At 38.3% G+C, this 259961-nt stretch overlaps 10 protein-coding genes across 17 annotated transcripts in view; 6 read left to right on the top strand and 4 right to left on the bottom strand.

Annotated features, from left to right (window-relative positions):
- The first annotated feature begins 2319 nt into the window (after positions 1–2319).
- On the top strand, positions 2320–6175 carry prdx5 (peroxiredoxin 5). The gene is made up of 6 exons (XM_051680532.1): positions 2320–2486; positions 4088–4222; positions 4843–4974; positions 5081–5119; positions 5350–5414; positions 5758–6175. Exons 1-6 carry the CDS (start codon positions 2394–2396, stop codon positions 5861–5863), a joined length of 570 nt encoding a protein of 189 aa, XP_051536492.1. The 5' UTR covers positions 2320–2393; the 3' UTR covers positions 5864–6175.
- Positions 6176–6803: 628 nt separating this feature from the next.
- LOC127430635 (nuclear RNA export factor 1-like) lies at positions 6804–22729 on the bottom strand. Its single transcript, XM_051680531.1, has 21 exons — positions 22257–22729; positions 18067–18280; positions 17805–17985; positions 17620–17703; positions 17285–17389; positions 16239–16319; positions 15520–15589; positions 15335–15423; positions 14413–14520; positions 13989–14098; positions 10158–10194; positions 9958–10029; positions 9790–9845; positions 9586–9693; positions 9397–9455; positions 8891–9006; positions 8761–8803; positions 8577–8649; positions 8260–8442; positions 7064–7124; positions 6804–6949 (listed from the first exon to the last, which is right to left on the bottom strand). Exons 1-21 carry the CDS (start codon positions 22288–22290, stop codon positions 6911–6913), a joined length of 1923 nt encoding a protein of 640 aa, XP_051536491.1. The 5' UTR covers positions 22291–22729; the 3' UTR covers positions 6804–6910.
- A 570-nt stretch (positions 22730–23299) lies between these two features.
- bscl2 (BSCL2 lipid droplet biogenesis associated, seipin) lies at positions 23300–33674 on the bottom strand. Of its 3 annotated transcripts, none has more exons than XM_051681500.1 (11): positions 33430–33674; positions 31112–31281; positions 30811–30892; positions 29946–30089; positions 29212–29346; positions 28792–28889; positions 28555–28696; positions 28186–28267; positions 28010–28087; positions 25584–25649; positions 23300–25476 (listed from the first exon to the last, which is right to left on the bottom strand). In XM_051681500.1, exons 1-11 carry the CDS (start codon positions 33430–33432, stop codon positions 25277–25279), a joined length of 1200 nt encoding a protein of 399 aa, XP_051537460.1. In that variant the 5' UTR covers positions 33433–33674; the 3' UTR covers positions 23300–25276. The 3 variants fall into 3 exon arrangements, with proteins under 3 accessions (XP_051537460.1, XP_051537459.1, XP_051537458.1); XM_051681499.1 differs by having other exon boundaries at positions 31112–31722; XM_051681498.1 differs by having other exon boundaries at positions 31112–33674.
- A 1528-nt stretch (positions 33675–35202) lies between these two features.
- gng3 (guanine nucleotide binding protein (G protein), gamma 3) lies at positions 35203–38865 on the top strand. The gene is made up of 3 exons (XM_051681451.1): positions 35203–35369; positions 36357–36456; positions 37934–38865. Exons 2-3 carry the CDS (start codon positions 36358–36360, stop codon positions 38060–38062), a joined length of 228 nt encoding a protein of 75 aa, XP_051537411.1. The 5' UTR covers positions 35203–35369; position 36357; the 3' UTR covers positions 38063–38865.
- Positions 38866–39013: 148 nt separating this feature from the next.
- On the bottom strand, positions 39014–41514 carry banf1 (BAF nuclear assembly factor 1). 2 transcript variants are annotated; one of them, XM_051681449.1, is made up of 3 exons: positions 41365–41514; positions 40138–40322; positions 39014–40029 (listed from the first exon to the last, which is right to left on the bottom strand). In XM_051681449.1, the coding sequence occupies exons 2-3, from the start codon at positions 40261–40263 to the stop codon at positions 39883–39885; spliced, it is 273 nt and encodes a 90-aa protein (XP_051537409.1). In that variant the 5' UTR covers positions 40264–40322; positions 41365–41514; the 3' UTR covers positions 39014–39882. The 2 variants fall into 2 exon arrangements, with proteins under 2 accessions (XP_051537409.1, XP_051537410.1); XM_051681450.1 differs by lacking the exon at positions 41365–41514 and adding an exon at positions 41010–41321.
- A 7448-nt stretch (positions 41515–48962) lies between these two features.
- slc3a2b (solute carrier family 3 member 2b) lies at positions 48963–53662 on the top strand. The gene is made up of 9 exons (XM_051681497.1): positions 48963–49115; positions 50262–50505; positions 50621–50811; positions 51301–51474; positions 51720–51814; positions 51923–52062; positions 52305–52614; positions 52708–52770; positions 52890–53662. Exons 2-9 carry the CDS (start codon positions 50291–50293, stop codon positions 53235–53237), a joined length of 1536 nt encoding a protein of 511 aa, XP_051537457.1. The 5' UTR covers positions 48963–49115; positions 50262–50290; the 3' UTR covers positions 53238–53662.
- Positions 53663–54591: 929 nt separating this feature from the next.
- LOC127430897 (calmodulin-1) lies at positions 54592–58409 on the top strand. The gene is made up of 6 exons (XM_051681039.1): positions 54592–54935; positions 55796–55826; positions 55952–56095; positions 56182–56288; positions 56391–56526; positions 56782–58409. The coding sequence occupies exons 1-6, from the start codon at positions 54933–54935 to the stop codon at positions 56808–56810; spliced, it is 450 nt and encodes a 149-aa protein (XP_051536999.1). The 5' UTR covers positions 54592–54932; the 3' UTR covers positions 56811–58409.
- Positions 58410–59583: 1174 nt separating this feature from the next.
- Positions 59584–233770, top strand: LOC127430716 (pyruvate carboxylase, mitochondrial-like). 2 transcript variants are annotated; one of them, XM_051680704.1, is made up of 21 exons: positions 59591–59926; positions 78249–78390; positions 78682–78866; positions 81924–82089; positions 82500–82645; positions 83327–83444; positions 83855–84006; positions 101219–101337; positions 115355–115517; positions 168002–168184; positions 205425–205569; positions 206593–206682; positions 207453–207674; positions 209451–209607; positions 210530–210770; positions 211057–211306; positions 218139–218383; positions 226178–226357; positions 228557–228805; positions 228973–229113; positions 232674–233770. In XM_051680704.1, exons 2-21 carry the CDS (start codon positions 78249–78251, stop codon positions 232923–232925), a joined length of 3546 nt encoding a protein of 1181 aa, XP_051536664.1. In that variant the 5' UTR covers positions 59591–59926; the 3' UTR covers positions 232926–233770. The 2 variants fall into 2 exon arrangements, with proteins under 2 accessions (XP_051536665.1, XP_051536664.1); XM_051680705.1 differs by lacking the exons at positions 226178–226357; positions 228557–228805; positions 228973–229113; positions 232674–233770 and adding an exon at positions 221035–221194 and having other exon boundaries at positions 59584–59926.
- LOC127430717 (leucine-rich repeat and fibronectin type-III domain-containing protein 4-like) lies at positions 185638–199631 on the bottom strand. 3 transcript variants are annotated; one of them, XM_051680709.1, is made up of 4 exons: positions 199276–199631; positions 198097–198514; positions 192403–194041; positions 185638–188475 (listed from the first exon to the last, which is right to left on the bottom strand). In XM_051680709.1, exons 3-4 carry the CDS (start codon positions 194016–194018, stop codon positions 187425–187427), a joined length of 2667 nt encoding a protein of 888 aa, XP_051536669.1. In that variant the 5' UTR covers positions 194019–194041; positions 198097–198514; positions 199276–199631; the 3' UTR covers positions 185638–187424. The 3 variants fall into 3 exon arrangements, with proteins under 3 accessions (XP_051536669.1, XP_051536667.1, XP_051536668.1); XM_051680707.1 differs by having other exon boundaries at positions 198097–198665; XM_051680708.1 differs by lacking the exon at positions 198097–198514.
- A 20578-nt stretch (positions 233771–254348) lies between the features above and the next one.
- LOC127431071 (peptidyl-prolyl cis-trans isomerase FKBP2-like) overlaps positions 254349–259961 on the top strand; it is a 10065-nt gene continuing 4452 nt past the window's right edge. For both annotated transcript variants that reach the window (XM_051681306.1, XM_051681307.1), the window contains exons 1-4: positions 254349–254487; positions 257646–257741; positions 258314–258474; positions 259616–259728. In XM_051681306.1, the coding sequence (XP_051537266.1) occupies positions 258316–258474; positions 259616–259728 (272 nt within the window). In that variant the 5' untranslated portion in view covers positions 254349–254487; positions 257646–257741; positions 258314–258315. The remainder of the gene's footprint in view (positions 254488–257645; positions 257742–258313; positions 258475–259615; positions 259729–259961) is intronic.

Raw genomic sequence — 259961 nt, forward strand, 5'->3', positions numbered from 1 at the left:
TCACTTGCCATTATATCAAACACAGTTGAAAGCTATTTGGTTCGTTAAATGAATGTGTTTGTTTTTGAGTTGCCACAGTATGCAATAGACTGGCATGTCTTAAGGTCAGTATTAGGTCAAAAATGGCAAAAAAGAAACCGCTTTCTCTAGAAACTTGTCAGTCAATCATTGTTTTGAGGAATGAAGGCTATACAATGCTTGAAATTGCCAAAAAAAATGAAGATTTCATACAAAGGTGTACACTACAGTCTACAAAGACAAAGGAAAACTGGCTCTAACAAGGACAGAAAGAGATGTGGAAGGTCAGATGTACAACTAAACAAGAGGATTACATCAGAGTCTCTAGTTTGAGAAATAGACGCCTCACATGTCCTCAGCTGACAGCTTCATTGAGTTCTACCCACTCAACACCAGTTTCATGTACAAAAGTAATGAGAAGATTCAGGGGTGCAGGCCTTATGGGAAGAATTGCAAAGAAAAGCCACTTTTGAAACAGAAAAACAAAAATAAAAGGTTAGAGTGGGCAAAGAAACACAGACATTGGACAACAGATAATTGGAAAAGAGTGTTATGGATCTTAACCCCATTGAGCTTTTTTGGGATCAGTTAGACTGTAATGTGTGTAAGAAGTGCCCGACAAGACAGCCACATCGATGGTAAGTGTTACAGGACGTGTGGGGTGAAATGTCACCTGAGTATCTGGACAAACTGACAGCTAGAATGCCAAGGATCTGCAAAGCTGTCATTGCTGCACGTGGAGGATTTTCTGATGAGAACTCGTTGAAATAGTTTCAAATTCAAATTGTAATAGTCATTTTTCACGTTATTAATGTCCTGACCATACGTTGTGGTCAGTTGAATCCACTTTGGTGAATAAAAGTACCAATTTCTTTTCATAAGAGCAAAATCTGTACATTATTCCAAACTTTTGGCCGCCAGTGTATATGTCCGTAATTAGTTAGAAGGTCCCCTGTATAATGAATAACAGCATTAGCTGAAAGAGAATTTCTTTCATACTGTATGCAATCAAAATGGACATTATAACTGAACTATACCCAAATCAATTGAAATTAAAAGCAAATTGAACCATGATACCTTAATGTATCACGATATATCGTATCATGACGTGTATCGCAATTTGTATCGTATCGTGAGGTGGCTGGCGATACCCAGCCTTAGTATATTGTATTTGTTGTTATATTGTTTGGTTTCCTTGTTTGGTTTACATTCACTTTAATGTTTGAGCACTGGCCCAAAGCTCTATATAAAAAAAAAAACAAAAAAAAAAAAACATGTTGTTATTTATGTTATTATAAGTAGTAGTAACTCAGTCCATTGCATGACACAGGCTTGTCAACATGGCAGTGTCCAAGAGGGGGCGATCCGCTCAATGTAAAATTAAACCACTTTTATTGAGTTACTGATATGACTGGAGTCATAATATTATGTAGTGTACATCATTTTAGACATTCAGTGCTGTTCAAAATTTTTCGGCACTTGTGAAAAAAGTTGCATAGTGAGGATGTCTTCAAAAATAATGCCATATATAGTTTTCATTTAACAATTAATGTCATATAAAGTCCAGTAAACAAAAAAAAGCTAAATCAATATTTGGTGTGACCACATTTGCCATCAAAATAGCATCAATTCTCCTAGGTACACTTGCGCTCACTTGCGAAAGGATGTTCCAGGCGTCTTGTAGAACTTGCCACAGTTCTTCTCTCTATTTAGGCTGTCTCAGTTGCTTCTGTCTCTTCATGTAATCCCAGAATGACTCAATGATGTTGAGATTCGGGCTCTGTGGGGGGCAATACCATCATGTTGCAGGACTCCTTGTTTTTCTTCTTTTCGATTCTATATGCAATTGAATGTTGAAATATAAAATTGATATTTCCTACTGATACACTAAAAGCAGAATATATAAAATAACTGTTTTAACACCAGTGTTTTTGTGAAAAATATAATGCACCTAATTATATTTATGTGTTTGTTGGGGGGGGGTAGTATTAAGCATAAAAAGCATAAAAAAATGAGACATTTTGGTTGTGATATTAATCTACATGCATTCCGGATCAGTCATGAAAAAAATAAGATATTCAGCCAGGCAGTTAGTGAGGGTGAAGTCAGTGATTTCCAGATTTTCCATGAAATGGTTTCAACTTGAATAACACTTAGTTAGTGAATCAATTAATTACTCTGATAATAACAGTGATATTATCCTTATTAAGTTAATAAAGTTTAACAAAGAGTAGTCACCGGCGAGCAAGTCCTTGTATTAAAATCCCCTTTACTAAACGGGGTGGGGAAGATGGAGGCGTGACGCTGGATGACTGGATTCCCGCAGGCGGTGTTGAGTTGCCCTCTTGCACCAGTCTCAGCTGATATATAAACCAATGATTTCCTCTACGCTTCTTCAGAAAGGCGTCCCTGTCTCCCACTTCATTAGACTGCTGCACTCAACACGCATCACCAGCATGCCGATTCAGGTGAGAAAACAGACCGTTGACAACCGGAGAAAAGATTATTGTCAGCGCTTGCGCGTGACCTTTAAATTAAAAGCAGTACTTCTTGAATAGCGTGGCGGCCATTATTATTTTATTGCGCATATTTCAATTGCACGGGTTATTTTTTAATGGTGTTATTTATATTACGTGCCCAGAATGAGGAGGCGGACGTTTGTTGCGATTTTGTTTTCCTGATTTATATTCAAATATGTTGTGGCCGATTAGAGTCAAGCCGGAGTTCATTATTGAGGAAGGAAAATATTTCCTTGTAGGCCTGACACCCACACTGCATGTGAGCAAAGTGACAAAATCAGTACGCTTGAACTGTAATCAACGAAGCTGTCTATTCAGCTTTGAATATAATGAAAGCGTCGAGGGACTGGTCAGACCGAGCACGCGCCTTGAATGGAACGCAGATGTCTCAAGACGCGTCGGAGTTCTTTTTAAAGGAATATTCCGGGTTCAGTACAAGTTAAGATCAATCGACAGCATTTGTGGCAAAATGTTGATGACCAAAATAATAATAATAATTTCCTGCTTGTCCCTCCTTTTCTTTAAAAAAAAAAAGAAAAAATCGATGTTATAGTGAGGCACTTGCAATGGAAGTGAATGGGGCCAATTTTTGGAGGGTTTAAAGGCAGCAATGTGAAGCTTATAATTTTATAAAAGCACTTGCATTAATTGTTCGGTTAAAATTAATGTATTATTTGAGCTGTAAAGTTGTTTAAATTGTAATTTTTTACAGTTGTTTTAGAGGTTTAGGGTTTGTTGATGGCAACGAAGTAGTAAAACTGGCTGTAACTTTACACAGAAAAGGTTAGTAAGGGATTTTATCATACTAAAATCATGTTTACACGCATATCCTTTATGTCTTGTGGCTATACATTTGAAACAGTGAGTCTTTTAACGCTGAAAAATTGGCCCCCATTCACTTCCATTGTAAGTGCCTCACTGTAACCCAGATTTTTGCTTTTTTTTTTTAAAGAAAAGGAGCGAGGAGTCAAAATGTATTTTTGTGGTAATCAATATTATGTCACAAATGCTGTCAGTTGAGCTTAACTTGAGTTGAACCCGGAAAATTCCTTTAACATCTTGTAAAAACATGTCCCTCCTGCGCTAGACGATCAAAGAGAATCAAAGATGTTCGTCGGATGCAAAAATGTAAAAAATATAACTGCTGACGTGCTCGCAGTGAGTGTGAAATGTGCATTTCAATGTAATTACTTTTTTCTAGTCAAAGGTAATTTAAGATTACTTGTTTAATGTTTAATAATCAATATACAAATTTTGTGAAAGTGTCCAATGACTGTGAGAAGAAAATGCATGCTGTTATTGTATTGCACCTAAGATTTATCCAGCAAAATTATAAGAATTAAAGCCATAGCACAAATCAGGCATAACAGAATATTAAAGTTGTTAGTAAATGACAGCACATGATCTCTGAAATTGGAGCAGTTGCTGTCAACAGAGCTCTTGTGTCAGTGGTTGTGTTGATGTGCAATGAATTGTGCTCACCAATAAATAAATAATGTATTCAGAAATTAAGCTGTTTGATTAACTTGCGCTGTTCTTTTCCCTCTAAGGTTGGTCAAGCTCTTCCCGCTGTTGAGGTCCACGAGGAAGACCCAGGGAATAAAATCTCAATGTCTGACCTCTTTAAGGGCAAAAAAGGAGTGCTGTTTGGCGTGCCAGGGGCATTCACTCCTGGATGTTCAAAGGTACTAACAAGTGAGATCTGCTGGCATTAACAAAACCTGGTCTTAGCCCCTCCCTTAACAAGTTAGGGAGCCCTTAGGGCTGCACAATTAATCCAAAATAATAATAATCAAGAATATGATTACAGCTGCTGCAAATAACTAATCATGAAAAGTGTCAATTACATAATTACATTTCAGTCTATTCCTGTAGTGTCAAGATTTTCTATTTACAACATTTTTTGGTCTGTTATGTACATGAATGCAAAAGACAATAAGAAAATCGGTTTAAATGAGTCTATTAGCATATCAGAAACCACAACCTGATATTCTCATAGTGTGTTGCACTTTCTGAGTATAATTTATTTAAAATGTAAACAAAACATTGTATGCAATAAAACAATCGAGGAACAGTTCTCAGCTTGTTTTGGATGTGTAGCTTTCATAAAGAAAATGGCATGCAGTTGCCTCAAAAATAATTGTAATCAAAATAATCGCAATTACAATATCAAGTGAAATAATCGTCAATTTTGATTTTCGTCGTAATCGTGCAGCCCAACTTTAACTGCTTGGTTTTGTATGCTCATGTCTTTCTTTTCGAGCAAAAATTCTAGTGCCGACCAAACAATCTCATGTTTTCTCAGACTCATCTCCCAGGGTTCATCCAGATGGCTGCAGATTTGAGGGCCAAAGGTGTTCAGGAGATTGCCTGCATCTCTGTCAATGATGTATTTGTTATGTCTGCCTGGGGCAAGGCAAACGGAGCAGATGGCAAGGTGGGCAAATTCTCCCCCCTTTTTTATCATAAATGTTTACAACTAAATCTTGGCAGTTGACACAAATGTTTTGATTTATTTAGTCATTGTGTTCCATTTAATGTAGGTGCGGCTGCTGGCTGACCCCACTGGAGCTTTCACCAAGGTGAGACAACATTATAAACCTGACTTATGTTCTTACCTGTCAGTTAGGAAGTTTTTATCCAAAGCGACTTATACACTTATTACAAGAGCAATCTCCCCAGAGCATCCTGGGGTTAAGGGACTTGATCGAGGCCATAGTGTTGTGATGGTCAAGGCTCAGTCCTGGTGGAGTCATCATTTGGGATATGTGTCCAACAAGAATCTTGCACTTACTCTTTTCATCTTTTTAAGGCAGTGGATCTCTTTCTGAACAATGATCATTTGATGGAGGTGCTTGGGAATTTAAGGTCTCAAAGGTGAGATGATTGTCTTCCTGAATTCTGACAAACACCAAATTTAAAATGTTGACCGCTACAATTAAAGCAAAGCTCATTAGATGTTGAGGTCCCCTATGGATAATTAGCCAAGTGATAACTAGAGGAGAGAATGCTGAGAAGATGGTATATTTAGTCATAGTCTGCTACATATAATTCAGATTTGTCACTCACAGCACACTGCATGCATAGTTTACATTAATTTGTTCCTACACAGATACACTTATATTCTTACCCCTAATATTTTCATATGGAAGTAAAACTTTCACTTCCTGAATTGTCTGTACTAGAATGGTGCTGATGTCATTTGTATGTGTGTGTGTAGGTACGCCATGTTAATTGAAGACGGAGTGGTCAAGAAGCTCAGTGTGGAGCCTGATGGGACAGGTCTGACCTGCAGCTTGGCCTCAAACTTTCTGGGGGAAATTTAAAACAAGTTTACATTTTACAGTAGATCACTCTTATTTAATAGTGCTGACAGACCAATTGTCATTCCAAAAATAGTGTTATCGAAAAACTCAACAATGAACAACTCTAACTATTGCATGTGCTGTGGGGAATCCAAAGTGAGTAACTGACATGTTTACATGTAAGCAAAAGTTCAGTGCTTCTTATTTTGGGAGTGGGGTGTAATAATAATAAATGCACTTTTGGCTGTACATCGCACAAGTCCCTGGCTCTTTTACATGATGTAACTTCTTGTGGTTGCTCCAGCTGCAATAAAAGTTTTCCATACCATTGCATCCAATTGATTGTGATTTTTAAGAACCATTTGGTAACGCTTTACAATAAGGTTCAATTTGTTAACATTAGTTTATTCATTAGGTACCATGAACTAACATTTAAGAACATATTTCTTACAGCATTTATTAATCTGTGTTAATGTTAGTTAATAAAAATACAATTGTTAGTTTGGTTGCTCTTTATTTTACAGTATGTGTACTATCAGTATTACTTGCCATGTACTTACCCAAAAAAGTACTGAGTAATATTAGGTAACATTACCTAATATAAGGTAATGTACTTAATATGGTTGGGGTTAGGTTTAGGGTTAGTACATAGTAATTACTGTAGTTGTAATTATATAGTACGTAAATGTAGAACAGTACTGTCAAATAAAGGGCTACCATTAGTTCATGTTAGTTAATAGTGTATTAACTAATGTTAACAAATAGAACCTTATTGTAAAGTGTTACTGAACCATTGTCTAAGGATTCCCTGCCATATAAAGGTAAAAGGCTAATAGCATACTAGTGCTCCTATGATGCAGTAATGACGTGTTGAGCTTTTTTTTTTCTTATGGAGAAAGATATTACAACAAAGTTTTATATTTTCTTCTCAGCTGCAGACACAAGAAAACAGTCTTTCAAATTAGTACATAAGGTAACATTTATTTTAAAACAAATACAAGTAATGAAGTACTTTATTAGTCACATCTGTAGACATGACAACACAGCTGAAACTCCAACAATCACTCTTTATTTTACAAAAGCAACATCTGGGATCTTCCCATGGGCCTGAAAATGAAACGAGACACTTGTCAAATGAATAATTCTTTGTTTTCTCCTTAAACAGTCTGCATTACACAGATTTACTTTTTGAACCATGCTGAGAAAGGCATGCTGGAGTACCTTAAGGCCAGTAAAGATCTGTGCAGCTTGGTCAAAATCCCAATCGTTATCTTGCAGGCACCTGGAACAACAAGAAAGTCTTAAAAGTTCTGACCTTAACAGCACTACCTCTCATAATACTGAGTCATGCCATTACACAATTAAGGGAACTATTATGTGAATCAACACACGGAACAAATGTGGATTTATAAATCTTGCAGAAGCAATGGCAATAAAACGTCTTCTAGTGTAGTAGATTAAAGTTTAAGTGCTTTAAGGCCAATTTATACTTCTGCGTGTAACCCACACTGTAGCCTGCTCCTCTACAAAAGTGTAACTATGTGTCACGACAATGCAGACCACAACAGCTGTGATTGGTCTGCTTTGTAACCAAAGCCCGTTCCCCAGGATGACAGAAAAAAAGGTACAAGATAGCCTTGCATTTCCTCCAAGATTATTTTAAGATCTATGCATCATATGACATTGTATTTGGACTCGGGTGTTTTTATATGCAGAAAGTGAAAACCAGACAAAGACTGTGCTTCTTTTCTCTGGCTTTAACTCTATATGTATTTGGTATGTGAATGAACCCATATTTGTTTTATACTGGAGAACTTTCCAATCTGTACAGTGTTTTGACCACATGTTTGACAGTACAGTTTACAGTAAATAATAATTTTTCATCAGTTATGAAAACGGAACTGAAAGCAAATTAAAAAGCACCTGTTCGTCATGCCTACATGCATTGTAAAGTCCAGTTTCTATTCTATAAACAACACCAAATTTGTGGTCGGTTGTCAAGCAAGTAGTTATTCATTTGATGATTTAGTAACTAATGGCACATAGCGTCAAAAGCATGCTAAAATATTAATTTATTACTATTTAAGCGAATCAAGAGCAAGCATGCAGTATATGCCCGATTTATTCTCTCTGCATGGCAGACAAAATGTCAAATAATTTGTACCTAAATCTTATCGTTCACATACTTTGATAAACTTATTTTTAATGCTACAATAATTTAATAAATACTTTTGAATCCACAAATTACACCGATTTTGTTTGTGAAATCTATAATTATTTCAGAAATGAAGGCATTTTTTCTCAATACACTAGCATTCTGGCTCTGTACTTGCGGAATGACGCAGAACTATAAAAGCAAACCACAAGCCCAAGGCATAGGTCTGACGCAGAAGTATAAACCAGCCTTTAGTCCTTACTTTTGAGACCATTCAAGGTTCATGCCAGACTTTAGAGAGAAGGCAGCAAGCATTTCCTGTTGGGGGGCAGACAGAGTGGGTACAGGGCTGCTGGATGGTGTGGGGGCCGGGGCAACAAAAGTCCGCTGAATTTCCTCCATAGTGGCATTCCGAACAAACAGCTCATCATTCACAATGCACAAACTGATGGGTTGAAAATAGATTACAACAATGACTGATGATATGATCGATGAAGCATCTATAAAGCCAAAGATATCCCTCGTAGAAGTTTGACAACTTTATGGTATGAAACAAGATTTCTGTTTGCAAGATCTTACCCTGCATTTCCAGCAGGCACAGCAACGAACACCCGAGAGAAAGCTCTGAATGAGTCTCTGGATTTGCTATCCACTTAAACAGTAAAAAAAAAAAAAAAACATTTTTAGGATGAATCTCACAGTCTCACTGATCAGAATCTAATGAGAAAGATTCTGAATAATTCTGTATAAGAGAGGAACTCACCCTCTTTGAAAACTCCACTGACTGAAAATGCCAATAGTGTTGCCTGCAAACAAAGAGGAATTAGAACGACAACGCCAAATCGGCAATGTCAAAGACAAAGGCAGCGAGCTGAACTGAAAGTTTGACTCACTGTGTAGGTGTTGACATCCACGTTAAAGGAAGCAATGTCATGCTGGGTTTTGGGGAGCTCATTTAAGAAAGCTACCACATTTAATCGTGTATGTTTCAGCAAACGATACCGTGAAGCTGGAAGACAAAACAGCACAACCCGTTTTAATTCTAATTTAATCCTATCATGTTTCAAAAACACACAAAATTGCAACAGCAAAATAGCATATATAGAGACTACACCAATCAGCCACAACATTAAATCCACCTGCCTAATATTGTGTAGGTCCCCCTCGTGCCACCAAAACAGCGCCACACTGATATTCTTCCCACCAAAATTGTACAGAGCGGTTATCTGAGTTACTATAGACTTTGTCAGTTCAAAACAGTATGGCCTTTCTCTGTTGACCTCTCTCATCAACAGGGCCCTACACATTATTAGGCAGGTGGTTTTAATGTTGTGGCTGATCGGTGTATATGTAGATTAGTCAATCTCCACAAAAATTGTGACATCGGAAAATTACTTACTGGGGTCTTTCTGGCGCCTAATATTGCGACTGTCTTTCTGATATTCCCCTAAATTACTTCTGCAGACAAAAACAGGAAGCCACAAATAAAAAACCACTAACTAGTAGTCATTAATACAGATCAGATGTACAGATCATACTGCTAAACAGGAGTCAACAGCAGTAGAGATAAAGGGAGAAAGGACTGTACTTTGAAGGGTTTTGTACAATGTAGGGAATGCTGAGGGAGAAAGTAGCTCCATCGTGGTAGGCGTCCAGCAGGGGCTGTCTATCTCCTGAGTCATATACGTTGTAATACCTGGAAGATGGTAACAAGTTCAGATATATGAGAATTGTGATCTAAACATATCAGTCTCATTCCAGGTGCACATTATAAGGGCTTAAGAATACGTACTGTTGCAGAAAGCAAAGGATGATGCTCTTGATGTCCTCTGAGCAGAAATAACTAGGCTGCGGTCAATGTAAAACAAAGAGAGGATAAGCTCAGAGTATTATAGTATGAAGAACTTATGGGAATTTGATCAAACTATTTTAACACTATGTGGTTTGAAACTTCAAGCACCTTGCAAGGGGGCAGAACTGCAGGAGCAACCTCCAAGTCAAAACCAATGGGGGGTGGAAGATCGTGTCCATCCTATCGTTTAGACATTAAACAGACAAAATAATGTATTGGATGCATAATGAACACTTGCTATCGAGCAAATATGCAAATAACACCACACTCTTGATTCCACCAAAAGACAAACGCAGTGTATTTCCTACCAGTTTGAGCAGCTTGGGGAATCGTTCCCGAATGGCACTGTCCAACAATCACAAAGACAGAACACAAGAGAGACAATTAGTACAGACTGCACATTCGAGCTTAGGGACTTTACTCTCATGAGACAGTCCCACACAAACACTCATTTACACAGTCATAATATGTGAGCTGGGCCATTTTAAGTGCAAAACAAATAAGATTAAAAGTGGCTTTAATCAGAACAGCCTATGAGAAACATACTTACAGCTGATTATTCATCAGGCTTTAGACACCTGAGACATTAGCAATCTGACAGCGTACTGTAATTCAGTGACTGTTGTTTTCTAAAAGCTTTAAAAGGTTGTAATGAAATTTACACATTCTTCTCATTTTCAACAAATAGTGAAGGTTTGCCCAGTAATTAATCAAGTTTTTGCATTTGTGAGAATGAAAATCTGGGCAACTGAGCGCCAATGATAGCCAAAGTCCTGTTCCAAACTTCCTCCTGTCCCGCCCCCAGATACATGGTACTTACCCATCCTCAATACTCACCACCGGTACCCCTTTCAGGCGGAAACACAGACACACGCAGGCTGGCAAAGGTTGGGGCAAGCAAAGGGAGTGGGAGGTGGGGGTGTTGAGGTTTGGCGAACACTCACACAATCAGTCAATCAGTATTTTCATGCATTTTGGGGAGTGTACCAAGTGGAAGTGGAGTTTGATGGTTGAGGCGAGATAAATTTGACTTTCTGTGACCAGATCACTCAGCTTTTTCCAAATGGCAGTTTTGCGCCCTTGAAGGGCACTGCAGGAAGAGGGCGCCACTTTTCACGAAGAGTCCTTTTACAAGTCTATTAGCGAAGGGTACATTCATTCATTCTGTACTTTCATGGTCCTTTCAGAGTGCCCACATAAAGAGAGCTGTCATTCGAAGTAAGTAGCACATAGGGATGATCACTATAGGGATGATCACTTTCAATTGGGATTCGCCCCGATGCCCTGCCAAAGTTTTACGGGTTCATGTTTTTTAAAAACGTAGGACATTGGGCATAGATACATTCAGATCCACAGTTGTTGGTACATTGAGTTGGTAAATTAAAAATGCTTGTTCACGGTGCACCTTAATATCTAAAAACGTGCTGCAGTTCTGAAAATGACTATTGCAAGATGAATACAAGATACTACAGGTAACTAAGAAGATGCTATTGTGATTATAGGGTTTTCTCTGACCTGCTGTGGTGAGTGGATTGTGAATACACTAGGTCCTACATGGGACTAAAACATGAAGAATATTGGCATTTGGACACAGTTTGGAACACGTGATTAGATTCTATGGGTCAGTCATAGAGGAAAGAAGAGTCAAAGAACAAATATAGTTACAGACCAGACCAGAAGGATGTCAAAAAGTACAAAAGGTGAACCCTGAGCCTGTGTACAGAACACAGTATAATAAATCAGAATGCATCAAAGCTTAAAAAGGTGTATGGGATATACAGCCTACTTAATTTGGACCCTACTATTAAAATTAAGAATAGCAGGGCAATTATTCAAGAATATAATTAAAGCTTTAATTGAGCCCAGACACCTTTTCATGTTTGTAATTTGATACCAAGTCTATTTTATGTTTAGTTTATTTCTATATTGAAATGAAAATTTGGAACTTGTTTCCTGTGATCCTCCTCCAATATGATTGGATTTTTTAAAGAATTGATGATCTGATGTTTTTCCTCCAAAGTAGGCTAGGACGAGGATCATGAATGTAGTCACAGTGCACACTTTGACCAACTATCCTCCGTCTCAGAAAATAGAAACAGGGAGAGAGAATATAATTGTCTCTACTCTCCAAATATTCATTATATTGTGCACCAAGGAACCAAAGCTCAGTTTCTGAGCAGTGCCTGACACAAGGTTTTTCTTAAAAAAAACCTTCCCTTCTCCTTCTCCACCCATGGTATCTCCTCCTAGACAAGTCAATTCTTCTTCCCTTGGCTGTGTTCTTCATCTCCAACTTGCTTGCCGTGGCCAGTTTTGCGGCTGTGCCTGCCTTAGGTTGTCCCAAAGTTAAAAGGTGGGATCTTACCCGTCTTTGGCTAACCAGCCTCTCACTGGCCACTCAGCAGCAGTGCTCCAGGTATCAGATGCAGTGCAGGGTGGGTGGAGGGAGGGAGGAGGGTGCCAGCATTTTACAAAGGTGGAGTACTTACAAGTACATGTACTTTGAGTGCATTTCCAGGGGTATGTTTTTTTTCCTTCTCTGCCAACTTATCCATAGACATTCGGGGGAGGTCACATATGTTAAAGCTGCTCCCTAAATCTATTTCTAATGCATGAAGTAAAATATGAGCTGATTAAGGTTAAAAATATGCTAAAATATTCTCTCTTCTAAAAGATGCTGAAGAGCTGCATTCTGTACAAAGTGCTACAAGGCCAACAGTTGAGTGATTAAACCAAGATGTATCGACAAGAAAGGCTGGCAACAGTGAGAATGAGCAAAGCAAAAGTATGAAAAATACAAATAAGAACCTGAGGTGTTCACGATGGACATTAAGTCTTGCTGCAACACATTACTGGAACACAAAAACGCAATTCTATACCAATGTGACATGCACAATAGTTGAGCATTTGAAATAGAACGGCTACGTGTCACAGGTTCTTAAGGTTTGCGAGACTTAAGCCAGGGAAATTACTGTCTGGTTTTTCATATGTCGGTGTGTAGTTAAAGATGCACATTAGTGAGTTTTGATATAATTAGTGGTATATTGTAAAAAATAAACAAATGAACGCATTAATAAAACATTACCATTTTCTAGTATTATTTAATATACAGTTAGAACCAAGTATTGGATTGCATTTGTGCCGCATTAAAAAGTGTGTAAATGCACATTTGCAAGAACTGTATAAAAATTATTCCTGATTTTATTACATCTGTTCTGAGGTTGCTGACAGCAGTAAATGCAACAATAATTGCATTTCTTATTTCCAAATAATTCTTCCTCAAGAAACACTCAAAAAAAAAAATCATTAAGGAACCGGAATCAATAAATTCCTTACGATTTTTTCCAACCCCATCCCCATTTAACTTCAAATATGTGGGGTATTTTGGTGGGCGAAACAGAACAATAAGCCCAAAATAATGTAAAGGAGGGCTTGATTTCATCCATCATGAAATGTGCATGTCCTATACCAACACAGTGAATCACAAAAGGCTATCATATAATTGTCTGATATTTTTCCCCAGCTAAATACAGTTTGGCAACATCAGCAGAAAAGTAATTGAGGCAGAGAAAGTTATTACATTTAGATGAATATGATGGCTTTTTTTCTTTAGAATAATGTGCACTGACCAGATGCAATTAAGAAATAGGGTCAATTTTGATTTAATTTGTTCTTTAAAATGTGATAAAAAGAACACAGCTACAGAATTAAGGATAATTCATACTAGGACTCTCCTTACAAATGTCACGTTGACATGCCAGACTTTCTCCTGCCTGACATTTGTTATTCCAGATAAGCTGATGAATTTCAGTTTGCGTCTAGTGGATTTAGGCGCCAGTTATAGATACACAAACATCATACACTTCCCTGGTGGCCAGGGAAAACTTTAAAGGGATACTGAACATCCCATCATTTTGGCACTCTAATTTACCTTTGTCTTTAAAAATGCCATTATCACCCTCTCTCTGAAGTCTTGTATAAAAGCATTCTTTTCAGTGCCTCAAGGTGGGTCTATTGAGACTAATAGAAAAACTACAAGGGGTATGTTTGTGCACGTGTCCATCAATAAATGCATACACACACACACTCTGCTATTGTGTTTTGTGTTGCACAGAAAACAAACTGCGGCGAAGACTGACCTGACATAGTCCGCCTGGGTCTTGAAGTGGTCACACAGAGGATTCCTCTCCAATGAAAGATCCACCAGCTTCAGACCCTTCAGTTTATCAAGTTCTTTCTCAGTCTTGAGCTAAAAAAAACAGGACACATTGGAGCAAGTCTGAAATTCAGGAATGCAAACTCATGAGAGGTGAAAAAGCAGGGAAATTCATAGCAGGTGTTCCAGGCGGTATATTTTCATTTAATTTGTTTATGGATTTGAAGCTGTTTTAAGTGTTTAAGTACCCCTTTCAAGTAGAATTTAATTAGATTGTACCAAATAATTTGGGCAAATTAGCTTCAGAAAGGTAACTTTAGCCAAAAGGTGAATAGTTTGCATCCCTGGATATTGGAAAAGATTCTTATAAAAGGTAAACCTACAAGTTTCTGTGAGCAAAATCATACCTCATTGTGTGAAAGATTGAGAATCTTCAGGTTGGGAACTTTGTTGACAATATCAGCCAAGTCATCCAGCCTGAACAACCTGTTGTTGCTCAAGTTGAGACACAGCAGCTGTAAATGGAGAAAAAAACACATACGACTCCTTATTTTTATGACTGCCTCAATTTATCAATTTACATAATAATGTACTGAGCTTTGGGAGAATTAAAGGGACAGTTCACCTAAAAATGAAAATCTCTCATCATTTACTCACCCTCATGCCATCCCAGATGTGTGTTAGTTTCTTTCTTCTGCAGAACACAAATGAAGATTTATAGAAAAATTTCTCACCTCTGTAGTTCCTTACAATGCAAGTGAATGGTGACCAAATCTCAGAAAGTCCAAGAAGGTAATAAAGCCAGCATAAAAGTAATCCATACAACTCCAGTGTTTAAATCTATATCCTCAGAAGCGATATGATAGGTGTGGGTGAGAAACAGATCATTATTTAAGTCCATTTTCCTATCAATCTCCACTTTCACTTTCACATTCTGGTGTGGAAGTGACTTTCACTTTCACATTTAGCCACCTACTGGTTGGGGCTGGTCAAAGGAGGAGATTGATAGTGAAAAAGGACTTAAATATTGATCTGTTTCTCACCCACACCTGTCATATCACTTCTGAAGACATAGATTTAACCACTGGATTACTTTTATGCTGCCTTTAAATGTTTTTTTGACCTTCTGAGTTCTGGTCACCATTCGCTTGCATTGTATGGACCTAAAGAGCTGAAATAATCTTCTAAAAATCTTTATTTGTGTTCAGCAGAGGAAAGAAAGTCATACACATCTGGGATGGCATGAGGGTGAGTAAATGAGAGAATTGTCATTTTTGGTTGAACTATCCCCTTATTTGAGAATACATTCAGAATCTCTTCATTTCATACCTCAGGAATGTTCTCCTCAATAATTTTGATGACCCCCTGCATGGAGTTCTTCCTATTCAACGTGACCTCAATGTTTTGAGAAACCAAATCTGCCGCAAAAGGACACATTTTAGCAACAGCCCTTAACCAATCAAAGTGAAGAGGAAGTTTTTGTATGGAGAAAGAAGGCTGTATGAAAGTTTTACCTGGGTCAACTCTGATGTTGTTCAGATCAAGAGCCTGTTGAGATCCATCAAAGCGTTTTGCCATGCATTGCTAATAAAAAACATCAAAGTACAGAGGAGAGTCAGTGTAAATCAGTAATCTTCAAGTAAACATTGACACTCGAACGCTGACCGTCTAAAACTAGAGCAACTCCCTTAAGCACCAAAAGTTGGCTGCATATAAAATAAACTTAGCATCGCAGAAAAGATTCTCGTAGTAAAGAAAAGGAATTAAAATTAATTTAGTGATTGACCGATATATCAGCCAGGCTGATTAATTGGCCAACATTTGGCCATTTTACGATCATCAGCATCTGCCGATAACTGTATTCGCTTGGCCGATTAACAGAAGTGATTACTTTCCCTTGTGTCGGTTCCAAAATCTACCAATAGATGTGTCAATGGATAGTCAACACTTTCTGTTTTCAAGGTTCTTTCTTTTCAAGTTTATGCAAATTTGAGTAAATATTGCATTAAATAAGTGTTTGTTTTACTTATTTAAATTTTCGTGTGCATCTGATTTGCTGTTGTGAAATGTAATTACGTTTATCAGCCATACTGCTCTCTATACATCATATCGGTAACTGAAAAACCCATGTCGGTCCACCACTAATTCAATTCACCTGATAAATCTGCATTAGCATGTTCCAGTGACCTCTAGGCTCTTATTTCTCTAAGATAACCAAGTAATCATCACTCACCTTTAAATGCTCCAGATCTTCAGGCTTCAGATCAACATTAATCAAAGTGGGTGGCGGGCAGCTGTTCATAAGAACTGACACCTATCCATCCAAGACAATGAGACAAAATTAAACTCACAAACAACTCTAGCACAATCTTCACATAAAAATGTATATCAAATATGCTTATTTCAAATTTAAGTCTTTATTAGAGCTGTGTCGCTACAGTGAAATATCGATATATCGCCATATTTTTTCTCACGATATTGTATGGATACTTATGATCCATGTATCGTGATATATCGTGATATTTTCAGTGGTCAGAGACGCTTCTATGAGGCACGAAAGAGACAAATTGATCCTGCAGGATTCACGGTTTCTCTCTTCATGTTGGTCTTCTCTCACGCATTTGAATCTAGGGCTGGGCAAAAATGTAGATTTTCTAATTAAACTTAATTTGTACGATCCCAATGTCGATTCTTAAAATGCCAAGATCGCTCTTTGTTTCTATCTGCAATCCCCAACAATCAGATGTGCGTAAATACTTCCCATTTGCTACAAAAATGTCTGGTAATTTTTTAGATTTCACTCTCCAGCGTTTGAGTGGTGTTGTGGCATAGAAGTTCAGCACCGAGATCTTTTCACTCTTTCTGTGTATGTGAGCCCAAAGACTAGATCCAAGCAAACCATTTATTATTTAGTAATGTCTCTTTTAATATCCTTTCTGTTCTATACAGTCAGTTATTTATCAAAAACAACAAAACAAAAATTTAATTCTAATCAAACATAGCATGTATGCTGTAAAGAAGCCATTCAACCAAACAAACATACTGTCAAAGTCCCTGCCACAGGTCTTAAAGAGACAGTAGCATTTTAGCACTTGTTCTACATATTTAAGTAAAACTTGTAAATAGTACAAATTAGGCATGTAAACAACAAACATGTAACAATATACTGTATATATGCAATTTCAAAACACCATATTTATTGATGTAATACATGGACTACATTTTAAACATTTTTCTACCATTATGTTACTTCTGGTGTAGTCAAAGTGCATATTTTACCCTGTATCCATCTTTGTCTGTTATTTTCCGTGACACTTTAACCAAAGCATTAGCAGTTGTGGAGTCGTCAATGTAAAACTGGGCCCTGTTGCCATCTGTGTGATACTGTGACAGAAAAGACCAGAGGAGAAAGACACTTAGCACAGTCTCACAATATGCATTGCATTATGTGCTATGCAACAGAAATATGTATTATTTTCAATGTATTTTATAGAAACTTTTAGTGTTAACTCAAACTTACGCATGAACACAGGAGCCACAGTGAACAAGCTTCTCTCATGCACTTGTGCAAAAGAAATTACATTTTTGGGTGAATACTTGGGTGAGATACTTACATGAACTGCATGGAATGGCATGGAACAGAGGTTCTGAAGCGCTGGCAGAAGCCAATCTTTGTCATATTTTTTCCCAAAAGGAATCTGAGGTCAGAAGTACAACAAATTATGCCATTAAGGTCACAAGTCATAAACATGCTTTAAAACTGCTTAACTTATTTATAATTGATGTCTAATGTACTAACAGTTATTTTAAACCAGTTCTTGCGGATTCCATCACCACTACCGCCGCCACTGCCTCCTCCTCTAGATCCATGACCTCTGTGACCCCCACTATCTCCATTTCCTCCTCCTCCACCACCACCTCCTCGTCCGCCTTTGCGATTGCGCTCATCGCGCCGATTCTGTGGCCGCCCATATGGATTACTGAAAAAAAGTATTTAAAAACATCTAAATTCCTGACATATACCTTAACGATTACTTAAAATCATGCATCACAGTGCTTACAATCTGCGCTGGGAGCAACTGTCTTGTGACACTTCTGCCATGTTCACATCTCCATCATCATCGTGCAATCTTGACCTGGGACCAGGCCCTCCACCCCCACCGTGACCCCCTCGATGCCTCGGCCTGGACATCTGATCACTGTACATGGGTGCTCTGAAAGGGCCTCTGCCTTTCCGGTTGCGACGCTTTGGTCCTCCAACGCGGTCATCGTGCTCTGAAAGACAGCAGGAGGCAAGTGAGATGAATTAGTCAGAGGTGTGATAAGGTGTGTCTTAAAGGGGTCATGACATGCCTATTTGTATTATTTTAAAATGCTTCTTGAGGTTCACCTATAATATTAGTAAAGTTTTTTTCAACAAAATCAGTCAAATATTTGTAAAACATGATCATTTTCAACCCTCATTCTGACCCTCTGTCAGAAACACTCAGTTTTGGTGCTTCTCTCCTTTAAAACTGGACAGTAAATGCCCACTGTTATGATTGGCTCTCTAGGCTACAGGAGTGATTAAAGGTGAAGTAGGCATTGATGTGTTGTTGTGGGAGGCAGTCAGATGCAAATGTCTACCACAGTGTGACATTACAATGTGGAGGAATTACACTACCAGTCCTTTTGGCAGCTTAATTTCAGCAAATGTTCTTTTTGCAGTGAGGAGGAAATTTTGAGTTATGAAACTTACAGCATGATTTTATCATACAATGAACTCTTACATGTGAAAAGATAAAGGAAAATGTCATTCCTCATGTCATGAGTCATGACCCCTTTAAACAAACATAGGTCTGATACCACTTCTTGGACACTAATAGAAGGTTTGTTACTCGCAAAGTAATATTTATTTATTTTTATTGCCATGTCAGCATCACTGGCTATTTTCATGGCAAGATCAAGGTAATATTGACCTTATAAGGTAAGTTTTAAAAGGTAATATGCACAATATATAATACAGTAATATACACAATGAACATTAAATAAGATCTTTAATTTCAATATTTGATCAATTAAAAATGTTCCATGGTGAAACATTTTTGAAAACATCCACTAAAAAACTTTGAGTAAACACGTTGCCTAGTAACATTAAAAGTAAGACATTCCAGTAAAATGTGTTTTATAGACAGTGGTGTCTGACAAAAATCACATGTTGGTAGCAATTCCCCTTTCAATAAAAACATATGAGTAAGTCTAGAATGACGGCACCTTGTGAAACAGTCTGGTCATGTGTACGCTCAAAAGGAAAACTTGTGAAAGATCGGCAGTTCCACTGAATAATGTAATTATTCAATATCATGTAGGCAAAACCGGTACATGCCCTTTATTTCTACATTTAGGATATAAGCTAACGAGAAGTTGTTCTCTTTCACTTCAATATTTTAGAAATTTCAGTCTTTTGACATCTTTTTCCTTGATTAACTTTTGGTAATTGTGTTCTTATACTACTTTGTGTCTTTTTTCCTCTTGAAGATTGGTTGTGTTCAGCTGACAGACTCTGTTCTTCAGTGACTTGGCTCTGACTTGATGTAATTTGGCTTTGGGTGCTCGCAAAGTAATAAAGAATCAATGATTAGCTTTATGTGCAGCAGAGTTTCAAAACCTGCTCCTGATGGCCCTCCCAACAACACGGCGCATACAAATTATCTTATCAGTTGAATCAGGTATTGAAGGGCAAAGTTTCTAAATTTGCAATATGTTTAAATTACGTATACCTTGAATGCACTGCAAGTCATTTTGGATAAAAGCGTCTGCCAAATGCATAAATGTACATTAGATGGACAATATCTCAGCGCAGTTCAGCGTGACCTAAAACACACATTACTGCACCATGAGGCCCATTTGTCTTGCTACTAAATTGACTTATTTTCACAGTCTCTCACAAAAACCCTGAATAAAAAAAAGTGAAACACGTTAATTATAAGCTAAGTTTGTCTAAACTAACTGCTCATATACAGTTGAAGTCATAAGTTTACATACACTTAGGCATTAAAACTCTATTTTTAACCACTCCACAGATTTTATATTAGCAAACTATAGTTTTGGGAAGTCGTTTAGGACATCTACTTGGTGCATGACACGAGTAATTTTTCCAACAATTGTTCACTTTTAATTGACTATCTCTCAATTCCACTGGGTCAGAAGTTCACATACACTAAGTTAACTATGCCTTTAAGCAGCTTGGAAAATTCCAAAAAATTATGTCAAGCCTTTAGACAATTAGCTTCTGATAGGAGGTGTACTGAATTGGAGGTGTACCTGTGGATGTATTTTAAGGCCTACCTTCAAACTCAGGTGCCTCTTTGCTTGACATCATGGGAAAATAAAAACAAATCAGCCAAGACCTCAGAAAAAAGGATGAACCAAGGCTGGTTCATCCTTGGGAGCAATTTCCAAATGCCTGAATGTACCACGTTCATCTGTACTAACAACAGTACGCAAGTATAAACACCATGGGACCACGAAGCCATCATACCGCTCAGGAAGGAGATGCATTCTGTCACCTAGAAATGAACATAGTTTGGTGCTAAAAGTGCAAACAAATCCCAGAACAACAGCAAAGGACCTTGTGAAGATGCTGGAGGAATCAGGTAGACAAGTATCTATATCCACAATAAAACGAGTCCTATATCAACATAACCTGAAAGGCTGCTCAGCAAGGAAGAAGCCACTGCTCCAAAACTGCCATTAAAAAGCCAGACTTGGGGCCTGGGTAGCTCAGCGAGTTAAGACGCTGACTACCACCCATGAAGTCGCAAGTTCGAATCCAGGGTGTGCTGAGTGACTCCAGGTCTCCTAAGCAACCAAATTGGCCCGGTTGCTAGGGAGGGTAGAGTCAGATGGGTTAACCTCCTCGAGGTCACTATAATATGGCTTGCTCTTGGTGGGGCTCATGATGAGTTGTGTGTGGATGCCTCAAAGAATAGCGTGAAGCCTCCACACGCGCTATGTCTCCGCGGTAACGCGCTCAAGCCATGTGATAAGATGCGCGGATTGACGTCTCAGATGCGGAGGCAACTGAGATTCGTCCTCCGCCACCCGGATTGAGGCAAGTCACTATACCACCACGAGGACCTAGAGCACATTGGGAATTGGGCATTCCAAATTAGGGAGAAAAGAGAAGAAAATTAAAATAAAATTAAAAAAACAGACTACAGTTTGCAAGTGCACATGGGGACAAAGATCGTACTTTTTCGGAGAAATGTCCTCTGGTCTGATGAAACAAAAATTTAACTGTTTGGCCATAATGACCATCGTTATGTTTGGAGGAAAAAGGGTGAGGCTTGCAAGCTGAAGGACACCATCGCAACCATGAAGCATGGGGGTGGCAGCATCATGTTGTGGGGGTGCTTTGCTGCAGGAGAGACTAGTGCACTTCACAAAAATAGATGGCATCATGAGGAAGGAAAATTATGTGGATATATTGAAGCAACATCTCAAGACATCAGCCAAGAAGTTAAAGCTTGGTCACAAATGGGTCTTCCAAATGGACAATGACCCCAAGCGTACCTCCAAAGTTGTGGCAAAATGGCTTAAGGACAACAAAGTCAAGGAATTGGAGTGACCATCACAAGGCCCTGACCTCAATCCGATTGAAAATTTGCTGAAAGAACTGAAAAAGCGTGTGCCAGCAAGGAGGCCTACAAACCTGACTCAGTTACACCAGTTCTGTCTGGAGGAATGGGCCAAAATTCCAGCAACTTATTGTGAGAAGCTTGAGGAAGGCAACCCAAAATGTTTGACCCAATTAAACAATTTAAAGGCAATGCTACCAAATACTAACAAAGTGTATGTAAACTTCTGACCCACTGGGAATGTGATGAAAGAAATAAAAGCTGAAATAAATCATTCTCTCTACTATTATTCTGACAGTTTACATTCTTAAAATAGTGATCCTAACTGACCTAAGACAGGGAATGTTTTCTATTATTAAATGTCAGGAATTGTGAAAACTGATCTTAAATTATTTGGCTAAGATGTATGTAAACTTCTGACTTTAAAAACAACACGCACCAACAAAGCACGAGCTAGGATGCTAGCTGTTTAATTACGTAAACTACAGAGCATCATTAAGCAACAGCAAACCCAAGAGAGCAAGACAACTGCATTGTAGTTGCCACAAAATTGCGAATAAACAGAGTTAAACCATATTAATGTTAAAGAATTCAACCCGATGTTAGCGTGTTTGCTAACGGCTCAAACTCACCATTATAATAGTGCGAATCATCGTCAGTCGCCATGTTTTAAGAAGCCTATTTGGGCTACTCTGAACTTAAAATATCGGATTTTCAGTTGTCTTTTTTCTCTTTTGTAAATAAAACGAAATCGAGAGAAATTAAGATAAACGTTTCGAAACACTTCGAGAGTGGAACACAGATTCTTTGTTTCCAAGGTTTTCTGCAAAGTCTCTTTAGCAAGTTAGTCCACTCTCGGCCATCTTTGGAACGCTCTCGGGAGGTTGTTTCCAGTCATGCCAGTGCAGTTCCTCAAAAGACCGAAAACTCAAAAACGGTTGGTCAAGATTACGATCAAAGAGCATATTTTAAATCAGCAGTAAAATATGACAAAAGTGGAATTATAAATTGTGCTTCTTCACCTTATATTACGCTAAAAAACGAAATTTTCCCAGCTCGTATAGCTAATACGCATGCGCGTTCTCGAGTTCATTGACAGGAGATGTCTGTATATAAGGTGATTGGCTTTTTTAACTGTAAGGCGGGACTTCTTTTCTACATCCGTTGAACGCTAGAGTTCCTTGGTTGGGCGTTCATTTAGAAGTGGTCCGTCTCTATTAAATAAATAGTCTCTGATTTTACGTGCGCATGCGCATAGTTCTTCTTAGAATCTCTGGTGGAATGTTTGTATTACTAGCAACCATCGCCGCCTACCGTTGGCTAATGATAATGATAACATTGTGGCGTGCAAGACCTTTCCATCCAAAGGTTTTTCTGCGACAAAAAGTGTAGCGCATCAAAAGTTTACCAATATAGCTGATGGAAACGCAAATTATCGCTAAAATTTCAAAAGTGTCGACATAATATTTTTCAGTTTAACTCTAGTGCATAAACTCTATGTCGATACTTCAAATGTCGCGAAAAACTGGTTTGGAAACACTTTTTGTCGAGAAAATTGGCATTAACGCATTCCAGCAGTGCCAACACAAATATCTCATATCATGAATCTGTCATCGACAAGCGCACAGAGAACAAATGAATGGCCACTCTTTGCGATTACTTTAATCGTGGTAGACACCCGTTTATTTATTAAAGTTGCTTTTTCACACCATTCAAAATAATAGACAGCAGTCATGGAATTAGCCCACAATACAAAAAACACTATTTCTGTGAACTAAATACACAATACTAGAAGAAAAGCTTCAGTGTGTCTTTTTAGAACACTAACATGTAGCCCAATTCTATAAAATTATTGTTTAGCTTACTTTTGAAAGAAATGCCGGAAAAATTCCCTGTATTAAATTAATTACCAAACGAATAAAGTATTAAATTTAAAAATAATTACCAAACGAAAAAATAATATTTTTAGACCTATATACTTGCCTTTTATTTACACAAACTTAAATTAGCCTTACCCCGTTTTGCAGATGAAAAAAGTCGGCTGAATGACATTCTCAGAATATTCTATACTTTTTTTCAAGACTATAAATAATCAGAACTATTTGTCCAATGCTGAGTTCACTTTCAGAAAACTAGCTTTTGAACATTTTAAAACTTTTAAACATTTTAAATCTAACCCTCTTTACCTCGGATTGCATTTGCTGAGCTTCTTCAGAAAATGTAAATTGCATTATGATGCTAAAATTACATTTTAGATGACAATCAAGTTCAGTTGGTCGTTAAAAGTTGCTGGACAAATATGCGGGACATAATGCAGTAATAATGGCAATGTGTCAGAGCCGTAGCCAAGCGGGTAGCGTGCAATACATGTGGTGCTGATGCATCTCGGGTGACCTGAGTGAGGTCCTTTCCCGATCCCATTTCCACTCTTCTCCCCTATTATTTCCTGTCTCCTTTATGCTAACTCTATCATTAAAAGTCTACAAAAGGCCACAAAAAAAAAACTAGCTGCAGGTTGCCAGCTTGAACAGAGCCATGACGATTCGCTTTCGACATCTGTGAGGTGAATGGTTCACAATGTGAAGCATTTACATGTTTCCATTGATCATAGTATAAATCAAAGTATTTCCATCAGGGGGTCGGGGGCTGTACTTGCTTGTTTTGATTATTGGGGGGGGGTTATCTCCCTCCCATCCCCCCAGAATCTACCCCCTGTTGGAAACTAATGGAAAAGTATGGGTTTTCATGTCTGATTTATTAGATAAACATAAAATAAAAAAAAAGCCCTCAAAGACACAACGCAAAATATGAACTTTTTTCCTTACACAACAAAATATTGAGGTACTCAAAGTTATAAGCAGATTCTTAGAGAATTTATATCATTGGTGAGATATGAGAAAAATGCACATTCCACTATATAATTTGCATACATATTTAAATAAAAACACCCTGTCCTTCCATTTCCTTCTTAAACACTTTCCCAAAGAATATTTTTTTTTTCAAATATCAATGGTAAGTGACATTGTCCAACTTTGTGTTAACAGTTACATTTCTGAATTTTAGACTTTTTGCATTGAAGCTTTTGAGTGGCATATTTTATCACCAAGGAATGATGGCAAATATTAATAAAATGGCAATGCTGATATGTCTCACACATCCACTTTAAAGTTAACACTTTACACAGTTGCTTTACATGCAAAAATAGATATCATGACACAACCGAGGACCTCAGTAATGCACATTAAAGCATCACATTTTCTGCAGATCCTTTATGTTTGCCTTCATCTGAATAGATTGAGACTATATGATTGAGGCTGTTTGGCTAAGATGAAATGCATATATTCTGCTGTACTCAGGGCATGACAGATCCTTAAAAGGTGATTTTCAAGTTCATGATAAAGTATTCAAAAAGGGAGAACAAAAGCAGCAGAGCAGGAAATTCCCTTGTTGAGCTTCACATTAGCTTCAGGAGGTAAGCTGGTTTCCAAATGCATCCAAACAATTCTTATGATTAAACTCGTTACTTGCAAAATAATGATCCCAAATTTACTTTTTGCCAGTGCACATCAACCAGTGAATGTGCAAGCTACATGTATGAGTAACATAAGGCTGTACTGTAACAGAATGCATGTGTATGTGGTTGCTTCAGAGCTCAGAGCCTCATCCAGTGTCCCTGCCTTTGTCTAAGGCTGGTGTCTAAGGATTGCGGCTGGGCTGTCCCTACTTCTTTGGTCCCATTCCCCACTCCAGCTTCCCTCTGCTCATGATCTGGGTCCTCCTCACTCAAACTGGCCTCTGCAATATGAGGGGCCTCGAGGAAAATGGGAGTCTCATCTGTAGACGAGTCCTGAACTGATATGGGGGGGAGAAGGGAAAAGACATTGCAACATTAACCAATGGTCACTGATGATTGACCTCGTCCGGAACATATTTTATGTTTTAAGATTATATTTTTTTACCAGTGTCATTCTCCTGCAAGTAGTTCAGGTCATCTGTACCAATCACACTAGGTGTGTCCAGCTCACCTACATAAACACACAGGGGCAAATTCACTAAAAAGTCGCACCACATTTGTGCACAAAAACCTAAATAGTCCATTTTAACCAGCTGCAATTTATGCCTCCTTACTATGCAAATGAGGCTCTTATTATAGATTATACCAATTATAGATTGTGTCTTATTCACAAAAGTCAGAGCTATTTGCCTGGCACAATTCAGGCAGACACATACTCTACGCTAGTACACGAACGCAGACACAACATGCAACGTAAGTAGCTCTCAAATTTGTCCGACCGCAATTCTTAACACAATGCAAATACGCATTGCATTCTCAATGCTGCCGTAAAGGGCATTATTGCTAGATTAGTGTGAACTGTCCGCTTTAAAGTGAGTTTTCTCTTTCAAATCAACAACTGTTATGGCGGAGCAACAGTTTCAAGAGAATATTGCTGTGCAAGTTAGTTGAAGTCAATATATTTATAGTAAACTTACCTTAATAATAACTCATACTTTTTAATGGCAAAGACGTTTAAAGGTAACTCTGTTGCTCTCGTGTATTGAATATTGTTCCCGCCATGGTAACGCACAAATGCGCATTAAAGGAATATTTCACTCAAAAGTCATAGTTCTCTCTTCATTACTCACCCTCATCTCATCCCAGATGTGTGTCTTTATTTCTTCTGCTGAACACAAACAAAGTTTTTTAAAAGAATATCTCCGCTCTGTTGGTCCATACAATGCAAGTGAATGGTGACCAGAAACTCCAAAAAAGACATACTGTAAAGGCAGTGTAAAAATAATACAGTGGTTAAATCCATGTCTTCAGAAGAGATATGATAGGTGTGGGTGAACAGATCAATATTTAAGTCCTTTTTTACAATAAACTCTCCTCTCTGCCCAGTATGTGGCAATATGCATAAAAAATGTGAATCGTCAAAAAAAAAGAAGAAGAATGTGAACGTTTAAGTGGAGTTTTATAGTAAAAAGGACTTAAATATTGATCTGTTTCTCACCCACACCTGTCATATCACTTTAGAACACATGGAGTTAACCACTGGAGTCATATGGATTACTTTTATGTGCTTTTTAGACCTTCAAAGTTCTGGCCACCATTCACTTGCATTGTATGGACCAACAGAGCTGAGATATTTCTCAAAATCTTTGTTTGTGTTCTGCAGAAGTAAGAAAGTCATTCACGTCTGGGATGGCATGAGGGTGAGTAAATGATGAGAGAATTAAAATTTTTAGGTGAACTACCCCTTTAAGCATGTTCAACCGGACCATGCATTGGCAATGCAGTGGCCAAGCACTCGTATTTGTGTTCAAGTACTTATGTAGAGTATGAGAGCAACTCAATCAGCTCCCTAGCTCGCAATGTTGTCAATCAGTATATCATGAACACAAATTCGGGCACTGGTAAGGTTGTTGATCCACTGAGTATTGGGACACTTAAAACTCAATTACATGCAACACGATTACGAGGTTGCACGTTTAAACGCAGCTATTATTAATCAGCAACAACGCTGACGAGCATTTTAGTTGTAGATATTCAAACGTATAGTGTATTTATGACCAATAAATGTCATAAACAAAGAAATAACAATATAAAGGAGAGTAATTTTAAACTTGTATTAACAATTCTAATATTTAAAAGTTTCACTTTCATGGTAATTATGGATGAAAGACATTATAACAACAACTCTTTTAAAGAGAAAATAACACTTTGACTTCATAGTTGTACACCTGTGCTTGTCTTCTAACGACATGAAAAACTTCAGAAGACGTGACAATGTTTCCGGTAAGGGAACAAATGAGCAATGATGCTCCCTGGTTTTTACAGTGCATTCTGGGAATTTGTAGGGAGGGAATTTGTCAGTGCACTGGAACGATTTTGCTATTGAGACAGCCCTAGAAATGGCTGACTTCCTGATCAGTGCCCTGCTGATTAGGTGCTGATTGAGATGCATCCTACAGTATGTTTCAGCCTTTATTGTCGCACTATTACTGCCTGCGGAAAGCAGATGGTAAACATAACTTTGTTTAAAAGAGATGTTTATGTACATTTTCTAGATCATTAAATGATATTTCACCAAATGATAGATGTAAAAAGTTTTAACTAGGCCATTATTAATCAAATGATGGAGAAGAGTAATTCCTGCACATACTGTAAATACAGATGCATCATGAAGTTAAGCACACCTTCAGCATTTTAAAGAGTGGGATCAATATTGTACAGTCTCAACACAGTATGCATAGGCACAATTCATTTTTTGTGTTTTCCCCCTTACATTGTTGATCACTGCACTTATTGTGAATAAAATCAGTTTACATAAGTAGTCATGCAAATAATGTACAGCACTGTCTTTAAATCCACGTTCTCACTTACCTTTGTTTCGCAGAACTGTTTGTTTGGGTTGTTGTGAGGGGTCTGCTGGTCCACTGGTGTCTCTTCCATATGTCATGTCTAGGGAACATTCGGAGAAGTGTGCATTAGTGATTGATGTGTTTAGTTGCTGTGATCTTGTAAAGTATGTGTGAGGCTTAACTGAACTGTGTTCTTACTGGGAGAGCTGGAGGATGAGTGCATGCGTTTATGTGCTTCTTCCCTCCTCTGCTGAAGACGTGTTGAGTCTCCCATCATTACCTAAATACATAATTGAGAAATAAGCAGACATTTGGAATGTATACGATGGAAATGTCATCATTTATTGTTCCAAATCTTTATGACTTTCTTCCATGAAACACAAAAGATTTTAGGCAGTATGTTTAGTCTTAGTAACTATTCACCTTCATTGCATCTTTTTCTAAACAATGAAAGTGAAAGATGACTGAGATTTTGTTGTCCCGCAAGATAATCAAAACACCATGAGGCAGAGTAAATGACAGAAATGTCATTTTCTCCCTTTAAATACATTATACAGACTGTCTTACCCTCACTCTGACCTGCTCTGGGGGATACAGCCCTCCCCAGATGAACTGCAGGTAACTGAAGAGCACAATGACACTGAGGAAGGTGAAGTTACTGGCCACTCCAACGATTGCTGACATCACAGGGAAATTATACAGGAGATATCTGTTGCGATAGGATGGTCATGGGGAAAATTACAGGATGGATGCCTCAAAGGCCAACAGCCACATAAACAGATAAACCAAAACAATGGTAAATACCTAATGCCAGTGAAGTATGCATGTATCCTGAGCTGAGCAGAATAAATCTGGACCTTGCGGGATTGAATCTCGATCACAGCACCAATGGCAGGCTGGTACTGTGGGGGCAGATCAATATAATCCCTGCGTAATATGTCAACAACACTGTATACAATTTTTTTATATATACAGCTGGGATTTTCACTAGTGGTCTAAGACTTTTGGACCCCACTGTGTACGTAAAAGACACTACTCACTAACTTTAGAATTTTATCAAATCTATATATTTGTTCTTACTGAATCGTGAATCTGTCTACTCCTGTGTTCACATCACTTTGTGACTCAAATATTAAAATCTCAAGGCTCATAAGTACACACTTGTTATGACAATGACACAATTCTGTGTGGTCAGTCTTGTAAGATATTCCAAGGAGAACTTACAAGGTCTGATTTGAAGTCAGGAAAGAGCTCCACTTCGATGAGCTGTTTCTGCTCGGACACACCAGTCACCAGGAGGGGGGAGAACAGCAACGTGCTCATGGTCTGCAGCAGAGTAGAACGGTAGTGCAGCATCGTCTGATGGGAAAAAATACAGAACAACTAAATAAGTCCTAATGTGAGGTAAATGTCCATTCATTGAGCGTTGATTTAAGGATGGATGTGTGTCGGTAAATATCTAATTTGATTCTAACAAATAGAAATGCTCCTATAATGAACAGAAAAGAGATAACTCTCAGCCTACAAACAGAGACCAGACATGTTAGGCATGTTCAACTCCAAACCTTTAAAGGAATGTTCCGGGTTCAATACAAGTTAAGCTCAGTCAGCAGCATTTGTGGCATAATGTTGATTACCACAAAAATAAATTTCGACTTGTCCCGCCTTTTCTTTAAAAGAATAAAAAATGGAGGTTACAGTGAGGCACTTACAATGGAAGTGAATGGGGCCAATTTTTGGAGGGTTTAAAGGCAGAAATGTGAAGCTTCTAATTTTATAAAAGCACTTACATTAATTCTTCTGTTAAAACTCAGTAAAGTTGTTTAAATTGTCACACAGAAAGCGGCTGTTATGTTTAGCAAAAACTGACTCACTAAATCTGACAAATCATCCATCAGCCATTAATTTTCCACACAGAATAAACGACAGGGAGTTCTGAGGGATTCTTCTTCACTCACTGAGCGAACCACAGAGGAGATGACCGTCCCATCTCTGGTGTAGCAGGACATTTTCACCATGAACATCCCGAGCTGTTCATTAACTGGAGATTCAGGCATTTCCAGTTCTAAAGAGATCCTGTAGGCCTGATCAGACATCATCACCTGTCAAACACAAACAAATTAATTTAGCTTTAAAGATGATCATCATTTTTATGCTAAAGTCAACCAGCAAATGATAATTACATAAGTGTCAGAAAATGTTATTTATCATCCTCTTTGTGCAGCATTATTTGGGCTTGTACATGGCAAAGCTTGACAGTTTGTGCATAGCATGAGTGTAATCAAGCGTAAAATCATGATGGTGCCAAGAGACTACAAGATGTACAGTGAAAAAGGAGTTACATTTTGGTCTGTTCTCACCCAAAACAGATTGGATTGCTTCTGAAGACATGGATTAAACCACTGGACCTTCAAAGTTCTGGTCACCATTCACTTGCATTGTATGGACCAACAGAGCTGAAATATTCATCTAAAAATCTTAATTTGTGTTCTGCAGATCAATGAGATCTATTGAGAGAATTTGTATTTTTGGGTGAACTATCCCTATAATGCAAGATTTGCATTAGTTTGTGCATAGCATGAGTGCTACATGGTGTGTACTGGTAATTACAGTGGCCCCAAAAAGTATTTGGACTTGTGAACTATGAATCCATTTCTCCCAAGTTTGACAACCAGAAAGAATGAAAAGTTTTGTTTAAAAAGTGTGCAAACAGCTTTCTTTAAAATGAATGCTACTTGGTTTAATATTTTGTGATTTAATAACCATATCTCTAAAGAATTTTACCCTAAAATGATACCAGTTTTATTATGGGAATATGTGTACCTGGTCTTTGCCATTCTTCAAGAGTGAGACATTAGCCGTGGGGAAAGAACAAAGGACTGAATCGGAAGGTTCACAGTCTGTTCTGATAGAAGAGAAGAGAACAGAGCAGAGAAATCAACCACAAGGCAACAAGAAGCAGTTACAAGATTTTAATTATCAGTTTCAAATGCAATAGAGAGATTCTATTAATGCCTCCGATGGTATTTGCTCACTGGACAAAACTAATAAAGAGCTCAGTCGTGCGCAAGACCATTGTCAAAACAAGACAGGAATGTTCCCATCAGCACTGCTGTGTCTGTACCTGTAGTAGTAGTGTAGTGGTGTGGAGAAGCTGACGGTGGGCATGTAGGAATAATAGAAGCTTCCATAGAGGAACATGGAGATCCAGAGGAGAAGCACCAGGACACAGAAAAGGATAGCAGCCCTTAGCAGCGTCCTGCGAGCCCTCAGCAGGGTCACCGCTGCCACGTCCTGGAGCCAAAGCAGTAATGGTCCCATTTCAGCACACATAGATGCAAAACTTTTACCGTCACGTCCAGGCTGGGGTCCTCTGATCACAGCACTGTGTCTTCCTGTCAGCTGTTTTACTGCAGGCAAAGGGCCCTGCCAATCCTCACTCATACAACCACCTCAGACAACCCCAGACTACCATTCACTTACAAATCCAGCCTGCATCATTACATTAAAACTTGTTATCTAGTGAGAATTAATGGTTTGAATATAGAGGGGGTTAAAAGGTCAAGATGACCAAAATCAAAATAAAAGGCAAATAAATAATAATAATAATAAAAAGAAGTCAACTTTGGACCCTAGTTCTGTGACTGAGAATATAATTTGTCAAATTCTGGACTGACAAAATGAATTTGCATTTCTTCTTTTCTTCAGCTATTTTTGATAAAATTCTACAGCGTCCTAAAAAGCAACAAGAGAAACAGAATTATACATGAGATACTCATGAATGCTTTAATTACAAAGTAATTATAATGCATTTAAAAACAGTGGATTTATCAAGTATATGCACTAACCACTTCATTAGTGGGTATTTATTTTTTGCTTACTGAATAAAGGAAAATTAAAGGGATTGTTCACCCAAAAATGAAAATTCTCTCATCATTTTCTCACCCTCATGCCATCCCAGCATGACTTTCTTCTGCTTAACACAAACAAAGATTTTTAGAAGAATATTTAAGCTCTGTAAATTCGGGGTGGGGGTTCGGGGGGAGGGGTTTAATTTATATAACTGATTCCATATTATATGTTGTGTTTATTGGTTTTTGTGGATGGAATCAATAAAAATGTTAATAACAATAAGCTCTGTAAGTCCATGCAATGCAAATGTGCAGACCAAAATTTTGAAGCTCCAAAAAGCACATAAAGGTAGAATAAAAGTAATTATAACACTCTAGTGGTTTAATCCACTCTCACGCTAAACCGATTTGAAGCAATCTAATCGGATTAGCGTGAGAACAGACTAAAATATTACTCCTACTTCGCTATAAATTTTGACTTCAGCAGTCTCCTTGGTGATCGTGATTTTAAGTTCGATTACAATTCCTAGTGACATCTAGCGCTCTGCGCATGCCTCAAGCACTAGGTAGTGTAATCAAGCTTAAAATCATGATGGTGCCTAGAGACTGCAAGATGTACAGTGAAAAGGAGTTACATTTTGGTCTGTTCTCACCCAAAACAGATTGGATCGCTTCTGAAGACATGGATTAAACCACTGGAGTCATATGGATTACTTTTACGCTGTCTTTATGTGCTTTTTGGACCTTCAAAGTTCTGGTCACCATTCACTTGCATTGTATGGACCGACAGAGCTGAGATATTTATCTAAAAATCTTCATTTGTGTTCTTCAGATTAATGAGATCTCTTGAGAGTATTTGTATTTTTGAGTGAACTATACCTTTAATGCAAGATTTGCATTAGTTTGTGCATATCATGAATGCTACATGGTGTGTACTGGTAATTACAGTGGCCCCAAAAAGTAATTGGACTTGTGAACTATGGATACGTTTCTCCTAAGTTTTGACAACCAGAACGAATGAAAAGTTTTGTTTAATAAGTGTGCAAACAGCTTTCTTTAAAATGAATGCTACTTGGTTTAATATTTTGTGATCTAATAATCATATCTCCAAAGAATCTACCCTAAAATGATACCAGTTTTATAATGGGAATGTGTATACCTGATCTTTGCCATTCTTCAAGACAACAGGGAGACATTAGCTGCAATATCTAGCAATGAGATCTCTTAAGAGAACTTTTATTTTTGGGTAAACTATCCCTTTAATGCAATATTCATCACAGGCTCAGACTGCGGAACACTGACAACTGTGCAAAACAATACAAAGAGTATGAAAAACACAAAGGTGTTTACATTTAGGCTGCTGGCTATGTATTTCATGTAAACTATGAAATTCTCTTGAATCCCAAAATAAAACCCACGACTTCACCATACACATATGTTTGTATCCTAAACAACACTGTTAGGGGTTAACTCGTTTTAAGTGTCTTTGAACTGCAATACCTCCCTGTCCTCGCATGTATCTTGCTTTTACACTGCTGTTATTATCAGTTCAGCACCATATTATTTAGGAGGGAAGAAACTGCCAACTCACCATCTTTGTTTATAAAATACGCCATGGGCAAATAAATATTTATAATTCAGAAACAAACTGATGAACAGCCGCAGTGTTGTGCAGCGACTGTTCTTCTCTCTTCCTCTCATGGGTTGGCCTGACATAAAGTTCACGCGTTTCTGGACAGAGAAGCAGATCTCCAAATTATATTTTAAACAAAACTAAAGTGAATGTTTGTCGTTTAATATCTATAGATCACAATAACATGTGTTTGCGTTTCTCAGTCGCGCCCCTGCTGGTGTGACAAAAACACACATACGGCAAGTCAAGAGGTACAAATGTTTCGATTCATCTGCGTTGAATGCGTTTCACAATTAGGCTCCGTTTAAGCAGTCCTGTATTTCCAAGAAATGTTGTTATTAATAAGGAGCTACTCATAGTGAACGCGTTTTTGCGCTTTAAAAAAGCTAGACAACGAATAGAACAGAACTCAGGTGTCTCGAGACGCGTTTTAAAAGCTGAAGTTGTTTTTAACTTGAAAAGGCGTCTAAAAACCGCTGAAAAACCAGCGAGATGCGGCCAAACGCCCCATGTATAAAGAAAGACCCAATTTTACTGTGTGAACAAAATACTTAGTGTGGTAAAATGTTATTGAAATTAAATTGGCTAATTGTTTTTCGTCTTTCTTAAACTGCTTTTTTTGTAAAGATTTACGGAACACAATTCCATCAAATTGAGTAATTTTAAACAACATTTAAATAATATATGTGTATAGGGGCCTATATATTTGTATTTATATTTTCGGGTGATTTTTTTCTCTTTGATTTCCTACAGTTAAAAACGGTAGTGGCTGTCAACAGAATAAGATCATCAGGATTCATTTCATTATTTCCAATCAAGTCTTTAGAAAGAATGAATCAGTAATAATGTAGAAATTTTCCACTGACCTCCAAGCACCCCCTTGCAGCCCCCTGGGGGTCCCCGGACCCCAGCTTGAAAACCCCTAGTGTACGAATGTTTGCATAGGAAAACAATTAAAAAACACCACAGAAACGATTTTGGTGTGAACGGCCCCTAAGAATATTACAGAAGGTACCATTTTATATACGATAAATACTGTGGCTGGTGTTTGGATCCTTTTGTCATTTGCATAGAACAAATGCTTCACCTCAAATCTATATCAAAACATCTAATGTTTAAGGTTGATTGATGAGGACCATTAAGAATTTATCTCCCCTTAATTTTTCTTTACTCAACCAAACATCTCACACACCAGTGTTTTCCAAATTCTCAGGAGGATACTAGGGGACGGATTGCAACAGTGTGAATGTAACGTGAGAATGAATGCAGTTGGAGGGTGGGGTGATGTAAAGATGTGGAGGGAGGTATAAGATCTTTACCAAGGTGGGAGGAACCACTGAGTCAAAATGGTGCCACAGTACAAGACAAAGAGGCTGAGATTGCAGCAGTTCCCATGGTAACAGAGCAGTGAGAGGGAAGGCTCACTGATTTGACAGCTTCAGCATGAGAGCACATGCAATTATCAAAAAATATTTATATAGGTATAAGCTGTGTAATTTTTTTTCTTTTCTTTTCAGTATAAATCTATTTTGTGAGATTTTAGTTTTTAATAAATTGATTTTCATCCATAAATTTTCCTCCCCCTTCATTCACCCCATGCTGCTTCATAAATGGTATGAGCCACCCCACAAAATAAATCAATTCCAGTAGGGCCCCCTCCCTCTGCTTGGCACATTCCACTCACTGCAGAGGGGAGTTTTATGTATGTAACAAGAGACTGGTGTTCATTGTAGCAGAATTGCAGTGCACTGGACTGTACAGAACTGGGGAGCATCCACACTGTCTATGAGGGTGCGGTCCGGCAGCACTGAAAGCAACAACACAGACAGATAGAGAGAGAGAAGGAATAAGGAAAGAAGAGGAGGGAGAGATATCGCCACAAGAGGAATACAGCAAGGGTAAGAAAAAGGGAGAAATGGGGGGAAGTGGAGAGAGAGATTAATAATAATAATAATAATAATAAAAGAATGGTAGAAATAGAAGAATACAACACTGTGGTCTTTTTAAGCTTCTTACTCTCAATTGACTCCCATTTTCAACATATTGGTTTTATGTTCTCTTGTTTTCTTTGATTCATTTCGATGCATGGCTTATTTTAACCACATTTTGTTCAATGATTTAGTTGATCTTCCAAATTATTACTTATATCTGTTTGAGCAGCTGTGATTGTCATTTAAGTATCTGGCCTAGTTTTTTCTTGCCTTCTGGCAACACGTGATGCCCATATACAAATGCCTAAAATGTTTACATTTAATCACATTACATTCAAAACTGGTTATTATGTACGTTATTGCTAAAAAATAATATGGTGAATTTCATGTGGTGATCAGTTTGCCAGTGAGCACATCTTATGTGCAAAATAGGGCAGCATGCCACAATACACTTCTTGAATACTTTTCAAATAAAGACTACTTATAGACCACATTAGGTTGCTATATTGATATTTTAGATGATAATAAATAACTCTGTGCTGATTTGCACATGATGATGTTTAATCATGAAATGGAAATGAATGAAATCACAGTGAATCCATTGAGGTTTCAGAATGATGAAATGCATTGCTATCAGATCATTGCAATCCAAGGTGAGGTTTTGGTTTTCTAGGGCAGCAGCTTTTAGCAAAGCAGTAGTAAATGATACCAAAGACAGGAAGGGAAGCACAGGGCATGAAAGCTTCAGAATGCAAGAGGCTTTCATAAGAGACTGTGTCCTGTAGAATCTGTACATAATTTATTCCCTAAAAACAGTATATCAACATTTATAGCATCATTAAGGAAGATGGCATTAATCAGTTACCTTTATTGGCTGGATCTTGAATATGGTTTTTATTCTAGATAGTTCTCAAAGAAAAAGCTTACCCAATATAAAAATGGTGTGTTTGGCAGGATGAAAGGAGACACCCCTGTGAACAGCACCATGAGCGTCGGTCAGGCCAGAAAGCTAGTAGAACAGCTGAAGATTGAAGCCAGTTTTTGCAGAATCAAGGTGAGAGTTGCAGTGTGAAAACAACTGCAAAATGTGGCACAATAGAATCAGATCAATGATCATTGCCTGGCTATGAATTCATCTTATTATATCTGCCAGTAAGCCATTAGACTTAATTGTATCAGATGTGATCAAAGATATAGAATCAGATTAATGGGTATGACCTAATTCGGCATTCCCTCTGCTAAGATATGTCCTACAAGTACAATTTGAAGCATTCAACAGCTTACTTTGTTTTTTTTAAGTACTGACCTCATCCTTGCAAATGAATAAAGGTCCAGTCATAGAGCAGTGCATTGTAAGCATATTCATTTTCCAAATAAAACACATAAAGAGTGAAAATAAAGAGTCAAGGACAAAGCTCTCTCTGTATTATCATATAAGTAAACAATGCAACAATTTCTCAGATTATGAATTTAGACTTACTTTCATAAAATTTAAAGGGATTTTCCACATCAATCATTTACTCACCCTCATGTTGTTCCAAACTCGTATGACTTTTGTTCTTTCATAGAAAAAAAGAGATCTTGGTAGAATTCTAGCCTCAGTCACTAATCAATTTCATTGCATCTTTTTTCAATTAATGTGAATGGTGACTGAGGCTGTCAGTTCCTAATATTCTGCCTGACATTTACTTTTGTGTTACATGGAAGAAACAAAGTCACCATCATGAGGGTTAGTAAAGGATGACAGAATTATTTCTTTTCACCTAATCATTTTTGGGTGAAATTTCCCTTTCAAGTTTTAAAATGTACTCACCCTCATACCATCCCAGATGTAAATGACTTTCTTTCTTCTGCTGAACACAAACAAAGATTTTTAGAAGAATATTTCAGCTCTGTTGGTCCATTCAATGCAAGTGAATAGTGACTAGAACTTTGAAGCTCCAAAAAGCACATAAAGGAAGCATGAAAGTAATCCGTAAGACTCCAGTGGCTTAATCCATGTCTTCTGAAGCGATATTATAGGTGTGGGTGAGATACAGATCAATATTTTAGTCCTTTTTTTTTTTACTATAAATTCTCCCTGCCCAGTAGGTGGCGATATGCACGAAGAATGCAAATCGGCAAAAACAAAAGAATAATGTGGATGTGAAAGTAGAGATTTATAGTAAAAAATAAACTGTTTTCTCACCCACACCTATTTCATTGCTTCTAAAGACATGAATTAAACCACTGGAGACGTGAAATATTTTTCTAAAAATCTATGTTTGTGTTCTGCAGAAAAAAGAAAGTCACACATCTGGGATGGCATAAGAGTGAGTAAATTATGTAAGTGAACTATTCCTTTAAATTTCTATTTAATTATTCCAGATAAAGATCGATGACATCGACAAAGCTCAGTCTGTATTTCTATTTAACAAGACAGTGGAACAAATTCCCAAATAACAAATTCAGACTTGACTCAAAATTGAAGATCATTATCCTCAGCTAAATCTAAATCAATGTAAACACTGACAATCTGTCCTGCATCTTAGGTTTCTAAGGCAGCAGCAGACTTGATGGCCTACTGTGATGCCCATGCATGTGAGGACCCTCTCATCACCCCTGTGCCCACTTCAGAAAACCCGTTCAGGGAGAAAAAGTTCTTTTGTGCTCTTCTCTAAGCAGGACACAGGAAGAACAGGATTATTCTCATTTAGATAATAACGATCTGTGTATGCACATCACACAACACAACACTTGACCATACACAACATAAAAACATATGGTTCAATAGAATGCAAGGAAATGGATACTAAATTTCATTAACTGTCAGTGCAGAAGCTGAAAATTTACAAAATCATGTTTGCGAGGATGTTCATTGTTATTCTCCTGTTTATGGGAAGCCTTTCCTTTAAGGTCACACAGGTGAAAAATAAATATAAGATTGATTCAAACTGATCAGCTAGAATGACACATATGCAATCACAGTTTTTTAATCAATCAAAAGGAAGCAGGTGTGGGTCTGGATGTTTAAATGATTTGAAATTGTATTATATTCAAAAAGTCTTTATGATATGGAGTTCTTTCCACAGCATAATACAGTGATTCTGTATGTATATATATTATTATTACATTTTAATGTTTCATTTGAGGTTGCTATATATGCTGGTAGGCATGTCTGGTTAAATGGTAGAGCTATTAAAGTTTAGATCAATGTGAGAAAGTGAGACTTCTAATACATACACACAAACACCACCAGTATAAAATACTCCTGAAGGGGTTTGTTCAAGGAAAATTATGTCCTCTGAACAAATTTTTCTGAGCTGTGGTATCTAATCTCTAAGGGTTTGAAATTAGAGTTGTTTGCATGAAGAATGAATTATTGGAGAATAATGTCAAAACAGCATTTTGTGGTCCCAAGTGATGGGTTAAAATACCGCAGACAGAATCCAATGACGGTATGAATAAAAATGGTAAAACACAACACACTTGTGTAAGACTTTTGCATGGGGGTGGGTTGGTGTAGGCATTTTGCAAGTGTTTAACATACACCAAAGTTCAAATAAATGCATCTTCTGCAGCTTGTTCCATGATTTCACTTAGGGTGAGCTAGATTAATATTGCTTTTCATCCCAAACCCAAACACCACTCCCTGTTATTACACCTATATTTTATTTCAAAAGAATTAAAATCCAAAACACAAAGGTTCAAAAATTGCTCCATACATTTTAAAGACATACAAAAAATATGTCGTGTTTTTCACAGACTATCCATGAAGCAACTTAAAACATCTGAGAGCAGCAAATGTCATCATCTACAGTGTCAGTGAAAAGGCTACACTCTTAATCACAGGTCTACTCATTTTGAAGTACACATGCATTAAAAACAAATCCATAATTTCATTAAGGCATTTTAATTTAGTGAAAGACAATTTGGGGGTTGGGGACATAAAACCATATGATACCATTATGCATGTTATCCTTAAGGTAATAGATGTTAAAAAAAACAGTGACAAACTTAAAACTTTAAAAGCTTTTTAGCATTGATACAATTTGGCCGTTTTCAATGAAAACCTTTAAACATCATTAAAATAAACAGAAGGCAGGCTACCAGGAAAATGTTATCAGTGTGTTTGCACTACTGGTGCATACAAATATGTGCAGCCTTTGAACTGAATCGCACATGGCAAAGGGATTTTGTTTTGTTGATGCTCAAATACAGAACAATTAAAATTAATCTTGTGTCAAAAACTAAACCAATCCCCTCCACACTAAACATCCAGTGCGCAACATTGAATGATGCTTTGAACAACACACAAAAGGAGCGGTGATCTTATAAGTGTCCACATCTAAAGTGATATAACAATGTTCAATTCTGGGCTAAAATGTTAGTATTGGTACATCCAAACAATGTCCAAACAGTCAGTTTGATAAAGTGAGGTAAATGTATTCGACATACAAGGGGAGAAAAATTCTGAAGATACAACAGCAAAAAAAAAAAACTACAGGAAAGAGTCGCACCACTCGCGCAGGCAGCTATAACAGTCGCCTTGCTGTTTGGTATTTGCTCCACATGTATCCTTTAACCATTCCCGAAACAGCTCCTCATCTTTCTTCAGTACCAGGAACTGTCCTAGAACAACATATGCCTATGGGAAGAAAAATGAAAGTGAAAGAAAAGGTTTCAATCACACAACACCAACAACTCAAAACCAAGGTTGACTACAGAATACATAGACCATTTCTGTTCATCTTACCTTGTCAAAGCCCTTCTCTTCCAATCTCTTTCCTAGAACTTCACCAATTCCTGCTAGTGCCATCACAGACTTCTCCCCCATGGGCTCTGCCACGAAGTCCTTGTGTTTTTGTGATGTCGAGGACATTGTTGATCTGTGTTATTGAGGGTGCTGTGAATGTGATCCAAGTCGACTATTTTCAAAGGCTTAAAGAGGGAAACAAACAGAACAAGGAAGATCAGCAAACATGGTTCATTGGCACCTCAAAACTAATAGTCTACAAATTCATCAAAAGAAAGATAAAAAAAAAAAAAAAAGTTTGAGAATAGCACATTTTATTTTTCAATGGCAGATTTTTTTGCTTTTTATAAGTCACAGCTATTGTTGAAATGCTAAATAAAAAAATAGCTGCTGCACTGTTTATGCACAAAATAATTTGCCAGCCCAGTAAATAAGCTTATTTGCCAAAAAATAGTCCAGCCAGAAAAATGATGTGGTGCACTTTTGGGGGGCGGGGAGGACTTGATGTATTGACTGATGTATTGAGGGGGAGTGGAGGTAAATAAATGCGAAACGAAAAGTGAAAAATTTTGCAAGCGAAAAACACGTAAATAGTATGAATACATTTAAAAGCATCAAAGAATTGTGACGGAGAAGTAAATAGTGATTAATAAATTTTGCATGTGAAATTACTCAATCGACAAAATTGAAGTTTTATGAAATTTGATGTTTTTTGACGTCCCGCCTCATTTCAGCGTGTCGTACACGCTCATCGCCACACGACTGCAGACACATGCCACTACAATCTGCACAATTACTTTTTTTTTTCTCCCCAATTTGGAATGCCCATTTCCCAGTGCGCTCTAGGTCCTCATGGTGGTGTAGTGACTCGCCTCAGTCCGGGTAGCAGAGGAGGAATCTCAGTTGCCTCAGCGTCTGAGATCATCAATCCGTGCATCTTATCACGTGGCTTGTTGAGTGAGTTACTGTAGAGACATAGCGCGTGTGGAGGCTTCACCCTATTCTCTGTGGCATCCATGCACAACTCACCATGAGCGAGCCATATTATAGCGACCACAAGGAGGTTAACCCAACGTGACTCTACCCTCTCTAGCAACCGGGCCAATTGGTTGCTTAGGAAGCCTGACTCGATGCACAATTACTTTTAAATATAACATAAATTGTTCAGTATATATGATTGCCTGGATAGTAAGCAAACTTATGGTTACACTTTAGTTCACAACATACCTTCACTCTATCATTGAGAGGTTTCAATTCTTATCCAGAGGTCCCGCAATGCTCACAGACTCACTGTGCGCCCAAAATAAATCACAGAGCAGCGCGGCTTCCTGATCCCGCTTTAGAAAGAACAGCTCCACTTCCGCTCTACTGATGCCAATGTTACACTGACCCCTGGTGGCTCCAGTGGTTTCATTTCTATTGGGATAAAATAACATTTTTTTATTGCCAAAAAAATACAAATACAAATGTGCAGACATATATTGAGGAATGAACATGAGAAAAATAGGGAAGCATCAGGTACAAAAGTATAACATGTGATCTGCAATTACGAAGATAAATAAATATCACTGCAGTCTTAAAGGTATAGTTCACCCAAAATTGAAATTCTCTCATCATTTACTCACCCTCATGCCATCCCAGATGTGTGGATCTTTTATTTCTTCTGCAGATCATAACTGAAGATTTTTAGAAGAATATTTCATCTCTGTGGGTCCATACAATGAAAGTGAATGGGTGTCAAAATTAGGATGCTCAAAAAAGCACATAAAGGGAGCATACAAGTAATCCATACGACTATCTATCTTTTAAACCATGTTTTCAGAAGTGATCTGATAGGTGTGGGTGAGAAACAGATCAATATTTAAGTCCATTTTTGCTAGAAATTCTTCTCCCTGCCCAGTTGGGGACGATATGCATGAAGAACATGAATTACTAAAAACACAAAAAGAAGAATGTGAAAGTGATCTGTTTCTTAGGAAGACATTGATTTAACCACTGGAGTCGTTTGGATTACTTTTATGATGACCTATGTGATTTTTTGAGCTTCAGAATTTTGGGACCCATTCACTTGAAATGTATGGACCAAAAGAGCTGAGAAATTCTTATAAAAATCTCCATTTGAGATCAGCAGATGAAAGAAAGTCACATCTGTGATGGCATGAGGGTGAGTAAATGATTTTTGGATGAATTATCCCTTTAAGACCTTCAGGGTTCTTTAAAGTTAACATTGCAATTTGTCTTTGTATTTGTTTTAAACCTTTTTAAATGTATTTCTGCTGGGCAAATTGTATGCTATAATTTGCTATAACACTTGCCTTACTTTACAATTCTCAGGCAAAGTTATGATCTTATTAAGAGTCAGTTGCTTTTCACATTCCACTAAACAAAATAAAGCAATACTCACACAACTAGGGAAGCATTTGCACACCTATTGCTGTTTGAGATTACATTTGAGATCTCACTGAGTTAGGAAAAGGGACAAATTATAATATTATCTATTCATTATTATTATTAGTAGTAGTATACATATTAATATCATAATACAAATTATAAGATTGTGGCAACATATGTATAAATGACTACTCAAAATTAGTAATGTTGATGTTGGTGGATTTAATTATGAGCTTACACATGTTAACATGTATTCATAAATTAATACATAAAATAATAGGGCCTCTTAAGATTTATTAGAGTATCTTGCATAACTATCCAGTTTAAATGGCTGCTAACAGTCCGAACAAATACATCATGGACATGGTTCAGTTGCAAAAATGAAAAACTGGCCCAAATCTGGAAAAGGGCACACTTCTCACATGAACACTAGGGGAGCAGTGATATATCGACAAGACTCCAGCTATCATAGTGCTTTCAAAAGAATTTTGTGCTACACTGAAAATTGAAATATATGAAGTAATAATACAATTGTTTTATGGGAGTAAATAACATCATATGATCGTCCTAAATAATCATGATTCAAAATCATATGATAACCTTGTGGATTAGTGTTCTACATGTTACCTTTAATGTAGGGAAATAAATATTCTACTAGCAGTAGCGAATCCTGGCATAGGCGATATAGGCAGGCGTCAAGGGCGGCAACGCTCTCTGGGGTGGCAGGACAGGGTACCTGATCGATCGCCCCTGCACAGAGCTCGCAAGATCGCGATGGGAGAAAGGTGCCCCAAATCGTGCCACCCCGCCCCGAGCTCGCAAGAACGATGGGAGAGAGGTGCCCCAAATCATGCCACCCTACACAGAGCTCGCAAGATCGCGATGGGGGAAAGGTGCCCCGAGTTGTTTCTGACAGGCTACTCAGCCTAAAAGGCTCTACATTTTTTAGGATTATAGATGTTCATAATGCATTCTTACATTCTGAATAAACATAAGATAACCATAATCAACAGTATTGTTACACCGTGACACAGGATCGACTCAGTGGTCTTGAGAAAATAAGTATCAACCATGTGATTGCTTGGCAGATTTGACAGTCATTGATGATTTTGCATCAATTAAAAATAGAACCTTGAAGCACCAAAAAGCACATAAAGGCAGCATAAAGGTAATTCATAAGACTCCAGTGGTTAAATCTATGTCTTTAGAAGTGACATGATATGTGTGGGTGAGAAATAGATCGATAATCCCTTTTTACTCTAAATCTTCACTTAAACTTTCAGATCTGAAAGTGAAACTAAATAGGCATAACATGTGACTTTAAGATGTGAAAGTAGAGATATACACTAAAAAAATTACTTAAATATTCATCTGTTTCTCACCCACACCTATTATATCGCTGCTGAAGACATGGATTTAACCACTGGAGTCATATGGACTACTTTTATGCTACCTTTATGTGATTTTTGTAGCTTCAAAGTTCTAACCAACATTTACTTGCATTGTATGGACCTACAAATCTGAGATATTTTTCTAAATATGTTTTCATTTGTGTTCAGCAGAAGAAAGAAAGTCATACACATCTGGGATGTCATGAGGGTGATTAAATGATGATAGAATTTTCATTTTTGGGTGAAGTAACACTTTTATATATATTGTGTTACAGAATAGTTCTGAAAAAAGTTGTTAATATCATAGGGGTAGGAGTTGGGAAGTTAAGGGGGCGCCACGTCGGATCTCGCCTAGGACACCAAGTAAGCCAGAACTGCCACTGTCTACTAGATAACCAGGATGAACAGTTTAGGAATTCAAAATTTTCTTTATTTCTTTATTTATTTTTTACCAAATAGCCTAGAGGAAATCAAACTAAGGAATGAACATAACTTATTGTTCTGCTGAGGAACAGGATAGTGGAAGACTGAAGAATGCTTTCAGTTGTAAATGTGGTCATCGCTGAGACCAGCATGCACAGAAAATGATACAATTCATAACCATTACATGCAAACCAAAGGAAATTTCATGAGGTTTAAAACTCTGACTGAAAAGGTCAATGTAACCAACCTGCTACAGTATATGTTATGAGAAGATCAGGGTATAGAGGAGAAGAACCTGTTCCATTTTTCTAGTGTCTCACTTTAACAAGAATATGTAGGCAACCTGAATGTCATAGAGAATATCTGGGTTATGTTGTAACCTATGAAAGGGATGGTTTCTTGATGACCTTGGTGTAATCATTTAATATAAATATTCCTTAACTGGGGCATCAGCAATTCGTTTAATGTGGGGGAATGTCAACATATTCAGTATGAAAATGAAATGTATCTGTATTTCAGTCAAGCAGATATTTTTTAATATCTTATTATTAATCTCTATTGCTATTTTCTTTTTTAAATATAGTACAAGTGGATACAATCTGACTGGCATAAACCACTTGTTACCATTACATTTCTATGATTTTACTAGTAATTCATAGTACTGAATTATAATGTTTTTTATTTTCTATCATTTAATAGAGATTTAAGATTAGAGCTATTTCTGGAGCTATGAGAGTAAAATATATATCCATTATAAAATTTTCCTTGGCTTTGTAAAATTTCCATTACTTTTTAAGGCCTTGAAATCACAATGTGAAAATTCTTTTTTCCAAAACCAGATTTGGAATTAGAATCTCTGACTTTATTTTTTATTTTTTTATTCAGAATACCATGAAAGCAAGACTTTATTTACTACTTACTAGAACTGACAGAGACAGCTGCAAACTTTTTCAATGTGATTTTTAGAAAAGTACCTTTTGTATCTCAACAAACCCTTCTTTTTTTCCAGACCAAACACAGGCTCCATGACTAAACTTTGCATTCCTTGTTAGCTATCTAAATTCCTTGGGATAATAGAAAGGAAATATCTAGATAAATATATTGATGAAATGCTTCTCCTCTGCTCTCTCTCTTCGAAACTTCACAGTGAGCACTTAGTGAAAATAGGCTGAACACTTAACCGTATATGTAATCAGACAATTAGCAATTACTGTCCAAAGGCAACAAATCTGAAATGGGATATAGATGGTCATAGCATTTCTTGGCTTGTTTTTTTTTTCTCCTCAGTTTTTCTCTCAGTTTATGATGAATTTATTGTACAGATATGTCTTGTCTACTTCCTTTTTTTACACTTCTAATTGATATTGATATAGAATGATAAAGCATAGTTTTATCAGAATAGTAAACTAACACACTTTGGTAATTTCATCAGCTGTTATCCAATTGCTTTAAGAGATTTATCCTGATAGACAGTTTAACAGTTATCATGAAAATCAATCATGTGCCTAAAACATGCTTGCTGACACTTTCATCACATTAACAAGCTGGAAAAAGTTTCTCTATGTTCATTATGTGGTTATATGTAAAAAAGATAAAAAATAACGAGTAACAATTCTATAGGAACATTTACTGTAGGTCCGTGTTTTTTTAGTCTGTTTTGAGACGGACGCTAAAATGACAGACCTTATTCTTTCTTCAGTATTTTGTAAAGCCTATAAGCCTGAGTAAGTGGAGGTGCCCAGGGGAAATTACGTGTATTTACAAAGCCATCACAGTTTTGCTCTGCCATCCAGTTAGTAGGCCCACATTTTTCATTGTTCTCTCAAAAAGAATGTGTATGTGCCTCATTGTAGCTGGGGATGAGAGTGCATGGAACATTTGTTTCCATGATTTTTATTGTAAAAAATGGTTCTGTTTTCTACCTAAAGAGCAACAGTAGTTTTGGTAGTGTAAATGCTGGAACAATACAAAACGAATGTCCTCAACCAGTGTGAATCAAATATTCTTGTTTTCAAATGATGTCTTAGAATATCTGTTGGAATATACAGTACGTACTAAAATTATGTTCCAAAGAGTTTTCCATTTAGGAGGAGTTTGAGATGAATATTTCAGATGAATATTTCTTCTAACACTATTCTGCAGAACCATACGTTCAAACAGTGGCAGATTTAGGGCGGCAACTTTGGGGTCGTGTTGAAGCGGGTTTCGCCCAGGGCGCCATACAAGCTAGAACCGCTACTGCGGTCAAATAGGATAATCAAGCTTTTGCTCACTCTCCAGGCTCCAGTCCAGAGATTTGGGAAGTGAATACTAGCCTGCAAAGGAATGGGGTCATCAGCGTGCTGACTCATACTTACATAGTTTAAGGTGTCCTGCCAGACAAAGATGGTTAGCCTGTTAGTAGAGGTCCAACACACTCTCACGGCGAAATCAGTCACTTGAATATGCTTTTGTTGGTTTAAAGGATAGTTCACAGCAAAATTAAAATTCTGTCGTCATTTACTCATTCTCATGTTATTCCACACGCCTTTCTTTCTTCTGTGGAACGTTAAAGGAGATGTTAAGGAAGACAGTAAAATCTCAGTCACCATTCACTTTTATTGCATCTTTTATAGCAAAGTGAATGGTGACTGAGGTAATCTTAACATATTCTTTTGTTTTCAGCTGACGAAAGAAAGTCATACGGGTTTGAAACAACATGATGATGAGTAAACGATGATGAAATTTTTGGTTTTAGATGAACTCCCATTAAATGATTGTTAAATTCCACTCTGTTGGCTCAAAGGTTTGTGTAATGTTGATTGGCTTATAGACTTCTTTACAGATGATCAAAAGGAGATCACAAATTAGGCTTTGGTAAAGACTTATGCTCTTTTGTTCCAAGTTTTATTCTCCTGTCACATCTTCTCTGATTTCATTAGCACATGATAAGATGATTTATTCTCTCATGATAAACAGCTATAGTTCATCATAAAAAAGGAGCTAATCTTCTTGTCGCTGCCTGTAAGCTTGCAAGCACCGGTCAGAACCACGTGCATGTAGGGACACAATGTGCTCTAGTGTGTTTACAAGATATGTGAGACTGGAGGGAGGAGCTTTATTCTGAGTGTTATGATCTAGATTCTAGAAGTTAGGTTCACTTATGTGTCTGCGTTTGAAACAAAGTGCTAAAGACGTTTTTGGAGCACCAAACTACCTCACTGTTTATTTTAGAGATCTCAGACCTTCCAGACAATTACACATGGAACCAATATGTTTTTAAATATCTGATATGTTTGATCAAAGCCTAGTACAATGTGCAAAAAAATACAAAAAGAAAAAAGTGCTTGTGATGCGCTATTAGACAAGGCTGTAGCACATGTCCCCCTTTGGGTCTGCTGCTAGGTCATATTTCAGTTTCCCAGAGATGTTTTTTAGCAGTCGCTCATCTCAAGCACAAACCCACGTGCAAGCACAGTCCTCTTAACTGAGTATTTGTATTTTTCTTGTACATATCACTATATATATACAGTATACAGTACAGTAATATATATCACTTTTATTACATATATTATTTATACATTACTACTAGACCAAAGTGCAAGCAGATTGCAAGTTACACTAGTAGAGCGCAAGAGAAAAGGAAATAATAAGGACAATAGGCCACTATAATAAAAAGCAAATGTAAAGAATTTTCAACCTGAAGGGGCTTTTACACATTTAGGAATCTGTGCTCTTTTATTTTATTTGCTGTTTCATAAAATCCTGATTAAGTTACTCTTATACATTCCAGAGCCTTCCATTGTCCATTCTAAAGAGTCTCATGTTAATTAGGTAACTTCTGAGCCCAGAGTGTATAATTAGGTCAAAGGTCAAGGAAAAGTTTTTGTCACACTATCACTAGTACAATAGCCTGAACTGAATATTTTAAACACATTCTTCATTCAGTGGTCTCTTTTATAATATACTTTACATTTTAACACATATATTATAAATAAAGCATGTTTATACAATTGGGTAAGCTGTAAATTATGATGATATATTTTAATAACTGCACCAAGGTACTAATGAAACTGTACATTGAGATTGGTATTTACATTTGACCTGTTCTTATGTGTGTTATGCGGTTTATCAAGCTCGTACTTCTAGGAAAGGAACTCAATTCCCTCAACCCCCAAACTTGTTTGTTAAGGTCTGGCACAGTTATTAAAACAGCAAGTAGGAGGAAGAATAAGAGAGAAATTAGACCCTTTTAAGGTGGACTCTCACAAATGCCACAAAACTGGATTGTCTGGTTTCAGATATGAAAATGGGGGAATTCAGGCAAACGTGCAACTGCAGAATTAACAAGAAGATAAAAATGGTTGAAATTGAATTCTTCTGTTTGTTTTCTCTAGGTCACGGTTATAAAACAACCTACATATCATACAACATTTATGAAAATCAGGGGGGAGGAAATGTAGTTTAACTGCAAAAGATGTAATTAACTGATCCAGGATTGTTTTCTAAGATGCACTCTGATCATATATATATATATTATTTATTTATTTTTTTCCTAATCATATTTGTGGCAGTACAGTTTAACCGCAGGCATACATCCTTGTGGTTCTCCTTAACTGTGGGCGGAGCTAATCAAATACGCGACTCCGGGCTTCTCGAGCAGTATAAAGCTTTGGGCATTATTGTAAATTACAGACACGAGTTTTACCCAAGAACAAAGCAGTGGATTTTTTTTTTTTTTTAACTTCCTGAAATAATCTGAACGAAGATCCCCTTATTATTCCAATACATTTGGTAAGATTAGATTTATATCAGATACATTTTACAGTGTTTACATTTGTCATTGTCCTCGATATTTGCCAGTAACACAATGCATATTTATTTTTACTCACAAGTTACCTCCATTTTAAAAACATTAATTAATGTAGGATTGTTTCTCGTTTAAAATGGTCTAGTTCGTTAACCGGTGTTAAGTGAGGTTGAATGATTCATTGAACACGCAAGCGCTTGACAGAACTAGACCGATCCGGTTTGCTGGTTGTCGTGTTACCGTTTACATCCACTGAGGTGCTTTTGACAAGATTTGAATTGAATTGTATTTGAACAGACAGTTTGATATAATGAGTGTTATAATGTTTTATTTAGAACCACAATCTTGTAATAATTTTGTTGTTTGAATGGATGCGATGGGGTTAGTCCAGTGGATCTGGCATCAACCGGCATATGTTTGCAGTGTCTACGGGCACTGAAAGTTTAATCTATATTTAAACAATTTAACCTTTAAATCTTTTTAAAAGGTAAAAATTCCTTTGTATTTGTGTCAATTGAGCTATAAGTACAAGTCACAACGCCTTTTTTTAGTCGCCATGTCGGCGTTAACGATTTTTTTTATTATTATTATTATAATTATTAATTTGTATTATTTAAACAATAGGCAAGTTAAACATGTTGCAACATTAGTATTGATAGTAGAAACAAATGTACAAGAAAAAAGAACAAAAATAAAAACAATACAAACAGGAGTTTCAAGACACAAAAATAATTGTTAAATTATATAAATTAAAGATTTTTACAAATCTTTTTGCTTTGCTGTTTTTGCATAATTTAATCATGTTGTAATATCCTTGTAACTCTATCAAAAATACGTTAATATTGGCTTTATTTTCTTACCATTTCAACTTATGTATAAAGAATCGTCCATAAATAACATATACAATAAAAAGAAAGATTAGCATCTTTGTTATTGTGATGAAAATAAAGCCAAACATTGTTTTCAAGTATAATTCGTTTTTCTACATGTTAACGACTTGATGTAGTGACGCAACGTTCAGCGCTTGTTGCCTGGCCGCGTGCATGGCTAATGTTGTCGTATCTGTTTCTGCAAGTCAGTCTCGTGTTCCGTGACGACACAATGACGTACTTCTTCCTTTTGGTTTCCAGTTGGAAGGAGAACGCCAGAAACAAAGAAAATGAGCAACGATACTGAAGTGGACATGAAAGACGTGGAGCTCAACGAGGTGGACCAGGAGAAGCAACCCATGACAGTGGGAGAGTCTGGAAATAACGATGCCATCTCACCTGTGACTGAGAAGAACGGAATCGTGAAAGTGAAGATTCCAGATGAGGAGACCAAGTTCACTGGCCTATCCAAAGAAGAGCTCTTGCAAGTTGCAGGAACACCAGGGTATGAAAATGCGCCCACTATTATTAAACCGTTTGTTTTTTGGTAATACAGAGACAGAACTCTGCAATTTAGCACTCTAATAACTTTCCTGCTTGCTTTACCCCCTCTTGAATAGGTGGGTTAGAGTACGTTGGGCACTTCTGATTCTGTTCTGGCTCGGTTGGCTTGGCATGCTGGCTGGTGCCATTGCCATCATTGTTCAAGCTCCTCGCTGCAAGCCAATCCCTGAGATGAACTGGTGGAACTATGGACCTCTGTATCAGATTGGAGATGTTAACGCATTCACAGAGTCTCCAGGCCTTTTAGGTAAAGACATGGCCTGCATCAAAGCAACTAAAATAGATGTTGCGAGAAGGAGGGGTTATTAATAGATTTCAGGGATGAGTCAGTTCACGGATTATATTATATGTGCAAGACTGAAATAAGTGGCACATGTAGCTTTTTATGGGTCAGACTCTGAACACTTTCAAGCAAACTTTTCACATTGCTCAGTTCCTGTGTTGTTGAATAGACAATCTGGTTTCCTCCATCCGCTTTTATGTGAACATTGTCCTGTGCTTGCTGAGCTCAGGGATATTAAGGGAATTATGGGGAGGTGGTTACAACTCTTATTTTGTGTCTTTTAATGAAGGATGTGAGGTGTGCCCAAATAAAATTAATGTCCAGATAATATTGATACAGATAAACATGGATATGTTCTTTTTAAAACCCTGCATATTTATTTGTTTATTTATTTATTTTGCTTCTATTCATGGTAAATTGTGCATTTAACTTAATTTGACTGCGTTTACTCAGGTCTGGCAAATAAGATTGAGAAGATGGATGAGTTGAAAATGAAGGGTCTGGTCATAGGCCCTGTCCATGTGTCCACTGCTGACGAACCTAAAGATCTGAAGTTGGATGAGATTTCTACAAAGGCTGGTACTTTGGAGGAATTTAAAAAAGTCATTCAGGCTGCACACAAGAGGGGTGAGCTGTAGTTTGCACTAAATATGTATTCATTATCTACTGTGTCTTGAGTATTTTAAACTAAAAGGCCTTTCTAACATAATAGTTTTGTACCGATCTTCCATGTAAAACCTTATCAGTTTAATTATTTCAATCACATGTTAATCAAGGTGGCATCCATAATATTTTCCATTATGTATTGCAGGAGTTCAATGGAAAGCAGCTAATACTTATGATCCTGCTTGTTTTTTTATGTTTGCTCTAAGGTATATATGTGGTTTTGGACCTGACCCCCAACTATAAGGGATCAGAGCCTTGGTTCACAAAGGAAGCTATCAACACTGTGGTGGTGGAACTTAAGGTATGAGGTTGACTGATGGGGATTTCTTGGCCCCAAAAAATTGTCACTTTAAACCAATTTGTCTACTTTAATTTGCAGAATAATAACTGTGATCATTGTCTTTGGTAGCCTGCTCTGATGCACTGGCTAAAGGAAGGTGTGGATGGATTTCTCTTCTACGGTGTTGAAAAGGTTTCCGCTGAAGAGCCATCTCTTTGGAGTGATGTCGAAGTCATTATCCACAATCAGACTGAGGGAGAAACGAAAAAGTGAGCACTTGACCGTCTTCAATTTTCATGCTTGGATTTCCATGAATACTGAGTAAATGGATGCATAGGTTGATCTTCTTGTGAGGCAAAGGAGCCACCTTGTGGCATTTGGGAGCAACGTTCATAGACTGAAATAAGTTGTGTTGCCAACCAAGTAGCTCTCGAATTCTTAAATGTGACTCTTAATTAAATGTAACACTTGATTTAAATAATTTGTTATTATATAATTGTTTACCCTCTAGGGCCTTAATTGGCGTTACAGATCAGTCCTCTCCTGATGACATAGCTGCGGTGTTGAACAGCACTGGTGTGGACCTACTCCTCTCTGGTGCTCTAAGGTCCAAATCTGCTCTGGAAATTGCCCACACTGTTGATCGCATGTATTCCACTCACAATCAGTCCCAGCTGGCTTGGAACATAGGTGGACGCATCACTGGACACCTGGCCTCACTAGTGGGGCTTGCCCATGTCAAGTTGTACCAGCTGCTGCTGCTCACCCTGCCTGGCACACCAGTGTTTAATTATGGGGATGAGATTGGACTGCAAGATGGGGTAAGAAAACTTAAAGGTTTTTATCAAGGGTAGTCAGGCTGACCCAGTTGTTTTCAAAAGTGCAGATCGTAAAATCTTGTGTCTTCCATTTAGTCCACCAAAAACCCGACAATGGTGTGGGACTTCTTGTCGCAAGAGATAAATGAGACTTCAAAGGTAAGGAACATTCTGCGTACAGTGCTGAATCTCCAGAATCACACTTTGTAATGTTTGCTCCTGTTACAAAGCAGCTGTCCAAGACACATTTTCATTGTCTGTCATGTTGTGTGTTGCAGAGCGAGCTGGAGGAAATGGGCTCTTTCCGTGTGTTCTTCAAGGCCGTGAGCGAAAAAAGAATGAAAGAGCGCTCTCTGCAGCATGGAGAATACTTGCCTCTGTTCAACTCAACCTCTGCCTTGGCCTATGTGCGTAGGTGGGACCAAAATGAACGCTACCTGATTGCACTCAACTGGCACTCGAATGACACGGTCACTCTTCCGCTGCAGCACGCTGAGCTTCCTGAGAAAGTTACAGTAGTGTTCAGTACTACCAATAAGATGGCTGCTGGTGATATACTTAACCTGGCAGCGCTAGAGTTGGAGCCAGAACAGGGTGTAATGCTGAAGTTTCCTTACACAGCCTAAAGACAAGTTGTTAACTTGAAGTTGGTGTGTGAGTATATATTTATATGGATAAAAAATGTTTGATAGGGCACCCTGTTACAATATTGTTTTTTTTTTTTTACACATACACTGGCAGACAGTATTAGGTTGTGCTTTTATTTTATTTTTTTTAACATGCATCATATGTGCTACTTGACTACTAAATTGAGGTAAAGAAGGTAGTTTTATTTTGCTGTTACTTGGAATACATTCCATAGGAAAACATGTTTGGGGTTTTATTTTAGTTTTAAGGTGTGATGTTACTGCACAAAAAAAAAGAAAAAAAAATGATAACCGTTCAAATTCCATAGAGAAAACGGTAAATGGCTGTTTCTTTTGTGTCCTGAGAAAAAAAAATGCATGAAAATGAAAGCTGTGGACAATAAACTAAGTGGAGCAGATTATCATTGTTTGTCCTGTCACTGTATTCACTCAGGTGGGATTCTCTCTTGTATTTAAGTAAGTGTTGCCAACATAATGAGTTGTAATGGAGACATGGTTGAATTATTAAAATCTGCTGCCATAAAATGGAGCAGCTCGCATTGTCTCTAGTATAGTATAAAATCAGGAGTCTCTAATAATGGGTCTTTATTTAGAACAAATCATTATGCTTATGGAGAGCTCGGTCTCACCTAGCTATTTTAACACATTAAAGATATATGGACACCTACTGAGAGAATGTTGTGGAAATTGTCTCATGTATATAAGCTCTCACAAAAGCAAATCTAACATTGTCATTACATGCAAACCATCACAAGAAACAAAAGCCCTTCAGCTCTTTTAATGAATGATATCATTTGAACAGTTTAAACCCAAGGATACAGGGATGTTGATTCAACATACACATTTTGATACATATTACTGACTAATAAGTATTTCCTGGCTATGTCCTGTACCGTTTTACAACTTCAGAACTTTTCTAGGTCAATTTCTCATTCGGGACCATAAACCTGACCAAGAACTCAACTTTTAGGCTATGCACCACAGTGGCTTCTTAGTTTTTTTTTAAAAGATTAGAAACATTACTTTGTTCACTTGTGCATTTCAAAATCAAAGTCTTTAAAACCATTAAAACGGCATAATGGTCACAGACACATCTCACAAGATGAATCTGTGCTCTGACATGCCAGAGTTTATGGCATCTGCAGCACTGTCTGCACTTGTCAACTCGCTGCTTCTGTCTCTTTAAAAACTTCTCTCTTCGAGGACTCCCTGACGCATTGCAGGTGGCTGAAAACCAATCAAATAACACTTCCTAGGTCAGCTGACAAGTGCCATCAGATTTCTATACATGAACTCACCGGAGCATCCATTCAAACTGGAAAGCAACCGCTGTATGCTATTGGGTTTTAAAACTGATCATACTAAAATAATAATTTACAACTGACATATAGGAAATTGAGATATAGAGGTTTTATAAACGAAAACGGGTCCGTTTCACTCAGCGGTTTCGATTTAATTCGTTTAGGCTACTCGGCGTAAGGAGACCATAGAAACCTCTTTGTTGTCAAGGAGTGCGACGTCCCACTTTGGACCGAAGCACCGAGGCGCAGTAATCTTCAAGTTTGGGCGCACAGCAGCAGAAAGTGAAAGAAGTGCTTGACAATCGCACGAGTGCAAAGCAAACGTTTGGGTTTCACATTTATTTTCTCTACGTAAAGATTACACTCAAATACAATGGTAAGTAAGCATTTACAATCTTAAAAGGTGAAGTGTTACGTTGTAACAAAAAATGGCTTGAGCGTCACTTGGATTGGTCTGAATGGGCTAATGTTAGCTTAGCTTCTCGCGAGCTAACTGTCAGTTCATTGAAAGAGCGCGCGAGCTCCCGGGCTAACGTTCCTTAAACACCGGGTTACACTCCATTCCCCTCCTTCTTAATGCATAATAAACAGCTTTAACGTGTGATGTTTTGCAGATTCCTGATCTGCAGGGTGTTTTTACGGGGTAAAATGCGTTATACTAGCTCGCCCCTTACTGATTCCATGTTGCTAGCTCGCCTCATGTCGGCGTTAGCAGTCAGCGGCTTGATAACCATCGAGGATACACGTACATATCACCTTTATTTACATGAGAGAATACGGAGAGAACACAAACCCTCCAATGTGCAAAAATAGACCTTTTCTAAAATGTGATCGGTGTGGTCACAACCTGCGTGTAGTTCTTAGCGCACGCTGTAACACATTCATTTGGCTTTCAAATGAAAACACAATAGCGGTAAATTAATATATATATATATATACACAGACGATGTTGACAAATGTAAAATATACAACAGCGCAGTTTTTCTGTGACTGATTTGCTAATTCATAAAGAGCCCTGAGTTGGGCGTTGTAGCCGTGAATGACATCATCAAAGTTGCGAAACACAACTTATCAAGTGTTAAACATGCTCCATTCATTTTAATAAGCAATAAATGAGGTATAGATTTAGACTGTCATAAAACACTTGAAAATAAATCAGTGGTGTTTGCATATGCTTAGTGATTGCTAATGCTTTTATACTGTTTTCTTTTTGTGTTCCCTCCCTTCCACTCATAGGCTGATCAGCTAACAGAGGAACAGATTGCAGGTATGTAAGATGAGCTTTTACTTCTCGTTAAACCAGCATCTTGATTAATTCATGATTCCTTCCCATGTGTAATTTTTTTTAAATATTTTAATCCATTGTGTGTGTGTGTGTGTGTTTGTTTTAAGAATTCAAGGAGGCGTTCTCACTGTTTGATAAGGACGGTGATGGCACCATCACAACTAAAGAGTTGGGTACCGTTATGCGGTCTTTGGGCCAGAACCCTACAGAGGCAGAGCTGCAAGATATGATAAATGAAGTTGATGCTGATGGTGAGGAAGTCCTTCCACAAGCATAACACATTTAAGAATGCCACAGCTTTGTTACTGAATCTGTTATCTTTTTTATCCCCCCTCAGGCAATGGAACGATTGATTTCCCAGAATTCCTTACTATGATGGCCAGGAAAATGAAGGACACAGATAGCGAGGAGGAGATCAGAGAAGCTTTCAGAGTTTTTGACAAGGTTGAAATGGGGTTTTCTTTGTATGCAAACTGCATTTTTGCAGTAGTATTTTTACAGAAAAATGTAGACAGTTTTTCTTACCCAGTGACTAATGCTTTACAGGATGGAAACGGCTATATTAGTGCAGCAGAGCTGCGTCACGTCATGACAAATCTGGGGGAGAAGCTCACAGACGAGGAGGTGGATGAGATGATCCGAGAGGCAGATATTGATGGTGATGGTCAAGTCAACTATGAAGGTATTTTCACATGTTAATGCCATGTACAGTAAATCTAGTGGTCTTTATTTTTTATATACATTAAGCTGTGCATGCTGGCTGTTTGAACACCAAGCTTATGGTTTGGGAGGTTTTTATTAGTTGTTTTCAGGTTAAAAGTAAACATGAAGGCTTATTTTGGGGGCACATGCATTTTGTACCATACAGAATTTATACATTAAAGCAGTTTGTAAAGAAATGCATGGTTACCTCATTATTATTTTTTTTATTTTACAGAGTTTGTCCAGATGATGACGGCAAAGTAAAACTGGAAACCAAAAGGAGCACAACAGACCAAACAGTGGGCAGCACTCTCACTGTCAACCTTCAACAAGCATTCACAACCAATCTCTTACTCTGCATTTAAATTCACTCTCCTCCACTTTTCCTTAGTTTGCTTAACCCTCGACTCTGCTTGTTTTTTTTTTAAACATTATTGACTGCATCTCCCCTCATTTTATTGACCTACATTGTCTGGTTTTCTTTGAAAGAAAATATTTACATGCACAACAAATTTAAATCTTGCATATATATTGGTGATAACAACAGTGTAACACATGTATCAACATTTTAAAGATTGTGTGACATACTATATGGACAAGAGCAATGCATGCTTTGTTTTGCATGTTTCTGTGTTTTTTATTTTGTTCTTTTCCAGCTTGCCTAATTTTTTCTAACTTGCTAGTTCTCCTTTAACTGCATGTTTCTCATGCAACCTGCTCAGTGATCTTAGAACTGTATGGTGAATAACCATTAATGGATAATCAGGGGCTATATGTAACACAATGGCTCAAACTTCCATGTCATAGTGTGAATGTGTTGTAAGTGTAGATCTGTGTGTCTGAATGAGTGCTTGTAGTAGGATGTAAGTGGAGCTGGGCAGTTCAGTTTACGTTTTGGTAAATAGGGCTTGTTCTTTATGGACCGCATAACTAATATGTAAGAGAAAAAAGTCAATTATACAAAGCTGCGTAGAATAATCCAGATATGGTTAGTTGGGGACCAATTATTTCAGTTAATCGGTTTACTTGTTTTGCCCCTTTTGTATTAGTAGAATGATAGTGGTGGAAAGGCTTTGATCTGTCTTTCAGCTTACATTTTCCTCACAAGTTTCACAAGCCCAAAGCAAACACCACCTATTTGTTCTAGACTGGTATAGAGAGGTTTAATGTTTGGTTTGAGTTATGTCTGTGTGGAGTTTGTACTGAAGATGTAGAATAGTTTTCACCATAAAATATGGTCTTACATTTTGATGCTGCACTTGATGTCCTATCCCATAAGTAGACCATTTCTGTCTTGAGAAAAAAAATCTTAAATTTAAATTGTGTGCTGATTCTTCCTGCAGGATGTTTGATATATTTGTACACATCAAAGCACCTGCATTTTATTATCCTATAGACTAATTTCTCATAAAAACAATGGCACATTCTCCTGTTCCATGGTACTAGAGTTGTTACGACGCACAGTGTTGGCTCTCGGGATGATGCACAGTGCTTGTCATCCAGTTAGAATGTGTTTGCCATGAAACCTGCAAATATGCCGCTTTAACATTATTTAAAATAAATAAATAAATGCATAGACCAAGGTTAAACAAGCAGCACTTAATGGCAGAATCACATACATGGCATTGCTGGTAGTATTGCATCGTCTGCCTCAGTTCTTCATTTATTTTTTGTGACCTTTGTTTTTTTTTTCTTGTTTTTTTTTTTCTCTGAGATCTGAGTTTACTGTCTGGTTCTCTTTTTTTCCCCACTTCATTCTTTTGCCCACAAGGTTATATAGGAAAAAATGAAAGGTTATGCATTCCATTGCAGGACTCTGTTGGTTTTCTTGCTAAATAAACATCTTGGACCTTTGTTTCTAAATTAATGCTTTTTGTTCATAACGCTGTTGCCTGAACTGTAAACCTCCATGGATTTATTAGGCCTATATAAAAGATAGTTTAAGAGCAACAGCAAAGTGTATTATATTGTGCATTATATATTGAATAATATTGTGTTCATTGTTATTGTATTTCAAGGCAATATTAGTCCTCATTTTAAAAGACCTATTCTGTTAAATCAAAAGCCACTATGTTCATAGCATATCTGTTGACCAGCTTATTAAAGGAAATATTGTGGGTTCAATACAAGGTGAGCTAAATTGACAGCATTTGTGGCATAATGTTGATTACCACAAAAAATTATTTCAACTTAAAAAAAAAAAAAAAAAAAAGCAAAAATCTGGTTTACAGTGAAGCACTTACAATGGAAGTGAATGGGGGCCAATTTTTGAATGTTAAAATACTCACTTTTTCAAAAGTATAGCCACAAGACAAACAATATGAGTGTTAACAAGATTTTAGTGTGATAAAATCCATTACTAATGTTTTCGCTAAAGTGTTTTCCAATTTTACAACTGTTGCCATGACAATGTAACACTAAAACGACTGTAAAAACGATTATATAAACAACTTTACAGCTAAAAAAATACACAAGTTTTAACCGAAAAATTAATATAAATGCTTTTATGAAATCACAAGCTTCACATTTCTACCTTTAAACCTCCAAAAAAATTGGCCCCATTTACTTCCATTGAAAGTGCCTCAATGTATCCTCTTTTTTTTTCTTTTCTTTTTTTTTTTTTCAAAAAGGAGGAACAGGTCGAAATATTTTTTTTGTGAGATCAACATGCCGCAAATTCTACCGATTGAGTTTAATTTGTAAAAAACATTTTCATGTGAAATTAGAAATCATTGTAGTGGGGGTGATGGAAGCGTCCAAATACGAAAATCAGCAGTAATCCTGTTTGCTGTGTAGTTCTGCGTCGCCTACAAATTTGGCTTTAAGACTACACAGCGTAGGAACTGTATAGCTTTCCCAACAGTCACGCGAGTGTTTTTGATTGACATGAAGCAGAACCAATAGTCCACTTCCAATTTCAGCGACAACCAATCATATCTATGAGGCGTAGGGGTGGATGTCAGTCTCACAACATACACCAATAGTCTGACAGTATACAGATAGGTGGAGTATTGATTCAAGAAAAACATTTTTGTAACGGGGCCAATACTAAAAAAGAGTGCAAGTAATTTAGGACGCAGAGAGTTTTAAATTACTGCAGTTCTTCAGCACGTGCACTCTGGAAGCACGTTGGCTCACGGTTTAACGATTTCAACGTCCTGCAGAGATCTGGACCAAGTGATAAAACACTGTCTGGGGAGGTAAATAGGCAAATACGAGCCAGGTGCACCATATTACTTCACTACGTATCCACGCTCGCGACGTACTTTGACATTCACAGAAAGTTGCGCACTACACGTCAAACGTTTTTTTTTTTTTTTTTTTTTGGATGAACAGACTTGGAAACCAGACTGTAACTGTCGCGAGACCAGAATAAAAAGGTGAGTCCGTACTTTTGCTTTTTAACAATTGTTTCGATGAGTATATGTTTTTCAAGACGCCAAGACTGCGGTCGTAAGCTTAGCATCATATCTAATGAAGCAGTAAGTTGCTGTCCAGGTAAACACGAGCTGTATTGGAGCTGCATGAACTTAAGTGCATTTTACCAGTAAACGAACAATCGTGGCTCCTGAAGTAAATATTTATGTAACGTGTTAAAGAAAATATGTGTATTTGTAGTCGTGCAGAATGCCAGAGGGCATTGCACACTCATGCTTTCATTTGGCAAACCCACGTGCCAAATGAATGTATCAAACTGTACAATCTGATGAATTTGGCTCACTTGTTCGACCGATAAACTATTCGCTGCCACATCACTAACCACTAGTAAAACCTTCAATCGTAGTAGCACGTCCGATTTAAAGGCAATGCGGCAACTGTGAATTGAAGCTGGGCATTCATTGCGCAGCAAGTTCATGTTCACATATTCATGTTGGCAACTGTTTATTGCACTGTCCATCTTTCTGTCAGTCACCACAAGGGTCTCAAGACTGAGACAGCTGAGCTGTGCTGACCTGGAACGCCCCTATGGTGCTCAAAAATGCTCACTAGGTTTTAAGAGCAAAGTTTAGGACACTTACTAGTTAATCCAGATGTGCATCATTCTTGAAAACAGTTTAAAGGTAAAATAGTTTATAGTTTAATGTCGTATATTTAAACTATTTTAAAATCCCAAGGTTGTAATTTGCCAAGCTGCTTTTTTTTTTTTATTGCACTTTTCACTGACTTAAAGGGATAGCTCACCCCAAAAATAAAGATGTTATCATTTACTCACCCTCATGTCATTCCAAACCAGCATAACTTTCTTCCATGGTTTAGAAAATGAGATGTTAGACCGAATGTTAGCCTCCGTCACCATTCACTTTCATTGCATCTTTTTTTCCACACAATGAAAGTGAATGATGACTGAGGCAGTCAGTCCTTAACATTCTGCCTAATATCTCCTTTTGTGTTCCATAGATGAAAAATCCATATTGTCAGAATTTTCATTTTTGGGTGAACTATATCTCTTTAACCCTCAAAATAGTTTAAATGTTTGTGGTGTTTTTTTTGTCAGACTTGTCGGTCGTGATTCCTTCTCTGCAGTATGTGTATATATATTATATTTTATATATATATATATATATATATATATATATATATATATATATATATATATATATATTTATTTATTTTTTGACTTTTTAATTGTTCACTCAAGACACATGTAACGCTTAAGCCTGAGTATGTGTAAATTCTTAGGAGCTTGTGTTTTCTTTGCCATATTTTTTGAGCATTATTACTTTAATCACAAAATATTTTTGTTTGTGCCTTTATGTTAAGGACCAGGGTCAAAAATTCCCCGGGCATGGGGCAATAATGCCATCAAAAATGTATTTTTTGTTTTTTGGAAATGATTGAATTGAACTCAATTAGTCTATTTGACATAAATCAATGGCTAGCTGTGATTTATATGGCTAGAAAAAATACGATCACATAAAGATGAAAAAAAAATCGTCATTTTTAAAAATAAAAAAATCAATTTTTATTTCATATCAGAGTTGCTTGGGTTACCTAAACATATGCATGAAGTGAATTAAAGGATCATGTTGAGGGAAGACCCATGTTGTCTCATTTTCAAGATAAATATGCCATATTTTAATTGTATTTATCAATGAATGTGGTACAGTTGCTAGGCACAGTAATGTCTGATTTTTATATTGCTGTGGCTGCAATACAAATTGAAGTTGTAAAATCTTTGTGCTTAGTCATATATTAACAATAATGTAACACCGAACATGCCTAATAAAAAGCAGCAGGTGTCTGATAATATAACACTTATGAACATCCCCAGAAACCTGATGACTCTTGTATTATGGGATCTACAGTTGAAGTCAGAAGTTTACATACACTTATGTAGAAGTCATTAAAACTCATTTTTTTAACCACTCCACAGATTTAAAATTAGCAAACAATAGTTTTGGCAAGTCGTTTAGGACATCTACTTGGTGCATGACATGAGTAATTTTTTTTCAACAATTGTTTACAGACAGATTGTTTCACTTTTAATTGACTATATCACAATTCCAGTGGGCCAGAAGTTTACATTCACTAAGTTAACTGTGCCTTAAAGCAGCTTGGAAAATTCCAGAAAATGATGTCAAGCCTTTAGGCAATTAGTTTCTGATAGGCTAATTGGAGTCAATTGAAGGTGTACCTGTGGATGTATTTTAAGGCCTACCTTCAAACTCAGTGCCTCTTTGTTTGACTTCATGGGAAAATCAAAAGAAATCAGTCAAGGCCTCAGAAAAAAAATTGTGGACCTCCACAAGTCTGGTTCATCCTTGGGAGCAATTTCCAAATGCCTGAAGGTACCACATTCATCTGTACAAACAATAGTACGCAAGTATCATACCGCTCAGGAAGAAGTATTCTGTCTACTAGAGATGAACATAGTTTGGTGCAAAAAATGCAAATCAATCCCACAACAACAGCAAAGGACCTTGTGAAGATGCTGGAGGAAATGGGTAGACAAGTATTGAACTGTTTGGCCATAATGACCATTGTTATGTTTGGAGGAAAAAAGGGTGAGGCTTGCAAGCCAAAGAACACCATCCCAACCGTGAAGCATGGGGGTGGCAGCATCATGTTGTGGGGGTGCTTTGATGCAGGAGGGACTGGTGCACTTCACAAAATAGATGGCATCATGAGGAAGGAAAATTATTTGGATATATTGAAGCAACATCTCAAGACATCAGCCAGGAAGTTAAAGCTCGGTCGCAAATGGGTCTTCCAAATGGAAAATGACCACAAGCATACCTCAAGTTGTGGCAAAATGGCTTAAGGACAACCAAGTCAAGGTATTGGAGTGGCCATCACAAAGCCCTGACCTCAGTCTGATAGAAAATTTGTGGGCAGAACTGAAAAAGCGTGTGCGAGCAAGGAGGCCTACAAACCTGACTCAGTTACACCAGTTCTGTCTGGAGGAATGGGCCAAAATTCCAGCAACTTATTGTGAGAAGCTTGTGAAAGGCTACCTAAAAAATTTGCCCTAAGTTAAACAATTTAAAGGCAATGCTGCCAAATACTAAGTGTATGTAAACATCTGACCCACGGGGAATGTGATGAAAGAAAGAAAAGCTGAAATAAATAATTCTCTGTACTATTATTCTGACATTTCACATTAAAATAAAGTAGTGATCCTAACTGACCTAAGACGGGGTATGTTGTCTACGATTAAATGTCAGGAATTGTGAGAAAAAAAATGGTGAGTTTTAATGTATTTGGTTAAGGTGTATGTGAACTTTTGACTTCAACTCTTAGTCATCATCAGCTACATGGTGGCAACTAGTGAGGTGCTTAAAGTAGCAGAAATGGCAGGCTGCCTTTTTTTCAGCCTGTTTCATAATGACCTCTGTGCTCTGCTTGGTGCTTAAACGGATAGTTCACCCAAAAATTAAAATCCTCTCATTATTTACTCACCCTCATGATATCCCAGGTGTGTATGACTTTCTTTACCAGAACACATTTGAAGAAAAATAGAAAAATATTTTAGCTCTGTAGGTCCTTAAAATGCAAGTAAATGGAGATTTCTTTATTGAAGCTCCAAAAATCACAGTCAGCATAAACGTCATCCATACGACTCCAGCTGTTAAATGAATGTCTTCTAAAGTGACACGATCGCTTTTGGTGTGAAAAAGATAAATATTTAAGTACTTTTTATTTATTTATTTTTACTTTAAATCATGCTTCCGGTCGGCAGCGGTACGCGCATGTGACGTAATCGCATTGGCATTTGAAACACGTGAGAACTGAGGCACATGAGTAGCAGCCGGAAGAGCAGCGCTGTTTACAAGTGAGAAGTAGGAACGCTGTACTGTTGGTTTTGGTTTAGATCTGTATTTCTGTTTCTTTACTCATAATGGTGCATTTGTGTGCTTATCCTTGATGTCTCAACTGAGTGGAGAACGTGAGATTACGTCCGTATCATTGCAACATGAATACGTCACACGAGAGACCACTTGGGCTCCACCCTCTCTTGAACCCTAACGGAAGCTTTGGTTTATAGTTAAAGTACTTAAATATTTATCTTTTTCGCACAAAACGTGATCGCATCACTTTAGAAGGCATTAATTTAACCACTGGAGTCATATGGATGACATTTATGCTGACCGTCTGATTTTTGGAGCTTCAAAAGAGAAATCTCCATTCACTTGCATTTTAAGGACCTACTGAGCTGAGATATTTTTCTATTTTTCTTCAAATGTGTTCTGGTGAAGAAAGAAAGTCATACACACTTGGGATATCATGAGGGTGAGTAAATAATGAGAGGTTTTTCATTTTTGGGTGAACTATTCCTTTAAGCTAGATTTGTTTGTCAGGAATTTCTGTATTTCTAGACCTGTTGTCTTTTCATTTCTGTGATGAAAACATGGTTTGTGATGTACTTTATCATTGGAATGTCCCGAGAAGGAGGTTTTTATAGGGGGTTTGCATTAAGAGACAACAATCTGAATTTGTTCTCTAAATGCAAATAAATGGATGTGTCCTCCTCACAGCACAAGTCAAATAAAGAATGGGGCAGTTATTGAGTTTTCAGCATAGCCATTTTTTATAGACCAAGGCCACTGGCTGTATGATCATACTCCTGTATAGGTTTTTTTTTTTTTTTTGTAAATGGTTTACTAAACCACCAGTTTACTGTCAGAAACATATGAAAATCTTGCTGCTAAATCACATCCCAGCTGTTTTTCATGCCTGATTCCACATGCAGATTGTCATCTCTGGCCCTGTCTCTTTCACCAGATTCTCTCTACATAATCCTAAAACCTCACACAAATGTGCTCATTTTGTTACAATAAGTTCAGATAGTCTCCTTTGCTGAGCTCATGTTTCAGTCTCAGGTTCTCTCTCTGTCAGGGCACAGTCATGGTAATGTTTTTATTTTGGCAGGGGGTTGTTCCTTGTTCAGGAGAAGACAGTGTGTAAGGAACAGACAGGGCCTGTCGGACTGGGAAACTGAAAAATATCTGGAGTGAAATGGGACACTTTAAATATACCCTTTTGCAGCTCTACAGTGGTGGCCAAAAATATTGGCACCCTTGGTAAATATGAGCAAAGAAGACTGTGAAAAAAATCTGCATTGTTTATCCTTTTGATTTTTCATTCAAAAAATTCACAATCTAATCTTTAACTGAAGTAAAACAATTGAAAGTGGGGAAATATCTCATTATTAAATAAATATTTTTCTCAAACACGTTGGCCACAATTATTGGCACCCCTAGAAATTCTTATGAGTAAAATATATCTGAAGTATATTCCCATTCATATTTTAAATTTTTTAATGCACCTGGGTGACTAGGAATGTGAAATTGTTCAGCCATGACTTCCTGTTTCACAGGGGTTTCACATATGAGGTAACACACAGGCCAAATTCAAATGGGTTACATTCAAGAATAAAGTTCTGATGTGTGGCAAAAGGTTGTTGAGCTTCACAAAATGGGAATTGGCTATAAGAAAATAGCCAAAGCATTGAAAATGCCCATTTCCACCATCAGGGCAAAATTTTCAATTTCCAATCAACTGGAGGTCATAAGAATCGGCCTGGAAGAGGACACGTGTCTATATTGACTCCACGCACAGTGAGGAGGATGTTTCAAGTGGCCAAAGAATCTCCAAGGATCACAGCTGGAGAATTGCAGAAATTAGTTGGGGCTTGGGGTCAGAAAGTCTAAAAAAAAAAACAAAAAAAAAAAAAAACAATATATCAGACATCACCACAAGTTGTTTGGGAGGGTTTCAAGAAAAAAGCCTCTGCTCTCATCCAACAACAAACTCAAGTGTCAGTTTGTCAGACACTACTGGAACTTCAAATGCAGGGTTCTATGGTCAGATGAAACAAAAATGAGCTTTTTGGCAGCAAACACCAGAGATGGGTTTCGTGCACACAGAGATGAAGTACCCAGTGCCCACGGTTAAATGTGGTGCTGGATCTTTAATGTAGTGGTGCTGTTTTTCTGTCAGAGGTCCTGGACATCTTGTTCGGATACATGGCATCACAGACAAAAATCAAAACCTGATTGCCTCTGCCAGAAAGCTTGGGCCCTGTTTGGATCTTCCAGCAGGACAATGATCCAAAACAAACATGAAAATCAACACAAAAATGGTTCACTGACCACAAAATCAAGGTTCTGCCATGGCCATCCCAGTCCCCTGACCTGAACCCCATAGAAAATTTGTGGGGTGAACTGAAGAGGAGAGTCCACCAACATTGACCTCTGAATTTGAAGGATCTGAAAAGATTTTGTATGGAGGAATGATCTCAGATCCCTTGCTAGGTGTTCTCCAACCTCATTAGGCATTATAAGAGAAGACTCAGAGCTGTTATCTTGGCAAAGGGAGGTTGCAAGAAGTACTGAATAAAAGAGTGCCAATAATTATGGCCAATGCATTTTGGAGAAAAATATTTATTAAATAATGAGAGATTTCCCCTGTTTCAATTGTTTTCAATTAAAGGTTAGACTATTATTTTTTTATTTTTTTAATAAAAGATCAAAAGGATAAACAATGCAGATATTTTTTTTTTTTTTTTTGCTTATTTACCAAGGGTGCCAATATTTTTGGCCACCACTGTAGCTCTAGAGTTTTGTGTTTGAAAACTGAGGAAATCAACACAGTTTTTGTGTGAATTTACAGTTCCCTTGCATCTGAGGGGAAAAATGATTCACAAATAACTTGCCTTTGTATTGGCCCGACCTTTTTTGAGCACATATTTTTGCAATATCCTCCTATGCAACTAGCTTTGATTAAACACATGCTGTCTTTAGGAAAAAAGCAAACATGAATGTTATGTTTCATGTGATGTGAGTACAGAGTAGGAAACATTCTTTTTACAAAAAACAGTAAAAAAATAAAAGTGTACAAAAACGGTTATTTTCTGGCAGCAGGGCTGCCGGAAAATGTCTGTTGAAAAACAGAAAAGTACTGTCTGATTAAAAACATTGATAAACTGTAATTAGCTTTACCATAATTAACATCTATTACTGTAATTCTACAAGAAATCTCCCTATAATTCCATGAAATCGTTTACTTTTAACATATATTAATTGTTAGAATGGAGTCATTATCTTTAAAAGAATGATAAAGCTTAAGTATAATTACTATTGTTATTCCAAAAAAATACTGTAAATGTAAGACCATTTATATATAAAACACAAAAAACATTAATTTTACTTTGCAAAAGCCCAGGTTTAAATTAACTGTCAGAAGTGTTGCAAAAAAAAAAAAAAAATATATATATATATTCAAATACATTAATAAACTGTCAAAATCAATGCATTTCTTTCTCTAAATGTAGGTTAACTGTACTTTTTGCATTGTCATCATTTAAAAATATAAACTGCAAAAGACTACTTATCTTATTGAAGCAGGATAAGATTTGTCTGCATAATACTTTTTCACCATTTCAATGATTTTATTTTTGCAGCAGTTGCCAAAAAAAAAAAAAATAACTATATTACATAAAGTTTATTCTATAGAATTAACTTGCCTGTAGCAACATTTTGGAAAATAGTTCACAATACTAATTAAAAATACACCACCACTCATTGATTCTTTCTTTCTTTATTATTATTTGCAAAAACAACATACTAATTCTTTTGTTCGGCATATTACAAGAACTCATTTAGCAACAGCTTTAAATGCTGAAGCATATTTTTCACAACAATTTTGTTGCTTTTTTCACTGGTTCATCATTTTTTAATTCTGACAAACCAATCTCTAAAATATTTTGCTCTGGGAACAACAGCTTTTGTTTTCCACCCCTGAAAAAAATACTATGGCCTTTTTGCCTTAACATAATAGGAATTAAAACATGATATCAAGTCAAGTCGTCAGGTCATTTTTATTTATATAGCGCCTTTCATAACACACATCGTTTCAAAGCAGCTTTACAGAAGATCATGCATTAACAGAAAATGAAACTGTAATATCTATAATGTCTTAGTCATCATTGTGTAGTTTGATAAAATACAATTGTGAATTGTGTTTAAAATAAGTAATTAAATAATAATTGTATTTATAACCCCAGTGACCAAGCGGAAGGCGACTGTGGCAAGGAACACAAAACAATCATACACACATTCATACACCTATTTAAAATAATAATAAAAGCAGAATGAACCTGCAATGGAACATTTAAACATATTACACACAAAAAAATAAAAACATTATATACTTTTGCTGAACATGATTCAATCATGTGATTGAAACAAATTCTCTTAACAAAACAGAATCAGTTTAAACCCAATAAAATGGACATGTAAAACAAACTTAAATGAATGGTGTTTGTTTAACTTGAATCAGTTATGTTCTCCTACATTTAAGCCTTCTTGTCTTGTTTAGCCTACATGTTTATATCACGTTAGATGAAGTCGATTAGGATAAGTTACTAGAACTAGGTATAATGCCAGTTATAAATGTCAATTCTATTTTCTCATTCTTCATTGACTGTCAAACGAGACTACAGAGGCAGCACACGGTATGAAACTAATCCATTTATTGGAAAAAAGTTCTGAAGTCTATTGTATGTACCACATTCAAAGCTTAAGGGAATACAGGTTCAATACAAGTTGAGCTCAATCGAAAGCATTTGTATCAGTGTTAATTACCACAAAACTATTGACTCGTCCTTCCTTTTCTTTAAGTGAGGCACTTACAATGGAAGTAAATGGGGCCAATTTTTGGAGGGTTTAAAAACATTGTAAACCCGTATAAGTTCTACTAACAACTGATTGCCTTTACTTTTAAAAGTATCAACTTAAATCTCAAGTATGCATAACTTAGTTTTTCTCAGAAACTAAATTAAAAGAAATGATTTTGGTCCAGTCAACATATCATTTCTAATGTTTATTTTAATAAACCACAGCTAAAAATTTAAAGTTCTACAAAGTTAATATATTTATACAACTTAAAATGTTTTTGAAATCATCAATATGCTTTGTATTAACTTATTTTTTTTAAAGCCATGTTAACTTAAACTATATAATTTTAGGTGACTTGAAATGTGCTAGTAGTATTACTTACATTTTTTTGCAACTGCCTTGTTTTTTCTTTCTTTTTATGAAGTTTCCTTAAATGTGAAAATTTTTGCAACTTAAAGAAATAAGCAAACTGCATGTAGTAAACATTTAATATAAAAAGACAAGGTACAATTATTGACAACGTGAGGCACAAGACTGGAAAAAACAAATAAATTTGGCAGCGATAGTATAAATTGTCTACAGCTGCATTAGTGTTGCACATCCTTCAGTGTTAAAACCTTATAAAGCCACCTGTCTTAAACTCTTTTGGGTAATTCAGATCCAATGCATAAATCAGTCTAAACGTAAAAAAAAAATCTGAAAAGCCTGGGCAGGTGGGTGATGACTTTCAAGAACAATGACATTTCTGACCAGATTGTAGTGAATTGCAGATTCTGTGAGTTCACTGACCACTGTTAACAGGGCAACTGGTGAATATCCAACATTTGGCTCTTCTGAATCTTTAGCCCTGAAATGCAGGAATAGGAAAAAAGTGGCAAAATTAATGAACAATTTATTAAAATCTGTTTTAAAATGCACACCTAGATAAAATAATAGTTCACACAAATTGTCATTATTTACTCACTTGTTCCAGACCTGTATGACTTCTGCCATGGAAGACAAAAGCTTTGGTTGTTGTTGTTGTTGTTATTTTTTATAAATCTTTAAAAGGATAGTTCTCCCCAAAATGAAAATTCTCATCATTTGCTCACCCTCATGCCATCCCAGATATTTATGACTTTCTTTCTTCTGCAGAACACAAATGAAGATTTTTAGAAGAATATCTCAGCTCTGTAGGTTAATTCAATGCAAGTGAATGGGGACCAAAACCTAAGCTCCAAAAAGCACATAGTCAACATAAAAGGTAATCCTTATGACTCCAGTAGTTAAGTCTTTATATTTTGAAGTGATCCAGTTGGTTTTATTATAGGTGAGAATAAACCAAAATATAATGTATTTTTCACTATAAATCTCCTTTTGCGATCATGATTTCAAGCTAGATTACACTTCCTATAGCACCATCTAGCGCTGTACAAATGCATTAAGCACCAGGAAGTGTAATCAAGCTTGAAATCATGATTATATTTGGAGATTGCAATGGCAAGATGTAAAGTGAAAAAGGGGTTTTATTTTGATCTGTTCTCACCCAAAACCAACTGGATCACCTCAGAAGACACTGATTAAACCACTTGAGTTGAATGGATTGCTTTTATCAACTATCATTCACTTGAATTGAATGGACCAACAGAGCTGAAATATTTTTTTAAAAATCCTCATTTGTGTTCTGCAGCAGAAAGAAAGTCATACACATCTGGGATGGCATGAGGGTGAGTAAATAAGAGAATTTTCATTTTTGGGTGAACTAATCTATACGACTCTAGTGGTTAAATATATATCTTCTGAAGCGATAATTAAAAAAAGGACATAAATATTGATCTTTTTCTCACTCACACCCATCATATAGCTTCTGAAGACATGGATTAAACCACTGGAGATGTATGAATTACTTTTATGCTGCCTTTATGTGCTTTTTGGAGTTTTAAAATTTTGGTATCCTTTCACTTGCATTGTATGGACCGCAGAGCTGAGATATTCTTCAAAAAAATCTTGTGTACAGGAGAAAAAAAGTCACCCATCTTGGATGACATGAGGGTCAGTAAATGAGAGAGGTTTAATTTTTGAGTGAACTATCCCTTTAAGTTTGAGACAGGCTCAAATTATTCTGTGTAAAATCAAGGTCTGTTGAACCACAGAACAATATTAAACAACTAAGTCCATAATACCTTTAAGTAACAAATCGAGAGAATCTCAGCAAGTTCACCAGAAGTACAGTGCATCTGGAAAGTATTCACAGCGCTTCACTTTTTCCACATTTTGTTAGGTTACAGCCTTATTCCAAAATAGATTAAATTCATTATTTTCCTCAAAATTCTACAAACAACACCCCATAATGACAACATGAAGTTTGTTTGAAATCTTTGCAAATTTATTAAAAATAAAAAAACGAAAAAAATCACATGTACATAAGTATTCACAGCCTTTGCCATGACACTCAAAATTGAGCTCAGGTGCATCCTGTTTCCACTGATCATCCTTGATGTTTCTACAACTTGATTGGAGTCCACCTGTGGTAAATTCAGTTGATTGGACATGATTTGGAAAGGCACACACCAGGTCTGGAGCTCCCTTTTTTAGTGAGATCAATCAGTGGGGCTGGTGACGTCCGAATAATTGGGCACAAACCTTCTATAATAGCCAGCCAGCCCCAGGAACTGTCTCGCCTCCTTTTTGGTCTTGGGCCTCAGGCAGGTCGCAATTATCACAGTTTTATCAATTTGGGGACTCGCCTGCCTGTGGCCCAAGTGGAACCCCAGATACCGTACCTCCACCTGTCCAACTGCGCACTTCTTGGGGTTTGCCATGAGTCCCGCCCGTCGCAGTGACCTCAGAACAGCCCTCAGATGCTGCATGTGCTGCTGCCAATCATTACTGTATATAATGATGTCATCCAGATAGGCAGCGGCGTAAGCAGAGTGTGGTCTGAGGACTCGGTCCATGAGACGCTGAAATGTAGCCGGGGCCCCAAACGAACCGAACGGAAGCGTCACAAATTGGTGTAAGCCAAACGGTGTGGAGAAGGCCATTTTTCCATGGGATATTGCCATTAAGGGGATCTGCCAATAACCCTTTTTCAAATCCAGTGTCGAATAAAAGCGAGCTGTGCCCAACCGATCGAGCAACTCATCAATACAAGGCATTGGGTATGTGTCAAATTTAGACACTGCATTGACTTTCCTATAATCCACACAGAACTGTACAGCAATGTCGCTCTTAGGAACTAGAACAACCAGGCTGGACCAGTTGCTGTGGGATTCCTCTAGTACTCCCATATCAAGCATTGCATCTAATTTTTCCCGAACTATTTTCTTTTTGTGCTCGGGCAGTCGGTAGGGACAGCTACGTACCACTACCCCAGGTGCCTGTTCGATGAGGTTTGTACGACCCGGCAGAGTGTCCCACTCATGGTATGACCTCAAAGGACCCTTGCCACTTGTAATTTAGAGCTCGATGTGAGGAGTAAAATGAGCACTTTATCTCCCGAATTCCCATAGCCGAGTACCCCTGTTATACAGTTGGCTTTGACATTCCTGAGCTTGGAGCAAATTCTCTTGTGTTAGTTGACCCAAAGTGTGGAGTTTTGCTCTAAGATCAAGAACATATTGAATTTCTTACTGTTTGAAGGTCCCTCCCTAGTTTCCCGTATGATGTCTTGCACGCCGCATGGCCACCGCCCATCCAGCAGTTCGAATGGGGAAAACCCTGTGGAGGCTTGTGGGACCCCTAGCACTGCAAATAACAGTGGTTCGAGTCATTTATTCCAATTTCAAGCATCCTCGTGCACAAACTTGCGTATCATATTTTTCAGGTTTTTATTCAATCATTCCACCAACCCATCTGTTTGTGGATGGTAAACACTGGTGCAAATTGATTTAATACCCAATGATTCGTACAGTTCGCGACATAAATAGTGTTCATGACATAAATGTAGTGCCTTGATCAGTGAGGATTTCTTTCAGAATCCCCACTCGGGAGATTATTCTGAAGAGTGCCTCCGCAACACTACGTGCTGAGAAGTTGCGCCGAGGCACTGCTTCCGGATATCGCGTTGCATAGTCCACCAGAACAATACAAAGCGATATCCGTGTATTGTCCGCTCTAATGGCCCGACGAGGTCCATGCCAATTCTTTTGAAGGGGACCTCGATTAACAGAAGAGGGTGCAATGGCATCCTGCGTCACACGATACAACCGCTTTTATAATAGCAAAATATGGATATGAAAGTGCGACATTTGGTTGGATTCGTTGACCATCAATAACTTTAACTTGGTCAAGGGCATGCCTAAGGGGTTTGGTCTCTCAACTGCTCTAGAGGTAAATCCCTTTTGGAATGTCCTCTAAAGATGGGAGGGGCCGAAGCCTCCCCCTCCCTTACATCATCCTGACATGGAGATGAGGAGGACCGCCCCGGCTCTGCCTGCCCTGCCAAGGTATCGCACATTTCACATCTAACAACTTTCTCGCAGGACCCATCCACACACATTCCCTTTAATACTTTTTAAATTCTGGCCAATTAGTTCCCAAAATTAGTGGATGGGCGAGGCTGGAACTAACCGCCACCTCCACTCTATGCTTTTTTCCCCCGAAATTTAATAACAAGTGTCATTACAGGATAATTATAAATATCCCCATGCATACACCTCACCCTTTTGCTTGTGCCCAAAGCCTGGTCTTGAACCAAACATTGGTGTATAGTGGTCTTGTTACAGCCCATATCCACCAAGGCTTGATGTGTACTCCCTGACACTAACCGGTATTCTGTGTACTCCTTGACACTCACCAGTATTCTGTATGCTCTAGCTTGATCAGGGGCAGCCCATGGAGTGTCGGGGACCCAGACCACAGTTCCCAGCTCCATCACTGGGCATTGATCCCGGAAGTGCCCTGGATCCCGCAACTCCAGCAGGCCAGCCCAGGCATTACACCCGCACCTTTGTCGGTGGGTACATCCACCTGAGGGGGAGAGCCACGAGACACTGAGGCCACCGATGGCGAGAGAAACTCCCGTGAATGAGGAGCTGGCTTCGGTGGCAGGTTTCCACGCCTCCAGGGTACTTGGATGGGCTGCAGTGAAGGGACAGAGTGTGGGGGTGGCGAGAGAGAGAGAGAGAGAGAGAGGGGGGGGGCTCTTCCACCCTCTGATACACTGACATATGATCCTCCGCCAGTTGGACAGCCTCCTCCAGCGACGCCGGGCGGTGGCACTGGACCCACTCTGCCGTTCCTTCCAGTACGATGGATAAGCTGCTCCTCAACCAGCAGCCACTTCCGGCAGGTGTCCTGGAGCTGTTGAGTGAAGGCAAACGGGCGGCCACGCCCATCCACCTTCATTGACCAGAAGAGTTGTCGGTATTGCTCAGGGCTGCGACCGACCCGCTGTAGGATGGTCTTCCTCAGATCATCATACATCAGGAGATTTGCCGCTGTTAGTTGTTGCACCACGAGTTGAGCTTCCCCGGACAACAGTGGGATGAGTCTGCCTGCCCACTGAGCACGCGGCCAGCCCCAGATCTCGGCCATCCTCTCGAAGAGATCTAGGAAGGCCTCGGGATCATCATCTGCCCCCATCCTCAAGAGGGCAATCGGGGGTATGGGGGCTGCTGGTTCTGGGGTCGCGGCCGGGACTTTCTCCTGGTGTAGTAGGCTCCGGATCCTCTGCTTTGGCTTGGAGCACCTCCTGGAATCGGCAATCCTGGTCCTGGTGTAGCTCAAGCAGGGCCTGATGTTGTGCATGGTGCATACTGGCGAGGAACTTGATGACTTCAGCCAACTGCAAGGACTCCATGCCGGTGTATTTCCTCCAATTTACCCGGGTTTCGGCACCAGTGTAACGTTCAAGGAAGGAAGGGAGGGAAAGGAGGACACAGGAAACTAGGGCTTCAACTCAAAGGTGTAACTTTAATACACTACTCAAAGGGGCTTTTCAGCAGAGTACTCTTTAGCTTAAACTCAAGATAGTCTTTCAGACGGGTAGCTCTCTCTCCCTCGTCTCTGGTGTGGTCCCTTTTTATTGCTCTCCCCAGTGCTTACTGCAATCAGAAACAGGTGTTAGACATTATAGCGCTCAGGTGTGTGCACCCTTACCACTTTCTCTCTCTCTGGATGAACGCTTGACCATGCCCCCGCCACCACAATATGTAAAATAGTGGTTATGCAAAATGACAATATTTCTCTTTAGTCATATGTTTTCTTGCAATTTATACATTTTTAAATGTATTATTAACAGTATTTTATGTATTTGACAGTGATATATTGCCATAACAAAAGCAATTTTTTGTAAAATTAGAGAAAATATGCTGTCAATAAAGAATACTTTTATTGTTATGGTTAGTTTTGTTAAAACTGTCATTTAAAAGCTGTTAAAAAAACAGATATTTAATGTATTCCATTTATACAGATTTTTAAGTCAAGTCACATGACACATTTCGATAAATAGTTTATTCTTGTAATTTTAATAACATTTTCCTGTCATTTTGAAATACAGGGAAAAAATTTACAATTTTTATTGATTTTAATTTTTTTTTAATTATTTTTTTACAGTGAAGTGAATGAGATTTAATCATGATTATTCAAATTCTTATTTTTTTTTTAAATAAATAGTTCAATGTTATATCAATAAATGGGTTGCGATGTGATCAAATTGCTATTCATTATGTCTCTATTACTTGTTTTTCATTCATCATTATTTGACTTCTGTAGTTTGTGCTGAACTTCCTGCTTTATCATTCTTTCCCACTTACAGTCCTGGTACTTTTTCCTTAGTAACTTTCTAAATGAGAACTCTTAAGAGAAACGGCATACCCGAGGAGACTTTTCCCCTCTTGCATTCGCACTCACAAAAGTAACACCTGTAATGACGTTACTTTTTTTTTTTTTTTTTTTTTTTTACCTCTGCCGTTATTGCACGCACGATTCGGTAGCAACAACAAAATCAACAACACTGACGGAGGATGCCCGGATCGGAGCTACACTTTTGTTAGGATTGTCTTACACAAACTGTGGCTGCATCCGACAATGTGAGCAGCTGCCTAATCAGTTATGGTTTAAACAACAGTGTTTTTGGATGAATGGAACTCTTAAGGAAACTGGTCTCTGAACCGTTTAAAAAGCACATTATTACATCCTACCTCCTTATACAGCCTCCGAAGGCGGCAGTTTCCAGTTTTAGGATGCAGCTTGTGTCTTCAGGTTTCAGTTTACTGGGCGCATGTGGACTGCAGTGGGAAAGGGCCTATAGTCTAAACTAGAGCAGGGGTTTTCAAACTTTTTGATGCCAAGGACCCTCAAATACGATGATCCCTTTCGAGGGACCCCCCTTGTAAAAATGTGTAAATGTGATATAAAAAAAACTTGTTTGCAAAATTAAATGATTGATTGTAATAATAATGTCATTGTATTTAACACTAAAGCCAAAATAAGGTATTAAAATGTTATCTGGAAATGTTTTAAATGTTTAAACCCAGAGAGACACATTTTTATAATTAATCACAAATGTATCTGTAAAGCGCTTTTCACAATGACTATCGTTCCAAAGCAGCTTTACAGAGAATTACAACCCTTATTTCTTGTAAATAAGAAGTGTGTGTGTGTGTGTGTGTGTGTATATATATATATATATATATATAATATACATCTTTTGTTTTTTTTTCTCTTACCGTTGCCTGTCAATAAAACTATGGCTGTCAATAGTGTACAATAATTTTGAATAATCTCATGGTTTTAGAATGAAACGGTAATAATATTAAAATTTTCCACTTGTTTTTTTTTTTTGCAGAATTAGTGACCTAGTGGGGTCCAGTTTGAAAACCCCAGGAATAGAGAAAGGCACATCGGTACCTTGTAGTTAGTACTTAGTCACTTTGAATGTAAGTGTGTGCACACATGGAATGGTGGTTATTGTCCGGTAACTGTTTAAGCAGTGGACCTGGCATTATGTCTGTCAGCACAGGTGATGTGATAATATGACAACCGAATGGGGGTAGAATCAGTCCCTCCTTGTCTGCAGGCTAGTATTGGCCAACAGTATGTGGAAAGTAAAAACTTGGTGAGCTATTTTACTTTGTGATGCACCCCCTTTGTGGTGGAACCAGGGTTATTTCCCTATAGATTTTTTTTTTTTTTTTCAGCTTTATTTTCAATTGAGGTTTTTTTTTTCTTCCCACTGTTAGGCTACTTGGTTCAGTGTTTTCTAGTTTGAGTTTTGTTTCTGTATGTTTAGGTTGAATTTAAGTGTAAGTTTTTCAGGGGTGTCAGAGTTCAAGTGTAAACAGATGTTATTTTAATATGTTTAATGCAGTTAATTTTCTCAGGGCCATCTAGTTTTATTACAAGTGGTATTGTCATGTTTAATGAAGCAGTGTTGACAAGTTTTCATAAAGGTTTCAAATGAGTGTTTTCATTTAGTTTTCGTTAGTAATAATACCACAGAAAGAGTTTTCAAACTCCAGTTGATCTTCACAACATTAAAACAGCTGAAGACATAGGCTAACTCATGTGTGAGGACTTAGTTCATAACCATACAATTTTCCCTCACTCTTCTGGACTTCTCTTGAACTCGTTTACCATTGAGATTTTGTTTTGTGGCACTACTAATATTGTGTCTCTTATGATAAATATCTTGTGAATTTCCTCATTTGAAGTCACTTTAGAGAAATGTGTGGAGGTGCAACTCATTTTCTGATTTACACCTTTCCTTAGAATTGTAACTTTTTTTACATCATAAAATTGGCAACTTTTTTACCCTTGTCTCCTAAATGCTCATAGTATGTGAGTTGTAGCATTTTAATGTTCTGTGTCCATGTTTCTCCTTCCCAGCTCTCCCACTGAGTTTAATCAGTTCTGCTGTTTATCCAGGTGCCCCATATGTGCCTTTACAATCTGATCGCAATGTGATTATACAGTGTGTGTTCTGTTCTTTTTGGCCCTCTGAGCACTTAACCTTGTATTTGGACATGCTTAAATTACAACTTCTTTTTTTAAAGACTGGCTGTTTTGAACCAGTGTCATATCTTGCTTGTCCTAATGCATGTTGATAGTTTAATTGTTTGATGTCCCATTTCACAGCTTTCATCAAGTGTGTTTGTGGTACATAAGGATTGGTCTGCGTTTTCTTATGAATTCTCATCATTGACCTCATTGAGTGTTGACATACTATTGCCACAGGCAGTAGCTCAGCATTTTCATAAAAGAGGGCCAAGGAAGTGCGCCACTAGTGGCACCAAACTGAATTGCAAAAATAATAACCGTTTCCAAAAAGGTTTCCCAAATACTCCCCTGTCTTCCAGTCATCCATTGGTGGGATAAACAAAGTCCCATCCCTAACTCAGTCTGACCACTAAAACAAACAATGCAATGTTTTGAAAGCACCACAGAGCCACAATGTTGACATTTTTGGGGGAAATCAACCTACATCTTACTTTGCAGTTGTCTCTGCACATTAAAAAGAGATAGGAGAAAGTATTTAATCTGTAAAAAATTTACTGTTAACCTTTAATCACTTCTCTAGAAATGACAGTAACATAACACTATGACCTGAATGAACCTCTGCCTTTGTGTAATAACTGACTTGATTTTGCTGTTTTTCTAGATGCTGCTACAGTTGGGAGGAATGCGTTCTGCCATTGGTCTGTTGGCCCTCAGGAGGGTGTGGTGTGTGACCCGCTCTGCCCACACTGCACCACAGACATTGGATTACAAACCCATCAAAAAGGTCATGGTGGCCAACAGAGGTGAGCCATCCTACATCTCTCTTGTTGGTCTCGGACAATTACGTGGATGCAATTAGTTGTATCTACAGGGAAACACAGTAGCACTACTTGTCAGTTGCTGATATTTCTACTTTAAGGACCCCATAAAATGGCTTAACGAGCGCAGTTTTCTATCCTGTGTTGACATATGCTTGGGTGAGATATTTAGGTGGGATATATTATGTTAAATAGCCAAATGGTATTAGTTATGTCACAGCCAAGAACATGATTTGCTGTTTGACATCTACAGTAATGCATGAATGCTCTTTGTAGGAGAGATTGCCATCCGGGTGTTTCGGGCATGCACAGAGCTGGGGATTCGCACAGTGGCTGTCTACTCTGAGCAGGACACAGGCCAGATGCACAGACAAAAGGCAGATGAAGCTTACCTCATTGGAAAGGGGCTGTCACCTGTAGCAGCCTACCTTCATATACCAGACATCATCAAAGTGGCCAAGGTCAGAGGTCTATGTCCTAGCTCCTGAATGGGTTCTGTAAATCCTGATTTGAACTGAAGCATACTTTTGAGTAAAAGTTGTGAGGGTAGAACTTTGCTTCTCAAACAGAATTCTATGTTAAAAAAAATGATTAATATGCTGCTGTTAGATTTGAAACTAAGAAAATAAGGTCAGAGACTGGCCTCCAGTTATATGTTGCTTGACAACATTTGTAAACAAATGCCAAAAGATAATACCTTTGTCCTAAAGATATGCCCAAACTAGTCTCCTCTTTTCTGGGTGTCTGTAGAATCCTTGCAAAATGTATTTGCGATAAACTTGCATTTAATATTTGGGAAGATTGCGGCAAAGATAGCAACAAACTTGTAGTTAAAGGGATATTTCAAAAATAAAAATGTTCTTATTTACTCACCCTCATGCTGTCCTAGATGTGAATGATTTTCTTTCTTCAGCAGAACACAAATTAAGGTTTTTAGAAGAATATTTCAGCTCGATAGGTTCATACAATGCAAGTATGAACCTAAGATTTATAGCAACTCTAAATCTCCACTTTAACTTTCACATTCAGATGTGAAAGTGAAACTAAACAGACACCACATATGATGCGACTTTCAGATGTAAAAGTGAAAGTGGAGATTTAGAGTTAAAAAAAGGACTTAAATTTTGATCTGTTTCTCACCCACACTTAATTTATTGCTTCTGAAGGTATGGATTTAACTACTGGAGTCTTATGGATTACTTCTATGTTTCCTTAATGTGATTTTTGGAGCTACAAAGTTCTGATCACCATTCACTTGCATTGTATGGACCCACAGAGCTGAGATATTCTTCTAAAAACCTTAATTTGTGTTCTCCTGAAGAAAGAAAGTCATGCACATCTGGGATGGCATGAGGGCGAGTAAATGATGAGAGAATTTTCATTTTTGGGTGAACTATCACTCTAATTTGTGGTAAAATTGCAGTAAACATGGCAACAAATTTGTTAATTTTTGGTAAAATTGCGGAAAATGTAGTGTCAAACGTGTAGTTAATATGTGCCAATTTTGGCAAACATAGCGACAAACATGTAATTAATTTTTGGTAAATTTGCGGCAAACATAAAGTAGATTTTTGGTCAAATTGGACCAAACATAGTGACAAACTTGTAGTTAATAATATTTGGCAAAACTGTGGCAAACAAAGCGACAAACTTGTAATTAATTTGTGGTAAAATTGCAGCAAACATGGCAACAAATTTGTAGTTAATATGTGGTACAATTTTGGCAATTATAGCAACAAACTTGTAGTTAATATGTGGCAAAGTTGTGCCAATTACAGCATCAAACTTGTAGATAGTTTGTGGTAAAATTAAAGTAAACATAGCAACATACTTGTAGTGAATTTGGTTAAAAATTACGGCAAACATGGAAACAAAATTGCAGCAAATAAAACAGTTTGCAACAAGCTGTTGTAGAACCTTTGGCAAAAATTGTAAAATTGCCTCTACTGGGCAAATGGTACTATTGCAAACCTGTGGCAACAGCAAAGAATTTGCCAATAATTGCAAACCATACCATACTAAAGGTAAATATACCTTTATATCTGCCAAAACTGGCAAACAGTTCTATGCAGACCAGAGGCATAAACAGAGATTCTTTGACAACTACACCAGTGGCGGATGGTTCTGAATGTGGGGAAGCACAGACTATTGTTTTTGATGTTTGCAATGTTTCTCCCAAAAGCTGCCCAAACTACTACATGAACAGTGAAATTTCTTAATGAAATTAATTAACTGAACTCAGAACTGTGTTTGCAATAAAATATGCAAAAATAGGTGATTATGAAAGCTGAAACAAATATGTTCTCATATTGCAATTATCAGCATCTGGGTGGGTCACAAAATGTTGTGTGTAGATTCTCTTGTCTAATGAACATCTATCTTTTAATTGTCTCCAAATGGGGCTGTATGGGCCATGTGTCCACTGAATCTTACTGTATATGGACATATTCATGTAGAAAAAATAGTGGATTTCATTGCTTGAATGAATAGCATGATAATTTATAGATTATTTGTACATTTATTAAACTTGTCATTGCCATATTTCTTAAAATTTTAGCTGTGCTTTCAGTGTAGTCTTAAAGCAATTGCCACTGAACTGTACAGTACATGTCCGCCACAATCAGAAAGTAGTTCTATAGCAAACCTGTAGTCACAGCTAACCATTGTGAGGACATAATAGTGTATGGATTACTGACACTAGTAAAACTGCATGAAAGGATGAAAAAAAAACAAAAACACAGGGCTGAGGTTGTCTCGGGTGATGGTGTTCAAAAATGTTCTGCATGCTAAAATAGGTGAGGTTACATCTTTGTGTAGCTTAATTTTCAATGTTTGTTTTTGTTGTTGTACATGAGTTCAAAAACTGCAATGTAATCACATTTCCCTTACAGCTGAGGCTTTTGTTGAAAATGTTTGTGTGGTGAAACAGTACAGCAGCAGAATAGGATCCGATGACCTGTAAAATAAAATACAGTGATAGGACAGATTGACTGCAAACATTCCTGCTTAGTGCAGTAATTGCACATAATTATGCTATGTGACGAATGATTCAGAGACTTCTACCAAGAAGGGATAGTAATTTAGCCATAAAAATCCTCAAAAGGTCCCCCCCGGATTTTCACTGTGACAACAACCCCCCCCCCCCCCACCCCAGTTGGATGGAAAAACAACCAAGGGGGACCCTCCCAAGTCAGGTGATAAGAGAACATATTACCCACCCTAAAAGTCAAAATGCCCTCCAAAGATTGTATCCTAATACCGGTTGTTGATTGCCACAGAAATGAAATTTGACCAATTCTTACACTATGTGTAAGAACAAACAAAAATGGTATTTACGGCTGGTGGTAGATACACAGCTCAAAATCTCCTGCCTATTTGTCAGAGTTATTCAATTCATCAGTCTGTTTTATCTCTGCATGCTAGCAAATGATAATGTAATAATATCAAAACATTTAAAGAGGGATTGTAGGGATCAGTTGTTACAAAATATAGCGTATTTTACAATTTGTACTTTGCAGGAGAATGATGTGGATGCCATCCACCCAGGCTACGGCTTCCTGTCAGAAAGAGCAGATTTTGCACAGGCATGTGCTGACGCCGGCGTACGTTTTATCGGCCCAACTCCAGATGTGGTGCGCAAGATGGGGGACAAAGTTGAGGCCCGTGCCATTGCCCTTAGTTCAGGTAAAGCATCTTTCATCTTCTTTGGGGAACATACTCTACTCTCATTAGATTATATCCACACATTACAAGCTATGCTTAACTTAGTTAAGATGGCTAAAATATAAAGTGAGTACAATTTGAAGAGTTTTCATATGCTCAGTGCTGGATATTCATTTGTAATGCTAGCTTTATGTAGCAAGAACCATTTTACCCTTACAAATACTACAGTGATGGTATCAGTAATACCAGCAATACCGTGATACTTTGATATTTAACATGGCACTGAATGATTTCCATATTTATGTACCATGGTATTTATATGATACTCTGATGCACTTGGTATTTCCATATCCAAAAGCCTTGGTAGTACCATGGTACTTTTTGGTAGGATTTTTTTTTGTCTTTGATCATCCTGTATCTTTGCTCTGCAGGTGTGCCGGTTGTACCTGGAACAGATGCTCCCATCTCGTGTTTGCAGGAAGCTCAAGAGTTCTCCAACACCTATGGTTTCCCAATCATCTTCAAGGCGGCATATGGGGGAGGAGGCCGTGGAATGCATGTGGTCAGGGAGTATGAGGTAAGTGGTGCTCAAGAGTAAAATGATACAAAGGAGAACATTTTTAGTCTTTGTTCAACAAATCTTACTGTTCTGAGGTTTGAAATGATGTAAACTTCAGACCTGAATGAACTCTTGATGATGTGAGGTTATTGGACTTTGAACTTGTTTGCTATACAGATACTGGCATTTAAAGTCCAAAATGAACACTCACCAAGCTCCAAATATGCATATAAATATAATTTTGAAATTGTCCGTTGTAAATATGCCCATCTTCTAGACCAGGGGTGTCAAACTCAGTTCCTGGAGGGCCGCAGCCCTGCAGAGTTTAGTTCCAGCCCTGCTCCAAAATGCCTCCTTGTAATCTTCAAGCACTCCTGAAGACCTTGATTAGATGCTTCAGGTGTGTTTAAATAGGGTTGGAGCTAAACTCTGCTGGACTGTGGCCCTCCAGGAACCGAGTTTGACACCCCTGTTCTAGACCATAAATAATTACCATAATTGTCAATTGTCTTGCTGATGTGATCAAATCAAAGAGATACAAACAATCTACTAAATAATAATAATAATAATAACAATAAAAAAAAAAAACAGATCAGTAACTTTAACACATCTTCTAATGACTTTTACCTCAGTGGAAAATTTACAAAGTTCACATTGTTTCTTTTGATGACCCAGTGTTCATACTGTATGTGCTCTTAGGAACTGGAAGAGAACTATCAGCGAGCGTACTCTGAGGCCCTGGCAGCCTTTGGCAATGGAGCTCTGTTTGTGGAGAAGTTCATTGAGAAACCCAGACATATTGAGGTGCAGATCCTAGGTAAGTCCATACTTGGTATGTGTTCAAGAACTGTAAATATAATTCAAGTAAGTAAATAATTCAAAGCTGTTTCTAGGCCAAGTAATTGTCAGTGTAACACTCTAACATCATCACTGGAAAGCACTCAAAAATCTCCAACAGCAAATTACATTTCCACAGGAAATGAATACATTGTCTGGCAGATAATTAAAACATATTTGTATATTTGCATAGAGCACACTGTTCTTGACAGCGAACAGAATGGTGCAGTGCTCTGGTGCCTCCTAATTTGCATAGTGTTTATTGATCAGATATGTTATTGTTTGTTATTATATTTTGGAGAAATAAAAGCAGATGGGTTTGTTTACAGTTCCAGATGGTTTAAGACTTCTGTGTAATGTTCAGTAAGCTGACTGATCCACTGTGTGTAGGCGATAAATACGGCAATGTCATTCACCTGTACGAGAGGGACTGCTCCATCCAGAGGAGACACCAGAAGGTGGTGGAGATCGCCCCGGCCTCACAACTCGACCCACACCTAAGAGACAGACTCACTGCTGACTCCGTTAACCTCGCCCGACAGGTACAAATGAACACATGTGACAGATGGCTTTCTTTCAAATCTGTATGCAAATACAACAAAGACATGTACTGAGTTTTAAGGGGCATTTAGAGGTTCTGTGTCTACTGTGTTTGGGCACTTTAGCTGTAAAAAAAAATGTATGACTGTCTTTGCATTAGAAAGGGAAAAAAATAAAATCAAGTGGCTTTTCTGAGTCGTTTTTGCCATTTACATTTAACCAACTGGCCCTAAGTTGGTTTTTAGTGAATATCAAAGTTAGTTCCCCTCAAGTTTACACAGTTGTCCTAGCAGAATAACCACAGGTGTATTTCATCACATTCCTGTGGACATGTTCTACTTAGTTTGACAACTAGAAAGTATCTAAATACTTTTTTCAATTTTGACAACTGTATTTGTTTTTTTTTTTTTACAACATAAGGCCTCCTAAGTACTGTTTTTGCTTGAAAGTGCACTTGTGACATTTTTCTATATAATGAAAGCCACTTTTTTTGATATTTTGTTGTTTAATGACATTCATGCATTAAGTGTGACTTAAGTGACCAAAAACGGGCCACTTTATGTGAAAAATAGAGAGGCCTATCACAGACATGTAGAGCATTTTGATTAGCAAGTTCATATTTGCCTTCTTAAAACTACACTATGTAACATTTGGCCCTCTAGCGGTTTAAGAATAAAACTGCAAGTTACTTGCGGACGCACATTGTTTTGGTAAATACGTGTGTTGAGCTTCGGCTCTGCTCTTCTGTGTGGATAACTCTGATGGTTTGAGTACCACTGATGTAACCATGGTTACAGGTGATGAACTTATCAAAACTCACCCCCCCCTCCTCAATAAATAAATAAATAAATAATGAAAGGAAGAAAAAGACTGATATCCGAAATGTCGTATTAGCAGGTAAGTAGCACATCTTCTGCTTATGTTTTGACTTATTGAAAACAATCGTTTTAAAATAAATAGCGTTACAAAGATGTCATAAGACATGATGATTGCTAGTTATATCAGATGAAGTCAAACTGTGAAAACTATTATAAATTGGCTAGCAGGCAAATAGACTAAGGTAGTAACTGGTTTAAAGAATGGCATTGTAAAAAACAGCATAAAGTAAAAAAAAAAAAAAAAAATGTCATTGTCCTTCCTCGAAAATAAAGCACTGCAGTACCACAAACCATAATAAAATGGCCCAATACTGTGGTTAACGCTATCTAACGAACTACCGTGCCAAGCGAGATACCTGGCTAGCTATCCAATAAAATAATCTGTCGAGCAGCAAAAACTCCATCTCTGGGTTGGTTTTAAATTCTTTAAGATCTGTGAGTTGTTGCCACCTCTGAAAAGCCAAGCCGATATTGATTTGTGTTTTATCATGGGCTCTGTCACTTTACTTTTTGCTTGCAGACTCTTCATGGTTCGTGGTTTCTTTATTTTGAAAACGGATGATTCCCCGGAGGGTTGCCTTATTGAATGATCCATGATCAATGTTGCTCATGTGTTGTGGGTACAAGCTTTCAGCTTCAAACTACTACCACACCTATCACCGCACATATACACATGCTGTAGCAGCTCCGGACCTTTTTTCTTTATTTATGGATATGACGTAAACGCGCACGGACAAATGACGGAAGTATGCAATTTCCTGCCAAATCCATCCCAACAGCTCTAAAATATAAATAATTATTATAGGCTTACCATAGTGAATTGGGGGAGTGTTGGTGTATTTGCTCTTTAATGAAATTGTTCATTTGTAACAAAAAATCTTGTATAGCTTTAATGTTGTCAGAGAATATTGGGCTGAAAGATTTGCATCAAGAACATGCTAAGCAATTTTAGTAATGAAAAGATGTCTCTGGCCAAGTTCTAAATGGCATACTACCTTACTGCTCTTACTATTTTTGCCATAGATATACAGTATATGGCAGAGGTAGTAAGGGTAGTATACCATTCCTTACTCAGCCTCTGTGTAAATTTAGAATCTGAAAGAAAGGTCTGCAGCTGAACCTAGGGATGCAGTAGGCTGAAATAGACAGCAGGGAGCACTGCTGTGCCATTGGACTGGCTAGCACTTGAAAACAGCCATCAAACATTTGCATGGACATATGCCAAAGACCAAAAAAATGGTCTGTTATTGCTGCAGCAGTCAAGCTGTTACTGAAACACTGCAACATCTGCCTGAGAGGATGAACAAAGCTCCTGTATCTCTGTTGCGATACACTAATTCAATTAATCAATGGATGAAATTCCCTAATTATACATATGCCTTTACCTGTTAATGTTTTTTTTTTTTCATCATGCAGATATGTGACTTGCCATAGATTTCTTTTCATCATTAGATGAGTTAATTTTCATATGTTGTTTATCTGGCTCACTTTCATCTGTACATGCACATCTCTCCATGCCAGTCTGAGCACCATATGGACTGTCTGCACCCGCAAACAAACAAACAGTTTGGAACGTTTCTGAAGCTCCATGGCCACCAACCAAAGCCAAGCAAATTGTTCTCCGCATGACGAAACACCTGTTCGCTGTTTTACACAGAATTTTTCTCTTGGACCACATGTAAGCATTGGTGGATCCATCAGTCTGACGTTAGCAAGACATTTACACAACCAGCTTTTCTCAAGCTGACAGCTCAGAGTGATTTCTCGACAGACTCCTCTTGTTGTGTCTTCATCAAATGCCCCTGAGAACACACTTATAGTATGTGTGATTTAAAGCAATAGTTCTGAAGACACCTCTCAGAGATTTGCTGAGTAATGTTTTGCCCAGTTTGGAAAAAACATTAACACACTATCACGGAATACCAAGGAATGTAAACAGATGTTATTTAATTGCAGTTTATTTGGGATTTATACCCTCTAATTATTTGGTCCATAATGGAGTGGACTGAACTTGGTGGTGAATTTTTGATCCCTCCCCTTTATTTCCTGTCTGAAACTCCCTCTTGCCCTCTCCTCCGTTCTTAACCTTTAATATTATTGACTATGCTGTTTTAGCCTATTAACATGTAAAGTTCAGGGCCATTTTTGGATTGTACATATAGAGGGAGCTTTATTGACTGACTATTGATATGTGCCTGTGCTGGTGGACTGACCTCAAGACTGCACATGCATCCTCATCTGGAGATGAGTGAAAGAGTCATCATAAATTCTGAAAAGAGTTTATTGAAGCCTGTCTTTAAGGAGAAAGATTAATTACTCTCAGACTGGGAAAAGATTGTGCTGGTTTCTCAGGAATAATATAGAAAAATTGTGGCTTGTTTGGATTTTAAACCATTTTTTTTTTTTTCCCTCACTTTTTGATCTGAGAATAAAAAGTAAAAGTTCACCTCACCCAACAAACTCCTAATCACACAGACTGGAAATACAATCACGGAATTTCATTGGGAGCAGTTTTTGAAATTTATTTTGCCTTGGGGTGTGTGTGTGTGTGTGCTTGTACATTCACATTCATACACCACCTCTCTCTATTGGAGGGTATGAGTGCCATTACATGCCTGCCTTGCAGAGTTTGTGTCAGTCTGATGAATAATAAACATGACATTTATTACACATTATTTATAAAGTGCCTGGCTCTTCATCAAAGTTCTTGCAGTTGCACTTGGTCGATTATTCTAAGTGCTGAAGACATTTAACTTTTTTCTTTCTTTTTTTTTAATACAGCCATTTTTAGATATAGAGTTTCTAAGTAAACATGCATAATTCTATTCAGAGATGCTGGAATCAGCTCAGAATAGAGCTGGCACATTGAAAAGGTTCATTCACTGTGTTATCTGTATATGTTTTCTTTGACTGGATTCAACCGACACAGAGTCAAAATACAGCATTGTCACCATTCATTCAACCCCTCTGGTCACTCTGCTGTCATTTGATTAGCATTCTTGAGAATATGAATGCATTAGCATTTGTGTGTGTGTGTGTGTGTGTGTGTGTGAGAGAGAGAGAGAGAGTGAGCAATAGATATATGTAGTAGTGCGTGTGTGCCAGCGTCTATTGTAGCGGTGCTGCGCCACTGTAAAATATGTACTGTGCCACTGTAAAATATGTACTGTATATTTAGATTTTAGCTGTGAGTTTGTTAAATGAATGTTACAAAAGGCTGGGTGCTTCAAAATGAGAGAGAAGATTAGTCATTAAAACTTTTTGTAGTGTTGTTCTCATTAATTGCATGCAACAGAAAAACTGAGCATATAGTTTAAAAAAATAAAAAATCAATTGATTAATAATTCTGTTCTTTTTAATGGATCTGTTACATTGATTGGGGAATCAGACTGAATTGAAGACTGGAGTTATTGGTCTGAATCATGGATTGAATCAGTCCGACAGCTCACTCCATTATTGTTCTGGCTCTGATTACTCACTGAATGAACTGCAGGTTATTATGTAGACTTGCATTATACTTGCAGTACTTAGACTTGAAATGAGATGAGAACCCTTACTGTTAATTGTGATTTTGATTCATCTCAGAGACTCGATTCTTTTGAATCAGTTTACCAAAAAGATTTGTTCACATTCGTTCACTGATTCGTTCATTGACCATTCTGGCACATTACGCCTTTTCACCATTACATGGTTCTAAATGACCATCTTTTACATTTTATTAATTCACGACTAGAACAAGTCAAATTATTCTTTATTGAAATGTTTGTGTCTACAAATCTACTAAGAGATTTCAGCTCTTTAGAGAGTTAAAGCAACATAAGTGTTTCCCCACAAATGACAACAAAGCATATCTATCTTTTTGTAAACTGCGGAGTACAATTTGTTATTAAGCTCTCTCTCTCTCTCTCTCTCTCTCTCTCTCTCTCTCTCTCTCTCTCTCTCTCTCTCTCTCTCTCTCTCTCTCTCTATATATATATATATATATATATATATATATATATATATATATATATATATATATAACAATTCTAGCCTAAAGAAAATTGAGTTTCAATAACATACGCATGTCCTTGCAATGTGTGGTCATCAGACACATTTATTTATAATTCATCCAGCCCTTTTTCTTGTTGAACGAAATTGACAAACTGAACGAACGATCGACATGCTGCCTCCGCTCGTTCGGTCAGTCAGTCAGCAGACCTTCTTTCACGAACAAGACAACTGATTCATTCAGTTCGTTCACGATCAACTATAACAGTACATTCAGTTCGTTAATAAACGAGACGTCTCAACTCATTCCAACTTGTATTCATTCAGTGGATCAAGCCAAAAATATGCTCCTTCACTGCCCACACTTGAATACTATTGACTTATGCTTTAGTCAGTCTTTAAACGCATGACAAAGCCACACAAATGTAATTTGCATGTCTAAAAATGTTCAAAGACACTTAAAAATAGTTTAAACACCATAACCGTTTCACCACAAATGGCAGTTCTTATTTTTCCTATATTTTGTCAAATGCTGGGCTTAATTTTGACCAAGACAGAAAAAGTTCAGGAAAAGCCCAATCCAGGTTACACTGTGCACCAAAGCACAACAGTTCCATTCAAGATCCATGTCATTTTAACTGTTTGGTCTTCAAACTTTTTGACACATTCACAAATTGGGGATTATGTTTTTTGTTTGCCTATAAACTTGTCTTAGTGCATTGCACCCCTTTCTCTCCTTGTTGAACACGATTGACCGAACTGAACAAACGGCATGCCTCCTCTCGTTCAGTCGGTCAGCAGATCTTTGTTCATGATGAGATGACTGAGTGATTCATTCGTTTCATTTGCAAATGAGTAAAGCAGTACATTCAGTTTGTTCATGAATGAGATGTCTCCTCTTCTTCAGTTTTCAAACAACTGACTCAACTGGTTCAGTGAAGGAGCATACTCGTTTAGTGGTTGAAACCAATGAAATGCTCCACAGCCCGCATTCGAATGATATTGGCTCGTGCTGTAATCATTCTTTACAGGCAAGAATTTTCACAGAAGTTTCATTACTTTTTAGAATTGAATAAAATGTTTATTTGTAGTAAACATTTCTCTCACCTCATCCACCATTTTGGATTTTGGATTTTGCCCCTTGCTGCGAAACCAAAAGAAAACACAAGTATGTGTGAGAAAGAAGCAAGGGAACTTGAAAGAGAGCAGGAGAGGGATAAAGAGAGAAAGAGTGAGCTGAAATCTCTCCTCCATCTGTTCTTTCATATGGATGAGGGAAATGGAGAAGATGGCCACGCTTGCAGATTTCACAGCGGAAGCATTAAAACCTCATTTGAGCTTTTGACATGTTCCCTCAGACAGTTGAAGCTCCTCTCAATCTCATTTCCTATTGCTGAGTAGAGCAGCTTTTCACGGGACCTCATCCTCTTAAGAGCAGCGGGATGTATTCCTCTGTTCTCTCGTTCTTGGCTCCATCTTTTAATGTCAAAGAAAATTCTCCCTGGCTCTTTTAATTGTCTAATTAAATTTTTTGAAGCGTGGCAGGAGTATCGTGCCACTGTGGAAGACTAAATGGCCTGTCGTCTTCATGTTTAATCATTAGGGCTGTATGTCACTAAAATGAAAATGTTATGTATGATAATGTTGCCCGTTCTTCATGTTTGGGGAAAGACACGATTTGATTTGACTTGACTCGAACTGACCTTTAGCAGACATTCACCAGTGTTTCCAACAGTAGCCATTAAGAATATTAACTACATACTACAGAGTTATAAGATGTCTCCTGCATGTCTTTGTAATAAAACATATGGTTGTGTTGTTCTATTTGACCTTTTGAAGCCATTGTAATTTTCTGAATTTCTTTTTCTCTGACCTCAGTGACTCTCAGTGTTTATGACTCCAAGCAATGATAGTTGCCAGACACACTCCCTCACAATTGTCAATTTTATTCAGTTCTCATTGCTGATGCCATGACAGGAAGCATTTGTAATTTGTCGTTATTGTACTGTAAGTGCTTGAACAAAAATACAAGCTTCACATTTCTGTCTTTTAACTCTCAAAGCTCATGGCCCTGTTTTCTTCCATTACAAGTACCTCACTGTAACCATGATTTTTGGTTTATTAAGAAACTGAGGGATGATTTGAAATGCTGTTACTTAACCATAAAATGAAAATTCTTTCATAATTGATTTACCCTTATGTTGTTCCAAACCCGCATGACTGACTGTCTTTCATGGAACAGAAAAGATGTTCGGCAGAATGTTAGACTCTGTCACTATTCACTTCAATCGCATATTTTATTGCCTTTGGAGCGTTCCTTTAAATAGGTAACCATGTTGTCATAGAGCAATGAATTTGTGAGAATTGTGTCAAATTTACAACCAATTGTGTCACACACATTTTGTTCTCCTGCTTCAATTGTTGTGCTTACTGTAACAGCTAACTGTATTTGATTGGCCAGACACAAGGATGAGGAATTAAATGGCATTAACATGACAGAAAAAGCTCCTGTGTTTTAAAGTCCCTGTGAAGTGCCTTGAAAATCACAGCTCACTTTACACTGTTTACTTATTTCCTACTGAATCATGAAGTTGGGGTGGGACTTGTTGAACAGCTCATGCCATTTCTTTTAAATAGCCAATAAGCACAGTCATACACACATTTCGCTGTCCACCATGCAGCTGTGCTGTTAGAGAGTACAACTGTACATAAACGGAACGATCTCAACCTAGTTTGGCCACTTTTCCACTGACTTGAGATCCGAACAGTGATCAAAATGACCCTGCTACAAACAAAAACGGCACATTACGGACTTCACTAATGACAAGGCAGGAGCTGTTGTGCAAGTCATGAAGATGAATCGTAAACAAACAAATAAAACATTGCAACATATCAATGTTTTGAATCACACTACGCTAAATAGAAAGAGCAAAGAAAACTTACTTGTGATGTACATCCGAAGAAACCTCTGTTAAACGACTGCATTAAATATAAACTCCAAGCACTTTCATCGCGTCTAACTCCCGCGAGAGCGTCCAATCAGAACTGATAGTCCCTATGCCCTATTCCCTTCAAAGACAATTACCCTCCACTCTGAGGGCTTCAGGGGACTGAAAGGTGATAACAGTCAGTCACAACTCTCTTTTACAGTGATTATTATCGGACATTCTGTTTGGAAAGACCCTACATCATGGATTGTGCTCGCTTTGAAGTGCCCTGCCCAGGTGAGAACACAGCCATGTGCGGTGAGCAGGTTAATGGGGCGGGTGCCTTCTTGTTCTAAAACGCATTTGATTGGTCAAAGTTTCTCTAGTACAGTTTGACATCATGACTTGACTGTGTCTTTCTAGCCAGAAGAGCGAGACTGCGGAATTTAAATGCTTATATCAAAATTAATTTTGTCAACCTTTAGAAGTATACTGGCATATAGATGACCCTAAAGCTAATAGATATGGACTAAAAGCAGCATTTTGATTTCGCAGGGTCTTTTAATGTCTTTTTTGTTTTATGGCAGCTGTTGCCATGGAGACAGCTGTTCTGCCCAGAGTGACTTAAGCACAGTTTGGGGATCACAGCCTTGACATGGTTTCAGACCCACAGTCAACACTCACTGTTATAACCCCCTTGTGTGTGTGTGTGTGAGGCAACTGAAGCAGCTAAGGTTGATTTGTGAACATAAATCGTCTTCACTGCTAATCCTAAGCAAAAGACAAGGATATTTGCATAACATTGTTTAACTTCAGTGATTCAAGGCGTTTTCTTTTCTTATTCTACTGCTGTCATTCTCCATCTCTTTCAAGCAAGAATACAACCAAACATTCAAGAAAGTTTAAAAATCCCTCACTCCTATTATTTGTCTCTGACCCTACTAGATCTATGCCTTGCCTCCACAGAATTATTTATTCCTTTTCAAAATTCTCAGGATAACATTTATGCATTTGGCTGACGCTTTTATCCAAAGCGACTTACAGTGCCCTGATTACAGGGACAATCCCCCTGGAGCAACCTGGAGTTAAGTGCCTTACTCAAGGACACAATGGTGGTGGCTGTGGGGATTGAACCAACAACCTTCCACTTACCAGTTCAATGCTTTAGTCCACTACACCACCACCACTCCATACAGAGTGAATTGGTCAAAATCCGAAGCTTTGGCTCTGACAGCGTACTGCCTAGTAACGGCTTTCCAGCCGGGCGCCTTTCAATGGCCCAAACAGGGCATTAAGTATTTGGGCATTTTATTGCCAGCAGATTTGTCTGATTTAGTTAATTTAATAATGTTATTAAAATGAATTGTATTCCAAAATTCAACTACCTGCTACAATCTCTCCCTATAGATGTCCCCCCTCTCTTATTTCAAGCAATTTGATAGCATAGCGAAGTCCTTCATTTGGAATGGTAAACGTCCCAGATTACATTTCAGTAAGTTACATAGGCCGATGGACAAAGGTGGGCTAGGCCTACCCAAGATATTTTTTTATTATTATGCATTCGGTCTCTTATTGGTAGCTCCCACCTGAGAGAGCCCCTCCCTGGTTTTGTATTGAACAGGAAGTTCTTGCCCCTATTTCGCCATTACAAAAGGCTCTCGGGAAGGGGCAGTGGAGAGTGATGCGTAGTTTTAAATGTGTGTACACAACCTTATTGTTTTTTGGGGAGTATTTTTTTTTTAATGTTTGTGTGTCATTGTCAATTTAACTTTTGACCACTGGGGTGTGTGTTTATGTGGGGTGGGGGGGTATTGTTTGGGGGGGATGGTTATAATTTTATATAATTTGATTAACCATTTTCTGTTATAAGTTGTTGTATGGAATCAATAAAAATTGTTAATAAAAAAAAACAAAAAAAAAACAAAAAGAAAATTCCTTCACTCCCATGTTGTTCCAAACATAAAATAAAATGTTAGGCAGAATGTTCATGATGATCTTTTCTATGCAATGAAAGTGGTGGGTGACTTGCGCTTCCAAAAAGCACTGTAAAAGTATCAACAGTAGTCCAAATGACTTATTTGGTATATGAAGCCAAATTATAGCTTTGTGGGAGGAACAGACCAAAAATTAAGTCCTCACTGATAATCTTTCCCTGTGCTGGAGCTCTCAAATCTCATTTGCACTTGTTCTATTCAAAAATGGATAATCACCAGCTCGGCCAGTTTGGGAGACTTGCTAGATCAGCTCAAACCAGCAAAGACCTTAGGCTGGTTTTATCTGGGGGTTTTTTAAACAAGGAAATCATCAACCACTTTCCTTTTATGGAAAACAGAAACTTGGACATTCTGCCTCCTTTTGTGTTTCATTGAAGAAAGAAAAAATACATGGTTGGAATGACATGGGGGTCAGTGAATGAGTAAATGACAATTTCCATTATTGGGCAAATTGTTCCATTATGAATCTGTCATTGAAAAACCCATATTGTAATTAAAAACGGAGCCGAAAGACCTCAGTCTTTGACCTGTCTTGCCTTTTGTAGCAGCCTATCGGCAGATCCTGTTTATACTATTGTTGCTGTGAAGTAATTAGAAATTGTATCAAGCTGTGAAACTCATAATTACTCATTTCTCTCCCTCCTCCTCTCTTACCCTCTGTAGTCCTCTCGGTGGAATGCCATCTGTCCTCTCTCAATCTCTCCTTCACTTCCTCCTCATCTTACCCTTTTAATTACCTGTCTGTAATCATACTGTCCCTTCTCATGGGCACTCTGCGTTGTGTCTTATTTTCATGTCTTTATTTGCAATCGTTTTGTCTTTAGTTTAATCTGCTCACTGTATTGCGTGTGTGAGAAGTGCTGAGAATGTTGGATAATCACAAGTCCAGGCGTACTGTCTCCATGTCTTCTCGTGGCCTCACGGGGCTCGCAAGATTTTAGCGAGTGTGTGAGTATGAATATGAGCCAGGAATGTGAAGGGTTGGTTGTTTGATCTCAGTGTGTGTTGGCAGCCTGTTTTCAATGATGCTTTACTCTGGAAACAGTGAGTTTGAGTGTGTATGTGAGTGGGTGTGTATCTGAAAGTGTTATGTTGTGAAATTTGGCAAGATTAGAGATGGCTAAGGATGAATTGGATCACACTTCTGTGAAATTTGGGGACAGGATTATGGAAGCCTCCTGTTGGGCTGGATGTGTCTGTTATGGCTGTGCATGTGCGTGCGTGTGCACGTGTGTCAAGACATGGCCTAGTAACAGGTAGCCTGCTGTCTTGTTGCCTTCTCCCTTATCCCCCCATAAACAAAGGTACATACCATAGTTAAAGTGGAAGTGTGTAATTTCTGTGCCACTAGCGTCTCCAAATGGAATGGCTAAAATTTGACAGGTTTCAAATGGTATTCCTGAACACCACCCCCCCCCCCACACACACACACAAAGTCTATCAATACAATTCTAACACGATTGTATTGATAGACAACATGCTGCACGAGTCTGTTTGTTTGTAGCTTGCTAGCCTGCTTAGCATTGCTTATTCCTCTACACTCATCATTTTATTCTTTGCCATTTTACCGCGTGCTTCGTTTTTTTTCCCACTTTTCTACTGTTTCATATGCGTGTATATTACCGCACTTTTCTACATCTCGCATTTCGACTGCGTGCATTTGTTTACTCCTCTGTGTTTTACATGGATTATTGCATCAGTCTCAAACATCTGCTGATCAGGAACTAACACAACTACAGCAAACAATTGTGTGAGGGATTCACATTGATCTCAAACCCTCGGCGCTCAAGAACAACCATAACAACAACAACAATAAACAATTGCGGTAAGTCATGGCATGGGCTCATATTATTGCTTCCTGCATTGCATGCCACATGTTTACTATAGCTTCTTCTGTCAGCAGTGAGGGGTTTACATGTGAAATGTAAGGAATTAGTCAGGCTGACGGAGAAGGTTAGGGACGCATCCGAACGCTAGTGGAGGTCAGTGAGAGAGAAGCCGGTAGATACTGTTTCGGATGCGGGTAGAACAGCGAGCAACACGCACACTTTGGTTCTGGCTGTAGAGCCCCCGCAGCAGGGCGTTTGAGCGACGGCTCTGCAGAATACTCGCTCAGCAAAGCGACACCACTCTCTCGTTCCTGTTTCCAATCAATTCTCCCCACTCAGTTATACAACCACTGAGAATCATGTTGAAAGAGCCTTAGTAATTGGTGATTCTATTGTAAGGAACGTGGAAATAGAGACTCCAGCCACTATTGTTAACTGCATTTCGGGGGCTGGGGCGTCTGACATCAGATCAATTTTACAAGTGCTAGCTAATGCTAAATGTAGATTTGTTTTTTAAATTTTTTTCAGTGCTGACATGAATAACAGTGTCCGGCTTCGCCAGTCGGAGATCACTAGATATAATGTTAAAGAGGTGTATGGACTTGCAAAAACCATGTCAGACACTATAATATGCACTAGCCCCCTCCCAGCTTGTCGTGGTGACGAGGTTTATTGTAGATTAGTGTCACTGAATGGCTGGATGTCTGAGTGGTGTCCGGAGAATAGCATAGGATTCATAGACAATTGGAAGAGTTTTTGGGGTAGACCTGACCAGCTAAAGAGAGACTGACTCCAACCCTCCAGGGAAGGTGCCGCTCTCCTCTCGAGTAATTTGGCTCATAGTCTTAATAGTGATAGTATTTCACTAACTGGGGCCCAGGTCAGGAAGCAGACAAACTGGCTAATCCGAATGTCTGCTAGCTGCCTTGATGTCACACAGGTCACATAAACTACAACACACAGTGACTGTATCACCTACAGTAGATATCACATAGAGACTGTGTCTGTTCCCCGAACTACCAAACACAAACCCCTCACTAAATCGTTTAGAAAGTTAAAACTTGAAAATAACAAAAAAATTGAAGATAAACATCATATAAAGCTAGGGCTACTAAACATCAGATCTCTTTCAACCAAAGCACTAATTGTAAATGAAATTATTACAGATCATAGTTTGGATGCGCTCTGTTTAACTGAAACCTGGCTTAAACCGGATGAATATATTAGTTTTAAATGTATGCACTCCCCCAGGTTATTGTTATAAACATGAGCCTCACCTGAAGGGTCGAGGAGGAGGTGTTGCTGCAATTTACAGTGAAGTTTATGGTGTTACTCAGAGGACAGGATATAAGTTTGTCTTTTGAACTTATAATGCTTAATGTGACATCTTCAGATACAATTAAAAAATCTCTGTTGTCTTTTGCCCTTGTTACAGTATATAGATCACCTGGGCCATATTCTGATTTCCTTGGTGAATTTTCTAATTTATTATCATATCTAGTAGTTGATAGAGATTTAATTGATGGTGACTTCAGCATTCACATAAATAATGAAAATGACACATTGGGATTAGCATTTATCGATATTCTAAACTCTCTTGGAGTCAGACAAAATGTGACCGGATCAACTCATCACAATAATCATACACTAGATTTAATTCTGTCATATAGGTTTAATATTGATACTATAGAAATTCTGCCACAGAGCGATGACATCTCAGATCATTACCTAGTCTCTTGTATGCTGCGATCAGCTAATGTTACTCAATCTATACCATGCTATCATTCAGGTAGAACTATTCTTTCGACCACTAAAGATGGCTTCACTAATAAACTTCCTGATTTATCTCATATACTCAGTAAGCCCCAAAGTCTAGAAGAACTTGATGAAATAACAGAAAATATAAATACAGTCTTCTCTAGATAGTGTTGCCCCCCCCCCTCGATTAAAAAAAGCCCACACCATGGTACAATGATCACACTCATGCTCTCGAGAGTAGCTCGGAAAATGGAGCACAAGTGAAACAATACAAAATTAGAGGTATTTCGTGGTGCATGGATGGATAGTGTCTGTAGCTACAGACAGGCACTAAAAGCTACCAGGTCAGCATATTTTAGCAAACTCATAAAATAACCACAACAATCCTAGGTGTTTATTCATTACTGTGGCTAAATTGGTTAGGAATAATGCCTTGACTGAAACAGATATTCCGTCGCAGCGTAATGACTTCATGAATTTCTTTACTGATAAAATTGAAATAATCAGAAATAAAATTGGAATTATGCAATTGTCTGTCACAGTACCAGAGAAAACAGTATCTCATATATTTCCTCATGAGCAACTTCAATCCTTCGCTGTCAAGAGCTAACAAAATTTATCGAAACATCAAAAGCCACAACATGTATGTTAGATTGATTACCAACTAAGCTCTTTAAAGAGATATTCCCTGTAATATCAGAACCTCTTCTTAATATTATTAACTCCTCGCTATCCTTAGGACATGTCCCAAGAAACTTTAAAATAGCAGTTATCAAACCGCTTAAGAAGCCACAGCTAGATCCTGGAGAATTGGCTAATTATAGACCGATTTCAAATCTCCCATTTATGTCGAAAATGCTAGAAAAGGTAGTATCCTCTCAAATATGTTCATTTCTACAGAGAAATAGTATATATGAACAAGGTTCATATAAATTACTTACAAATGCTCTTATCACCTGATCGTGGATGCATTTCTCTTCTAGTGCTTTTAGATCTTAGTGCTGCCTTTGACACGATAGATCATGACATTCTCTTGAATAAGCTTGAGAATTATGTTGGCATTTGTGGACTTGGATTAGCATAGTTTAGGTCCTATTTAGCAGACCGCTACCACTTTGTGTAAACGAGGAATTGTCAAATCAAACAAGAGTTAAGGATGGAGTGCCACAGTAATCAGTTTTAGGGCCTCTGCTTTTCTCTTTCTATATGCTTCCCCTGGGAGATATTATCAGGAATCCTGGAAAAAGTTTCCACTGTTATGACAACGATACCCAGCTTTATATTTCTACGAAGCCCAACGAAATGTCACAATTCTCCAAATTAGCGGAATGTATCAATTAAATCAAAGATTGGATGGCAACAAATTTCCTTCTACTCAATTCCAACAAAACAGAGCTACTAATTAATAATAAATAAGCCGCTAAAATATAATTTGACTCTCGATGGATGTACTGTTACATCGTCTTCTACAGTGAAGAACTTAGGGGTTATATTTGATGCCAATCTCTCCTTTTGAAAATCAAATTTCCAATGTCTGTAGAACAGCATTCTTCCACCTCAGAAATATTGGCAAGTTATGACACATGCTCTCTGTTGCTGATGGCAAAAAATGAATTCATGCGTTCTTGACCTCAAGACTAGATTATTGTAATGCATTACTGGGAGGATGTCCTGCAAGTTCAATAAATAAACTTCAATTGGTTCAAAATGCAGCAGCCAGAGTGCTGACTAGAACCAAGAAATATGATCATATTAGCCCCATTTTATCATCGTTAAATTTCGTATAAATTTTAAAATTTTGTTAACTACATATAAAGCTTTGAATGGTCTAGCTCCACATTACTTAAGTGACCTTCTACCACGCTATATTCCATCACATTAATTATGATCGCAATATTCTGGCCTGTTAATAGTTCCTAGAATATCAAAATCCACAAAAGGAGGTAGATCATTTTCCTATTTGGCTCCTAAACTATGGAATAGTCTCCCTAACACTTTTCGGGACGCAGACACACTCACTCAGTTTAAGTCTAGACTAAAGACTCATCTATTTAGCCAGGCATACACATAATTTATCGATCAACTCACAATTAGGCTGCTTTATTTAGGTCTGCTGGAACCAGAAACATTTATCATGCTCTATAACTCTGCAAAAAATGTAATGCATCTACGCTAATATTATTCTATTTGTTTCCCTTTCTCAACCTCGGGATTCATATCCAGCCAGCCAGACATCACTTCAGTCTATTACAGTGGACTTCAGAGGATGAACTGATGCCAACTCCAACCATAAACATGGGATACTTCATATGCCATTGCCTGAACCTTGGACTTAGGATAGACCTCACCGAAATGACCTGCTGGATGAACTGCGATGCACCTCACTGATCTCTGCCTGCATCACCTTGGTCTAATGATGGACTACACTCTCAAAATGGATTACACAGACTTACATTATTTGCCAACAAAAGCCTTCATTGGCCGACTAACAAAGGACAATGCATCAGTGTGAACTTCTGCAGTTAATCCAGGCTGAACTTCAAATACATTAGACATTAATCTTATAGTTCATAAAAAATCTTTGTATAAACACTGGCCCTTAACACTTACTTAGTTTACTAATTTTAAACCATGACCTGCACTGCACATAAATAACTAATATTGGCATTATATTCATGCTGGTTAGTCAGAGGGGAACTGGCCCCCACAGTGAGCCTGGTTTCTCCCAAGGTTATTTTTCTCCATTAACCATCATCTTATTTGTGTTCCTTGCCACAGTCGCCTTCGGCTTGGTCACTGGTTTTAAATACAATTACTATTTAATTATTTTTATAGACAATTTACAATCATATTTAATCAAACTACACAATGATGACTCTTAAGACATTATAGATATTACAGTTTCATTTTCTGTTAATGCATGATCTTCTGTAAAGCTGCTTTGAAACTATGTGTGTTGTGAAAAGCGCTATACAAATAAAATGACTCGACAATTGAAACTTAGTATTGCAGAACATTTCATGATACTGTCTCTTTAAGATGAATTGCTTCTGTTGTATCCTTCCTTATTTTGTAAGTGGCTTTGGATAAAAGCAGCTGTTATGATGTACTGGCAGGTGAAGGCCAGTAAGTGATGATAGACGATGAATAGATTTCAAAGGGTGATTTATTTGTGCAAAAGTGAAAGTACAGAAAAAATTAGCAAAATATCTACAGTGTTGGGCAAAACTTCACAAAAACAAAAATATACAAAAGAAATATATACAACTTATGATTTGGCTGTACCATTTGGTCCTTGCCTTTTGGATAATACCATTTTCAAATTAGTAAACTCTATTAAAATAGAAAAAAAAAAATACTTCATACATGCAACTTATTGACATACATTATAAGATGGGGGGGGGGGGGTGTATTTTGTGCGCCGGTATTTGTTGCGGGCAATACATGCACGATCTCCGGTGGGCGATCTCCGAACATCATAGCGGTGGTGCTGCACTATCGGTGGTGTTGATCTATCTCTCTTGGGCCACCTCAGTTGCTGGGCCCCTGAGAGCTGTCCCCTTCCGCTGTGGGATAGTCGTATTATGTACATTTTGTACTATTTGTTTTGCTTTATTTCTGTACTATAATTAAGTTTCTTTTATAAATTGTTTTTGCCTCCTCTGAGATAATGCCCCTGCTAGGGTATCATACGTAACAAAAAAATAACACAGTGCCCTTAAGGTACACGGTTTATTTCTGACTCTGTTTCTTTTTGATTGGGACATCAAGTTGTACCTGTGAAGCTCTGAACAGTATGTAGTGCTCATGGCTTAATGCATTCCATCTATTTCCTCAGGTGGGTTATGAGAACGCAGGCACTGTGGAGTTTCTGGTGGATAAACATGGTAAACATTACTTCATTGAGGTCAACTCCCGTCTGCAGGTGGAGCACACGGTTACCGAGGAGATCACAGAGTGAGTGTCTCTCTCTCTCTCTCATACACAAAAATGCCTCTCTTGTCAAGTTCCTAATTATTTGGAGTTTCTTAGCCTCACAAATGAATTTTTCCACAAACGAGTGTTTTTCATATACACCATTTTTCCTTTTTTTGACCAACTGACAGCCTGACATTTAGATTCTGAGAAGACCGGCCTTTTTTTTTTTTTTTTTTTTGCTAAATAATGACTCGGCTAAATATTCATTGACATTTATGAGGAAATTTTTTGTGGCCAAATGCAATTAAACTTTCATAACTGAGGGGCGATGTTCAGCCAGCCCTATAACATTAATTAACGCTCAGAATTTGTATTGATCTCCGACTGTTAAAATTTCAATGTGTAAAAAAAAAAAAAAAAAAAATGATAATAAGTGCATGACATCATCCTTTTAGACCCTTCGAAACCTGTAAGATTCTCAGGGGACTCGTATCTTTTAGAAAAGAGCTCAGGTAGAAGTGGGATTTGGTGAACAGTGATTTGTTGTTATTCTCAACCCAGAGGCAAAACTGCACAAAGGAGAGTGAAATGTGCAAGTTTAAATATAGAGTGGAAAAAGGTGCATTTTTTTTACTTGGCAACAGTGATGGACATCTAAAAAATACTCTTCCCACGTGTTTACATGCCAGCACGTTTAAATGCAATAGTTCACTCAAAAATGAAAATGTTATCTTTATTTACCCACCCTCATGTTGTTCCAAAACTGTGTGGCTTACTTTGTTTGGAATACAAAAGCACATGTTATGCAGCATGACAACCTCATTCTCCTTTACTTTCACTGTCTGGAAAAAAGATGCAATATAAAAAGTGAATGGTAACAGGCTAACATATTGTCTACCATCTACTTTTGTGTTTTTGATGGAAAAAAAAAAAGTCATGCTGGATGAAGAACATGTGGGTGGGTACATAGACAAATTTTATTTTTATTTTTGGTGAACTATTCCTTTAACATACTGACTGAAAATGTTTATGTATGACACTTTCATGCTGAAAGGGGAAAGATATTTAAATATGGAAATGGATTCATTTAATAAGTTTGAATTTAAAGTATGTACTCATGCAGACTTTTCTGAATACACGTGATTCTGACGTTTGTGGATCTAGTGAACTCATAGAGCTTGACTGCCTGTGCTGACGTACAAGGGCTCCATTCATTATAAATGTCCATCTTGTCGCATGAAATTGAAGCTGTCAGCTCGCAATTGGCATCGCGTGGCAACCCAGCTGTGAGCGAGAGGCCTTGGAAGCGCAACTGACTGTAATGAAGTTGATTTCCAGCCCTTCAGCCAGCAGTGGGGCTTGCATGCCAGGACCTTCACCAGCCTTAACCTTCAATTACACATACTGAGTCACTACACAGGAGTGGAGATTGCTTTAAGACAACACGGGAAGCATGGCTTCCCTTAAAATGTCATTAAAATTGCGCAATAACATGTTTATCAAATTGCATGTAACCTTTCAATAATTCAGATAATTACTGTCCCTGTTAAATATTTAAGATAACATAAGTGTGCAACAGCATACAACACTTTCGTGATGTTCGTTCCGTTGATATTATCTGCATGATTATGTCCGTTGGAGTTCGCGGACGCATGGCCCATAGAGCCCTATTGAAGCTGTGCCAAAGGCCGTGCTTCAATGGGAGTCTATGGCAGAGGCGTGTCCCATTGAGGTCAGTGAAGCAAAAGATCAATGTTCATTTGGACAAGAGGCTCTAAACGCGTCATTTTGGGCCCCGCTCGGATGCCGGGTGTCTCTGGGGGTGTATAGGAGCTTCACGAGCGCTATTTGCATGAGGGAAATGATCTGATTGTTGATTGGACAGTGGGCTTTCAATCAATGTATTTTTATCCTGCCTGGAAGCCCTGCTTCTCTAAATGATGATTGGTCAAGCTCTCAAATGGGCTGAACCACGTAACAAATGGCCAATCATTGAAACGGCGTTGTACGCGAGTGACAGCATTTCGGATTAAAACGCAATCACTGTCATTCATTTGGTGCAGAAGAAATTGATTGCACAATTAATTTGGGGATTATAAATGTTCACTTTTGCCATTGTCAAATGTATATGTTGTGAACAAAATTGCAAATATAAGGTTCTGTGTTTTTGGTATTTTCTTTTAGTTGACTAGTTAATTTTTAATTTTTTTTTTTTTAAATGTTTTTTTTTTTTTGTGAGCTGGCAACATAGCTGCTTTTGGCGGTAAAATGGCAGAAACGAATGTTGTTGACTTAATTTTGGAGAAATCAAAATGGACCATTTCCTGAAAAAAAACAAAAACAATATTTAAGTTGCCTTCACATTTAAGTTGCCTAACTAGACCAACCCCCCCCCCCAACATAACAACATAAATAATATAAAACATGAAAAATATCCAATCTACAGACAGAAATTAAAATCTACTAAACCTGTATTCAGGACTGTAAAGAGATGGACCAACTACAAGCCTGCTTTGACTGCACTGATTGGAGTGTTTTTGAGGCTGCAGACACCAATCTGGACGAGCTCACAGATACTGTTACATCATATATCAGTTTCTGTGAGGATATATGCATTCCTACTAGGACTTATTTAACAACGACAAACCATGGTTTACAGCAGAACTCAGGCAGCTTCGTCAGGTTGGGGAGTTGGGGATAAAGTCTTGTACAATCATGCCAGGAACACACTGAATAAGGGAATCAGAGTGGCTAAAAGAAGATACTCTGAGGAAAGCACAGGGCCCAGATGGTGTTTCACCTGCATGTCTTAGATCCTGTGCTAACCAGCTGGCCCCCATCTTCACACAGATCTTCAATAGATCACTGGAGCAGTGTGAAGTCCCATGCTGCTTCAAACGTTCCACTATCATCCCCATCCCAAAGAAACCAAAAATCACAGGACTTAATGACTACAGACCTGTTACCCTGACGTCTGTGATTATGAAATCATTTGAGAGACTGGTGTTGGCCCACCTGAAGAACATCACTGGACCCTTTCTAGATCCCCTTCAATTTGCTTATCGAGCAAACAGGTCTGTGGATGATGCAGTCAACATGGGATTGCATCATATCCTGCAATATCTGGACAGACCAGGGACATATGCAAGGATCCTTTTTGTGGACTTCAGTTTGGTTTTCAACACCATCATTCCAGCGATTCTCCAGACTAAACTACACCAACTCTCTGTTCCCATGTCTATCTGTCAGTGGATTACCAGCTTTCTGACAGACAGGCAGCAACTTGTGAGACAGGGGAAATTCACTTCCAGCACCTGTACAATCAGCACTGGTGCCCCCCAGGGATGTGTGCTCTCCCCACTACTCTTCTCCCTCTATACCAATGACTGCATCGCCAAGGACCCCTCTGTCAAGCTCCTGAAATTGCAGATGACACCACTGTCATCGGCCTCATCCGAGATGACGATGAGTCTGCATACAGAAGGAAGGTTAAACAGCTGCCTGTCTGGTGCAGTCAAAACAACCTTGAGCTGAACACGCTCAAAACGGTGGAGATGAATGTGGACTTTAGGAGGAACACCCCAAAACTGACCCCCCTCACCATTCTAAACAGCACTGTGGCAGCAGTGGAGTCATTCAGGTTCCTGTGCACTACCATCTCACAGGACCTGAAGTGGGAGACCCACATTGACTCCATTGTGAAAAAGGCCCAGCAGAGGTTGTACTTCCTTCGCCAGCTGAGGAAATTCAACCTGCCACAGGCGCTGCTGATACAGTTCTACTCAGCAGTCATTGAGTCTGTCCTCTGCACTTCAATAACTGTTTGGTTTGGTTCAGCTACAAAATCAGATATCAGAAGACTACAAAGGACAGTTCGGACTGCTGAGAGGATTATTGGTTTCCCCCTGCCCACCCTTCAAGAACTATACACTTCCAGAGTGAGTAAAAAGGCTGGAAAAATCACTCTGGACCCCACTCACCCTACCCACTACCTTTTTGAACTGTTGCCTTCTGGCTGACGCTTCAGAGCTCTGAGCACCAGAACCGTCAGGCACAGGAACAGTTTTTTCCCTCAGGCTATCCATCTCATAAACCAGTTAATTGCCCCATTGAGCAATAACTATGTGCAATACACAGTTTAGTCTTTCTTATATTTATCCAACATATCCAACCTCTTCTGCCATTTCATTCCTCTGGGGAAAAAAAAAACAAAAAAACATTTGCACTGTACATAACAGATTTGTATTTACACTGTACATAACAGATTGTATTAGATTTGCACTACCCATGTGTATGTGTGTGTCTGTACGTATGTGTATAATTATTTTTTATTATCTATATCTTGCTGCTGTTTTTATATTGTTTTTGTATTGTTGTACACTGGAAGCTCCTGTCACCAAGACAAATTCCTTGTATGTGTAAGCATACTTGGCAATAAAGCTCATTCTGATTCTGAATCTGAGGTGGACAATCTATTTGTTCGACCAATGGAAGACAGTGGCCATTTTCTGAAATCTGTTTGAAAACCGTTATTATTTTGCCGTTCCATTTGTTGATGCTAGTGGCATAGAAATGAAAACCTTCAGCTTAAAGCGAATGACATAGTGTTTGTATTGTCGGATGAGTTTTAAGCATGCGAGATATAACCAGAGAGCTTCTTTGATTTGCCCTTGTAAAAACAAATTTTTTTAAAGGCCTTAAAACCAACACTTTACCAGCAGAAGAAGTGGCAGAAATCTTTTTTTTTTTCTCTTTTGAGAAGAGTCATTTCAGCCTGCGGTAACAACTGCCTTGTTTCCCCTGACCCTTTCCGCCAATTACTTGCTCACTTGTGTGTGTATTGTCGATCCTGATGCCGTGAGACAATCATGTTCAGCTGTGTATTTGTATGCAGCTGGTCTTTCTCTTTTGCCTCAGTCTTGTTCTGTGTGTCGATGATACGACCTTCAGTTGGGCACAATAATTAAGATCAATTACCCTCTGCCACTCTGTCTCTCCATGCCACGGGCAAGGTAATAAAATATGCCAGCTGCCCATAATTACCCATCATGTTTTCATAATTTGATATCTCCTCCATAATTTCTCTTTAACTTCAGGCCAAAAAGTCTTAAGGCAGTAGTAATAAGACAACTGACCACAGTGACCTTGTCAGTTTAGGTAGTGAAATATAGTTTATACTTTCTCATCTATCTCACTCAGATTGTTTATGGGCTATCAGATGTGTATTGCGCACAAAATGTTAAGAGGTTTGCCTTAACAGCAAGCTTCTTTATTGAGTCTTCATTGGAGTTGGAGTGCACAAGTTTGGGTGTGCACAAATAATTCATGCGACGACTCATATGTCATATTCCAAGTCTTCTGAAAGCACACGATAGGCTTTGGTGTTAAAAAACAACCCGAAATGTAAGTATGTTTTCAATTATAATATTGATATCCGTTGTGCATTTATGAATGCTATGAGACAGAACTTGCGTTGTTTTTACTGTTAAAATATTTTAAAAGTCTGGCTGTGTAGGACTGCTCCTCCCAGGTCTCTCTTCATGTAATTAGTGGGGGAAAAAATGCATGGAATGTGGATGGCAAAGAGCTGACTGAGTGTCTCGGTTCTATACTCACTGCTTTCTTCCCCGCCTCACAGCTATGGAGTTAATACAGTGAGTTTTTGTGGTGGGTGCGCTGTCTTTAGGTGACCCTGGTAATGGGTTTCTAATTACTCTGGGTTGTTACTAAATTGCAGCTGCTCATTTGTATTGGTCCATTTTTGCGGAGAAGAAATTGGACAAGGGCATTAGTGGGCTGGGAGAGATGAAGTGATGGAGGTGCTGGAGAGAGTAAGACAAAGACGCAGAGAGAGAAAGCAAGATGAATGAGGCGGAAGTACCTTTCTCACCTAACAGGGGAACTGACTGAGGCATTAGGGCATTGTTGTAGAGTGTTTTCTGCAAGCGTATTGATTTATCTTTTAATGGACAGACAACTAATGGTGTAGGTCATTATGGGCCACATGAGATATCAAAAGTTTTGAGGTGAAAGTTAGCTGGAGAGAAGAGACTTGGTAATTAAAGGTCAAATATGAATTTGAGGTTAATAGTGTAGGAGGAAAGAAAGTGATTGACGTGAAGTTATTTAAACTGAACATTGAATGTGGGCCACCCACACAATCCCATTCACTTCTCTCGGGGGATTAGATTACTTTGTGAGTTTGTTTGTGTAATGACCTCTGGCTCTAGAACAGGTATTCCTGATTTTTTTTTGTTTTTGTTTTTTTTTTTCAGCCGAACTCCTATGAGCTAAAATATGTACTTGAAGTATCCCCTGAGATTAAGTTTTACGTTTAGAACTATTATTTCAATGAACAACTAATTAATTTCAATGATTTTTCACTTGTTATTGAAAATAATTAACACTTGTAATTTAATTTTATTTATACAGGGTTTGTAGCGGCAGTTGTGTCAAGTTGTGTCAAGATCCATGGGCAGTTTAATAACAGAATAAATAGTAAAACAAAGTAGCAAAATAAAAGGAAAACAAAAGGCAGGCAATAGTTCGGTACACAGCCAGACAGTCCAGAAAGGCAAACCAAGTAAATCCGAGAGGCAGAGGGGTAGTAATCCAGTAAACAGGCAATAAATCCACAAAACTCAAAACACGGGGGAAAAACAGGATTGGTAAATAACGCTCAGAAATGTTGACTAGGCAAACAAGACATTGCACTGAATGCAGGAAAAAAGGGAACTTAACCAGAGTTAATGTGGAACAGGTGTGAGTAATCAGTCTGAACAGAGGATTATGGGAAATTTAGTTCGGGAAAAGTTAGTACTCTGGGGATGGCGACCTCTGGCGGCGTACAGGAGAGATAGCAGGCGCTGCAGGTGTAACATGGAAATCCTGGAAATATTACGGAATTTTCCTGGCTATATAGTGAAATATATATATATATATATATATATATATATATATATATATATATATATATATATATATATATATATATAGTGAGTATCATTTGCTCTAGTTATGCTTAGCTTTAAAATATTTATTTGACAGAAATTTTGGTCTTGGTTTATTTATTTTTTTAAATGAGTAAATGGTGAGTAAATGATGAAAAAAAATAAATAAAAAAAATCTTTGAATTCTGGTTGTAAGTAATTCAGAGACATTGTGAGGTGTTTTTTTTTTTATTTTATTCTTTTTCTCCCAATTTGGAATGCCCCATTCCCAAAGTCCTCGTGGCCACGTAGTGATTCGCCTCAGTCCGGGTGGCGAAGGACGAATCCCAGTTGCCTCCGTGTCTGAGACCGTCAACCCACGCATCTTATCACGTGGCTTGCTGAGCGTGTTGCCACGGCATATGGAGGCTTCACGTTCAACTCACCACGCGTCCCACCGAGAATGAATCTCATTATAGCGACCATGAGGAGTTTACCCCATGTGACTACCCTCCCTAGCAACTGGGCCAATTTGGTTGCTTAGGAGACCTGGCTGGAGTCACTCAGCACGCCCTGGGATTCGAACTAGCAAGCTAGCGAGCTCCAGGGGTGGTAGCCAGCGTATTTTACCACTGAGCTACCCAGGCACCCGACATTGTGAGGTATTAAACATTCTGGGAAATTGAGAACACACACTGTCTCTCACAACAACAGTGTCACTCAAGGGCTCAGTCTGTGTTGTATGACTGACTGGGATCACTGCACTCCCACATAATTTCTGCATATGCTGCTGCCTTTGGCAATTAAAATGGAACAGAGAATCAGATTGAATATATTAACATGACTCCCACACCCCTTCACTGCACAGCTCCCATCGCCATTCTCTGCAGTTGGCTCTTGTCTCCTGTCCTCCTTTTTCAGTCTTCTCTCTCTTTCTTTTTTTTGTATGTTGCTCCCAGTCTTCATTGTCTGTCTGTTTGTGTCTCTCTCGTCTGTCTGGCTGTAGGCTACTGAAATTGTTTGCCATCTGGTTATTAAAAGGGTATACAATGGCAGTTTTTTTGTATAATGTAGTTTATTGTAATGTTTCTGTGTTTTGTTTGCAAATGTGGGATTTACAACATGATTTGCCCTTGTAGGACACTATTCTGGATCCTTTGTTGGTCCTGGAACAACATACATATCATAGTATCATAGCTCTAACTAGGGCTGGCTGATATTTTCTCAGCCTTAAAGGAATATTCTGGGTATAATACAAGTTAAGCTCAATCGACAGCATTTGTGGCATAATATTGTTTACCATAAAAATTTATTTTGACTTGCGCCTCCTTTTAAAAAAAAAAAAAAAAAAAAAAAGCAAAAATCTGGTTTACAGAGAGGCATTTACAATGGAAGTGAATTGGGGTCAATTTTTGAACATTAAAATACTCAATTTTTCAAAAGTATAGCCACAAGACATAAACAATATTCATGTAAACATGATTTTAGTGTGATAAAATCACTTACTAACCTTTTCTTTGTAAAGTTATAGCCAATTTTACAACTTTGTTGTCATGACGATGTAATGTCGTCAAACCCTAAAATTACTGCAAAAATGACAATTTAAACAACTTTACAGCTCAAATAATACACAAGTTTTAACTGAAGAATAATGCAAGTGCTTTTATATGCTTCACCTTGAAACCCTCCAGTAACTGGCCACATTCACTTCCATTGTAAGTGCCTCACTGTAACTGGATTTTTTTTTTTTTTTCCCCAAAGAAAAGGAGTCTAAATTAATTTTTGTGGTAATCAGTATTATGCCACAAATGCTGTCGATTGAGCTTAACTTGTATTGAACCCAGAATATTCTTTTAACTTTATTTGATATCTCGATATTTCTGGATTTGCTCTGAAATGGCTTAAAAGGACAGGGTTTTTTTTTTTTTTTTTTTTCAGTCCGTGGACCCTTCATTTTTCACTACATGATTTTGAGTGGTGGAAATTTTTTAATTGATCCATTGTAACGGGCAGTTTGAACTGAATCATAGAAATGAATCAAATGCAGCATTTTACTATCATAAACAGTTCTTGTTGCTGAATCATGCCGTTCTGTACCGATTCAGGCATGACACGGCTACTGTGTCTTTCTCCACTGTGGTGCTGCATAATCAGGATTAGAATGGACTGGCGGGACAAGTCACCAATCTTGAATCATCTTCAGCCACATCAGTAAAGACGTTCCACCAGCAGGTTCTCGTATGTTTAGCCAACTGTGCTGAGTAATCCAGGCCAGGAACGTTTTGAAATCATTCCATGTTCCGGTGGTAATTCTACAGTAACCATTGCTCACCATGCTCAGAATTGTTTGTCCCGATGGTGGAAAGGTGCAAACATATGAACCCTACCATTTGTACTGCTAGATTTCAAATCAGATATGCATCTGCATTGTCTCTGTATATACAAGACACAATATATGGTGAATATTCAATATATCACCCCTGGCCCTTGCCTCAACCCTATCACAAACCTTAACCAATCCCTGAAATCAGAGCAAGATTATTCCTAAAATCTGATTTTGATAGTAGTGTTGTTCCAGGACCAGCAAGGATGTTGGTGCATGAACATGTCCTACTTGTGTAAATCACGTTATGCTTTTTGTAATATATTTAAGTGGCATATAACAACACTTACAATGGCTGTTGCTGCAACCACACTTCTACTATGTTCCTCTGATTACAATGCAGTTCAGATTCACAGAGTTGATTAGTGAAGGCAGTGAGACATTTTTGAAAAATGCTTCATTATTAGCCACAGTGTGCTATATAATCCCACTGTTGCCTGGGATTTAAAAGTGAATGCATGGAAAAACAGTCAGATGTGTCATTTCTTAAAACATCTCTCTTAGTGATCTACTTTTAAAATATTCTGGTTTTTAAAACAGGACAGTTATGAAGCAAATATGAAATTATTTTCTGGATCTATGGGAAATCTTGAAACTTACTGTCTTTTTGAACAGGCAGGATTGCATGCTCTTGAGCTCTCAATTCTGGAAACAGGAACAAAAGAGTAAACCACTGCAGACTGCGCTTGATGTGGCTCTGAAAGCGAAGCTGCTAAATAAATCATACCACGTTGACCAAAGTTCTAAATTCACCCATGGGTTACTGGAAGATTAGCTAATGTGATGTGCTAATACACTGCAAAAAATCTAAACTCAGCAAAAAAGAAACATCCTCTCACTTTCAGCTGCTTTTATTTTCGGCAAACTTAACACGTGTAAATATTTGTATGAACATAAAGATTCAAAAGCTAAGACATAAACTGAACAAGTTTTACAGACGTGACTAACAGAAATGAAATAATGTGTCCCTGAACAAAGGGGGGGGGGGTCAAAATCAAAAGTAACAGTCAGAATCTGGCCACTAGCTGCATGAAGTACTGCAGTGCGTCTCCTCCTCATGGACTGCACCAGATTTGCCAGTTCTTGCTGTGAGATGTTACCCCACTCTTCCACCAAGGCACTTGCAAGTTCCCAGACATTTCTGGGGGGAATGGCCCTAGCCCTCACCCTCTGATCCAACAGGTCCCAGATGTGCTCAATGGGATTGAGATCTGGGCACTTCGCTGGCCATGGCAGGACACTGGCATTCCTGTCATGCAGGAAATCTCTCACAGAAGGAGCAGTATGGCTGGTGGCATTGTCATGCTGGAGGGTCATGTCAGGATGAGCCTGCAGGAAGGGTACCACATGAGGGAGGAGGATGTCTTCCCTGTAACACACAGTGTTGAGACTGCCTGCAATGAAAACAAGCTCAGTCCGATGATGCTGTGACACACCACCCCAGACCAAATCGATCCCGCTCCAGAGTACAGGCCTCGGTGTAACACTCATTCCTTCAACGATAAACGCAAGTCCGACCATCACCCCTGGTGAGACAAAACCGCGACTCGTCAGTGAAGAGCACTTTTTGCCAGTCCTGTCTGGTCCAGCGAAGGTGAGTTTGTGCACATAGGCGACGTTGTTGCCGGTGATGTCTGGTAAGGACCTGCCTTACAAGAGGCCTACAAGCCCTCAGTCCAGCCTCTCTCAGCCTATTGTGGACACTGATGGAGGGATTGTGCATTCCTGGTGTAACTCGGGCAGTTGTTGTTGCCATCCTGTACCTATTCCACAGGTGTGATATTCGGATGTACCGATCCTGTGCAGGTGTTGTTACACGTGGTCTGCTACTGCGAGGACGATCAGCTGTCCTTCCTGTCTCCCTGTAGCACTGTCTTAGGCGTCTCACAGTATGGACATTGCAATTTATTGCCCTGGCCACATCTGCAGTCCTCATGCCTCCATGCAGCATGCCTAAGGCACGTTCAAGCAGATGAGCAGGGACCCTGGGCATCTTTCTTTTCAGTAGAAAGGTCTCCTTAGTGTCCTAAGTTTTTATAACTGTGACCTTAATTGCCTACCGTCTGTAAGCTGTTAGTGTCTTAACGACCGTTCCACAGGTGCATGTTCATTAATTGTTTATGGTTCATTGAACAAGCATGGAAAACATTGTTTAAACCCTTTACAATAAATATCTGTAAAGTTAATTGGATTAAAAAAAAATGAGCTTAAAAATAGTGTCCTGAAAAAGGGATGTTTCTTTTATTGTTTGTTTGTCTTCATGAGTACTTTTGTCTTGTTTCCCAGAAAAGGTCTCTAAACATATTTTTAGTACGAGATATAGTACACTTTCCTGTAAAGATAAATTATGTAAAATATTAAGACTTTTCATGGAATAAATTTTATTTTTCTAATCCCATTGGCAAGTTGTGTTTAAGCATAAATCTAACAACTAATAGTGAGATTTATATCTTAAATCAGGAAAGAACAATTTGCCAATGGGGTAAGAAAAAAATTATTTTAAGATATATTTTCTGAAAAACAGGTGGTCTCATATTGTACAATTTTGTTCTCAAGTATATTTATCTTGTTTTAACGATGCTTAGACATTTTTATTGAAGAACAAGACAAACAACTGAGGAAATAATTAAGGATTATTTATTTCATTTATTTATTTTGCAGTGTACCGTTACTAATTCAGGATAGTTTTTGAAACCCAGCATACTTTTAGGCTTGTGTCAGACACTTTTAAATGCAGAATGTCTTTTGTCATTTGTCAATGTCATTTTTGCTAATGGTACTTATCCAAAATGGCTTGCCCTGTCAGTATACCAAGGGGGTAGGGGCAGTTTCTCTGGAACAACATTGGGGTTAAGTGGTACAGGTATCGCTGGTACATTACCTCTAGTTTGGACTGACCTTGCAACCTTGTTGTTTGCATCTCGGATCTCAAACCATTAGGCTTCCACCACATGATAAATGTCATTTTAACAATTGCACAATGATCTGATAGAGTATTTTCACTAAGAAAATAATAGTGATAATACATTAAGCTGATTTTGATGTTTAATTTCAATGCATTTATTTCTGCTCTCTGCTATTATGACCTGTGTTTGTCTGAGATAGGATCATTAGGTGGCAATGTCATGAAGAAATATGCATGCAATATTCAGAGCCTATTTATGCCAGTGTTCAAAAATGTATGAGGCCTAGTCAGATAATATTTTGGGCTGTGCAAACATATTACCTTTACCATTGATGACAGAGCATAAAATGTGCGTTTGTGTATACAAGTATATTGCCATGATAGTATTATCAAAAGGATGGAATGTGTGGTTGTGCGGTTATGTATGTCTGCCTTCGAGAGATCACATTTTTTTTTTAAATGCCTCCTTGCTGGAGATAAAAAAAGACACTTTGTAGTCTAAATTATTGATTCAGAGCTTGAAATCAAATACTGTAGACTTCCCTCTTCTTTTATTGGTTAAAAATCTGTTTCCTGACCCATTGGGTGCAGTTATCTTTCTCGCCCATACATGCACGCAAACACTTTGATTATTCATCCATCAGAAAGAGGATGAGTCCTGAAGTTAGAAAGTTGTAGCCTTGAAACTGTTTAATGCCTTTTATCCCCACAAATTATTGCCATCTCTGCTGATATTTTGAAGCAAGCTTAATAAGAAATAAGTATCTCATAGCATTTCCATTCCTTGCTAACATTAAACACAAACAAAAGGCTGTGGGTTTATAACATTAATAGATTTCAATGCATGAGCCAGATAGGCACATGAAGGTGTTGTGCAAGTCTTCTTTGGGTGAATCTCTCATGACAGGCCCATGTGTCTCCTCTTCACCTGTGCCTAACTGTCTGAGCTCAAGTGGATGGGGCCAAGGGTGCAATGACGAAAAATATGTGTTGATGTCTTGCTGAAGAGGCAGTCCTATGCAGATGTATTTGGTCCTTGTGATGTCACAGGTTCCACAAATTCCAAATGGCCCATTTCCAGAGCCTGGTTTAAATAAATACTCTTTTTCTATTAAGGAGGAAGTTTTCATTTCTGAAAGTCACAGTGTATTTGTATAGTACACTGACTTGTATCAAAAGATCAAGGAAAATTTGATTCCTCATGTCATGACCCCTTTATACAATAATAAACATTCAGCTGTGTGATACATTCAGTACGTTTACATGCACTTTAAGAGTTCGATGCAAGTGAGACCAAAACAATAATTAATCTTTTTATAATGTCCTTTAAATGCTTTAGTCTGTCTGAAATCGTACCAATCTGATTTTTAGTGGAGTCTCACATACTGTAGATAATGCAATTGTAGCTTGGCTTCGTCCAGCATGTGTACACATTAATCGCACCACAGTTGGCCTCCCCATTGTGTGCATGCGTAATTCCGAGATGTGGGACGTGTATTTAATCTGGTGTATTTGACTGTAGCTTGACTGTGCAAAAACCCACTGTAGCTCGATTATAATTGAGCACGTAAACAAAGTTTTTTTTATTTTTTTGTTTCCTGTGATTGTCATTCCTTTTTAAATGTTGACTCTGTGCAGTATTAAAAAATCTGTTAAAACGCAGTATATTTGCCACTTGGATGCTAAGTAAAATTGTTCAAGTGTGTAAGAGTTTTCTTGTCATTGTTATGATCTTGATGTATGCACTGTTGCAGGGTGTGCTTTTGATGTTTAGTTTTTCTATATAAACTATGTATCTGTCTGTCTGTCTCTCTCTCTCTCTCTCTCTCTCTCGTCCAGTGTGGATCTGGTACACGCTCAGCTGCGAGTGTGTGAAGGTCGTAGTTTGCCCGAGCTGGGTCTGAGACAGGACAAGATACGGATCAATGGCTATGCAATCCAGTGCCGTGTGACCACTGAGGACCCAGCACGTGGCTTCCAGCCTGACACAGGAAGACTCGAGGTGGGTCAGCATCCTTATTTAAATCCCCAGCTGGCGCATTCCCACTCCCCTCTGCAACCTTTTCAGCCTGTGACAACACAATAGGCTGGAAAAAACACATTGTACACACACACACACACACACACACACACAAACAGACTCTACCAGGACTGAGCCTTGACTAAAAAAAAAACTATTCTTTTAGCCATTTGACAATATTAGATATATTTCTCAATATTTATTTAATATATTTGCTCTGAAATGGTTTGAAGGGTCAATCTGGAACCATCGTTTTAGCCAAACAGCCATTGTTACTAGATTCAAGTAGATTAAAATGGTTAATTGAAAACAAATCATTAAATCAGAGTTTTTAAATCGATTAATTGATATGAGCATTTCAAACTGATTCATGAAAATAAATCAGACTTACCAACTCTAATGCTAGTTTAAATAGCAGAAATGCTATAAAATCATCTTAATGCTCCCATACTTGCAAGTCTCGGAACAAGGAAGGATCATGAAACTACCCCAATGACGTCTTTAGGAAATGTAATGTCCAAATAAAATGTACTTTAAAATCACTGCAATATTCACAATGTTGCTTGACTATATTGCCAGTAACATTATTACAAATATATCATCGATATTATAAATATTTCTCAGTCCAAGTACACACACATCAACAGCCTGTGGCTATGTTTTTCTGAAGTGCCTACCTGTGTGTGATGATATCGGGAAGGTGTGACATTGTATGAGAAGCTGCTGAAGGGAGAAAGCATTTCCTTTGAGGCTGGTTGAAAATGATTTGTTTACGGATGAATAATTTGAACAAATATTGATATCAGCTTTCTCTGCCTAGTCACTGTTGACTCGCAAGCCTTACATCTGTCTAAACACGTCACTGGCTTGACACACTCACTGTCTGTGTATGTGAGGGAGGTTGTGTGGTTATATAGTTTTGAGCCACAAGGTTAACCAGGGTCTCTGGTGAGCTTACAGATCTGATGTGCATATATAGAGACAGCCCGAGGAGTTGATGTTCCCATAAACTGCTCCCTATAATCAGCCAGTTATACCCAGACTCTGCCAGCTCTTTGGCCAGACACCGCAATACTGGAGTATTACCGTCCAGATCTATCTGAAGATGCGCATGGGTGAAATATTTTTTCTTACACCTAGCCACAGGGTCTTGGCGGTAATAAACGAGACAGCTGGATCTCATTGATAAAGATGTTCTTCTGGTACCTGTGAAACTGTTTTGCGCCCAACTTCAAAGGCTGACGTGGACGTCCTGTGATGTTGGAAGAATGTTTTTCACTTAAGAGGGATAAGGAGCCATGCAGATGGAGAGATGAAGGGAGAGAACAGAAGAGGGAGAGTTTCAGAGAATTTTGGTGATGTTAAATTTACATTGTGGATAGTTTTCTCAGCCAAGCAGCCTGGGTCTTCGGATCTTCTAGTTTAAAAGAAAAAAAAAATATATATATATATATATAATATACACACACACACACACACATAGAAAGGCTGTTCCATATTGTATGCCACATCTAAGCACGTTCAGCGGGAGACGCGTATATAAACACGGAGATAGTGCGCAATAGCGAAAGCCGGCGGGCAGCGCGCGTTGATGGAAGAACTGCCAGCACGAAACATCGGACAACTAACTGGAGGGGGGCCCGCTGAAAATATTTTGTACCAGGCCCAAGAATTTCTAACTGCAGCCCTGATTGTCATCATTTACTCACCCTCATGTCTTTCAAAATCTGTATGTCTTCCTCTGTGGAACACATTATTCTTTTTAGCAAAATGTCTAAGCTGTTCTTTTCCGATGGAGCGAGTTCCTACGTGCAGTTGAATGTTTAAGTTTGCATACCCCTTTTGTCTCATAAGTTTACACATACATTTCAGAGTTATTACAAATATTAGAGATAAAAGATAATATTTTTTATTTAGTATTGCCCCTCAAAAGCTACATAACACAAATATCTCACAAGACAAAATAATAACAATCTGCACAAATCCTGTTCAAGGATTACATCCCCTTGGTTCTCAATATAGTGTGGCTTTCTTGAATGTAAATTTATGTTTGCACCTTTTTGTAATAGTTGTGTATGTGTCCCTCAGTTGTCATAAGTGTCAAAAGCTGGATGTCAACATCATATGGCCACTGTTGGAAAGAACTCAAATGGTCAGAAGATGCTGGGAAACCAAAGAATGTGCAGAACAGTTGGCAGCTTCACTGTTGGAAGCAACACAACATATTAAGAACCAAGGGGATGTAAACTTTTAAACAGGATCATTTGTGTAAATTCAGTTATTATTTTGTCTTGTGAAATATATGTAAATATTTTGTCATGTGGCTTATCGGTGCGGTACTAAATGAAAAACAAAATGCAAATTTTATGAGCAAATGTAATTTTATTTTTTTTATAATAAACATCTTGCAGATTCTGCAAGGGGGTGCAGACTTATGCACTCAACTGTATGCGTCAGATGGAAATTTTTTGCCATTGCATTGCATCTCACTATCTTGTCAACATACTTATTTTTAGTACTTTATTTTTAACCATTTTGATAAGTTAAAGGGATAGTTCACCCAAAAATTAAAATTCTCTCATCATTTACTCACCCTCATGCCATCCCAGATGTGTATGACTTTTTCTTCTGCAGAACACAAATGAAGATTTTTAGAAGAATATTTCAGCTCTACAATGCAAGTGAATGGGTGCCAAAGTTTTGATCTTTGGAAGTGATCTGATAGGTGTGGGTGAGAAACAGATCAATATTTAAGTCCTTTTTTGCAAGAAATTCTTCTCCCAGCCCAGTAGGGGACGGTAAGCATGAAGAATATGAATCACCAAAAACACAAGAAGAAGAATGTGAAAGTGATTTGTTTCTCACCCTTACCTATCATATCGCTTCTGAAGACATTGATTTAACCACTGGAGTCTTATGGATTACTTTTATGCTGACTTGTGTGATTTTTGGAGCTTCAAAATTTGGCACCCATTTACTTGCATTGTATGGACCAAAAGAGCTGACAAATTCTTTCTAAAAGTCTTAATTTGAGTTCAGCAGATGAAAGAAGTCATACACATCTGGGATGGCATGAGGGTGAGTAAATGATGAGAGAATTTCATTTTTGGGTGAACTATTCCTATAAAATGCATCTTAACCCTAAAAAGGGGCAAGCATATAAAGGTACCTCTGAAAATTAATTCATTGCTTTTTTTGCCCACATAATACATTTCCATGTTTTTTCCTAAAATAATGATTATTTAAAATGATATAGCTTGTAGAAATTATGAAAATAACATTGAAAAGATAGGAGCTTTTGCCTTGAGGTCTGCTGCCTTCTCAAAAAATGCTGCTTTTTTTACTTTCAGATAAAGTTTGTAAGTTAATGCCAGACTTCATATACAAAATCGCATGTCCTCAGTATTTGCAGGGACCCACTTTTCAATATTTTTCATGAAAATTTGACCGACTCATTGTTACTCTCAAATGTTTGGATCCCCCAGGATACGAAAAACATTTTAGGGTTAAGATCCCTTGTGTTTTTGTTCCATTCCATTCTATTGACTGAGCCCTGTCTAGCTATTTTCGAATAGAAGAATTGGCAGTAATTGTTTTTTATGGTTGAACAATGCTGTCACTTCCAAGTATTTGAGTACTCTCGTCCATCCTTGTTACGAGTTATCTATTGATAGATTAATATGCCGGCCAGACCAATTTAATTGGACAGTATTCAGCCATTTTGAGATTGTTGGCTTCACCCAATACCTTTGTCTGTTTGTTTGTTTTGTAGAAGTGTTATCTTTTCCTTGTGTCAGTTCCTGAATCTACTGACAGCTTTGTCAATGTCAGACATTTTCTTTTCTCAAATATTTATATTGAATTTTTTTATTTAAAACAGGTATTTTATTTTTTTAATTGTATTGCAGTCATTAAATTTTTTATATCTGTGTTATATTGTCATTTGGCCACCCTGCTCTCTATATATTGGTATCTGCATCGTCCATCGAAAAAACCCTATAAATAGGCCCAAGGTGTGGACAGATGATTGTAAAGGAAGATGAATTTTAATAGGAAATTATTAAAAGGTGAACCACAGATACAGAAATACTCTGCTGTGGAAGTATAATCAGCCGTGTGTTAGATCTCTTCCATTTCAGTATGTCAACACAAGCACTCTCGTGTTTGTGTGCAGTGGCGACTGATGTGAAAATAAGGCTGCAGGTAAAGAGAAACGAGTCGCTCTCTCGGTTCCTCTGTCTGCTTGGAAGTTTCTCACTTTCTAAGATGTCTGATGTCGTGCTTCAGAGGCAAGAGAGGGTGGGTGGCACACAGGTCGCTCTGTCTCTTGTTTTGCAAGGAAAATGAGTGCATAATGGGTAAAGTGAAGTGCGGGGATGAGAGAGTGTAGGGAACAGGCGCTGATAGCTCTTCTATGCTTTTGTTTCTGTGGCAAAGAAAAAAAATTGGCTGTTGTCTGAAGGGTGCGATCTATAATCAAATTAGAGAGAAGGGAGAAGGCAGCATTTAGCATGGCTAATGCTGGCGAGTCATTTACATGATGGCAGATGCTGTCTGTTTAGTAAACCAATGCTTTGTTTTTATTTCCTTTCTTAAAGGGGATAGTTCATCCAAAAATGAAAAATAGGTAATTTCTTACACTCATTGTTCCGAACCTGTAGGACTTTCTTTGTGGAACACCAAAGCAGGAATTTAGCAGAATTTCCAAGCTACTCTATTCCGTTCAATGAAAATGGATGGTGACCAGTGGTTGTCAAGCTCCAAAAAGGACAAAACCACCTTAAAGCATCATAATAGTATTTCATACGACTTAAACACTATATTTCAAGTATTCTAAGGCCATATGATAACTTTGCCTTGAAAGTCTTGCTTGACTGTCGTCGAGCCATTTACTTTCATTATATGACAGAGAAAAACTCTGGCTGTTATCTGATGAGTGTGTTCTGTAATCAAATGAGAGAGAGGGAGCGAAAGGAGAAGGTAGAAGCATTTAGCATAACATGGCGCAACGGAGACACGCTCTGTTATGTGGGCAATTATAGTATCATCTTCCCCCTAATTCCTCCGATATAAGGCTCGAATCTTTGATTTATGTGTAGTTAAAGATGTAAGCTGTTATGTGGATTGGGCCTGGAATGCAGACTTTGAGATGCAGCTGTGTAAAAATTACTAGCAGCCTTAGATGTTGGTGGTACTTGCTCTACCCTTATGTTGTGAGTGTGTGTGTGTGTCTGTGTGTGAGAGAGCAAGCATTGGTTCATTAACGCATCGGCACTTGCTGGCGTACTGAGAAAACATAATGCTGATGAGGAGGATCGACTGATTTGCATTATCATCATAATAAACATAATTATGTTGTTGAATGTGCTGGTGGTAAATACTGCTGTGGTGGAAATGGGAGTCCATATTTCAAGAAATGAAGAACAGCGCTGCTCCTCCATTAGCTTTCTTGTCTGATAAATGGAATGTAAATGTGCAGAGGAAGTTTTGTCATTTATGTACCCTTTGGCTCTTTGGCTGCTACATCTCTTTTAGCTAAACTTCAAATGCTGGTTAGGCAATTGTGTACTTGCAGTTGCCCTTAAAGGGATAGTTCACACAAAACTGAAAATTTTTTTTCATTGTTTATTCACGCCTTCTTGATGTTCCAAACCAGTATGACTTGTCTTTGTTTTGAAGAACACCAAAGGAGAGGTTAAGCAGAACGTCCAAGCTGCTCTTTTCCATACAAAGGAAATGAAAAACAAAAAAGCAACAACCCATAAAATCTTCATAAAATTAGTTCGCACGACTCGTACACTATATTCTAAGTCTTCTGAGATCATACGATAGCTTTTTGTGAGAAACAGACTGTCGTTGTTATTGACTGAAAGTCTTGCTTTGCCTTGCAGTACATTTGTATTGAATAGAGTAGGGATATGCAAAACAACAATTTCAAAATCGACTAGTTGGTGGGTTATGTCGACAGTTTGTCTAAAGCCCTGTATAATTATTAGGCTGGAGTAATTTCCACAAGACACCAATCAGACACATTTCTTAATAATAGGCTATAGACACCAAGCACATGACCTCAATAGGATAACATATAGGCTATTCAAAAAATAAATATGCTTAATAACTATAACCTTTGTTTGCACAAAACTGCCAAAGTCATCAAAACAGAGACTTATGGATTATGTATGAAACAAAGTGAACATTGCTCCGAGCCAAAAAGTCAGATAGTAAAATATTATTGTGGCACTTTGTTTGCTGAAGCTGTTTTTCATCCTTAAATGCATGTTTTGCCAACTCTTATTGTTCGTTCCTTCATTACATAATGAGTAAAATTAATAAATTATGTAAAAACAATAGAACTAATAATTACACACACAATGCCCAATATAGCGTGTGGGTAACATTATGCATAGCTGCTCATAAAATCGACGTGATGGCATTCATAGATATACATGAATATCTATGATAGCGTTGGGGTGTATAAACTGAGCACAAAACAAGAAATAAGAGAGCATTAATAATATAGCCCTAACAACAGATATGAATTAGTAAATTGACATAGCTGTGAAATAAGGTAATGTAATTTAATGAGCCGCAGATTTACCCTACCTCTATTTCATAAATGAATTCCAAGGGCTAAACTCTTGTGTTTGGCCTTCTAATTTTGTCAGCATGAACAAGGAGAGAGATGTTAGTTGAACCCAATTGCAGTTTTTAATGATGAAAAAGACAATATTCAAATAGAAATAGCACAAGGCTTAATAAACAAAAGAACAACTTGGCTCAATGCCACTATAGACGAGACTAGACGATGAGTGATGAAATGAGGAAATATATACAGACATGGGAAATCACAACACAAGGAACAGCTGGGAACACTGATGGGAAACAGGTGAATGTAATGATGATGGTGCTTGCTGGGAAATGTATTGTAGGGAAAAACTACTTGCAACGCTGGCGCTGGGACAGACACAGCTTCAGGAACTAGCTCGTTGACTGTGGCAAGCGTGGACATTGGCTCGTTGAACGTGGCAGGCATGGGCATTGGAGAAATGGCCTTCGTGGCTGGGGACTCACCCAAGGGAGCTACAGCGCTGTGGGACCCCTCCATGCGAGCTGCAGCCTCGTAGAACCCCTCCAAGGGAACTGCAGCATCATAGGACCACATTGTTAGCTCAAAGACCTCCCGAAAATGGGTGATGAAGGCATCAAAGGATCGAGTTACTTAACCTCCTTGTGATCTTCACTTGCTCGGTGGGAAAACTGTGTGGAGAACTCTGAATCAGGAGAAAACATTGGAGGAGGAATCCATGGCACTCCTCGGTGGAACCGGAAAAGTCGGAGTGGCCAGTGGATTATGAAGAAGTTGATCCAGATGGTCAGGAGAGGAGTTAATGGAGTAAGCCGCTGTAGTTCTGGTAGCACTGACCAATGATGGGGAGGTGGTAACAGGAACTCTCACTATGGGATCCAGTGTGTCAAATCCGACAAACGACAACCCCAAAAGGCTGCATAACTTGTTTGTGAGCATCGTGGGGTTGTTGCAGGTAATTGGATCCTGCTGGGTTAATTTTTGCAGGTCTAGTCTTCTGTAGCATGAACAAGGAGAGAGAGATGTTAGTTGAACCCAACTGCAGTTTTTAATGATGAAAAAGACAATATACAAATAGAAATAGCACAAGGCTTAATAAACAAAAGAACAACTTGACTCAATGCCACTATAGACGAGACTAGACGATGAGTGATGAAACGAGGAAATATATACAGACATGGGAAATCACAACACAAGGAACAGCTTGGAACACTGATGGGAAACAGGTGAATGTAATGATGACGGTGCTTGCTGGGAAATGTATTGTGGGGAAAAACTACACAATAAAAGTCCATGAAAGAGTCAAACTAAGAGTCATGTAGGGATGGTGACATGAAGGGATGTGACAAATTTCAACTACTAAGTATTTAAACCTACACTTAAAAAATCTAAATATAGAAATGATACATCAAATATATCAAATATCAACTTTATTAGAACAATCTTACCAAAAATGCAGTTACAAAAGGTAGCCTACCTTACTCTTAGACGATAGGCTGAATGTCAGTGTTTCAACATACCTTAATAATAAAATAATAGGCCTATATATATATATGTATTTGTATATATATATATATATATATATATATATATATATATATATATATATATACATATATATGAAAAAAATAAATAAAAAATGAGTTGATTCATTTAAAATAAAAAAAGAACTGAACAGGGCATCGAATTTTAAACATAGGCCTCACCACATTTAAATTAAATGTTTTTCAAATGCCAGCTTGTTATCTGCTGAGAGACAATATTTTCTTTATTCATGAGAGAATCAACGTGGAACAGACGTGGAAGGGACAGCTATGAGTGAGAGATTATCGACTTTCATCTTCCACCACTGGAGAGGGTTCTGGTCCAGGTCCATGCATGATAAGTTACATCATGATGACACTGCGGATGGCCATCTCGGTGTGGAGCACTCCTATTGTTTTGTTGTCTTTGTTTGTTTGTCCTGTGTTTAGTAATCTTTTTCCAGTCAGTTTTACCAGAGACGAACTGATGAACATTCGACAGCATATACCAGTCAATCTTTTCACGGTTTTTGAATATTCAAACATTTTGCTGGACATTTTAGTTGGAGGCGCAGCTGTGTTGTTCGGGAGACGCAGGCGAGGGAGACGAGCAGGCGCGTTGGTCAAGCTCCATTGGCGCGGCTTTCGAACAGTGCTGCCGAGCATTCATCTAGCGAATCTCCGCTCTCTTCCTAACAAAACGGATGAACTACATCTCCTCACCTGCACAAACAAGGACTTTTCAACCTCTGCTGCCTTGTGCTTCACAGAAGCCTGGCTGAGTGAAGCCATTCTGGACAGCGCATTACATCTGCTGGGCTTTCAGCTGTTCAGAGCGGATCGCATTACGGAGTTAACAGGGAAAACGAGAGGTGGTGGAACATGCTTTTCCATCAATGAAAGTTGGTGTACAGATGTAACAACGTTAAAAAAGATGTGCTGTCCTAATTTGGAAGTGCTCTTTATTAACTGTAAGCCTTTCTACTCGCAGTGGTAGTTTTCCTAGTTTATTCTGGTGAGTGATTACATCGTGCCAAACGCGTGTTTGAATGCCGCACTGCAACAGCTAGCTGATCAAATCACAGACATAGAACAACAATACCCGGACTCCGTTATTATTATTCTTGTGGATTTTAACAAAGCAAACCTCACACATGAACTGCCCAAATACAAACAGCACATTACATGCCCAAACAGAGACAGAAATATACTGGATCACTGCTACACAACAATAAAGGATGCATATCGCTCTGACCCTAGAGCAGCTTTGGGACTCTCTGATCACTGTCTGGTTCATCTTCTTCCAAACTACAGACAGAAACTAAAATCTGCTAAGTCTTTAGTAAGGACTGTAAAGAAATGGACCAATGAAGCAGAGCTGGAACTACAAGCCTGCTTTGACTGCACTGATTGGAGTGTTTTTGAGGCTGCAGACACCAATCTGGACAAGCTCACAGATACTGTTACATCATATATCAGTTTCTGTGAGGATATGTGCATTCCTACTAGGACTAATTTAACATTTAACAATGACAAACCATGGTTTTCAGCAGAGCTCAGGCAGCTTCATCAGGCCAAAGAGGATGCTTTCAGAGGTGGGGATAAAGTCTTGTACAATCAGGCCAGGAACACACTGAATAAGGATATCAGAGTGGCTAAAAGAAGATACTCTGAGAAGCTGAAAAACAAGTTTTCAGCTAACGATCCTGCATCAGTGTGGAGTGGCATGAAACGACTTATGAATTACAGGACTCCTTCCCCCAACCCTGTGGTGGACCAACAACTGGCTGACAACCTGAATGTGTTCTACTGTAGATTTGAAAGTCCCAATCTCACAACCCACACCCACTCTGACCTTCACTTCACACAAACACCAACACTTCCTGCAACCCCCCTCCTCCTGCTACTCAACCTGCACTTAAGATCTGTGAAGATGATGTGTGCTGTATCTTTCAAAAACATAAGATAAGGAAAGCACAGGGCCCAGATGGCGTTTCACCAGCATGTTTTAGATGCTGCGCTAACCAGCTGACCCCATTTTCACACTGATTTTCAATAGATCGCTGGAGTAGTGTGAAGTCCCAAGCTGCTTCAAACGCTCCACTATCATCCCCATCCCAAAGAAACCAAAAATCACAGGGCTTAATGACTACAGACCTGTCGCCCTGACGTCTGTGGTCATGAAGTCATTTGAGAGACTGGTGTTGGCTCACCTGAAGGACATCACTGGACCCTTTCTAGATCCCCTTCAATTTGCTTATCGAGCAAACAGGTCTGTGGATGAAGCAGTCAACATGGGATTGCATCATATCCTACAACATCTGGACAGACCAGGGACATATGCAAGGATCCTTTTTGTGGACTTCAGTTTGGCTTTCAACACCATCATTCCGGCTATTCTCGACCTAAATTACACCAACTCTCTGTTCCCTTGTCTATCTGTCAGTGGATTACCATCTTTCTGACAGACAGGCAGCAACTTGTGAGACAGGGGAAATTCACTTCCAGCACCTGTACAATCAGCACTGGTGCCCCCCAGGGATGTTGCTCTCCCCACTACTCTTCTCCCTTTACACCAACGACTGCATTGTCAAGGACCCCTCTGTCAAGCTCCTGAAGTTTGCAGACGACACTACTGTCATCGGCCTCATCTGAGATGACGATGTGTCTGCATACAGAAGGGAGGATAAACAGCTGCCTGTCTGGTGCAGTCAAAACAACCTTGAGCTGTACATGCTCAGAACGGTGGAGATGATTGTGGACTTTAGGAGGAACACCCCAACACTGTCCCCCCTCACCATTCTAAACAGCACTGTGGCAGCAGTGGAGTCATTCAGGTTGCTGGGCACTACCATCTCACAGAACATGAAGTGGGAGACCCACATTGACTCCATTGTGAAAAAGGCCCAGCAGAGGTTGTACTTCCTTCGCCAGCTGAGGAAGTTCAACCTGCCACAGGCTCTGCTGATACAGTTCTACTCAGCAGTCATTGAGTCTGTCCTCTGCACTTCTATAACTGTCTGGTTTGGTTCAGCTACGAAATCGGATATCAGAAGACTACAAAGGACAGTTCGGACTGCTGAGAGGATTATTGGTTTCCCCCTGCCCACCCTTCAAGAACTATACACTTCCAGAGTGAGGAAAAATGCTGGAAAAATCACTCTAGACCCCACTAACCCTGCCCACTACCTTTTTGAACTGTTGGCCTCTGGCCGACGCTTCAGAGCTCTGAGCACCAGAACCGTCAGGCACAGGAACAGTTTTTTCCCTCAGGCTATCCATCTCATGAACAGTTAAAATTGCCCCACTGAGCAATAATTAATGTGCAATACACAGCTTGGTCTCTTTATATTATCCAAAATATACAACCTCTTCTGCCATTACATTCCCTTGCACTGTATATAACCGATTTGTATTTAGATTTGCACTACGTACATTGTGTGTGTGTGTGTGTGTGTGTGTGTGTGTGTGTAAATGTTTTATATATATATATATAATATACACACACTCACTCACTACCAGTCAAAAGTTTTGAAACACTTATTCTTTATTATAATTTTTTTTTCTACACATTTTAAAATAATAGTAAAGTCATCAAAACTATGGAATAGCATAAATGGAACTATAGGAATTATGTTGTGACTAAACAAAATCCAAAATAAATCAAAACTGTGTTATATTTTAGCATCTTCAAAGTAGTCACCCTTTGCCTAGAATTTGCAGAAATGTACTCTTGACATTTTCTCAACCAACTTCTTGAGGTATCACCCTGGGATGCTTTTTAAACAGTATTGAAGGAGTTCCCAACTATGTTGGGCACTTATTGGCTGCTTTTTTTATTATTTGGTCCAAGTCATCAATTTCAAAAACTTATTTTTTATTTTTATTAAATGTTAGTTTTATAATGAAATAAATATGGTGGCACAATTATATTTTTGTCTACAAATCTAATTTCAAACATTTAAGCATCCGCCTTCAGATCAAAAGATTTTTAAGATCATGAGAAACATTTCAGTCAAGTGTTTCAAAACTTTTGACCAGGTGTGATGGATGGATGTATGGGTGTATGGATGTATGTATGGATGTTTATTGTCTATTGTGTATTCTATATATAGTACTTTATTTTATTTTCAATTTTCAATTTTTTATTAAATTTTTTAGACTTTTTTAAAAAAGTCTTGTTGCTGTTTTGTATTGTTGTGTACTGGAAGCTCCTGTCACTAAGACAAATTCCTTGTATGTGTAAGCATACTTGGCAATAAAGCTCATTCTGATTCTGATATTTGTCATATATCTCCAGCTCTGTTGGTCGGCTAAGCGTGTTTGAGTAGCATTCCTCGCCAAAAAAACAAAAACAAAAAAAAAACTTCAAACTGAAATTGACAGCCATTATCGCTTAGCCATTTTCGCTTCTGCAACATCAGATGAAGATTCTGTCCCTCACTCAAACTAATAATTCAATTATCACACGGTCTTAAATATTAAAATTAAAAACCTTTTAATTATTTTTTTGGTTTAAAAATTAGTAGTCGACATCACTAATCGACTAGTCGACCATTCTTGCACATCCTAGAAGAGAGCAGATTAAACATTCTGCAATAATTAACTCCTTTTGTTACTCTCAAATGGGTTTTGAAAGACATGAGGGTGAGTAAATGATGGAAAAAAAATAAATACATTTGAGAACTGTCTTTAATGCCTTCAAATTGACCAATTTTTGGTTTGTCTGGCTCATAATGAGAGGTCTGTTGCCAAGGATAAAACATGACTTGTGATAACTTGCTTGTGAAAGGCCACCTAGAGCCCTGCAGTCAGTGTTCTAAGAGGGTTTCAATTAAAGATAACAAACGAAGGCTTGAATGCCATGTTGATAAAATTTGGGAAAGATTTATGCCACCTAGGTTGGTGCAAAGCATATGTCGATCTGTGTGACACTGCCTCACTGGCTCCATGGGCCTCTCTGAAGCAGATCCCCATGACCACAAGCCTTTCATCTTTCATTCAGCCTGCCAATAATACACACACACACACCACCCTGCAAAAGAGCCATCTTGCATCCTCCTTTATTAGAGAACGACTGAGAAAATATTGTATTCTCCACTATATGGCTGGTGCAAGACTTGTCGTCTCGTTTATGTGACATGCTAGTTTTTTATAGATTGTAAATGATGACAGTGCAGCTCCTCATCATCCTCCAAACAAGGTACGAATCTGAAAATGTATTTCATTCACTAATTAATATATAAAAGTTGCATATTCATGTGAAAATTCAAGCACAAACTTATTGCTGTATTCACAACAGGTGTATACACATACATTTGTTCTAATGTTGATGAATCCTGAGTGTTCTAAATGGAGGGCATCCCACACAGTGTTGAGTAAGTTACTCAAAAACGTAATCCACTACATATTACTCATTATCTAAAATTGTAACCAGATTGCTTTAGTAATTACTTGATCAAAAAAGCAATCACATTACAAATTGCTTTACTTTTTAGTTACTTTCTGAAACACTTTTCACAGAAAACCTTTTTATTTTTCCGCTCAACGAATTCAAATTAATGTCTATATTTCCTCGTTTATTGTTGTACACTCTTTAGCTGTCACAGAAACACAAACAGACATACATATGAATTAATATTTTTAATGTATTTTTCATACATAATATTATTTTAGAAATATGCATAACCCAAATAATGTACTTAAAGTAATTACCTTAATTGGAAGTCAGTAACTTTAAGCTGATTACTAGAATTTAAAAGGTAATGCATTACACTACTCATTGATTTTAAAAGTAATTAGATTACAGTAGCTAATAACTTTGTAATCAGATTACACCAAACACTGGTTCCCGCAGTTAGTAATTTGCATCAAAAACAGTTAGTAATTTACTGAGCCCTTTAGAGGTCAGGGCAGGAAATTTTTTTTTTTTTTTTTTAATGAAATAATTTTGCGGGCCCTCACAATAATTTTTATGTTCCCTCGCATTAAGTTTTGCACTCCCTCGCAAAAATTTGCATTCCCTCGCAATAAATTGACCATGGTTTTACTACAGTTACCATATTTTAACCATAATATTAATTTGTAAAACAATAGGAATGATTCAGAAAAATGAAAACAATGGTAATAAAAATAATAATTTCTTAAAATCATACAGTAAATTACCATAGTTTAATCATGATATTTGGAGTAAAAACATAGTTACCACAAGATTAACCGGTTAATCTGTAGTAAAACCATGTGACAGATGTTTGTATTTGGGTCAAAATGAGGAAGCGGGACACGGTGATTCCAACTCAGGAATGTCACTGTTTATTAACAGAAAATAAACACGTTCGCTTAAAGCGCAACTGTGAAGTTTCAATTCAGTCACTCAGATGTTGAAACATGGCAGCGGCCAACACACAAACAGCTTCTCAGCTGAGCTCTCTCCATTTCTGTGGACTGGGCCGTCTTTTATCTCCCCTGACTCTCACTGTAAACATGGAAATGGTAATTAGTCACAATTCATCTCAGGTGGATGTCCTTACCGCTTTCTCTCTCCCCAGACGGCTCTTGACTACACCCTAACCCCCCCCCCCCCCCTTTCTGGAGAGGACGTCCGCAACAGCCATCTGTGCCCCTGGTCTGTGGACCACCTCGAATTTAAATGGTTGGAGTTCCAGATACCAACAGGTGATCCATGCATTGGCATCCTTCATGCAGTGGAGCCATTGGAGTGGGGCGTGGTCCGAACAGAGGGTGAATGCTCATCCCAACAAATATCAGCAGAGAGTGAGGACTGCCCACTCGCACCTGCCCATGACCCAGGTGGGACCCTCCACCCGCCCAATTGCGCACTCCTTCGGGATTGCTGTGAGCCCTGCTCGTCGCAGTGACCCCAGAACCGCCCCCAGATGCTGCATATGCCGTTGCCAATCATTACTGTAAATAATGATATCAATAAGCAGTGGCATATGCAGCGTGCGGTCTGAGGACTCGGTCCATAAGACACTTAAACGTAGCCGGGGCCCCAAACAAACCGAACGGAAGGGTCACAAATTGGTGTAATCCAAACGGTGTGGAGAAGGCCGTTTTCTCACGGGACATCGGCGTTAAGGGGATATGCCAATATCCCTTTGTCAAATCCAGTGTTGAATAAAAGCGAGCTGAGCCCAGCCGATCGAGCATCTCGTCAATACGAGGCATTGGATAAGCATCAGATTTCGACACCGTGTTGTCCTTTCTATAATCCACACAGAACTGGACCGAGCCATCGCTCTTAGGCACCAGAACCACCGGGCTGGCCCAATCGCTGTGGGATTCTTCTATTACACACATATCAAGCATGGCCTTTAATTCTTGCCGTACTACTTGTTTCTTGTGATCGGGTAAGCAGTAGGGACGACTACGTACCACTACCACTGGGGTTGTCTCAGTGTGGTGTTCTATGAGATTAGTGCGGCCAGGGAGAGGAGAGAACACATCAGAGAAATTATTTTGCAACCTCTGTACGTTGTGACGGTGAGAGGTGGTCTCCGCAAGGAACCGGGGTGAACTGATTCGCCAGCTTCACATGGGGGTTCGCTGCTGCCGGGGTCGCGGCGTTCATTTAAAGTGCAATGGTGAAGTTTCAATTCAAACACTCAGACGTTGAAACACGGCAGCGGCCAACACACAAATAGCTTCTCAGCCGGGCTCTCTCTCTCTTTTGGTAGACTGGGCTGTCTTTTATCTCCCCCGACTCTCACTGTGAACATGGAAATGGTAATTAGTCACAATTTATCTCATGTGGATGTCCTTACTGCTTTCTCTCTCCCCAGACGGGCGCTTGAACACGCTTTCACCTCCACACCATAGTTAAAACATGGATACATTATACTGTATTAAAACTCAGGTTTCCACCAAAAAACATGGTTACTTTTCAGAGTTCCTACAATATTCAGGGTTCCCACAGGTTCTTAAAAAGTCTTAATGTCTTGGATTCAGTTTGCAAAAATGTAAGGTCATAAAAAGTCTTAAATATCTTAAATGGTATAACAAAAGTCTTAATTATCATTTAAAGAGGTCTTAGATTTAGGGACGTAAAGACCAGAACCACGATACGGCCCTAATTTGATTTATTAAACTTTAAAAGGCTACGATTTAATTTTTATGAACATATCATCTCTGTGGGCTTCAAAGTGAAAAGAACGTGGGGAACTCAAGATTCAGTTTCCAGCTGCTTCAGAGTGTTTCACAATCAAGAATACCGGACATTTATGACAAGCAGTCACTGATGATCTAATGTTGATCAATTATGACAATGTTTACTTTAAAGTGTTTATATTGTGTTATCTTGTAGATGAATGTTAGTGTGCATATTTTGTTTCCTTTTTTGCTTGAATGAGCAGCTGGATGCAGTGAAGCACATCCATTTCAAAATAAGAGTCGGTGTATTTCGAGCTTGTTTATTGTTAGAAGTCCTGCGTTATGCACCAGATTTTTGTCTGGTAATTATTTAATTGAATTTGGACTCCTGTAACCTCTGTCTTTCCCACCTTGCCACAGGAAGGAAAGACTAAGAAAAACATTCAATATATCAAATTTTTGTTCTCTCCCTTTCTCTCCCCAATTTGGAATTTAACTGCTGAGCTACCCAGGCCCCCTCAATATATCGATTTTTAAAAACTATAGTCATATGTCTTAAGTCATTTTATTGTAATTTTCACAGATCACACTTAGTAGAAACTGAGCATTGAAATTTGTAAGAGGCAGATTTATCTGTTGTTGCCTTTCAACACATTAATGTATTGTGTATCCAATATCGGTAGACCTCTAATTCATATGTTTTGATATATTGGTACATAAACAATTTTAATATGTTGGTACATAAACCAATTTTAATATGATGTAGAATTTAATTAAAATTAAAAGTATTTAAAACTTTCAGATACCCTGTTTTGCTGATAAACAATGTTAAAGCCTTGTTGAATGTGTGTCCCAGCCAGTTTGAGTAAAAGAATCTGTGATACATGATTAATTTTGAGATAGTGTGGGTTTGTTCTTTATGGACATATGGTATTAATTTTATTTGTTCAGGCCTTAATGGCCTTAAGTTTTAAATTTGATTTTAAAAACTCTGCAGCTACCCTGATATTACTATTTTAAAACCATGGTTTCTTCCAAAAAACAAATGGTTACTACATGGTTACTAGTTTATAATTTTGCAATCCCTTTGAATTTACCATGGTTTTACTATAGTAAGACTGTAGTAACTGTGATTGCGAGGGAACGCGAACTATTGCGAGGGCACGCAAAACTATTTCTAAAAAAAAAAAAAAAACGGGCTCAGTAGTGATTTGCCTAAATGATCTCTATATAAGACCTCTACGCACAACTTCTCCTTCTGCAGCAATTCGTCACTCTACAAATGTACCGTTAAAAATATACTCTCACCAGAGAACATGTTTGGCAAGATCTTCGAGTAAAGCAAAGTGCCACTTTCAAAACCAGTTGAAGCACATTTAACACCTTTTATATAGACTATTCATGAATCATGATTGTCTTCATTTTTAGGTAGAACCTATCTCAGATCGAACTATAACACTAATCTAGTTTGTTTCTCTAATTGCTGATTTATTATTGTTATTATTAAAAACATTTTTATAACACATTTTTGGCTTAACATATGGCATGTTTTAATGCTTTTGGGAGTCTGTGATTTTTGCAGATGTGTGGTTTCTTTTGGCTCGAAATATATTTGCAAATTTAGAATAAAATTTTGTTGCAAACTTGCAGACTAATCATGATTTTTGCGTGAAAACGTTCACACGGCAGATTTACACACATACGCGAGTACATGCGGTTAGTGATTGAGGCCCACTGATGCAACATTCCTTTCACACAGTTCTGTAGGAGTCTGTTATGCACTTTTGTATTCAGATATGTAAACTTGCCTCTGCCATATAATTTAAAACAATGCAGCTCCGTCAAAAGTCACATTGCCACGCTTTTATTTTCAGACATGTGCTCACAGATACGCCTGGGGAAGGGGTGTTACTGCGGCGGTTGCATTAGTGTTCTGGAAATGGCAGTGGTGGTGCAGGCCATTTACGAACATTATTGGAGAGGTGGCGAACTTCCCAAGAACGACAGCACTTGGTGTGGAGTGTTGGCACAATTGAGAAATTATGTTTGTCACTCTCTGATGTTTGTGAAATATGCTAGGCACATTCAGCATGCCACAGGCTGCTTATGTTGAGAGTGATGGAATCATTTGTGCTTCCTTTAGAGTAATCTTAATTTCTGCATGAATGGTGTAACGGGTAAAGGTGGGCAAGGAGGAGGTGGGAAAAGGCTGAACCGGCAACATATAGTTTAATGGTAACGCTCAACTTAAAACAACAAAACATAAAACAAACAGACATCCACAGCGTGGCTGCGTGTGTCTCTCTCTCTCTCCCGAACTGGCGTCTCCGGCTTCCCTTTATCTCACTCTCCTACTGATCATCTGAGTCAGCGCCGGATGTGCACCATGACGGCCCGGCCATGCCCTCCTCCTCGTCACAAATGGTTTCTGAAATTTGATATGATTTTGAAAGCCATAATAAAGACTTAACAAGTAAGATGCACAATGTTTGACAGTACTGTATCACTGCTAAAAAAAAATTGGTCAAGATGATTGTCTTGTAAACCAGTTAACGTTTGAAAACCTCCAGGAGATTTTGGGGAAAGGCTCATGGGAGTCAGGCTTTACGATCAATTTGGGAATCGGGTTGACCTGCCCTGCCATGATAATGAAACGCATAATTTTGTCTACAGACTCTACACAACATAATCCTGTTTATTGCAACACTGATGAACAGCGATTATAAAGGACCTTTAGGAAATGTTTATTGATGAATTGTGTAATTTCTACACCAATAGCGTTTTCAAGCATGTTTTCTAAACACTCCCACCATCTTTCATTGGTCAGCCAAAGCGATAGTCATGCCCTCAAACTCAAGCCATTGAGTCAGTTGTACTTTGCTGGAGCAATGTTTTGAAAACCCCACTTTTCAGGGAAATTAACCTGTAAATGACTCACTCATACTTGTCTCTGTACATTAAGCTGGGATAGAAGTATTTTAACATCGAAAAAATTACACGCATCACCTTTAAGAAAGACTTAAAGCTCTTAAGACTGTATGGATATAGTTCCAAAAGGATTTCCGAACACCACAGGGATCCTTCTGAAGTTTAACAACACTACTGCTGCAGTGTTCTATGGACAGATGTGACAAACAAAATGCTTAATACCAACACCAAAACCTCACCAACTGAACAACTGAGGGGGTGTAATGATGTGAAGCTGCCTGAGGGCTTTTGTGCCTCACAGTAATTCTGGTTAATTCCTAGTTGTGAAAGGAGCAAATGTATTTTTTAGTAGAATATAAAGCAGTCTGTCTGATTTAACTTAAATTACTTTGAGTCATGCAACATCACCGTGATCTAAACCTCAAGGATATATCAACATCTGTGGTCCGAACAGATCCATTCCATATTTATAAATTTCCAAGGTTATACGGCTGAGTTACATAGATTTCCTGTGATTTTTATCTCTAAGAGGCAGACAAGGACAAGACATCCTACAATTATATGTTGGTTGGTGTTTGTATAGAGGTATCCACTCGAAAGATCTGATCAGTAGCTACAGAAAGCCTGTGATTGAGGTTATTGCCAATAAAAGATGTTGGACTAATTTTTAAATCGCATATTTCACATTAAACAGCACATACATACATACATATATATATATATATATATGTATGTATGTACTGTTTAACTAAAACCATCTTTTATTCATGAATTTGACTTAAAAATAAAACCTTGTTGTTGAAGCCATTCATCCAGAAATCCAGATAATGTGACAAGGTTTACAAATTTTCCTCCCAGCTGTAGGAAGAGGAATATCTTCCTACAGCTGTGTGTTCGATAAGAACGACTACTACTGTATATCTACCCAAAGTAAACTGCACAGCCCAATCCATAAGAGACTAAACAAATCAACCGAACCGCCCTTAAATGAAGAGAATTTGCAACATCCTCCCAAACATATTTACTAATTCATCTCATCCCAGAAAGTTCCCTAACAGCCTCTAGACAGCCCTGTATGACCGTGGGAGACATAGGGATATGTCCTAACATTTTGGCCAATGAGACTGACACCTCCAGTAGTTTGGTGTAAGTAAAGGATTGCTCTTTCCTTTAGGGTTTTTGCTCTTGTCAGCAGTTAATAGCTCATGGGGCACTAAAACCCTTCCAGCTCTGTGATAACACAACCACCATGTATAACACAAATCTAGCACAAAATGAAATTCAATACTTCAGGCAGATATACAGCACACAGAGATGCTCTCATGTGCCTCACATACACACACATACAGATATATCTAATAGAAAAGGTTCATGTTTGCACATTCCTGTGCTGGTTAGCCTGCAGCACTTCTCTGTGTATGGAACGCCTATGAGGTTTGTTAATTATACAGGTTTGACCTCCAACACATCGCCTGAACCCTTGAGTTGCCTCAAACAATCGCTACTTAGTTACTACTTTTATGTGTTGTAGTTCTCTTTCTCATTCTTCATCCTTTCTCATTCTAGAGAGCATTTGATTTGTCAAGAATTTGTATACGCCCCTGAATGCAGGATGAGTCATCAATAATTTTGGTCTGTTTTCCTGGAAGAGAAAGACTCTAGATTTTAAATGTCTATATGCCAAAAGTTGATTTTGTGGATTTTTTTTTATTTTTTTTTTTTTAGGAGTATACCAGCATGGGCTAAAAGCCACAAGACAACTTTTTAATTCATGGGGTCAACATGAAATGACAAGCCATTTTACTTCCTAATGTGAAGTATTTCCAGCCTTATCTCATGAAAATTGTCTCTGTGGCAACATTTTTGCAAAACAAAATCAAGTGCTTCATTGTTCTGCAGTTTCCCAGTGAAATGTCCAGCGAGGGGCACCAAAAGCCCTGAAATCTTTAAGGTGAAAATTAGATGGAGGTTTTAATGAATAAAACATACATCCCTAACCTAAAACTTTAACCTAAACTTAACCGATATTGTCCTAAAACAAAGGTGAACAAAACAGACATCCTTACCCTTAACCAACACCGAAACCTAACTAATAGTGTCCTAAAAGCAAATGCGACATGAAAAGCATATTTTCTGAAGCAACCATGTCATTTTGTGCCGCTTCTATGACTTTCATCTCAAGTGTCAGCTTGCCTGCTTGGCTGGGCTCGAACCTCGGTCTTCCGAGTCCACAGTCTAACAGTCTATCAGGTGAGCTACCATGCAAGCTAATCATGTAGGAATAAGTGCTTGATAGATGGGTCTGTAATACAAGCGTTGGTGTTTTTCAAATTCTGCATTATAGTGAAAGTGTTTTGAAATCATAACATAATAGTGTGTGATTTAATAGTGCAATAAATAAGTGTATAATATATGCACAAGCAGCTATTATCAGGGTTCAAGCACATATGGAGGGATAACCCTAACTCAAACCCTAACTGCCTTAATCACAGTAGCACAAATAGGATTTTCTTATCCCCTAGCACCACAATTTGATTACATTTTGCATGTGACTTCAGAATGTTCTCTTGTCTATGTGTTTTAAGTTTTAAGTATGAATATTGTGCTCACAAATGCAGGCCAATTAGTCATTATAAGCCACACCCAAAAATGTATTGGCTTATATCTTCCGAATGACATAACAAATTAAAAATATTTTCATAATTTTTGTTTCATAATTTTTCTGGAGGGTCAGCAGAAGCTGTATACCAAATTTCATGCAAATCGTGGAAACGGCCTAGGACGAGTTCGAAAAAGTAGGTTTTTTCCAAAAAAATCTAAATGGTAGAAATGTCTTCTTACGTAAATGGAAATCCATGTGACCATATGATTTGGGGGCACTGAAGGATTTGGAGAAACTAAAAAATATATATTCTAACCTATACGGTTCCGGAGTTATTAGCTAAACCATGAATTAGCTCATTATAGCACCACCGTGTGGCAGATTCTCTCAATTTTATATACAGCTTCGTCTAGAGACCCTTCTTGTGTATAATAAGTTTCATGACCAACGGCCATTTACAAGTGAAGTTATTAGGTGCTGACATTTGATTGGCTGCTGGTGGCCATTTTTGTTGATTTGTTGAATTTATATTTTAACAATAAGTTAGCACTTGAACCAAAGAAGATGCATATTTAATTTGAACTTTGTCAATCAAGCAACTGCATAGTTATTACAGTTTTTTAGTCGTAGTGCCCCCATGGGTAAAATTGTAAGAAAATTTGTGTGCATCCTCAAAATGGCCTGTTGTGTATGTGTACCAGGTTTAGTTATGTTTGGACTTTGCTTTGACAAGATATTGGTCAATAAATCAAACTGCATTCCACCAAAGGAATATTATGGCTAATATCTTTGGAACGGTTTGACATATCAAAATTATTTTGATAACTTTTTGTCTGTAGAGGCTGTATACAAAGTTTCATGCTAATCGGACAAACGGCCAAGGAGGAGTTCGAAAAAGTCGGTTTTTCCAAAAATTCTAACTAGCGGGTATTTTATAGAGAAGGAAATGAAATTGGAGATATGTTTTGTAGGGCTTGACTCAAGGAATCAGGGGAAAAAATAATTTTGATTCAACCCTTACAGTTGTGGAGATATTAGCAAAAAGGTAAAAGTGCTTATTATAGAGCCACCTAGTGTCAGACGGATGTGTGTATGTGCACCTGAGTAGTGGTGCATGTTTGGGACCATCCAAGTTTGGAGTCTCTGCGATTTACGGTCTGACACCCATACACTTAGGTCAGAAAAAAATCAGAACAAACACAATAGGGTTCTAGTACCTTCGGTGCTTGGACACCTTATAAAGTCATAATCAGCTGTTGTACTTGTGATTTGTGTGAAAGTGAATAAAACACACAGTTTTGTTTAGTCTAGTGTTAATCTCAGAAGGAAACTGAGGCGAAACATAGAATATGGCACATAAAACTCAGTTTACAAAAATGTTGTAAGCAGCGTTCATTCCATGAGACTAGGTGCTGTATTTCCAAGTGTCATCAAGAAAAATGTAATGTGGACTTTATTTAATCTTTAAGGAATTGGTTGGATTGTAAAAAGTGGACTTTCCATACTACAGTTTGCAGTAAATTGTGGAGGACAATTCCCTTCCACACTGACTTAGACTTCTCAATTTTGGTCTTTTGTTGTGTTATTTTTAAGGTAGGGATTAAACTCTGGCTTTGAACTTTTTAAATTTGAAACTGTTTATGCACATTTGTGTGTGTTGCCTGAAATATTTATATCGCAGCTAAATAAAATGAAAGTGTCTCAGTGCCGCTGAGCCCCATTTCTCTTTGTTCATGCCTTGACATAATGGTGATTTTTGGACAACGGTTGTTGCTGGGATTCTGGGATACATGTGGTAGACATGTTGTGCTCCTCTTCCAACAACACAGAATTCTGACAATGACCTCGAACAAGGACCTTGGTTTATTTCAGTAGGGCTAATTGGTGAGGTTATCTTAGCACTTATCAACGACAACCATTATCAAGTTGTAGCTGGTTCTCTTGCCCTTAAAGGAGCAGTTTACCCAAAAAATACAGAAAATTCTGTCATCAATTAATCACCTTCATGTTGTCCCAAACCCTTATGACTCTGTCTTCTGAAAGAATTTTGGAGCATACCCTATTTGCTGATTTCAATAAAATGGCAGTGGATTGTGACTCGCTTTAAAGCTTAAAGGACCCAAAAAGTGTCATAAAAGTAGTCCATGCGACTCATGCTTCAATTCCAAGACTTCTGAAGGCATACAATAGCCGTCCATTATGCGTTCATGAGTGCGTGCGAGAAGCTTGCTCACGATGACTTGCACTTAAACCTTGTGAAAGCAAAAACAGTGCTCTCATGAACATAAGAACGAGCTTCTGCACTCACAACTGAGCAAAGGAGAGGTATCACATGCCTTCAGAAGACTCACACGAGTGCCATATTCTACTTTTATGACCCTTTTTGGGTCCTTTTTAAGCTTTGAAGTGAGTCACTATTAGGGCTGGGTGATATATTGAATAGTCACAATATAATCACGATGATTTTACTGACAATATAAAATTAAGCAATATCGTGAGTGTTGCAATGATTTAAATGTCTTTTTATTTGGCCGTTAATTTTCATAAAGAGCACATCAGTAGACTAATTTCATGATTCTTCAGAGCTGCACAATTAATCAAAATAACACGAAAATGGAAATGTGGTCATGTGTGATTTAAACTGTAAGAGGCTGCGGTTTAACATAGTTAACATTCAGAACAGATAAACATGGTCTGTGCGCTTTAGAATTAACTGGTGGCGCTTTGTTCTGTGCACATGCGGGACTCATGGGCTTGTGTTTTTAGCACTTTTAGAGCAGTTCACATGCATTGTGAAATCGAAGTACTGCATGTTCAAGCATTTGCAGTTTTGCGCAATTCCAATTCCGCTTCAAGTGAATATAGAAATCTACAAAGGTGGCAAAGTGTAACAAAAGATGATGACAGTGTTTCACTAGAAGCGGAACATTGTAAACTACAAACTGCATCTTCAGTGTCATAATAAAAGCTCCAGGTGAAGTAAATAGGACAGAAATATATAACTTTTATATAAAACAAATGTAATCCTTAAAAGGGTCATGAAATTGAGACAAAAATTTTTCTTGATATTTAGACAAATATAAATTTCAGAACTCAAAATTTCCTCGCCAGTCTGAAAAGAGCATTTATAGTTACCACCCTGCTGAAACATCTAGTTTTGAAATCTGTGTGTTCATGACATCACAAGACATTGCTCTTTGCATTTAAACGGCCCACTACCAGAGTCATTGCACCCTTGGCCCCGCACACTGGTGCTCAGTTTGATTTGCAAAACTGTAAGTAAACAGTTTCATTCATCAATATTTCAAATGTCATGACTGTTTAATAGTTTATGGTGCTGATGTGCTTGAGATGAACAGATTAATAGATTCAGATGCAATGCATTGGATGTGAATTATGTGTAAACCCTGACATTTACACTGGTGCCCAAAAGTTTGGAATAATGTACAGATTTTGCTCTTATGGAAAGAAATTGGTACTTTTGTGGCATTCAACTGATCACAATTTATAGGCAGGACATTTATTCTTGTCGGGCACTTCTCACGTACCTTACAGACTAGCTGATCACACAAAAGCTCAATGGGGTTAAGATCCATAACACTATTTTCCAATTATCTGTTGTCCAATGTCTGTGTTTCTTTGCCTACTCTAACCTTTTCTTTTTGTTTTTCTTTTTCAAAAGTGTCTTTTTCTTTCAATTCTTCCCATAAGGCCTGCACCCCTGAATCTTCTCTTTACTGTTGTACATGAAACTGGTGTTGAGTGGGTAGAATTCAATGAAGCTGTCAGCTGAGGACATGTGATGCGTCTATTTTTAGAACTAGAGACTCTGATGTACTTATCTTCTTGTTCAGTTGTACATCTGGGCCTCCCACATCTCTTTCTGTCCTTGTTAAAGCCAGTTGTCCTTTGTCTTTGAAGACTGTAGTGTACACCTTTGTATGAAATCTTCAATTTCAAGCATTGTATAGCCTTCATTCCACAATGATTGACTGATGAGTTTCTAGAGAAAGCTGTTTCTTTTTTTGCCATTTTTGACCTAATATTGACCTTAAGACATGCCAGTCTATTGCATACTGTGGCAACTCAAAACAAAGACAAAGACAATGTTAAGCTTCATTTAATGAACCAAATAGCTTTCAGCAGTGTTTGATATAATGGCAAGTGATTTTCTAGTACCAAATTAGCAATTTAGCATGATTACTCAAGGATAAGGTGTTGGAGTGATGGCTGCTGGAAATGGGGCCTTTCTAGATTTGATCAAAAATTACTTTTTTCAAATAGTGATGGTGCTGTTTTTTTACATCAGTAATGTCCTGACTATACTTTGTGATCAGTTGAATGCCACTTTGGTGAATTAAATTACCAATTTCCTTCCAAAACAGCAAAATCTGTACATTATTCCAAACTTTTGGCCACCAGTGTAGTTTTATAATGTTGTGGAGCTTGTTCATTCTCTTTCGATAGAGTTTCAAATATGGCTGGATTTGAGGGGCTGCATGATGTTAGCCAATCATAACAGTGGGTGTTTACATTGAGGTTTAAAGGAGCCGCTAAGGCCAAAACTGAGCGTTTCAGACAGAGGGCCAGAGACAGGGTGGAAAATGATCATATAATACTAAATCATGACTGTTTTGTTGCAAAAAAATTTAACAGTATTAGTGGACCTCAGGGAAGATAATAAAATTATATATATTTCATGACCCTTTTAAAATAATATAAATTAGGTAAATCAGTATTATATTACAGTATAATAAACTTTACTGGGTCGTGAACTTGCTTAGGTCATTACAACAAACTACAACATATCCTTGTATATAAATTATAAATAGAAAAGTGAATATCAATGAAAATGATTCAATCTCATTCTCATGTTTATTTAGTGGAAACTGAGGGGAAACGTGCCTTTTATTGTTTTGAAATATATTTTTATTCAATGCCTTTAAAATATTGAATTTACTTGGCTACAATGGCTCTTTAGATGAAGTGATGTTTCCTCCTATAAAAAAAAAATCAGTAACACTTTATTTCAGTTTCCCTGTTACACTGTAATTACCAAAGTACAGAGTACTAAATGTAATAACATGAAACAACAGCATGCACTTACATATTGTAATTATGATTGTGTAATAGACAAGTATTATTACATATGTGTAACAGGCCAGTCTTGTTACATACCTATTTGTGTAATAGGAAGATCTTGTTACAAATGTAGAACAGACACATTTTACTACAAAACATTGCTGCTTGTGCAGGCTTTGAATGGTCAAAGACTATCCCAACTGTAAAAAAAAATAAATAAATAAAAGTACTACCTAGACAGTTGCATCTCTGTGTTTGTCATTTCCACTTAAATTATTTTGAAGCAGCATGGATCTATTGTGGGTATGGGCAAAAGTCAGGTTGTGTCAAAATTGGTTTTACTGTTCAATTGTTGCATTCTGTTCCAAGTAGATGAACATTGAAATATCACATTAATGCATTTATATATATATATATATATATATATATATATATATATATATATATATATATATATATTTTACATACACACCAAGTTATGCAATCTAGACTGCCAGTGTACTTCATGTGTGACACATAGTTTTACAAGCTGTGCTTAACCTTGTGCGAACCCACTGCCTCATGCTCCCTATTTCTGATTTGCTATATGCAATGCATAATTTAAATTAATTTTAAACTCATTGCATACTGTTCAGAACATTCTAAGGAGTCATTTAAGGGTTAAATTCTGACGCACAGTCACGTGACCAAACACCATGGCGTCGATTACCGTGAACTGCTTCTATGGGCGCAGTGCCAACAAAAGTGCCTCTGTTAAGAAACCTCTTCAAATGTTTTCACTGAAACCTGTTTGGTTGTAAAGAGCAGTGTCTCTAGTTTCATTTCAACTACTGCTTTAAATATTTCGTTCATTTTTCGTGCTGATTAACATGAAGTACTCGGATGAGTGCTGTTGAGCGGTTTTCTGACAGACGTTCCAAAAACACAGTAACAAATCTGTGGGTCATTTCGCTTCATTTAATATAATTTTTTTTGTTTTGTTTATCACTGTAGAATATGGTTCTATTCATTAACATTAGTCAATGCATTCCTACATATTTACTGTGCATTTTCACATTGGGAATAAATGTATTCATGCAAAAGCTGAAAATGTTTGCTTTCAGAGGCCTTATATGGAGTTAGGATGAAAATAAGGTGCATTTCGAACTGTTCTGAGACCAGTGCAGACAGACAGCACATTGGAGGTTAAGTCATTCACTAAATAGGGAGCAAGGGTGCATCCTATAGCTTTCTGTGCAGCTAAGTGCATTCACTCCTAAAGTCTGACCAAAAGTTTTATTTTAGGTTGCAGATGATGTTTGGACCACTCCACATGTTTGGCAGACATGGGACAATGATAATCAGCACATAAATTTAGAATTTTATAATTCAACATTTTATTTTAACATGGTTGGCAGTGATTTGATGATGTTTGCCATTACTTCTATCAGAATTATTTATTCAGCTTTATAGAAAATCAGCTGTAACATCTCAATAACATGAATAATCAACACTCCTGTATACATAATAAACTATATGATGAAAAAAATATGACTTTCTATAGCTTGGTATTACTTAACATTTCACAACTTAGTCCTGCTTTGCACATATGTAGACATCAGTTTTTATGAAAACTATTTGCTCTAGACTTTTTTTTTTTTTTTTTTTTTTTGGCTTGTTTATTAGGTGGTGCTACTAACAAATCAAAAATGGAAATGAAAAATGCACACAGCAGTCACGTGGGAGTCTCAGGAGGTTAAGTTTAAATTAACTCACCAGTACACAGGTGAATACATTTAATGGCTTCATAATTAAATTAGAATTATACAATATTACATAGTATTAATCACTGTAAAATAAAATGTTATATAGATTTTACTTAAGTGGACTTCATGAGTAACTACACACCTTAACAAGCTGTGCTTAAATTTAAATTAATTCACTAGTATACAGCTCAATAGCTGTATATGCTAAGACAATATTGTGTACACAAAAGTGTATTTACCCATCCATCTGCCTGTCATTACACGGACATTAATGAACGAAACACGCACAAATGTAACCTTTATTATAACATCACTTTTGGGTTCAACCTACTAGAGCTCTTTTTTTTTTTAAACTGGAAAACATGTAAACAATTTTTTTTTCTTTTTTTTTTAATAAACAGCAACAGAATAAACTTAGTTTTGCATTCTTTGTTATAACATTGTTACTTTTTGTTGCAGCTACAGTACAGTAAGATCTAGGGCTCTAACTGTAGTTAGTTTCTTTTGAACAACTGGAAAAAACATTTGTTTTAACCTTGTTTTTATCTAAACTTGTGCTCAATAGTCAGGAGCTCTCCCTTCATTTTCAAGTCTTATTTTGTTTATGACTCCAGGAGTCATTGATTCCACACATCCATTACAAAATTCTACAGTTTTCTCCCTTTTGGGGTAGAATAGTGGGAGAATTTGGTGCTTTGAAAATGCAATAGAGCAGGGGTCTTCAACCATTTTCAGGCCAAGGACCCCTTGGTGGGTAGAGAGATGGAGCTGGGATCCCCCTTACATATTGTATACAATTGAGTGTTGCATTTTATGCCTATGAAAATGTGGATGGTAGGCTACCATATTATTGTATGTACATATTTCATGATGTTTACATTGCAAAGCCATTTAAATAATCATTAAATGCTGCCCTGCTGGTTGGTCAGGCTGGTCTTAGCTGGTTAGGATGGTCTTAGCTGGTCAGGGTGGTCTTGGCTGGCCTCCCAACCTGACAAGCTAAAAAGTGTTCAAACTCCCTCTGAAAGCAGCTAACTGACCAGCGTGGCTGGGCGACCAGCTAAAACCAGCCAAAAGCTTAAGCTGGTTTTAGCTGGTCTTTTCAGCAGGAATGTACAGCAGGGGTCTGCAACATTTTTGACATGAAGTGACATTTTTAATTTCCCCTGTAAATCCCTGTGCCAAACCTCCTCCAAAAAGAAAGAAAAAGACAGACAGATAGATACAGACAGACAAAAAAACAGATAGGCCTTGTCCATGCAGAATAAAACAACTTTAATAAGGTTACTAGTCTTCATCTCATGTGAGTGATCGATTTTATACATATATTTAAAATTACTGTTGACTTCGAGTAAACATTTGTATTGAGGAAAACAATGACTGAGTGCAACTTGAATTATGTTGATTTCAGAGTCACCGTCTTGTGTGGAACGTTAAGGACCGTGTATGCCAGCTTGATAATCTCAGCGGTAACTATTTACACCAGGCAAGTATGCTATTGTTCTGAAAGCAGGCTGTCATCTGCTCAACCACACAGTGTGACCAACGCAAAGTAGACATGTTTACTCACGCGACCCTATACTGCAGCGCTGCTGAACCTGATGTGTGTCACGCTTTGAGCGGCTCGTGAAGAGTGGTGGTCGTGTGAAGGGTTTGTCCGGGCTGCGCGCTTCTATTGACTAGCATAATTCATACTCCTGTCTTACAAATGCCACCAATGGTGGATCAAACAATAATTTGCGGACCCCCTGCGGTACCACTGCATAAAATGATCTGTACATCTTCATCTATTTCCCTGTTATTTTCCAGAACATCTCCTGCAGATTACCTTGGATAGGCGGCCTGTCATACAGCAGATATTTTGTGTCCTTGGGTAATACGTTTCTGGAGACCTCCATTTTGGTGGTTCCAGAATACCATCACCTTGCTGAAACAGTATATTTCAATCTGCCCCTGAAATGAAATTGAAAGTTTTCCATTTAGTGAGTGTTGAAATGTACATCCTCTCTGCCTCCCTCCCTTCTTTTCCTGACAGGAGGCCCAATAGTCAGTTTTAGACTTAAACAGTGATTGGCATTTTATTCCTAATTAAATATGCTCCGAAATCAGTCTATTTGTGGAGGCAATGAAATCTTTATTTCTGGCACATCCCAAGTTTTCTTTATGTTCTTTACTTTTTCTTCCACTTATTTCTTCTTTCCCCAGAGCTCCTATCTCTATTTCAACTTACACACTCCTCCTCTCCTTGTTTTCCCTTTTTTTCATCTTCTATTACTGATTTCTCCCTCCTCTTGCCATGTCTATTGATGTGTGCACTTTCTAATTTTCAATTTTGTTTTACCCTTTCTGTCTGGTTTTCTTCCCTCTCCTTTCTCAAGCAGGCATTTCTGTTTTCATGCAGTCTGTTCCATTCTGCTGCTTTTCTGTTCTGTTTATTTTAACATCTGTTGTTTTTTTATTTTTTTATTTTGAGACTCTGCATATCCTTGTATTTGCAATTTTTCATTTTTTTTCTTCAGATTATTTTTTTTTTATTATTGATTCACATAAATGAACACAGAAGTACAAAATATATATACACAGAATCAATCTTAACCCCCACCATCCCCCCCTCCCAATCCCACCTTGGCCCCAACAACATCCCAGTGGTCGCAAATGATATAGACACACATACGCACAAAAAAATAAAAATAAATAAATAAAAATAAGAAATATAATAATAATAATCACCCATCCATAAATGACATATACCCACCCCATTTCTCCATGAACATGCTGTGCTTCCCCATTCTTCTAAATGACCCCTCCTCAAAGGCCGCCACCCTTCCCATCTCCGAGCACAACTCCTGAAAAGAGGGTGCTCCAGCCGACCTCCAGTCCCTTAACATTATCTGCCTGGTGATCATGACACTGGTTAAGACCCAACTCTTTATGTGTCTATTTTCAATATCGATGACCGCCCCATTGCCCAAAATACAGAGTCTGGGGCAAAATGATACCCGAGTGCCTAATACATCGCACACCAGACTCTGAACCTTTAACCAAAATTCCCTGGATCTCAACGCACCCCCAAAGACATGGGTTATGTCTCCATCCTCTGATTGGCATCGCCAGCAGGTGGGCGTGTCTTTAAGACCAAGCCTGTACAAACTAGAGGGGGTCCAATAGAACCGATGTAAAATCTTGAATTGCATAAGGCGCACCATTGCGTCTCTAGTTGCAGTCTTGACATTTTTTAGAATCCTAGCCCATTCTCCCTCCTCCAATTCCAAGTTTAAATCTTTCTCCCATAATCTCTTGAGAGTGGTTGAGGCTCCGTCCCCCAGACTCTGAATTAACAGGGAGTAATACACTGATGCCTCATGACCTTTTCCAAAAGCAGTAATCACCTCTCTCATAGTATCTGCCGCTTTAGGGGGGTGTATGCTGTTCCCAAAAATAGTACAGAGCAAGTGGCGCAGCTGTGGTTACCTAAAAATTTGAGATCTTGGGATCCCATAATGTTGAACCAAATATTCAAAGGATCTCAACACACTACTCTCATATAGGTCACCGAGTGTAGTAACCCCCCTCACAATCCACTCTGACCAGCAGAAAGGGGACTTATTAATATGTTGTTTGGGGTTCAGCCATAAGCTTGAGGCAACATTTAGATAAATACCCGAATTAAACACACTGGACACTTTTGTCCATATGAGTGCAAATGCGAGATAAAGGGGTGTAATTTAACTTTTATATTACTTTTATATATTGATAGAAAGGCTTTGCAATGGCAAAATAGGGGCAAGAACTTCCTATTCAATACAAAACTAGGGAGGGGCTCTTTCAGGTGGAAGCGACCAATGAGCCAAATGCACCAAAACCAAACGCATAATAATAAAACAAAGTCTTGGGTAGGGCTAGCCCACCTTTGTCAATCGGCCTATGTAACTTACTGAAATGTAATCTAGGACACTTAACATTCCAAATGAAAAACTTCGCTATGCTCTCAAATTGCTTTAAGTAAGAGAGGGGGACATCTATAGGGAGTGACTGTAGCAGGTAGTTGAATTTTGGAATACAGTTCATTTTAATAACATTAACCTTCCCAATAATCGATAAATGTAATGAAGCCCACCTGCACACATCGCTCAAACCTTTTTATTAAAGGGTCAAAATTAACACTAACTAAATCAGACAATTTTGCTGGGAATAAAATACCCAAATGCTTAATGCCCTGTTTGGGCCACTGGAAGGCGCCCGGCTGGAAGGCTGTTACTGGGCAGTATGCTGTCAGAGCCAAAGCTTCATATTTAGACCAATTGACTTTGTGAACTAAGAACTTAGAAAAGGAATTAATAATTCTGTAGAGGCAAGGCATAGATCATAGAAAGCAGAAGCTTTTGCACCATACCTCCCGCCATCACCCCTGGAAAATCATCCTCCTTTCTTATCGTGGCTGCTAATGGTTCTAGGGCAAGACAGAACAATAATGGGGAAAGAGGGTAACCCTGCCAGGTGCTCCTATCCAGAGTAAAATAATCTGAAATTAATTCATTCGTTTGTACCGCCGCTACAGGGTGTTTATAAAGTAACTTAATCCATCCAATAAACGTACTCCCAAAACCATAAATTTCCAAAATCTTAAAGATAATCCCATTCTACCATATCAAACGCCTTTTCGGCATCAAGTGAGATGGCAGCGACCGGAGTATGATCATTCGCCACTGACCATGTGATATTGATGAAATGCCTAATGTTATCAGAAGAGCTGCAGTCCCGAATAAAATCCACCTGATCTATATGTATAAGAGATGTCATAACTTAATCGATTAACCAAAGTTTTTGACAAGAATTTAACATCTAGCTGGATCAGGGAAATTGGATGGTAACTCTTACACTCGCTTGGATCTTTGTCCTTTTTAAGAATCAGACTGATCCGGGCTTGTCATGGTTTGTGGAAGCTTTCCATTCTTTAATGATTCCGTATAAACTCAGAAAAAATTCAGCGGCAAAGCCATCTGGCCCGGAGCCTTGCCTGTAGGCAGGGCCTTATTTACCTCATCAAGCTTCTCCAAGGTTATCTCAGAATCAAGCGAATTTTTTTGTTCAGTCGTCAATTTAGGGAGTTCTAGAGGTTCCACAAAGTTTCTAATATCTTCATCAGTAGACGAAGACGTGGAACTATAAAGATCAAGGTAAAACTCTTAAAGCATTATTAATATCAATGGCTGAGGTAAATATTTCACCACCATGGTATGGTAGAAAAAGACTCTCTCTGCTTTATATATCTAGCCAAAAGTTTTCCTGCTTTCCCCTGACTCAAAGTATGACTGTCTTGCCCTGAATAACCAAAACTCCACTTTCCGCGACAGAATAGTATTATATCTGTGTTTCAATCGCGTTAATTCTCTGAGGCCATCAGACGACATTCGCCGCTTCAGCTCTGCCTCGGTACTTTTAATATTACCTTCCAACTCCATGAGTTCTCATGCTTTGGATTATTTGATGAATGAGGCATACTTTATGATCTGACCCCTTAGAACCACCTTAAGTGCCTCCCAAGCCATGCCCACAGAAGATACTGAGGACTGGTTGGTCTCCATATAGACACTGATTTCAGCCTTTAACATTTATTGGAAATCAGGATTTTGCAAAAGTGAATAATTAAAGCGCCAAATATATTATTTCCTTTTCTCCATATGTGGCAACACCTCTAAACTCACTAGGGCGTGATCTGAGACTAAGATGTTTCCAATTGAGCAGTCAACAACAGATGAAATGAGGGACTTGGATATAAAAAAAAAAAATCTATTCTAGAATAAATCTTATGGACTGATGAAAAAAAAAATGTATAGTCCCTACCAGATGGGTTCAAAAATCTCCAAATATCTGCAAGACTTTTTACACCTCCTGAGAAGCATCAGTGTTGCTCTAGGGGACTTACACACTTTTGCTTCACTATGATCAAGGACTGAATCCATCAATAGATTAAAGTCTCCTCCTAATATTATATCATGAGGGGTGCCAGCAGCATGCAACATCCTTTCAAGATCTTTAAAAAAGCCCTGATCATCAGCGTTAGGTGTGTAAATATTAGCCATAATCAACCTTTGCCCCTGAATTTCAGCTAAAATAATAATGATTCTTCCTAATTTATCTTTACTCTATTTGAGACATTTGAATTGTAGATGATTACTTATCAATGTAATGACTCCCCTGCTCTTACTTGAGCCAGCACTAAAGAAAAAATGTCCACCCCATATCTTCCCCAAATTTTCAGCTTCCTGTGGGGAAAGATGCGTTTCTTGAAGAAACACTATCATATTTCTTAGGTTATTTCTTTTCAAAAACATTTCTTCTTTTTTCTACCCATTCACATTCCACATGGAGACAGTCCACTCATATTAACATTTGACATTTTGACATATTAGAAAAAATAGATTGTGTATCAAAAACAAGATTATAAAGACCACATTCCCCATTAGTGCAAAAATCAAACCCCGATTCCTTGAATCAATCACGTTTCTCTCATCGAATTCACAAAGTCTGGGAACAAGAAAATGCTGTGGTTTTCCCAAGAAAGCCTTCCTTTGCTCCTCGACTCACGTAACACAAGGTCTTTATCGGATGATCTCAAAAATTTGGCCAGAATTGATAGGGGCCTGTCTCCCTCAGTGGATCTGCGAGCTCGCTCGATTTCCAGTTTATGGCCTCTTATGTCGAGCAGACTCTGAAAGAGCCCGTCTAGGAATTTCACCATATCTTGACCTTCTTCATGCTCAGGAATTCAGACAATTCAGACTTTGTTTCGCTGATTACGATTCTCTAAATCTTCCAACATTTCCAGATGCATTCCATGTCTGTCTTGGTCGCTAGCAGATTAGCAGCTGATTACCTCTCCGATGACTCCAGATAATCGATCTGCCTTTCGATGTCCGACAATCTTGTAACCAACTCAGAGAATTTCGCCTCCATCACCGTAATCATTCTATGTATTACAGCAAGATCCTCCAGGTCCGCTACAACCTTCGTCAGCGTTACAGACATGCTCGACAGTTGCCGTTGAATTTCTCCCGCCGCACCATCCAAACCAAGTCCTTGGTTTGCGGCCCTGTCAGAGGTATCAGCTAGAGCACGTAAGTGTCTTTTAATATCTCCAGAGCCCGAGGATTTTGAATTCTTAGCCATGTTGACTTCATAGAACAGTTATATAACAGGGTGTATCAAATCTCACCGGTTTATGACAAAAAAAATAAATAAAAACTAGCAAAGTGCGCAAAGCTTGCCGTTTACATGTCCGACCTCCGCATGGATGCGACCATCATTTTTCATCATTTTCATTGCTGGAATAAATTCCTGTTCCTCATTCTCTAGTGTATTTTGGTTCAGTCTGGGTGTAAAGGACTGTTTTTATGGGTGATGTCAGTGGGTAATATGTAGGTTCTAAGACTCTTTCACAAATCATACATGCAAAATGTATACTCAATATGAATATATTTGATGTTCAGCCCTCTCCTGCTAATTTAGGTGGTCAGAGTCGTCAACCTTTGACTACTGACCCTCTCTCATCTGGTCTTGCTAAACTGTATTTTTGCTTTCTACATCTAACTCTTTACTAACTGCTTTAAAGGGAAAATTCACCCAAAAATGAAACTTCTGTCATTATTTACTCACCTTCATATTTTTTCAAACCCATATGACTTTCTATCTTCAGAGGAACACAGATGAGATGTTTGGCTGAATGACAGCCTCAGTCACCATTCACTTTCATTGCATAATTTTTCCATTCAGTGAAAGTCAACTGTGATAAAGGCTAACATTCTGCCTAACATCTCCTTATGGATTTAAAATAACATGAGTGCGAGAAAATGACATTGTTCATTTTTGGGAGAACTATCCCTTTAATGTTGTTTGCTATGTGTTCACCAGTAGTGTACATTTATTTACACTGTATGTGCCCTCTGCCCTGCCTTCTTGTGACTCCTGAGATCAGATAGATAATCTCTCTTTATCTGTTTTCTTCTCTAACTTTCTCTTTCTTCTTTCCTGTCCCTGCCCCACACCTCTTTAGTCCTCTGTTTGTTTGTGTTCTACTTGTTGTTAATTAGGCTAATTAGTGGTGCTTGCTAAGGCAGGCATCACTGTTGCTATTGCCTATATTTATGGTTCGGGCTTTGAACAAAGTATTTAACTTTGGCATCTAACTTGTCCCTTACCATTTGGACATTAATGATATCTCAAATTATGAAGCTTGTTGAGGACACGTGTGTTTAAGTTTCTAATAAGTAGACTTTTCACTTGGTGGATGATTAAATGGTTAAAAGGAAGGAAGGGCCTAAACCATATAGGGGCCACTGAGCAACCACCTACTGAAACAATGACTTAGCAACCACCCAGAACACCCTAGCAACATGCTAAAAACCTTTTTTTTCCCCCGCAGAAAATGTAAAGATCTTTTATGTGCTCCCTGTGTGTCTCTGCCTCACTGCAAAGCATTTTTTTGAGTTTACTCAAATTCAAGAAAATTAATTCTACCAATTTAGCAATTCAAGTTGGATTGTAAGTTCCATGAACTCAATACAATAAGTTAATCAAACTCAAAAATGTTAATGATTAAGTTAAATAAACTTGCATTAAGCACAGTTGTCCATAATTTTCAATATTCTTAAAAGTAATATAACAAGCTATTCTTTATTAAGCATATCCACGTTTCTACATAAGATCATGTGTCAGCCCCACCAAGGTACAAAATAGTTGGCCCAACTTGAAAGGTGGCATAGGTATCAAGTTTTCAAACTTTTTAGAAGTTGTCAGCTTAATAACTAAAGAAACTTAACCCTATCACCCTGATGGTGAATTAACAAAACAGCATTAAAAACACTCACATGAACCTAAAACATATATTAATTAAAAACATATTATTTACATGTCCTCATTAGCTGGCATGCTTTGACCAAACAAATTTTAATTCAAGCACAAGGGATTGTGGGTATTGCCTTCAGACACAATGCTTCTCCAATGGGCATGCTCAGTAGCAGATGCAACAATATGAAGTTCAGAGTGCTTAGCCTTTCAAGGTTCCCACAGATTTTGACCCATGAATTTTCAAGACCTTTTAAATTCCTGATATTTTGTGCTTTTCCATGTCCATGGGAGAAGATTATTTTACCACAAATGGTCTACTCAGAACTGAGCATCAGTGATCAAACTGGGCATGCTCAAAAGCCTGTATTTTCTAAATTCACCACCAAACTTAATATTGTATGTGCTCACTGTATTAACAATTAAGTTGCTGTGAATTAAATGGCATAATAGTTGATTTTATTGATTTGTTTTAATTTATCTCAGTTTTTCCTACATTAGATAGTTCAATGAACTTTTAGTTTCAGAACTTTTCTAATTTCAATTTGAGTTTATCTGACAAAATTGAAGTTGGATTTTTAACCATGCTGCTGAAAAAAAAATAGGTTAAACCAGCATAATGTGGTTAACTGGTGTCCTAACTTGCCCAAGCTTGTTTGCCTGATCTGTTTTGATGGTTTTGGAGGGGTTTTGGACACTTTTCTGTCAGTCAGACTGGGAGAACAGCCGGCTGACCAACTAAACTCCAGCTTGCTTGGCTTGGCTTGGCTGGGAGTACAACTAAACCAGCTGGACACTAGTTTGGCTAGACTGGGAAACTAGCTAGACCAGCTAAATACTTTGCAACAAAACTTAGCGTGGCCAGATTGGCAGACCAGCTAAACCAGCTTAACACCAGCTTGGCTAGCCTGGGAGACCAGGTATACCATCTTAACATCAGTTTGGTTAAGTTCGGAGACAAGCTAGACCAGCTTAGCTTGGCCAGACTGGCAGACCAGTTAAACTAGCACAACAGCAACTTGGCTAGGATGGGAGACCAACTAAACCAATTTAACAGTAGCTTGGCTGGGCTGGAAGACCAGGCAGGCCATCTTAACATCAGTTTGGCCAGGTTTGGAGGTGAGCTAGACCAGCTTAAACCACCAAAGTCTGGTTTAAGATGGTGTTTTCAGTTGGGCTGTCCCACCTGACTGCCTCTTTGATAAAAACATTTTTCTCTCAAAACACGTCAGCGCAGTGTGTGAGACCGCGTGGAGATGTGAAAAAGTGTATACTTAAGCGTGATCTTGCCAGACTCTGTCCGTGACTGCGTCTAAGTGTGTGTGCACTTGGATTTGCTGGACCTGTATCCACAGGGTTCTTTGTTGCATCTTTATTTCATGACGTCTGTAAATGTATAATTATGACGCTGTTAAGAAGCTGCCAGCGCTCCTGATGCTTTCGCCTGAGGACGTGTCCACGGCGTGAACTGTGTGTTGTACATTCTCGTGATGGAGAGGTGACGGAGAAGAGGGATGGTGTCTTTCCCTGATGCCCTAATTGCTCTGTGGCAGTCACAGCTGGTTTGGGTTGTTGCCATGTCACTGTGACTTGTTTGGTCTGTGAAAGCTTGAGAGAATCAGGGGCCAATTTTGTGTTGTGAGGGAGAAGCCGGACGCAGTCAAACCAAACACACAAATAAAAAGCCCATTCACAGCCGAAAGGGTCATAAATGTGAGTGGCATGGAGTGGAGGATTCCTCTTCCAAGCTCAAAGAATTCTGTAATAACTCCACTCCAACCCTATTCCAGGTTTTCAATTTCTTCACATTTTTATTTTTCCTTGCTTGCTTTCCGCTCACTGCTGAGAGAAAACTTGCTCCGAATTTGTTCCATAGCTTACATTTAGATTTGTATTTTATGTATATAATTTGAAAGGAATAGTTCAGCTAAAAATGAAAATTGTTATCATTTACTCACCCTCATGTCATTGCAGATCTGTATAACTTTCTTATGCAGAACACAAAAGAAAATATTTGAATGAATATAATGATCTATTCAGTACAATGACAGTTGATGTTGGCACAGTTTAAAGCTCAAAACAGCCCCCAAAAGTATCATAAAAGTAGTCCTTGCACCTTGAACATTACATTATTAGTCTTAAGGCATACAATAGGTTTTGGTGAGAGAGTAAGTACTTTTTCAGTAAATATCTTGACATCCATTGTTCATTCATGAGAACTATGAGAGAAGCTCACTCACCGTGGCTTAAGTGTTCTGCATCAGTAAGAAAGTCATATGGATTTTGATTGACAGTGGGGTGATAAAATTATAACAGCATTTTTATTTTCAAGTTAACTTTTCTTATATGTTATGCTCATGATGGAGTGGTATCAGAGCAATCTTCAAGCGAGGCAAAACACAGATGATTCTACTTTCAAAAAACCTGCTCCCCATTCCAGGCAAAAGAAGGCAAATGCACTCCACACGCTGCACTGCTCAAATACTCTGCTATACATGTAAAGAAATGCCACAAAGCTCATCCTGATTAACCAAAATGTTTAAGATTCTTGTTAATGTAACAAAACTCCCTCTGTATGTTCTCCAGATTCGACTCCATGTGGGTGATCCACAAGCTCACACACACTATCAGAAATCACATCCATTTTTCACTTGTTCTTCGACATTACATCCAGTTAAGCCTCTAACTTAAGAGAAATATTGATCCCTCGTGAGTGAAGCGGGGCAGCCTTCTGCACTGTGTGAGGCTGCTTTGAGTAAGTACTCTTTAGTCATACCTAGGAGGCCCTTGAGGTCATGACCCTCTCAAAAGTCTGTGCTTCCTTCAGAAAGCCCAGGAGCGCTTACAGATGAGGCTGACAAGACCATGTGATGTATTTTTCAGCACGATGAAGCTCACACATGCTCCTTTTGGACTCAAAGTGTTGATGTGTTTTTGCTTGGCCCCAAGTTGGGGGATTCCGGCTAGTGAGACAGACAGAACACTGGTTGCAGTAGAACGTCAAACTGAATTTTGTATCTGTCTAATCTGGGTTTACAGTGTTATGAAATTGGCTGCAGGGGCACAGTGGGAAATGGCATGCTGGGAAGTCGATTGCTTGCAATAGGTTTTAGAAAGTCATTAAAGATATTTTCTATCAGACTCACAAGTATACTCTTACAAAAAAAACAAAAAAAAAACATGTTTATCGTAAAGTTCCACAACAAGGATTTGTTTATTATGCATGCAATTTCTTTTGTCTATATGTTAGGCTACATAGTGTAAATAGTGACCTCAATAAGTATTTGGACAATCGTGGACACTTAAGTCACAATGTATTAATTTTATTGCATTAGCAACAAAATCATATTATATATATAATGCTTTTTAAAAATGTGTGTTTATTAGCATTTATAGACTAGCCCCATCAACCATGTTTTTTCCACTTTTTGTTTTTTTTAAATGGATGAGGAACAAGTTGAAATTTTTTTTATGTGGAAATTAACATTATGCCAGAAATGCTGTTAATTGAGCTTAAATTGCATTGAACCCGAAACACTCGTTTAAGCCACACAAAATTCACGAATGCCTTTGCATGTGTTCAGTTACTTTTTGGTGGCACTGCATGTGGTCCACTGTTTGCCACTGAATTTACATCTTCATTTAGCACATGTTTTAAAGCTTTGCATATAAGGAAAGAATGGTGTGCATTTTGAATCCATGCAGGGTAGCCAAATGCTTTTAATGGGTGATTTCAAATTGTTTTAGTAGCTCTAGAGGAATCGTACAAATAGATTTTGTTTCAACAGGCTTCTTAGCAACAATTAGTGTTTGCCTTGCACTGGGACGTTGGGCAGACCCCGGGACAGACATGTGCGAGTTAAACACAGCTGAGTGGAGAGGCTAATACAAACTCTGGGTAAATAGATCTAAGGCTGCTGGGGAAACGGGAGGTGATGTGACCTACTTAAGAGAGAGGGGATGCTGTGGAAACACGAGAAAGAAGGGGTGGGCAGGAAAAGACCAGATTGGCAGGTGGCCATTTTAAGGTTTGCCCAGTTGCTATAGAGATTCCAGGGCGACATTAACGCACATGGCTTGCTGCACAGATTTTGTCCTGTTTATTTATATGCATGTATGCACCTGTCCTATGATGCACCCACTCTCCCAGATCATGACATTTCACACCTCTGATTGGTTCATTCTCCAGATGGAGTGATATACACGCACCCGAGCACACAAACATGCACACCTGCTCAACGATGAGCAGAAGCCTGTGGCATTACTCACTGTAACGTGGAAATGTCACTGCACACTTGCACACAAAAGCACATCTACAGCACACACAAAGACCGCATTTACCCTGATAGATTTCTCTCACTTGCCAACCAATGCCCTTTATCCAGGTCATGTCCTCTAGGCCTGTCTCAACTCGAATTCTCCACCATATGCCACTTACAGGGACATACAGACTGCTTACCTTTTGGCTAAAGTCACTTTTTTTTTTTTTTTTTTTTTTTTTTAAGTTAATTTGCCTAAATTGTTTGGTTAACTTTTATATATTTTACTTAATTATATTTATTTTAAATATATTTTATATATTTCTAACTGAAGCTATACTCCTCGTGGAAAACCTTCCTACTATCTTACCTTTTCTTTTTTTCTTCTTTTTTACAATTCATGAGTTTGCATCACTGCTCTTAGAATGATACTAAAGAATTTGCCAAGCTTTGTGTCTTATGTATCCCACAGCCCCATAAGTAATGCTCAAGAAAAGCCATTGTCACACTAGCAGACTCCAAACAACTCCATTTTAGCCGAGGGTGTCACACATGCAGATTGTTTTGCTAAGATCTTGCTCTCTTCAGTCAGAGGAATGACACACTTGCCAATACAAAATGGTGGAGGGGTGACAGATATACCTACTTAATGCAACTCTTTCTCTCTCTCTCTCTCTCTCTGACTCCATGTCAAGTGGAACTCACCAAAAAAACAACATGAGTACCGCATGAGCATAAACAATTACAATTACAATTATTTGAGTGATCAAGGTCATTTTCAGACCTGTAGCTTACTTGATTTGTTCCGAAACAGAGGTTAAAATAGTTGTAATGTTGATTTTTTTTTTTCTTCATGGTTTGGTTCGCTTTCACATGGTTATATTTTAAAACAAACCAAAACTGTAACATTTCCATTGTGGTTATTTTTACCCATCAGTTGTTACCTTTTGCATTATTTCAGCATTGAAAAGTACCTGTTCTCATGGTCACGGAGCGCTCTCCCTGTCGCACCCACACACAACCACTTGCACACACATAGACACAGAAAGAGTGAAGCCACGTTTTTAACCATCAAAAACATGCTGACACCTTCCTATTTGTGTCCTTTCTGCCGCTATCCACAAGAGTGAGGTGATCATGAAGATTGACCTATATCTAATATAGCTGCCAAAGGGCTATATCCGTATTTTTATGATGAATACAGCAATGAGATGACCTGCAGATTTCTTCTCTGTCCAGGTGGTCTCTGACCAATTGTTTTGGTGCAGATCCAAGTGTGATATCCATGTTTGTATATGCAGGGCTCCAGACTAAAAAAAATGACTAAAGAGCCATTGAGTCCTAAACTGAAACATTTAGGAGCCAAATGGCTGTTTTAATTGCCACATCACAGAATTGCTCAATTTAGATTGTTGTTCAAAAACAAGACATAAAGCCAAAGAAAAGACAGCTGATAGCTCTATACATTCTGTATAGTTGAGTGCACAAATTTGCATTCCAATTTTGTCAAGTTTTCACACCCCTTTCAGAATTTATACAGATATGAGGTAGAGAGTATATATATATATATATATATATATATATATATATATATATTAGTACTGCCCTTCAGAATCTACATAACAGGTATTTACATAAAGTATAATATGCATATAGTAGTGTGTTGCCTTCTTGAGCATCATTGAATGTTTGTACCTTGTGTAATAGTTGTGTATGAGTACCTCGATGGCCCTGAGTATTAAAAGCTGGATCTCGCATCACAAATAAATACATTTTATATATATGTGTGTGTATGTATGTATGTGTATATATATATATATATATTAGTCTTTCTTTACTGTGACTAGATGGCCCAGACACAAAGACTACAAGAGTGCAAACTGAATGAAATCTCAGATGCAGTTTATTGTGCCACTCCAATCCCAATCAATACATAACACAGGACTTTTAATTATAAACAAGCCCGAAATACACACAGGACTACTATTTTGAAATGTCTGCACTCCCAGTTGTGAACTCACTGATGGCTGATTCGCTGAGAAAGTGACTCTAATTCAAACCATTAACCTGAGCTCCTGAGTTCAAACGAGCTCTTGTCAGGTGATTCATTATAAAGATCCGGTTCAAAAGACTAATTTGTTCACGATTTGGACATCATGGCTCGCGCTGTGTTTGTTGTTGTGTGCAGCCAGTGAGCTCATATCATCAACAGAAAGGGTGAAAAGCGGCACGAGATACACTGGCGCTCTAAAGATGTATTCAGTAACTCGCAAGATATCTGACGAAACCGCATATGAAAGCACACATCCTGACTGTCGCCAGTGGTGACTAGATTTTAAATGATTGTCGCAATCATTTATTTTTGGTCGCATTTGCAACCACAGTCTGGAGCCCTGATATGCTTATATGAACCGAACCAAGGGAGAAAACACCAGGTTTCCGAAACAAATGCTAGGAAGTAACATACCTTGTGAAAGTGTGTGATTGTGTATCTATCCCCTCGAGGTTTGCCATAGAACACACACAGTATGTCAATATGCAGCTTTCAGTGAGTAAAGAAATTACGTAAAAAAAACAAAGACTCCGCTTGTTGTGGACCCACTTTCTGATGCCATTTTAGTGTAGGAAAAATGCTTGGTGACAGAATCACTGTGGATTACAATCAGCGTTTGTGATGATATGGAGCAGCTTGACAAGCTGATGTGGAGCAGCTTGACTACTTGTCAGTTCTTCAGTAAAAGAAGAAGCTCATTAGTCACTTGAAGAGAACACAAGAAACTGCCTTGGCGACAGAACAGATTTTTTTCAAGCAAGCTGGATTTGTTTTTTCAGTTTTGGCATTAACTCAGCAGGGAGTCCCAACGGTCAAGTGATTTAGTCAAGTGAACGACCTCCTGCTTTGCAGATGCTATTGCACGCTTGGTCTCTCTTTGCCTGGCCTGCAGTTATGTTAATTATACCTGAAAACCACTGGAGTAATTGGCTAGTGTGGTGCCGGCTTAAGGCCCCCTACATCGATACAGTACCAGAAATGTGTTACTTTCTATAGCACAACATTATACTGGATATCAATAAGTATTATTATTAATATTATTAAAGAGGCCATGATTCAATCACACAAAAACCATCCATTTCATGCTGTTGGTGAAAAGCAGACTCATGAAGTAACATCCTCTCCACAAGTTTTGACAGTTCTGGGGACAATCATAGAAAAACTTTTATCAGATAGCGACGTAACGGCAAATTTGTTAACAATTGAATTCCAGGAGAATGTTTAACAAATGGTTTGTTTAACAAAACAAAAGTTATTTGCAGTTTGAGACTTAAACAAAAACTTGCTTATAATTTGATTAGTGATAATGATAATAATGATTAACATTTAGAGCTGTTGGGTTTTTGTCACAAAATGTCTGGCTACCGTCTTTCGTCCTTGCGTGTTTACGCCATAAGTTTAGGTCCCGCAGCAGATATGCTACTTGCTCTGATAACATCTTTTTCTGACATTCGTTTTGTTGGACTTTCTTACTATCAGTAACTGTTGGTGTAGCTAATCAGATCTGTTCTGATATGGTGATCAGAGGCAACTATGGCTATACCGTAAACCATCAGATTCATTCACATAGAAGCTCATTGATGAAGCACAACTGACAAAAAATTTAAAAATAACCATTTTATATTTCAACCACAGATTTCTATGGAGAGCCCAGAATTCCATTGTGTGGCTTTAATCTTTTGATAGTTCTAATATTTGTATTAGTTGTCATATCTGTTTTATTGCTTTTAACAAAGCACCAATCTTTCCAAGTACCTCCTGGAACATTAAGTAACTGCTGAGGTATGTGTACCCTCTGGTTGGGAATAACTGCTCTTCTTTATGCATTAAATACCAGCCAGAAGGCATCCAACTTTTGAGATCCAAACTACTTATCACACATCTTCTCTTAGATAAGACAACCTTTCAAATCATGCCTATTTTTATGAGGACTGTGTACGATCAGGTTGACGCATTTAAAGACACAATCTTCCACGCGTCACATTTCACTTCTCCTCCAAGATAAAACAGTCTGGTTAACGTTTCTAAATTATCTCTCTCCTGGGTTGCTGTGATGGTTTTCTGCCTGTTAGGGCATGCAGGGTTGCTAGGAGCTCAGAAACTGTGGGATCTTGTTCCATCTATTACTATCTCTGTCTCTTGCTTCCCTTCACCTCTGCCGAAATGTCTCTCTCTCCTGCTCTCAATCACTTTGTTCTTTTTCTTACCTGAGAGGTTCTGGAAGCAACTCTAATAAAACTCTATATTTTCTCTCTCTCTCCTCTCGGCATGGCACATACGGGTCTTTAATTGTATTTAAAGGGACAGTTCACCACAAAATAACATTTAAAATTCTGTCATAATTTATTCACCTTCATTCTTCCACGTAACATAAAAATAAATAATTTAATGAATGTCACGTCGGCCGAATTCAATACAATGGCACTACATAGTGACTCACTTTAACATTTAATAAAGCACCCTAAAGTGTCAAAAGTAGTCCATACGCCTTGTGCATCATAAGTCTCCTAAAGGCAAATGATCACTTTGTATGATGAACAGACCATAATTTAATTCAATGGCGCATTCATAATTTTTTCCCCTTTTGTGTTCCACATAACAAAGTCATAGTTGAGTAAATGATGACAGAAATGTCATTGTTGGTTGTTCTATTCCTTTAAAGATCTGATATGACTCGCAAACTCCTGGATGCGCAAGCGCCAATTTCAGCACTCACTTCAGCCCTGCTCCTAAAATTCTTAAATACAACCAGTGAGAAAAAAAAAAAACGGAGAAAAGGGAGCATAAGACTGACCCATGCAGAGCTCTGGCTTACTTGCCTTCTTTTTTTTATTTTTTTATTCCTTTGTGAGACTCACTTCCTCCAGAATACTTGCTGTGACCCAGATCAGTAGCGCTTCAGCAGAAATCCTGTCCTAAAGCATCCATCTGATGATGAAAAGCCAAGCGCACAGCTTTGGATCACTGCTGAGGCTGTCGTGTCTCATTTTTCTTTGACATGTCTAAGCCCAGCTTGACGGATCAGCATGGAACTCGCCAGATAACGATGTCATGATATTTCTTGTGTTTCTGCAACAACAACAACAACAAAAAATTGTGTGCAAATGAAATTAGTTTAAGTAATAGCTCAAATAGCACATTCAATGGGGAGAAAGGAATAAAATAGCCCAAAAATGAAATTGTCATTATTTTCTCACATTCATGTTGTACCAAACCTGTATGATTATTACTTTTGTGTAATCCAAAAGTTGAATTTTGAAGAAAATCTTGGCTACTCTTTTCCATAATATGTAAGTGAATGAGAACTGGGGATGTCAAGCTTCAAAACAGTAAAAAAGCACCATAAAAGTGGTCCATACAACTTTTATTGCATTATATGGAATTTATACAGAACCTGCAAAATGATTGGTGGGTAAACAAGGCATATGAAATCCAAATGTATGCAAACAGAAATGACATCCAGAATTTCTACAATGCAGTTAAAACCATATACGGCCCAAGAAATTTCTATCACTCTTCTGAAAACAGCAGATGGTATCACACTCCTGAAAGGCCAGCACAGGATTCTGTTGAGGTGGACAGAACACTTCAATGACCTTCTTAATCAGCATGCATATGTTGACCATTCCATACTTGCAGAGCTGCCTTATTACCCCACTATTCACTCTCTCATCCAGCCACCCACCTTCTTTGAAGTTCTGACAGCTGTGCGCTTCTTAAAAAACAAGTCCCCTAGTATTGACAACATCCCAGCTGAATTGCTGAAGCAGAGTGGCTACCTTTGCACAAGAAGTCTCCACCAACTTATCACAGAGGCATGGGAAAGTGAAGACATTCCCCAGCAGTGGTAGGACACCAACATCTTCACCATCTACAAGAACAATGGTGAGATATCCATCTGCGGCAACAGTAGGGGAATGTCTCTTCTTGCTGTTGAAAGAAAAGTCCTATCAAAGGTTCTGCTACAGAAGCTGATCAAGAATATCACTGAATCAGTGCTCCCTGAGTCACAGTGTGGTTTTCGAAGGAACAGGAGTATGGTTGACGTGAACTTCACCACACGGCAGCTTCAAGAAAAGTGCAGCAAACAACATCAGGACCTCTTTATGGCCTTCATTGACCTCTCCAAAGCATTTGACACTGTGAACAGGGAGCTCCTTTGGAATGTACTAGTTAAATTTGGTTGTCCAACCAAGTTTGTTAGCATCATTCAATCTTTCCACGATGGGATGATGGCTTGTGGGACAATTGGAGGACAACATTCTGATTCTTTCCCTGTACATACAGGTGTGAAACAAGGTTGTGTGATGGCTCCTGTCCTCTTCAACATCTTTCTCTTATGCGTCACCCATCTTTTCCATAAAGGGCTGGAGGACAGCAGCGGTGTTGCAGTGAACTTCAGACTAGATGGGAGTTTAATATCAGGAGGTTCCAGGCAGTCACCAAGTTGTCTAGAGAATGGGTCCTAGAGCTTCAGTATGCTAATGACTGTGCTCTTGTGGCTCACTCTCCACAAGACCTTCAGTCTGTCCTTGCCATAGTTGTTAAGGCCTATAGTAAGGTTGGATTGTCTATTAACACCACTAAAACAGAGGTGGTCTGCCAGTGGAGCTCTGGAACACCGCAGACACTTCTGGTCTTCACAATCAACAATGATCAGCTCACAATAGTTCCATCTTTCAAATACCTGGGCAGTATCCTCTCACAGCATTGCAGCATTGACCACAAAATACATAACCGAATCAAACTTGCATCAGCCTCCTTCGGGAGACTCGGGTGTCAGGTCTTCCAAAACAAGAACCTCTACCTCCATATAAAAAGGTTGCCGTATATCAAGCAGTGTGCATATCCAGCCTGCTGTACAGTTATGAAGCTTGGGTTACCTACAGTCGCCATATGTAGTCTCTTGAACGGTTCCACATAGGATGCCTGCAGCATATTCTGGGCCTCACCTGGCATGATCGTGTACCTCACACTTGCAAAGACTAACTGCAGAAGTATGGAGGCCATGATTACCCAACGTCAGTTACGGTGGCTTGGTCATGTAATCAGGATGCCACAAAATCCCAAAAAACAAAAAAAGACTGGCTTGCAGACTGCTCTGCTGTGAATTGCAGCATGGCCGTCGCTCAGCAGGTGGGCAGAAGAAACTGTATAAAGACCAGATAAAGGCTTCACTGAAAAAGTGTAAGATCAGACCAGATGACCTGGAAAACACTGCTGCTGACCACAACACCTGGCAGCAGATTACGTGGGATGGGACTCACAGACTGGAAGAGGATAAGACAGAAGGAACACATCCATGGAAACTGTTACCACCACAACTGTTTATACATGTCCCACTTGCAGTAAAATGTGCGGCTCTAGGATCGGACTGTTCAGCCATCAGAGAACCCACTGATGAAGAAAAAAAGTAGACGTCATCATTGGATAATGATGGACAAATGAAAAGATTGCATTATATTCCAAGTCTTCCAAAGCCACATGATAGCCTTGTTTAAATGAATATTCCAGCTTCAATACAAGTTGAGCTCAATCGACAGCATTTGTAGCCTAATGTTGATTACCACAATTTATTTTGACTCGTCCCTCCTTTTCTTTAAAAAAATAAATAAAATAAAATAAAAATCAAGGTTTCAGTGAGGCACTTACAATGGAAGTGAATGGGGGCCAATTTTTGAATGTTAAAATACTCGCTGTTTCAAATGTATAGCTACAAGACATAAAGGATATGCATGTAAACATGATTTTAATGTGATAAAATCACTTACTAACCTTTTCTGTGTAAACTTAAAGCCAATTTTACAATTTTGTTACCATGACAATGTAATGTCAACAAACCCTAAAACCCTACAATGACTAAAAATGACAATTTAAACAACTTGACAGCTCAAATAATACACAAGTTTTAACAGAAGAATTTAACAGAATAATGTAAGTGCTTTTATAAAATTATAAGCTTCACATTTCTGTTTAAACCCTCCAAAAATTGGCCCACACTCACTTTCATTGTAAGTGCCTCACTGTAAGCCAGATTTTTGCTTTTTTTGCTTCTCCCCTTTTCTCCCCAATTTGGAATGCCCAATTCCCAATGTGCTCTAGGTCCTCGTGGTGGCGTAGTGACTCGCCTCAATTTGGGTGGCAGAGGATAAATCTCAGTTGCCTTTGTGTCTGAGTCTGTCAGTCCACACATCATGTGGCTTGTTGAGCTCGTTACCGCAGAGACCTAGTGCATGTGGAGGCTTCACGCTGTTCTCCACGGCATCCACGCACAACACACCATGTGCCCCACCGAGAGCGAGAACAACATTATAGCGACTATGAGGAGGTTAACCCAACGTGACTCTACCCTCCCTAGCAACCGGGCCAATTGGTTGCTTAGGAAGCCTGATTGGAGTCACTCAGCATGCCCTGGATTCGAACTTGCGACTCCAGGTGTGGTAATCAGTGAATTTACTTGCTGAGCTACCCAGGCCCCCAGATTTTTGCTTTTTTAAAGAAAAGGAGAGACGAGGAGTTGCCTCTGCATCTGAGACCGTCAACCCGTGCATCTTATCACGTGGCTTGTTGAGCACGTTGCCACGGAGACATAGCGTGTGTGGATGCTTCACGCCATCCACCTCGGCAACCACGCTCAACTCCCCACGCGCCCCACTGAGAACGAACTACATTATAGCGACCACAAGGAGGTTACCCCATGTGAGTCTACCCTCCCTAGCAACTGGGCCAATTTGGTTGCTTAGGAGAGGAGTCACTCAGCACGCCCTGGGATTCGAACTAGCGAACTCCAGAGGTGGTGGCCAGCGTCTTTACCACTGAGCTACCCAGGCCCCCCTAGCCAGGATATTCTTAAAAAAATTCACATTTTGTGTTACACGGTAGAAAGTCATACAGGTTTGGAACAACATGAGAGTTAGTAGATAATTGCAGAATTTTCATTTTTTGAATGAATTATTCTTTTACAGCTAATCTCAAATAATAATAATAATAATAATAATAATAATAAAAAATTTGCTTGCTTTCTATCTATGGTGATATTTAAGCTGTGAATAACAGTGAAATCATGCCTTATCTCTCTGATGCTTATCTCTCTGGGTGGCAGAAACCGTTAACAGCGTAAAATCAAATTTCCACTCAATTTGAGTGATATGAAATTACTCTCTTGGATTGCCATGACGATGCTTGTATAATCTCTGGTGGATTTGTTGTTCATTAGCATGTTTTATGTCGGCAGCGCGATCGACCTTTAGCAATCTTAGCCATCACCCAGAGCCAACTGTAATGAAGCCAAGGCCTCTATGGCTATTGCAATCCTCACCCACCCTTACAATACATCCGTTGTTGTCTGTCTCTGCTGCGCACATCAATATTACTGTGCTGATGATTGTAATGTGGATGCCAGAGGCTGAGACGAAGCACAATTGCAACAGTAAATGACTGCTGCCATTTGGCTTCAACGTGAGTGTTTTTGAGTGTGTTTGTGTGTCACTGTTTTTTTTCCTCAATTTGTTCTTATTGCTGGCACACTCCCCTGAGGTGCTTGTGTCAGTGTTTACTGTATTTTTGCAGGATGTTTGCCGAGTTCAAGTGGCAGCTCTCTGAGAAATGTTAGATTTTAAAGTGTTGTTGTTTTTTGTTGTTGTTGTTGTTGTTATTGTTGTTTTAACCTCCTGTGCTGGTAAGTGACTGAGGGCTAACTCTTGCGCCTCACCCTGAAGAGCTGTTTTGTTAAATCGCTCAACGGCTTCTTTCAACACTGCATTCAGACCATTCAATACAGATGACATGTTCTGAGATTGTGAAATCATGCTCAACAGTTTAACAGGCAATTTGACACGTTCATTCACTAGGATGCCTGCGAATATCTGCATGCAGATTTCTGTGGAATTTAAAGGAATATTCTGGGTTCAATACACGTTAAGCTCAATTAACAGCATTTGTGGCATAATGTTGACTACTACAAAAATTAATTTTGACTCGTCTTTCCTTTAAAAAAAAAAAAAAAAAGCAGAATTCAGGGTTACAGTGAGGCATTTACAATGGAGGTGAATGGGGCCAATCCATAAACGTTAAAATACTCACTGTTGGGGGCCTGGGTAGCTCAGTGGTAAAATACGCTGTCTACCACCCCTGGAGTTTTTGGCATTTTTTAGAGAAAAGGTGCCAGTCAAATACATTTTGTGGTAATCAACATTATACCACAAATGCTGTCAATTGATCTTAACTTGTATTGAGCCTGGAATATTCCTATAACTGCACAAAGTTCAACACATCTGCCGCCCATTGCGTGTTTGTTCATTAAATATTGACGTTATTTTGATGATGTTTCCAGAAATAGTGTGGTATATGTAACAGAAAACGCATGAAAACTAGTATGATAATGGCAGGTGTAAAGGGGGCCTTTAACATATTTCACCATAACTGAATATATTCTGCAGAATTCTGCAGGTTTTCCAACACAGTCAGTGTAAAAAAAAAAAAAAAAAAAAAAGGTGATAAAGGTGTACAAATGATCTTTTTTGGCTTACCTGCAGACCACCCTCAGGGTGCCATTGTGTGGTCCTCCCTTTTAATTTTTCCCCAATTGAAAATAAGGCTGTAGTCTATGTGCCATTTTTAAATACAGATTTTCTGAAATCTCTGTAATTTGGTTGATTGAAGTCTAGTCCATCAGACACATTAGTTGAGATCTGTCTAATGTGTATTCTAACCATCATTCTCTTTTCTCTGGACAGGTCTTCCGGAGTGGAGAGGGCATGGGCATAAGGCTGGACAGTGCCTCTGCCTTCCAGGGTGCTATCATCTCTCCTCATTATGACTCACTTCTGGTTAAAGTCATTGCCAGTGGAAAGGATCTGCCAGCTGCCTCTGCCAAAATGAGCCGAGCATTAGCTGAGTTCCGTGTCCGTGGAGTCAAGGTAAGAGGTGCTAGAGGATCAGCGGAAAAATTTGAATGTTCAGAGAATTTGTCATTATTACAAAATAGTTTGTGTTGTATCTTTTTTTTGTTAATGTTTTTTAGCTTGCTCACTGGGATTTTAAGGAAATAAGATCTAGTTAACTTGCTACATAATTGCATCAAACAGTACTCTGAATTTCTTTCAAAAAGAAGCCACTAACCTGGCAAATGTTTGGCAAATCCACTGTTATTTCATCTTCAAAACCACTCGGTTTATCAACCTGGTATCTTTTAAACTTGACTTAATAAAAAGACCAGTCGGTTTTTACTCATGGAAGTTGTATAAGGTCAGCCAATTAGATTTTAATTTGCCAGATCGAGAAAGAGTTTCTCAGTTTTGTGTGCAACATGCTTCATATGGTCAGCAAACAGTGGGCGGTCCACGGCCTTGTCATTTCAGGCTGATACTAGATATAGTTCAATGCCGAGACCTTTCTGAACAGTAGTGCCTGCGTAATTGATCCGAAGCAGCAAAACTGTGATCACCCGAGACCTTTGAAAATCGCTTCAGTTGCACTTTGAAGGGCTCTGCTGTGGAACTGAGCTGAGATTATGTCTGTCATTATTCTAGTATACTGGTCAAATAGATTTTTAGAGCAAATGCTTTAGTCAAGGAATATCAAAACGCAAAATGCTGAAAGTGGCTTCCTCAGAAAATGCGAGACTGGAACACGGCAAAAATGTAATGACAGCCTGAGACAGAGTAAGTAATCAAATGAGAAGTGCGGTTTATTTCCGTGACGGAACCTATAGATTCCTTTCTCCCCATTGAATGTGCTGTTTTTGAAACACATCTGAACACCAGGCACTTCACTGTCTTGCTGGCTGCCGTCTGAGCCGGTGATCAGATCTTGAGTGCGCTGGAGCTAAAAATATTCCATTTAGAAGATCTTGAGTTTTTTTTTTTTTTTTCTTCATCTCTCACACATAAATCTGAACATGCTGGATGAGGCACATCAGCCCATAGACAGTAATACACACACATAATATGGTATTTATCAGCATAATGTGATCTGAGTTTGAGCGAATGCACTAATGGCGCTCTCGGAAAAAGGGTGCAGACCTCACGCTTTCTGATGTGCCGTTTTAGAAGGAAGGGAGAGCTGCAGATAGGAGAAGCTGTCAGGGAGTGTTTGCACTTAATCAGCCTGAATAAATGATTGTGTTTACATAAATACCATAAGGGAAGGAACTTTCCTGTAAGTATCTTTAGAAATTCATTATGGTGGCCCTGTTAAGAGAGTCTGTCCTGGTTTTTGCCAGTGTTAAGAAAGAGTGGCATGACAGGGAACAGATGCTTCCTGTAACAGATCATCTGTCACCATGTAACAAATTGTATTATTATTTTTTTGGTTCCTGGGTAGTAAGTGTTATTTCCTAATTGCTTATGCCTCAAAAGTATAGAAAATGGCTTTTGTGACCAGGACAGTGATATTTTGAAATTTACCTATTTTTCAGAACATTCCAGATAGATTCAGTGCTGAGTAAACTTGGAGTAACTTCTAGAACTTTCCAGTAATATATATAATTATATATTAATATGATTATAAATTGTATAATTGACAAGGGATAGTTAATCAAAAAATGAAAATTATGTTAAAATTATATTTACATGTACTTCCAAACCCAAGACTTTTTTTTTTTTCGTGCTCAGTCTCAGTCACCATTCACTTTCATTGCATCTTTTCCCCATACAAAGAACACAAAAATATTTTAGCCTACTTTTAAGATTTATGCATTTCAATTTCATAACAAAATTTAATCAAATTGAATAGAGTAATCTTTAACAAAAATGTAATTAATAAAACTTGAATAAAGTTGTATTAATTTAATTTTGTTAAAGATTATGCAATTCAGTTTGGAGTTTTGTTATGAAATTTAAATGCGTAAATCTTAAAAATAGGCTAAAATATGTTTTGAGTGAAAGTGAATGGTCATCATTCTGCCTAGCATCTCTATCTGTGCTCCACGGAAGAAAATGTCATATAGATTTGGAACAACATGAGGGTCAGTAATTGATGATAGAACTTTTATTTTGTCTGAACAACTGTAATTTTTCATCTGATTTGTGGCCATTTTAGTCGAAGTCTGGAGCCCTGCATCAGGGAAGCATTTAACATTCTCTCTCTAATGTAGGCTACATCTCTACATCTAATCTCCTATTTTTGCCTCGTGCACATATCTTGAAAATGGCTGGTTTTAATGAAGACTGATGAAGAACACTTCAGGACATGCGAAGAGTTAAAACCTCTCCTGCTTCCTTAATTTACAAGCTCCCTCTTCTTCCACATTTGATTAATCTCCTTCTCTCGTCTTCACTGCATTAACACAGTGTGTTTTTTGCACGATCTCGATCTCTTACACTTTTTCCCTATATATATATATATATATCTCTCTTCATCTATCGCTTGCTCTCTCTCACGCTCACATCGCTGCTCTCAGCAGGAGGAAGGATTCTGTGGGTCTCGAAAGCTCCCTTGTTTTTATTAGGCATCTTCTAATAGTCAATTTATCTAGACCCGCCACCACAAGATTTAATTAACTGTTCAAATAATGAAGCGTGGTTATGCCGTCCACCATTAGCTGAGGTAGAATTGGGAAACCAGCATCTCCCTTGGGGTTTTCTGTTGGCATACTTTAAAGGTCTGGATCAGGACCAGTGAATGTATTGGACTTCAGAAGTATGGGAAGACAGCTACTAATTACCAATTTGTCATTTAGCTGATGTTACTTTCACTACACTTATTACAGGGACTCCAGTGCACTTACCAGCTTAATATGCAGAGACAACTGCAAGTGAGCATTTTTTGGTTGATTTCCTCTGAAATGTGTAACACTGGCACTGTGACAAACTAACTTTTTGTGTGAGCATCCTGACCGGCCTAACACAGCAATATTAGCTTGACCAATGGCAGACAAGGGGAGTGTTCTAAAAACCTGTTTGAAAACCGTTATTATTTTCACAATTTTGTTTGGGGACACTATTGGCTCAATAATTACACACTTCAGCTTTGATGCATAGCTATATAGTGTGGTATTTTAGAGCAATGAGATTTAACAGTGGTTGGTCAGAGCTGTGGCACAGTGGACATGTTACAAAAGAAATTGAAACCAAGTGACCAAAATGTCTTTTCGCGCGGCACGGCGTTTGTCACGTTGTGCCTGGTTAGGACATGGTGTTATTGGGTATTATGGACATGGAAGTTGTACAGTATAACAGAACGTGGCAGCCTGTGTTTTTATGTCTGTGTTTTTCTACTGTTCCCCAGCTTCAAATTGTAGTAAAGCTCCAATTTCCATATACTGTATATGCACTTACAATGAAGTGTGTACTAGTACAGTGCTTAAATCTCCCCATAATCACACACACAAGAACATCCACTTACAGCTAGCCCTCACTGTGTACTTCAATAAGTGTACATTTATTGGTATACAATATTGTTTGTTATGTGAATTACAGTGGACAGTGGCAATTCAAATACAGAACCAATTTTTCTCCCCTCAAGGTTTTTCTTCAGTGGTGAGAGCAAGGTTAAAAAATGTATAAGTGGAGCAGAAGATTGAAGTGTCGCCTGACTGTTGCAAACAGGGTTGTTTGAGGAAATTATAATTTTTAAATACTTTTCACTCTTCACTTATTTTTATTCTTTTTGCCAACAAAAGGCCCTATTTTAAGAGCGCTATGCCTTAAGCGCAGCACTATGCGATACGTCATACGGGCAAAGTCAGTGGGCATGGCAATTAAGTTTTTATATTTTCATGCAAGTATGCGCTACGCCTAGGCGTAAGCAGGTTTGGCAAAATTGCAAAAGTGCTAATGGGCTGGGTCAAGTGCAATTGAAATTATCTCTGGTTATTGCACAGTCTGCATCCTTTTATATATTCCATTTTATGTCAAGCAGCATGATAAATGAAGACAGCCCATTCATAAGAATTTAGTATAGTGTCAATGGGCTATATGCAATGCATCCCCTGCTCAGTGACTATATATGTCACCTGCCCTGCTCCGGATAGCGATGTATACAGTATGTGTGTGTATATGTTTCCTCTCTGGGACTGTTAGCTCTCATCCTGCTCGCCCGTGTCTTACCTGCTTGAAATTTGCTTTGCTTCTCTCCCATTGTTCTTTGTACAATAAACTTATTAGCATTATTATTATTGATCTACTGACACACAAATCATGGTTTTAAAAGTGATTGATAGCTCTTTAATATCATCTGCTGGTGGAATCCCAAAACTGCAAATGCAGGAACTGATTTTAGACTTTGCGCCGAGATTAGACATGCTTCTCAAACGTCTTGGCGCAATGACCTATTTATCAGGAAAATAGCAAATTGCGCTTTGCGCCATTTCACGAACATACAATACACCCACAGTTTGTGTGCATACACCCACAGATAGCACAAACATTCCCACCCACGCCCACTTGTGCTTTGCGCTGTTAAAAAATTGTGCTTAGAATTAGCATTCTCACAAAAATTGGATAAGACTTTGTGCACACTCATTACACGCTGCACGGTCACAAAAATAGAGCCCTCTGTCTGCATTTTCAGTTTGTGCTAAAATATCTCTCATTTACTGCAGATCAGATCACACAAATACAAACAAGCAGACATACATAATGATTGTATGTTTGAAATATGATTCTTTTTTTATTATTATTATTTTTCCCCTTTTTCACCCAATTTGGAATGCCCAATTCCCAATGTGCTTTTAAGTCCTCGTGGTCGCGTAGTGATTCACCTCAATCCGGGTAGCGGATCTTATCGCATCTTATCACGTGGCTTGTTGAGCATGTTGCCACGGAGACATAGCGTGTGTGGAGGCTTCACGCCATCCACCGCGGCAACCACTGTGGGGATATATATATATGATTAAATAATGTATGACTAGAACAGTTAAGATTTGGTGACTATAAATAAATAGTTCATTCAAAAAAAAAAAAAAAAAAAAAGAAAAAAAGAAATTTTGAAGAATCTTTACACAACTCTTCTCCATACAACAAACCACAGTTGTCAAGCTCCACAAAGGACAGAAAACAAAACAAAAACAAAACAATCAAATAGTCCACACTACCCATGCAGTAAATAACTACTTTAAATGTTGGTCTGTTCCTCACACAAAGCTATAATTTGGCTTCAGAACACTTGTAATATTGCACACAAGTCATATGGATTACTGTTATTGTACTTCATGGTGATTTTTGGAACTTTACTGTTTACTGATGTTTTTTGTTCCAAAGAAAAAAAAATAACAGCATTTAGGTGTGGAACTACATTAGTACGAGTAAACAATGGCAGAATTTTCATTTTGGATGAACTATTCCTTTACAAAAGTCTCATGTCAATGCATAAACACACACATTCATGCTCTGACAACCCTCTCTGTAACACCCAGGGTTGTACTTTCATTTCATAAATTGCATTGGCCATAACTGAATACTTCAATAGGTGAAAATGGTGTTCGTGACCGATGTTTGTTTGTGAGAGCAGGCTGTTTCTTTTACAAGTAACCTCAATAAGAAACCACAGGATAACGCTTGCCTTGAAGAAAGGGGTATAAAGAGAAGAAAGGATTGAAGCCAAGGCTGCGTCCCTGCTCCTAACAGTGCTACATGATTAAATAAAAGTCTGGAACATTTAATTTTGTTTTCTTGCACAATCCTGCTGCCTTTGAAATGCTTCTGCTGTGCAGGCTATTTTGTATGTAGAAAATAAGTTATCAGGTTCACTGAACATTTAGTTCTCCCAATGGTATCCTCCAATGCTTTGCCTTCTCTGCTTTCTCTTTCTGCCTTTCCATTTCTATTTGCACTGCCTCTTCTCTGTGAGGGCTGATTTTACATGTTATCAAGATATGTTCATCACTGTCAGGATGTTGAGCCATGTCAGGAGCCTGGAGGCCGTATTGAATACGAGTGGAAGATGTGGAGAATGAGAGACATAGAGCAAGACTGGAGGAGTGTGTCTCTGCAGGAAGGCATCAGACAAAGAGTGATGGAAGCTTACAAAGACTAAGAACCCTAGAGAGAAAGAGGGAGTATGGAGGGGGAAAAAAACAGAAGACGAGTCATCTCGCTTTAAGTAAATATGTGAAATTGATTCAAGCAACGCAATCTCAAATACACCATCCCCCTGGAGAGTCACGGCCATGAGTATGAAGTGTGTTTGTCCTTCTTTTTTCATCATGGCCTTTTTACCCTCTATCACGGTAGAGCTGTACTTCTTTAGTGCCAACTGTCCTCTGCAGAGCTTGAGTTAGACTACATTTTTCTGTCATTTACTGAATTTTAAAAGCATTGACGGACAATTTAAACTGCTTTCTATCATTTTGATAGATACAAATAATACATCTGGTCTACTTTAGAAATATTCCCAACAGGAAAGAATGCTAATAGGGATTAGATTTGAAGAAAAGTGGAGAAAAAGTTTTTAAAGCGCACCCTGCGAAATTAGGCCAGGAATGAAACGCGAGTTAGGATTTGTGGAGAAAAACAAGAGATTCCAAGTGTGATCTAGGAGAATAATTAATGGAATATTGTTAATCGGGTTTTCATATTGTGCGAGCAGAATAAAAAGAAAAGGCAAGAACGTGCAACACAGTGCTTGGTAAACCTAAATGAGCTCTTGCCACAGAAGCTTCGAGTCGCATTAAAAATACCAAGCTTTACAATATTTTACTAAACAAAGACAAGGTAACTTTAACTTTGTTATAAATGCAATAATTTAAACTTTTGACTTTCAAAACATATAGAACATGATGAAAATTGTTCTACCCATTCTATCCTCCAACTAACGTGTTTACTGATTGTGTTTATAGTGCAACCTCTGGTCCTCTGTTAACAATGCAGAAAAACTGCTTTTTAGTAGTATTACTGTGGCAATTTGACTGCAGTGAACTTCCCACCAGCCATAGAAGAGTGGAATTGATCTTTACCTACAGCTCCAAGTGATCCTTGTCTGCTCAGCATGGTGCCGCAGAATCAATATCTACCTTTACTGGGATGAAGCATATTGTTTGGCGATCACAGTGCAGCATTTATGGTCACCAGTGGACTTGTATAGCCCATCGCCATTTGTTTGTCAGTTTCGTTCAGCCTCTAGTTAATTATAAGGCAGTATAGTTATCTGGTAAATCACAGACGATGTAAATATTGCCTCTGTCGATTTTTCTCTTCATTATTGCTGAACAAGTTATCCCAAGAGGTGTTCTTGACAGTGGCGTGTCCAGACTTTTTTGACTGGGTTGGCCTATGTGGCACACAGACTCATTTAAGGATGGCATGAAGCGTAACTCAACATCCCTGATATTAATAATAATTAGATAAAGACGATGTGTACTTTTTCAGGAATTTTTAATAGTCGAATGTTACTTACCTAAATGATTAATTGTTATTAATACTACAAAACACAGAAGACTCCAAATAGCATTTAATAGCATAAATAGCAGAATAATTTTAAGTAGTGTCTCTTTAAACTGCATAAATGTTATGGACACTGTTAATATGAACAATTTAAGAACAATGCATCATTAAACACATGGTAGTTTTGGAGTTTGAGACATGACGTTTTGTAATGCTTATCGAGTAGGCTATTGTTTTATTTTGAGACAGAAGACATTGAAAATATTTCTTAATCTTATCAAGGGCCTACACATAAAGAATGTGCAATGTACAATGTGAATGTGCATTCAGTTTTTTGTAAGCTACTCAATTTAGCCATATATTGGTACTGCCAAAGGTATATTTGATTATTTAATCAAACAGTGCTTTAAAAACAACTTCATTTGATATGAAAACCGTTTTCCTGATCATCATTTTTTTTTTTTTTTAATTTTGCATCTTAAGAGACGTACTTCAAATCAAGACTGAATTCATTACATTTTGAAAGGAAATAAATTTAGGCTATTTGAAGACTCAAATGTCTGCTAATTAATAAATTGATAGGTGTATTAATTTAATTTGAACTCCAACACATGATTAGGGTAAGGGTAGTTACCAGGGCTTTAGAAGAATGGCAGAACAAAGCGTGGGCACACTGTGTCATCAAATGAAAATTATCCATTTAGTGTTAAGAAACCAACCTCAGGCAAGTCAGATGGGCATCATGCTCATCTGATAATAACAATAACAGAAAAATAAAATGTTTTTGTGTACAGTTGTTGTCTATTTGTATGGCTTTCGCCCTGTGTGGAAAACAAATGCGGGATTGAGGGAATGGGAAGTTACTGTGGGCAGAGAGCGGGTAAACATGGAATAAAATTCAGCGGGAGAGTTTGGGTGTGGGATTGAAACTACAGGAGCGGTATGGAAAAAACAGTCCTGTGCAGAGCTCTAACGGGATGGATGTTCATGGTGCTTTTTTCACGTTGTACAGTGTTTGCAGTGAATGTAAACCATTGTTTATAGTGAAATGGTCCCTCACCTGATTTACTTAAGCCCTCTTCACGGGTGCACTTTAGTCGTGTCCAGTCTCGAGAATCAAGTGGCATGCAGCGTGATCTACAGTGCACGTTCAAGCCATATTTCATTTCGAATGACTGTACGCAGTGTTACCCCAAGACCACTCGGATAACTATAATTTCCTGATACTGCTTTCTGCTCCGATTTAAACCAATGAGGTGTAGCAGCCCGATTGAATAAAACACTTTTGCTCTCCCTCACCGATGTTTGTGATTGTCATCCTTTTATTCTTTTCACATATTCTTCACAACACACCATAAGAGCTAAAACAAGCAAATAAAATAGTATGGGTATTTGCAGGGGGAAGTTGATTTAAACAAACCAGAGACAACACAAGTGGCTATTTTACAACAAAATCACACAATTATCCTAACATCTATAACCTAAACAACATAAACTGAACATAAACCAAAGTAACTGACATGAAGACAAAGATATGCAAAATATTAACACATAAAATAAACATTACTGACCTTGTGCCCTTATCAACCAGGTACTAGATTAAAAAAACCAAAATGTGCAAATTTCCACTTTACAACACCTTTAACTACACCGTGGGTCATTAACTGTTATGTATGTGTGTGTGCTGATTGCTCTCTCCTCTTCCGTTCCAAAATAACTAAAAAAAGGGGAAATAATAACAGTAAAAACATAAAAACACACATCTTGTGGCTTTCAATGTTATACTAATATAATCAACTGAAAACTAAGCTATAAATAACTGCGGGTTATTTATACAAGGTTCTGCCTGGTTTTATTGAAGGCCCACCTCCAACTTGGAAGTGACAAATCACAGTTTAGAATTTGGGGTGGCCAATAAAATTATAGGGGCTTGCCCCCCCATCTGTACATGCCCCTGGTTCTTGACACAGCCTGCTGTTAGCCTCCAGTGGAATTCTCCCATGAGGATGCTTTTGTTTTATCAGGGTGCTATTGCCCATAATCCTCAATAAACTTGGAATACTCTAGAACTTGGAAGTTCTGATACTTTCCCTCAAAATTGCAAGGACTGCCCGATGGCCTGGATCCAGTGTGAGAGGTTCGGGCCAGTTGAAAGAACTTTAAGTGCTGTGCTGCATTTATAACATTAGTGTTAACAGACAACCAGCGAGAGAGCACAAAAAATACATGGAGCGAACAAAGTCTTCTAACTGAGCACTCGGAGATGAGTGAGCATGATTATATTTAGTTTGTAAAGATGCACGAGTGCATAATATACTGGACACAGAGAGGCACAGCCGCGTGAGTGCACAAGAGCGTGCAGACACAGAGCACGCTCCCCTAGAACTGTCCTCACTCTTTTCTAAGTGTCTTAGCAGCAGCAATTACCAATGTGTAGAAAATAGCAGGGAGAAAAAACGCTTCAGGAATTTCCCAGGGGGATTGTCTTGCGAAACATTTTAAATATCCCCGCACATTATTCACAGTGTGTAAATTTCCCAAATTTTTTCGATTTAACATGTTGGTGAAAATTAGTAATCCACACATCAATTAACAGTTTTTTTTCTGTTGGACTGTCCATCTCTCTCCTTGCAGTGTAGACACTGTTTAACGTGCATGTGCACTCACAAAGGGAGAGCAATTTCCCACAGTAAAAAAACAAAACAAAAAATTCTTTCATTATTTTGCCTTTAGAGAATAAGTGCTCACACTGAATGAAACCTAATAAATGTTGTTAAACCCCGGTTATACATGTGGCTGGAAATCATGCGCTGCTCTGTATCCAAAATGTAAGAACACATTTAATCAGAGGTGGGTAGAGTAGCCAAAAACTGTACTCAAGTAAAAGTACAATTACTTTAAAAAAAAAAAAAAAAAAAAAAAGTAGAAGACTAAGTAGAAGAGTGCTAACATAAATAATTACTTGAATAAGAGTAAGAAAGTATCCAATTAAAAGAGTACTCAAGTAGTGAGTAACTCTTTACTTTCACAAATTACATAATGGACGTTAACTCCCTACATTCCATTACATAATACACATTTAATGTGTTACAGAATTATTATTTTTATTATTATTATTATTATTATCAATGGAAATTGTCATCATTCACCATCATGTTGTTCCAAACCCATATGACTTTCTTCCATGCAACATAATAAGGAGATTTTAGACAGAATGTTTGCCTGTGTCACCATTTACTTTCAGTGAATGTGTTTTTTTTTCTCTCTCTCTGTTTTGAAAGTGAATGGTGACCGAGACTGTCAGTCCCTAACATTCTGTCTTACATATTGTGTTCCACAGAATACAAATGGTCACAAAGGTTTGGAACAACATGAGGGTATGGAAATGATGACGGAATATTAAATTATTGCTGGTCTGTCACTTTAAAGGGGTAGTTCACCCAAAAATGAAATTACTCATTACTCACCCTTATGCATCCCAGATGTGTATGATTTCCTTTCTTCTGCACAAATTATGATTTTTAGAAGAATATTTCAGCTCTGTAGGTCAGTACAATGCAAGTGAATGGGTGCCAAAATTTTGATGCTCCAAAAAGCAAATGCAGGCACCATAAAAGTAATCCATACAACTACAGTAGTTAAATCCATATCTTCAGAAGTGATATGATAGGTGTGGGTGAGAAACAGATTAATATTTAAGTATTTTTGCTAGAAGTTCTTCTCCCAGCCCAGCAGGGGGGTGAAATGCAGAGAAGAATGCGAATCACTAAAAACAAAAGAAGAATGTGAAAGTGATCTGTTTCTCATCCACATCTATCACATCGCTTCAGAAGATATTGATTTAACCACTTGAGTCTTATGGATTACTTTTATTCTGACTTGTTAGATTTTTTTAGCTTTAAAATTTTGGCACCCATTCACTTGCATTGTATGGACCAAAGGAGCTGAGAATTTCTTCAAAAAATCTTAATTTGAGTTCAGCAGAAGAAAGCAAGCCCTACACATCTGGAATAGCATGAGGGTGAGTAAATGATGAGAGAATTTTCATTTTTGGGTGAACTATCCCTTTAAGGGCTTTTGTCAGATCTGGATGAATCTGTCAATAAGAAGAGAGGTTTTGAAACCTTTCTAGTAATTATTACGGTGAAAATGTGAACAATGTCCCACAGGGATTTTATATATAATTCTGAAATATAAACCAAAGCAAGATCATCATCATTAAGCCATCATTAATCATGTTGTATTAATACCTACTTTCACTATTTCATAGCTTTTAGTTGTTAGTTCAGTGTAGTTACAGTTTTCAGTGTTGAAAGTATTTGGATCATTAGTTCTGTACACAGTACCGCTGTTCCCTAAACACAGAGTACACAGCCTGCGTAGTGCACCACGAGAAAAAATGCTGTCTGTTGCGCTCCAGTTGTCAATTACACATTCGGCAGAGCAAAAGGCATTTACATTTAACGTGGATGTTTACATGGATTTATACTGTTAATAAACCTGAAGTAGCTGCGATAGTTTCCAGTACACCCCCCAAGGACACAGGGTAAATGCGTAAATACGGCTTACACTTAAAAACTGATGTCACACGAACCCATATTTACAGAATCACCCTGAAAATGACCATCACCATGACACTGAAAAGCCCGCGTTATCATTAGAGCCACAGCTTACCTCATACCTTGAAATATCTGCTTGACTTGGTGTAAAATGGTGTTGCATGACGAAACTATTATTTTTTCACTGTGCAGAGCGAAGAAAACGTTTCACCTTGTTAGAAGAGCATGATGCTGCAGCAGTGATGGACACGGCTTGAGTGACTGTGACAGCACGCACAGTTGTGTAAACTTCCACTGTTGTAAAAGTCCCATTCAATAATCTCTCAATAAATTGTGCCTTAATTAAACCCAGTAATGTAAAGACAGGAACGCCACCCACTGTAACGAGTAAAAGTAAAACATTTTCATTCTAAATTTACTTGAGAGTAAAAAGTTCACACTTTTAAACCTACTCTAAAAGTAATTTTTTCCCAAAAAGTTACTCAAGTAAATGTAGCACGTTATTACCCACCTCAGCATTTAATTAATGTTTCAAAACGTAATCATTAATTCGCCATGATAATGGCGTTTGATATGAAAAGAAGCAAGATCACTATGGCTATTGTTATTTTCAGAGCTGTTCAGCTGCAGGCTGAAGATTACTGTTTAAAACAGTCATCCTCATAACACACCTTTTACATTTCTCATTTGTGTAGCCTACAGGTATTTTCTTTCTGTGCTTTGGGTATCATTCAGTTTTGGTCTTGTTTGGGTTGTCTAATTTTATGTTTATATCCACACTCTTAATTCACAGATTAGGCCTGATATCCACCTACTGTACATTACACATCACAACCGATTTAGTTGCAAGGTCTCCTCTCTCAGAAATTAATGTTTTTCATTCTGCTAATAATCAAATCTTTAACTCAGTGACTAAAACTTTGATCCTGCCTGTGAAAACACTACACATGGCCCAAAGTTGACAGCATGACTAAATGGGTGACCGAAAACCCATCCTTTCCTTCACAGAACTCTTCACTTAAAAAGACGTGTAAATGGCAGGACGGCTGAGGTTAATATGATGTATTTATGAATTTACATCTGAAAAGGACTTATATGGGGTTACATAAGGGATAAATCATATCTTGCAAATTATAAATGTGATACAATTTTGGGGGAAAATGTCTTAGAAACGTAATATATATAAATTTCGCTTCGGACACATTATTTCAAAGCCAAAATGGTCAAAACAGTTTTGTGTTGGGGCCACTGAAAATTTTGGCAGGGGAAGTAAAAATCTGAAGCACTGGCCAGTAGACCGGGCCAGTAGAAAACATCCTTAGTGTTGAGCCCTGTAATGGATCCAAAATTTATCACTGATTCTTGAGACATGGAACAAAACATGTCCCACAACTTGACCTGCTGTTAGTTTTTTAAAATAGCAACATTTCCACTTTGATATTGATCAGTCATGATCCCTAGAATGTTAACATAAATTTACCATTCCATCTAATTTTCTCTTTATCAAAATTATGAAATTACATTAACCCTTCCCCCCTCAACCATCTCTCCTCAGACCATAATTCAGTATTTCATATATGTAATTTATATATAAATGTAATTAAAAATAAATATGTATCTTTTAAAGATGATTACTACTATTTTCTGACAGAAAGGAAAATGTTCATTTTAAATATACCTTTTTTTATATATAAGGTTTCACAGTTGTGTCTCTGTTTTTTGTAAACACTGTCATATATTTTTTAAAACTGTATAAAAAAATTTGCCTAGTTAGTTAGCTGTCTGTCTGTCTTACTGTAATGTCTGTATTAACCATCAAACTTTGCTCTTTTAAAACTCTAAAACTTTCATACAATACTTTGTCAAGCCAACATCAAGGCACCTACCTATCTAGTATAATAAAATATTTGACATTATTTTTTGTATTTGACAGTGTTGACCCATAGTGAGTTCTAGGAAAGGCAAAAGCTTACATTTTGTGAGAAACATAGGTGAATACCTCTGAACATGCATCCTTAATGCATAAACCTTCATTTTTTTTCAGTTTTGTGGCCTGTTTTGTCCCATATCTCAAGAATCAGTGTGACGTTATTGCAGATTATGGGGAAGCAATAAAAGCACATTAGCTCAAACTGTAACGTTGCAAACTGCGTTGCCCTTCCGGCCGTGTCTGCAGGCAGGCTTTCCCCGCCTTTCGAGACCTGGGAGGGAAAGAGCGAGGCGGAGCAACAGTGAGAGAGAGAGAGGAGATAGAGAAAATAAAATGTGCTTGCCGGTTCCACCGACACACCGTCGATCACTCCTCCACCCTCTGACGGACAACAGCCACTCCTCCCCGGGTGGACTGGAGCGAGTCCTCTGACCCCTGGCGGATGGAATGCCCCTCCTTGTTCTTGCGGCTGGTAGTGAGCCCCTCCGCCTCTGGCAGCAGCTGCACCGCTCCAGGCGGCCGGCAGCAAGCCCCTCCTCCCCTCGCGGATGGCGGCTGTTCCTGCAAATAACGTGGCCGCTCCTTTGGGCGGACAGCAGTGGCGAGGACTCCACAAAAGCGCATCCCTCCTCCTTCCCGTGTTTTGTCACCACAGTTAAAAATGGGCAAGGAGGATGCGGGAATCGGCTGAACAGTCAAAGTAATATTTAATTTAAACAAAAAGACACAAACATAAACACACACGGCAGCTGTGTGTGGCTCTCTCTCTCCCGAACTGCTGCATCCGTCTCGGTCTTATACCTCTCCTCGGCTGATTAGCCTGATTGGGGGCCGGCTGTGAGGACTCACGGTCCGGCCCCGCCCTCCTCGTCACACAGACAGAGTTACAAAGGTTCACAGTTGGAGATGCGATGTGAATTGCAAGTCCTCATGCGACTACATGAGCATATGTATTCCTTTTGGATCCAAAAATCTGTTCAGAATTCTTTCTCTCACTCGACTCTATGAAAAATCAAGTAGGTGCTCAGGAGAACAGAATCAAAGCTTGGGGAATAAAGGAGCAGCATGAATAGAGCACAACACCTCACAACCTAAGAGGTATTACTTAATGCCTTTTCAAAGTCCTGGCTAGCGGCACTGGCAGCTGAGGCCTGTTATGAATGAGAAATCTTACTACTGATGTAGAGAGAACTACTAATACTGAGAATGAATGCACCCTGGAGGCATTAGGGAGGTGAAGACGGGGTTGACAGCTCGAACCCAAACAGAAAAGCTGTCAGACTCCCACACTCGCCATGTCCAATTGGGATGGAGGGTGGGCCTTGATAAGAGTTGGAGGGGAGGTAGAAGAGATGAAGGAGAGAGCAGCCTAAGGTGACTGGTTAATTCTTTGCTGGCAGGGGGATAAGAGAAGGGGTGGTTTAAAAGTCACCGAGGTGGTGCTCTTCTAAAAGATATGTCTCTTCCCTCTTCTCTCCTTTCACATCTTCCCGTCCTGCTTAAATTGAAAGCAAAGTGGGAACATCATGACCTACAGGCAGAGAGAGAGAGAGAGTTGAGCAAGTCAAAATGCAAACTTACCAGTGTTCCTCTGTCCTTTCTGCTTGATGTTGGGATTGTAAGAAAGGAGCTCAGACAGCAGGGGAGAGAGCTCAAAAATGAGAAAAATAAGAGTGAGAGGGCTATTTGGTGGAGTTGAAGGTATTGCCATACACCTTTATGATCCAGATTGAATCCTTTGTCTATTTTTGACCAAGAACTTGTCCTGGTCCTTCATTTTCCCAATAATTGTAATAGCTCATTGTTCTCAAGTTGTCCTAATTAGCTGCACTGTGACACATGAACATAACTGACAGAGTGTCTTCAGTTAAAGCAGCAATATGTAATTTACAGTGTGGAATAGATTGCATCTGTCTGGTTCTGGAAGTAAAACCCCATTACTTTTTCCAAAGGGGAATTGATTTTTAGCAATCAACTCAAAACTTTAAAAACAGACCTACCGTGTGTGCCCATGTTGTTAATCAATGGTATATGCTTCTGCTGAAACTAAAACGACTTGCAGTTCATTTTAAATATATGGACAACAAAATCTTTAGTTCATTCTCATATTAAAGACTAAGTACTTTAATAATGTTTTGAAAAATGTTTTGATAGCGACACAGTGTTTACACTTTTCAGGGAAATCAGCCTCCAGATGGCTTGCTTAAATTTGTTTCTGCATAGCAAGGTTAGGATAATAAGAGAAGGTATTTAAACACTGAAGAAATTACACACTTCAGCTTTAAGGGCTATGTGGAGGTGTGGAGATTATGGCCACACTCGATAGAACTGAAAACTTGACAGATGAAAATATTTTTGTCATTGTGTATAAGAGGCACTTTTGAGAAACTCTCCCCCGTTGTGCACTACAAATTTGAACCGTCATATGTTTTGTGGTGAAGCCCAGGGTACAGTGGGTCGAGTTTGAAGCTCAAAGACTAAAGTTGCTTAGGCTGCATTTTGTGCACTGCTGAGTTCTTGTGGCTTGCACTAGCTATCATCTTGTCAAGGCTCTCAGAAAAGAAAGAGAACGAGATGGGTGAGAGAGAGAGAGAGAGAGAGTGAGAAAGAGTGAGTGAGAGCTCAGTGGGTGCAGCTGCAGTGGATCATCACAGCCAGAGAGAGAACAGGCCGGCTCTGTCTGCATCACTGATATTGCACCTCCTGTATGCGTGATCTGCTAACCACCTATGTGCCAATCAGTAGGTTTTAATTAGGTAAAGGAGGCCAGAGTGTTGCCTGTAGCAATCAGAGGGAACAGTTCAATCTTCGCCACCACCACCTCCTTCCCTGGCTGCTGACATTGTCTCTCCTGCATTTGAAGTTGCATGCTCTTCACGGAGTGTTTTAAGACATTTATGCCCTCTGTGGGTGCTTTAGAAATATAAAGCGTGTTCAAAATTTTAGACATCAAAAAAAAAAAAGAGAGAGAGAATGCGATTGGTACATGGCGTTTCTGCCTGGAACTAGTTATCTGTGAGAAGCAATGCTTTTTGTTGTTTTTTTCAGTCATCTGGGTCTAATGACTAACACCTTTTCCCCCAAATGATTGATTTTTTTTTTCTTTAAAGTCTTGTTCTGAAACCTGGTAGCCACCACGCTACCAGGTTTCTTTTGAGCAGCAGATTTCAGTGGAGGATATTGCCAGCGCTGCAATTTTTTAAGCATTTCATAATGTAATAATGTTTATAGTAATAAAAGTTATTATAAATGGAGATCTATGGTATACAGGGAAGATATAAAGGTAGGTTATGAAGGTTATTTCTGAACTATCGGCAAAACGAGTTTGAACTTCATTTGAAAACTGTTTATGATTTAGTTGGATTTGTAACAGGTTGATTAATACACATCCTCACATGTTTAACACACTTCTAAAGCCTAATAAATGTGCCATATAAAAATGAAAACTACCATTAGACATGCAATATACATCTTTACTACTTAAATTATTAGTCCACTTACAGTAAATAATAATTTTTGATGTCAGTATAATTATTCAAACTTAATAACAGCCGGTTTTAATTGAACAAGTTACGTTCTGCAGTCAAAATAAATTCAAAGACATATTTTAGAAGTATTACATTTATTTGCATATGCTTAGTAGCCTGCATGTGCTGCAGTGGTGGAGACGGGGTGCCGTTCGTCCCGTTAGATCTTCCATGGTGGTGTAAAATCATGGTTTGATCATATTTGGCCTTGTATCTAATCCAGCTGCCTTAGAAGGTAACTTCCTCTGTAGACAGTAGTCAGCGATTGCCACAGCTCACTGGGTTTTTGGAACAGCACTTATGTGTCAATTGAAGGCAGATACTGTCAATTCCAAAAATCATTGTGCATGTTTTATGCATATGTATAAATTATCTCTGTCCAACTCCATAGTGTCTTATCCAAGTATATACTGTGCTCCAGGGTGCTTTATTTGTGATACAGTGATATTCGTTGTAATAAAGTACTCCGTGTGACCGACATATTACATATCGTCTCAGGCAGTAAACCTCACTGCGCCACTGTAATCTTGTCCTGGTCCATACCTCCACCCCTATCTCTTGCCTTTCATCTCTATCCTGTTTGCCTCCCTCTCCTCTGTCAGCTGTTATATAAAGTGGTCTACATTGCACTTGGTCCCTCTCACGACTATATTTTGCACATCATGTTCACACCAGAAGAAATATGACTGTAAATGACATAAGATCATATTTTAAAGTCTTTGCTGATGACTCATGAATTGTTTTGAGGTCTCCCAGATTAACAGACCTTGTTTTTGCTGTTATTATCAGTAATTAAATCTCCAGTTAAGTGAGCGGCGCTAGAATATTTGCTCTAATGGAGTTGTATAAGCACATTAGAGACATTAAGCTTATTATCCTATCTGACATTTTAATCAAGTTTGTAGGTTCTGTGGTGCCAGTCGACTGCAAAGCTTTTGTTTTGTGTATTAGAAGCATTATGTGTGCCATGTGGGTTTTAATACCAGCCTCTTTCTTAAGCAATTAACCATTGAGCTATCATATCAGATTGATCGCTATTAGAACAGAATACCATTTTTTACAGAACAGCTTTTATTCTTTTTATGATTCTGGAAAAAGGGCTTGTCAGACAAGAACATTTATGACTATTCAGACCACTGTTGAAGGACATTTGAACAAATGGTTCCCCCATTAAAATGCTTGTAGCAAATGTGTTCAGAAATATTAAGTGAACCTCCCTCCCCCATTTTTTCAGTTATAATTAAAAAAAACATTACCACTGGAAATAAAGAGTGAAAAGAAACTTTACAGGGTGTACTTTCCCTCATCAGAGAGCTCAGACATGTGTGCTTCTTTACAGCAGTATATTTCAACAGATAATACGCTCTCTCTTTTGGTTTTGAGTTTGTTTTTGTGATATTTACCCCCTCGTTTTAACTCATTTGCATTTAAAAGGTGTTGCTATGGTACAAAGTAGCGTCTGATTTATTCAATAATATTAATTGGTTAATCTCGTTGAAACAGACCGCTTAGGTTTTAATCCCCCATGCCTTTGGCCCGTTAATAAAAAGCAAACCTATGCTCATTTCTGTTCTTGTCATTCTTTGTCTTCGCATAATTTGATTTTGAGACTTGTGGTAGCTAGGAATAATAGTGGTCATCAAATAATGGCCATTCCTTTGTGTCTGGAGCAGTACACCTCACCGACTCTGCTCGCCCCTGATAATTCTTTATTATCTCATTTTTATTGTTAGGTTGTATTGGTCTTTTGACACGCCTGAATGTGGCGAGTGTCACCTCATGGCAGTTATTATACAAAAGTCTTTCTTTTCCTCATATCTCTATACCACACTTTCTTCCAGGTCCCTGGGATTTACAGTCATGCTACTGCTTGAGTTAGAAGTAGAGCTTGAGTTGTTAGAAGCAAAGGCGTGGATATAGTTCTGTGCCAGGGCATTGCCGTACTGCTCATTTCCTGTGCTGGATGTGCTGGTTGTGGAGGCACAGTCGACCAACATGCCATGTTGCGACTGGCTACGATGGGTCCATATGACGCTCAGCCGTTTGGCATAGCTGTAGCACGTGCTGGTGGTAATTTCACCCACATCGAAAGAGCAGCTACGCTTGGTTTTCAGTGCCTGCCTCAAGTCTGACCCTCCCTCCCTTCCTTCCTCTCCATCTAGTGTCAATGGAAAGGAGGCCAAGACTTGTCTGTCTTTCTCCAAAGACTTTCTCCGTAACTTGAGCCTTCCTGTTCGCTTCACAGCCTTGTGTGTCGGGAGAGGCAGTGTGTTACTCGGGGAGTAGTAGAGCATCAATCTCTCACTCTCTGGTGTGAGTGGTGTTAAACATTTTTCCCTCACCACCCCGTCTTCTCTACCGCATGTGACTATGCTCTGGTCACGGTGTGGCTCTGGGCTCTGTTTAGGCTTGAGGATTGAGTCAGGCTTGTGTTTGGATTTGTCCTGTGTTGCTTTTGGTCTTTGAGCCAAGACGCCATTTGGCAATGCTACCATCATCATACTGTTGTTTCCGTTTGTCTGGGCATAAACATCCACCCCTTCAGCTGGCAAAAACTTGCCTGCTCTGTTGGCATCATCCCGACACTCTCCACAGACACGATGCCGCACCATCATGGCCACAGTGAAGACCAGAAGGGTTACCACGACCACGCCACCCACCATCACTGTCAGTGTGCCGCCCAGGAAGTGAGCGTGCAGAGAACGGCATTCTGGATAATCCTCTTTAGTGCTGAACTGGATGCAGCCCAACACCTTCGTTGTCGCCAAGGAGGAGATGCCATCATCAAATATGGCCAAGACGCACAGGCTGTAGTCTGCTTCGGACACTAAGTTTTTCAGCAGGAAACTATTACTAGATGGAGGCAGAATTCTGACACCGAATAGAAAAAGAAGAGAGAACATTGATAAGAAATACACGGTAAAGATTGTACACATCAAATACATTCTATCATAATTTACTCACCTTTATGGTTTTCAAAAAAACTTATGTGATGTTCTTTTTTTCCATGGAACACAAATGAGGCTGAATATTTATGGAAAAAAATAAGGCCATGTTCTGCCTAATATCTCTTTTTGTGTTCCATGGACAAAGAAAGTCATATGGATTTGAAAACATGAGGGTGAGTAAATGAAGACAGAAGTTTCACTTTTGGGTGAACAATCCCTTTAAGTTATAACTAGGTGAACTTGAGCGATTTAGCTCTGTTTTGTAGCCTTCAATCTAATATCCTTGTGTGAAGGGGATTTGGGAAATTAGCAGATTTGGAGAAAACTACAGATGTATTCGATGATGCATTTTTACATTAAACCTCAGGCTTTTAGTCTGTACACTAGTCTTTACAATCTCAAATCTGCCAGAATCTCTGCTGGAAATGTGATCTATACAGTCTACTTTAATGGACTTAATTGACTGTGTCCTCAGGATCTTCTTTGGTTTCTTGGTATACAGTATATGTCCTTAATGAAAATGTTGTGGATGGCTACACATGACTCAAGACTCTTAATTCGTTTCACATTTAGAGGTAATTGCCGGTTACTTGTGAAGGACCTCAGTAAAAAGAACTGTAGTGTTATTGAATAAACTCTACACTGTAAGGAATTAAAGGCTGTTCACATGCAAGCAGTATTTTTGAGTTCAGTGTGAAACTGCATATCAATGAGACATTTGCATGCTTATCTGCATATTATTAAATTTCCAATATCTTATGGATAATTGTGAATTACAAGCTTCACTGGAAACTTGTCTTGATGATCTGCTGTTAATAGTTGGGATAGTTCACTCAAAAATTTAAATTCTGTCATCAGTTTCTAAACTTTGTTGTTCCAAAACCAAAAGAACCCATACAATGAAAGTGAACAAAACCCATGCAATCAAAGTGAATGGTGACTAATGCTGTCATTCTGCCTAACATCTCCTTTTGTGAAAAAGTCATTCAGTGGTTTGAGTTTGTTCAAGGGCTTAGATCAACAAGAGGGTGAGTAAATAATGACTGGCTGCAGATACAGAACATGTAGTTTTATTTTATGAAACATTTTATTAACTATGAATTGTGATGCTCATTATTTTTGAATATAAACTAAAGCTGATGTGTGTAATTTTTACAATGTTAAAATTATTTATCTTATCCCAGCTTAAAATGTAGTCATCTATAAGTAAAATATTTGTAAGTTGATTTCACTTAAAAGCAGGGCTCAATGTTAAGGATTTTTTTTTTTCTGCTGTCCCGGGAGATCAGAGTTTTACTTGCCCTGACAACATTTTCACTGGCCCCACCACAAAAAAGAAAAGTAAAAAATATGCATTTTATTTTTAGCAGTATATTTTTGTTTGTATATGTATTACAAATAATATTAATTGTAATTAATTTTCAGATTTCTTAAAAAAAAAAAAAAAACTAGCTTTGTTATAAAATCATGGCATACGAAACAAAACATTACTAATTGATTGATTTTTACATTTCAACTGATTTTTACTGATGCCTCCAAGACTATCACAAATCATTCTCACAGTTTCAACAAAACTTTATTGATGTAAGCCAGATCATGTCACTTTGGTGATTAGCTTAATCAGCAGAATTTGCAACAACAATGTTCAATATATCACAGAAATGGAAATGTTTAAATAAAACACATTTACAAGATGTAACATTTAGCAACAATGCAGCACTGGCCCAATGGGGCGAGTGACAGTTCTGTCAACTGGCCTGAAACTCATTCACACTGGCCCCAGGCCAGCAAGCCATCCTTTTTGTTATGCCTTTTCTGTTTGGGGTCACTAGTTTTGCAGAAATAACACTCTTATAAACACTTAACTGATTTTCAGATAAATGGCATATTCAAACCAGAAGTATGGTAGGACTTTTTTTTTTTATATATAATTCCCTAATAAAATAAATGGAAGAATGTCAAAGAATAAGTCTTTCTATTCATAAGACCTGTTTAGCGATGCACAAAGGGTTGGCAGTCATTGTGCGTTAATGTATGTTATCTTCTTTTATAGAGTGTCTTACTGTGTTTACACTTAGAGAATCCTACATGTTGATCGAAATAGTTGTAGTAACAGGTCTGTGAAGATGCTCTGCCTGCCATCACTCAGCAACTGCTGCTTCCTCTGCTACACCCTCCCCCAGATCCCATCCACCATTGTCTATATATATTTCTCTCCATGTCACATAGACATGGCCTCTGACCTTCATCATGCATTATTGATCCCCAAAAATGCTCCTTCCTGTCGTTAAGCCAATGAAGATATGTCCTTACCATGTCTGAATTGATTCCTGTATACTGTACATATGCAGTGAGTGAATATGTTGCATGTGTGTATTGTGTATTGTTTGTGAGTTCCCTTCTGAGTTATTGAGTGTACATGGCTCTGAGCTCCAGGAGGGTTGAGACAGTCAAGTAAAAGATAAAAAGATGAGAGAATGGAATTAAAAAATCAGATGGTAAAATGGAGCATGGAATGGAGCATGGAATGGAGCAATTTCATTTTTATTTATGTCTCACATAGGATATTTGAGTGCAGCCTGGCAAAGCTACTTTGATAAAATCAAAGGCCACATACGCACTGCAAAGTTTTGGGAGCGACAACTGCATTTTAATTCTCGAAAGCAGAGAGAAAGTCAGAATGAGCTGTTATGTCTCCCCTCTGCTATTCTGAAACTCTGTGTGTGTGAGACCGAGCTCTGGCTGAAGAGAACGAAACTTTAAGCACAATATATGGTATGTGTGTGACACCCTCGGTCAAAATCAAGTTGTTCTAAACTGGATAGTGAGATGCCGGCTTTAATATACTGTAAAAATATTAAATTTAGACCCATTTGTTGACTGCGCTGACTGGCGTGACGTTGCAGAAACAGAAACCCTTCCAAAAATAGAAAGCCCTGTCCCTCGTCATGTGTCGTGGCTGGTTAGTATAAAAATTCTTATTAACATAGAAAAGATACCTTTTATCGCGTGTTGTGGCGTCGCCTCTGGTTAGGACACGGTGTAATACAGTATATGGCTTGCCATATAGGATGGCAACAACAAGGATGGTGGGAGCAAATATGGCGGAGAGAGACACACTGATGTCCGAATGAGTAAAGACAACTCTGTCTCTGTGATTTACAACAGTAACAGAGACACATCTCAGACAGACTATTAATTACATAACAACAACCGGTTCAGTTCAGATTGTTGATGTTCACACTACATAGATTAAGCGTTAATTCGTTGTCATTACCTGAATTTTTCAGGAGTAAATTTGATTTAAAAATGTGGATGAAATTCCCATAATTAGCCAAACTCTGTATGCACACATTAAGTACCCAAAATGGGAGTGACAACCTTATTTAGCTGCAGTGTGTACATTGTCTAAAAAGAGTCTGTATAAGCTACTCCCACAGTCGTTCCCTTGTGTTCTGCCACATCTCTACATTCATTTATATCCATTTCACTCTTCCAGATGCATTGTGACACCATCCTCAAATGTGTAGGTTTTGCTCTTTTAAAGGGTCCATCCTCATTTTCCCCAGAGTCAGCAGGTCCTCTCACTCCACTGCTCTGCTTTCTTTACCCTTCCTGGCTATAAATAGCCACCTGTATCTCTTTTAGCCTCAACTTGAATCCTTCCTCCACTTTGGGGCTGTGTCTGTTTTCTTTTGACCTTATCCTTTTATCAACATATAAGGTTATATGCAATCACTACCACTGAATGACTGAAAACTAACATTGTTTTAATTTTTTGTCAAAAATATTGTGCCGCCAAATAAAAAAAAAAGACTTGCTGTGAGAACAAGACACTAAATGTCCTTACCTGTAAACAAGTGTATCATCTGCTGTGCTATTGTACTGGATCTGATACATCCACACCAGGTAAGGCATTGAAGAATGACTCATTTTCCATCGAATCTGGGCTGAATTAGATGTTACACCCAGAACTCCTACCAAGTTTTCTGATCCTTTCGGTTCAGCCTCTGCTTTGCCTCCAGTGACATTCTTTACAGTCACCACGCCAGTCCCTGCCCCTTCAACCCCACTACGCCCACTGCTAATATCAGAGGAGCCTGGGTCTCTATGGTTGATTAGGGATATCGTGCCATTTCCCCGATGGGGCAGAGGGATGACCTTTAAGTCCACCAGAGCTGTGGATTCCCCTGCTGCATTGATGGCAATGCATGTATATGTCCCATCATCTCTGGCACGAGTCACTAGAAAATCCAGTGTGCCGTTGTAGTACGAGTAAATGCGACTGGAGTTTGCCACTATGTGGTCATCTGGTGACACCCAATGAATGACTGGCTCAGGGTCACCAATGGCTCTACATTTAAGTGTGGCTCTTTGGCCCTCTAGCACCCACAATTTGTTGGTATTACGGGTGATCAGTGGAGGCTCACAGGTAAACTCATCTTCTGAGATGGACCAGAAGTAGCGACCCGCCAAATGAGCAGGTGTGGCACATGTCTCCATGTCGTCTTCACGAATCAGTCGTCGCAACCACAACAGCTCACAGTTGCAGTGCAGAGGATTCCCCCCAAAGTTTAAGCTGGTGATGGAATTGTATGGTGTTGGACTGACAACCCCAATCTGTGACCTGGAGAACAGTGGATCAGGGGGAAGAGTCTGTAATCTGTTTGAGGTCATATCCAGTCTGGAGAGTTTGTAGAGCTCGCTGAAAGAACCCTCAGCAATCTGGTCTATTAGGTTGTGGTCCAGGTTTAAGGTGTGTAGGCTAGCCATATTCTGTATGGCTTCCCAGGGAACCCTGCGCAGGTTGTTGTAGGAAAGGTCTAGATCCTCCAGAGTTGGCAGGAAGTCATCGAAAGCATCTCCAGAAACATTGGTGAGCTGGTTGTTGTTGATGATGAGATGCTGAAGGTTAACAAGACCTGTCAGATCCTGAGGTCCCACAGCAGTGAGACGGTTGGTGTCAAGGTGAAGGGAACGCAGACTCTCCAGATCAGAAAAGGCCAGTGGTTTTAGAGCATGGATGGTGTTGCGTGACAGCGTCAGTTCAACCAATCCTGTCATATTGGCAAAGTCAGAACCTCCTACTTCCAGGATGTAGTTGTCTGCAAGACGGAGCTCTACAGTGCGGCGATCAATGTTTGGTGGCACGAAAAGAAGACCTTTATTCACACAGAGTGTGCTTAGAGACTCCGATAGGTTCCGGCACACACAGTGGATGGGGCAGATGGACACCATACCCCATGTCTCCCCTGCCGACACACCAGGTATGCTCCTCAGCAGTACAAAGCCAATGAGGCCCAGCCAGAGAACAGATGATTGTGGCATGGGACACGGGTGGACTCTAATTGCGCTGACAGGGAAAGATGATGCAGGATATCTCCTTGACTGGTTCCATTTTGAGTTGTCCTGTTCTTGCAGCAGATCTTTTCTTCTAGATGGACTCCCTGGAACTTTGCGTGGCATGGTAATCCAGGTTGTCCACAGACCTGTGCAGGGAAAAAAAACATTAGCACCTTTTTTTTTCTAATAGTTATCCACTTGAAAACTATAACTAGGGATTCACCGATCCGATATCTGGATTGGTATCTGCTCTGATGCTGATGTTTTTAGACGGATCGGGTATCGATCTGTCGAGCTCCATCCAAATCTGATACTATGTGTTAGTCAGGGCCGTTACTGTCAAGCTCCAAAAATGACATACCATAGAACTGTTAGTGTTAGAGTAGTCCATGTGATATTTGCATTTTATTCAAAGCCCCTTGAAGACATGCAATAGCTTTGTGAAAAGGCTGTGTTTTATAAGTAAATATATAATCTGCATGCCCAGCGCCAGCGTGTTATTGAATGGTGCGGCTCTGTTGACACGCATACATATCACGTGTAGGCTGGTGGTGTGCTGGTGGCTATTTTCAGATCTTAGAGCAGTGCACAATATGTGACTGCCACACACAAACTAAATCTCAGCTCTAGATGCTTAATAGTTCGGTTTGCTTATAACATGCAATGAGAGTGGCACCGGAGTAGCATTTCACCAGATTTTGAAAATGAAGTGAATTAAACTACTGTGAACTAGCCCACATACAGACACTTACAGGACTTCCTGGAGTTTTCCGACTGTCAGAATAAAAGCCAGAGGGTTTTAAAGGTGCACAACTAAAATATATTACTATTGTATTATAACATTCTAAAATGTATTATTATTATTATTATTATTATTATTATTATTATTATTATTTGTAATCATTATTATTTGTTTACAAATTACAACAGTATTTAAGTTGACTCGGTGCCAAAAAATAACTGCATGAATGAAAAGTGGACTGATATCTTACAACTAATGTGAACAAAAAACAGATCTGAATCCTTTAAAGACCAGAAGTTGAAAAAATTGTGCAGTGAAAACTGGCTTCTATTCTACTGAAGACTGTCACTTGAATTACTGTTAATTTTGCTGTTACATTATCCAGTAGACTAGTTAACAAAGTTTTTCTTAATAGGCTTGTAGCGTGGAGGAGGGCGGGGCCGGGCCGGAATGACGCACGCCCGGACCCCAGTCAGCCTGATGAGGCAAGTGAGGGATAAAGGCGACTGGAGTTGGCAGTTCGAGAGAGAGAGAGAGAGAGAGAGAGAGAATTACAGGAAGCTGCCCTGTATGTGTTTGTCTGTGTGTTTTTGTTTAAGTTTATTATTAAACTATTATTTATATTGTCAAGCCGGTTCTTGCTGCCTCCTTTCCCTCTAACTCCTTTACAAGGCTATACATTTATATTGAAATAATGTGTAGTTAAATGTTTGTGTTTTATTTACATATAAAAGAGTACCCCCAATTAGTACCACAGAGTGAGGTATAGATATTCCTAACTGATTTTGAAAAAAACAACAACAACACTGGTATCGGATCAGTAACAGCCGATACTGAGATTTCAGGTATCGGAACAGAAGAGAAAAAGTGGTATCTGTTTATCCCTTACTATAACTATTTCTTAAAGCAGAAGTGTGTAATTTCTGTGCGACTAGCACCACTAAACGGAACTGCAAAAAAGAATAATTGCAAACAGATTCCAAAAAACAAGTTGTTTGTACAAACAGATGAGCCACTTTTCCATCATCGGGCTGAATGGTTACTGTTGCTGAATCATGCCGTTCTGTAACATTTCCAGCTTAACGGCACAGTTACAGATTATTTTTCCACTCTTTTGTGGCATAATCAGAGTTAGAATGGACTGACTGAGCTAGTGACCAATCGTGAGTTGCCACGTCATTAAAGGCATTCCACCAGTTACGGTTGAGTGGAAACCTGGCCTGTGAATGGTTTGTAATTGTACAGTATTGGACCATGCTCGTGGAAATGTTACTGAAACCATTACTTGGCATGCTCAAAACTGTTCGGCAAGATGGTGGAAAAGTAGCTATAATCTCGCTTTAAACACACCATTGGCCGAACCAATGTTGCTGTGTCAGCCTGGACAGATTGCTCAAACAAACAGAGAAATGTTTGATAGTGCCATAAAGCTACAGTGTTTAACTTTTAGATGAAATCAACCTACAAAAGCTTACTTATTGATGACTCTGCATTTTAAATTGGGATATGAGAGAAAAATTACACACACTAGCTTTAAAAACTGAAAAAAGTGACATGCTTTCCATCTCCACTTTCTGTCTCCCTAAATCATCGTATTACTCTTCCATTCACAGATCCGCAGCACAAATGCAGTTCTCCATTAATTACCTGGGAGATTTTGAGGTGTTTTGCCTTGCCACTCATCCAGTATAAGCATGCTTCATCTAACAAGTTATCCATTCACAGAGGAGCTAATCTGGAGCCAAGTAACTGATGTCCAGTGCTTCAGACTGATGGTCTACCAGAAATCCTTACAGTTGTTTAGATTTCAAGGCATTTATCTTGTACCCAGAAAATGCAGGAAGAGCCTTAAACTTTTCCCTAGGATTGTGAGCGAGACAAAAAGACTCTGTGGCTGCCAGGGACAATCCCCAGATGATCAGTCACATTCTAAGTGATGAATGCATTGGCTGTCTTCTATATAGCAGATGTGAAATTAGGTGGCTGTTGTTGTGGCTGTGTGTGCAGACAAAGTGTATCTATTTACCCAAGTCTTGTGTCCTTCTGTTTGCTCTTCTCGCTGCTGCTCCCTGTTCTTCTACAGGGGTCTGATTGCTCCATTAACCTGATACATAACTGTCACCCTTTGTGCCTGTGTGTGTGTGTGTGTGTGGGTTTGGGTGGTTTATGAGGACAATTTTTTAGGTTACAAACTGGTAATTACAAGGGTATTATGTTATAAATGTGGTTTATGAGGACATTTCTAGTGTCCCCATAATTCAAATTGCTTAAAAAGCATACTAAACTATGTTTTTTTGAAAATGTAAAAATGCCCAGCCAGGTCTCCTAAGCAACCAAATTGGCCTGGTTGCTAGGGAGGGTAGAGTCACATGTGGTAACCTCCTCGTTGTCGCTATAATGTGGTTCGTTCTCGGTGGGGCGTGTGGTGAGTTGAGCGTGATTGCCGCGGTGGATGGCGTGAAGCCTCCACACGCGCCATGTCTCCGTGGCAATGCGCTCAACAAGCCGCGTGATAAGATGCGTGGATTGACAGTCTCGGACGTGGAGGCAACTGGGTTTCGTCCTCCGCCACCCAGACTGAGGCGAATCACTACGCGACCACGAGGACTTAAGCACATTGGGAATTGGGCATTCCAAATTGGGAGAAAAAAAAAAAAATGTAAAAATGCAGAAAGTTTTTTGTGAGGGTTAGGTTTAGGGGTAGGGTTAAGGGACAGAATCTATAGTTCATACAGTTAAAATTACTATGTCTATGGAGAGTCCTCGTAAGGATAGCTGCACCAACGCGTGCGTGCGTGCGTGTGTGTCTTCTGTCTTCTGTTTACCAACCAGTCAGAGCAAGGACAGTTGGGAGAGAGGCGAGCAGCAGACAGGACTGCAATGAGTGTGTAAATGAAGTTTGATTGCTTTTATAAGTGTGACCGAAGCCCTGTGGTATCTAAGGCACAAATGTCCCTGAATATTTGCCAATGCTTGACTGGGTTTAATTAGCCTGTCAGTTGGCATCAACACATTTGCATTATGTTTGCATTTGTTTCTTTGTGATTTTTGGCCTGCTCATTTCAGCCTTGCATAATGATTCCAGTGTCACACTCACAAAGCACAGTTTTGAATAAGAGAGATTTTACGCAGCCAGGGGAAAGGGAGAAATGAAGAGATGAGATGGGGCAGTGTGGTAGTAGAAATGTATCCTATAAATAAGCAAATGGAATTGACTCAAAGCTGTATGTGTGCAAATTTGCTTCAGTAGTGCATAAAAAGAGTGAACACCCAGTGGAATTTGGGTTTATTGTGTGCTGCATCTGGAATTACACACTAAACATCCTGCAAACAACTGGCAAAACTCCACTGTCTTCTGCCTGCCAATAAAGATTAGTTTTAAGTATGGAAGAAAAAAGAAAGGATAAAATGACAGAAAACAATAACATTGTGTGTGTACACATACTGCCATTTTCATACCTGTTGTGTCTGTTTCATTGAGATTTAAAATGGTTTCCGTTCTGTTCTTTTAAAGGTGAACTGCGCAGCTAGACCCCTCATTACTTGCGATGAAAATCCAGGGTATACGGTGTGTAATTGTCAAATATTCAGTTGAGGTGAGGGTTGAAGTGTTGAGGGTTGATTTGTTCCTCTAGGTAAATGACCCAAAATTATGACACTATGAATTTGAGCAGTGGTCAAATGGATGCATTTCGGACAGTCACATCATTACTGCTTTGGCGTACTTTGCTTTGCTTTGAGTCACTCTGCCCCATGTCGATAATCCTCAGTGTTACACAGAAGAAGGTATGTCTGGATCATTTTTTCTTGATAGTCATTAGCTGTCATGTCTTTATATCCTGGGTCCTGAAACATTCGTATGACAGGATTCTCCTTCCTTAGTCAATAACAAAAGTCAATTTTACCACAGATCATTTTCTGGTGAATCTGATGATTTTTTTTTTTTTTTTTTAATTCAAATCTTCTTACATCTGCAAAAGGGACTTTAAGTAGAATTTGCTTTCCAATCCAACTCATCTCAGAGCAAACTGCCAAAAATGAACAAAAATCCCATTTAAATGTTAAGTTGTTGAATAAATGTTAATAAATTAAATGTTACCAAAAGAAAAGGCTGATAATGGATCTCTGTTCTTTTTTATCATCATGTCTTTGGTCTCTTTTTGTTCTTTTGCATATTATCTCCCTTTGCCTTACAACATTCAATGCCGTACTTCAATTCTTTTATTTAACCGGAATGCAAAACATGCTGAGTGTCATTCCGGAGTGTTTGCTGATGTTTGCGTCTTATGCTATTGAGGATCCCAAATTAATGGATTCTTCCTGTAAACTGCCGTATTAAAGCAAATAATCCAATTAGACCTGCTTTCAAGCAGACCCTGTGGATTCTGTCTGAGACTAACAGTATGTGTATGTTTGTGTGGACACTCTAGTTTAGATGGATCTCTGATACACTCATTTTCATTGCATGATTCCCTTCTCCAGCTTTCAATCCCTGTTGTTTTCTCTCTGATTAATCCATCCTGAACAGATTTAGTCTTTCTTGTCTTGAATTATCTCTCTTTTGCGCCTTCTATCCTTACATCTGTCTCCCCTCATCTATTCAGTGTTAGCCTTTCTTAAAAAAAAACATCTACCAACCTTTTCAAATTCCATTTCCATCGGAGAGATCTGTAGTCTTCTCCATGGGTCCCGTTCCTACATCCTCTCTTCTCTCAGCTTCCTCCAAGAGAGCTTTTGGGTGGCATCCTCATCTCTCACCACTGCCGTGCTTTTGTTTTACTCCTGCAAACGATCTCAGGAAACCCTGCTCTCAAAGTAGGAAACCATCACCTACAACCAGAAAGAACCTTCAAATAACCGTGCACATGAGCCTTAGCTGTTGTCATTTATTTCCAGGTCGATCAATGCCTTGTTTTTGCTGTTTTGTTCCCGCTTAGTATTCTTCAGCTGCACAAGTCTGTGATTTGTTGCTTTTGATGCATGGAGCAAGTCGATGTCTGTGAGTGCGAGCGTGTGCAACTGCAATGTGTCTGCTAAAGCAAGGGCAGAGTAAGCGGGAGGGAGAGAAGAGAGAGAGAGCGACGGGGGGAGTGGTAGAGCCTGAAGCAGTCTTGGCTCTCTGTATGAGGGGAGAGACTAAATGCAGTGGGTAAAACGAAATTGCATCGGTTGACTGGGCTGTTGGATATAGAGTGGAATTTGCCTAAGCTTTTGCCTCTTGAGTTTTTGCCACAAACACTGTCCAAAGTCATTATCAGCAGAATAGAGTAGATTTTCATTCTCTGTAAATGCCAAATCATTATGTCCCATTGAAAAGCGATACTAAAGGAGTAGATCATCTAAACTCTATAGCTGTCCCTTTAAAGCTCACCAACATAATCAGTCTTTACCTCAATATTATCAAAGTTTAAGGCTAAAGCCCTAAATGAACGGGACAGATTTTTATTTTTATTTTTTATTTTTTAGGACATTGGTAAAAATCATGTTTGACAGATTTACTCTGTAATTGATATCCCATTTGAATTGAACATGTTTTTCCTCACACAACCTTGGTAAATAGCAAATTACCTACTGTTTTTTGGCTAACTTGGGAGACCTTGAGAAATCAAACCTATATGAATATCTGTGAAATTACATCTATTTTTCTATTTGTTTTTTTCACAATGCTTCTCCTGATTTATTTTATGCATTTTAAAGAGAAAATAAAAGGGTAAGTTCACCTAAAAATGAAAATTCGACCTAAAAATTTACATTTGACCATCATTTACTCATCATGCTGTTCTGAACTCAGATGATACTCAGTTGACTTCATATCAGGTCAGGTATGATCCTCAACTTAAGTAATTAAATCTCTTTATATATACATCTATATATAAATACTAAAAGGTTATAATATCACAAATTGAAGTCATATTTCAATGAGTTTTGTGATGCATGGATCCAGAGCACATAACCTTTCCACAGCGCCCACATCCAGACAATAGACAATCCCATCATTGTTAAAACTACAGAGATTCCTGTCCCATCCTAATCAGTAGTTTGCAGTTGCAGCTTGACACATTAATATAGAATGTGCACTTACAAGGATGTGGGTTTATAGTAATTTTACAATGGCTTTAAACATGGCTCGTCCATTTAGAATTTAGAGTCGAACTATCCTTTTTATAATACAGCTTTACACAGCCAGCAAATGTTGAACCAGAAAGGCTGTGAAACAGCTAAATATGTTCAGTCCAAGTTACACTTTTTCTCCATCTCTCATGTCCTCTCTCAGATTCCCATAATCTTTGTTGTTTTTCTGAGCTCAGTGATATAAGGTGTGTGTGAGTCACTCACAGTATCTATGCAGGGCTATATATGTAGGCCTGAGTACATGCAAGCACAGCTAACCGGACAGCACGCAAACTCGCCAGCGCCCGCTTATAGCCCAGATCCATGCTTTTGGAACATGTAACCGGAAGGCTCAAAGTCTGCTAAACCTCACCGTGGTTGACGTATCACACTCTGAGAGCTAGATTTGGCCAGTGAGCCAGTCTCGGTTCAGTTAAATTATATTTCAGACAATGACAAATGATGAATAATACATCTAAGTACCATATGACAACAATGAATGATTCATATGTGTGTGTAAGTTGCACCTGCATAAAGAAAGTGAAGCAACTGCTGGATCCAAGCCCCAGTTTATTGCTTTGAAGAAGGACCATGGATTTGAGATGTTTCAGCACCATGGACAGCTACATTAAAGTGTAGAAACTCATAGATGTGTCGTTACAGCACCAAACTTTGAGCAAGTCAAACTGTTTAATTCTGCAAGACAATTTTATTATAGCACCATTTTTTCCTCCATCTGTCTCGCTGTACAGGTCCTGTGGCTAGATGGTTGGTATTTTAGCTGCTCATTTTAGCCCTGCTCTTTTCAATATGGCCGGCGCTTATTTCCAAGTTAGAAAATCCAGTGTTGAGATTTCTGCAGGCTATCTGTGCTTTAATGATTAAACTCTCTCACTTATTCTCTCTCTTTTTTTTTCTCACTACTCCTCAACTTGATCCAGCCATTGTTAAAAGCTTGTGGGAAAAGATTTTTTCCAGTCTCGTGCAAGATTCAGTCCCCTGGTAGAATCCAGTCCCCTTGGACCCCAAAGCGATTCCATTGGCTCTGTTTCGTTCCTGATTCGAAATGATAGAAAATCGCTTATGATGTATGTAGTCTAAAATGTGAAATTATTTTAATTAATTGCATAGTTCACCCAAAAATGTATTGATTTGATCAGTTACACACCCTTATCTTGTTACAAACCCGGATGACCTTTATTCTACTGAGAATGAACAAAAGTAGATGTTAGGCTGAATGACAGCCTTAGTGACCATTTTTTTAATGGTATTAAATACAGATGCAGTCTAGGTGAATGGTGACTGAGACTAAAATACTGCCTAATGTCTCCTTTTGTGTTCCATGGAAGAAAGAAAATCATACATGTTTGGAATAACATGGGGGTCAGTAAATTATGAATGCTGCTATCCCTTTAACATCTAAAACTGAACTTAAATTGCTAGAAAATACATTTAGCTGACAAAGTCCTGAATGTCCTGAAAAGAAACTGGGGACATTAAGAGGATGCAGAAATATCCCAAGCAGACAAATGACGACTTCAGGCTCAAGGCATTAACTTCAAGGCATATTACCTTCACAAGCTAGGTAATATCAATGCTACCTCCAATGCAGCCAATGAGAAAACGTCCTCTCTGTTTGAGACCATAACTCGCAATGTAGCACTAACGCTGGAAGAAACCACTACAGAAACAGATTTTCTCAGCATACATACAGTAACAACTCCTTTAATACTGGTTAAAAAGCATCACAGGCACCTCATGAAGTTAACTGAGAGAATATTATGAGTGTGCAGAGCTGTAATCTATGCAAAGGGTGACTATTTTGAAGAAGCTATAGTTGAATTTAGTTTTGGTTTTTTGGTCACTATATAATTCCTTTACTTCTATTTGTGTATTTGATAGTTTTGATTAATTTATTATTTAAAAATAGTAATACAATTTGAAAGTAGTAATAATAAAGAATGAGTAGGTGTCCATGCATTTGATTGGAAGCAGAAAGAATTCTGCATCTTGGTTCTGCAGTCACAAGAATCTGGGTCAGACTGCTGGCAGATTAAGCTGAGTCTATTCCAACCCTCAATTCTAGGAAGAGGAGATGGACTCTGTGTCTGTTTTGCTTTATTTTCTTTTTTTCATCCTCAATCTCTCTAACTCTTTCTTTGCTTAAGGCATCTGCTAAACCCTCCATCAGGAATTAATGTGTGATGTGTAAGTATGTAGGTGGCAAGGGTGCAAAAGCAAAGCACTAAAACTATAGATTCTGTTAGTCTCTCACATCTGTGCCCCAACTCACTCTTCTCATAACGAAGCCCATTTCGTATTCTTGCTTTCATCTCTACTGACACCAGTTCGCTCCTGTACATATTTCGTTTTATCTCCACTCCTCCGTCGGAGTCCAATGTTGGCATTTGCGCTAATGGTTTCTGGAAATTTCTTAAATGTTTATGCCGATGGTTAGTTTCAGCTTAGAGAGCTGCAGGATCACATGTAGCAGACTACACACAACATGGAGGATTTTAAATGTATTGCATGTCAACTTTGAATATGTAGTAATTTGTTTGTGCTGAAACAGTGAGAAGAGCTTCTTTAGTGACCCGAACGAAATGTGCACACACTTGCAGGCTGGGTTTGATAGTGATGGAAAGGCATATCGAGTGTTTAGATAATGGTATTGATTGTAGAACTGCCTACCGAATGGCCCCATCAGCACTGTGTATGACCATTAGCACCTAAGCTCAGTGTGTGTGAGCGTAATCTTGGATTGGTCTTCCTCTTTGAAGAGCTGGCCGTTTCAATCACTTAGTCTCACGTAGTCAGACCTTTGCTACAAGACAAAAGAACTGGTCCATACTGAAGCATATTTTGGCCAAGAACAGCCTACTTTGACAGGACGAGCCATTTGACATGTATATTAAACGATCCATCACAGTTTGTTTTGTTTTTATGTGCCATTTAGGGACAGGTTTTTTTTGTGATGGATTATATAACAATAATAGAATGGTGTTGGGGAAAAAATTATGTCAGTAATGCCGCAGTTGTTCAGCATATAGTCATACAGAAACAAAAAAAAAAAAAAAATTGCTGAAAATTTATAGACACCCATGTTAACCTTGGTAAATTACCGAACAAAAGTAATCCACTACAAATTACTAATTATTTCTCTAAAACTGTAATCAATAGTATTGCGTGGAAGTTGACTGTATAGATATTAGTAGCATCAATGAGTCAATATTTTCCTAAACACATGTCATAACATAAAACAACATAATTAACATTCAACAGCAACTGAAACATAATTATAACTATAATAATTATAAAAGTTTTAATTACTTTTAAATAATATCTCCCCCAAACAGTCACCAAAACCTGCACAGATGTATCTAGTTAATTATTCAAAGACAACAGCCAACTGCAAGTCCCCAAACATAAACAACATCAGACATTACAGGATATTCCTGGTAAGGACTATAATTCGATGTAGTTTTAGCACCTGGTATTCATTTAAATAAATGAATGTGCCATTTTGCCCTTTACACTAAGAAAAATGAAAAAATGCAGATGTAGGATCGGTCTACCACTGATCTACACAAGCCCCAGACCATGAATGAAAGTGGATGGGAGCATGCTGTCTAGTTGTCACTGCCATTCTGTGTTGTTTGTAGATGCGTGTAGTACCATGAGGAGATGTTCTGTTATACACAAGTCCAGATGTTTCTGCAAATAGTAACGTGATATGACTTACGTGGTAGTCGTAGAATGACCATATACTGTTTGCACAATGTTATGAAGCTAAACTTTGTGCACAGTATCATCAAGCTTATCAAGTAAAATAACGAAGTTTAACATTCTATGTGTGTTTCATGTTATTCTTCTTTCAAGAGGGAAATTTGTCTTAATTCAGTCATAAAGTCAAATATTGCCTTGTATCCTATTATTGGGGATGAGTAAATAACTTTTACCCTTACCTCTTCAAGTCACACAATGTCTAATGCCATATGCTGCTTTAAAATCGGTATAAAACACAGGACATATTGTGCTTGCGGAACATTGTCGAATGCAGGCACAAACAATAAAAGACTAGCAAACGATTTAATAGACACATAAAAAAAAATACATAAGCACATGCAGTTGAACCAATACAGTGTTCCAGAAGTATCTGAATACAGCTGCCTCATCAAAGGAATGTGTGAACTTTGAAGATAATGACAAGTGTATAGCCTGCCCCTCTTTCTGTGCTGGTGGTGCGGAAGCAGATTTTAATCACTTTAGTTATATTATGTCAACATTTGAACTGTGTAAGCAGACTAGACATACTGTAACTAACTAGTCAGTCACTGTGATTTTGACAATCTTTGAAGCTGATCTGGTATAAATTGGCCACATTGTCTGCAGAATGTTGTTGTGATGACGTCACAACCAGCCCAGTTTGCGCAAGACTGCGTTAGACTGATTTAAAAATTCCTGTATGCCCTTACTTGCAGAAGTTGCATAAAGCCAGTCAATAAGATTAAAGCTTTCTGCACTGAGAAACTGCTGTCTAGTTTTGTGTTCAATATGCATATGGTCAGTGAATGGACTGTGGGTGGTCTGTGGATGTGCCGTCTAAGGCTAAGGCTGTCGACTTTTAATTATAGTAAAAAACCTATGTATGTATTTCTTCTTTTTTCTCTCCATAGACTAACATTCCCTTCCTCCAGAACGTGTTGAATAATAATCAGTTCCTGAATGGGACAGTAGACACTCAGTTCATTGACGAGAATCCAGATCTCTTCAACCTCAAACCGGTGCAGAACAGAGCCCAAAAACTGCTTCACTACCTGGGTAACACTTTATTGAATTAATTATTCGATACATGATTCAATGAACAGAATGATTCAACCGAAATCACGAAAAGGTGTTTTTAATTAATTTAATTAATTAGTCATCCTATTACAGAAATGCTAACTAAATGTTTCCATAATGATGTATTTAATATCAATACAATTAATGTGGAGAAAATTCTGAACTTTACATCTCGACCAAACTTTCTACCACAAACATACTGTACAGTGGCCTCAAAATTTTTTGCGGCACACCTAAAATGTACAAATTTCTTTGCATTTGATAACAATATATCAAACCTATTGCCATTTGTAAACTTACTATGCTAGACCTTTTCTACATAACTAACATTTTTGCAATTATTTTTCATCAAGGTAATTTATATTGGATGTATAAAGTTCCCCTCAAGTTCACTCGGCTTACCTAGAAGAGGTACCACAGGTGTGGTAGGGGCAAAAGCTTAGGCATATATATTGTTTTATCATTTAAAACAACATTTTAATTATAAATTCCTTTGCTTGAAAAGTGTTTATGCTAATTGTTTAAAATTATACAATTAAAAATGAATGGCATCTGTTTTGATATTTGTTATGTAATCCATTAACGTTCATACATTTTTGGGTGCCTAAAGTGTCCAAATACTTTTTGGGGCTGTACTATATATTATAGTTCACATATGCATACTCGATACTGTATTTGTGCTATTAGTTTTAGAAACATCGGATATGATAAACAGTAAGGATCTATGGTCTGATGTTTCTAATTTAGTCCAAATGTAGCCAGTGCCACTTACAATTTGAGTAGAAATCATTAAGATCTTCACTTTCCACTGTCAGTGCTTTTTCTCAGTACTCTTATACCAAGTTTTCAGGTCAAGTTATGCCAAAAGACAAAACCTTTAAAATTATGTGTGCTGCACAGAATTCACCCTACTTGACCATCCACTCTGTGTATTACATCAGCAGAGGTGGATTTGAAGCTGTCTTGACTATTTGTGTGTGATGGTTTGTGCTCTTCATTCAGGGCATGTTATGGTGAATGGTCCAACTACTCCGATACCTGTCAAGGCTAAGCCTTCCTCCATCGATCCGGTCATCCCACCAGTTCCTCTCGGTACGCCTCATACACACCCTTTTACCTTATCTTATGCATTCACTCTGTCAGTTTCTCACACTTACCAGTTCAGTGATGGCATCTGTTACTCTTGGTTGCCTTGAGATTTTATTGATTAACTACTGCTGTCTCTATCTAAAAGTAGAAACACTACTAACTTCACTAAATTTTTCCGTAGGGTGACAGTAGCTTTTCCAGCAACAAGTGACTATTTCCATTGTAACAACTTTTTGAAAAAGGTAGCTTGACTTTAGTTGAACTACTTTGAATTAGCAGTAGCTTGTAGCTTGGGAAGCTACAGCATCAAAGCAGCTTCTCCAACACTGTGCACTGCAGAATGATGTAGGTAAGAATTCTCCCCTTAATAAAGAAGGCATGAGGTAGAGTTATGCTTATTTCCCATACAAGCCAGCCATAAATCAACCCCCCCCCCCAGCCTTACCTCTGACACTGTTATGAATCTAGAGAGGAAGATAATATTAGGGTGTGTGTTTATAAAAGAATCACGCAGCCCCCTTTCCCTCCACGATTGTTTGCCTTCACTCTTTACCTCCACCCTGTAAGGCTTTGATTTGTTTAAGAGCATGTGGGCGAAGAGCAGAAAAACCAATTCCCTAGCACTGAAAAACTACTATTTCATCTATTAAGATGTGTTTGTGTCTGGATGTGAATAATATGGATGTGTTAGTGGTTTTGTAGTCCTTCTCAGCATGGTGTTTGTAATAATCTCTGTGCTATTATTTGGTTGTGTATGTGTGTGTGCTCTGCAGGTGAGCCACCAGTGGGTTTCAGGGATGTGTTGCTGAGAGAGGGTCCAGATGGTTTTGCGAAGGCGGTGCGTGCCCACCAGGGTCTGCTGCTTATGGACACCACATTCAGAGACGCCCACCAGTCCCTCTTGGCCACTCGTGTACGCACTCACGACCTCAAGCGCATCGCGCCGTTTGTGGCTCACAGCTTCAGCAACCTCTTCAGCGTGGAAAACTGGGGAGGTTTGGCACTAGTTCAATACTATTGTTTGCTTTCCCTCTCACGATTTCTTTCTCTCTCCTTCCCTCCCTGCCTCCTTATTGCCTTTCACGTGTATTCTTGCAGCTAGACCCAGACTACTATTCTCCTGCTTGACTAACATTTCTTTTTCCAACTGAAAAGGGGTAGTTGACAAATGGACATTAAACTTTTATTTGCACTGTATAGGATTCAAAAGCATATGTTTTAGATACTATAAATAGTCACCATGTCTTCTAAATGAATAGTTCACCCAAAAAAGAAAATTCTGTCATAATTTACTCCACCTCATGTCCATCCAAACCTGTATGACTTCCTTTCTTTATTATGCGGAACACAAAAGGAAAACTTCTGAAAACTATCTCAGTCTGTTTATTCATTAGAGTGGCAGCTGACTCCCTTAACAGCTTAAGAATCACCCAAAAATATTATTATAGTAGTCCATCCGTCTTATGCGTCATATTCCAAGCCTTCTGAAGGCATACACAAGATTTTGGTAAGAAAAAGCCAGAAATGACAAATGAATTTTTTTTAAAGTATTAATTTTTTTTTGTGTAGTTCCAGACGACGTCATGAAAATGTAATTCACAATACTTGAATTATGATTTAAAAAATGCTACTTTAATTAGTTTTAGATTGAGTTTTGCATTTCACAACAAAGGAGGTATCACCCTGGGATGCTTTTTAAACAGTATTGATGGAGTTCCCATCTATATGCTGGGCACTTAGTGGCTGCTTTTCTTAATTATTCGGTCCAAGTCATCCATTTCAAAAACTTTTTTTTTTTTTTTTTAAATAAAATGTTAGTTTTAAATAAATTAACATGTTGGTATAATTATATTTTTGTCTACAAAACTAATTTCAAACATTTAAGCATACGCCTTCAGATCAAAAGATTATCATGAGAAACTTTTCAGGCAAGTGACCCCAAACTTTTGAATGGTAATGTACATAAATTCACTAATGAAAACAACCTTTGGAATCAACAAAACAGTCAAACTGCAGTACAGTAAAAATGGCACCTTTTAATGATTAAGTTGAAATTTTCTTTTTATTTTAGAGAGAGATTATGATAAGCAAAAACAACATCTTACAGACACTTTTCCTGAACTTAGGTCCCCAAATCAAATTGGGTCATAAAGGTGTGGCTGAAAAATTGTTGGAAAGTTTGGAGGCAATGTTAAAGGAGCTACAATAATTTTTATATGAATCATATCAAGTGTCATCTTTTTAGAGATTTTATTTTATTTTTTAGAAAAAAAATAAAAAATAATCAGAATTGCTGTTCAGCACAGGGGACAGGCTCTAATAAGGCTATTTCCATGTTCCGCTCAACATTGCATGATAAAATTGAGACGGAGAAAGTTAATAATTAATCATATAAAACACTTCATTTCATCTTAAAATTCCAGATGTACTTTCATATTTAAATATGCTTTATATCTTTTTTATAAAGGCACAGTGAAAACATGTCACGTCAACTGCCCATTTATTGAGTTGTGAAATTCCCATAAAGCCAGGGTCAAAGCCTTGCACCAGCCTTTCATAACAAAAGATCCAAAAGATTCACTCGGAATTCCACTTTTAATGAAATATGAATGTTATTTTGCTTTGAATTTACAGCAAAGGTCTTGTTTGTGTGTTGGTTTTTTTAGAATCAAAGTATGGAATTAGGATTCCAGTAGGATGATGCTCTGCATGCTTGATGATTTCCACTTACTTTGTCATCTCTCTCTCATGACTTTTTCCGTCTTTACCAGGAGCTACGTTTGATGTGGCGATGCGGTTCCTCTGTGAGTGCCCCTGGAAGAGGCTGCAAGAGTTGAGGGCTCTGATGCCAAACGTACCTTTCCAGATGCTCCTGAGAGGTGCCAATGCCGTTGGATACACCAACTATCCTGACAATGCTGTCTACAAGTCAGTTATGTGCTGTCTTGCACTCAAACCTGTTAACAGTCATAGTGAATTTTACGGTCTGTTTAGAGATGGGAATCAGAATGATTCTGGTTCCAGTTCCACTTAACAATTTTTTTTTTAGTACTTTAAGTATTTAAGTGTGACACCTCAAGTATGCATGCAAACATTACAGGTCTCGGTTCATTTCCTGTTGAAGATGACAAAAGTAATGACTTGCTGTTCAGTGAGTAAATCAATGTGGTTCAGTGAGTCAAGAACCTCTCAGAATGATTCAGTGTGCAAGCGAGTCATTAGAGAGATTCAAACTGGTTACATTAGTTCAAGACTGATTCAGAAGTCATTCATTTGCGAATTGGATTGCACTGGCGGTGCTGAATAGCAGTGCAGGAAACACAAGTGTATTTCAGTATGGAGTTCCGTCCTTTCCAAAGGATCCCGAAACAGGAATTAAACCAACCATCATGAAAATCATTCTGTTATACATTATTTTTGATAAATGGGTTTCTTGATTTCTAAGCCAAAGTCTTTTGCCTGGGTAGCATCTTTATTAGCTTTATTCTTCCCCTTGGTTTCTCGCTGTCACAGACTCTGGCCTTAAGCACCATTCAGATGGCTTTTAATTCATACAGAAATGTGAAGCTGGGGAGCATTTCTGTTAATTTAATGGCTTTACTGAGGCAAAGCTCATTTTTCAGACCTTCCGTATAATGGTTGCCACCAATATGAACATTTCCATCACCATCAAAAATAAAACATAAACTGTATGCAATAACTTTAATGGGCCCTGAAATTTTTGCTAAAGTAAAATGCCAAAGCTAACAGGAATGTTACAAAGGCATATATCATCTAACTCCTCATAAAAGTATATACAAAGCTCTGTACTTTATTGTCACACATATCATTTACTCTCTGTTTTTGTTAGGTTCTGTGAGGTGGCTAAAGAGAACGGGATGGACATCTTCCGTGTTTTTGACTCATTGAACTATGTTCCTAACATGCTCTTGGGGATGGATGCAGCAGGAGCAGCCGGTGGAGTGGTAGAGGCGGCCATCTCATACACTGGAGACGTCTCTGACCCCACAAGACAGAAATACTCCTTAGACTACTATCTTAAAGTAGCAGATGAGCTGGTTAAGGCTGGAACACACATTCTTTGTATCAAGGTGTTGTTATTTGTTAGTGTTTTAGCCATTTGTCTGTTTGTTAGGCTGCATTCACATTTGGTGGTGTGCACCCCAGTTCAGAAAACCTCTTTCACATCAAACTTTGATGGCAAATTGACTCTCACCCTCAACCTCACTCTCGCTCAATTTTTTATTCTCAAATACTGCTCCCACTCTGCCTTCACCCACACATAAAACATCACTGTCTCTGTGGTACTCTTGTTTGTTTCTAATGCATTCTCTCTTGGTTTTTCTCTCTTTCTCCCTATGTCTCTCTGCTCCTCAGGACATGGCTGGTCTCCTGAAGCCTGACTCCGGCCAATTACTGGTCAGAGCGTTGAGGGACCGCTTCCCTGATGTGCCGATCCACGTGCACACTCATGACACCGCAGGGGCCGGAGTGGCCGCCATGCTGGCATGTGCAGAGGCTGGAGCTGACATTGTGGACGTGGCGGTTGACTCCATGGCAGGAATGACGTCCCAACCCAGCATGGGTGCCATTGTGGCATGTGCCAAAGGCACCAAACTCAGTACTGGTGAGGGCTCAGAAGCACAGAGCACGTGTCCCCACAGATTTTGAATGCAAATTCCAAAATGATATTTTGTATTTTTGATCATTAAAAGAATATATACCTCCTTCAATACAAGTTAAGCTCAGTCGACAGCAATTGTAGCAAAATGTTGATTACTACAAAAATTAATATTGACTCATCCTTCCTTCAAAAAAAACAAAAAAACAACAAATTCGATGTTACAGTGAGGCACTTACAATGAAAGTGAATGTGGCCCATTTTTGTAAGGTTTGAAGACAGAAATGTGAAGCTTATAATTTTATAAAAGCACTTTCATTAATTCTTCTTTTAAAACTTGTGTATTATTTAAGCTGTAAAGTTGCTTATATCATCGTTTCAGGATACTGTGTTTTGCGCATTACGTCCTCATGGTAACAAAGTTGTAAAATTGGATGAAACTTTACATTACACATACATTTATGCTACATATATTTATGTCTTGTGGCTATACTTTTGAAACGGTGAGTATTTTAATGTTTACGATTCACCCTATTTACTTCCATTGAAAGTGCCTGACTGAAACCCAGATTTTTGCTTTTTTTTAAAGAAGAGGAGGCACAAGTCGAAATTAATTTTTGTGTTAATCAACATTAGACCACAAATGCTGTCAACTGAGCTTAACTTGTATTGAACCCGAAATATTTCTTGAAAGGGATAGTTTAGCCAATTTACCCATTTGTTAACATTAGTAAATGGATTAGGGATCATGAACAAATAATGTACAATACATATTTTACAGTATTTATTCTTCTTTGTTAAAGGAATAATTCACCAAAAAATTTAAATTCTCTCATCATTTACTCACCATCATGCCATCCCAGATGTGTATGATTTTCTTACTTCTGCACAACACAAGTTATGATTTTTAGAAGAATATCTCAGCTTTGTAGGTCCTCACAATGCAAGTGAATAGGTGCCAAAATTTTGACGCTCCAAAAAGCACATAAAGGCATCATAAAAGTAATCCATTAGACTCTAGTGTTTTAATCCACATTTTCAGAAGTGATCTGATAGGTGTGGGTGAGAAACAGATCAAAATTTAAGTCATTTCTTTGCTAGAAATTCTTCTCTCTGCCCAGTTGGGGGTGATATGCACGAAGAATGTGAATCACCAAAAACACAAGAAGAAGAATGTGAAAGTGAACGTTAAAGCGGAGATTGACTGAGCAGGGAGGCGAATTTATAGTAAAAAATACTTAAATATTGATCTGTTTCTCACCCACACCTATCATTTCACTTCGTAAGACATTGATTTAACCACTGGATTCTCATGGATTACTTTTATGGTGATTATTGGAGCTTCAAAATTTTGACACCTATTCACTTGCATTGAATGGGCCAACAGAGCTGAAATATTCTTCTAAAAATCTTTTGTGTTCAGCAGATAAAAGAAAGTCATTCACATCTGGGATGGCATGAGCGTGAGTAAATCATGAGAGAATTTTCATTTTTTGGTGAACTATCCCTTTAGTTAATAAAAATACACTATATTGCCAAAAGTATTCGCTCACCCATCCAAATAATTGAATTCAGGTGTTCCAATCACTTCCATGGCCACAGGTGTATAAAATGAAGCACCTAGGCATGCAGACTGCTTCTACAAACATTTGTGAAAGAATGGGCCGCTCTCAGGAGCTCAGTGAATTCCAGTGTGGTACTGTGATAGGATGCCACCTGTGCAACAAGTCCAGTCGTGAAATTTCCTCGCTACTAAATATTCCACAGTCAACTGTCAGTGGTATTATAACAAAGTGGAAGCGATTGGGAATGACAGCAACTCAACCACGAAGTGGTAGGCCACGTAAAATGACAGAGCGGGGTCAGCGGATGCTGAGGCGCATAGTGCGCAGAGGTCGCCAACTTTCTGCAGAGTCAATCGCTACAGACCTCCAAAGTTCATGTGGCCTTCAGATTAGCTCAAGAACAGTGCGTAGAGCGCTTCATGGAATGGGTTTCCATGGCTAAGCAGCTGCATCCAAGCCATACATCACCAAGTGCAATGCAAAGCGTCAGATGCAGTGGTGTAAAGCACGCCGCCACTAGACTCTAGAGCAGTGGAGACGCGTTCTCTGGAGTGACGAATCACGCTTCTCCATCTGGCAATCTGATGGACGAGTCTGGGTTTGGCGGTTGCCAGGAGAACGGTACTTGTCTGACTGCATTGTGCCAACTGTGAAGTTTGGTGGAGGAGGGATTATGGTGTGGGGTTGTTTTTCAGGAGCTGGGCTTGGCCCCTTAGTTCCAGTGAAAGGAACTCTGAATGCTTCAGCATACCAAGAGATTTTGGACAATTCCATGCTCCCAACTTTGTGGGAACAGTTTGGGGATGGCCCCTTCCTGTTCCAACATGACTGCGCACCAGTTCACAAAGCAAGGTCCATAAAGACATGGATGAGCGAGTTTGGTGTGGAAGAACTTGACTGTCCTGCACAGAGTCCTGACCTCAACCCGATAGAGCACCTTTGGGATGAATTTGAGCGAAGACTGTGAGCCAGGCCTTCTCGTCCAACATCAGTGTCTGACCTCACAAATGCGCTTCTGGAAGAATGGTCAAAAATTCCCATAAACACACTCCTAAACCTTGTGGAAAGGGTGGGCCGACGTCATATTAAACCCTATGGATTAAGAATGGGATTTCACTTAAGTTCATATGCGTCTAAAGGCAGGTGAGCGAATACTTTTGGCAATATAGTGTACAATTTTTTATTGTTAGTTTGTGTTAGTTCATAGTGCATTAACTATTGTTCACATAACATATCATTTTGAACTTTTGATTTTAAATTAAAATTGTGATTTTTAAAATAAAATTAACATTAACCAATATTAATAAATGCTGTAAAAGTATTATTCATTGGTAGTTCATGTTAACTAATATTGTTAACTAGTTTTAACAATTGGAGCCTTATTTTAAAGTGTTACCAGATTTTGTCATCATTAACTCACCCTAATGTTGTTCCAAACCTGTATGTCCTTCCTTATTCCATGAAACCCTAAATGAGATGTTAGGCAGAATGACAGCCTGAGTCACCATTCACATTCATTGTATGGAAAAAATATACAATGAAAATTAATTATGACTGAGACTGTCAGTCCATAACATTTTGCCTAACATCTCCTTTTGTGTTACACTGAAGAAAGTAAGTCGTACAGATTTGGAACAGCATGATTGTATGATATGACTGCAAGAATTTTTTATTTTTGGTGAACTTTATCTCAACGTTCATAAAGGTTAAGTCAGGATTTGAACCTGGGTACACTTGCACGCTAAATGACAACTACACCACTAGACTTGCATGTCCTACACTTATTCATCAATTACTGAGTTCTTAAAATGTGGTCATGTCTACCACCTAGGGCTTAAAGTAAGCCAGGTTTTCCATTGGGTGTCCCCTTCCAAATAAATAGGTGCCCTTTTGAGGGCTGTCAATCAAACTGTGTCTCATTAAACCAAGCAGGACGCCCAACAGAGCTGATTAATGGCAAAAGGTTTTAATGAAATGTAATGCAACATGCACGCAAGCAGTCTTAAGGGTGATTAATTGCTTGTTTTGTCTTCTGTTGTTTTCTGTGCAAATGAAATAGTCTCTTGATTTTTTTTTTTTTTTTTTCACCTCCCTTTATGTTCCTTGTTACAGCCCCATCACTCATATTTCAGGTCATGCATTAAAAAGAACAGTATAAATATATAACTCTTCCGCCATGGAAATATTTTCATGTCTTTATGGATAAGAACAATTACCCCCCAATCTTCAGTGCTCACTGCCTCCTAAAATGCTCTTCAATGTGTTTAATATTCACACACACTTGTAACTGTTTGTTCAACTGCAACATTACATGCAAATGCTCCCACACTTTAATTTCTTCATCTTTTTTTCCACTCCTTCATAATCCAGGGGTGAATGAGGTCATGGAAAGTCTGCTAAAGGTGAAGAAAAGCAAACAGAGCAGGGCTGAAGTGGTATTGAAAGAAATTGCAAAATAATACTATAGTTTGGACAAGTCACAGATAGGTTGGTAAGGAGGAGAACTGAGAGAAAATGACAGTGGGCAGAATGAAAAGAGTGGAGAGAGGGGTCAAAGTGGACAGACATCATTTGGATGTTGGTGGCTGGTCTCTTGACCTTTGCTTAATTGTGACATTACTGTGGCTGCTGGTGCTTAACCTGGGCTGATGAATCCTGTGGCCAGGTGCCTACTCACACAAGTGTGTGTCTGTGTGTGTGGCCAAAGACACAGGGCTGCAGTGTGGTCACTGTTACCAGTCACGGGTCAGTGCGTCATCTGCTGCTATATTGCCAAATGCATGAAGATCATAAGGATTACAGTACCTCTCAGACACACTGTTAATTTTAATTCGTTGGCCCCAAAAAAAGTGCACTTGTGGACACAAGTCACCTTTTGAAAATGTCTGAAAATATCATTGCATTAGATACAAATGATTCAAACCCTTTATCAGAATTAACTTCAGTTTTCTGAACCATTTTTGCAATGACTTTTAACAAGCTGCTCCCAAGGTGATTAAAGTGTATAAAGTCTGTTTCTTTTAAGTTCTAAACTTGTTGTGAAACGTTTTGCTTAAAGTGTGTATATGCTATATTTCTTTAAAATAAATGGCATTTGGCTTGATATTTATTTATATAATGTAAGGAAATTCACACATTTTCGAACATAAGTATGAAACATGACTCACGTATCCAAATAACTTTTTGGGGCCACTTTATAGGCTGTGTAAGCCAACAAAGCAGTTTTATACCCAAGGCATGCAAATTAAGCCAGCAAACAAAAAACTAATGCAATACAGAGATGTGAGCTGGGGCACTTGCTTGCCAGAAAGCCTTGGATGGTGTTTCTGTGAAAGGCCATCCTTTATGTAGATGTGCAACATCCCTCCCCTCGAGGTCCTCATGGCGTGGGTGTGACACATCACACACATGATGAGGAGGTGTTTGACGCTTTGATTCAATTTGTTTATTCCCCCAAGATTCATCCGTACCCCCCTTCCCCCTCCAACACAGAACATTTATTTGGTTTAAGTTGCTTGGTAATTGAATTGTTTGGAGGCTGTCAGGTTTCCTAAGGAAATGTTATTGTAGTCTCTGTCTCTCCCCACACCATTTTTCCCACCATCTGCAGCATTCAGTATTAATCACCTGTTTACAGCGTTTAAAATCAAGGTGCTGTATGTGTTGATGCAAAGAAAGAGAGACAGGGCTGATAAATGTTCGATAGTTTTTCAGTCTGTTGTATTCTCTTGCATTCTGACCAAGCCAATATCACTTTAATTTTTAAATAAAAAGCAAAGGTGAAGCACATTTTCATATAGCTTGTGAATCTTTATTACATAACTCAATGTTTAATTAGAAACAAGAATTTCAGTAAGAAATAAGAACAAGCCTTAATAAGAATAATCTGTCATTGGCATTTAATTGCATTTTTGTTCTGCCAAATATAGGGGATACCGCGGCTAATTGTCACACTGAATATTTCTCAGGGCAGGGATATTTCTGCATAGTCACATACCTTGAAGCATTGCTTACAAAAAAGCCATTGAACTTTCATACTGTTTTTGCCCAGAACAGAAGATACAATTGATTGAACACACAAACAATTTTGACAACTTGCCCCAATAGCAGGGCATGTTGGCACACTATATGGGTAAGTTATCTCAATGCAGTATGCATTAAACTAATGGTGTACGTTTCATGTGAAGTTTTTGGGGTGGTGGGGGGTGGGGGTGCACATTCTCCGGTCGGCCCTCCACCAGCACCACTAAAACAAAATCTATCCCTTTCTTTCAATTTACGCCTGCATTAAACAGCAAAACATTAAAACAATTATGACATGATTCATTGAAAAACAAAAATGGAAATGGAAAGTAACATTTTGTCACCTTCCTTGGTTCCCCTTCAGTTTTCTGTCACCTTGTTTTTGTTTTTTTTTTTAATCTGGCTTCTTCTTCATCAATCTCTCCTTTTCTGTGATCAGGTCCCTCCGCCTCTCGTAGTGTCTTTCTCTTCCTCTGCTCAAGCCAGTTCATCATCATAAAGGCTGTGTGGCCTGATGTTAATGCATGGGCTGACTGACGTGTGCTGATTGATCGCTGGGCATGGGCCGAGCTGGACACGCAGCTTTTACACCGTTTCATCAATAGTGACTAATAGCCTGTAGTCAGGGTGGCAGTGAGTAAGAGAAGAAAAATGTGTGTGAGTGAGTTTTATAAGGGTGCTGTTGTTATTCCTGCGGTGGGTCTTTGGGATAATGGGCGGGCGCGCACGCACACATCTTAAAGCGCCTATATGCGTGTCTTTTTGCACAGGAAAGCTGTTGTGATCACAGTGATGGGCAATTAGTGAGGATGAGGGAGCCAAATGAGCATGTAAACTCTGTTGCAAGTGGCACGCCTCATTGATCGATTAATCGACTGACTGCTGGTAAATTATGAAGCCGTGAGTGGCAGGAAGCAATCTACACTCCGCCACCAATTCCCCGCTTATGCCATATACAGGCCCCCGTGAGCTGATCTTTCAGGGGCTGACTGAAAGCTCTGGAAGAATGCCTGATTAACTGCGCAGTCTGTTAAAAAGACAAGGAGTTTCATTATTTTTTATTAAATATTAATATCAGATAGTCAGTTGTTGTGCTAATTTTTCTCAGAATGCTTTTTATATTGGTAGACTAATGATCTCTCTCGTCCTCTCTTTTTTTACATTTATCTGTGTCTGTCTGCTTCCTTCCTTTTCTTTCTTTCTTTTCATTCCTTTCCTTTTTTCTCACCCCACCCGCATGTTTTTCTTAGGCATCTCTCTTGAGAAGGTCTTTGACTACAGTGAGTATTGGGAGGTAACCCGAGGCCTTTATGCGCCGTTTGACTGCACAGCCACCATGAAGTCTGGGAATGCTGATGTTTATGAGAATGAGATTCCGGGAGGCCAGTACACCAACCTTCACTTCCAAGCTCACAGTATGGGGCTGGGAACCAAATTTAAGGAGGTGAAGAAAGCCTACGCAGAAGCCAACAAGCTGCTCGGTGACCTCATCAAAGTGAGCAATTACCCCTTGTGTTTTGGGGCATTCACTCAATGTTCTTTATTTTTATTTTTTTTAAGTATTCAAAACTTTTTTCAGTTGAATTGTGATATCATAGAGATTAGGCAACTATCATTGCTTTCAATTTACAGTGATAATTTAAGGTAAAAAAGAACATGGTGTAGTGGCCAAATATACTCATCTGACACATACTGTATGTCATAGATGAAACAATTAAAAAAATTATGCAAACGGATACGTTAACAGCCTCTAGTCCAGCTTGGACACATTGACAAACTTGATTGCAAAATGAAATGTTGTGGACTGTAGACTTATGTTCAATGATATAGAAATAAAACAAACAATACATTGATTTCTAAAGTCACGCTTTGGAATGGTTATTCAATGTTATCTTGTCTGACACAATAATATCATTGAATAATCTTTATTTGCCCTAGTAATTATACAATCCAAACACTTCACTCTTCCACATGAATTCTGACTGTTTAGTATTTTAAAAGAGGAATCAGGTCAGCTAATTTCACATGAAGAACCAGAATGGTTATAGGAAATAAAGGAAATTAAACATGATGGCAAAAACAGAAGATATTAAAGGAATGGTTCACCCAAAAATGAAAATTCCCTCATCATTAACTAACCCTCATACCTTCCCAGATGTGTGTAACTTTCTTTCTTTTGCAGAACACAAAGAAATATTTTAAAAGAATACAGTGCTGTGAAAAAGTATTTGCCTGCTTCCTTGTTTCTTCTATTTTTGTGTATTTTTCATACTAAATTGTTTTAGGTCTTCAAACACAAAGGCAACCCGAGTAAACACAAAATACAGTTTTCAGATATATATATTTTTTATTGAAGCAAAAAAGTTATATAACACCTACAGTTGAAGTCAGAAGTTTACATACACCTTAGCCAAATACATTTAAACTCAGTTTTTCACAACTCCTGACATTTAATCGTAGAAAACATTCCCTGTCTCAGGTCAGTTAGGATCACTACTTTATTTTAAGAATGTAAAATGTCAGAATAATAGTAGAGAGAATGATTTATTTCTACTTTTCTTTCTTACAACACATTCCCAGTGGGTCAGAAGTGTACATACAATTTGTTAGTATTTGGTAGCATTACCTTTAAATTGTTTAACTTGGGTCAAACATTTTGGGTTGCCTTCCACAGACTTCTCACAATAAGTTGCTGGAATTTTGGCCCATTCCTCCAGACAAAACTGGTGTAACTGAGTCAGGTTTGTAGGCCTCCTTGCTCGCACACGCTTTTTCAGTTCTACCCACAAATTTTCTATCAGATTGAGGTCAGGGCTTTGTGATGGCCACTCCAATACTTTGACTTTGTTGTCCTTAAGCCATTTTGCCACAACTTTGGAGGTATGCTTGGGGTCAATGTCCATTTGGAAGACCCATTTGCGACTGAGCTTTAACTTCCTGGCTGACGTCTTGAGATGTTGCTTCAGTATATCCACATAATTTTCCTTCCTCATTATGCCATCTATTTTGTGAAGTGCACCAGTCCCTCCTGCAGCAAAGCACCCCCACAACATGATGCTGCCTCCCCCATGCTTCACGGTTGGGATGGTGTTCTTCGGCTTGCAAGCCTCACCTTCAAACATAACGATGGTCATTATGGCCAAACAGTTCAATTTTTGTTTCATTAGACCAGAGGACATTTCTCCAAAAAGTAAGATCTTTGTCCCCATGTGAACTTGCAAACTATAGTCTGGCTTTTTTATGGCGGTTTTGGAGCAGTGGCTACTTCCTTGTTGAGCAGCCTTTCAGGTTATGTCGATATAGGACTTGTTTTACTGTGGATATAGATACTTGTCTACCTGTTTCCTCCAGCATCTTCACAAGGTCCTTTGCTGTTGCTCTGGGATTGATTTGCACTTTTCGCACCAGACTACATTCATAATGTACAGTGAAAAAGCAGTTATATTTTGGTTTGTTCTTCGATTGGATCACTTCAGAAGACATTGATTAAACCACTGTAGTCGTATGGATTACTTTTATGATGCCTTTGTGCTTTTTGGACCTTCAGAGTTCTGGCCACCATTCACTTGCATTGTATGGACCAACTTAGCGGAGATATTCTTCTGGCATGAGGGTGAGTAAATTATGAGAGAATTTTCATTTCTGGGTGAACTATCCCTTGAATGTTGCAGGACACAAGATGGTGTGCATGAAACAAGTGCATGTGAAGCAAGACAAGATAAACCCCTTCAACCCTTCAAAAGTGCATTTAGAAAGAACCTAGCCATGATATAAAGCCAAAGATAACGCACCTCTTAACTAATTAGTTCAACATCTTTTCCTGGCATGTTCTGTTTTACACACGTGTGATATATATAAAGATTGAGTCGTGATGTTGCCAAATGCTCATGCTTTCTGAGTCATTCCTTTTATCAGACTTTTCCTTTTCCTGCCTTGCTTGATATTAGATCTGATATTAAGCATGTTCAAAAGTCAGTTTTCTTTGTGACATACAGTACTTTGATGTATTTTGTTCAATAGAAAAGTGCAAATGTGTTGTACCAATTTTTCCATCATAATGCAAAATATTTATCTCCAACTACACTACCAGTCAAATATTTAGATAAATCTATTTGTACTTTACTATTGCTATTTTCCTCATTTTAGAATGTCAGGAAAGCCATCAAAACTGTGAGAAAGCACAAATGGATGTATGGGCATGTAGTGACCAAAGAAATGTTAAGTCACTTGTCCCTAGATTACAGCGCTGCACACTCTGGGAATTATCTCAACCAACTTCAAGCTTAAAAGTAATAAACTTTCTAGTTTTGTAAAGAAATGCATATGTAGTTTAATTCTCTGTTTTTCTTTAGAAACTAGTTATGCTGAAAGTTTGACTTCTGGCCTGAAATTTTTTCAAAACACTCCAACTCCTCAAATAATAAAAGACATCTCTATAGAGACTGCTTTATAGCTTTTAGAAAGACCTCTAAGAATTCTGTCATAAGATGTAATTAACATCATAAAATCCACAAACTTTAGTATCTCAGATCATTTGGTTATATTTATGAGAACTTAGCATAAGCAGACGAAAAATGCTGCTACCAAGACATAAAAGGTTTAAGACATTTTTTTTTATATTTAAAGCACAGTGTTTTAATAAAGTTTTAAAAATCTAATAAAACATTTATTTTTTTATATTGGGATCATGATGTGCAACCTCAATTATTCAGCTAGATATTACATACAACCCCTAAAAATATTTGGACACAAGTCACACTTAAACATCTATGAATGTCATAGCATTAGAAACAAACCATCAAACCAAGTGGCATCAGCAAACAAATGATACCTTTTCTCAGAATTAACCTAGTTTTTCTTTGCCAGATTGTTACAAATACTGTAATAGCAGAAATGGCTGAGTAACCACAGGTGTAATTCACATTAATTATGGACATTTTCTAGTTTGTCAACCAGAAAATGTCCAAATACCTTTTTTATATATCAATTGTTTTATAATTTGAAGCCTTGAAACTTATATATATATATATTATACATATATACATACACTGTATATGAAGACAAAAACTTTTATGCAAAGACTTTCATACATTTTAAATGTGAAACAAAAGTCCAAATATGTTTTGGTGCCACAGTAAGGGCACCAATATTCAGCTGAGCTTTGTTTACTTCATCAAAGCCAATTTCAACTTTGTTCTTCCAGCATATTGTCAAATCTAGTTTTTCATTTTTAGAATTCTTGATATTCCAGTTCATTAGTAATTCTCTCAGATTTAAATTGTTTTACCCCTTTATTGCATTCCAAGTTGGAAGCCAATTATGAAATTCATGATTAGCAAAATATCTCAAACATTACGCTTTAGATTTGTGTGTAAATTGGGTGCTGTTTTTAATTTTCTTTTTTTCTTACATCAGCAAATTGCACATTTAAGAACATTCTTGTGCCATAATTGTGTCACATGACCATCTTGAATGGCGTCATTTAAATCGTTCATATACTGCACTCTCCCTGGTTAAATAGAGCTTAATTGTCACCCACTGCGCTCAGAAGGGTCTCACCCTAACTCTCAAAATCCGCTCACGCTCGCAAGATCATGAGCCACGTGGACCCCAAGAGCTGCTCTCTGAATCACAGATTTAATTGCTCTCTCTCTCTTTCCTTCTGCCTCCTCCTCATCCCTCTCATTCCATTGCAACCGTCTCAATCTCCAGATGAAATTGAATAAAAATAACTTGGCAAAAAAAGGGGGCAGAAGAAGGGAGAGAAGAAATGATCCTGTCCCTGTCTCTCCTATGGCCCAGAGACAGATCAACTGAGAGAGCTTTAAGCAAAGCTTATCTGTTATGTTTCACAGAGGCTCTGTCTGATCTCCCCCAATCAAAGGCATCTGTGAGTGTTTGTCTCGGCTTGCTGCTTTTCATTTCCCTGGGCTTAATTAAATGATCGAAGATAGCCAGCTTTCTGTGCCCATTCCTCAGAGTCCCCTTGCTGTTAATATCGTAAATATCGGAGGCTGAGCAGTGCTCTGCTTAACAAGCAACATGTTAATGCTGGATTTCATTAGTGCCACGCCGTTTCTTTTTCTGCCATTCTTCCTTTTTCCTTTTGTTGGTGATGATTGTGAATATTATCTGCTCTCTCAAAGCCACATGTATGTTTTCCATACTTCAGAAATAAAATATAGACAACAATAAAACAAGACACATTTGCTCAAGGAGCACAATATATTTAAAGATATTAAAGATAGGGGGCCTGGGTAGCCCAGCAAGTAAAGATGCTGACTACCACACCCGGAGTCGCAAGTTCGAATCCAGGGCGTGCTGAGAGACTCCAGTCAGGCTTCCTAAGCAACCAATTGGCCCGGTTGCTAGGGTGAGTAGACCATAATGTGGTTCTCAATCTCGGTGGGGCGCGTGGTGAGTTGTGCATGGATGCTGTGCGTGAAGCCTCCACACGTGCTAGGTCTCCACGGTAATGCGCTCAAAATACCACGTGATAAGATGTGTGGATTGACAGTCTCGGACACGGAGCACTCTGCCACCTGCATTGAGGTGAGTCACTAGGCCACCATGAGGACTTACAGGTGCATCTCAATAAATTAGAACGTCGTGGAAAAGTTCATTTATTTCAGTAATTCAACTCAAATTGTGAAACTCGTGTATTAAATAAATTCAATGCACACAGACTGAAGTAGTTTAAGTCTTTGGTTCTTTTAATTGTGATGATTTTGGCTCACATTTAACAAAAACCCACCAATTCACTATCTCAAAAAATTAGAATATGGTGACATGCCAATAAGCTAATCAACTCAAAACACCTGCAAAGGTTTCCTGAGCCTTCAAAATGGTCTCTCAGTTTGGTTCACTAGGCTACACAATCATGGGGAAGACTGCTGATCTGACAGTTGTCCAGAAGACAATCATTGACACCCTTCACAAGGAGGGTAAGCCACAAACATTCATTGCCAAAGAAGCTGGCTGTTCACAGAGTGCTGTATCCAAGCATGTTAACAGAAAGTTGAGTGGAAGGAAAAAGTGTGCAAGAAAAAGATGCACAACCAACCGAGAGAACCGCAGCCTTATGATTGTCAAGTAAAATCGATTCAAGAATTTGGGTGAACTTCACAAGGAATGGACTGAGGCTGGGGTCAAGGCATCAAGAGCCACCACACATAGACATGTCAAGGAATTTGGCTACAGTTGTCGTATTCCTCTTGTTAAGCCACTCCTGAACCACAGACAACGTCAAAGGCGTCTTACCTGGGCTAAGGAGAAGAAGAACTGGACTGTTGCCCAGTGTTCCAAAGTCCTCTTTTCAGATGAGAGCAAGTTTTGTATTTCATTTGGAAACCAAGGTCCTAGAGTCTGGAGGAAGGGTGGAGAAGCTCATAGCCCAAGTTGCTTGAAGTCCAGTGTTAAGTTTCCACAGTCTGTGATGATTTGGGGTGCAATGACATCTGCTGGTGTTGGTCCATTGTGTTTTTTGAAAACCAAAGTCACTGCACCCATTTACCAAGACATTTTGGAGCACTTCATGCTTCCTTCTGCTGACCAGCTTTTTAAAGATGCTGATTTCATTTTCCAGCAGGATTTGGCACCTGCCCACACTGCCAAAAGCACCAAAAGTTGGTTAAATGACCATGGTGTTGGTGTGCTTGACTGGCCAGCAAACTCACCAGACCTGAACCCCATAGAGAATCTATGGGGTATTGTCAAGAGGAAAATGAGAAACAAGAGACCAAAAAATGCAGATGAGCTGAAGGCCACTGTCAAAGAAACCTGGGCTTCCATACCACCTCAGCAATGCCACAAACTGATCACCTCCATGCCACGCCGAATTGAGGCAGTAATTAAAGCAAAAGGAGCCCCTACCAAGTATTGAGTACATATACAGTAAATGAACATACTTTCCAGAAGGCCAACAATTCACTAAAAATGTTTTTTTTATTGGTCTTATGATGTATTCTAATTTTTTGAGATAGTGAATTGGTGGGTTTTTGTTAAATGTGAGCCAAAATCATCACAGTTAAAAGAACCAAAGACTTAAACTACTTCAGTCTGTGTGCATTGAATTTATTTAATACACGAGTTTCACAATTTGAGTTGAATTACTGAAATAAATGAACTTTTCCACGACATTCTAATTTATTGAGATGCACCTGTAGAGCGCATTGGGAATTGGGCATTCCAAATTGGGGAGAAAAGGGGAGGGGGATAAAAAAGATATTAAAGGTATATACTGTAAAGTAAGCTTAAAATATGTTGTGTTTTTCAGAGCAACCTAACAGTGTTTAGTGAGGTTTATGCTTAAAACAGGAAAAAAATAATCATAATTTTGCCTATGGTGTAAGAAAAATAAACTTGTTTTCTCTTCGAATTAAGTTTATTTTTCTGTTAGCCAATTAACTTGCGTACTCTCTATTTGTCTAGAATTAAAATTTTCGCAGTAGTTTGCAGGTAAGCTGGTTTTACTGCATGTATGAGAGTTTTTACTCTAAAACCCTCCTCCTCCCCAGTACCACAGGGTCTAGCTCTGCTTCAGTGGGATTGTATGTACTGTATGTCTGATTGTGCAGCAGCTTTTCTTACATGCTCAACACAGATCTAGTCTGCTGAGACTAAAATTACCAACTTGTCAGATCCACCTTAAAGTTATGACTGAACTGTATTTTTGTTGTGGTGGGCATAATACATCATGATATGCAATACAATTATCTTTTAAGATATCCATCAAATACCTGATGTATCATATTTGATACTTTTTCAATGTGATTTCTCTGTAAAATAATGTACAAAATATTGATAAAGCACAAGTTGTTTCAATCCAGTAAATATTCATTTTGAAATATCAGAAACAGTGCACATGTTAGTGTTGCCATTATTTTATAAAAATCAACAAAGATTTTCCATCAAAAGACATGTAGAGATGGCTACTTTGGAATTGATTTTACAAGGCCTTCTACTTCTTGAAGTAGAACAGCATGCATATCACATATTCACCAGGAGACACATATAGTATATTACATAAAAGGTTTTTCAGCTAATTATTGATCATGTTGATAATGTGGGGGCTTTAGACAGTCCTTACAGGATGTTCAGATTTTTTTCTGGAGGACAAGACAAAAATACTGAGTAAGAAAATTATTTTTGCAATTTACTGCTTCTCTTCCAAGTTCATATTGGCCAAGCAGCCTGAGGGAGTATAAGCCTGATAGAGAGAGCTGAGTTGTATTGATGGAGCTGTAAGCAAGCATGTCTTTCCTTTCTCTCTTATCTCTCCTCCCTTCAGGTAACACCCTCCTCTAAGATTGTTGGCGATCTGGCGCAGTTCATGGTGCAGAACTCTCTGAGTCGGGCAGAGGTGGAGGAGAGAGCAGATGAGCTCTCTTTCCCTCTCTCTGTGGTGGAGTTCCTGCAAGGACACATCGGCATCCCCCATGGAGGTTTCCCGGAACCATTCAGGTCAAAGGTACGACCCCCTATCCTGCATAGAGCATTTCCCAAGTTGCTGTGAGAAAACAAACCAGTCCAGACAAATTTAAAACTCCTGTATAGCTATTCACCTAGGCTAAATGTATTTAACGTAGAGTTTGATCTCAAAGAGAGATTTAGAGAAGTCCATGTAGAGATTCGGTACATGTACAAATGAACTTCATAACACAACTGCTACTGGCGGGTGAATTGAAAAAAACATTGATCGACATTGAAACTGTATTTTGCATTATTTTTATACTAAAAATACATGACAAAGTGATTATTTTACTGTTTCCCCCCCCCCCCCCCCTTTGTATTTGTGGACAAACAAGACATTGTGTATTTGCTTTAATTTTAAAGTTGCAAAAGATGTTTTCTTAAGTAGAAGTTTGAGTAACACTTTACAATCAGATTCTGTGTCTTAAAATTAGTTAATTAACATTAATTGTTAGATATCGTGAACAAACGATAAACAATAATGTTTTATTGTATTTATTACATTTAATGTTAATTTAAATGTTTACAATTGTTTATTGTTTGTTCATGTTAGTTCATAATGCATCAACTATGAACATTTCTATCATATGCAATGTTAACATATTTAATTTTTAATGTTGAAAATGTACTAGTACATGTTGAAATATACATTAATAAGATTAACTAAGATTTATATGTGCTGCAAAAGTGTTATTCACTGTTAGTTCATGTTAACAAATCTAGTTAAATTATATGAACAAGTACACCCTTACAAAAGTTTTACTGAAGTTTGAATGTCTTTGATTTTAAAAATGTGTGTCACTTACATCACGGTCAGACTATCGTTCTTATAATATGATTTAAACATTGTATCATTTTGCAGTTCTGGCATGTAACAATGTTTTATTTACTCTCCAAAGCCAGTTTTTACTCTCATTTGGTGCTTGCCGAGTGATCATTTTGGGTCCTGTAGCTTGTGTAGATGTGTGTATGAGGAGGGTCTCTGCTCAGTTTGGGTTGGGCCAGAGAAAAGAAAATCTTGTATTGTACAGTATTGCATAAATACAAATAGCCAAATTATTGAAGATCTCTGTAGTGTACCACATCAATTAATAATCAGCCCTCTCACTAAAAAGATGGTAGATTGGATCTCAGTCTGTTTGAAGTTTTTCGTTAGAGGGTTTCCTTCAGTATCTGATGTACAGTAACACTGTGTTGTGCTTGTCAGAGATACATGCGGGAAAACTGTGCTATTCCCATTGTCTTGAACGCCCCAATTACAGTAGTGAGCGAGATCAGTTGTTTCCCTGACAAATGTTTCTCACTTCACCAGGAACAATGCCTGCGGTAAAGCGTTTCTGTGCATGATACGCAGGTCATTTATTTAGAATGGTTCTTTTTTTTTGAGAATTAGTTGGTCATCTGCTTTGCTTATATTTTAGATAACAAGCATAACATTCAAGCAACGTGGAACTAGTCTTATTTTTCCCCATCTATCTAATTGTAACATTATTAGGGTTACTGTAACATTAAAACAGATAGATAGATAGACAGACAGATACAATTTTCATTATTTTAAGAAATATAGCGTAAAAACTTTTCAGGCAAAGGTTTGAAATTCAGAATAAATAACCATACTTGCCCACCTGTGTGTGAACTTGAGGGGAACTGACTTTATATATTTACTAAAATCACCTTGTGATCTTTGATTAAAAGTAATTACAATAATATAGTCGCTATGAAAAATAAAGTTACTGTAGTTCTGAAAAAAGGTCTTGCATCATTTGTTTGCAGATGACACTTGTTTTGATATTATGTTCTAATGCAATGAAATTCATATATATATATTTTTTAAAGTGTGAATTGGTTGTCCAAAAGTGTCCAAATATCTTTTGGGCCTCTGTACATTTCATCTTAAATTTAATACTTTGCTAGTTGCTGTTTTTCGAGTATCTCAATTCTGCCATTTAGATGCTTAAATTCATCTAAATGAAACAATAGGGAGAGATTAATCCTGCTTCTGCTAATGATCAGATATAAATATTCTCAGATTCAGTTTGGGGCTCAGGGGATTGCAAATGCTTTATTTCATAAACTTATAAGCAGTGCCCATTGAAACTACAGTGTAGCATTAATATTTCAGGGAATTTATCTTTAAATATCTATTCAGATACCTTGCAACGTTATTTGGGGTTCTCATAACTTATTTGTGGCTCAGGTTTTGAAGTCTCTTCCCCGTGTGGAGGGACGTCCTGGAGCCTCCCTCCCCCCGATGGATTTTCAGGCCTTGGAGAAGCAACTACGAGAGGCGCACGGTGATGAAATCACCCCAGAGGATGTGATGTCAGCAGCCATGTACCCCAAAGTGTTCCAGGAGTACAAAGAGTTCACTAGAACCTTTGGGCCAGTAGACTGTCTCAACACCAGACTTTTCCTGGATGGACCCAAGATTGCTGAAGAATTTGAGGTGGCAGTGATGCTTTTTTATAAAACGATTTGATTTATCAAACATAAGTAGAATAACATTTTTATTTGCTATAACTGTGCCATAAATCTTAGTGTCATCCATGTCATCTCCACATTCCAACCATCAAAACTTTTTTCTTCCCTCACTGTAATCCCATTCTTTCTCAGGTGGAGTTGGAGAGAGGTAAGATACTCCACATCAAGGCTTTGGCTCTAGGAGACCTGAATAAAGCCGGCCAAAGAGAGGTGTTCTTTGAACTCAATGGTCAGCTGAGATCCGTCCTTGTGAAGGACACTGTAGCCATGAAGGTGTGTTTCTTATTTTCTTAATTTTACTCAGTTGGGGGTTTTTTTTTGTTTTTTTTGTGAGGGTTTTAAAATGTTCCTTGAAAATAAAACCTGCACATTCCCCAACTTCCCCTTCAGGATGTTTGTGTGATCGGCCCCTTAGACCACATTTACCAGTTCCAATTTTTTTTTGCCACCATCTCGCACAGGTCAGATCTTATTGCATGGGTATAAACAGCAAAAACATTTGATTGGATTTTCCGCATTCAATTTGGAAAACTTTCATACATTGATGTGGTTCTAAATCCTATATAGATGCAATATATGGTGATCTAACCTAAGTCTTGTATCCGATTCACCTCTTATTTCACAATTTTAAATCACTCTAACTGAATATCCTTTTTTTTATCTATGCATGTCTAAACAAAAGTTATTCTTGAGCTACAAGATGTCAAGCAGTTGTGAAATGGCAAGCACTATAATAAGCACAGTTTGGAGACAAACACCTTTTCTATGGAAGCGCAAATTACAAATTAGAGAGGAAAGACGGTTGCGCTTATTTTTAGAGAATATGTCTGAATCTGTCTGAACATGTGTTTGAGCTTTTGAGCTTGAATTTGCTGACTTTATAGTCATATGCGCTTACAGTATTTTGATATATGTGTATGCATCATATGCATTCACTTACCAGAGATGAAACATGTGCTACAAATCCTACAGTTGTTAGTATTACACGTATCCAGCCGTCTTGCTTCACTGCTTCTCTTCTTGAATAACAAGCTCAAACGGAGGCTGTCGACTTGTGTTAATGTCCTCCTCTAAACTATTTGGAGGTTTGTCTGAAGTCTGTGGTCTTTTGCTTCATATTAGATTGCGTTCCATTGTGATCGATGATGATGATCAACTTCAAATGATCGCTAATGCGTGCCTTTACCTGAATACATAGCCTAATTGACTCCTCCCCATAACAAATATATTCAAAACCATAGAGTTTGTTTTATACATATACACTCACATTTTAATGTTACAGTTGCATTCAAAATTATTCAACCCCACGACCAGTAATACATTCTGGTGATGTGAATTAAAACACATCAACCAAATCCTCAGTAAACAGTCAAAGTAAGTTTTTAATACACATTTGAGTGATTTTGAGAACAAAGAGTTCAGTTTACCCAAATTTTAAAATAAAATTTAACTAATTCTCTCCACAAATGTCATGTCAAAAATATTCAACCCCCAAAGTCAATCATTTGTGGAGCATCCTTTATCCTTAATAACAGCAAATAAATGTTTCAGGTAAGTGTTCTCAGGCTTCGGACACCTCTCTATTAGAATATTTACACATTTCTCATGAGCAAAAGCTTCCAGCTCACTGACATTCTTTGGTTTCTGTGCTGCCACTGCTTCCTTGAAATCGCAACAAAGGTTAGCAATGAGATTTTAATGATGGACTGAAAGGGCCATTTAAGGACAATCCACGACCTATCTTGGACAACTTGGATGTATCTTGGTTTTACTGTCTTGCTGGAAGGTCCAGTGATCACCGAGCTTCAATTTACACACTGAAGGCATCACATTTTTCATGCCAAAGTGGCCTGATACCTGAAAGAATCCATGGTGTCAGTCACATAGTCAGGAAAGCCGTTTCCTGCAGCCGCAAAACACCCCCATAACAGGACTGACCCACCTCCATGCTTGACTGTGGGGATGGTGTCGTTCTTGTCATCACCTTGTCATCTTACTCAGACGTACTGCTGACCCATGGGTCTAAAACTCATTTTCAATTTAGTGTCATACGTCTATAAAACCTTCTTCCAGGACTCCACAGGTCTTTCCTAATTACTTCTTGAATATTCAAGTCAACATTTCCCTTGGTGCAGTTTTGCTTTCTTCCACACCCCAAGAAGGTTGCTGTTGTACCATATTAAAAAAATGTATGAATGGTGCTGCCAAATTTGTCTATTGGAAATTGAAGTGCCTTGGAAATGTACTTTTAGCCATGACCTTTTTTGTGTAATGAAATAATCTCCTCTATTAGCTTTTCAGACAGCTTATTTTTAATTGCATTTTTTGCATAGAAATAAATTTTTGCTTACAACGCTAAACTTAAATTTTAAAACTTAAATAAGTGCCATTGCAGATTGATGACTTAATTTTGTTTTAAAACAATTACTTGTGTAGCCTTACATATTTAAGAAACAGCTACATGCAATAGGGGTTGAATAATTATGACATGGCTGTATTTAAAAAAATATCCTGCTATTTACAAATATTAGGTGATATATTCACACTATGACTTTGAATGTGTCACTCAACTGATATAGATGTAAAGTTTAGAATAATTTCGATTGCAGCTGTATTAAGATTATTAGGTTTTTAATGATTTATTTTAAAATGTTTAGTGAAAGTGAGAGTAAAAAAATTAACATCTTTAAGAAATCCTTGTAGGGGCTGTTTTCTGACGGGGCTATAGTCCCAGCAAGCCCTGCTCTAGAGCTGCCAATGACCATAAGTCTCTCACTGAGTCATTTAACTTTTGCAATACATTAAAGTTTTCAGTTATTTTAACAATGTGATGGACATGAATGTGAGTTATTCCATTAAATTAGAATGAAAAATTAATGTTGCTTAATAAATGGTAAGATGGCAGTATTTCCAGTGGAGAATAGTGAGAAAAAGTCTCATGCTTGTATGTTCATAATAACCACGCATACAAGAATATTCTGAATAGATGTACACTCTATAAAGCCTTTACACTAATTTGGAATAATTACCTATATCAGTCATGTGCATGTAAATGTGGTCAAAGTTATGCGACAGACATGCTAGCTCTGGTCTGAATGCATCAATTGGCACTCAGGCAAGGTTAATGAATACAAGGAAATTCCTACATGTGAGTCGTGAAGGAATTCTTCTTCTCGTTTGAAGAATTAATTGCATTCTTGTGATGTTTTGTGGATATTTCTAAGAACAAGGACATGTAAAATAATGTCATTTTCAGAGATGTTCATGTTAAACACTCATCAAGACTACAGACTACAAAAGTTCCAACAACCCTAGACAGTGCTGACTAACAGTTTAGTGGGTCTTTTACTCAACTTCATGTCATTCCAAATCCATATGAATTGCTTTGTTCTGTGCAAAAACACAAAAGGAAATCATTTAATGAATGTCCCGTTGGCTTAATTCAATACAATGGCAGTACATATTGACTCATTGTAATAAATAAAGCACCCAAAATTGTCATAAAGGTTATCCATGTGACTTGTTCATCATATAACAAGTCTTCTGAAGGCATACAATTAGTTTGTATTATGAGACCAAAATTAAAGTCGTTTTTCACTCTCAAAACTAATCAACTAATTATTGGATTTCACTGCTGCTTATGGATTTTATTAGTGAAATGATTTTATTTGAGAGTGAAAAATGACTTAAATTATAAAGGAAGTGAATGTAAACAGACAGAACAAAAATCAGTCGTGTCAAAAGATCAGATCTGTGCATTAGACCTTGCAGCGTAAATGCACACTTGTATCCCCCATTATTATCAACCTCTATTCATTTTCTTGGGTTTCTAGGAGATGCATTTCCACCCTAAAGCCCTGAAGGATGTTCGTGGGCAGATTGGAGCTCCTATGCCTGGTAAGGTGGTGGAGGTAAAGGTGAAGCAGGGCCAGCAGGTGGAGAAAGGACAGCCACTCTGCGTCCTCAGTGCCATGAAGATGGAGACGGTGGTTAACTCTCCACTCTCTGGCACCGTGGCCAAGGTGTACGTTACGGCTGACAGCACCCTGGAAGGAGATGATCTTATTCTGGAGATCAATGAGTAGATATATTGAAGGCCACCAGTAGGGAGAATGACACATCACCGCTGCCAATCCTTGCAAGGCTTAACACACACACACACACACACACACACACACACACACACACACACACGACCAAGATATACCACAGTTATATAAGGAGACAGACATCTTTTCAGTGGAAGCACACATTGCGAATAAGACAGTTTGGCTTATTTTGAGAGAATCTGTATCTGAAAATGTGTTTGTACTTGCGCTCTTGAATTTGCTGACTTTTGTGTCTTATTTGTTAGTGTTAATCAATGTTTAATTAGTATTAATGAATGTAGTGAAAACTAAAAGTTTTACACTGAAAACAGAACAAACAATAAAGAAAATAATGACAGAATGAGTCTTAATTAGATGTATTCCTAGTCGTGTTAAATCTTGCACCCAGTATGTTTGGTCACAATTGTTTACACACTGTAAACTCAAAGCACTGCAGTTTAGTTTACCAGGGCTTTCAAAACTCTGAAATCAACTTAATTTAATGCACAGTCCCTCCTTTACTGGAGCACCAATTACAGACAGATATTCCTTCAAATCGTAACTCAAACTTGAATTAAAGACCAAAATGCTATTTTAAGATAAACTGGATTGTCATATATACCCAATGTTTTGACCAATGGCCTTGCTTGCTTTATTAGTGAGAAAAATAACTGCAGCAATGGATCAGAATGGATTGGATAGTCTCCTGAGTCTTAAACTTGAGTGCGTCTCATGCAAAGGTGGAGAATAGGTGGAGTTGTTACCCAGGTGGCTCGGGCTGAAGTGAACTCCACTGAGGCCAATGAGGATCGATGACTGTTTTTAAGAGCACTTATAAACTCCATGATGGCTTCAGGCCATCTTTATGTGGAATTTTCCTAGGGCTTGTCTGATGCCTCTGTTTCAATTCCTCACTTAATGTGAATTTATTTCACTGTTCTGTTACATTCCCCTAAGCAGCAGATGCCTTGTGGCTGCTATAGTGGCACAAATCCCTGTATTCTCCAGCTTTCTTTTAATCGCCTTGTTTAACACATCACTGACCGCAGGGATGTTTCGTTTGACGTGATATCATTTGTAATTGATAATGAGAGGTTTGTTTCAATGGTCTAAGTAATTGAAAGCATTCAGCCAGGAATCTACAAGATGTTGTTGTGACAAAAGTGGTCCATTGGGTAACTTCTCGACTTTGAGCCAATAGCCTACAATTTGGAAATGCACTCGTCATTTATGATGAAATCCCCATAGGGATAGTAGAGCTGTGCTTATGAATATATGTGAGTACTTGCTCATAAATGTGATGTTTTTCTCTTCAACTGGATATTGATATGGAGCTAATGGTGTTTAGAAAAAGCTCCTCGATGTCCTCGATTACCTGTGACTGGATCTAGTAAACAGTCCACCTCATATTCACCACCATAACTGTCAAGTTTGTTCCTTTTGTGTTTGATGTAACCTGACAGCATATACATCTGTTTACATGAGTAGCAAGCACAGCGCTAATACTTAATCATGACAGGCACAAAACAAAGGGATACGCAGGGAGGGGAAGTATTTTGTTGGGACTGTATATGGTTCTAATATTTGTATGCGGCACTTGCGGGGGGGGGTGGGGGTGGGGGGTGGTCTGAAAAGCTCTAGAGAACCCATCGATGATATCAGCTGTGACAGCATAATCAAGCCTGTTGACTTGTCCCGGCAACCCTCACTACTGTTCTGTAAGAGTTTTTGAGCTGAGAAGTGGTTGAAGCCTGGCTTTGTTAATGCAGCCAATATAACAATGCAATGTTTTATTACAGTTGGTGTTAAATGGGTCATCCACAGTCTTAATTTAGCTTTGAGCATTTTATGTAGCTGATGCACAGGTGACCTAGCTCTTTTGTTTTTCTTAGGCACAATGTTAATTCAAACTGTTGAAATTTACAGAGTAAAATGTTTCTGCGTTGATGGATTATATAACTATATTTTAAATCTGGAATGTTCTGAAGAGAATTGGAACTAATCTGTATGACATGTTGGATATGATGCCTTTTAATAGCATTTTTTATCTTTCCATTTGAATGTGTTTTTTCTGTGAAGTTCATCTCTTTCCATCTGTTTTGATAATGAGAATTATAACATGCAAATACTAATTCACCATACCCTCATGTTCTTTTATCATAGAAAAATGTTGGGGGAAAATATATATAATTAAAAGGAGCATAACAGTCTGTCTGCCTCTGTCGCTTGTGGTGTTGCGCATTATGACTTTTGTGCATATAAATCAATAATTAAACACATGGCAATGCAATTGTTTAATACTTTTCTCAAGATGATTCAATAAGGGCTTTTGAGTCAATATGGGTGGGAATATTATATGCACAATTTAAAAATAACTACAAATGATGCCCTTAATCAAATGTTGTGTGTCAATGTGCTCAGAGCAGAGATTCTAATGGAGCTAATCAATACCTGTGATCGTGTGATCTCTCGTGGATAACATCACATTCTTTTAATAAACATGGGTATAGCAAGCCCTTTCAACATTTTATCATATGCAAGATATTAATTATAGATATCACCAGTTAAATGTTCACTAGTTAAAATGCTAATTCTTGATATCAGGAATGGAATTACTATTAGTGAATGTGCTCATTTTTGATATCAGTAATTACATTCGCACTATTAAAAACATTAATTCTTGATATAAAAAAATAAGTTATTGCTTGCGGTAATACATACTCTTGATATCAAAAATGTGTTTTCAATTACTAAAAAAACCATAATTCTTGTATCTGGAATTGCATCTACACTTGTTAAAATACTTTTTATATATATATATATATATACATATATATATCTGTAATTTGGTTTTCACTAGTGGTAATGTTAATTTCCAATATCTGTAATGTGATTTTAACTGGTAAGACAGCCTTTTAAGATATCTTTAATTACTCTCCAGTTTATTGATATCTGAAATCTATTTCCAGATATCTGAAATTAAATCATTGTCAAGTCATTTTTATTTGTATAGCGCTTTTACATTTACATTTATGCATTTGGCAGATGCTTTTATCCAAAGTGCACTTATTACAGGGACAATCCCCCAGGAGCAACCTGGAGTTAAGTGCCTTGCAAAAGGATACAATGGTGGTGCTGTGGCAACCTTTTGCTTACCAGCTCTGTGCTTTAGCCCACCACCACTCCTTTTCTCCAGTGTGCTTTCCACAACACACATTGTTTCAAAGCAGCTTCATTAACATTGCTACTAGTGAAAACCAAATTACAGATATCAAAGACGACATATTTACTAGTTGCTGATATTTCCTCTAGTAACAATGTAATAGTTGATATGATCATGTTTACGAGTAAAAATTGCATTGCTGATCTGTGAAATTTAAATTTCAACTTAAATTTTTTTTATAAACGATATCTATAATTGTGAGTATTCTGTAAATCGGAGTGAATGACAGGTCACACTGAAATTCTACTTGTGAAAATGCAGTTACAGATATCAAAATATATTTAATTAAATTACATTTTTGAGGTGACGCCATGCGAAGATCAGACATGTGAACGGCAAACTCTGCACACTTTGCTTGTTTTAACACTTTTAATGACATAAACTGGTGAGATTCGATACACTCTGTTCCATAACTGTTCTATGTGGACAATATGTCAAAGAATTCAAAATCCTCGGGCTCTGGAGACATTAAAAGACACTTACGTGCTCAAGCAGATGACCCTGAGCAGTCTGCGAGCCTGTGAGTCGATTTAGAAGGGGAGGTGCAGGAAATGCAGCGAGAGATGCTGACGAAGGTCGTTGCTGACTTGGAGGATCTTGCTGTGATACGTCGATTAATCACTGCCATGGAGACGAAGTTCACCGATGTGGTTACAAGAGTGGGGGATGTCAAGAAACGGATCGATTACCTGGAGTCATCGGAGAGGGAATTATCTGCTAATCCGCTAGTGACCAAGGTGGATTTGGAGCGTGTCTGGGAGAAGTTGGAAGACATGGAGAACTGTAGCCGGCAGAATAACATCCGTATCGTCAGAAATCCTGAGGGCGAAGAGGGACAGGATATGGTGAACTTCCTGGATGGGCTCCTTCCGAATCTGCTCGGCATAGCAGGCCATAAACTAGAAATCGTGTGAGCTCACAGGGTTACTGTTACTTCAGCAGAAGGTTTTGCACTGATGTTCCCGGCCAAATTGAGAATAGATGCTAAGGATGGCCGTAAAACATTCACATGCCCACAGCAAGCGAAGTCCTTCATTAAGTCAATGGAGTAAGTCATCTTGTTGTACTCACGTTGCAGCCGAGTGGACGGCTCACTGAACATTCGCTTGACTGTTTGAAGAATCTGTGCGCTCTTTTTGTGCTGGTTCCGCCTGGCGGCTGGAGTTTATTTTGTAGAGTAACACACCTTCAGGACAGTTTTATGGATGAATCTACTTGCTCTTTGTGCTTAGTCCGCCTATCGGCTGGAGATTATTTTGTAGAGTAACACACCTTCAGGACAGTTTTATGGATGAATCTACACGCTCTTTGTGCTTATTCTACCTATTGGCTGAAGTTTGTTTTGTGGAGTATTTCTTGCAAAGTCATTGGAGTAAGTCATTTGCTTGCACTCATGTTGCAGCCAAGTGAACCGGCTCACTGAACATTCGCTTGACCGTTTGAGAAATCTGTGCACTTTTTTTGTGCTAGTTTCGCCTAGTGGCTGGAGTTTATTTTGTAGAGTGTCACACCTTCAGAACAGGTTTTTGGAAGAATCTAGATGCTCTTTGTGTTTATTCAGCCTATTGGCTGGAGTTTGTTTTATTTTGTTTTAGATTATCTTTTGCTGTGAATTTTTATAGAAACACTGGACTTGAGCAATCTGATGGCAAAGTTGTCGCGGGGGTTCTCGTAGGCATGCATGGATTGTTTGAGTTTGGAGGAACGGATGCCAGTTGGCGCTGTCGTGTGCGAGGTTAATGCGCACGTTTTTCTGTTTGTTTAGTTCTGGGGGAAGTTTGGGTTTTGATGGTTGCAGTAATGTTGGTATGTGGTCTTTATAATCTTGTTTTTGACACACAATTTATTTTTTCTTATGGCAAAATATCAAATGTTAATATGAGTGGATTGTCTCTCTCCACGTGGAATGTGAATGGGTTAGGGCACCCCATAAAAAGAAGGGTTATTTCTCCTCTTAAGCATAAGAAAAGGTTATATCTCTTCTTAAACGTAAGAGATATAGTGTTTCTTCAAGAAATGCACCTTTTTCTGCAGGAAGCTGAAAAATATGGGAAAATATGGGGTGGGCTTTTTGTTTTATAGTGCTGGCTCGAGAAGGCGGTTCTTAGGGGCCAGATCATACAGTATGCCTCATTCACCAAAAAATCCAAAGCACAAAAACTTGTGGAATTGGAAGGGAATATTAAAAGTGCCTAGGCAGAGCTGAAGTGCCGAATGTCGTCTAATGGCCTCAGGGAATTGACCCGATTGAAATACAAATATAATACTATTTTATCTCGGAAGGTGGAGTTTTGGCTATTCAGGGCAAGACAGTCATACTTTGAGTCGGGGGATAATACAGGGAATCTCTGGCTAGTTATATAAAACAGAGAGAATCTTTTTCTACCATTCCCTCAGTGAAATCTGCTGCTCGGCCATTGATATTAATAATGCTTTTAAAGAATTCTATCTTGATCTTTATAGTTCCATGTCTTCGTCTATAGATGAAGATATTAGAAACTTTGTGGAACCATTAGAACTTCCTAAACTGACGACTGAGCAAAATAATTCTCTTGATTCTGAGATAACCTTGGCGTGGTAATTAAGGCCTTGCCTACGGGCAAGTCTCCGGGGCCAGACGGCTTTACCGCTGAATTTTTTAGATCTTATGCTACAGAACTGGCTCCACTTTCCTAGAAGTTTATATGGAATCGTTAAAGAATGGAAGCTTCCACCAACCATGACACAAGCCTAGATCAGTCTGATTCTTAAAAAGGACTAAGATCCAAGCGAGTGTAAAAGTTACCGTCCAATTTCCCTGATCCAGCTAGACGTTAAAAATATTGTTGACTAACCGATTAAGCAAAGTTATGACATCTCTTATACATATAGATAAGGTAGGGTTTATTCGGGGCTGAAGCTCTTCTGATAACATTAGGCATTTCATAAATATTATGTGGTCAGTGGCAAATGATCAGACTCTGAATGATCAGAATGATCAGAATCAGTCGCTGCCATCTCACTTGATGCCGAAAAGGCATTTTTAATATGGTAAAATGGGATTATATTTGTAAGATTTTGGAAATGTACAAGTTCAGAAATAGTTTTATTGGATGGATTAACCCGGTAGCGGCGGTACAAACAAATGGTTTAATTTCAGATTATTTTACTCTGGATAGGGGCACCTGGCAGGGTTGCCCTCTTTCCCCATTATTGTTCTGTCTTGCCCTGGAACCATTAACAGCCGCGATAAGAAAGGAGGATGATTTTCTAGGGGTGGTGGGAGGTGTGGCGCATAAACTTCTGCTTTACGCAGATTATATTTTATTATTTGTCTCCGACCCTACTAGATCTATGCCTTGCCTCCACAGAATTATTAACTCCTTTTCTAAGTTCTCAGGATACAAAGTCAATTGGTCTAAATCCGAAGCTTTGGCTCTGACAGCGTACTGCCCGGTAACGGCTTTTCAGCCGGGTGCCTTCCAGTGGCCCAAACAGGGCATTAAGTATTTGGGCATTTTATTCCCAGCAAATTTGTCTGATATAATTAGTTCATTTTGACCCTTTAATAAAAAGGTTTTTGAGCAATGTGGACAGGTGGGCTTCATTACTATGATTGGGAAGGTTAATGTTATAAAAATGATTGGATTCCAAAATTCAACTACCTGCTACAATCTCTCCCTATAGATGTCCCCCTCTCTTATTTCAAGCAGTTTGATAGCATAGCGAAGTCCTTCATTTGGAATGGTAAACGTCTCAGATTTCATTTCAGTAAGTTGCATAGGCCGATTGACAAAGGTGGACTTGGCCTACCTAAGATTTTGTTTTATTATTATGCATTCGGTCTCAGACATTTGGCTCATTGGTCACTTCCACCTGAGAGAGCCCCTTCCTGGTTTTGTATTGAACAGGAAAGTTCTTGCCCCTATTTCGCCATTGCAAAGCCTACCAGAGAAGTTAAGTTACACCCCGTTATCTCGCATTTGCACGCGGTATGGACAAAAGTGTCCAGAGTGTTTAATTTGGACATTTATTTAAATGTTGCTTCAAGCATATGGCTGAACCCAAAGTTGTGTATTAATAAGTCCCCTTTCAGTTGGACAGAGTGGAGTGTGAGGGAGGTTAATACGCTCTGTGACCTATATGAGAGTGTTGAGATCCTTTGAAAATATGGTTCAACATTTTGGGATTCCCAGGTCTCAGTTCTTTAGGTTGAGGGTTCAGAATTTTATGTGTGACGTATTGGGCACTCAAATTGAATTTTGCCCAGACTCTGTATTTTAGGCGATGGGGCGGTCATTAATATAAGGGATAAGTACATAATTTTTTTTATCCTAGCCAGTGTTATTATTGGCAGACAGGTAATCCGTAGGCAGGGTTGGGGTGTAACGGAATACATGTAACGGGATTACATATTTAAAATACAAAATATAATTCCACTACAGATGGTAAACATTTATACATATAAATGATGTGATCCAAAGTGCATTTGAACAGCGGTGAAACACTTTCTTATGATGTGTTACATTCATACGAGCAGACAGAGAAGTAAGTTTGGAGCAGAAGAAATAGAAATAAAGCTTGTGTAAATTGTCAGCTTTACGCTAAGCTAAAATGCTATTTCTGGCCATTTTACATGCACATGTTACCAGGCACAATCATATTTTTTTATCAAGAAAATTCACGTTGGATCATAATTTCTTTTTTTCTAGTAAGACCTTTGATATTAGGGCATAAATCATATTCTTGATGATAATTTTTGTATTGTTTTCGTGTAAAAATATCTCAAAATCCTTAAAACAAGATCAGTTTGATTTATCTTGTTTTAGAAACATCACTGCATAAGATATTTAGGTTTTTCAGAGAATGTATTTTTAACATGTGTATTTTGTCTTACTGTACTGGCAGAGTTTTTATAGTCAAAACAAGTGAAAAAATCTACCAGTGCTGAAGAAGTAATCTGAAGTATTTAGAATACGTTACTGATCTTGAGTAATCTGATGGAATACGTTACAAATGACATTTTACAGCATGTATTCTGTAATCTGTAGTGGAATACATTTCAAAAGTAACCCTCCCAACCCTGTCCGTAGGGGATGGAAGTTGGCTGGAGCGGCCTCATTTCAGGAGTGGTTCAGGAGGAGTTTATTTTATTTTTATTTTATTTTTTATTTTTTATCTGCATACGTACTTGGGATTTGGCCACAGGGATGTTTGTTGGGGTTGGGATGGGGTTGGGTATTGGGAGGGGGGAAGTGAAATAATGGGGTTTAAGGGGGATAATGGTTGACTCTGTACATGAATGCTTTGTGTCATGCTTGAGGAGCAACCAATAAAAATGTTAATCTGAAAAAAATTACATTTTTGATATCAAGAATGTGTATTTCTACAAGTAATGACGTCATTTTTTATATGAAAAATAAAAAAATATATATATATAAAGTATATTTTATACTTTACTAGTGCCAACATAATTAATTATATAAAAAATTAGCACTTTTACTAGGAGTAATTCCATTCCTGATATCAAGAATTAGCATTTTTAACAATAGTGAAAATTTAATTGTTGATAGGCTACCTAGAATTCATATCCTGCACATGATTAAAAGTCAGTTAGGCTTGTCATACATGGGGCTTATTGATTTTTTTTACTGCTTGCAAATCCCTTAACCACTGAAAATTGTGTGCATTTCTGGCTGGGAGATCCCACCTGTATAATAGGAGTTATTTGGAGTATAATATACATCATGCCAGTAATTAAATGTATTACATTTTTACAGTCTTATGATTAGGAATAGTCAGCCTGCTAATGATACTGCTGACTGATGGGTCCACATTGATGTGCTTGTGGCAAAATAGGGTATAAGATTGTGGGCTACTGTAGGAGTGATGGATGAAGCTCCCCTGTGCATCCATATGCTGATTCTATTCTGGCAGGAAGTGTGGGGTTAGTTTATTTGTAAGGATGATGGATTGATAAGTGAGGATCTGTGAGTGAAGCTCTGCAGGGATGTTTTGTGTTGGTCAGTGTCATGTTTGGTGCATCTTGTAGACATGGTGATAGTGAGGGCGTTTAATTGGAGGAAGAATGACTCAGAAATATTAAATAAACTCTTCTAATTTTAGAGATGTGTTAACAATTAAGACATAGAAAAAGTGACCCAACTGTGTGTGAATGGGGCATATATCCTTGTAAAACTGCAGCGGATGACATCGTTATTAGATTAACTTAGTCCTCTTCAAGATCATAGAGTTTAGCTCCTGTCATCTCCCAGTTAGTCTGTTACTTTCACAGTCTTATCAGCAGAAATTCGAATCAATGTTCCTCACCCGTGCCTGTCGATTCACCAATCCTATTTTCATCGCTGTCTACTTCTTTCATCTTTTATCCCTCTCGTTCCATCACACTCTCTCAACATGACTGTTTCTACAATCCTGTCTGTTTCTCTGTATTTTTCAGTCTTTTAATCACTCTGAAGGCCACCAGATTATTCCACAATCCTTCCGGCTGTTAGAACTCTCTTTAAGAGGGTTATTGTGTTTTCAAGGGAAGTATGAAACCGTTATCGGCACCTGGCTGTAGGAACGAATGATGATGAATTAGATATGAATATTTACAGTCTGACCCTAGAACTCTGTAAAACCCCATTATCACTGGCTTGAATATTCATGAGTGACATGTACTGTAATTCTGGCCTTTATTCCATTTCTAGAGATCAACTGATATTGTGTTTTACGACCAATACTGGCTATTTTTATGATGAAGTGTCCGATAACGGATATGCCCAGCCGATTCCTAATTATTGTTTTATTCCTACTTTTTGACACAATAACTGAATCATTCATCAGTAACTTCTGAAGGTTGTGTAAAAAAAAAAGAATAAGAAAAAGTCAGAGGCTATTTGCACTAAGTGTAAAAAGCAACAAAAAGCATCTTCTTTGCACCAAGTGCAAATAGCGTTAGCTCTAATGCAAATAGTGGCAGATACTATTACACCTCTGTTTACACATACAGTATAGGGGCAACACTGCAGCATTTTTATTGTGTTTATTTGAGTCCCACAGACACCCTACGCCAACCCCTAAACCTAACCATACCTTACAAAAAATAACCATGGTTTTACTACAGTAACCATAGTATCACCATGGTATTTTTCTAGTAAAATCATAGTAACCACAAAATTAAACATGGTTACTATTAACTACTATTAACAATATATTACTGTAGTAACAACATGGTTAGTACATCAAAACTATTGTTTCCACCAAAAAACATGGTTACTACAATATTACTACAGTAAAACCATGGTTAATTTTATCCCTGACCTTCACTATACGAAATGTAATTATAGGAAACATTAAGAGTAGAGACATGGGAAGAAGAATGACATCCAGAACCTACTATAGTGGCGCATGGGGGAGCAATCAAGTCATTCTTATATGAAGTGCGCCTTTAACAACACATAGTTTCAAAGCAGCTTTACAGAAAATCATGCATTAACAGAAAATGAAACTGTAATATCTATAATGTCTTAGTCATCATTGTGTAGTTTGATAAAATACGATTGTGAATTGTGTTTAAAAATAAGTAATTAAATAATAATTGTATTTATAACCCCAGTGAGCAAGCCGAAGGCGACTGTGGCAAGGAACACAAAGATGATGATGGTTAATGGAGAAAAATAACCTTGGGAGAAACCAGGCTCACTGTGGGGGCCAGTTCCCCTCTGGCTAACATCATGAATATAATGCCAATATTACTTATGTATAGTGCAAGTCATGGTTTAAAATTATTAATCTAAGTAAGTGTTAAGGGTCAGTGTTTAAAACAAAGATTTTGAAAGAACTGTAAGATTAATCACTAATGTCTTTGAAGTCCATCCTGGATTAACTGCAGAAGTTCACGTAGATGCAATTGTTAGTTGGCTGATGAAGGCTGTTGTTGGCAATTAATTGATAGTCTATGCAATCCATTTCAAGAGTGTAGTCCATTATTAGACCGAGGTGATGCAGGCAGAGATCAGTTAGGTTCATCGCAGTTCAACCGGCTGGTAATTTCGGCGAGGTCTATCCTAAATCCAAGGTTCAGGCAATGGCATATGATGTATCCCAGGTCTTATGGTCGGAGTTGGCATCAGTTCATCCTCTGAAGTCCATCGTAATAGACTGAAGTGATGTTTGGCTGGCAGTTTGTTGTAAAATCCTGTTTCCACCAGACTGTTGGAGTGCAAATAGTCACTTAGTTATCCAATCTCTTAATCCACTAAATGTCTAACCTGATAACCAGTGTAATGTATCTGCCCCATCGTGAAAACTTCAAATATGCCTGCCTTCATTTGATCAGCAGTTGACCCCAAATAAATCTGCCATGGCTGTCTTGAGTTTGGTCTGAGCAGTGGTGGGCGGAGTTAGTGTAAATGGCCTTTGCCAACAATATGGGCTATTTGCACTTAGTAAAAAAAAAAAAAAAAGTTACCTATGATCACCATCATTTCCTGTTGAAAGCACAGTGGTGTTATGCGGTTCAGTTTAGGGTAAGTTACTCAAAAATGTAATTGTCTACAAATTACTAATCACTACTCTAAAACTGTATTTAGATTACTGATTTGAATACTTTATCAAAAAATAATTGCAATACTAATTACAGTTACTTTCTCTTGTTTTTCCACTCAACAAATTCAAAATGTCTATATTTCCTCCTCATTCATTGATTTGTTAAATGGCACACACCTTCCAGTTGTTACAAAATGCAAATGTATAAATTAGGGCAATTCATTATTTAAATGTAATCTACATTTATAATATTATTTTAGAAATATTTGTAACCCAAGTGATTAAAAGTAGTTAATTTCATTGAAAGTCAAGAAATGTAATCTGATTACAAGAATTGGAAATGTAATGCACTACACTACTTTTTGTACTAAAAAAGTAATAACATTACAGTAATTAATTGCTTTGCATTTAGATTACACACAACACTGGGTGTTTCTGCACCAATATCGCCACCAAACTGAATTGCAAAATTAAACATTGTTTTCAGACAGATTTCCTGAATACTCTGTCCGTCTGCCACTGATCGAACAACCGCTCCAAACTCAAGCCATTGGCTGAGTCAATGTTGTTGTGTCAGGTGGCCAGGACATTCAAACAAACAGTTTTATTTTATAGCACCACAGCATTTAAATTTTTTGAGAAATCAACCTACAAATGGCTTACTTATAGTTGTTTTTGCATATAACTGTATTGCTGGGATACAAGAAAATATTTTAACATTAAAAAAGTTACACAATTAAGATTTAAAGGGAAAAGTGTGAATATCGGTCAACATATCATTCAAACTGATTATTGATCTCTACCCCTCTCCTTCAGGTTATTCTACACTTCCCTCTTGCTAAAGTCAATGAGTCTGAAAAAAAAAAAATCCACGATCAATAACAGGCTAGTCCTGAAATGTTATTGTCCAAAATGCCCTTTAAAAACACCTGCATGATTGTTTTTGCCTATCATGCCCTTCCTGGCTTTCTGGGAGTTCTTCAAATTCAACATGTGATAATGGCAGCTCACCTTGCAATAAATCCCCTACTTCCACCTGTCCTGAAGATCTGACTCTGCCTCGCAGCTACATGGAAATTTCTCGCCATCTATCTGTCTGTCCCTTATCTGTGCTCTCTGAGTCACTGGTGTGTGCCTGGGTGTCACAGCTGAGAGGAAGGTGATTATGGAAGAGTTTGTGTGTGTATGTGTTGGAGTGAGATTCATTTTGTTTCCTCTCATCCTCGAGGGCAGCTGGCAGCAGTGTTTACTCATCCATCCCCATACTAATAGGCAGGCAGCTCTTGTACTGCTGGGAGTTGAACAAGCTGTTTGAGACAGGGCTCGACTCTTAGCATTGCTCTCTGTTGCCTAATAACACAGTCCACATCTCGCCTTCATCTGGAGCTGTGCCTTGTCATCATTATGTGCTTGACTAGCACTATGGTGTTCATTTGATCAGTGGGCTGTAGGGCTTGCTGCAAGACATAAGCTGACTGCTTTCTCGTTGGATTAGTCTGTGGGCACATTGCTACCCTGCAGAGTTGAGGCAAGGGACAGAGAGAAACTGGCTCCACAGAATGTGAGTCCCAATGCCTAATTGCCATCATTTGTGTGGCTTGAATATGCAGCCAAATGCTTGAATTTCCTAGTGAGTGTACAGTCCAATTTGCAACCCTTTTTTATACTGCTTTATGAAAGAGCAGCTCTCAGTGTGATGAGAGTATAATGGAACTCTGATTGGAAAAGGTCACACCTTGCGCGTTAATGCCAGCTCACTCAGGACATTGAGGAGACAAGTGGGAGTTATCACGAGAGATTCTGTACAAAGAGGTGATTGCTCACCATTACCTCGTGATTGTCGTTATAGACTATTTCAAGAGCCTTCAGGAGTTTTTTTGTCAGGAGCAAAACCTACTTGGGCGAACCCTTCTGACGCCTGAGCTGTTGTGACACTCTTCACACAGTGGAAAGAGTAGGTTTTTAGAGCAGGTTTATTTTGGAAAGTCAATTTCTGCATAAAGTCTTTGTTAAAAAAAAAATGTTTTTTGAAAATGTTCACAATTATTTCAAAAAAAGATTCAGTTCATTAAACACGTTGACCTTTTTGTTACAACATGCAAAATAGTGTGGCATGTTGTCATACTACATGGGGTAAGTTGTCACAGTGGAACCTGCCAATAAACAGCCTATTATAAACTTTTTAGCTAAATGTAAATGGCAAAATAATTATAAACCATAAAACAACAAAATGAAAAAGGTAACACAAATACACCAAACCATTGTTTTGGCCAACAAATATTTTCATAATAGATTGTATACATTTATAACATTTAAAACCTTTAAAAATGTGTCACATTTTTATTGGGGCAAGTTGTAATTTGTGCTTTTTTGTAATACACACCTGCTGCAAAACAACAGCAGGTGTGTATTAAAACAAATAAAAAATTTACAACTTGCCCCAATAAAAATGTGACAACATGCCCCAACCTGACATTTATTAAAAAAATAATAAAAAAAACCCGTTAAAGTCTACCTACCTTATAGTTGAATATTGCTTAAATGTTGGCAAACCTTTTTTTTTTTTTATTGTGTTCACTTGTTTACCAAACATCTATAGCAAAGATATGATGTTATTGGAATTTTAGTTTGGGGTAAAATTCACAAAAATTATTCTAATTTCAGAGGGTTTTGAACTAGGTGTTTCAAACCAAAAAATAAAAATATAAAAACACTGCCAAAGAAAACACACACACACACACACACACACACACACACACACACACACACATATATATATATATATATATATATATATAATCATAAACCCTTATATTTATAGCATTTGTGACAGCTCCCTGTGTGACGGCAAGCCCCGGTCTCCCCTACATTTAAAAATGCATCCATTTACATTATAAAATTATTTAGAAATTATTAAACAATTTTTATTATATAAAAAATATATTGAGAATCCTTTCCTATACTTTATTTTGATTGGTATATAACTATACTGTATATTCATTAAATATAGTACATGAGTGCTTAAAATCAACATTGGCGATGACTCAGAATATGTGTCTTCCTGGGCCACATTATTTCCAAAGATCCTGAAGAGGACATCATCAGCGCATCTATATTTTAAGAAATGGCACAGAAGCCTATGTGCTTCCAGCACTAGCAGAGTACATTCAGTCTCTCTCTGCCAATGTGATTTTACACTGTTATCATTAGCTACATTCCTACCTGATTAGTCACTGTCTGCTTTGGGCTGAATTGGTTCACTGCATGAGGAATGTGAGCCGTATTACAGAAGCGCTGTTACCTGCGCCCAATCACTGACCCATACAACTCCAGGACAACCAAGCAGGAAATAGGACCATCAATTACTAGCCCCATTTACAGCCATGAATGACCTTTGCCCATATTATATCACTTTTATCTACCTTCTTGCCGGAACCTACAGTATAAGCCTATAATGTTCTTTTCTGACCTTTTCTGTTTTCTCATAAATTCTGCAGCATTTGTGCACAACACCACAATTGGCTCTTTTCGACTTTGCAATTGTGTGTGTATATTTGCATCATGTGTATGTTTAAATTTGAATTTGATATACAGTAAAAAATAAATAAATAAACTTGTTTAATAAACTTGACAAGGACATAGACAAATTTCAGTTGTCACAAAGACACTGAAGGAGAGAGACATTCAAACATTTTCCTTTCTTTAAAATGCACATCACTAATGACTCCAGTGCTTGATTAGTCATTTCCAAAAATATTTGTTTGTGTTAAAAGGGTCATCTTCTGCGAGCGTGGGCTTTCATAGTTCAAGTGTTCTGGGCAATGCGTAAACATAATTGCAGTGTGGTTCTTAAGTTTTCTTAATATTAAAGCACAGCAAGCTCCTAAATGGACACAAGAAAACAAATCAGAAGGGGTGAAACACAAAAGTATGCATTGCAATAGAAGCCCTGTTAGGAAAAACATCCTAAACCAGCCTTAGCTGGTCTGGTCTGCTGGTTTTAGATAGATTTTGGGTACTTGTCAGCTGGTCATGCTGGAAGGCCATGTGGATGACCACTTAACCAACTGAATACCAGCTTGGCCAGATTTAGAGACATGCTTGAAGCAGCTAAGACCAGCAAACCAACTGTGTTGTTTTCAGCGAGGACAAAACAAAAAAAATTCTGATAAACAAACAAAAATTATGTTGCGGTAGGGCGTGGGCTTGTCCTTTGACTCATTGGTCACATTCATTTTCTCAGGAGAAAACCTGTTCACTCTCAGCTCTCTTAAAGGTGCACCCAGTAATTTTTTCCCTCATTAAAAACAATTTATTCAAAGTATTTGACAATATTGAAACATATGTATATAATCATGATGACTCGCAGGGGATGAAGACTTCAATCATATCAGGAACCTTATAAAAGTTGTTTTTATCTACATGGAGAGGGTCCCCTCATGGGGGCGGCCATGTTTGGATCACATGACCAGCCAAATACTACAATTATAATCTCAGTAACTGCCATGTTATTGGATACGTTCACTCATATATTAAATTAATCACAGTTGACTGTGATTCGTGAATTTTTCACTGTTTGAATGATGCTGCATCCATGCCACTAGGTGTCAGTGTTATTCCAAGATGACGTGAACAAAAACTTACTGATTGCTCCTTTGAAATACTAATTTTTTAGTGCAAATGCTCAAACAAGTGATGTGCCTGTACAATATGTAGAACTGTTTAAATCCTCAAATATAAGATGAACATATTTTCAAGGGAACATATCATCTTCAATTAATTTTAACCAGCAATCGGTGATGGTGACATTTGGTAGACACCGCATGATTACCGCACATCTGCTGAAGCTTGTTATTTATTCATTTGAGGTCAAAAGTAACATGCACCACAGGTTGAGTTGTGATTTATCAGGCCAGTAGGAGACACTTGGGGTGGAAATAGAAGACATTTTGGAAGGACAGTCATTTGCATTCAGTCCATCTCACTGAAACAAGCCACGGGAGTAAGTCAAATGACAGAATGAAGAAGGCTGTCTGTCTGTCCACCTTTAGTCACTCACAGCAACCAAAACCTTTTTTTATTGCAGTCACATACAGTACAGTCACACTGTATGTGACTCATGACATTAAATGAGAAACCTTCAGACAGGGAAGAATAAAGTGATTGTACTGATGCTGTTGTTCAGGGTAAAAGTTGAATATGTCTTGTGGTCAGGGATGGGCAGTATTTCAGATGCATGTATTTGAAATAAGGTAACACTTTAGAATAATGGTCCGTCATTAATAGGTAATTGGGCAGGAATTAATACAGGATTAATGAGTAGTACTACAGGAAACATGATTAACCAATCACTAAGTAATGGTGAACTGATGACTGAGGTAGTTCACTGTTAGGTAATCAATAATTACTGAATTTGATCTGCCTCATTGAGAACTAACTACTAACTATGGCTAATTTAAAATAACTACTAATTAATTACTAATCAAAACATTATCATGTGTCTAAAATGTAAATTATTATGTTTTTATTGTGAACAAGCTCATACTTGGGTTCTTTGTTGTAATTAATTTTATGAATGTAACAGGTTGCTAAATCAAGGCTACAGTGTCTGGTAGAGTATCATAGTCAAGGATGTAACCACATATTCAGGATTGATGGGGACCAAATTTAATAATGTAATTAACCATGGAAAAACCCCATATTGGGGGGGGGGGGGCGCATGTCCCCCTCAATGTCTGTGGTGGTTACGGCCATGATCATAGTTAGCTTACCTTACAGAAATACAGGGATGTGCCCAACCTGTGTATTCCTTAGGATATCTCTTCTGTTCATTAAAAAATTATTAAATTCTGCATGTTTGATATTACTGAAGCTTTTTAAAATAATTCTGGTAACCCATAAGTAATGAGTCAAGTGTTACCACATAAGTATGAAGGAATTACTAATGATCTGGACCATTATTCTAAAGTAAGGGACATGGTAACGCATTATTAATTAATGAGATCTTACTGTTTCCTTCCTTAGGAGTTAAAGGTTATCTGGACCATTATTCTAAAGTGAAAACACATTATAACCATAAATGGTAACTGAGGTGTTACTTGTCAGTTAGTAATGAATACTCAAGTGTTTGTTCCTACATTTTATTCATTTAATCAAACAGATCAAACAAACATTCACAGACATTCCAAAAAAAAATTCTGGCATTGAATTATGAATCATTGAAATAATTGAACATAATTGCATAGGTGTCATGTGTATTTTCTTGATTCATGTCTTTTATTTTGAAAAGTTTAGTTCCTGTTCCCTTGTCATGTGATTTCATGTTTTCCTTCCATGTTCATGTGTCATGTTTTCATTGGTTTATTGGTTAATTGTCTTGTTAGCTTGTTATCAGTTCTGTCTGTTCATTGGTCAAGTCCATGTTTTCACGTTTTTTATTTAGGGTTTTGGATTACTGCACTGTAAATAAACTGCACTTGGGTTCTCATCTTCACATCTTCGTCTTCATCATTGCCAGTGCCAGCACGTTACAGAATACTTGACTGAACTATGAACCCAGCAGTTCGACTCATACGGCTACGTCAGGGGAATCGTCCCCTGGAGGAGTACGTAGAGGACTTTTGCGCTCTGACCAGCCAGATGGATTTTAATGTGGTCGCCCTCAAGGACATTTTTAGGGTGGGGTTAAGTGAGCCGATCTCCTCCTTGATGCCTGGTGGTCACAGTTCCCTCAGCCTGGCTCAATATATCGACCTCGCCTTACAGATCATTGGTTCCACGTTCACTGTGGGGGAGGCGGATCCCAAGCCAGAGTTCCACGGCATGGCCACTGCCGAGCCAGAGTTCCACGACATGGCCGCCACCGAGCCAGAGTTCCACGACATGGCCGCCACCGAGCCAGAGTTCCACGACATGGCCGCCACCGAGCCAGAGTTCCACGACATGGCCGCCACCGAGCCAGAGTTCCACGACATGGCCTCCGCCGAGCCAGAGTTCCACGTCATTGCCGCCGAGCTAGTGCCATCTTTTGCTCCATGCCACGTCACAGCAATGCCTCAGCCTGCTCCATGCCACGTCACAGCAATGCCTCAGCCTGCTCCATGCCATGTCACAGCAATGCCTCAGCTTGCTCCATGCCACGTCACAGCAATGTCTCAGCCTGCTCCATGCCACATCACAGCAACGTTTCAGCCTGCTCCATGCCACGTCACAGCCACACCTGACCAGTTGGACCTGGAGATGGTTCCCACCCTTATACCCACCCTTAGTTCTCCTGAGCAGGCAAGGGGAATTTTTGGCCCTCCGACCCCGCCTGGACCCTCTGAGCCCTGGACTTCGCCTTGGCCTGTCGGTCCCTCGACATTGCCTCAGCTCTGCATTCCCTTGGCTCCACTGTGGTCCTTCAGCCTGTCGGCTTTGCCGGGGTCCCTCCGGCTCCTCCTTGGTCTGTCGGTCACCTTGCTCCGCTTTGGCTCTCCGATCCTCTGGCTGCGTCTCGTCCCTCCGATCTGTCAGCTCCACCAGGGACCTACTTCCCTACGGCTCCACCTTGGTTCTCAGTCCCACCGGCTCCACCTCAGTCTTCCGATCCCCTATCTCCGCCTTGCTCCTCTGTGCCTCCAGCACCGCCTTGGTCCTCCCTGCTATAGGCTCCACCCTGGCCCTTCGAGTCTTCGGCTACTCTCCGGGCACCAAGTTCCATGGCTCTGCCCCTTGAGCCTCTCACGGCTCCGCCTTCCATGGCTCCACCCCCCCGAGCCTCTCACAGCTCCACCCCCCACGGACTCTGCCCTGGTCCCATGCCCCTTGCCCTTTCTCGCCATGCCCCACGCCTCAAGACACCCCCCCCCCCCCAGCTCCCTACAGAACTTTGAATTTATGTCATGTTTTACATGTTTTGTTTGTGTTGGGGCGTCGGGAGGATATGTCATGTGTATTTTGTTGATTCATGTCTTTTTTTTTTTTTTTTTTTTTTTTAAAGTTTAGTTCCTGTTCCCTTGTCATGTGATTTCATGTTTTCCCTCCATGTTCATGTGTCATGTTTTCATTGGTTTATTGGTTAATTGTCTTGTTAGCTTATCAGTTCTGTCTGTTCATTGCTTCTTGTTCTCCCATGTCTTGTATTTAAGCCCTCATGTTTGCCATTGTCCATTGTCAAGTATTGAATGTGAATGTTGATGTAAGGTTGGTTCAAGTCAAGTCTCGCTTATAATCAAGTCATGTTATGTCAAGTCCATGTTTTGTTCACGTTTTTTAGTTAGGGTTTTTGATTACTGCACTTTGTAAATTAACTGCACTTGGGTTCTCATCTTCACGTCTTCGTCTTCATCGTTGCCAGTGCCAGCATGTTACAGTAGGCTACAAACATTTAGCAGGATAATGCTTTTAATTGCTGGTGCTCACGGTTACTACGTTTTAAAAGTCTTATATCTTAACATAAAGTAAAATAATACAATTATGTGTCTTAAGGACAAGTGTGTTGATCTTAACAAGACTTCAACAGAAAACGGAGCGAAAACTGGCATGCAGCATGAGGCTGATTCCACATGTATACTTCCGCCCTAGACAGCCCACTCTGTAAATGCATACAGTTTTTATCAAATTAATTTGACATGTTTCCTCCTTTGCCTATGTTTGGTATGAACAGAAAGTATGTTAATATTTACCGCATGCAGACGGATTGACGGGAGGGCGAAGCAAAATCGCACTCTTCTTTCAGTTTCAGCGCGAGCATTGAATATGGTGAACCCTGATTGGATTAGAAGCTTGATGGACGTGACACTCATTTGCTTTTTTTTTTTTTTTTTTCATTGGATCACTTAAGTTACTCAGGAAAAAAAAAAGCACTTAAGAATAAACACTTGTAAGATTAACCTACAGTATGAATAAAAGTTTTGTAAAAAAAAAAAAAAACAATTTTGTATATTCAAGTGTGCATTAATTAATAATGTGTTACCATGACCCTCGCTTTAAAATAATTAGTAATTCCTTCATGTTTATGTGGTAGCACTTGACTCATTACTTATGGGTTACCAGAATTATTTAAAAAAGACCTCCAGCATATCAAACTTGCCGAAGTTAATAATTTGTAATGAATGGAGATTGCAAGGAATACTGACTATGATACTCTACCAGACACTGCAGCCATGATTTAGAGAGCTGTTACATTCATAAATTAACTCCCACAAAGAACACACGTGAGGCACATGTTTCTTTGAAGGTGCATTTCATGATCATGTTCACAATAAAAACATAATCATTCACATTTTAAACACTGTTTATGTTTTGATTAGTAATAAGTAGTTATTTTAAATTAGCCATAGTTAGTTCTCAGTGAGGCAGATTAAATTCAGTAATTACTGATTACCTAACAGTGAACTACCTCAGTCATCAGTTAGCTATTACTTACTGACTGGTTAATCATGTTTCCATATTAGTAAATAGTAGTAACTAAAGTGTTAATGTAGTATTACTTATTAAGCCTGTATTAATTCCTGCATAATTACCTATTAATGACGGACCATTACTCTAAAGTGTTACCTGAAATACATATTTGAAATACAAAATACTATTTTGTACTTTGTACTTTAAAGTCTTCTTCAAATGTAATTTGTGTATTTTCAAAATACATCAAATACTTTACAGACTGCTGATTTCCTGTATCAGCTAGTTCAGGCATGCCCCATAACCCCAACTTTCATGCACGTGAGCTGCAGATGTCAGAGAGAACAGCCATTCTCACCCATCTAGCACTGGGTGAGCGAATTTTCTGCATTCCTGCAAGGAAATATGGAGTAAGATAAGGTGAGGATGTGATGGTTGATTCTACTTGTTGCAAAACATAATAATTGCTGGCAACTGTTATTTAATTTCCATTAAAATATTAAGGTAGCTTTGATACTTCTCGGCAGCCAATGCAGTGCATGTCAACAGTGAGGAAATCAAAACTAGTCAGCATCCAGCTAGCAGGTTAGTCTAACTATTGTTAGCGAGTTCACTGGCTGTCGTTTGCTAGATCGCTAGCAAACAAGCTAATATGAAACATCATTCAGATTTGCTTTCAGTTAACATGAAGAAATAAAAGAGCACTGACAAGGGGAAAACAGCGTTAGCAATAGCACTGGACATTAGCTCTAGCTAGTCAGTCTTGCTAGCTAATCAGTAGTTGGTGTTAAGGGGGCTAGGTGATATTTCCAATGGTTTTCAGGCGTTAGCTTCATTAACATAACTAGCCAGGCAGAGGGAGACAGAGTGCGCATTAGCCTCTTTCAGTGAGAGGTGTTAATCACTCACTGTCAAGACTTCCTGCTGAGTTAATGGCTTCAAAGTAAAAAAAATAAAATAAAATAAAAAAAAAAACTTTTGTTTGAAAAAAATATTTCCGTCAATGAAGCGGGTCTTGTGTTCTTGTCAAGTGACCAATGAGCTTCTTTTACTGAAGTACGGAGCAGACGTCAAGCTGATGTTTATGTTTTCATCGCACTCGGATTCTGTCACCAAGCTTTTTTCGTGCACTAAAATGAGCAACAAAAGTATTTTTTTATTTGATGCATTTCTTTACTCGCTGAAAGCTGCATGTTGACATGCATTGTACAACAAGCTTGGATTGGATAAACAATCACGCACTTTCACAAGGAAAAGTTACTCCATCTTCACGATCACTTAGTTTGTATTTAGGCAGAAAATACGGGGAGAGAGAGCGAGAGCTCCGTGACTGTGAAAACAGGTACTTTTCAATGCAGAAATAATGCAAAAGCAACTAATGACGGATAAAAAATAACCACAACGTAATTTTTCCAGTTTTGGTCCGTTTTAAAATATAACCTTGCGAAATCTGACTGAACCTGCATTTGGATGAGAAGCTTATTGCTCTTTGGAGTCAACAAGTATGTTTGTATGGCGTATCTACTATGTCAATTTAATCCGAGATATTTTGTATTTTTATTTTAAATACATTTTCATGCATTTGTGCCCATCACTGCTCGTGGTCCACGAAAAGATTTTTACCACCTGTAGTTTTACTGAGCACTCAGATGAAATAAGTGAAAAGATATGTGCCTTCTATGAGAATGTACAGTTTAAGTATCTGTGACACTTTATATATATATATATATATATATATATATATATATATATATATATATATATATATATATATATATAGATACAAAGTAGCGTTTTGTCTAGGTGGGTGATGTAAAAAAGAGGAGACGGATCGATGCATTGAAAATAGATGTAACGTAGCTAATTTATTTCAGCAACAGTACATACAGTACATTAGGGATGGGCGCCTAAAGTATCGATACTTCCGATACTGACGTTGTATCAGAAATATCCATCCTCACACAAAATATCGATTCTAACATTTTTTATTTATTATTATTTACAAAATTTTTTAACAAGGGATATTATTATTTGAACATGAACAATAATCATAATCTTCAAATTTAAATAAAAAGGATTAGGCCATATTAGCAAACACTTGTGCAGGATGGGAACTATTTCTTCTTCCGCTCATCTTAGCATGCATGCTGAAAGACACAAGCAGACAAGCGCTTGCACCTTCACAACAATCATTCAAACAAGAGGGATCACTGTCATGTAGAGGTAATGATAGAAAATAAGAGAAACCGCTTCATTTATTATAATGAGTTTGTGTGACGTTTGTTAAATCTATTTAAATTATTTAAATAAGCTGTTAGGACATTGATAATGTTCTGTAATTGTTGTTAATTAATAATATTAAAAAATAACTAAAACGAACCATGGTTTTATTAAAGATATATTGTAATAACCATGGCTTTTTTTTTTTTTTTTTTTTTTTTTTTTTTGCAACATAGGGATGGGCGATACCACTTATATTTTATAAAAATTAACCATGGTTTTACTATAGTAATATTGTAGTAGTATGGTTAATTGTTTGGTAACTATGTTTTAACTAAATACCATGGTTAAACTAGTTACTGTATTAAAACCATGGTTAATTTTTTTAAGGGTAAACAAAACAGAAGTCTAATAATTTTCTTTTTAGGCTTACACATGTAAAAAAAAAAAAGAAAAAAAAAAGATTTGAAATTTAAAATACCCATTTTATCCCAAGACAGAGGTATTGGTATCGACGATATTGGACTAAAGCAAGGTGGACATAACACATATTTTTTCAGGTAAACAAACAAAACTTGTGTTGAAGTAGGACGAGGACTCATCCTTCGATTCATCTGTCACGTTCACTCTCAGCTTTCTTAGAGGTGCACCCATTTATATTAAACGGTACTGTCCTTCCTATCAGTACATAATGGAACCCTTTCCCCGATTAAGTAAAAAGCCCCACCATCCTTACCCATGGTGACCCATGATTTGTTAAAATCAAATAACAAAAACATTCCCGAAATCCAGATTGAAGAACATAAATATGAACACATATCTATTACTTACTTTGCTGAAAACGCACATAAAATAACACTTAACTGTTCCAATAACCTGCTACTTCAATGATTTTAACATTTTATTCAGCGGCTATGAAACAACAAATACCAAGACAATATGAGGTAATAGCGCCCCCATGTGTACAAACTAACGCCTGTCTACACCGGGCGCATCGACGCGAACGTTCTAAACTGTGTTATTTGTGTAGTGGACACTGATCTATACAATGGTAGTGGCACCAACGGAATGCGGCACCCGTTTATTGACGGACGCGGCGCAACGGACGATTCCTATGTAGACCGCATCACTGATTATAATGCAAATAAAGAGCGTTCACAGAGATGAGCAAAATAAAAGGCCCATTTGTCGCCCAAGTATGTCCTTAAAACTACATATAATATAGGTGCGTCAAGTTTGTCCGTGTAATATCAATTTAAACCTACATTTAAATCTATACTATTCATAAAAAATAAATAAATAAATAAAAAATTCTTAATCACTCTCTCCTTTTTAAAATGTTTGCTGACATTTCAAAGCTGGTAGGAAGTAAGCGTGGACTGCTGACGTCACTTCCTAATGACGGACTCATTCTGATTCATCCAGGACTGGCGAATGTATTATTCTTAATACAGGTAAGTTATACACGGAACCTCAAATAATTCACACGCACTTTATATATTTTAAACATAAATTTTAGCTCCACGCGGGATCTTGTTAGTTGACGTATTTCTGGTTTAAAATATGATGAATATTAGTAGCATATAGCCGTTATGACCATAGCAAAGTACATTGCTAGGTGTTTTATAATGATTGTCCTTATGTCTCCCTTTATAGAGGGCTAAAACTATTGTTTTGGAAACAGCAGTGAGAGTAGTCGTTTATAGAAAGCCTTGTTGTTATTGTCAACCTATTATCTTTAAATCACAGTATTATGGACAGTATTATTAACCGTTATGTTTTGTCGGTTAAAATACATCTGATGGGTTACTCTTAGTTTAATTTAGATTCCTGCTTTTGCTAACACAGCTAATTAATAAATCAATTAAATGATAACGTGTACTTATGTGTATAGACACTGCGCATGCGCTGAAGTGATCAGTACAAATGCATTTAAGCTTTTGCCATTTTGTTGTTTCTCTGTTATGTTTTTGATATCAGTGCAATGAGTGTGTCATTTGAGCTGTGTCATTTCTTCTCTCCACAGACATGAGGCTGTGTTTGATGTTGGCATTTACACTGATGTCCAACCTCATAGCAGTTGTGCATGGGGCTGAAAAGAACAAACTTCAGATAGGAATCAAGAAAAGAGTGGACAACTGTCCTATCAAGTCGCGAAAGGGAGACGTGTTGAATATGCACTACACTGTAATTGTTCCCTTATTCTGACTCGCATTTAAGCCATGTCTAAATATGTATTAAAGGGATAATTCACTCAAAAATGAAAACTCTGTCATCATTTACTCACCCTCATGTTGTTCCAATCCCGGACGAGTTTCCGTATCCCTTTAAAGTTGGCTTGAAACGGAAGTATTGTGATGTATTTCCAAGTGAAACAGCTTATCGAACAAGAAGAAAATGTAGGGCGGGGACTTTATCCATTTTATCCATCGGTTGTTGATTGGATTGTGAAAAGTGGGCATTGAATACCGGAGTGGAGGCAGATCTGAATGCGAGTTGGCAGTCGACACACAGACCCACACAAACCCTTTCCTCCGTACTGCTTGTGCTAGAACTGGTTACCGCTTGGGGAAATCGAGCAGCAATCTCTACACACTTAAGAAATAACTGACAATATACATGGCCAGCACATCATGGTCTTCGCTTACAACGAGGCTGTAGCTGTTAAGAAACAAGCAAGGGAAAGACTGCAACATTTCAACATTTTGAATCACACTAAATATAAAGGGAAAAAAGAACACTTAATTGTGCTGTACATCCCATGATACCTCCAAAAGATGCCTGCATATAGAATATATAAATAAACTCTATACAATTTCTCCCCATTTGACTTACGGTCCACAACAGCGATCACCTCTGGAAGCATTCGGGTGTGAAATGTCTTGAACACAACCGCAAATTCACTGTTTTTGCTCCTTTAAAATGTCATTTCAAGACAGTGGTCCCGTAACCAAGGTAGTGCAGGGTATGGAACAGGGGTTTGGGTATTAAACAGCCGAAGAAACACTAATCTCTGCATTAGCTGTTATGACAGCAAGTTTGTGCACGTGACAGGCTGAAGGAGCTGAGTTAAAACTGACTAAAATCTTGGGACGTAGTGTGCGGTATTGCATACGTCACCAGAGAAGAGTCATTCATATCACCTGAAGATTAAATTATGACATTTTGTTTAAAGATTGAGGTCACTTTTTTTATTTTTTTACTTTTTATTTTTTTATAAAATAGCAAATAGGCATGGATTAATCGTTCACAATAAGACCAGTGACATGCATTAATAAAATAAATGGGGTCAATTTTGATATCATGCAGACTGTTTTTTCCTCTGCAGGGGAAGCTGGAGGATGGGACAGAATTTGACAGCAGCATACCGAGGAATCAGCCCTTCACCTTTACTCTTGGCACTGGACAGGTCATCAAGGGATGGGATCAGGGTTTACTGGGGTGAGCATCACTACATTTCTAGATGATCTGTGATTATTTCTTAAACATCAGTCAGGACTAGGATTTAAAGAGATGAGTGTAAAATTACATAGTCTGATTAGCAAGATTTAGCAGATAAGGTTCAAGAGCTGGTGCTGAACTTTGTTAAATTAGCATGTGTCAGAGCATTGGCTTAGTGGTTAGCAAATAGACTCCAATGTGTTAGGATTTGAGTTCAGTCCGTGATATGTGTC

The sequence above is a fragment of the Myxocyprinus asiaticus genome, chromosome 40 (assembly GCF_019703515.2).
Source record: "Myxocyprinus asiaticus isolate MX2 ecotype Aquarium Trade chromosome 40, UBuf_Myxa_2, whole genome shotgun sequence".
NCBI lineage: Eukaryota > Metazoa > Chordata > Actinopteri > Cypriniformes > Catostomidae > Myxocyprinus > Myxocyprinus asiaticus.

What these genes read in the sequence shown, in the direction of transcription:
- prdx5 (XM_051680532.1), top strand. Translation starts at nt 2,394, where the DNA reads ATGATTTCCTCTACGCTTCTTCAGAAAGGCGTCCCTGTCTCCCACTTC. An exon ending in TCACCAGCATGCCGATTCAG is followed by an intron (nt 2,487 to 4,087) that starts GTGAGAAAACAG and finishes TTTCCCTCTAAG; the next exon opens with GTTGGTCAAGCTCTTCCCGC. An exon ending in GGGAATTTAAGGTCTCAAAG is followed by an intron (nt 5,415 to 5,757) that starts GTGAGATGATTG and finishes GTGTGTGTGTAG; the next exon opens with GTACGCCATGTTAATTGAAG.
- LOC127430635 (XM_051680531.1), bottom strand. Translation starts at nt 22,290, where the DNA reads ATGGCGACTGACGATGATTCGCACTATTATAATG. An exon ending in AGTTGCTCCCAGCGCAGATT is followed by an intron (nt 17,986 to 18,066) that starts GTAAGCACTGTG and finishes ACTTTTTTTCAG; the next exon opens with TAATCCATATGGGCGGCCAC. An exon ending in CAGTTCTGCCCCCTTGCAAG is followed by an intron (nt 9,846 to 9,957) that starts GTGCTTGAAGTT and finishes CATTGACCGCAG; the next exon opens with CCTAGTTATTTCTGCTCAGA.
- bscl2 (XM_051681499.1), bottom strand. Translation starts at nt 31,431, where the DNA reads ATGAGTGAGGATTGGCAGGGCCCTTTGCCTGCAGTAAAACAGCTGACA. An exon ending in GCATACTTCACTGGCATTAG is followed by an intron (nt 28,697 to 28,791) that starts GTATTTACCATT and finishes CTATCGCAACAG; the next exon opens with ATATCTCCTGTATAATTTCC. An exon ending in CAGAGCAGGTCAGAGTGAGG is followed by an intron (nt 28,268 to 28,554) that starts GTAAGACAGTCT and finishes TTATGTATTTAG; the next exon opens with GTAATGATGGGAGACTCAAC.
- gng3 (XM_051681451.1), top strand. Translation starts at nt 36,358, where the DNA reads ATGAAAGGAGACACCCCTGTGAACAGCACCATGAGCGTCGGTCAGGCC. An exon ending in CCAGTTTTTGCAGAATCAAG is followed by an intron (nt 36,457 to 37,933) that starts GTGAGAGTTGCA and finishes CCTGCATCTTAG; the next exon opens with GTTTCTAAGGCAGCAGCAGA.
- banf1 (XM_051681449.1), bottom strand. Translation starts at nt 40,263, where the DNA reads ATGTCCTCGACATCACAAAAACACAAGGACTTCGTGGCAGAGCCCATG. An exon ending in AAGAGAAGGGCTTTGACAAG is followed by an intron (nt 40,030 to 40,137) that starts GTAAGATGAACA and finishes TTCTTCCCATAG; the next exon opens with GCATATGTTGTTCTAGGACA.
- slc3a2b (XM_051681497.1), top strand. Translation starts at nt 50,291, where the DNA reads ATGAGCAACGATACTGAAGTGGACATGAAAGACGTGGAGCTCAACGAG. An exon ending in TCAGGCTGCACACAAGAGGG is followed by an intron (nt 51,475 to 51,719) that starts GTGAGCTGTAGT and finishes GTTTGCTCTAAG; the next exon opens with GTATATATGTGGTTTTGGAC. An exon ending in AGATAAATGAGACTTCAAAG is followed by an intron (nt 52,771 to 52,889) that starts GTAAGGAACATT and finishes TGTGTGTTGCAG; the next exon opens with AGCGAGCTGGAGGAAATGGG.
- LOC127430897 (XM_051681039.1), top strand. An exon ending in CTTTCAGAGTTTTTGACAAG is followed by an intron (nt 56,289 to 56,390) that starts GTTGAAATGGGG and finishes AATGCTTTACAG; the next exon opens with GATGGAAACGGCTATATTAG. An exon ending in TGGTCAAGTCAACTATGAAG is followed by an intron (nt 56,527 to 56,781) that starts GTATTTTCACAT and finishes TTTATTTTACAG; the next exon opens with AGTTTGTCCAGATGATGACG.
- LOC127430716 (XM_051680704.1), top strand. Translation starts at nt 78,249, where the DNA reads ATGCTGCTACAGTTGGGAGGAATGCGTTCTGCCATTGGTCTGTTGGCC. An exon ending in CCGTTAACCTCGCCCGACAG is followed by an intron (nt 84,007 to 101,218) that starts GTACAAATGAAC and finishes CTATTTCCTCAG; the next exon opens with GTGGGTTATGAGAACGCAGG. An exon ending in CCTGACAATGCTGTCTACAA is followed by an intron (nt 209,608 to 210,529) that starts GTCAGTTATGTG and finishes TGTTTTTGTTAG; the next exon opens with GTTCTGTGAGGTGGCTAAAG.
- LOC127430717 (XM_051680708.1), bottom strand. Translation starts at nt 194,018, where the DNA reads ATGCCACGCAAAGTTCCAGGGAGTCCATCTAGAAGAAAAGATCTGCTG. An exon ending in GATGATACACTTGTTTACAG is followed by an intron (nt 188,476 to 192,402) that starts GTAAGGACATTT and finishes ATTCGGTGTCAG; the next exon opens with AATTCTGCCTCCATCTAGTA.